Here is a 260704-nt window from a genome sequence, read left to right as displayed (position 1 = left end):
GAGTTAATAGAGGGGTCATGCCGAACATTACGTAAACACAAGCGATAAAATATTAGTCACCCCTTAACCCCTAGCCCTGTATTATTTTAAAAATAGAAAAAATACTCGTGCTCTTTTTCAAGTCTATGTGGATCTATTTTTAGTATGTTAGAGGAAAACTGAAATTTACCAAACTTGGTTTAAAAATTTTAAAATTGTCCAATAATTTGGACATCGGGTCTGCGAGACAGTTGGGATGCGAAATAATAAGTCTACAGTTAAACATTTTACAGCCTTATTTATTGTGGAAAATGTATATCGAAGTGGAATTTTTACATAATACAAGAATCAATACATGGTATCAGTAAAAACAACAACTGAAGTTATCAAATGCAGGACAATAAGCACGTAAGTTCAACATACACATAAGACAATTATTTGCATTTCGTATGAAAAGCCACAAAGTAATTTGCATCCTTTTTGGCAAAGGTTCACACAATCTGAACATATTATTTTCGATCTCCCTTGACATTGGGTGTTTTTACATCTACGTCAATCATTGCATTGATATACCGTTTCACCTTGAAGATAATCGTCATGAAATGAAGTTTCCTCCGCCGAAGCTCCCGTGAATACTGTGTGAACAACATATCCTCTTTGGCTGTCATTTTCCCACGTACTGTCTTGATACCTTGACAAATAGCAGTTGTAATGTTTTCAAGATTATCTCCATCGTCTATCGTATCAACATGAGTACCACAAACACACCGTTCTAATACGTCCAGTATCTCCTTGACGTGAGCGAGATTTGTTATATCATACAACTTTGATTTTAATTCTAAAACACTGCCTCATACGTCACTGATGAAAATGTCGTAAAATACAGCACTAATTACAGGACAATCTCCCTAAAACAATTTATAAGCTCCTGCTCTATGTTATGAAATAAAAGGGAAATGAGACGTTACTTGAATGTATGCAACGAGAGTAGTGGACTGAAACCAGTCATTATCTCATAACCTCCACCACCTAATAAGAGAGAAAAAAATTCTACTGCGTCCTAATGCTCAGAATTTCGGACAACGACACTTATTGTCACAACAGCTTTAGTATATTTTTAGTCTTACGCGTCTTACCATTAACTCAATCTTTACAGATGGCACTATCTCAATATATTTTTTGAGCACCACCAAGCGGTCGCGGTGGTCGTGCGGTTCTAGGCGCTCCAGTCCGGAGCCGCGCTGCTGCTACGGTCGCAGGTTCGAATCCTGCATCGGGCATGGATGTGTGTGATGTCCTTAGGTTAGTTAGGTTTAAATAGTTCTAAGTTCTAGGGGACTGATGACCACAGCAGTTGAGTCCCATAGTGCTCAGAGCCATTTGAACCATTTTTTGAACCACGAAGTGTAGATACTGCAGTAATTAATGCGTAAATACGACCTATCTGGAGCAGTGGGGAATGGCGCTATCGTCACTGTTTTTCGATGTAGTACATCAATCAGGCGACAGAACGTAGCAAGATGCACCAGTCTAAAAGCGAATGATGTCCAGTAAAGAGGCCACCGGGACTCAATGAGGACAGAAATTATTTACTGTTACAAAACCTATAAAAAGTCAGAATCAAAGATATTGGACAGCTAGTCTGAAAGGGTTAAAACAGCGCACTGATCGCCTGGTATCAATGTAGATGAGGTGGAACTATGTGACACTCCAGTACTGATATAAGTGACCGCTGTGAAGTGGAGTGTATGTGAAAGGAAGTTGTACAGGATCAGCGCTGTAAGGGGTGTCGACGTGGAAACGTAACATTCTAAATAAACGCTTTTGTATTCCACTTACTATAATTAACTGGAAAGACCTGCGAGGCTTACCAGGTGACCTGACGAGAGCTTTCCTCGCGCCTGACGAAGAGTATGTTCAACATAACTACCGTGTTTAAATGTTTCCATAGCCTGACTGCGTATTAAGTTTACCGAATGGCTCGTATATCAGGGTAAACTATCCAACGTGTGTGCGAAGAATGGATTACCACTTTCAGCCATGTAACACAGCATAAAACAGTGGTCCTGAAGAGATATTAACTAACCAGTGACAGGAGGCCAATGTCAAGCCTTGTTAAAAACTTGTAAAATTCCTACATTGGTCGTGGACTTAGAGAAGCTATCAGAAATGAAGAGCAGAGTGGCGTTCACGGCTCAGTGAATTATTTTACGAGCCAGCGAAGGAACTGTCGTTGCAATCACTGCCGTTAGTAAGGATGAAGTAAGTAACTTTGTTTACTAAAATGTACTCACATTGTGCCGAGGTAGTTTTATTTCACCAACTACATCGTGTCTGCTACTTAGTCGATTATCAGAAATTCAGCAGAACACTAATCTGAAAATACGACCAGTTTGTGGGCATCCCATTGGTACCAACACTGCCAACTGCTTTTAAAATCACTCATATATTTTTTTAAACCGTTTTACACGAACTGTGTGAATCGAGAGAGGGGAAAGGTTGTTGCTGGCCAACTAAATCAACCGAATTCAGTTTCATAAGAAACTTCTGGAACAATTTTAAAAAGAGGGGGAAGCGGAGCAGTAAACATCCCCGCAATATGGTTGCTCTACGAGATCTAGTTATCAATGAGAAGCTTAAGCTGGACGTGGTACAGCTGAAGCAGCGCGTAGGCTCCTTTCGTCAGAGAAATGTGGCCATTATCAATTCTAGAGTTGGTGTTACAACGTATTAGTGTGTGTTTCCTGTTGATGACTGACTTATTGCCCAGTCTGCTTAATTTATTGATAAGGTTTTTAAATACGCAATGATGTACAACTTAAAATACTTCAGTCATTTTGCGGAGCACCAGTTGCTGCGTACTAAACACGAGTAACGTTCCTCTAACAAGCCCGCTCGCTACCGGTTCCTTGCTAATTATTCCGCAGTCAGTCCCGGTTGCACCTCGCAGCAAGCCTCTACTCAGCCGTCAGACTGCAAGACGAAGCGCCAGCTCAGCACTCCTCGCTATCCAATGGCGGTCCCTGCCAATAATAGTAGTGCGACTGCGGCTAGGTTTGTACTTTCTCGTATTAAATGATTTAAAGCTTGGCATACCAAGTGTGAAGATCTGGCATTGCAAGCATATGGCGCCTCCGGTTCGCTACCCACTAAGCCCATACGATGAGCTCACACATCACTCACATTATAAACATTGTAGTAAGAAACAATCTGAAAAGCTGGTAAGATTGTTGTAGGGTAGGTTATGCTGGGAAATAATTGTTAAGCAAAAAATCGATACGTTTTTCGATTCATGAAATCCAGATAGCTGCTGTAGTTGTTTAATGACGTATTTATTGTGATGGATCAATTTCGGCTTGAATGCCATCTTCAGACCATCTGCGAAAGTTACGCACTTTTTATTTTATTATAATTTTGGATCAAAATTTTAAACATGGCTGAAGCAGCAACTGTCGTAAATCTTCACGGTAAATGATAACAGCGAAACAGTTGCAGAATATAGATTTACTGAAATCCTCGACCACGGTTTCGGTACATCTCAATACGCCTGAACAGGAAGGCACCTTCTTTAATAAAACACTTAGCAACAAACTGAGGTACAAGGAAACAATTTTTTTTCTCTTTATTGATTTTCAATTCCCCCCAAAGGGGGCGGGATGGCAGCAGCTTACCACGCTGCTCTACAGCCTACAGACTTTTTTTTTAAATAAAGGAAGAAGAAAGAAACAAGAAAAAACAGGCGATAAAATGGTGTCTTAAAGTGTAAAATGGCGTAAAAATGCGGAAAGTTAAAACAGAAAGCAAAAGGGGTTGGCAATGTTTTTAAAATACACAGGAATCAGACAAGTAACGTAGTAGACACTTAATTAAAAAAAACATGGCGACAGTCTGGTTTGTGTTCGCAAGAGATAAAAAGAGCACACCCAGCGACAGTATGATGGCTGTTCGCTACACTTCCCAAAAGACACAACACGGAACACTCACTGGAAAACCACAACGTAAAACACTGCACGAAAATGGCGGCACAAAGATGGCACTCCCGATCCAAGGCAGAAGGGGGGGGGACCTGGAGTAGGGGGAAAAACAAGGAGGGAGGAGAGGAAAAAACGAAAAAAGAGGGGGGAACCAAGGAGGACTAATAAAAGGGGGAGAAGGGCAGACGCGAGAGGGAATGAGAGGAGGCAGAGGAGGGAAATGTAAAAGGACTCGGGGGAGAGAAGGGGGCAAAGAGAGGGGAGGTGTGGAAGAAAGAGGATGGAAGGGGGGAAGAGGGAGCCCGGGAAAAGGACAGAGGAAAGGAGGGGGAGTGAGGATCAGAGTTGATAGGAGGGATAAATGGAGGGAGAGAGGGCATCATCTGGGAGGGGGAGTTGATGGAAGCCACCTTGGGAAAGGAGATGTAGGATGTAGAGACGGAGGGTAGGGGGGACACAACGGTGAAGACGTGGCAGGGGGCGGGGATCGGAGAGGAGAGGAGCAACCAGGGGGTGAGGGGGTTCAAGACGGTGGGAGGTGTAGAGGATGCGGATATGTTCGAGGAATAGGAGCAGATGGGGGAAAGGAATGAGATCATAGAGGATCCGCGTGGGGGACGGGAGGCGTATACGGAAGGTGAGGCGGAGTGCATGATGCTCAAGGATCTGGAGGGACTTATAGAATTTGGGGGGGGGGGCAGATATCCAGGCAGGACTGGCGTAGCAGAGGATGGGACGGATTAAGGATTTGTAGGTGTGGATGATGGTAGAGGGGTGCAACCCCCATGTCCGGCCGGAGAGGAGTTTGAGGAGTCGGAGGTGGGTGTGGGCTTTGGATTGGATGGAGCGGAGATGAGGGATCCAGGTGAGGTGACGGTCAATGGTGAGGCCAAGGTAGGTGAGGGTGGGGGTGAGGCGGACAGGACGGGCACAGACAGTAAGGGAGAAATCCAGGAGTCGGAAGGAACGAGTGGTACGACCTACGATGATCGCTTGGGTCTTGGAAGGGTTGAGTTTCAGGAGCCACTGGTTACACCATGCAGCAAAAAGGTCAAGGTGATTCTGGAGAAGACGTTGGGACCGTTGGAGGGTAGGAGCGAGGGCGAGGAATGCGGTGTCATCAGCATATTGCAAGAGGGGTACTGGAGGGGGGGGGGAGGTTGGGGCATATCTGCCGTGTACAGGAGGTAGAGGACAGGGGAGAGGACAGAGCCCTGGGGCACACCTGCAGAGGGGTAGAAGGTGTGGGAATTGGCATTATGGATGGTAACATAGGAGGGGCGGTGGGAGAGGAAGGAGGCCACCAGACGGATGTAGTTGATAGGAAGAGCGTAGGTGAGTTTAAACAGGAGACCGGGATGCCAGACACGGTCATAGGCCTTTTCGAGGTCAAGGGAGACAAAAATGGCGGAGCGACGGGAGTTTAGCTGGAGGGAGAGGAGATGAGTGAGGCGGAGGAGTTGGTCATCAGCAGAGAAGGAAGGTCGAAAGCCACATTGGGTGTGTGGGAGGAGGTGGTTTTGGCGGAGGTGGTGATGGATGCGCCGGGAAAGGATGGATTCCAAGAGCTTGCTGAACACCGATGTGAGACAGATAGGACGATAGGAAGAGGCATCAGATGGAGGCTTGTTGGGTTCATCAAGATACGGGAGGTTTTCCACAGGTCGGGATAGAAGCCAGTGGCAAGGATGACATTGTAGAGGGTGAAGAAAACAAAACCACTTATAGGTTTAAGTAACCATGAGAATTACCAAAGTATTACAAGCACAAAAACATTTAATCACTTACTAAAATCACACCCTGCAGTAGAGATGCATAAAACAATCGTGCCAAAGGCATCGTCAGTAGTTAAAATTAAAATATCCCCTCCATCTGTATAGCATAATTATAGAGAGATGGTCGATGCGAACACGGCATACTATCAGTACTTAGCGTTTGACCTAGCGTGAAGAGTGGAAGCACTAGGGCAAACAATTTCACCGAGAGAGGGCACTTGTGGTATGCGCGAGACAGTATCACACCTTATAACATTGGGATATATACTCATGGGCATCAAAATTTTAAAGGTTGTGCTAAATTAAACCCTCTATCTTAATAAATAAAACATATGATAACCAATGAAAACAGTCGTATATAATAGAAAATATGAACACCAATTTGTCTGTGTGCTGGCGTCAGGAAGGTGAAGCTTGCGCTAAGGAACATATCCCACAAGAGAGGGCACTAGTGTTATGCGCGAGAATCTCACGCAAATTAAATGCTAGGATACGTACTAGCGAAAACGAACAAAATGTTGTAGTAAATCGAAACCATCTGTCGTCATGAATAAAAAAAATAACAGAATCATTTAAACCACACACACACACACACACATCGAAAACCGCGAACAACAATCATCAAAAGCAAGTAATTTTTTTCTTCCATCTCAGTTTGTTGCTAAGTTTCTTGCTCATGAAGGAATCTTCCAGTTCAGGTGTATATTTGCTTCTGATGAAGGTATATTTAGATATACCGAAACCGTGGTCAAGGATTTCAATAAATCTTTATTCTGCAACTGTTTGGCTGTTATCATTTACCGTGAAAAATTTTAGATCGTATTTTCGGATGTACATATTTGGTACTTACGTCCATGTATCATCACTGGTCACTATCACTCTGTACTGTATGTATGTGGTGTAGGTTTAGGACACTTACGTTATAAGCCGCTTTATGGTTTTCATTTGTTGTTCATTATCCACTCTTGTCGTTTTTATAATCTGACGTTTTATCGTCAAATTTGACGGACTGACATCCGCCAGAGCCGCTACATGGTTACAGTTCCCGTGGTGTGTTGATATCATCATTTCGGGCTGTATGTGTGGTACCGTTATCTGTGATTGGGAATTCAATGAATTTTTATACGGAATGTTTATTTTTTAAATTCGTTTGGTCATTTGAAATGTCATCGGGGCATTTCATTTAAATGTATGGCGGCTCCAGCCGCACCAGATGGTTTAAACACTAGCAGCTCGTGACGTTTTGAACGAACATTCGGTTTTAAAACAAACATTCCACACAAAATTTTATCACATTCCTAATAAAAGATAACGGACAGACAAAAACAACTGCCCACGGTCACGCCGATTACAAGGATCATACATACATGTCGAATAGTAACGTCAACACACGACAGCAACTGTAGCCATATAGCATCACTGGCCAACTGTCGCTACTTTTAGTCTGTCACATCTGACGGTGAAAGGTCAAATTATAAATATTACAGGACAGGATCATTAACAACAGAAGCAAACCACAAAACAACTTATACCATAGTCCTAAACCTTCGTCACGTTGCAATAAAATACGTTAACGATAGGAGTAAACCGCAAAGCAGCTTATAGCATAAGAGTCCTAAATCTACAACACGTTGTAATACAATACACAGTGACAGCGACCACTGATGATACATGGACATGGACGACCAAATTTACAAATTCAAAAACATGATTAACAAACATTATAATAACACAAAAATGTTATGTAAATTTCGCATATGGTCTGAAGATGGGAATCTAGCCGAAATGGATCCATCACAATAAATGCGTCATTAAACTACTACAGCTGCAATCTCGATTTTATTACATAGCGTCTCTAAGAGATATATTCTACCCTGCGGGACCATTGTATCTCCCATTTTTCGATTTAATCAACAATGGCGTTAGCCAATCAGGTACTTACATGCTCAAATTCAAGCACTTGCACGCGCTAAAATGCCGTAATGCACTGCCTCTGTGTGTCGGTGAGTTACCACTTGTTGAAATGCTGATTATCAGTTACATTGTGTCTTTTTCGGAAGTGGTAGGTTTTAGCCAAGTGAGCAAAACCCACGTCTGCTGGGTTTGAGGAAACCAAACGAAGAACGAATTTGGCCACACTGTCCCTGGCAGGTTGCTTGAATCTGCGTGCGTAACGACTTGACTGACTTCAATGCTAATTAAATCGGAAAACACATAACCGCGCAATCCCCCCTGCAGTATTCTAATAACCTTTTCACAGTGTTTCTGATCACCCTGCATAGTTCACTAAATCAATTTTGTGCTATACAAGGCCCGTGTGTTCGAGATGGCACATTAGGTGTCATGAGCATACTGTTAACGATAATGTGGTAACAGTTGAAGTTTACTCTTTGCGAATGCGTAGTATCACTGTGAATAAATTATTGAAATGCGATGGCGTTTGCAACAACCACACCACGTGGTTAGAACACCAGCAGATGACAACGTGGTATTCCACATTCACTGTCGAGTGATAGCAGTAGATTGCTGAGTGCTTCAAGACGTTTTTCCCTATAATCCCACTCCTTCCTCTCCTCACACCAGTATGATGCACTGCATTACATTAAGTTAGGTTGTATCCGCTTTAGCATTGCCATAACTGGAGCCACACGTCCTTATTAAAGGTGTTACCTGTTCTTTTATTTTCCACTGACTCTTTCTTAATGACCGCGCACAACACGGACAATGACTTAGACTCTAACATCCACCCCGAGCGAGTATACAGTCTTCGCAAAGCGGATTGGGAACTTTTAAAGGCAGAATTCAAGATACAGCCACAGCAAGGAGAGTACTTGATGTTCACGCCAAAGCGGACGAATTGGTGCGAGCGCTTCAGATGGCGCAAGACATGGCGTTCCGAACATTTGTTAGGAAGTCAAAAGGGTTAAAAATTGCCTGGAGTCCCAACCTACAGTCCTTTGGACGAACTACAGGGCAGCCGTGGAGATACTGTGGAAGACCTTTAGGGGAAACAGAAGGACAAAGATGGCTGATTTTTTATCGAATAGTCAAACAATTTAAAGAAGTATAACCTCAAACTGGAGTAGAAAATTAGGAGGCGTACATTAAGGACCACATGGTAACATATGTTTGTGGTTTTCCATACAAACCTGAAATGAACGAGGTGCTATCACCCCTTGGATGATCAGCGCTGAGAAGATCCGTCGGCACGATGACCACAGACTGGGTAATATCAGTCCAGTACCTACTCAGAACTTCGTTGCAGTACGATACAACGATGGAAGGCACAGAGTTCCATCAGCATTTTCGTTATGAATTACTAGAGCTGCCTGTGAATAACAGAGTTGTGATTCCATTTGCCCAAGTGGAAGTGAGACCGGCAACAATGAAGTTAAAGAAGAAGAAAGCACCAGGACCGGATAAAATACCAGTCCGGCAGAAGTGTTGCTTCAGCTAGTGGACCAGATTGTGCCATATATAACGGTGTTATTAAACGAATGTCTGTCGCAGAGTCGGGTCCCCAGAATCTCTAAAATCTCGAATATCATTATACTAGAAAAAAAAAGGGTAAGACAAAGACCCACTACACGCCGATTTGGCTGGTAGATGCTCTAGCTGAATCTTCTGTGGCGCCGCCTGAGGGACCACAGACAGTTGTTAAGCATGGGCCATCTGTAGTACAGATTCAAGAAAGGGAAATCCACCGAGGCTGCTATAAATCACGCAAAGAATATTTGGAACACCTCAGACAACACGTATTTTATAGGCATAGTGATTGATATTGCTGGGACGTTTAGTAATTTGTGGTGGCCTGCCCTGTTCAAAAGACTGAAACAAATGCACTGTCCAGAGTGTCCTTCTAAAAGTCTACGAGATTATTGCACAGACAGGAAGATGTAATTGGAATGAACTGGAAAGAGAATTGTGAAGATGTGCTGTTATTGTGGAGTGAATATTTTGTTCAGTTCATGTCTGTATTCCTTTGAAGTAAGTCATTGGATGGAAATATATCCATTACTATACAGTGTATTGTGAAGAATTGTCAATAAACGGAGAAGATAATTATTGTGAAATGAAAGCACAACCTGTTGAAGATTTTTCATTTGGAAGTGTGCATACTTGAAGGTGGTTATCAAAACTGAATCAAGATCCTAATCGGCTAAAAAGGAGAGATGAAGGGTTAAATAATACGCAACCTAGAAACATTGGACAATCACATGACTAATTTTTTTCTTCTCAGAATTGTGAGTGAGGTTTTTCTTTTTAAACAGTGGGAATAGCTAAAGTTAAGCTGAAAGTTCTTGACAGTTTTGAAAGTTTGTTGAAAGTTAATAGTGAAAAGGGAAATAGTTTGACGGTTACAGTAAGCGAATCAGAGATATGCTTAACGCTATTGCGCGCTTGACTGTTTAGTAATACGCGCGAGCATCTCTGGTTGTCTTCGCAACAGAAACTAGCTGCAAAACGAAAAGTAGCTTGAAATTGATATTTCCAGCATGAATACTTACGAGAGTAAAAGCTATTAGTGCTCGTTTGTCCTCTCTGAAAATACACACCTGGAAAATATAGAGAATAATTCTTCAGAAGTGACGACATCAAATAGCGGCCCATTCAATGTTATTGATAGCACGGTCGGGCTGATCTGTGAATGCATTTCTGTGGTCAGTATGTGTCCAGGTGTCAGCTCGTCGTAAAGGACGTTACCAAAGGCTATCCTCAGGGCTCTGTTTGTGGTTCAGAGTTCTGGAATGTTGGCATAGAGCCACTACTGAACCAGTTTCAAACTAACACTAGAGACTGCATCGCCTATGCAGACGATCTGCTAAGTATGGTATCTGCTAATACAAGGGCTACATTAGAGGTAAACAGTATTGTAGGTCTTAAAAAACTAAGCAGTTGGTGCATAGAAGACAAACTAATGACAGCAACTCACAAAGCGATCCACATGTTACTAAACGGAATGAGAAATCCCACAGTCTTAATAAATGACCAACCTGTGAAAAGAAATGAATTATTTAGGTTCGTACGTTGGAATTAACATCGACGAAAAGCAAAACTTTCATTTATATGTAGAAATCTTCTGCCAGAGAGACATTAACATCCTTAATAAAATAGCAACCATTGGCCAAAGGAGTTTACAGCTGCCACGAAGTCCTATATGAGCGCACCACAACGCGCTCTTACTCGCTACTGTAGACTACAGGTCGAGCGATTCGACTTCCAGAGCCAGAAAGGTAAGGACAGCACAGACTCAACGGCGAGCACAGAGGAATATAGTCCTTTGCCTGATACATGCTTATGGACAGAGGAGTATAGTCCTTTGCCTGATACCTGCGTATGGAACACCCGCGATTGAGGCACTGCTGATGATATTAACCTTGATACCTCTAGACCTAACACTAAGAAAGGAAGGCTCACAATATTGACTCAAAAAGCGCGAATATGATAAGGTAAAATAGGTACTGGACGCAAGAGCCTTATCGAATAAGGAAATAAAAGCATGCATTGATATAGAATGGCAAGAAATCTGGGACAGGGCAGGAACAGGAAGGAGAACCTACCAGTTCCTTCCTAATACAAAAGAAAGAACAACAATGACATATTTCCTTCCACCCAAGGGAGCTTTACACTATATGTTGGGACATGGTCCGTATCCCAGCACCTTATTAAAAATATGGAAACACGCCATAGACACTTATTAACGTGGAGCAATCGGCATCCCGGATCACATTGTCTGGGAGTGTTCCATTAGACAAGATGTTACAGACCAGTACAGGAACGCAGTTGGAAATAGAACAGTCTGTAATGTAGCAAGAAATGAGGAGCTGTGGCACAAGCTGAACTCACAGTTGAGATATCACCTTACGGTCTGAGAGACAACCAAGAAGAGGCCTTACATCATGACAACGAGACGCGCCACGGCAGGACGCCCACCTAAAACAACCTTCTGGAAGCAGTGAGGAGACGATCCTCGCGGAGGATGAGGAAGGACTTCCTCAAATCATGACAGCCACCTCCCCGTCTCCATACTTTGGTTGCCACAGCAGCGCAGCCCCTGTGAATCCTGAGTTGTACCTCAGCTCGCCAGGAGCTAATCATCCAGACAACTGAGAGATCTAGCTTGGTTCTAATACCAAGTACATTTAGTAGCCCGCCCGGTTGGCCGTGCGGACTAACGCACTGCTTTACGGGCGGTCCCCGGCACGAATCCGCCCGGCGGATTTGTGTCGAGGTCCTGTGAACCGGCCAGTCTGTGAATGGTTTTTAGGCGGTTTTTCATCTGCCCCGGCGAATGCGGGCTGGTTCCCCTTCCTCCGCCTCAGGTACACTATGTCGGCGATTGCTGCGCAAACAAGTTCTCCACGTACGCGTATACCACCATTACTCTACCACATAAACATAGGGGTTGCACTCGTCTGGTGTGAGACGTTCCCGGGGGGGGGGGGGGGGGGGGGGTGTCATCGTACACGATTGTTCAAAAATCAGCATTACCGAGTAACGCGTAGGCTGCCGTTAATACCGTTAGACTTATCGCTGCGTTTGTAGTGGTGCGTGACCAGGAAGCGTGGATGCCTGATAATTGGCGTCGAGTTGTGTTAAGAAATGAATCGCAGTCCTGCACTACCCCGAATGACCGGTCCCATTCTTCCATTATTTAGGAGAGGCACAGAGCTGTTACTCCTGGCGTCATGGCATGGGGAGCCATGGAGCACGAATTCCGTTCACAGCTGGTAGAGACTTAGGGAACTCTGCACATGGTATGTGACTAACATCCTGTATCCTAATGTGTTACTTCTGATACGACAGTATCGTGGTGCCCTTCTTCAGCAAGACAATGATCGCCAACACATGGCACCACATTCTATGACCTGTCTGCATGATGTTAAGGTAGTAATTTGGCCAGTAAGATCGCCAGATCTGTCCCCGTTAAAACAGTGTGGAACCAGCTCGGCTGTCAACTCTGTCCCATTGCTTATCGAGGGTATTAAGAACGAATGAAAATAGTTTTGGCCAGCTCAGGTTGTTTACATCCAGCCCAGAAGGGCTGTAACGTCATACTGATGAGGGGGCTCCTCCTACCAACTTGTTTGTCAATTTAACACGATTTCGTTATCACTGGAACAACATCACATTGTCTCTCTCTCCGTGAAATTTCATTTCATTTCCACCTCTTCTCCTGGGTGTTTCATTTTTTTAGTCAGGAGGTATACCTGAAGGTGTTTCTGAATTGGTGTCCATACACGTAAGTCTGCGTTAAAAGAACCACGATCGTTGGATGACATCTAGAGGTACATTAAGGAGTGGATGGAGCACCTCATTTCTGAGATACAGTAGGTATATCCGTCCAGTAAGCCACTGTGTGAAGAAATGTGAAGCAGTAAGATTGTCATGAATTATTGCACCCCACATGTTGGTGCTCAACCGCTAACCGCATTTGATGTTCGTCATTCATTTGGTTTTTCGTGTATCCAGATGTCATTTTCACGATAATTGAAAATACCATCAAGTCCAAACGCAGCCTCATTACTGACTATGGTTAAACGTTAAAAATGCATGGGAAACGCCACACTGTCATAATATAACTTTGTGCTGAAAATCCCCCCCCCCCCCCATTAAATCATGAAACCGTTGAAGGTTACACGGGCACAGAACGTTTTCATGCGGAATGTTGCAAGTGGTGACATGACTGACACTTTGTATTCTTGCAATTCTTCCTATGCTAACTACTTGATCGAGTTTCGTCCACAGTACGAAGAATTCGTTCTTATAGTACACAGGTTCGTACCTCTTGTGGTCTCCCAGCACTGAAACTCTCCTTGCAAATGCGCTTCCATCTCGCAAGCGTTCATGAAGTTGACCAAATGTTTTTACCCAAGACAACAGCCGCCTTGGACTGTCCAAATATTTTTACACAAGATAAAAGCCACCTTGGATACCTTACTGCTTAAAGATGACGTGATATAGCCCTCTTTCCGTCTGCTAGTCCATACATGTAGCGCATATCCGTTATTTAATATTGAATACATCGTGTTGTAATATGACGGACGTTATCCTGAGAATAATGTAAAAGAACGACAAACAATCAGTCAGAACAAGAAAAGTTATTCTGACATACACAAAGCAGAAGAAAAGACAATCAGAAAAACTAAAAGGAAATGCAAAAACTATCTGTGAAGGGTAATATAAGTAATAATGTACGACACAGACGCGTTGGAAAGACTTTCAGCCTCTTGTCCATATGCACTTCTTGTAACATTTTCGTGTCAGAAACACGTCTCTACTTTTATGGATACCAATTTAGCCTATATGTTAAAGACCGTTAATCCTCCAGTCCTAGACAAAATCTTTGAAGACCGAGCACATTCTAGGATTAGGTATGGTGGGACGAAATTTATACCGGTATTCACGTTAAACTAATTAGGGAAAGCACGGGAAACCAGAATCTGAATGTTAGGACGGTGCTTGAAACCATCTTCACTCCACTGTGATTCCGTTGGCTTACAAAATGCGACGCCTCTTCCGATTTTTATGTGAAGTATTGAAGACTGACTTTGCATTACGCCTTGTCTGAACTGAGTTAAATTGCACGTAACGTAACTACGAAATGATTAGGGGGCAATATTCCTGCAGTACATCTTGATGGCGTTCTTGTTGAAACCACTTCCTGATGTTTGCTTCACATTTAGTAGAGTTTCCAACTTCCTGTGGTTAGAGTTCTACTTTTATCATAATGCCAGAATTTTCACTATCTATAACAAGCTATAGAATACCGTTCCTTCAGTGTTATTCTTCTTTGGTAAAAGGATTTCTTCTGTATTATGTACTTTATATGAAATATTAAAGGTTTTATGACATAAGTGACATCATATTGTGCCCATGTTCTCATAGTAACTACCATATTGCCGTGGTTGCCACTGAGCTATTGAGCACCAGGCTACAGTATCTAACAATCACCTATGAAATCTTTTCGAATTACTTATGACCTGAATATTATTGGGTTGGAAACGAGGCGTTTAAGCTGAACCGTACAAAACCGTAAACAATAAATCTACTAAATTGCAAGCAATACACACAGCTTATTGAGGACTCAACAATTTTACACAAATCCCCTCTACGCAACGTTCTAAATAATACAGGATCTTTCCGAGTTTATCGTTTTGGTCATTTGGGTGATCACTTAAACTTGGAAGGATATACGTACTTTATGAGTGCAAAGGAAGTTATTTTCGACTGTTGTTATCTCACAAGAAATCTGAGAAATTGCCACCAAAATATCAAATAATTTAGAGCCTAATATTGCCCATTTTAGACTAGTGAGATAATCAGAAGTCAGCAGTGAGACACTGTGTCAAACACTTTGCGGAAATCTAGGAAACTGGAATTCTCTTTTTGGTCTACGTCGATGGTTCGCTGGATATCAAACAAGAAAACGGCATGATCGGTTTCGCACGAACGATGCTTTCTAAACCCGTGCTCAATCACGGACAGAAGCTTTATATATACTTAGAAATTCTGAATAAAGCCGCTGTTAAGTTTATTGGTCTATAAGTCTGCAGTTCCCATTTTCATTTCGTCTTACATATGAAAGTCTCTTGCACCTTTCTCCAGTCGCTAAGGGATGCATAGATGGGCGAAAGAGTCGCGATAAATGCAAACTAAGTAAGGGGCCATTGCCGGAGAGTACTCTCTGTAAAACCGATTTAGGATTCCATCTTCACTCTGCGGCTTATATATTGTCAATCCATTTCAGTTTCTTCCAAACCGCAAGGATGCCATTCATGTGTCCTCCATACGGGAAGCTGAGCGACGATCAAACGATGACATGTATGAACGATCCTAATGTCTGAACGATTACTTAATTTTGATATCTGAAGCTTGATCTTTCCTTTCGCTGTTTTCTGTTGCCACAGCAGACTAGTCGACAAGTGGCTGCATACAAGCGTTCGACTCGTTTCGTGACTTCACGTAGAACAAGAATTTTCTTTGGTTCTCACCAAGATCATTCACGAACGTATAACAAACTGAAGCTGTATTCTTCTCGCGTATTCTATTAACATCTGCCGATTGACATTCCTGCGTTGTTTTGTAAACCGCAGGCAACTATCTCTGTTTCCTCAACATGTTCGTAAGTTTTCCACTGACTCAGTTTATTTATTTTCAGACACTAGGAAACTCCTAACTATGTGCTTCTGACGTAATTCACAACACAGAGAAGTAACAGTTTGTTCATGTTTGGCAAATATGAATCTAATTGTAAACGTAGTAAGATCGGCTGTAGTGAATGCTGTGTGCCGCTATCTACACTAACAGTGTTTTCGGGATTTTGTTATTAAACAACGGTGGAGTTTTTCCATCCTTGATGCATTAACTGGCAAATACTTTTCCAGAACGCTAATTACAATGTGTTTAAACTTTGCCCATAGAGCTTCTGCGTCTATCATAACGGAACGAAATGATGCCCATTCATTGTCTAAGTATAATGCTAACAACTACTTAGCTGCTCTTACAAATTTGGGAAATATGTATGCATGTAACAACGCAATTTCCAAAAAATGATAGTACGCAAAACGGCCACTAGTCTACTGTGTTAGAAATACTTGTATAATTTTTATCTAGCAAAAATATGAAGTGATTGTAATATTTTATATGTGAAACGATATACCCTTTTTAGGGTCATTCGAAATCTTTCAGAAAGAAGTGTTCAGTGATGTACTTTTGTTTGTTAAGCTTGGAGGCGAAATTAAAAATAAAATAAAATCAAAATCAAAATCAAATATGAGATAATATTTTAGGCAAGACAGTGTCACTATTCCACTGAAAATATAAACAGCTCCGAGCAGGGCTCTGCTCCTTAAACGGAAAGGGAGACAGCGCCTTGAACTCTGGTTTTGCAGTTGTATGTAGCAAGTTACCTGGTACTGGAAAAATATCGCTGAAAATCATGACCACATCTTTCCGTGATGTTTCTAACGCCAGTGAAATATATGTTATTTCATGGCTGCAGCATTACGGTAAACGCTATGTATGTAACACTTGTATTTTTTCAGGCCACTTGCGTACCATGTTCGGTGGAAACGTTGCTTCGGTATCTAGAACTGTTTACTAAATACTCAAGGTATCCACCTTATGGGGTTTACTCTGTATTTACCTATCCGTTTACGAAGGCATTTCTTTTGTATATTTCTCTACAGTGATAAGAACCCAACAAATTTACCGGTTTTTTCTACATTCTTCATAGGGTTTGTAGCTATGAAATTTTCGCCATCTACCATCTTAGCAAACAAAATTTTAAATTGTTGTCATTCTTCGAATTGCAGAGAAATGTCAAGAACCTGTAAACTACAATTAACTGCAAGCATTTTTCTGGCATTCAGCATGCAACATCTTGGTTCACACTGAACTCGAAAAAAGTGTAAAAGCCGACGAGAACAGCTACGGGTTTCCAGCGAAAACAACAAGAAGGCGGACCGCACGCAAAGACTAATGATGGACTGCATTCGTGCTCGGAATGCCATACACTGTGAAGAAAGAGCCACCCAGCTGGCAAGTGTGTGCATATCGTTACGTCGTGAAGTAGGCAGGTATCAGAAAAAAAAAAATTGGTAGATGATCTCCGAGTTTTATGATTTTCTGGACGCCGAAACCGAATCTGAACTTCGTGGCTTTGTTATAAAATATAAAATCAATAAAACGCACGTCACTGAGATAAAAAGTTATTTAATTTTTCAATACAAACAGACACGTTATTGAGGTATAAACAGGAAAACACCTCTTCATTACTTTGCGACTGTATTTCAGCTGGCTTACGTTTTCCTTCTCTCCTCTCCTTACGGCATCCAAGATTTTCACTCAAATGCCGGTTTAACTGAGCAACAGGAGTCTGCCAACATATATGCATTCTGGAGCGCCCGACAAAAGCACTCACTTACGTCGCGCTGACATCACTGCAATTATAAGAAAAGATCAACGATAGTGTTTAATATTGATATATTAGTCTAGGTACTCACCAAACAGACAAACTTTCTTAACTTTTCTAGGATGTTGTCTTCAACACAATAACAATGCGTGTCCCATGTGTTGGCTAAGAATGGAGTTACCATTTCCCTGAATTACACCCCAGCCTCCCTCTCACTCACAGTCATTTTTGAAACAAAGATGAAACAGAACAACATTTTTCGAATATCAAGGTCCAACACTCATGCCTTCCTTCAATTTTGCTTTTGATAGGTGTCGAAATACCACAGTTCATTTAATGTCAAGGCGATGGGATATGTCGATCACGGCTTGTAAATGTTGAAACCGTATGTCTGCTACCCCCAACGTGCCTTAACCGCCATACGATCGGTGATGTTAAATATCCTCTGAGAAGGCTATGTCTACTGAATCTGTTTATTAATTCAGACAGTAATAAACTCCTTTGTGCTTCTCATTCACACTGATGTGATTCACAATCCAGAGGAAGTCACAGCCTGTTCTTGTTCTGCTAGTATGAATAAGGCTGTAATTAGAATCAGGTCGGATGTAAAGTATACTGCGTGCCACTTTCTACACCAACACCGAGTATACAAACAGAATACGCTGACGTATGGTTCAGCAAATTTACTTTTTCTCAATGCGAAAGACTGTACTATTCGTATCTTATATTTTACCTTTATGTATCAAATAATATACGTCTCGGCATAGTCGCTTCAACACCTCTCAATTTCATGTCACGTGAGTATTTCCCGCAACACTGTCTCCAGATGTTAACTCAACCGACCTCAATTTCTACTCCAAGATCAGTGCTGACCGCCGATGCTCTCAACTGGAAGCACTGTCGACGCGACTCGACAGTGCACCAGCCGCCAATAAAACACGCTTAACAACAAAATATACTTGAAGGGAAGACTCACAACCTCGCTCATCGTAATCCAGACAGTACAAACGTCAAAGACAATGTGTCCTTACAAGAAATTCTTGGAACATACTCCAGCTTTGCTTAAGGCTTTGATAAACTATGTAATTAGGTCCAACTTAATAGGTAGAAATTGGAACAGAGTTATTTTCGTATCACAAAGTTCTTATGCCAGAAAAGAACGAAAGATCAGATGAAAGTAGTTAAGATATACACTAATGAATACCATCGACATTTTAACTCCATATAATAATTAATTGAAACAGTATATGAAATATATGCCACTGAAATCGGTAAAATGCATTTGTTTCAAAATATGTTGAGTATTAAGAACAATAATAATGGGGCGTAAATGGCATTTTATTCTCGTATTAGGATTCAGCACATTAACTACTGGCGTAAGAGATTTTCTATTTCATTTAGCCTGCAGAGTTTGTACTCTGTTTAGCCATCCACACGTTTACATTGTATATGGTACTTAATTCTAAGAAAAATGCACACAAATGCATCTTTGCAGAGTTAAAAGTTCAGGCTGTCACAATTTATTCCAAAGTATATTTTAACATAATCGCATGATAAGGAAATTAGACCTTTATCAAATCACACTATTTCTTAAATTTAATCACAAGCGATAACACACATGAAAATATGAATATTATTAAAAACTACAGATCTTACACTAATTAACGAAATTAACCGTCATTTAATAAAGGTGAATGTCTTTAGTAAAAACATAGAGGAATCTCATAAAGGAACTGATATCGCTTGCGAACATTTTCCAGTAATACATCCAATGTACAGTGAGATGACGGAGTCATACAATAGCGATATAAAGTTTTACTAACGGTGATGGTACGGCGTACACAAGGTATGAGGGGGAATTGCATTTGCGAAGCTGTCGTTTATCCTTAAGTGATTCATGCGAAGTTTTCAGAAGTTACTACGGCTATATGACGGTAATTAACAGACTCTGCAGGTGGAATGGTAGTTGGAGCTAGACGCATGGGACACATTATTTCGGAAATCGTTAGGAAGTTTAATATTCCGCGATCCATAGTATCAAGAGTGTGTCAAAGTATTACCTCTCACCGCGGACAACGTATTGCACGAAGGCCTTCAATTAACGACCGAAAGCAGCGGCGTCTGTGTAGCGTTGTGAGTGCTAACAAATAGGCAGCACTGCGTGAAATAACCGCAGAAATCAGTGTGGGACGCGCGACGAACGTACCCGTCAGGACGGAGCGCCGAAATTTGGCGTTAATGAGCTATGGCTGCAGACCACCGGTGCGAGCGTCTTGGCTAACAGGTCGACATCGCCTGTACCGCGTCTCCTGAGCTCTTGATCGTATCAGTTGAACCCTAGACTATTGGAAAACCGTGGGCTGGTCAGATGAGTCTAGATTCAAGTTGGTAAGAGTTCGATTGTGGCACCGACTTCATGAAGCAATAGTCCTAAATTGTCAGCAAGGCACTGTGCAAGCTGGTGGTAGCCCCATAATGGTGTGGCTGTGGTTACATGGGGCGGAGTGGGTCCTCTGGTCAAATTGAGCCGATCGTTGACTAGATATGCTTATGTTTTGCTACTTGGTGACCATTTACAGCCATTGATGGACTTCGAGTTCCCAAACAACGGTGGAATTTTTATGGATGACAATGCTCCATGTCACCGGCCCACAACTATTCGCGATTGATTGAAGAACATTCTGGAAAATTCAAGCGAATGATTTGGCGACCCAGATCGACCGAAATGAATCCCGTCGAACATTTATGAGGCATAACCGAGAGGTCAGTACCTGCACAGTACTGTGCACCGGAAACATTTTCGTAATTACGGACTGTTATAGAGCCAGAGCGGCTCAGTATTTCTGCAGACACTTCCAACGACTTGTTCAGTCCATGCCACGTCGAGCTGCCAAGCAAGAGGGGTCCAACACCATATTACGATGTATCCCATGACTTTTGTCCCATCAGTGTATAACGAACGGTTTTTTTTTTCATTTCCGGTTTTGAAGACTTTTAACGACGTTGTAGGGGTCGAGAAGGGAGTTGAAGATAGACACTTCAGTGTTTTCAAAATTACCACTGTCTCCACCGCAGAAACTGAAGCTTTTCTAGATAATCTGAAGGCCTTACGACTTAGATCTGAGGGCATAGAAAGGAACATCCAATTTACTCTTCTTGGAGAGTTATGGATCTCTGTGTGTATAAAAAAATACAAGCAGGTCACTGAGAAGATTAAATACATAAGTGCTATAAATATTTTCCGTTTTCGTTACGTTATATTAATATACTGGAATCTGGCAGCCGAGTGAATCAAGATGATGTCCAAATAAAGATAAATGCGAAATTCGTAGATTTGAGTTAGGAGACCAAATTTTATAGCTGGTACAAATGTCGTGGATTTTATTTCGTCTGTTGGAGGCAGTCTGTAATTACTATTTGCAGTCTCTGTTTTCATACACAATACTATCCATGAATGCCATGTCTTAAATGAAAATTTTATGAGACAACACCTGACGTCTAATGTTCAATGGTATCTCTCCTGCCTCCACTAAAAAGGCGTTTGACTGATAAATTTACATTTAACCCTTCTTTGCACATGTTAAAAACATATTGTACGTGAAGCACCAGCTTAGCTGAGAGGTAGAAGTCGTTCATTGTTGATCAGCGCCGGCCGAAGTGGCCGTGCGGTTAAAGGCGCTGCAGTCTAGAACCGCAAGACCGCTACGGTCGCAGGTTCGAATCCTGCCTCGGGCATGGATGTTTGTGATGTCCTTAGGTTAGTTAGGTTTAACTAGTTCTAAGTTCTAGGGGAATAATGACCTCAGCAGTTGAGTCCCATAGTGCTCAGAGCCATTTGAACCATTTTTGTTGATCAGCGAAACGGGATATGACACGGAGATCCGTCACGGAAGAGACGGGTTTAGCACGTCTCCCATCCGGCGGTAGAACTGGTATAACTAAGAGAATATGCAAACATTTTTTCTTTTCCCTCGTTATCAGCCCATCGCCATTGCGATTTGCCATGCCCTCAAGAGTTCTCAGGCGACTTCCTCTTGTGACGTCAGTTCTGTGTAACAAGTTACTACACACCTCAGTAAAGGTTTGGAGGTTTGTACAAAACCTTATTAACAATATAAACTCAATTCCTTCTGAAAACAAGAACTATTTTTATTAGTTACAAAAAATCATTACAATAGGAAGCAGGCTTTCTCCTAAGTGTATATCTCGAAAACAAAAACCGTGAAAAATCTTTATCTCATGACGATGATTACAGTATTTACTAGTGAGTATGTCCTCTCCGCACACGGATGAATTCTTCCATTAAGTTTATCTTGGGGTGTGAGGTCACGCTCCTAAATGGCAGCTTCGGTGACTTCCTGAAGATTGTCATGTGGATTCGGCGCACGTTCAAGAGGTCCCATGCATGCTCAGTTGCATTCATGTCTGGGGACTGTGCTGGCCAATGCATTCGGTTGATGTTGCATCTTTGAAGATACCGAGACACTGCTAGAGTACGGTGCGATATTGTATTGCGATCGACCAGTATGAAGTGTCACCGACTTCACGTCTGCACGGCCTTACAATCGTTTGTAGGATCTGTGTGTGTGTGTGTGTGTGTGTGTGTGTGTGTGTGTGTGTCTTTCTGAGGGACCAAACTGCTGTGGCCATCAGTCCCTAGATTTACACACTACTTAAAATAACAACACACATCCATGCCCGAGGGAGGACTCGAACCTCCGGCGGGAGGGGCCGAGCAATCCCTGATATGGCGCCTCAAACCGCGCGGCCACTCCGCACGGCTTTGTAGGATCTCCACTACACACATGAAGCTGCTACACGAGTAGCAAGGGTTGTGTGGCGTGGACTGGGCGTTTTTTTAGGTTAGAAAGTCTCGGGGAAAATCAAAAAGGGCTCCAGTCTCAAAGGGTACAGGGCAAAGAAACGAAGAGAATCGACCAAGCAACAGTCGGTATTGTAGTTGTAAATTGTCGTAGCTGTGTTGGGAAAGCACCAGAGCTTCAAGCGCTGATAGAAAGCACTGAAACTGAAGTCGTTATAGGAACAGAAAGCTGGCTAAAGACGGAGATAAATTCTGCCGAAATTTTTACAGAGGCGTAAACCGTGTTCAGAAAGGATAGATTAAATAAAGTATCTGGTAATGTGTTTGTGTCTGTCGGTAGTAGGTTATCTTGTAGTGAAGTTGAAATAGATAGTTCCTGCGAATTTCTATGGGTAGAGCTTATACTCAACAGCCGTACCAAAATAATAATTGTCTCCTTCTACCGAGCCCACGACTGAGATGATATAATAGCTGAACCGTTCAAAGAAAACTTGAATCTCATTTCAAATAAGTACTCCACTCATACAGTTATAATTGGTGGAGACTTCAATCTACCCTCGATTTGTTGGTGAAAATACATGTTTTCTCTGAGAATTGCTTTGAACAATTATTTCATGAGCCCACACGAATTGTAAATGGTTGTGAAAACACACTTGACCTCCTAGCCACAAATAATCCTGATCTAATAGAGAGCGTCATGACGAATACAAGAATTAGTGAACACAAGGTCACTGTAGCGAGGCTCAAAACAACGTCAACCAAAACCACAAAAAATAAACGCAAAATATATCTATTTAGAACAGCAGATAAAAATTCGCTTGATGCCTTCCTAAGAGAGAGTCTTCATTCCTTCCAAGCTAATTATGTAAGTTTAGACCAGATATGGCTCGAATTCAAAGATACAGTATCGACAACAATAGATTCATGCCGCACAAATTAATAAGAGACGGGACTGACCCACCATGCTACACAAAACACGACAGAACACTGATGCAGAAGCCACGAAAAAAGCATGCCAAATTCAGAAGAACGCAAAATCCCCAAGACTGGCTAAGTTTCACGGAAGCTCGAAATTTAGTGCGGACGTCAATGTGAGATGCTTTTAATAGTTTCCACAATGAGACATTGTCTCAAAATATGGTAGAAAACTCAAAGAGATTCTGGTCATATGTAAGGTACACCAGTGGCAAAAAACAGTCAATACCGTCACTGCGCGATAGCGATGGAAATGTTACCGATGATGGTGCCACTAAAGCGGAGTTACTAAATGCAGATTTCCGTAATTCCTTCACGAAAGAAGACGAAATAAATAATCCAAAATTCGAAACCAGGACAGCTGTTAGCATAAGTGACATAAAAGTAGATGTCTTAGGTGTTGTGGAACAACTCAAATCTCTTAAGAAAGGCAAGTCTTCCGGTCCAGATGGTATACCAATCAGGTTCATTTCAGAGTATGCAGACACGTACCGCCTTTCTTAGCAATCATATACAACCGTTCACTTGACGAAAGGTCTGCTCCTAAAGACTGGAAAGTAGCACAGGTCACACCAGTGTTCAAGAAAGGAAATAGGAGTAACCCATTGAATTACAGACCCATATCACTGATCTCAATTTGCAGTAGGATTTTGGAGCATATACTGTACTCGAACATTATGAATCACCTTGAAGAAAATGACTTATTGATACATAACCAACACGGATTCAGAAAATATAGTTCTTGTGCTACACAGCTAGTTCTTTATTCCCGTGAAGTAATGAGTGCTGTCGACAAGGGATCTCAGATCTATTCCATATTCCTAGATTTCCAGAAGGCTTCTGATACCGTTCCTCACAAACGACTATTAATCAAGCTGAGTGCATATGGAATATCGTCTCAGTTGTGTGACTGGATTCGTGATTTCCTCTCAGAGAGGTCACAGTTCGTAGTGATAGACGGTAAATCACCGAGTAGAACAGAAGTGATATCTGACGTTCCGCAAGGTCGTGTCTTAGTCTCTCTGCTGTTCCTGATTTACATAAATGATCTAGGTGATAATCTGAGCAGCCTCCTTAGAATGTTTGCAGATGACGCTGTAATTTACCGTCTAGTAAAATCACCAGACGATCAGTTCAATTAAAAATGATCTAGAGAGAATATCTGTATGGTGCGAAAAGTAGCAATTGGCACTAAACAAAGAAAAGTGCTAGGTCATCCACATTGGTACTAAAAGAAATCCGACAAATTTTGGGTGCACGATAAATCGCACAAATCTAAGGCATGTCAATTCGACTAAATACATAGGAATTACAATTACGAGCAACTTAAATTGGAAAGGCCACTTAGATAATATTGTGGGGAAGGTGAAACAAAGACTGCGCTTTGTTGGCATAACATATAGAAAATACGACAAACCCACTAACGAGACAGACAACATTACACTTATCCGTCCTCTGCAGGAATATTGCTGTGCGGTGTGGGATCCTTACCAGGTAGAATTGACGGAGGACATAGAAAAAGTGCAAAGAAGGGGAGCTCGTTTCGTGTTATCGCGCAGTAGGGGTGAGAGTGTCACTGATATGATACGCGAGTTGGGGTGGCAGCCACTGAAATAAAGGCGGTTTTCTTTGCGGCGAGGTCTATTTACGAAATTTCAATCACCAAATTTCTCTTCCGAAGGCGAAAATATTTTGTTGACACCCACCTACGTAGGGAGAAATGATCATCATAATAAAATAAGAGAAATCGGAGCTCTGACGGAAAGATTTAGGTGCTCCTTTTTCCCACGCGCCGTTCTAGAGGAGAATACTAGAGAAGTAGTGGTTCGATGAACCCTCTGCCAGGCCCTTAAGTGTGAATTGCAGAGTAACCATGTAGATGTAGATGTAGATCTCTTGGAGATATCGCGGACAAGTCAAATTTTGCGTGGATTGGATTTAGAGCTTTCCGCCGTCCCATCATTATTGCCGCTCAGACCATTACACTTCCACCTGCAAAACAATTCCTGAACGTATCGACGTTCTTTGCGTCGACTAGCGCTTCTGCAAGCAGTAGTACATTTAGAGTCCGGTTGCAAACCAAACCTGATCTCGTTAGCAATCATGTCATTACTCCATTCTGCAATGGTCTAACGCTGATGTGCAAGAGCCCACGTCCTTCGATTGCGTAGGTTCCGTTGGTTCAGTGCAAAACTTCTCATTGGTCTTTTGAAATGAAGTCCACCGTGATACAATCTTCTACGCACTGTTTGGTCTGAGATACGAACCGCTGTTGTCCGGGAGAAGTCATTGCCAATATTTCTGGCAGTCAATGTCGGGCGCCTGGGAACATATAGTTGGAGGAAACGATCTGTATTGGTGTTGTCATACGAGGACGGCCATTGTGAGGTCTATCGTTCACATTCCCGTCTGTCTGCACATTCTCCACACCTTACACACGCTACTTTGAGTGACATATAACCAATCGGCATAATATTGCTGTGAATGACCTGCTGAAAGTAAAGCTACTATCCTGACTCAAAGTATCGTACACCTCTACATGGTATGTTACTGCGGTGCTGAACACAAACTGAATGAAGATCTTGTTGACACTGTATTGCTGGCGGTGTGCCGCTGCGGCAGCGGTAGGTCGGTATGTTTTCATGACTGGGAAACGGCCACAAAGCAAGCCAGTTGTAAACACTCCCCAGTATATGGGCTCTAACTGGATAATGCATGAAGTGCCTGGGTCAGTGAGACCTCTAGTATCGTACATTACATTTTACAATAGTTTTTCAAGGTTTTGTTCAGCAGTGTATTTCATGAGTGCTTATTTTTCATCTTCAGATTTAGGAGAACATTGAATCTGTGGCCCTGTATCGAGTGAGCTATACTTACGTATCTGGACTGGGGTAAGACATCACCAAGAAGATCGGTTTTCCTGTAGAGCTTGATGTTTTCTTTTGTGACCTCTTTTCGTGTAGCTGTCTGAGTTGTGGCGTGTAAATCATGTATTCTCTCCCAGAGGGGTACACGTGGTACCAACCAGAGAACTTTATTTGGGATTTGCAGTGACTTGAGTCTTTGAGGCTATTCCAGATGCTGACTTACCGCATATCATGGCCAAGAGCATCGTGCCTTTCTTCAATTTCAACTAGATCTTCATGAGCAATTCTTGGCTGTTGAGAAACGGAGCCACAGCTCCCGTCACTCGAATGCCTTCTCTCCTCTTTTCCCGAATACGGTCATGAAAGTAGAGATCAGCGTTCATCGTTAATCCGATGTACCGAACATGGGGCGTCCATGGCATCCGATGATCCTAAACTTGGATAGGGTCTAGTCGAGATTTTTCCTGTAGTAGTTGCCTAGTTTATTACTAAGGCAGCAAGTGACCATTTGTTAAGTTGTCCCTGGAGGCGATTGACGTTTAAAGTGCTGCTGTCCGTTGGTAAGGAGCGATGTGTCATCCGGAAATTGCGCCAGGTGGAAGTTTTCTTCTACGGGCAGACCAACTGAATATGGCGACAGGACCGAGGCCTGTGGCCTGTGGGACTTCAGCGGAAAGCAGTCTGGCGTTAGAGCGTTGCTCTTCGACGGATACTGTGATTCGCTTATCATGCTGTCGACCAGATGTGTGTAACAATCCAGAACTGATGTCCGGTACATCATGTCCTTGGCGACCCTTTTCCGCCAAACCTTATACAGAATTTCCCAATCCAATAATGCCGCTGCCTGTGACGCTGAGGTGTTAGTATTGAGCTGCATCGCGCGGAGGACTTGCATTTCTGCGGACAGTTTCTTTTGAAAGCCATATTGTTCGAACCTAATAGTTCCTCCGGGTGCAAGATACTAATAGATGTGGTGGAGCACTACCCTTTCGACGATTTTAGTCATTGCAGTGAGCAGCCTAATTGCCCTATAGTTTGGGGCTTGCCGGTGGTCCTTTCCTGACTTGGGTAGGGGAACAATTTTGGCCGCCTGAGATGGAAAAAAGAAAGATGAGCTGCAAATACTTGTTAATAGTGAAATCAGAATAACCAATGTTCTTCGTGGAAGCTGTTTTAGGTGTTCATTTGTTATGCAGTCTGTACCTGGAGCCAAGGTGCCTTTCGACTTCCGAATGATCTTCCTGATTTCAGTGGGAATTGTGAATAGTGGCAAGCTGTTTATCGGTCTCCACGGGATCAAGGAAGAGCCGTTTTTTCTGTTCCTCGCAAAGTTCGTTAGGCTCCGAGGTCATGATATGGCACGGTACTGTCTGTTTCATACGTCTAAGAAAAGGCCTCCGCCACAAATAGGAAATCGTAGAGCAGTCCCTGGGCTCTAACTGGGCTCTTTCCAGTTAAGGAGACGTCCGCAGTGCCTTCACTAGCTGCAACTTTTATTATTGCAGAAGAAGGATATCCTTCAACTTATCCTTCCATCTCTCATGTTCCCGTTCCACCGATCAGGGCCTGACTTCTCGCTGGAACTAGTGTATTTCCATCGTATCCGGTGGAAGTTTTTTTGGGGGGCTTGTGAAGCATTCGTCATAGTGACTATTCCGCATGGCACATTCCGTGTTCTTTATGGAATACTTTGGCGAGCAGTTCTGACATAGGAGACCCTTGCAACGACCGAATGTTCAACTCGCTAATAGTGGTGGGTTAGCAACTGTTAGATCGCAAATTTAACCGGGTCGGACTTGCAGAAATTCTGGCTCCTTTTTCGTGTGAAATATGTAGCATAGACGGTGAATTTGGAATGATAGAGCATTTGTCTTATTAAATACGGACTTCATAGCCATTTCATGTGCTTCCTTAGGAATAAAAAGGCGTTAACAGAATTTTCAAATGCTTACTGCAATTAATATGCATTCTCCTACCAACCAAAATTTGTGAAAATGAACTTACAGGACTGATCTGCGACTTGAGTTACGCGGCCTCTGTGTGGTAGCTATTAGGTAGTGGTTTCAAAAACGCTGCTTTACACTGCCTAGCATGTATCTACTACTGCAGAGTAAACATACGTCGGAAGCAAGAAATATGGAGGTAGGTGAACTGTTCGATGAAAGTGGCTGAGAGAGAGTAAGGAGACGGGAGAACGACCGACCGACCACGCCCCGCCGCAACCCTATGCTACATATCTGTGCAGGAGTTTATACACTTCAGTGTCTTCTGTTGCAAAAAGGGTCTTAATGTTTGTAGACAGATCATTTCCAGAGATCAGACGCCGTAACAGCTTCGTAGTTTCTTGATGCCTTCTGTGGCTGCCGAAGAAAATGTGATTAACATCTTCCTCACTGCCGCATTCACGTGAAGAAGATGTGACCATGTTGAGGCGGTAGATATGTTGCCGGAACCTCACGTGGTTGAAGCGAAGTCGAAGCATTGTCACCATATAGTTTCTGCAATATTTACAATTTTGGTACCAGGGACGTGATGGGAGATTAGACATAGAGCGGCATTGTGTCTCCCTGCTACCTTGAAAGTAAATTAACCGATGACTGACGAAGCAAGGACATCTAAAGCAGACTGGCACAGGAAGAGAGGGCTTTCTTGGGCAAAGTAACTATTAGTATCAAATATGAGACTAAATTTAAGGGGGAAATTTTTGAGAATGTACATTTCAAGCACAACATTGTATGATAATGAAACACGATCTTAGGGAAACCGGAACAGAAGGGAATCGAATCTTCTCAGATTTGGTGCTGCGGAACGATGTTGAAAATCTGATACACTTCGAAGTGTGGTGGTTCTCCGTAGAGTCGACGAAGAGTAGATTATATGGGAAACACTGACAAGACAGGGTGGTGGGACGTGTTTTAAGGCATCAGGGAATAACCAGTGACGCGTGAACTGTGTGGGCTGCGTCATTTACGCCTGTTGCCGTTCTTGTGTAGCAGACACATTACCTGCACAGAAACAGAAATTCACTTCCGCGAATCTGAGCATGCACACTAGACAGCAATAAAGCATGCATGCATACAAGGGGTACCCCGAGAATATTTTCTACTTGTTATTGTTTATTGTATTCTGTTATTGTTGAGAATTGTGGTTGTTTTCGTATTAGAGTTTTTGTGCATTTTACAGTGCCTTATGTTACATAGACGCGGTAATGAAACGAAAGAAATATTTGCTGGCGGCATTCTTTTATGCACGCTGTTTGCAAAAATCATTCTTCGTACTGATAGTGTTCTAGAAAAGTCGAAATCGAAAGGGCTAAAGAAACTTTGTGATTATAGGGAGGAAACGTGTGTGTATCATCCTGACGACCGACCACAATAAGGTACGTCGGCAGTCGTTTATTTCTTAGTAAATGTGCATATATCTTAACATGTGCGATCTTCAGTGTGTGTACGCAGCAAATATAATTGAAAAATGTTGATGTTTGATATGATTGCATCCTTTGCATTATTACCGCGTACCAGTAAAGAGAAACTGCCAGTAGTTGGCGAGAATGATCGCTATATATATATATATATATATATATATATATATATATATATATATATATATATATATATATATATAAAATTTAACTCTCACTTCCGACGACATGAAATTGCCTGCTACATTACTGAGTCACTTGAAGGGAATTCCTTCATGTGTCGTGGTAGCAGCTTGTTTAAACAAGCCACGTCCATTGTCATTAACAAGAGGGCCATAAGACCTGTTAATAAAGGATTTTGACGAACCTCAAGTATGATGCAGAGGGTCCTGTCCGGAACGCCTTGCCAGCGCCTTTTCATGCTGTACAAACGTAAATTTAGATGACCATACGACTGGGCATACAGTTGTCATTATTTGGGGGTCCGGGAAATAGGGAATGATATTAAAGTGCTAAAGAACATACAAAATTGACTGAAAATGTATTTTTTTTACATGCACAATAAGTAACTTCTTCCATTTATGAATGACAAATTGTATCCTCCATATGGCCACCCAAGGTCGCGCGCCAACAAACAATGCGTTAATTGAATTTCTCGATGACGAATGCACAAACATCTGGTGGGATGCTTTTTAATTTCATCGTTCAGTTGGTGTACTGTTTGTGGTTTATGACGTACACTCTTGATTTCACAAATCCCTAGAAAAAAAATGTCACAAGGCGTAAGATCTGTCAGGTCATTCCTGATTGCCATGCAGAGAGATAATTTTCTCAGAAAGCTTGTCATTTAGCAGAGCAATCGTTTCACGGGATGTGTGACATATCACACCGACTTGTTGAAACCAAACATCGTCATTTGCATCCATAAGAGAGAAAAACGAATCAGAAAGCATGTTTCGGTAACGATCGTCGTTCACAGTGACGGCAGTTCCCTCATCATTTTCGACAAAGTACGGGCCGATCATTCCTCCGGCCCAGAACCCGAACGACGCAGACGTGCGTTGCGGATCACCTGCTCTTCTACAGTCACTCGTGGAGTTTCGGTACCCCAAATTCTGCAGTTCTGCTTATGGACGTACTCACTGAGGTGGAACTGCGCCTCGTCTGAGAAAATTATTCTTTTTGTGTAGTTCTCGTTCTCCGCTTGTCGACCACTGAGCAAATCAATGTCTCTTGCCATGATCTGCAGGTTTCAACCCTTCTGAAAGTAGAATTTTGTGAACAGGCATTTGCAGATCTTTTGAAAGGATTCCATGCAGTGGACTTCGTGAATTCAATTGTTGAGATCGTCGGTGAACCCATTTTCTGGGACTTACGGTCATATTGTCAAGCACACCAGCAATGTTTTCTTGTGTTCGAACAGAACGCGGTTGTCATGTTTTCTTAACGTTTGAAACAGAATCCGTGGTCTCAAAACTTTCGGATCAACTAAGGAACTGATAATTTGGTAGGATCAGCATTACGTCCGACAGTCACACGCAATTGACGAACGGTTTCCGTGGGACTTTCATTGTTTTTATTGCTCAGTTGTCATATGCTCCATGACGAAAATAAACATCAAACAACAATAATCATATTAAAGCTCTCAAGCTACTAATGGGAAGGATCACAGATAACAAACATGAAAAAACAACGGCTGCCAATCGTCATATGACTAAATGGCGCAAAATTCAAATTCGTCCTTACTTCCCGGTCACCTGAATCCATAATTCAGTCGTTAACTCCCATAAGAGGACAACAATAAACAGGAATCTTGAGCTCTCTGAATCTTTTTTAAGGGAAGGAGTGAGACATTACCCTTACAGTTTCGCGCGTTATTGGCGTCTACTGCGCATGTCCTGATTCTCGTCATGAATATCTTGCGTGTATCGTGTAATCTAGCTACGTGAACCAATATGCAGTTCGAAACATGTAGACTTGTGGCGCTATTGTAGAGGTGGTTCAAATGGCTCTGAGCACTATGGGACTCAACTTCTGAGGTCATTAGTCCCCTAGAACTTAGAACTAGTTAAACCTAACTAACCTAAGGACACCACAAACATCCATGCCCGAGGCAGGATTCGAACCTGCGACCGTAGCGGTCTCGCGGTTCCAGACTGCAGCGCCTTTAACCGCACGGCCACTTCGGCCGGCTATTGTAGAGGTGTAAACCTTAAGGGCCCTATATACGCACCAACCAGCCCACCGACCGACCGACCGGCCGACCGAGCGATTGGACGTGTGTAGGCGTTTTTACCGAATGAGGACGAACATTGCTTGGGCCGTGTAGAAACATCCGACTGCCGACCCGACACCACTCCACCTAACATATTGTGACGTGTGTAGCGGTGTCGTGCCAACCTCACAATAAAAGTTCGTTTCTGGCATTGCGACCGTGTCAAATGCTGTTTTGATAAACGTGACAGGATGCAAAGCGGACGAAACCTTAAGGAATAGCGTTTCTGGAGAAATTTCAAGACTGCAGATGTTTTGTGGGGTACGTGGCGCGAGAAGAATAGCAACACACGAGAGTGAAATGAACCTGTGGTTTCATGTGGTACTTAGAGAGACTAAATGTCCGTCGACCTTCTGCGATTCTATTTTTTCGTTTTATTTGCTATACCTATCGGAAATGAAATATAGAAACAGAAATATCGACGTTCAGTGGATATTAATTAATAAAGTATACTTGCTTCATTGTTATTAATGTTAAAAATGTCCTGCCTATATCCAAGCCCTCTGCTATGGAATTCAAAGAGTGCGACTTCTTCACACGTCTAACAGTTGCTAATCTCTCCTTATCTGTCTGTTAGTGTATGTATCGGATGATGTACCCCTCCACCAAATTAGTTTCTTTGCTCGAATTTGGAACAAGTTTCTTAAACTTGCAGGTCATGTATTATGCCACATAAGGAAAGGAATTGATAGTGTTTACATGAACATATTTTGTGTTATTTATTTTGTTTTAGCAGGATGTATAACTTCAGTCAACTGTATATCAGAATGCTGGTTTCAGGATCATTTTAACTGATAATTTTTGGGGATACTACAGAACTGAGTTTGAGGTCCTTATAACTTCTGTCAGTCGCTAGAAATCAAAAAGTAGGTAACATTCTCTCCAGTGACTGTTATTTTTCCTTAAGAATGGTTTGATGATGTACGGCAACTCCGAAATGCATGATTCATCCATTCCGAGATAATTACGAATATAATCGCATCCCAACTGCTGACGTGGCAGAACATAGGTGATCTCTTACGTTGCATTAGCCACTTCTTTGACCACAGCTTTTCCTCGGCTTTTTTTGGCCTTATTACCTCCAAAACAGCAAAGGCAAATCTCCGTTTTGTTTCTGTGTAAAACTAAGCGGAATCTAGTAGAACACGAAGACAATGAACTTACGATAAACAAATCGCAACAATATGGCGGCGCTGTAATCGGTCGGCACGTAACTAGGTTGCCACGAAATTGCTCGGCCGGTAAATTGGGGCCTTTATGAGCAGCGTGTAATACAGGGTTTAGTATTGAGTCACGGCTGTATATTTGTTGAGACGCTATTCTACACCTTCCCTACTCCTCCCCGCCGCTGGCGTCCTCCGAGCACACCACAGACCTTCCCGCTGCCGCTCCTTGTTCTCATTTGCACGCGTCCCTCCTCCGTTCCAACTGATGTGATTGCCGCCACATGGCGCAGCCCACGTGCAACAGATACGGAAGCCGTCGGTGCGTATCCAGTACCGCTGAAGGGCACGCTACGCAAGGCTGGCCCCAGTTTAAGCAGAACTTGAGAGCGCCAGCGGACGGAGCACCTGCCGGCGACTCGTCCCCTCCCCGGCGAGGCGTGTTTACGGCTGTCAGCGCGCGGGCCGGCGTGCTAAGTAGCGGCAGCGGCCAAGCGGCAGCGCACCGCCGTTGGTTTATATTTACCGCGCCGCTGCCTGCCAGGGGCACCACGGACCACGCCTCGTCGCGTTGGTCGCCAGTCTCCAGCGACGCGGCTCTCTACACGTACCGCTCGTGTCCTGCCGTCTCCGCGCTTGTCTTCAGTCGTAAGAGCCACGGTAAGTACAATCACTGGCGTGAAACTCGTGTAGGGACATCTGGTAACACGACTTTGGTTCGCTGCCAGGCCACTTGGGTCGCTGCAAGTTAATCAATCCCTCGTCCAGTCATTTTCCTGTCGGATGATTTAACATCTTCCGTACTTGTTTGTGTTTCGTAGTAAACTGATGCATGTCCCATCACATTTCGTTTCTGCTTGCGACTTATTGTGTGAATTCCATTGGAAATACGTTGCTAGTATTCCGCTTGATTTCTGCTCACGTCCAAAGTACTGACGGAGTAAATGGTTCCATATATTTTGTTTTTGTTTCATATAAAGCTGAAGCTGTGTTTCGTCGTATGGCGTTCTGTGGGGTTATGTACATTTATTACTGTTTACGGATCCGTGTGTGAACCGCTCGATTTAAATGTATTCTGGATATAGAAGAATGTTCGATACGAGTTGTCAGCTTTGACCAGTGGCACAGGAAACATACGACAAACGCAGTAAACAATATGGTGATTTTAATGGGATGTTATTGACGATGTATCCAAACAGGCTAAGCTATAGATCACTCTGTCACTGCCACAAGGCTTTTTAACATCACATTCGTCGGCATCGCCAACTTGTAACCGAACTCTTGCCTTCCAACCTAACCTAGATCTTGGCAAATATACACGCGAGTCTAACTGGCTACCAGCCTGTTGCCTTCCAATCTAACCTATACCTCGGGCTAGAATACAGATCAATCTGTCACCACAACTAGTTTTTCTTATTGCTTTATGTTGGTTGGCTTCGACAACTAACAACAAAACTGTGAATATATGCGCGAAAAACGACCTGACGGCACCCATTAACATTACGTCAATGACCAACGCCCACGACTCCTTTCGAACATTCCTCCTGAACCTGCATTGCAAATATATTGTTTTATTGCACTTCACTTGTTTGCATCCGTTTTCTGTTCTTTCTCGTATTTAAAGGAGAACTCCATGTTAACAGCTTTTGACAGAATTGGTATTCATTGTATATTGCGCGGAATGACTGTGTAGTTCTCTGAATTATGTTTCTTCTTGCCAGTGAGTGCTATGCATTTCACGTCTATGTAGATGAGAATGCTTTGTAGTCCTGGTGACTACAGTTTTCTTCTTTGCTAATGTTAGAAATGCAATAGTTCTTACCCAAATCTCTTCCCACATTGCATTCGGGAGGACGACGGTTCAATCCCGCGTCCGGCCATCCTGATTTAGGTTTTCCGTGATTTCCCTAAATCGCTCCAGGCAAATGCCGGGATGGTTCCTTTCAAAAAGGGCACGGCCGACTTCCTTCCCCGTCCTTCCCTAACCCGATGAGACCGATGACCTCGCTGTCTGGTCTCCTTCCTCAAAAAACCAACCAACCAACCAATCTTCCCACATTATCAATAGGTACTTAAAACAATACAATCTAGCAGAAATGCATCTACTAGAATCATCCTCTCACCCCAATTCTAATGTCGGAGCTTTCGTATGTGTGTCCACAGCTGTTAGATAATTTGAAAATAGCATATTTGTGCCGTCAGCTGTACAGTTGTATGTTTATTCTCTATCAGTGTCTATTATTACCACTGGATTCATAGGAGAAAAACATACGCTGAAGAGTGGAGTTCTCACAAAGTGTGTATTACTGTAATCGTGCCATGGTGCAGTGCGTTTACACCGACTCTGTCAATACAGACTTAGGATACTTGTATATGTTCTGTATTTGAGTGGCTCATAGATGACAAAATATAGCCGGCCGAAGTGGCCGTGCGGTTAAAAGCGCTGCAGTCTGGAACCGCAAGACCGCTACGGTCGCAGGTTCGAATCCTGCCTCGGGCATGGATGTTTGTGATGTCCTTAGGTTAGTTAGGTTTAACTAGTTCTAAGTTCTAGGGGACTAATGACCTCAGAAGTTGAGTCCCATAGCGCTCAGAGCCATTTGAACCATTTCTTGATGACAAAATAGTATGTTCGATGCATTGATGTACTTCTTGTACACTGTTTTCATCCTGTGAAGATGATCGTAATAATGTAAACAGATAGAGAATACGCATACAGCTGTACAGCTGATGGCACAAATATGCTTTTTGCAGATTTAAAATACCGGATGCCTGCATTAAGTGCGAAAAAAACGTTGAGTCCACGGAATACCATGCGAAGAAACTAGCTTTTGGTTTAAGCGAAACAAAAAAAAAAGTACGAAAGCATTTGCCACACCCAACATAATATTAAGGCACTGAGCGAAAGATAAGCAGAATAACAGCAACACTTTAACAGGGCAGTCAGGAGCAGAATGCGATAAAACCGACTTCAGTGTTATGTCATATCAGCTGGTTTCAGGTTTTGATATCTGCTGAATCGCAACTATTTCCACTTGATACTGCAACACTGGGCTTCATAAATAAATAATTTTATACTCAAAAGACGCTACGATGTCATTCATGAAATTGTACATGGCTACGATAAGTTAAGGATTAAAATTTGTCACCTTGCACTGTCACAACAGCTTTTCCAAGTACACACTTTACCACGAGACTATGAGCCTCATTCATGAAATATTAACGAAAAATATTAGAAAAATATTGTCTTATATTATTCATACTGCGTAAAGCGAGAATACGTAGTTTCGCTCGGCGGCCGCTGTGACCGAGCGATTCTAGGCGCTTCAGTCCGGAACCACGCTGCTGCTACGGTCGCAGGTTCGAATCCTGCCTCGGGCATGGATGTGTGTGTGTCCTTAGATCAGTTAGGTTTAACTAGTTCAAAGTCTAGATGACCTCAGATGTTAAGTTCCACAGTGCTTAGAGCCATTTGAACGATTTTTCGTAGTTTCGCTCCTTATTTTGCCGTATCTGATGTTCACTGCAGGTCGCTAAGAACGCTACTTACCTGTTTTCGTAGCGAGTTGGTGCAGTCGATAGCCCACTGGACTCGCATTCGGGAGGACGACGGTTCAATCCCGCTTCGGGAAAATGCCGGGATGGTTCCTTTGAAAGGGCACGGCCGACTCCCTTCCCCATCTTTCCCTAACCCGATTGGACCGATGACATCGCTGTTTGGTTCCCTCGCCCAAATCAACCAACTAACCTGTCTATCATAGTTAGCTTCCCCTGATCCAAGCTAGGAAGACACAACAACAGGCCTTTCACTTCTTATTATTTGGTATTTTTTGAGCACAATAAGGTATTCTGTGTCTCTAAATGCAACACATTTGTTGTAATGAAAGACTGCTAGTAGGAGAAGAGATCCAGAGTTCTATGAGTCTATCTATGTCTAGTTCGACAAATGTAGAGTTCCATGAAGACATGATTACTTGCATGCAACTGATGCACATCTCAGCAAGTGAAAAACGCGTTCCCGTCGGTAACAAGAGTATGCCGTTGACGTAAATGAGACATGTCCGATTTTGCATTATCAGCTCCTGCTTTCGCGCGTTCAGAAAGCAGACATAACTGAATGTAGCACGTATCAGACCATATGAAGCCTGGAAGCGAAAGTAGATTATTAATATTATGTAATTATTTTTATTTGAGGAGGACACACCGGATTTCCTTGCCTAATGCTAACGTGCTCTTCTACTGTAATGGACTAATTGTGTACGAGGCGTTAAATTCTAATTCTCATCCCATTCATTTATTTTTCCGTAATTTTTGTTTTCCCAATGTCTTCTTTAATTGCAGTTGATATTGTTCTAAATAGCAGCGCTATAAAAATGTACTGAAATGCATGCAGTATTGGCGTGTGGTGCAGGAATTGGGAGCTCTTCTTCAGCTAAAAAAAAACATGGTGTTAAAAATATATTCCATATTTTGAGATGTGATGGTCTGAACCAAACAAGACAAAAATGCCCGGTAAACATGGCCTCTGAAATGTATACCTTAAGAGCTATAGGCACGTGTTCATCTTCATTATTGTGAAACATCTCTTCTTCTGCAAGTACATCGCTGTCACGGACGTCGTAGGGAATGCAGTATGCAACATAGTAACATCTGTTAGTGTTGTTACCACAAATCATATTCACAGGTCTGGGTTATAATGGAACCATTTGTGTTTTGATAAGTTTCCGAAATGCTTTTACATTGTAGTTCTTTCTTTGCACTTACAGCATAATGAAAGCCTATTACTTATCACAGGAGATGGCAGACGTTATTCTCAAACGGAAGCAACCGTCGCCCACGAGACGTGTATCCTGAAAAAATCCACAACAAATGGTACCACCAGCACAACAATTCAACCGTCTTTGTTTACTGCGGTATGCTGGCCGTTTGTAATGACAAAGAACTTAACAGTAGAAGATATAAGTTACACAATAGCGAAGATGAACATGCGCTTATATCTCATAAGGTATACATTTTAGGGGACATTTTTGTCTTGTTTCGTACAGACTATAATCTCTCAAAATATGGAATACATGTGTGTGTTTTTTTACACGCTATAAGCAATATCATATGGCGCATAAACACGCAGATTACAGGACTGACGAATAATCATTGGAACAGTCATATTCATTGACTATGTGGGACTAGGCGTACCGAGTGATTGAAAGCTGACATACCACATAAAATTAATCGTAGGAGTAGCAGACGATGGAATGAAATTCACTGACAGTATCTTCAAGAAGTGAAATCCACTCACGAATGACATAGCCTACTCATTCGACCGATACTTGAATATTTTCCTCAGTAAGGAACCGTTACGGAGCAAGATTGGCAGAGAAGATACAAGAAAGGCCTACAACAGACCGATTGTGCATCGCGACTTGCGGTTACTTTAAAATTGTGAGAACGTGGAAGAGAGAACGTACATTTTGCCACCGATACCAATTAAACTACGCTGATTACTGTATAAGTAATTTTTAAAATGCAAAAGCAATTATTAGCAATTCTAATGATAATGAAGTACGCATCCGTTGTCATCACGACACCACACCTGATACTCAGGACACGGGCTTGTATTTGACAGCCAGCCTTGTGAAAGATTTTCCTTAAACGGATTGAAACACACTTTATTATGTCCTTTGCCGAATAGCTGCGGAGGTACTTGTAAAGGCTCAGATTTCTAAAACCGTTAATAAAGAATAACGTATCGAATGAATGAATAAATAAATGAATGAATGAATGAAGGGAGGGAGGAAGCTTATGGATTAACGTCCCATCGACATCGAGGTCATAAGAGACGGAGCACACTTTCGGAAATGTTTGAAACATGTGGAAGGAAATCGACTATGTCATTTGCCTGGACAAATTTAGGGAAATGAGGAAAACCTGTACCGGCCGCGGATTTGAACCGTTGTCTCGAATGCAAGTAGAGTGGGCTAACCACTGTCCCACTTCGTTCGGTGACATCGAATGCTGCACTCATTTTGCGCCACGGTTATCAACTCGTCTGTGGCCTACAACCAACTGTCGTCTGCTCAAGATGAACTACAACTACGTTAAAATATTGCAGATTTTCAACGACGACATCCTACGCAAAGCCCGAATGTTACTGAATATGTCTGTAACGCAGTTTCCTGCTGCCTTACTGCCGTGTCGGTATACTTAAACTTACTATAAAAATGTTTTTGACCAAAAGAGTGTGAATGCAGTCTTGTCATAAACCCATCACTCCGACTCCGAGGAAATCTGCGTAGCATTTGAGTTCCCTATATTCGCTGCTTTGCCTACAGCTCTCTAGTGGCATATACAGAGTGGGGATCTGTTTTACTTTTCTCTTGCGTCTTACGAAGTAGCAGCTGGGAGCGTTAAGTATCACAGGAACAGTCGTGTGTTTCTTAACATGCTGAATCTACCTACCAGTTGAAGATGAGATCCTATAGAAGTAAAAAAAGAAAGAAAAGAGAGACCACGGACCGATGACCGTAGTAGTGTGGTCCTTTTAATCCCCCAAACCAACCAAACAACCAAAGGAGAGACCAAGAGAGGATACGACAGAATAAGAGACGTTAGTAATGGCAGGAAGAAGAATACCACAAGGTTTTTGATGAGATAGGAACACTCGAAGCAGAGGATGCGAGGTGTGGCAGAGGACGCAAAAAATTTACCTAAAATCTGCAGCTCCTATGAGAGGCATGCATAGGTTCGTGGCCTGATGAGTTTTTTAAACTGTGAGTAGGCGTTGTATTGTTCATGGAATTTGGTGAAATTGTTTTTGATGATATGACAAACATGTGATTACTCTTAGTTGCTCGATATCTATATTGACAACCGATCGACCTCCGTCGTTCGTATTGATCACATCCCTGAAAAAGAAAAGCGCAAGAGTTCAATATGCCGTCAACGAAGAGCTAAACTTACGGAGTGTGACGTCAGATTGTAGTTTAGGGTACCCACAGAAAATCATAACTGTGATGGCCTACTGGGGATCTGAACCACGGCCCCATATGAGAGACCATTGCGCCACATCTGCGATTCATAGTATGCGATCAGAAGTATGATGACCATTCAGGTCAGCAGTTCTGATTTCCTTTAAGAGCCAATCTCTTCCAGAAAGATTCGTCTATGTTTTTACTGGAGAAATACGGCAGAGACAAAACTTTGAGGACCACCTCAGTGGTGAACACCACATTGTGTGGAATTTTTTGGAAAGTAGAGAAGTACAAGTAAGAGTACAAGAGTGGAGGACTACAAGTAAGAATACACACTTACACTCTTACTTGTAGTCCTCCACTCTTCTACTATTACTTTTCTACTCTCCAACAGTTGCCTGTTTGACAGAAAGTTCGTTTAATTTTTCTCACTTCGATGTGAACTATAAGAAAATGGTGCGGCCTGGAACGATGGACTGAATTTGAGTACCGCATTAAACAGGATCTTTTTTTTTCTTTTCTTCTTGAGGTCCCATCGGGGAAGCAGTGTGTCAGTGGGAGCCGAGCAAGAAATAAGAGGATTTTGAATGTATGCTGGTCGAGATGTCGGAAGTCTACGGGGACTGGAAGAAGTGTGTCTAGGCCAAGACAGAAGGCATTATGAATATCAGTTACCGGCAACTGTAAAAATACGAACTTGATGGTTTTATTCGTGTTCTTAGAGAGAATATTGTGACTTAGAAACCATTCATTTCAACTTGTATTCTTGAAATGGCAAAGAGAAAGTTAAGTTAGATTTTTAAACATGACGAAACGTTTCGCCTGACAATATCACCAGCAAATTATTTTTTCTAACGACGTTTATACACTACTGGACCTTAAAATTGCTACACAACGAAGATGACGTGCAACAGATGCGAAATTTAACCGACAGGAAGCAGATGCTGTGATATGAAAATGATTAGCTTTTCAGAGCATTCACACAAGGTCAGCCCCAGTGGCGACACCTACAATGTGCTGACATGAGGAAAGTTTCCAACCGATTTCTCATACATAAACAGCAGCTGACCGGCGTTGGCTGGTGAAACGTTGTTATGATGCCTCGTGTAAGGAGGAGAAATGCGTACCATCACGTTTCCGACTTTGATAAAGGTCGGATTGTAGCCTATCACGATTGCGGTTTATCGTATCGCGACATTGCTGCTCGCGTTGGTCGAGATCCAATGACTGTTAGCAGAATATGGAATCGGTGGGTTCACGAGGGTAATACGGAACGCCGTGCTGGATCCCAACGGCCTCGTATCACTAGTAGTTGAGATGACAGGCATATTATCCGTATGGCTGTGACAGATCGTGCAGCCACGTCTCGATCCCTAAGTCAACAGATGGGGATGGTTGCAAGACAACAACCATCTACACGGACAGTTCGACGACGTTTGCAGCAGCATGGGCTATCAGCTCGGGGACCATGGCTGCGGTTACCCTTCAAGCTGCATCACAGACAGGAGCACCTGCGATAGTGTACTCAACGACGAACCTAGGTTCACAAATGTCAAAACGCCATTCTTTCGGATGAATCCAGGTTCTGTTTACAGCATCATGATGGTCGCATCCGTGTTTGGCGACATCGCGATGAACGCATATTCGAAGCGTGTATTCACAGCCATACTGGCGTATCACCCGGTGTGATGCTATGGGGTGCCATTAGTTACACGTCTCGGTCACCTCTTATTCGCATTGTCGGCACTTTGAACAGTGGACGTTACATTTCAGATGTGTTACGACCTGTGGCTCTACCCTTCATTCGATTGCTGCGAAACCCTACATTTCAGCAGGATAATGCACGACCGCATGTTGCAGGTCCTGTACGGGCCATTCTGGATACAGAAAATCTTCTATTGCTGCCCTGGCCAGCACATTCTTCAGATCTCTCACCAACTGAGAACGTCTGGTCAATGGTGAGCGAGCAACTGGCTCTCACAATACGCCAGTCACTACTCTTGATGAACTGAGGTATCGTGTTGAAGCTGCATGGGCAGCTGTACCTGTACTCGCCATCCAAGCTCTGTTTGACTCAATGCCCAGGATTATTGCCCAGGATTATCAAGGCCGTTATTACGGCCAGAGGTGGTTCTTCTGGTTACTGATTTCTCAGGATCTACGCACCCAAATTGCGTGAAAATGTAATCACATGTCAGTTCTAATATAATATATTTGTCCAATGAATACCCGTTTATCATCTGCATTTTTTCTTGGTGTAGCAATTTTGATGGCCAGCAGTGTAGTTCTGTAAAATTTGTTTAAAAATTTAATCGTAGGTTAACTCGTTAGTGCCAGGAAATTATTTTCTTGGTAGCACATTTTAAATTATGTAATAGTCCACAAAAATAATACTCGGTTTCGGTAATACTTATCAGCGACACTAGTTTCAGAACCAAGTTCCTTTCGAGGCCGTAAGACTGAATTCATTTAGCATAGTTTGCACCAGAGTACTGGCAGTGTGAAGATCACCATTAAATGCGTCGTCGCAGATTTACGTGAAAGGCAGTTTACAACGACAAGGCCGGACGCACGATTTTCGTAGAAAAACCAGACCTGAAAAAGCCGCTCTGCAGCATCCAGCAGACAGCGTAAAGCGGGTTCAAAATGGCACTGAGCAGTATGGGACGTAACTTCTGAGGTCATCAGTCCCCTAGAATGTAGAACTACTTAAACCTAACTAACCTAAGGACATCACACACATCCATGCCCAAGGCAGGATTCGAACCTGCGACCGTAGCGGTCGCGCAGTTCCAGACTGTAGCGCCTAGAACCGCTCGGACACTCCAGCCGGCAGCGTAAGGAGGGGTTTTCGTAGTTATGTGTAAGTGTCTTGCAGTAAATGTAAAGTGCACACTTGTAATTTTAAAGTAAATATGCATTTTTGGTGTTCTTATCATTTATTTTTTAGTTGGTGCTAAATCATGGCCTATATCCTTCTTATTCCTCATACAAATTTCATATTAGTTGGTGTTCAAAAAGTCTCTCCGCAGTGTCGTATGATTGTTAGCCGCGCTTGCCGTATGCCGCAGTGAATATTCCGAAATGAAACTCAGTGAAATACAAATTATTAATTTATTGAATATTCATTTTTACTTACAAATTTTCACATTAAATGCTGGTGTCCCCCCGGTTGTTGGATACACAATTCAATGTTTCCAAACACAAGCTGTCACATTTCTTCTGTAACAGAAGCAGTGAAAGTGGATGTTGCAGTTTTCAATTCATCGATGGATTTGGACGGTTTTTATAGACAGTTGATTTCATTGAACGCCAGAAGAAAAAGTCAGGTGGTGTTAGGTCAGGCAATCGTTGAGGCCAAAGTCCCTGTGAAATTATGCGATCACCAAAAACATCAGGAAGCAGTGACGATGAAATGAGAGCTGTATGCGCGGTAGCACAATCTTCTTGAAAATAACCTTTCAATGTTTCACTTACACAAGTTCTCCTATGAATGTGTACAGAATATCACTGCAGTATCGTTGAGCATTTATGGTACCCACAATCCGATGTCTATAAGTTGCAATTATCGCGATGTGGGAGTGTTGTCTCCGGAAAAATTGAATTAAATGTTTGACGAACTGAAACTGTGTATTTACCGCCAGCTTTGAACGCTTGTTCGACTAAAAACACATGTTCTTCAATTGTTCAAATGGCTCTGACAAGGGAACCTCCCCATCGCACCCCCCTCAGATTTAGTTATAAGTTGGCACAGTGAATAGGCATTGAAAAACTGAACACAGATCAATCTAGAAAACAGGAAGAAGTTGTATGGAACTATGAAAAAAATAAGCAAAATATACAAACTGAATAGTCCATGCCAAGACAGGCACATAAAGGAAAGAGAATGAAGGAACGCCGTGGTCCCAGGGTTAGCGTGCGCAGCTGCGGAATGAAAGGTCCTAAGTCTTCCATGGAGCGAAAATTTTAATTCTTTATTCTCAGTTTATGTGACAAAGTCTTATGTTTTCATCACTTTTTTGGGAGTGATTATCACACCCATAAGAAAACCAAAATCTGCAAGGTAGAAAAATCTTTTTACCCATTCACCAAGTGTGCAAGTTAGGTGGGTCGACAACATGTTCCTGTCATGTGACGCACATGCCGTCACCAGTATCGTATAGAATATACCAGACGTGTTTTCCTGTGGAGGAATCGGTTGACCTATGACCTTGCGATCAAATGTTTTCGGTTCCCATTGGAGAGGCACGTCCTTTCGTCTACTAATCGCACGGTTTTGCGGTGCGGTCGCAAACCACAGACACTAAACTTATTACAGAGAACAGAGACGTCAATGAACGAACGGACAGATCATAACTTTGCGAAAATAAAATTTTTACTCAAGGGAAGACTTGAACCAAGGACCCCTCGTTCCGCAGCTGCTTACGCTAACCACGGGACCACGGCGCTCGTGTACTCACACTATCCTTGATTTTGCCTATCTTGCGCATGGACTACTCAGTTTATATATTTTGATTTTTTTTTTCATATTTCCACACAACTTCTTCCTGTTTTCTCGATTGATCTGTGTTCAGTTTTTCAAGGCCTATCCACTGTGCCAACTTACAACTAAATCTGAGGGGGGTGCGATGGGGAGGTTCCCTTGTGAGTACTATGGGACTTCACATCTGAGGTCATCAGTCCCCTAGAACTTAGAACTACTTAAACCTAACTAACCTAAGGATATCACACACATCCATGCCCGAGGCAGGATTCGAACCAGCGACCGTAGCAGTCGCGCGGTTCCAGACTGCACGTTCCAGACTGCCGCTCGGCCACCACGGCCGGCCTTTCCTCAACGGTTTAACGAAACAGTGACAAAAATGAAACAAACGAGCAAAGGAACTTTTTAATGTTCACGTCAACACTTAACGACACGCACCAACGATACTACTGACGCTGGCTGAGATAAACGAAACAGTGGCATGTTGGGAGAGTCCACTTGAAGGGAAGTAACCCAAGAAGGCGAACAATCATACGGCTCTGCGGAGAGACTTTTTGACCCGCTTACTAGTCGTATATGATTACTTGTAAATATAGTCCGATTCTCACAGTGTGTGGCTGCAGAAAAGCACCACTATTGTATGTACGGTTAACCTGTTAGAATGCGCAGGTTTCCTCGGATGACATGACAGACGTGACTGCTGTCGGTGGAGTTTACTGCTCAAGTCTGTATTTAAATACAGATGAGCCGCACGTGGACTGTACAGTAGTGAATTAAGCGATAACGCGTTGAAAGTCATAAAATTTAATAGCAAAATTATTATAGTGCCCACTATTTACTCCACCGTGACAATTATGGTTAGAATTAATGAAAGAGTGCGTTAAAGTGAAATAGCTTTATGAAACCGATTAAACTTCTGACGCTTCAGATAAGGAACAGCATTGTTTCGTGTAAATAAACTCTTGGGGTGAAAATGGAAACGTAATATTTGCATCTCTGCTTCCTAAATCATATTTACTTCGTCAAATGAATTAAATTCGCCCAGAGAGATACCGAGTCACTTTGACATGCGCTTGCCTTGTGGCTTGTAGGGCAGGCGAAATTTTGCTTTGAGCATTTACATTATTTGTGATCTCAAAGCAAACGTAGGAGCGACTGGAATGCGGGAGTGCTGTGTAACATTGTGTTAACGCACTGCACGCTTTGTTGCGGTATGTTGGATTCACGTTATATCGGGACCGAGCAGTGACATGTTGGCGCATGCGTTCACAGGCGATGGTGACAGGAAACAGTTCAGCTAGATATTCGTTTAAACAACTCCTGCCTTAGCTTTCTGATTGGATTTACCGTATATGTACTCTGGAGACATGCACAATTAGAATTTTGAATTCGAATAAACTGGTATAGAAGATAGACAGCCAAACTTTTTTTGATAATCATTCACCAAGATTGATACTGGAAATAGTTCTTTTACGAAAAGGAAAAGCTGCGAAAATGGGACGTTGTATGTGTAGCGAAAGAACAGTCATCCTACAGACACATGCTGTTTAGACTACCGCGTTCGTCTCTTTGTTATAAATACGTGGTGTGGCTAGAAAAAAACCGGACTAGTACTGGTGAAACAATAAAACGAATGCAATAAGGCTGAAAGTCGCGTGGCCTGTCACGTGACTCTCGCTCCGCCTACTGCTCGAGTTTCATCCGCCTCCTGCACTCAGTCTGCCCGTGGCGTCTGTTTTAAGTAGTTGACGTTTTGTCTGTGCGTCGGAAAATGTTGAGTGTACAGAAAGAACAGCGTGTTAACATCAAATTTTGTTTCAAACTAGGAAAATCTGCAAGTGAAACGTTTGTAATGTTACAACAAGTGTACGGCGATGATTGTTTATCGCGAACACAAGTGTTTTGAGTGGTTTAAATGATTTAAAGATGGCCGTGAAGACACCAGTGATGACACTCGCACTGGCAGACCATTGTCAGCAAAAACTGATGCAAACATTGAAAAAATCGGTAAACTTGTTCGACACTTTCCTTGTCAACTCCTGTTAACTCAGACACTGCTCTGATTGTTAAACGGCGATCTTGTCGAACAAGTTTACCGATTTTTTCAATGTTTGCATCAGTTTTTGCTGACAATGGTCTGCCAGTGCGAGTGTCATCACTGGTGTCTTCACGACCATCTTTAAATCATTTAAACCACTCAAACACTTGTGTTCGCGATAAACAATCATCGCCGTACACTTGTTGTAACATTACAAACGTTTCACTTGCAGATTTTCCTAGTTTGAAACAAAATTTGATGTTAACACGCTGTTCTTTCTGTACACTCAACATTTTCCGACGCACAGACAAAACGTCAACTACTTAAAACAGACGCCACGGGCAGACTGAGTGCAGGAGCCAGATGAAACTCGAGCAGTAGGCGGAGCGAGAGTCACGTGACAGGGCACGCGACTTTCAGCCTTATTGCATTCGTTTTATTGTTTCACCAGTACTAGTCCGGTTTTTTTCTAGCCACACCTCGTACAGATTCAGTGCGGAGTAATTGCTGTTTAAGTTGATGATCGTTTTAAAAAACTGTTGCACTGGTCACAGTTCAAATAAACAGTTTCCAGTTGTGAAATTAAAGCCTCTGGATCCAGAAACCGCCTTGTACTGTCCTCAAATTTTCATGCTACAAGCTCTCAAAGTTAATACATGGAATACACTTGAAATTCCGCTCTGAGGAGAGAGCATGGGTTGCATATTGTTTATCATTCTTCCGAGTTCAAGAGTTGTCAACTCAATAAAAGCTCAGCTGGATCTGGGAAAGAAATGAAATCTACTGTGAAAGAAAGCTGTAGCGTTTATCTCTGCTACAGCCCTTGTCACATTTTTCGACTGAAATATTTTATGTTTTCAATGACACATGCATGTAGTTTACAAGGACCTGAGTGTAGAAAGCTACTGGGCTGTACTCTTCAAACAACACTGAATAATTTTATTTAATAACAACAAATTCCATATGCAGCATTCTTTGGTACCTTGAGCACAGAGCCAATGTCCACTGAAATTTTATAATTTTACAATTTAAACAACGACTGATAGGTTTTACACATTGGTTGAGATATAAAACAAAGTGTTTTAAACAACAGCCAAAGGCTCTTAGAATCTTAAGTATCGAAAGGGAAAAGTAATACTTCTTACCTAAACAATCTGAACACGGATAGTGCCCATAGTTGTTTACAGTGAAGTTTAGTTCATTTATACAACTTGAATACTGCAAAAGACCCACGAAAATTTACAGCAAACAAAGAGAATGTCACTAATTACAGAATTATTTGAATTTACTTGAGAAGATGTTGATTCGTCATCCTACATAATATTCAGCAATCAAAGGGCACGGCCAACGGTCTGAGTTGATTTAACAAAACCCAGCCAGGTTTTACTATAATCGACAACAATCCACAACCTCGCACCGCCTTCAAATTGCCTCTTCCCGTGCCTCGCACCGTAGCGCCACACCAGCTGGAAGCGCAACAGCCACGCCAGCGATATTGTGTGGCGTCGTATCGCTACGAAAGTATCACTGACAATTATGTGTATATTTCAAGTGTTGGGGGGGGGGGGAGAAAGGAAAGGGAAGGGAAGGGACTCTTGATATCAGCTGCGTCGGAGTTTTATGCGGCATCAGTGGTGGAGAGTGAAAATGCCGGACTGGGATTAGAGTGCGGAACCTCCTGCTTAGTAGGCAGTTGCGTTAATCACTGCGCCAGCTGAACACAGTGTTGATCTTAATTGTGCGGACTGTCCTTCGACCATAGATACTAGTAGACTGGCCTTGCTGTGCACAAGCTATGGGTCTAGTGTGGCTCCAACATAAACCACGTGACTGTTGGCAGAACGTGGTGGGATTACAAATCAGCGGTCTGCCATCCTATGTTTGTATCGTATTTTACCCACATTTCTCAATTGCCTGCCAAACGCTTCCAACAAAAATTAGTTTTTTATTTGTGAAAAATATGCCAGAACTACATTTGACCTGGATTTGTTCCCAGTACCATTTATAAATCTAACAAATACATCAGACGCCAGTCTGGTGGGCAGTGGGACGAAATTACTATAACTATCAATTAAAGTAAAATGTCGTTAAAATTCTTTTAAACAGTAAGAGTGGCCTCGTGTCAAGACTTTAAACATTGGATTCGCCACGTTTTGAGCTCTAGTCACGTATAAAAGAAAATGGGATATGGGAATTATGTCAACTATAGGTGTCAAAATTGTTGACTTTAGGAGCAGGTTCATTTTAGAGTATCAATTTTAGGTGCACTTCAAAGGTTCAGTTCCCACTATTTTTTCAAAAGTTTAAACTATCAGTTTAAAAAAAAATGATTTAGATGAAAGGTGAGACTTTCAAGTTTCGGTAAATAATTTTGGAGCCTAGGTTTATAAATGACAGACACTTTAAATACAAATTATACATTGTAAATAATAACTAACCTATCAAAACACTTCACCGCGAAGTGCTTCGAGCAAAGAAGGCTGCACTGTCCTAACACAGGGAGCCCGTGACCTGAATATGTAGTTAGCTTAACATTTGCGGCACGCAATGGAGGTGTGCCCAGCTGTTTGTACGAGTCTTGATTGATCAGTGAAACTGCAGCTCCGGTATCGAGCTGGAATGCTATCACTTCGCCGTGTATGTCCAAATCTACAAAAGGTTTATTGTCCTGCTGACGACAAGAGCGACTGTCTCGTGCAACGTGAACTGACACTGGTACAGAATCACTTGCGACTTGACGTGATTTCCGGCGACATCGACGCACACTGTTCGTGGGACGAACACAGTCACTGTTAGAGAGAGTGGCACTGGGCGGAGTGGAATGAACTATATGAATTTCCATGGGCGACAGTTCACGAGCCGGAGTATCCTTGGTTCGATTTCGATTCTGGCGCGAAGCAAAGGGCCGGGAATGGTTGTGAGCATCCGATCGGTGCTTTTCCTGGCAAACACTTTGAACATGTCCTTTTTTATTACAGAAAAAGCAAATAGTCTGGCGTGACGGGCAATTCTCACGCGAATGTCTAGTAGCACACCGCGGGCATGATTTCACTGCATTTGCTTGCTGGCGCGGTACACATGGCGGAGAGCCAGGCGGCTTTGGCGCGGCCGGGCGCGAGGACTGTTTACTGTTCCGTGCAGCTCGCCCGGCGGGCCAGTTAACCTGGCACACGGGTGGCGAAGTTTCAAATGATTCCTGAGCAAAGTCAAGTGTGTCCTGCCGATCCAATATGTCCATCACTTGTTGAAGGGAGGGATTGACTAGTTTTAAAATCTGTTCCCGTATACGAACATCAGAAATGTTCTGTGCAATAGCATCACGTACCATAGTATCTGAGTAAGGGAGTCCACATTCACACTGAAAAGCACAATCCCTAGTAAGGCCTTGCAAAGTTGCAACCCACTCCCGATTAGTCTGACCGGCCGTACGTTTTGTACGAAAGAAGGTATACCTTTTTGCACCGACATTGACTGATTCTTTGAAATATGCATCTAATGCAGACAAAATTTAGTCGTAGGACAGAGTTGCTACATTGCGTCGGGGAAATAATTTCACTATCACACGGTACATCTGGACGCCTACGGCGGAAAGGAGAAAAGGCTGCCGCTCATTACCTTGAATTCTGTAGGCGGCGAGATGGAATCCAAATTGGCGTGACCACTACGTCCAGCTTTCCAGTGCCGCATCAAAAGCACGAAAAGGTGGTGCAACAGCGTTTTGTGGCTGCGGTAGTGGTGGAGCGGCTGCCGCCGCATCGGTTTGCATTGCACGTTGACCCTGGATGAGCTGTCCAAGGGCATCCAGCAAGGCCTATGTCTGCTGGTTCTGTAAGCGATAAAATTCGGACAGTACATCAGGAGATTGTGCTGAAGCCATTACTCAAGTAAATCAGAAAGTATAGTTGCGAACGCGAATAGGCCTCGTCGCCAACTGTTGTGACTTGGCAAGACAGCCAAGCCACTAGGAGATAGCCGAAAGGCACGCGTTTAAGCTCACGCAGGCTGGCGTGAGGTCTGGAACAGTTAAAGGACTTGAGTCTAGTAAAAAAAGTATGGAGCTTCTGGAATACTTAACTTTAATCCATAATTGGTGAACATCGGTCTGACGTTACATGCATCACAAGAAAAATAGCAAATGATAATGGCGCCTTGCTAGGTCGTAGCAATTGACGTAGCTGAAGGCTATGCTAACTATCGGCTCGGCAAATGAGAGCGTAATTTGTCAGTGAACCATCGCTAGCAAAGTCGGCTGTACAACTGGGGCGAGTGCTAGGAAGACTCTCTAGACCTGCCGTGTGGCGGCGCTCGGTCTGCAATCACTGATAGTGGCGACACGCGGGTCCGACGTATACTAACGGACCGCGGCCGATTTAAAGGCTACCACCTAGCAAGTGTGGTGTCTGGCGGTGACACCACAATATGCACATGATTATTCAGTTGCTCTTTGCAGAGTATTTCGATGTGCTAGACCAATTATCTTGTGGTTTCGTTCCGTTGAACGTGCACATTGGCGAAAATGTCTGTGACAAATAGTGACATAGTGTCTATAAAGAAAACTTTGCTATAGGCTGATGACAACACATTTTTTGTGTCTTAGACAACCCCTGACTTAAGATGGTTAGGGTTTCGTTTTGTCTCACGATTTTCCTGTGGCAGAAATATTCGTATGGAAGTAGCGATGCAGAACAGGTGGTGGTAAGTGGGTGGATTGTTCATTTATTCCTTTGATGTGTTAGGATAACACTTTGGGATTCTAGGCCACGGAAGGTAGTCTATCAAAGGTAGTCTATACAAAATGTGATCGTGATACTAACGTTTTCAATAGTTACGTACAGGAACAAAAATCTTCACAAAATTTAGATTTTTTATGTCAGAAAGAGTAACGTGACTTCTGCGTAGGTAATATTTTTATGCATGTGAATGTATGGTGTCTGCTCTTTAGGATGGAATCCGCAGCTGCGATGCATGCAGCAACTGAAGGTGGAGGGAAGAGAAATAAAACAAAAGGGAAGGAACTAATGTTATCAGATGCATCGGCGACCTTCAATTTACATTTTATGTATAACAGCTGCAGATTCCGTGGGGTGTCTGTTGTTTCTGACATGCCCGAAAGAACAGGAACTACATATTCATATATATAACTGATTCGCCTCGATGGGCAGTGAATCCACAACCTCCAGTGGGGATGCACATTTATGTTCGGCCTCCAGTAGGGACCTAAAAACTGCCGAACATGGAGAATTTGGACGAGCGCTGTGGATAGGTGGCGCTGGGTGGGAGTGTGAGAGCCTGGGAGCATGCCAGGGTAGCTTGCGCAATTGCGATAAACTCTGTGTCCGGCTGGTGCAGTGGTTAACGCCACTGCCTCGTAAGTAGGAGATCCTATGTTCTAGTCCCGGTCCAGCACATACTTTCACTCGTCGCCACTGATTTTGCAAAAGTCCCGATGCAGCTGATATTCTTTCCTTTTCTTTCTCGCCTCTCCATCTGCAGTTTACACAGTAAGCAAAATTTGTATTTACACACAATCCAGGCACTGATCTGTCATTGTTACAAAGTACCTTGTCAATATAACAGCTAAGTAGCCTTCACATTCAAGAGATAACTGCATAGGTACTGTACAACAAGGACAGATTTGAGAATGGATTATTTATGAATCTGAAACCGGTTTATGAAATCATAACAATCTGCGTATAAAAACTATTTATGAATTCAGTATTTAATGTACTGAACTGTATGGAAAGGGCTTGTTGCACAACCTTTTCTTGCGTTAAGTTTTCGTTAATTGTTTCGATACAGCTTCTGGTAGATAAACTTTGTCAGCGACCGAGCCTATAATAGAAGAGTGAGACGTAATACCTCTGTGTTTACACACTCCTTCGTGTACAAGGGTTTGACTGATTGCGCGACAGATTTTTTTTTTCTTAAATTGTTGGCTTCGTAAGTATCTAGCTATCAGCTATCTTTGTTGACAGCACACGGCGCTCCGCGCACCGTTCACATATTTGCAGGAGACGACACGTTTAAATCTCCCGCCACGCACTAGGCGCGTTGTCCTGTTACTGTTCAGTTTAACTCCTATTAACAACCTGAACTGCAGGCAAGAGTATGTTTGGTGAAGTGAATGAATGTCCTCAGCATGAGCTGGGTACTGTTCCGCAGTGTCACTGTAGCCACAGATTAGTCTTCGAACATGATGATGAATACACCAAGACCGGCGCATCAAATTGGACTTCAGATGTTTTACAAGCTGCTGATCAGAATTAGAATACACGAACGCACCATCGAAAATTTTGTTAAATGAAACAGAAGGCGCTTCAGTCTGGAACCACGCGACCGTTATGGTCGCAGGTTCGAATCCTGCCTCGGGCATGGATGTGTGTGATGTCCTTAGGTTAGTTAGGTTTAAGTAGTGCTATGTTCTAGGGACTGATGACCTCAGATGTTATGTCCCATAGTGCGCAGAGCCAACCAAACAAAAGTTTACTGTTACCAGTCACTGTTTATTTATCTCCACGACGCGTTTCAAAGGTTTAAACCTCCATCATCAGTTGGATTTACATTTTTAGTGTGAGATGTGGCTGTGTGGTGTGTTACGATTTTTTGGAGGAACTTGTGGCACTGTCTCCAGTGGTTGTTCTGTCTCCAGTGGTTGTTCTGTCTCCAGTGGTTGTTCTGTCTCCAGTGGTTGTTCTGTCTCCAGTGGTTGTTCTGTCTCCAGTGGTTGTTCTGTCTCCAGTGGTTGTTCTGTCTCCAGTGGTTGTTCTGTCTCCAGTGGTTGTTCTGTCTCCAGTGGTTGTTCTGTCTCCAGTGGTTGTTCTGTCTCCAGTGGTTGTTCTGTCTCCAGTGGTTGTTCTGTCTCCAGTGGTTGTTCTGTCTCCAGTGGTTGTTCTGTCTCCAGTGGTTGTTCTGTCTCCAGTGGTTGTTCTGTCTCCAGTGGTTGTTCTGTCTCCAGTGGTTGTCCTGTCTCCAGTGGTTGTCCTGTCTCCAGTGGTTGTCCTGTCTCCAGTGGTTGTCCTGTCTCCAGTGGTTGTCCTGTCTCCAGTGGTTGTCCTGTCTCCAGTGGTTGTCCTGTCTCCAGTGGTTGTCCTGTCTCCAGTGGTTGTCCTGTCTCCAGTGGTTGTCCTGTCTCCAGTGGTTGTCCTGTCTCCAGTGGTTGTCCTGTCTCCAGTGGTTGTCCTGTCTCCAGTGGTTGTCCTGTCTCCAGTGGTTGTCCTGTCTCCAGTGGTTGTCCTGTCTCCAGTGGTTGTCCTGTCTCCTATCGGCGGTGTCTTTGTTGACAGCACATGGCGCTCCGCACACCGTTCACATCTTTGCAGGAGACGACACGTTTATATCTCCCGCCAGAGCGCCTCCACGTGGCCTGCTCCCTCCAGCGCTCACCGTCTCCAATGGGCGGCCCCACAGACGCCACCAGAGGACGTTGTCTTCACGTCAGTCACTACATTCTACTGCTTGGTCAGCCAGTCTTAAAGACGCCGCACACTGAGCTCAGTCCCATATCTGGGAAGACCTGTAGGGAGAACACGTCGATATAGCACGACGCTACTAATCTCAAAAGCTAGCCAGTTCCTATATCATATAAATGCGAACAAGTGAACAGGTTTATACAACGAACAATTCAGCTGTTGATCAAGCACAGTAGTACAGAGGGACCCACAGCATTTTTGAAATTACATACTTTTCTTCCACATACTTCAGCTTGTACATATTGTAAATATGTTTTAATACTTTCTTCATTTCATAGATGTCTGATATCTCTGTCTGTATACTTGTAGTCTAGTGTAGCGCATTTGACTAAAGATCAAAAAGTATTGAATCCCGTCTTCGACCTTGTCACTGCTTAAATTTTGAATAAAAATCATCAGCATTGGCTGCAGAAGGCTTTTAGCATAAGAAGGCACCATCGTTATGCCTACTACCTCGTCAAAGAGCGCAGAAAAGCAGACAGAGATTCAGGGAACTCTCTTGCACGACAGGAAACTGCCATTAAAAGGAGAAAGAATCTCTAATGATCAATTGTGTGAGGAAGCAGAGGACAATGGAAACACCACATTCAACAGACAAAATGTGTATCCACAGGAGGTAAGGTCTGCAATTGAAAAAGCGTCATGATGACCTCACCACTCGCAAAATATTCCGGATTAGCCCCCATTCGACTGTTCTGGAAGGTACTGACACGGGGGTGGTGACCACGAGAAAAGAAGGGAATAATCAACGAAAGGGTAAAACTCTGAGTCGTAATGTGGAAGGTCACAAGTTTCAACGTGGTAGGGAAGCCAGAAAATCTGGAAGGGGAAGCGCAAAGGCTCGACCTAGATACATATTTGGGCCAGTGAAGTGAAATGGAAATAAGACAAGGGGTTCTGGTCAGAAGATTGCAGAGTAGTATCAACACCAAAGGGAAAAATATAATAGGAATACGATTCACTATGAGTAGAATGGTAGGGAAGTGAGTGAATTATTATAGAAAATTCAATGCTAGGTTTGTTCCCATCAAATTCGGCAGCATACCAGTGCTGACAACAATAGTACAGGTATCCATGCCGACTTCACAAGCTGAAGATGAAGAGAAAGAGAAAGTACATGGAGATTTTGAAAGTTTAGTTCAATATGTAAAGGATTATAATAATCTAATACTAGCGGGGTGTATACGTGGACAAGGAAAAAAAATCCCGGGTTTTTCCCGAATCTCCCGGTGAAAAATACACTTTCTTCCTGGTGAAAATACACTTTTTCCGTGTTAAGTGACAGTATACTTTCCCTCGGAACTGTAAAATTTGTCAGCAATTAGAATGGTTATGGGTTTATACAGCGACTTATAATTTCCCGGCACTTTAGAAAACGAGACACAGGGGAAAAAACAAGTTTTGGAATGTTCTTTGATGTGCAGCAACACGTACGCTGCATATTTTCGTATTACGAAAGTATAAATTCTCATTCCAGCGAACACCGCATGTTACTTTCCGAAGCACTGAAATTGAGATTATGATGCGCTTTTGTGAGCCAGTCATAGCTCATGTCACGTGATCTCGCCAGCCGATAACAGCGGATATTCAGAGCATAGGACACGTGATGTAGTCGATCTATAACATTATTTCGTGTTAAGTAGCGCAAACACATGAACAGGAAAACTTAGTATTTCAAATTAATATACATAGTGTTGCTACAAGAAAAGCAAAGGTTTCATTTATAGCATTGGTCTCTAAGATTAGTAAGCTACAAGAGAAGCTAGGCATTCACATATAATGTTGATCTTTTCTGAGCGTTTTACGCTTTAAGATACATCTCACAAATCTGTGCTCGAAATTCTTCTGAATGGCTAATCATCAAAGAGTTGACTTTGTAATGAGAGTCAAACGCTCTGTGATTTAAGAAATTCATCATACATTCTCTTACATAATTCATATTGCGTAAAAGGAAATTTACTTCGAAAATAACGCTTTTCAAACGACAATTCGCAATATTTTTCCGCGATCTGTTAGAAATACTTTTGTTCCAGCAGTTGCCGGAAAGCGCGAGGTAAGAGGTGTCACCGAGCTTGCGCAGCTACGATGACGTAGGTAGACCGTATGTTCCCAGGTGTAAAACATTAAAAGATCTAAAAGTATGTCATAAAAGAAACAAGACATCAGGGATTACTCCAAGAGCGTCGGAATTTGGTGTACCATACTGAAAAGAATAATTCGCCTTTAAGTGCACATTCGTATATCCAGATTCCCAACGAAGTATTCCTCGACCTGATATTAAGATTTTCAGTGTGGTTTTCGGGCTGTAAATTTTCTTGGAGTACCAGTACTGTATTATCTCATGTTTTGTTCTTTATTGTGGCGTAATGCCACACGTGCTAGAAGATGAAAACGTGCACTTGAGATGCAGCGAACAGTTGAAAATAGCCATTAGTGTGGAATTAAACATTTAGTTTCAAATAAATTGGCTGCCTCAGCGGAAAAGATAAATAAAAGTCGACTTTCTTTAGAAAAGTGACAAAAACAACTTCATTGTTCTGCAAGGCGGTTAATGCTTGACTGTCAGAAAGGTGGAAATAAAACAAAATATGAATCTACACTCCTGGAAATTGAAATAAGAACACCGTGAATTCATTGTCCCAGGAAGGGGAAACTTTATTGACACATTCCTGGGGTAAGATACATCACATGATCACACTGACAGAACCACAGGCACATAGACACAGGCAACAGAGCATGCACAATGTCGGCACTAGTACAGTGTATATCCACCTTTCGTAGCAATGCAGGCTGCTATTCTCCCATGGAGACGATCGTAGAGATGCTGGATGTAGTCCTGTCGAACGGCTTGCCATGCCATTTACACCTGGCGCCTCAGTGGGACCAGCGTTCGTGCTGGACGTGCAGACTGCGTGAGACGACGCTTCATCCAGTCCCAAACATGCTCAATGGGGGACAGATCCGGAGATCTTGCTGGCCAGGGTAGTTGACTTACACCTTCTAGAGCACGTTGGGTGGCACGGGATACATGCGGACGTGCATTGTCCTGTTGGAACAGCAAGTTCCCTTGCCGGTCAAGGAATGGTAGAACGATGGGTTCGATGACGGTTTGGATGTACCGTGCACTATTCAGTGTCCCCTCGACGATCACCAGTGGTGTACGGCCAGTGTAGGAGATCGCTCCCCACACCATGATGCCGGGTGTTGGCCCTGTGTGCCTCGGTCGTATGCAGTCCTGATTGTGGCGCTCACCTGCACGGCGCCAAACACGCATACGACCATCATTGGCACCAAGGCAGAAGCGACTCTCATAGCTGAAGACGACACGTCTCCATTCGTCCCTCCATTCACGCCTGTCGCGACACCACTGGAGGCGGGCTGCACGATGTTGGGGCGTGAGCGGAAGACGGCCTAACGGTGTGCGGGACCGTAGCCCAGCTTCATGGAGACGGTTGCGAATGGTCCTCGCCGATACCCCAGGAGGAACAGTGTCCCTAATTTGCTGGGAAGTGGCGGTGCGGTCCCCTACGGCACTGCGTAGGATCCTACGGTCTTGGCGTGCATCCGTGCGTCGCTGCGGTCCGGTCCCAGGTCGACGGGCACGTGCACCTTCCGCCGACCACTGGCGACAACATCGATGTACTGTGGAGACCTCACGCCCCACGTGTTGAGCAATTCGGCGGTACGTCCACCCGGCCTCCCGCATGCCCACTATACGCCCTCGCTCAAAGTCCGTCAACTGCACATACGGTTCACGTCCACGCTGTCGCGGCATGCTACCAGTGTTAAAGACTGCGATGGAGCTCCGTATGCCACGGCAAACTGGCTGACACTGACGGCGGCGGTGCACAAATGCTGCGCAGCTAGCGCCATTCGACGGCCAACACCGCGGTTCCTGGTGTGTCCGCTGTGCCGTGCGTGTGATCATTGCTTGTACAGCGCTCTCGCAGTGTCCGGAGCAAGTATGGTGGGTCTGACACACCGGTGTCAATGTGTTCTTTTTTCCATTTCCAGGAGTGTAGTAACATATTTTAGCCCTCCGTAATTATGTGAATGTATTTTAATTCACTTTATAGATCCCAGCCACAGAATCACGTTTTTCATTTGACCTGAGAGCAGTAAGCGAAGACGAAACAGCAAAATCACTAAATGTAAACGCGGATCACGTGGAGGCTATCCCCTACGCTCCCCCACCCCCCCCCCTCCCTCGCAACTGTAACTGAGACTGGTCTGCGCAACAGCTTCGGATCTACGATATTTCGATCTGGGGCAATACTAGACGGTGGCGTCCCCCCCCCCCCCCCTTCCGCCCACCACCCAAGAGCCTTTGAGATAGGTAGTCAAAAGCTGAAAAAAAGACTTTTCAAAAATCATTTTGTAGCGCTCATCTTTTTGAAGAGGCTAATGCATAAAATATATAACTTCGAGGAAATGTAAGAAGTCTTATTTGGTCTTAAGTGTGCCAAAGTACATTGCCACGCCTCTTCACACAGCATTCTTCTACCGCACTTCACTCTACTTCACACTGAGGAACCCAAATATGTGTATTTCGTAATGGATGGATACCATCAAACTATATTCAGGATAGCGGAAATTAAAATGTCCTGTGGTTCCTCTCCTGCTCCCAGTCGGCCGGTTTGATATCCTGCTCCTCTTTTTTTTAATTTTTTTAAAAAATAAAACGCAATTAATACTGGATGGGATTATTTGTAACCGGAAGAACAAGAGCTCTTCAGAAAATTTGGTCTCTTCATTGCCTATTAACTAATAACTTGCTGTTCTGCGTGACATAAAATTAAATATAGGATACATAAAACCAGTATAGACAAGAGACAAGTAAAACAGTACACATTTATTCAGTCCTTGGCTCCCAGCATTTTTTTCTGTCTACTCTTGCTACAGCTTTATATTGCGTGATTTCCTTTCTGCGAAAGAATCTATTACCTCGTCAAAATTCGTCAAATGTTTCGCTATATGAAAAATCGAAATGTCGTTGTGTAATATTGAAAAAGCTGTTAATACAAATAGTACCCAAGACTGGTGTGGTTTCTCGATCTGATTACGTCAATTTTGTCACTGTCTACTAGATACAAGAAAATATACCTTTCTAATATTGTTAGACACAACAGTTAAGTGAGACTGTTTTGGTAATAATGGTCACTTTTATAATACGACATAATATAATTCGTGAAGTACCAATATGAAATGCCTATGTAGCCTACTACAAGCAAAAAGCTTTATGTCAGGAAATAGTTTCACATTTCATTCATATGCTCCAGTTTCTCAAGCATGAGATCGAAAAGTAGAAGTACGAAATTCTTCTATAATTTGTGTGATGTCCCCGTTTCTTATCCTTCCTCGTTCTAACAAACAATATTCTCATCATTAATTCAGTAACTATTCCTACCACTGAAAAAACTCATTCTCTGGTTAACTCTACTAACCCTGACAGAATCACCGATTTAGTTATCCTGCGATTATTCTCCGGTTAGGCGTCATTGCGAGTTCCTGCAACGCTTTTTCCGCGCTACTCCCAGAATAGAACTTAAGTGGCTCTACAACTTGCCCTTTCGAGGTAGCGATCTCGCCAAAAATTTTCTGTCAAAATTTCATTTTCTTGGATACACCGAGAAGATAATACGTAATCTTTCTTACCTGTTATTCCTGTTAGTCGTGTATTTCCATTCTGGTAGTCTGAATCTATGGACTTCGCTAGTAATTATAACAACGCTGATAGTGCGCATACCCAATTAATCACACGAGCAAACAGCAGTTGGCATTCACCCGTTCGGCTTCATTTCGATCAGTTCGTATAGCCCCGTCCCCTTTTGTGTGCAGGAAAGTTTATTTCTAGCTGGATTCCCCCGGCAGAGGCATCACGTACACTGTTCACGCATTCAAATATCAACTTATAGTTCATTCAGAAATCAACTTGGAATGTATTAAAAACCTTTAGGAATGCGTTTCAAATTCATCTACATAATCGATAGAATAATCGATAGACCAACGTGCGCTAGATGCTAGGCGCTTTGTGAAACAAGGTTCTTTTTTCCTCAAGAATATGAATTTGCCCCCCCCCCCAGAAATTGCCAGAAGCAAGAGAAGGTACTACTCATACGCGACACAACGACACAACTGCGCATGCGCAAGAGCCCTCTCGGAACTGATTAAATGAATCCAATGTAAACATTTGTGACGTCACGCTCATCGGAGGTAATTGTTGTTAAGCAGCATTGCATAGTATTCCTAAAGCCCTTGACAAGATAGGCTGTTCGCAGACGCTTGTATGAGCTCTGTGTGTATTTATGTGGCGCACGGCCGGCCGTTGTGACCGTGCGGTTCTAGGCGCTTCAGTCCGAAACCGCGCTGCTGCTATGGTCGCAGGTTGGAATCCTGCCTCAGGCATGGATTTGTGTGATGTCTTTAGCTTAGTTACGTTTAAGTAGTTCTAAGTCTAGGGGACTGATGACCTCAGATGTTAAGTCCCCTAGTGCTTAGAGCCATTTGAACCATTTTGTGGCACACTTCCTTTGCAACTTAAGTATTATTCTCTCATTCATGTTTTGTTGCTGCAGTATTATTCAGCAGTAGTGGGATACAGAAATAGACATTGTTAGAGTATCGGTTCTTACCAGTCAAAATTACAAAAAATTAACTGAAAACTAAAACAATGAAAAATTCTCGGAATTCCAGGGTTTTTCCCGGTTTTCTCCTGGATGAAAAAATTCTTGGGTCTTTCCCGGATCTCCCGGTTGTCCCGGGTCGTATACACCCCGAATAGGCGTGGGGGATTGGAATTATGTTGTAATGGAAGGCGAATAGGCGTGGGGGATTGGAATTATGTTGTAAGGGAAGGAGAAGAGTAAAGAGTTGAGGGAGAATCAAGGATTTGCAGTAGCAATGAGTGCGGAGAAACACTGACTCCTGACATATATTTTAGTTAGTAATAGCGAATACTCTGTTGAAGAATCACAACAGGAGGAGGTATACTTAGAAAATAGTTGTACCGAGCGAGGTGGCGCAGTGGTTAGCACACTGGACTCGCATTCGGGAGGACGACGGTTCAATCCCATCTCCGGCCATCCTGATTTAGGTTTTCCGTGATTTCCCTAAATCGCTTCAGGCAAATGCCGGGATGGTTCCTTTGAAAGGGCACGGCCGATTTCCTTCCCCATCCTTCCCTCACCCGAGCTTGCGCTCCGTCTCTAATGACCTCGTTGTCGACGGGACGTTAAACACTAATCTCCTCCTCCTCCTCCTCCTCCTCCTCCTCCTCCTCCTTAGAAAATAGACCAGGGGCCGGCCGAAGTGGCCGTGCGGTTAAAGGCGCTGCAGTCTGGAACCGCAAGACCGCTACGGTCGCAGGTTCGAATCCTGCCTCGGGCATGGATGTTTGTGATGTCCTTAGGTTAGTTAGGTTTAACTAGTTCTAAGTTCTAGGGGACTAATGACCTCAGCAGTTGAGTCCCATAGTGCTCAGAGCCATTTGAACCATTTAGCCAATAGACAAGGGAAGAGTCCAGCTGGATTACATCATGATCAGAGGGAGATTCCGAAGTATGATATTTGATTGTAAGGCGCACCCATACGCAAATATAGACTCAGATCACAATTCAGAAATGGTGAAGAGTAAATTCAAGTTAGAGGGAATCGTCGGGAAGGACCAGGGTGGAAACAAGTGTGATATTGAAATAGTGAGCAATGATGAGACGCTTTGAAGTTCGCTAAAGACGTGATTACTACGATTGGGAATACCATAGTGGGCAGTGTCCAGTTGAATAGCAGTGGACATCTCAAGAAATAACAATCACATACGTTGGACAAACATAGGTACAAGGAAATAAATAAGAAGTACAGCGAAGCCATGGCTAAATGGTTGCGCGAAAAGTGTGAAGAAATGGAAAAAAATGAGCGTCGGAAAGACTGGTTCAGGGTAAAGAAAAGTAAGAAAAACCCTTCAATGAAACGTAAAGCATGGGTGCCAACATTAAAGCGCAGGAGAGAGTAGGCAGATGGAAAGAGTATACTGAAGGCCTGTATGAGGGTAGTATAAAGCTATCGTGCTACCTGGCAAAGGTGCTCCCGATTAACTGACTCTTCCTTTCACAGGGAAGCCAAGTATAACACTACCGCGCAATGTAAAATGCCAAATATGATCTTAACATGCAGTAAGCGTTACCCTCTGGGAGGAAATATGAAAAGTTTGAACGTGCATTATGCTAACAGATAGAGGGTATCAAACGTGAACTTCGTATTGTGGTAATTAGTAGAAAGCAGAAAAACTATAATTTAGAAAATTTACGTAAATGAAACATTAAAAAAACGGTCGCCAGCCTAATTAGGCACAATAAGGAGAAAACCTTGTTCTCAATGTACATATATACATTCTTTCAAAAAGGGGCTTTCATAAATTCTTTCTTAGTGAAGTGCAATGGACACACACACACACACACACACACACACACACACACACACACACACACACACAACCAGCAGAGCTGCACAATGGATAGCATTAGTTATCAATTTTGCAGAGACTCAGTTGAAGCAATGTAAATGAGACTTTCTCCTTATTAATAAAGATCATTTCCTCAAGCTTTAAATAATTCAGCACAAAATGTTCTCAAAGACCTCGCGAGACTAATTGGCACAAGACAAGAATAAAATTTGGACCAACACATACACATCACAAATGCAATAAAATAACACTGTACTATCACATTTCATATTCATTTCAATGTTTCAGATTTCAATAGCAAATAACCGAATTGAAATTAACCTTTTCCTACTAGCAAAGATTAAAGTGGGGGCCTTAAACTGTCCCTTCCTTTATAAGCAACTACGCACACATTTCAGAAACAATTTGCTTCACATAAATGCTTAACAGCAACCCCACTTAAGAATATTTAGCCCTCAATACTTTATAACAATATATCCTAGCAATATTATTATTTAACTTAGGAAATAAATTCAAGTTAAGTTTTCAGTAGGTTCAACATTATGTGCCTCTTATACTACTTATGAAGCAAGTAGTTTTAACTATTAACATCTATACCCTTTAGCACTAAACTTTGGCACAGTCAAAGTACTAGCAATTCAAAGCAAAATAAAGCCTTTTAACAAGTTTATAATTATGTGCCTCTCTCTTTATCTATAAAAGAAATTATTTAATTAGCAACTTTTATATACTTCAAAACTGAAACTTGGGCACTTCTAATTAGAAACAAATTTGCATATCCTCATAAATAGGATACTCGCTCTTTAGCACTTTTAGGACAGGACCTTGCTTGGTATCATGAAGAGGAAAGTTTGAAATTTCAAACACAAATTTTGCAACACTTGAATTATTATTGATGAGGTACACCCAAGCACACTAGTTCGTACCGGCATACATATCTGTTTTCCAAAGTAGGTAAAGCAGTGGCGCAATAGAGGTGACAAGCACGTGGCGGCTATCAGGTCTGCTTCTGGCGATTTTAAGCTCTATTCCTTCTTGGCTACGTATTCATCATCTTTAGAGCCTTTCCAAATGCGAGATCACCATTTTACAGCCGGAACCACATCCGAGGCTATTCCATCATAGGTTTGGTTTCAGAACGCCTCACTTGGCACCTGTGGTGTTGACTATGCGACTTCGGGCCACTGACTGCGTAACGTGCTCTCTCTCTTGCCGCCCAGATTGACCGCCACTTCCACCTTTCCTCGCGTGCCAAGCCCCTTCCGTAATGGAGGGGGCTCCCTACGTCTTTTCTATTCCATAATACAAGATCCCTAAGTATGAACCAGTTTTATACATACTATTTTGTTTTCTCACACAGACATATTTAATGAAGTTCCGTTATTTAAGCACACTGTTAAGTTAAACAAAATATACATCACAAATTTCCATTTCCCTCCAACACTTCAAAGATCTTAACTCATACATAATAAATAGTTCATAATAAAATTACGCTGTACCAGTTACTCACAATCGATAGTGGTGTTACATGAGGAATTGTCTGAAAAAGGGATGGAAGAATAAATTAGAGTTGAGTTGGAAGACGTACGGGATGCAGCACTCAAGTCAGAATTTAAAAGAGCTGTGGAGGTTTTGAGATGAAATGAGGTAGAAGAGATAGATAACATTCCATTGGAATTTCTAAAATCACTGGAGAGAGTGACAACCAAACGACTATGCAAGTTGACATGTAGAATCTGGGAGACTTGCGACATACCATCAGACATTCAAAAAATATCATCCACGTAATATCGAAGATAGCGAGAGCAGATAACTGCTTGATTATCGCACAATCAGCTGAATAGCTCATGCATCCAAGTTGCAGACACGAAAACTACAAAGAAGAATGGAACAGAAAACAAAGTACCTGTTGGATGACAATTAGTTTGGCTTTGGGAAATGTAAAGGCGCCAGATGGCAGTTAAGACTGAAGAAACATGTAGACCTGTTCACAGGATTTGTCGACCCGGAAAAAGCTTTCAATAATATAAAATGGTGCAAGATATTCGAAATTATGAGAAAAATAGGTTTACGCTAAAGGTACAGGCGGGTAATGAGCAATACGAACAAGAACCGAGAGGGAACAATAAGGCTGGGATATCAAAAAGGAAGTGCTCGGGTTAAGAAGGCTGTAAGACACGGATGCAGTCTTTCGTCCACTACTGTTCACTCTAGACATCGATGAAGCAATGACGTAAACAAAAGAAAGGTTTAAGAGTAGGATTCAGATCGAAGCTGAAAGAGTACCGTTGATTCGCTGATAACACTGCTCATCCTCAGTGAAGGTGATGAAGAAGGACAAGATCGGTTGAATGGATTGAACAGTCCAGTGAATATGGACTACGGATCGATAGTAAACGGAAGAAAGACAGAGGTAGTAATCAGAAGTAGCAGAAATGAGAATAGCGAGAAGCTCAACATCTAAGTTGGTGATCACAGAGTAGACAAAGTTGAGGAACTGTCCTACTTTGAAAGGAAAATAACTCGTGACGGAAGAGGCAAGGAGGATATGATAATAAAGAAAGAGAATATAAATTGTTTAATTTAATAACACATGCAAAGAGGGCAGTCCTGTGTGAAAAAGGGAACAGAGGAGAATCGAAACGTTTGAGATGTGCTACAGAAGGACGTTGAAAATTAGATAAACCGATAAGGTAAGGAATGAGGAGGTACTGCGCAGAATCGGCGACGAAAAGAACATATCAAAAACAATGGCAAGGAGGAGGGAGAAAATGATAGGACATTTATTCAGACTTCAGGGATTTAAAACAAAAGTCTAATGTGTTAAGCTACTACGTAAACAAAGTGCACAGTACACTTTATCGAACGATCTATCTTATTCTTGTATGTACTTTCAGTGAAACGGTCACAATTAGCGTTATTTAAACTATTTTAAAGCATAAAGAAATTCTTCCTTTACAGAGAGCGATCATAGACTCTTATCGAACACTTTTACTACTCTTATTGCTTTGCAGTTTATTTTGTACTTCAACGCGTTTTTTAATCCTTACAATCAACATTCCGTCTGATGATGCAAAATGTGCTGTTTGATAGAAATTCTGAAGCTGATTTTTGACGCGTTCTTCGTTTAGATCGATTAAAACTTTTAGGAGTTATTTAGTTTTAAAGGTAATAGGTACATTTGTATCTTCCTTCTCCAGTATCTGAAGCAGTATTACGTCTACAGATAGGGTGTTCAAATGTGGTTCCTCATCTCATTTCTCTCATCCGTGTCTGTCGTTGACTATTCCGTACATAAATTAGTGTGTATTTTAATTACACAAAGGCCGTGTAAAAATTTGCGGCCGTTGAGTCTGTCTCACGGCAACACCTCACGCTACGTGCGGATCTGCGACGACCACTCGGCCAGCGGAAACCACTCGCAGTAATCTTTCAGCCTGCCTGCTGCCCATCTGTCAGCCGGCTTACTTCGTGGTCCGTACATTTTGCCAGAAGCACAGCAGCACAGGCTGGGGTGTCGTCTCTTTCTTAGACGGCTCCACTCGCCACGTTTTCCTATATAATGTTCGTTTGTGCCGGGAATCACGCCGCACAGCGGCATTATCAAACCAGAGCGCATCTAGTCGCTTTGTCTGTCATCTCTCTATCGCCTAGCAACTACACATGTTGAATGGTACAAACAAGTGTTTGTGTGTGAACTTTTTAAAACATGGTATCTCGTAAACGACTCTCAAGAGGATCCTGCAACAAACCACACTGAAATTCCAGTTTGCCCTACTTTTTGTTTGTTAGTGTCAATAGGCATTTTTACATTTAAAAAAGTGTATGTTTGCACAAAAATACACTGTTAAAGTATTATTACAATCTTCGATCGGCTGACAATACGAGCCCGTGACTACCAATGCATTCTTTGAAAACACGCATTAGTAGCAGCCTCCAGTAATTCAGTATCTGCGGTGATTCATCCTGTATTATCGTCTATCAACCTTACGATCTATTACCTCTGTCTTACGGCATCCCTACAGTGGTCGCTATCCGACGATCTTTGAGACCACCCACCTAAACACTACCTGTCAACACCTTGTTACTTAGTGTTGAGTGGTACTTAAGTAAATAAATTAGTGAAATCAAAGTGAAGTAGAAATTAGAATATAAATGAAAAACTTGGTTTAGTTTAGAGAGTTACATATTGGCAAACAGCGGGCAGAACAGCAGAGCAGAAGAGACAATGGCCGTGAAGTCAGCAAGTTCCACATAAGCGGACGCTGTCGATTCAGCCGTCAGGGCATCGCCCGACCGGCTGCATGGGGGCTTAATTAAATGTAATGAAAATGATTTTGATTTCTTGCTTTAGCAGCTGTCTGTCCGGTTACGAAGTCTCGTAAACGGTTGGCCCTGACTGTTATTATTACGCTATCTGACTGCTTAGAACAACAACAAGGAATGAAATGGAAATTTTCATTAACACAATTAATTAATTAAGTCCCCAGCAACTATAAAACCAACGCAACAACAAGCACAAGAGTAACTGTTCTGTGTGTGGGAGTGTGACTCAACGTACGCATCTGGCACGGTTCTTCTTCAACAACACAAGAATTTTTAAATAACATTTATACTGAATTAATTAAAGGAAATAAAAATACCATAATTACTCAAGAGAACCACATTTACACTCTAATCCAAGAACACAAGCCAGATGCTTTGTTGACTGAACCTGTAATGACGCATTATTTAAAACATGGAAATAATGAAAAATAAATCAAGTTTCGTTACCTTCATATATTGATGACAAGCACTCAAATTATTACAATATATCTCCACACCGACTCGCTATTACAACATCTCAACAAGAATTTATCAGTATCACATCTCAGCAAGCACTCCCTACTAGCACATCTCAACACGAACTGACTACTACGAGTCCTGGACAAGCACTGACTTCTAGCACATCTCAATAATGACTGCCCGTGGAGGCGGCGGAACAATGCTCTCTAGCGATCTCTGGCGCTGTGGCTCAGTGTAGCCACCTTTCACGGCTCACGTGTTTCTCAGTTGTCACATGTGAGCAAAGGCCCTCGCCTACATTCCAAGAGCCAATGACCGACGTTAAGAAGATTCTTCGAGAAGCTTTGCAACGTGACAGAAGAGGCAATGACCGGCTCACGTGTTTCTCAGTCGTCACATGTGATCAAAGGCCCTCGCCTACATTCCAAGAGCCAATGACCGACGTTAAGAAGATTCTTCGAGAAGCTTTTCAACGTGACAGACGAGACAATGACCGTGAAGTCGTTCACCTCCAGTGGACTGAAGTGAATAAATACGCGAGACGCAGTGGACCCGACAGACGAAGAGACGAAGAAAAGAGAGGAGTAGCAGTAGATTTCAGTCAGTTTCGGTGCTGAAGACCGTCATGCAAGAAGAGACTACATCATACAAAGACGCACCAAGTCCGCCGCTGTAATGGGATAGCAAGCAGCAGCCTCGGCGCCAGAAGACAGGAGTTAAAAGGTATTTGAAGTCTGATTTTTACGTACCCGGGTCACTCGTGAGGACGGGAAGGAGACGGCCTCACATCAGCAGTCACCTGTGAGCTGGGATGAAGATCTGACAGCCGAAGACTGGCAAGCGGGAGTCCGTTGTTCGAGTCCGGGACACTGGCCTTCCCCCGCCGCGCCGCTCCGCTGGCCGACGCACAACACAAGAGGCCGCTTAGAGAAGAGAAACACTGGGACGCCACATCAAAGGTATCACCATCCGATGCACGTCTTCGCTCGCAATAATTAAACGGGCCACCTCGCGCTGCGCTTCTTCAGTCAGCTGGGCGAGACGGCGACACGAGATACACACTGCCACGCGTAATCAGACGCCGTCGCTGCCGTAGCAGAAGGCTTCGCAAACGACACAGCTGCCGCTCTCAGAGCCAGTACATCGAGTAAGGAAACAGTTGTATGAAACTTGCAATAAAAGTTATCTTATGTAAAAATGCTGTTTCATTCTACCTCATACCCGAGCCAAGGAAGAACCCACCCTGCCCACATGTTGTTAAGAGAGAAGAATTAATTAATTTAGTATTTTCATCCTGACACAATGCTTTAGAATCAAATGCCCTTTGCAGTAATACTCATGCTGACAATTGACTAGCATCAAAAGAGAAAACCCAGTTATATTTAGTGACAGAACTGTTACATTAGCAAAGAACCAACTGCCACGATGGGCTCTTCGTAGATCCAATTGAATGTCTCAGCCATCCGTGACCTTGGTACCCTTACTCTCAAACTGCCTCAACAAAGTTATTGGAGACCTCTCTAACATAATCACTCAAGCCGCTGGAACTGCTGTTCCCCTTTATACAGGCCCCCTCCAGAGCAACCACTATCACATTGCAACCTTTATTCAGAACCGTTGAAAGGTCCTGTAACGTCTGTAGCGACATCCTACACATCCATCTCTTCCTTCCAAAGTCTCCCTAACTAATGAAATGCACTACGAAGGACATTGGGTTCAAGTGCTACTCATATAAAGAATTTGTTATAAGAGATTAATTCGTGGCGACCCGCATCAAACCAATCAAAAGATTGGGGGTGGGTTGAATACTTGTAGCACTACGTCTCCTCCTTGGGAACGGAGGCCCCTTCTACACCGGTGTGGCAAACTAGGTAGTATAGAGGCCTGCGAAAGATCAGAACCTGTTCCTAGTCTCCTCTTTCGTGGATCTATATCTTCTCATGCGCCGATTCTTGCTGCACACCTCGCAGCCCATTTAGCGGCAGCATTGGCGTCATTTTCGGGCAGTTATAACCTTCGAATGCATAAGAGACAAGCTGAACATATCCCCCATCCTCTGTACACGAGAACAATTAACTATATAATTTACCTTTCATTGCCAGGGAACTGCTTTACTCTTTTTGCTTGTCATGTTATGGAAACCAAGGCTTTGATCAGATTCGTACTCAGATGTCCCAGCATCTGGATGTGATTCGAAGCCTTCATCTATCATTTTGTTGATCCGTATTTGGCTGGGAAGTATCCCTTCGCAATGAAAAGAGTGTGTCATCCCAGTTCTCAAGCCACCAAAAAACCCAACGTTCCTACCGACCGATGAGATTCTGTAACCACGTTTGCAAACTGCTTGAGAGGAGTATAGCCAGATGATTTTTATGGGTTCTCGAATCGTGGTACCTTTTGGCCTCCTATCAGTGTGTTTTCTGAGAGGGATGGTCGACAACCGACCACATGGTTATATTGACCAACATCTAGTTTCAACCTTTCTTAACCTGAATAAGGCATTGCACACTACTTGACGCAGATACAGTCTTCTGACTTTTGATGCGATCTTCCGCTAATTCTTCGCCTGCACCAACCTTTTTCTCTCAGAATAGCGCTTCCACCAACATCCACGGTTACTTGTTCGATGTATTCTAGTTTGTCTCCGGCTACAGCTTTTACCCTCTACAGGTTTCTCCAGTTGCATGGAAGTTATTCAATGATGTCTCAACAGGTATTCTATCGTCCTGTCCATCCTTAGTATCAGTATCTTCCACATCTTCTTTTCTTCGTCGGTATTGCGGAGAACCTCCTCATTCCTTATCTCTCTAGACCTAATTTTTAACATCCTTCTATAACACCACCATTCAAACGGTACGAGTCTCTTCTTTTCCGATTTTCCTATATTAATATAGCACTTTCTCAGAAATTTCATCCACGGATTAAGGCCGATATTTGACAATAGACTTTTATATGCCCGGAATGACCCCTTTGTCCGTCCTAGTCAGTTTTTTATGTCCTCTATGCTTCGTTTGTCTTGCTTTTTTTCCTTTCCAAGATAGCAGAGTTCCTCAACTTCGTTTACCTCATAGACACCTGTTTTGGTGTTAAGGTTATTGGTAATCTCATGTCTGCTGCTCCTCATTACTTTCTTATCTCTTCAGAATACTCTCACGTCATATTCTCCGCTGATTAGACTGTTCATTCCATTCAACAGATTTTTTAAATCTACACTTTAAGTGTTATAGCAACGTCATCAGCCAAAGTCACCATTGATATCATTTAACCCTGAATTTTACTCGCACTGTTGAATATTTCTTTTATTTCAGTCATTGCTTCTTCTGTCAACAGCATGGGCGATAGGCTACGTAACTGCCTTCCTCTCTTCGTTCTTGGTCTTCCATGCTTCATTTTTCCTTTTGATTCTTGCACGTACTGTACACTGTCCATCTTTTCCTAGAGCTTATTCCTCTTTTCCTCAGAATTTTCAACCATTTTACATTGTGGAATGCTTTTCCAGGTCGACAAATTTTACGAATAGGTCTTGATTTGTCATATGCCTACTTTCTTCCATTATCACTCTCAAGGCCGCAATTGCCTCTCTGGTGCCCTTACCCTTCCAAAAGAGAAAGTGATAGTCATCTAACAGATCCTCAGTTTTCTTTTATATTCTTTTTCTTGTCAGCAGTATCGATGCATGAACCGTTAAGCAGATTTGCGAGACTTCTCCCTCTTATCTGCCCTTACAGTCTTCGCTGTTGTGTGAATAATGTTTGTCCAAAATTGTGACAGTGTGTCTCCAGACTCACAGATTGCTCCACTGAGTTGAATAGTTACGTGGTTGCCATCGTTCCCCCCAGATATTCCAAAGGAATTGCATCCATTATTTCTGCCTTATTTGATTAGAAGTCTTTGGAAGCTCTAATACATACTGGTTCCCCCATGTTTCCCATATCACTCCCATTTCTTCCTTAATGATACCAGACAAGACCTCACCCTCGTAGGACCTGTGTGTTCTTTCCATCTCTCCTCTTTCTCCTTTGCGCTTTTGGAATTCCCATTGCTCTTTTAATGTTGACACGCTTACTTTCAATTTCACTGTCAGCTGAAACTTCCAGGTAGATTGAAACATTGTGCTGGATCGAGACTCGAACACAGGACCTTTGCCTTTCGCGAGCAAGAGTTCTACGAAGTTCTGCAGGAGAGCTTCTGTGAAGTCTGGAAGGTGGGAGATGATGTACTAGTGGACGTTAAGCAGTGACGACGAGTAGTGAGTCATGCTTGGGTAGCTCAGTTTTAGAGCACTCACCCACAGAATAGAAAGGTCAAGAGCTCGAGTCTAGGTGCGGCACACAATTTTGAGCTGCCAGGAAGTTTCATATCAACGCGCTGTCCGTTGCAGAGTGAAAAACTCATTCTCACTGGAAGCTATTGTGACTTTCCTGTGTGGTGAATCAGTCCCTGCGACAACCATCTCTTTTCGATTTCTTCACATTTTTCTTGTAGCGGATTCGCGTTGGCTTCCCTGCATTTCTTATTTATTTAATTCCTAAGAGACTTATAGTTTTCTTTTTCATTATGTATAAATCCGTTCACGTCGTAGTTCCCAAATCATTTATTTGGATAAAATCATATTCATGAGCCGGGTTTCAGGATGTAAATTCTTCCTTCAGGCATTTTGTTGCGTACGAGGAAACCAGTCATGTAAAAAATCCAGCAAATTTATCAAGTAGCATGCAGAATCCCGTGTGGGTGAAGAAGCATGAAAAAATTCCTTGAGTCAACCAGTACCACGCCGGGTAAACGGGGTCATGTAAGTGCCCAAACCAACGCACGTCATGGACGCCCAGTAAGACCGCTCCTAATGCCATTTGTTTCCTCGGCCAGACCCCTCTGAGAATGGAAATCCACTCCATATCCATCAGTTCTTCATGTAGTCCTGACTGATTATGACTACCAGTGTTTTATGGCTCAGTAGCATCTTTGCCTCAGGAATTATTGGAGCCAGTAGATCATCGTGGAGTAACAGTGGCTGTAAACGCCTTCTGTATTAGACCTGTAGATATTCTCCTCCCCAAAGCGGTGATTTGATTTTACCTTCTCAATCCCGAGGGTGACAACTCTTTCTCAGTAACGCAGTCGCCATATGATAATCCCCCAATCACCCAATTCTGTGAAGTCGTTCTTCATACAAAGGGCATCGACCTCCTGACACTCGCCCTCGTGTGGGATTACCAGTCTGAATGCACCATGACACTTTCTGCTGGAACCTCCACATGCCCTCTTTAAGATACGTTTACACCTGTGTGCCTTGCGGCTAGTCGCCCTGCGGCTGTAGCCTGTCCTACAGGGAAGTAGAGGCGCCCTGTATGAACACAGACGGTCTTAGGTTGTGTTCCAAAAATGAACAGCATACACTTTCTGCAGGATCTGACCATCATTTTGCAGGACACTGCTCAAGCACGTACAGTGCAAGCTGCTGCTCATTTGTGTGACTCATGGGGATGCTAAGTGCTGTACCACCTACTGCACTCCCCTGACTTAAGCTCTCGTGAGTTCAGTTCGATTTCGAAACCGAGGGGAACACTTCACGGCATTCGCTTTAGAACTGTTAAAAATTAGTCGGGCAATAGACCGCCCCGCTCGAACTGTCAACACAACTGACACTGCTAAGAGTGTAAACATTCACGGCCGGAAGTGTCCTGTCCATTATAATTATTCGGGCTGTTATACCGTGGTCGGTTGATGAATTCTGTGTCAATTCCCAACGTGGGTGTGTTGGACCTTCCATCGAGCTACAGACCCCCTTGAAGATGTCCTCCGCAGACGTGGACGAAACGTTGGGAATTGACACAGAATTCAACCGACCACGGCATAACACCCCGGATAATTATAATGGACACTGCTAAGAGTATCCCACGACTTCCACGTCGCAGACAACGGGTTGTACGCATTGCTGGTGACTACTTTGAAGGTCAGTAAAACTTTGAAACACGTATCTACTTTGTACGAGCTGTAAATAAATAGTTGCCACTATTAAACTTCCAACCCTCATATTTCGATTTCTGCTATCGACGTATCAAATTTAGAACTTGTATGACAGCGTTGTTCGCCAGTTTCAATCAGATCCATTCCCAAGAAGGGAGACAACTGGCTTCGTCTTTTGTATAGTTTGGGAGACGAGTCTCTTGTACTGACAGGTCAGTAGCTTCGTTTCGTTACTTAGCGACCGCAGCCAGCCAACGACCAACTGCATTCGCATAGATAGCAGGAGCCACGTTGCCGCTCTCGAGACCTGAATCATGCTTGTCGGAAACGTACCTGTACGTGTTTCACGTGCAACTGGGGCTGTCATTTCATTGTTTATGTCAATAGCTCAGTTCGTAGTTTATTTCTTTTTTGTTGCTTTTAGTGTTTGTTCGCTTCTGTTTCGTTTAAACAATGTCTGATGCAACGAGTAGCATCAGCCTAACACGTGGTGAGGGACTGCTTTGAAAAAGAAGAAGAAGAATGTGAGCCCTTATTTTCTGTTTGTTAGGTTGTTAAGAGGACGGAAGCGGCAATGAAAATACGTAAGAGCACTGTTATAACAATAGGGAAAGAAAAACAGTTATAGACTGTGGTGAGAGTGACACAACAAGCCTGCACGCAGCAGAACAGAAGCAGCCGAGAAAGAAGCTAGTGGACAGCTTTGTACGATTTCGGGAAAGACGCTATTCATCGTCTTAGACGGGGTAGCCCTCTTAAAATTTTCCCTGCAAATACCTCCGGAACAATATAGATATTGGAAAACGGCTTTGACGGGTATGAATGCAAAACAGGGGTTCATGAATGTAAAACGTACGAGCCACTCTAAAACGTAATTAAACATTATTTTCAAAGCAAATATTTGTTTTATCTAGATAGGCACCCCATATTATTTCTTATGTAGTTTGTAATACGAAAAAGTCGCAAAAAGAATGGTGCGGGTTGCAACGCGATTGGTCAATTATATCCATAGAAATTGGAAAGTGAAGCTGACGCTTGAAATAAATGAAACACGCCTCTACTGCCCATCCCGAGATGAGGGCGTCAATCCCACGTTGCTCGTAATCGCGATGAGATGGGCGTACCACGATGCAACGAACGCTGTTCTTAGTGCTATTTACACTGTTATTACAGGGTGACAATTACTGAACTTGTAACCTCCCCACACAAGTTAATTAAATGATAATTTGAAATGAAGCCAATTATAACCTCCCCACAAAATTGATAAATGAAAATTGACCAAGAACCACACAATAATATTGATTAAAGAATTAACCATGAACCAAATATAACCTCCTAACAGAAATAATAATATCTGGTAAATTTTATAAGGACAGCAGCGCTGACCTTCAGCCCTGTATTTTGAATTTAAAAAAAGCAAAAATTCTTACCTCAATAAAACTGCAATCATATCTGCTCTTAATTATACATTCCTCGACACAGCTTCGTGCACTGCTGGCCTATATATATATATATATATTTTTTTATTCTTGGAAGCAATCATAATGCATTGGAATTTGAAATGAATGCTTTTCTTTAAAAGAGTTACTTTATATTATAAAATTATTCTTGGGACATATTTTTGAACAAATTAAATTACAATTAACGTACATTAATAATTATGCGCAAGGCTGCTTCTTTACCTTCTACAACAATATTCATCCTCCAGAGTCCTGACCAGAGTCGCGACCAGAGCACACAGCCGACGCATGCCGACTCCCGCAGACTACTACCGTCCACTCGCTACTAAAGCCGACGACTACTACTGTATCCGACTGACTACTACTGTCGACTCGTGCAGACTAGCGTAGACTCGCGACAAGCAACAACTAACAATAAACTACTCTCTGGTCAGAGATTCTGTCATGCCTCGCCCATCGCCGGCGAAGCATACGCCTTACATAACCCTCCACTGGGGGGGGGGGCAAAAATTTGTCAGCGATGGTGACTCAATTGGACTTGCCATGAGCAACAAATTTTTCCTAATTAACAACTCTCTAATATTTTTACAACAAATAAACATAATGAGTACAAATCATATTGACAAATGACAAAAGTGCACACGCACTGAAGTTCAGAACATATCAACAAATCACAAAAATGTATAAGCAATGAATACAAATCATGTTAACAAAATGACGAAAGTGCACACACACACTGTAATACAGAACATATCTGGGAATCACAAAATGTGTACGTAATGATTACAAATCATATTAACAAATGGCATAGAGTGCACACGCACTGTAAAACTCTAGTATTTTTTTACAACAAATAAACATATCAAGGAGTGAAATAAAGTGCATATGCACTATAGAAGTCTTCAGTATTTTTAGGACAACTGATCTTGTTAACATATGAAAGGAAGTGCACACGCACTGTATATGTCTTTATCATTTTACAAGAATTAGGAAAGGAATGGGAAGGATTGCGTCATGGTTGTAGCACTGAAAGTCCATATCTTTCTACAGAAGCACAACACCAAGTGAGACAATCTGAAGTTCTTTTCCTTGAAGTATAAATCAGTGTAGTCAAGACACTGAAATGTTGTAATAATATTCCATGCTATCATTTTGATAGTACACTAGGTACTCCAAACAGTGGGACCATAATAACGTCTCCATCGCTTAACCCTAGGACTCACTCTGGGGTCATAGGTGACCCCAATCATCTTTACTATGGATAAAATAATATTTCTATTTCTTGTAAAAATCCAGAATTTTATGACTTTTACCACACAGTATTGTAGTTCTCTCACAAAAAATTTTTAGAGCGCTTGACGCAACATTTAAGTCAATAATTAACAAAAAACTACTGTTGGGGTCAATTATGACCCCAGATAGATTATATGTAACATTCATAGAATGTATAGATTATCAACTAACAATCTCTTTCTTAGGTATTTTGAGTTGTTAACACTGAATTCAGGTGTTATTCAGGTGTTACTCAGAACTAACCTCAAACTGGAAGTTCGTTTGTACGTTTGTTGTTGCAGTGTAATTTCAGCATGGATGGAATACGTTTTGCTCCTGGCTATAGTGTAGAACAAGCTACGGAAGACTTATTTCGTAGCAGTAGTGATTCAGGAGGTAGTGACGCCGAAGACACAGGTAGACCAAAGTGATGAAATTTGTTTACATGAATTAGAAGAAAATGATATTCTTGCTGAAAATGATGACAGTGGAGAAGATGAAAGTGCAGTACCGGTAAGCAGGGATCGGGTTAGAATTATGTTTCCTGTTGAGTTGTTCATCACATTTTCTGTAAATTTTAAGCCATTGTGAAACATTTATGAGTGAAACAAATTATGACTTAGAGTAATATTGTAACTTCTGATATGTAATTACTCTGTCATATATAATTTAATTCTACTACGTACATACCTGTTAAAAAAGCTGTGAAATGTGTCTAAATAATAAATACAATGTAAACAAACAGTATTAAACGACAGTACGTTGTTCTCTGAATGATTAGTACACACAGTCAATTATATATTGATTGGGGTCATGTATGACCCCAGATGGAGTACTAAGGAAATTTTAGCAGAGTGAGTCCTAGGGTTAAGGTGGTGGACAGCATGTCGTGTCAACACCATGTTCTCGTAAAGTAGACCAACGTAGAATTAGTGCAAAAACCAAATATAGTGCTCCATGATCATGAGGATAGACAGGACAAATGGATATTGCAGTAATTTCTGGTAATTAGGTCAGAAGGTGAAGGACATTAAGTCACATAGTAGTCTTCATTGAGAATTACACTAGTCTAACAACTGATTTGAGAAATTGGTGGCACTCATCGCCCAGTTACTGAACATTTCTGTACCATGTATGTAGTATTACAGAATAATGTTCATAAATTATCTGAATATAGTAATTATTGGCACTCATTGCCCAGTTACAAACCATCAGAAGTCATCATTCAAAACAGAAGCTAATGAAAGGCATGGTATTTACATAATTCACTTAATTACATTAATCATTGGCATCATAGGTCATCTTATTACAGTAATCAGTGGCATTAATTGGCCAGCTACAAAGCATCATCATTCAAAACAGAAGCTAATGAAAGGCATGGCATTAACATAATTCACTTAATTACAGTAATCATTGGCATCATAGGTCATCTTATTACTGTAATCAGTGGCATTCATTGGCCAGCTACAAAGCATCATCATTAAAAACAGAAGCTAATGAATGGCATAGTATTAACATAATTCACTTAATTATAGTAATCATTGGCATCATAGGTCATCTTATTACAGTAATCAGTGGCATTTATTGGCCAGCTACAAAGCATCATCATTCAAAACAGAAGCTAATGCATGGCATAGTATTAACATAATTCACTTAATTATAGTAATCATTGGCATCATAGGTCATCTTACTACAGTAATCAGTGGCATTCATTGGCCAGCTACAAAGCATTTTATTTTATTTATTTTTTGTATTATTCAGAAGTCATTATTGAAGTGACATACTATTCAGAGCTGATCAGTATTACTCAGAACTCTCTTAAACTAGTAGCATTATTTGGGACTGGTAATTCCTTTGTTTGTTTTTGAGTTAATGCTGCAAATGAAGATGTGTAACGTCATTCGTCAGGAGTCAGCTGTAGAAAGGTTATGAAACAAGTAGAGTATATGTGATCACATTCATAAACGACATAGGTTTAATAAACAACTATTTATACCACATTAATTTCATGAATATTTTCTCCTGAAAAATACACAAAATGGATTATGCAACTGAAAGAAGAAACGCATATTATGCTGAAAAGTAGTGAACTTCGAATTAATAGGTAGTGAAATGTGTATAAAAATATATATGTTCTCTAGCTGTCCTTTCCAAAACCTTCAGTCATCATACCATGCGATATAAGACATACTGTCAAAACGAACTGCAACAAATACTTAAATAACTACATAGCATCTCTTAACTAACAGCAAATATATAAACTTCATCATTATTTTCATCTGCAAAGAAAATCTTCATTATCCATATTACCATAACTCCATTATTATCATCACATGTAAAGAAAAACTTCATTATCCATAGTAGCACATTCATCATCATTATTCATCACCATTCAGTATCATCTGCAAAAAAGTCACTTCATTATTCATTATACAACTATTCCTTATTTCTAGCATATTTCATCACTAAAAGTAAGATGTGTAGTTCTGTCTGACAGCCTGCATCAATCGCCTCATATTATGAAAGAAAATTAGTTAAGACTGATATTCTACGATGTGTATAGTATATTCTTGTTAATGCTTGTTAATTCTGATCCATTTACTCTTAATCACGAGGTATTGCATCCTCTTTCGGTCATTCCGAAGGTGAAATTCCCATTTCTGTTTAATTTATTTCGTTTACACGTTATTTCTTCCTGAAAATGATGAACAAAGATTAATGTCCTGCATTTAATTCATATACCCATTAGATAAAAACTGGTTTATAGTAACATAATTGAGCATACAGCATAGCATGACAGGAAACGTAATATGTCAAAAATATCGACAGTGTTCAGAAGCAAAAAATGTACACAGTGTACCACAATGTAGCAGCAAAAAAAAATGTAAAATAGTCACGATGTTTAGCTATCATAAGGCAAAATGTTAAAGTCAACTGGTGTTTGTTATATCTTAAATATTTCATAGTACATACAAACAATACAGGAAGACAATCATACATACATAAAAAATGGAAAATATGCACGGTCTGATGTGTAACGGCAACAAAAGCGACCTGCTAACCTTACCTTGCCGGGCACTTGCCAAGAAAAAATTACGATAATCATCAGTAGGTGTTCATGTGAATATAATTGCATAAGCGGTCATAAAAAATTAGGAAATGGCATTACAGTGTGATAAATCATATAGTACCTTCATTCAATAAAAAGGTTTGACGTTCGACACGTGGTGATTCCCTTTGGTTTTTCTGGTTTTCAAAGTTTCGACGTGTACCACATTGGGGTGAGGAATGCTGCGAATCCGATATGGACCTGCGTATAGAAGTTCAAATTTACTGCACCTACCTTTTCCTCTATTGGATAAATAGTTTGTACGTACTAATATCTTCTGTCCAATGTGAAAGTCACGGCGTATACAAACCTGTTTTTGCTGTCTTCTCCGGCGCTCTGCGGCACGTTTGATGTTGTTCAGCGCAATGTCAATTATTTCATGGTGTCGTAGTCGACGAGATGTAGGAAATGTTACTAATTCTTTAATTTTGTTAGGTGGTTCAACATTTTTCAGTATAACAGACGGAGATAGCATAGTAGATTCATTCGGTATGGAATTAACTACATCTTGGAATGGGAGAATGTGTGTGTGCCAATCAATATGTTTTTTATGGCAGTAAATTCTACACAGTTTACCAATTTCTTTCATTAATCGTTCACAAGGGTTCGAAGAAGCATGGTACCTGGATATATAGATCGGAGAAGTGTTTCTAGCTCGTAACATACGTGTCCGTATAGCAGATCGAAACTGTGATCCATTGTCTGAAATTACTTTCAACACATGCCCTACGTGAAATAGAAAATGTTTTACAAATGCTTTCGAAACAGTTTTAGCAGTAGCTTTGCGTAACGGAGTGAAGGTAGCAAATTTTGAAGCGAGTTCAACAGCGACAAAGATGTAGCAAAAACCTCTATTAGTTCTGGGAATCGGACCAAAACTGTCTACAGCGGCCAAGTGTCTCAATTTAACAGGTACAATGGGATGTAATGGAGGAATATGTGAAGTCGTATCTGATTTAGCTTTGTGGCAGATTTTACATGACGCTAAAACTCGTCGAATACGTTTCTCCATGTTCGTAAAATAACAGTTCTGTCTCAGTATAAGAAAACATTTTCTAGCTCCGTAATGTGCATAACTTAAATGAGTATACCAGATTAATTTGTTAACAAGTTCGTCAGGAATGCATAATAACCAATTGTTGCTGTCAGGATGAGAGCGGCGAAACATAATGTCATTGCGTACCGTGTAATGGTTTCTAATGGTAGCATTATTCCTATCTTGCCAAAGGTGTTTAATCTCTTTCCACACATTGTCTTTACTCTGCTCTTGTGCTATGTCTTGTAATGACGACGAAATGAAATTTTTAAATGCAACTTGTTGAATGTACATGACGCTGAAATTTGCTTTGCAGAAGTTGGTTGCGATGTCTTGCTGATTGTTGCTGAGAGAACGGGATAGTGCATCTGCTACAATTTTTTGTGTGCCGGGAATGTGAACAATTGTAAAATTAAATTCCTGTAGATAAAGTTTCCATCTGCTTAATCTGTCGTGTGTAAATTTAGCGGAAAGTAAAAATTGTATCGCTCTATGGTCTGTATAAACGGTAGTGTGTCTTCCATAAAGAAAATGCCTAAATCTGGTAAAAGCCCATACAACACATAATGTTTCATGTTCTGTAACAGAATAATTTCGTTCAGCAGGTGACAAAATGCGACTTGCAAAAGCGATGTTTTTAATTACTGTAGAACCATCTTCTTCAATTTCCTGAAAAATATGTACGCCCAAAGCGGTGTTAGAACTGTCGGTGGCAATCGAAAAATTTCTGGTAAGATCTGGGTGCGATAAAAGTGGTGCATTCAACAAGGCTTGTTTCAGGTTCACAAATTCTGAATGTGCTTGCCTATCCCAGGACCAAATAGTGTTTTTACCTGTCAATTGACATAATCTAGGGGTGTCTAAAGCAGAGTAATGAATAAATTTACGAAAAAAGTTAATTAAACCCAAAAAGCTATGTAGTTGCTTCTTCGTCGTAGGAACAGTAATGTCACGTAAAGCTTGAAGTTTTTCCGGGTCAGGCGTAGCGCCCTCTGCTGAAATTACATGTCCAATAAATTTTATAGAAATTTTACCACAGTGCGATTTACTGAGATTAACTGTGAGTCCTTGTGCACGAAAAGTTTGCAATAGTCGTTCAAGAATCAGATTGTGTTCAGACCAGTTAGCTTCTGCAATAAGAATGTCGTCTACGTACGTTGTGATTCTGTCTTTAAGTTCTGTCGGAAATATTGTATTCAAACCGTGAATAAAATCTGCTGAAGAAATAGTTAAACCGAACGGTAATTTACAAATTTGATAAGTCACCAAAACAGAAAAATGCTGTGTACTTTCTGCAGTTCGGATGGAGCTGGCCGGCCGAAGTGGCCGTGCGGTTCTAGGCGCTGCAGTCTGGAACCGCGAGACCGCTACGGTCGCAGGTTCGAATCCTGCCTCGGGCATGGATGTGTGTGATGTCCTTAGGTTAGTTAGGTTTACCTAGTTCTAAGTTCTAGGGGACTAATGACCTCAGAAGTTGAGTCCCATAGTGCTCAGAGCCATTTGAACCATTTTTTTCGGATGGAGCTGAATTTGCCAAAATCCCGATTTCAAATCTAATGTGGAATAAATAGCAGTACCATGAAATTTCTGTAGAAGTTCTTCTAGTGTCTGTGGGCGATCTGTTTAATTAATAATGATGTCTTTGATGTGACGCGAATCAAGTACGAGGCGAAGTGAACCATCTTTTTTCTTAACAATATGGAGCGGATTTATGTACGGACTAACTGCCGGTTCAATAATTCCTTGGTCAAGCATAGCTTGCAATTCTTTCTTAACTTGTTCTCTATGAATATACGGAATAGGATAATGTTTGGCTTTAAATGTGTCGTGCTGTTTAACTTGAAATTCATACATAAAACCGGACATAGTACCTGGAACGTAATCAAAAACTGCAGCTTGCTGTAAAAGAATATTGCGTAGTTGAGTACGTTCGTCGTCTGTATTTGCACTGCTCTATTTAACTTTATCAGAAATCGTCTGTATAACGTCATACTCGGCTTCGTCTGGAGTATTATAGTTGTGTACGTACGTATCTGTGAACAATGTGGAATTACAGTCTATGTTATGTGATGCGGAAATGACCTCTGTACGATTAATTGTTTGTTCTTCTACAGTTAAAGAATGCTGAAATTCTAAAGCCAGTTGTACATTTTCATCCTTTAACATTAAATAGGAATTTTGAAAGTCAATAATTGCGTCATGTTGTACCAGAAAATTCGTACCTAAAATAACGTCTGTTGTCAATAATGGAACAATCCAAAAATTTGAGTGAAATGTATGACCTGCAATAAAAAATGATAAATGCGTCTGTAATTTTACATCTACTCCTTTACTAGATACTGCTCCTTTGACTTTCGTTTTGCCTAATGGTAACGTAGGATAGGTATTCTCTTTGTTACACTCGTTGAAAGTTTCTTCATTTATAACTGACATAGGTGATCCAGAATCGATTACTGCTGAAAATTTCGATGATCCAATTTTAACTTCGATGACAGGGTGTGAAATGGTTTTTTGAACAACTGACCTTTCCTGCAAAAGAGTGTCTCGGATGTCGTCAAAAGTAATAACATTTTCGTGAACAACATTCTGCGTGTCAAAAGTAGTGCTTGCGTTCCTGGAAGATGCGACCTGTATAGTATCTAGTCAAATTCTATCTGACGTGTTATTATTTTCAGGAGGATGCTGTGGCATTTCGACTATTTGAACTGTTCTGTTATTTCTTCCAGACGTATTACGTTCGGGATGATATCTGCTGTCTGGTTCATTCATGATAATATGTTTTTGCGGATGTTCTTGCTGCTGATAAGACCGATTGTTATTAAATGTACGCTGAAAATTGTGCTCATTATTTTTACGTCTGTCATGATAGTCATTTCTGTACGGTGGATTGCGATAAGAATTGAAATAGTGTGTTTTCTGTACGTACTGGTTTCCTTGTTGCTGTGCATTACTATTTGTTGGAGCTGACGCTATACGTGTACGCGGCGAAACATTAAAGCTTGGTTGACCTTGTACATTACATTGTTGGTCAGGTATGCTAACCGACTGGGTTTCATGCTGTTGTTGGGAAAAACGTCTATTGTTACCAAAATGTGGTTCCTGTTGCTGATAATTTTGACGATACTGATAATTAAAATTTTGCCTGTTATTAAAGTTCTGGTGGTTGTCGTTCCTGAAGCGTCTATTACCTTTACTATTGAAATTGCGTGGCTGATCGTAATTGCTGTATGTTTGTTGACCTTGGTTATTATATGAAAAATTTTTGTTTATAAACGAATAATCCGATTGCTGCACTTCCAAAAGCTGTAACAGATCTCTGAATGCCGAAATATTTTCCTTCTGCTCACACGTTAAAAGTGACACCCTTAATGACCATGGTAATTTAGAAATGCATAATTGAATAAGTGCAGATTCACTGAATGGTTCACTTAAGTACTGGTTTTGTTGGACCATGTGCTCATAAAATTGCGTGACACTGGGAAAACTTGAGTTCTCATAATTCGGTAAACTAATCAGTTGATCCTTAATTCCGCCCTGTGTTGTCTTCGACCAATACACTGACAGAAAAGCATCCTGAAATTCTTCTACCGAGTAGCATTGTCTCGCGATCGGTCTCATACGAGTTGCCGGTTCGCCTTCCAAAAAACTGCAAATAAATTCAAGTTTGTGCCTTACAGGCCAAGTCGGTGGAAAAGCAAAGCTAAATTGTTGTATCCAATCCAGGGGGTGAATCTGTGTTCTGTCATTTTTAAATACTTTAAATTTTCTCACGGATAGAAAATGCTTATAATCAAAATTATCGTCTCTGTACGTCTGAACAGGTTCAGGATTGTATGAGAATCTATTTGCCTGTGACTGTTCGGAATCTAAGTCACGTACTCTCTGTAAATTACCTAAATTATACTGGCTGTGTGAGTGTGAGAAATGTTCGGAATGTGCCGTATGCTGTTACGTGTTATTAACTGAAATATTTTTTATCTCTGTCACTTCTTGTTGTAAAGTTGACAATTTTCTACGCAATGTATTATTAGACGAATCTATCTCACTGATCGTCTGCTGTAAATTTTGGAATTCAGTTGTTTGATTAAACGAAATCGGTGAAGTAACGTCTGATTTACTGTCATTATTACTTTCAATAACGTCAATACGACTGGCCAATTCACCATATTTTTCTGTCAGTATTTTTACCCGATCATCGTTTTTAGTGTCAGAAGCATTAATTTGTTTTTGTATTTTACGTGTGGTTTCGTTCAATTTTTAACGTCAGCTTTGATGACATCGGAATCCTATGTTAGTTCTAATTGTTCGAGTCTGTCGGTCACTGTTAGAAAGTCTACTGTGTGTGTATCTGTTTTTGATTTTAGATCGGAAATTTCATCACGCAATTCGGTGTTCAACTGTTTGATGGTATTAATTTCGTCTGATACTGTAGCAATATTGTTGTCTACGTATGTTTTTACTTTCGTAAACAATTTACGTTTATCTTCCTGTCTCTGTGCGATAATTGTTTCCATGACTTGTCGTTTTACTTTATTTTGTTCCTGTACGAATTTACGGTAACGCGTTTCACTGTTTTGTAGGTGGTGATTAAAGCGTTCGTCAATTTGGCTGTTCTGTTGGTCGAATTTCGCGTCTATTTTTGCATCCAGTGTGCGCGAAAGTTCTGCTGACATTAATTTAAACTTGTCGCGTAACTGTGTTGCTTTTTCAGAGCATTGTTTACCGACTGCACTAATTTCGTCTCTAAGTGACTCTGTTGTAGCTGTTTGCATATCCCTTAATTCTTGAGCAACAGATCTAATTTCTTCACTACTCCTCCTAGCACAAGCCTCAATTTCCTCGCGTAATTGTTCTTTAGTATCATGACATTGCGCGGCAACGGCTGTAATCTGTTCACTAAGCTGTCTGGAATTGTCTAATTTTTCATTAAGGTTGTCATGTTTTTCATTAAGTTGTTTGATCTGTTCACTAAGTTGTTTGGAATTGTTCTCTTGTCTTTCATTCTGTTGTTTGGAATTTTCATTCTGTTGTAGCAATATTGCCATAATTTGATCCAAGCCAATATTACCTACTCTATTCTCAGTGCTGTTTGATGGCGTACCTGCAATTGTCACGTTTTGTGTATCCATTTGTATATTCTGTGATTCTTGAAAGAGTTTGCCAAACGGTTGTGCACTGTTAGCCACTAAATCGGAATTAAATAAATTTGTCGTACTCTGATTACACTGTTCATTTTCGTTAGAACAATTTGTCTGTTCATTACATAAATTTTGCAAACCGGGTGTGTTAAGCTGGGCAGCGTTCATTGTAACAGAACGTCCCGCGTCATCAATTGTCGTCAAATTTCCAGAGGAACAATTGAATTCATTTGTTCATCACTAGGATCAAAATCATTACAAGTGGTCGGTACGCACTGATTGTCTGTAAATGGAGGATTGTCATCATTACACTGCGTGTCGCAAGTACTATCGGTCAAATTATTTGAGTCCGCTATTTCGTTCATTACACATCGCGATGTACTGTTAACAGTTTTTCGCGGCATTTTTCACAAAACAAAATTAAGCACAAATAAAACAAGGACAATGCAAAAATGCAATAAACACAGATACAACAAAGAGCAACAAATTGCCGATGATCTGTGAAAGAAAGAGTAACAAATTAGTAAATGCGTTGCGCCAAATGCTAATTACATTTAAGTAAATAAGAGCAGATATATGACTACTTATCAGAAGATTCACAAAGAAATACGATCCTGGCCGGATGTCGCCAAGTGTAACCTCCCCACAGAAATTATATAAAATGAAAAATGTGAAATGGAGCCAAGTGTAAACTCCCCACAGAATTAGAAGGAATGGAAATTCACCATAAACCACACAATAATATTGATTAAATAATGAACCATGAACCAAATATAACCTCCCAACAGAAATAATAATATCTGGTAAATTTTATAAGGACAGCAGCGCTGACCTTCGGCCCTGTATTCTGAATAAAAAAAAGCAAAAATGCTTACCTCAATAAAACTGCAATCATATCTGCTCTTAATTATACATTCTTCGACACAGCTTCGTGCAATGCTGGCCTTCTTGGAAGCAATGATAATGCATTGGAAATTGAAATGAATGCTTTTCTTTTAAAGAGTTACTTTATATTATAAAATTATTATTGGGGCATTTTTTTAGCAAATTAAATTACAATTAACGTACATTATTAAATATGCGCAATGCTGATTCTTTACCTTCTACAACAATACTCATCCTCCAGAGTCCTGACCAGAGTCGCGACCAGAGCACATAGCCGACGCATGCCGACTCCCGCAGACTACTACCGTCCACTCGCTACTAAAGCCGACGACTACTACTGTATCCGACTGACTACTACTGTCGACTCGCGCAGACTAGCGCAGGCTCGCGACAAGCAACAACTAACAATATACTGCTCTCTGGTCAGAGATTCTGTCATGCCTCGCCCATCGCCGGCGAAGCATATGCCTTACAAACTGTTCGAAATAAAATAGTCATAACTTCTAAAAAGTTTGCGTTAGGACATTCAGACTGCTCGGTTCGCCACAGGGCACGATGGAAATTAGTATGCGCAAACATGGTCTGGTTCAGCGACGAAGCTCACTTTAATTTGGATGGATTCGTCAATAAGCAAAATTGGCGCATTTGGGGGGACCGAGAATCCGCATTTCGCGATCCAGAAGTCCCTTCGCTCTCAACTCGTGACTGTGTGGCGTGTAGTGTTTAATCACGGAATAATCGGTTCGATATTCCTTACTGACATGGTGACTACCGACCGAATGGTAAGTCAAGGTTTTGGAAGATGATTTCATCCTCATTATCCTAAGTGACCCTAATTTCGGCAAGATATGCTTCATGCAAAATGTAGCTCGACCCCATCGAAGCAGGAGAGAGATGTTCTGGAGGAGCACTTTGGTGACGGCATTCTGCCCCTGGGATACCCGGAGGCTACAGGCATGGGCCTCGATTGGCCGCCATATTCTCCGGATCTGGACTCATGCGACTCTTTCTTGTGGGGTTTATATTAAAGACAAGGTGTACAGCAATAACCCCTAAACCATTGCTGAGCTGAAAACAGCCGTTCAGAACGTCATCGACAGCATCGGTGTCCTGACACTTCAGCGGGTCATGCAGAATTTCGATATTCGTTTACGCCACATCATTGCCAATGATGGCAGGGATATCGAACATGTCATAATCTAAATCCGAATATCTGTAGTGAAGTTTACATGTTGAACAGAGTGTGTACACGCCGTAGTTTGTAACTAATTTACTTTTTTTTCATGTAGTTCAGTAATTGTTACTCTGTAACAATACAGATATCCAGTCACACAAAGAAAAATACGGAAAGGGTTTGTTCGTTCGTGCTTTATTGATCTTCACTACACTACTAGAACGGACAAGACGGTGCCGAAAACCCGAATATCACCGGCCAGGGTAAATATAATTATCATTTGACCAAGGATCTAACAGAGAGGTAAATGTTAGTTGCACGTAGCTGTGTGACTGGACATCTATATTGTTTCCAGTCCACTTAATAACAGTATAAATAGCAATAAGTACAGTGTTTGTTGCATCGTAATACGTAAATCACATCTGGATTACGAGCAACGTGGGGTTCACGCTTGCAGCTCTGGATGTGCAGTAGTGGCGCTTTTCGTTTTTTTAAGCGTCAGCTTCATTTTGCATTTTCTCAGGATGTAGTTGACGTATCGCGATGCACCGAATGCTATTCTGTTTTTGATCTTTCATGTTACCAATTGCGTAGGAAATAATACTCGGTGTTCAATTTTTGAAAAATTACATGTTTGCTTTGAAATGATATTTACTTACGTGTTAGAATGTCTCATAGTATTTACGTTCGTAAGCCCCTCCTTTAAATTCATACTTGTGAAAGTCGTTTTTCTGTATCTATCGTTGTTCCAGAGATATTTTTGCTGGAACATTTAAATGGACCGCACTGTATGTAGCTATTATAAGAGAAGGAAACATCCCTCTCTAACTAAATAACTCGTGTCACTTCAGAAAAACGATATTTTTAAAGGAAGCAAATTTTCATTACGCTCAGTGCTGAAAGACACAAGCTGCAGCTATTCAGTGTTTAAAAGACGCAAAATACTAATGGAAGGAACAGTGCATAACAGTGCAGATTTCTGCTTAGGATAATGGGTGAGAGATTCGAAAATATAGTGTGGATAGAAGAAAGTTGAGTTAATGGTAACCATTCATTACGTAGAGGATGGGGCGATGGATTGCCCTAGGGGACCATGGCACTGCCTAACAGAAAAGGTTGGCGAATTATTGTTTTACATGCAAGTAAATCGGACTGTTTTGTGCCAAACTACTTGTTAATGTTTCCTTTAAAAAAGACAGGTGATTACCATGAAGAGATAAAGTGTCGTTTTACAAAATTGGTTAGACACATCAATTTTGACGACTCTGAAAAGTCTGTCAGTGATCGTCATGGGGAATGTACCTTTCTATATCGTTGTTCACGATAAAACATCAATTATGGCAATGAAAAAAAGACGACAGTATTCAGTGGCTGAACCGACGAAAAGTGGATTTTATAGCAGGGTTGAACAAGGCAGGATTTTTCGGAATTCTGGCACAAAAGAAACCACAATTTCAGACATATGTAATTAATGAGACTGCTAAAAGACACGGGTATGAAATTGTTCGGTTTCATCCATGCCATTGTCACTAGAATGTCATTGAAGGGGCATGAGCGCAAATAAAAAAATTACGTTGCTGCAAACAGTAAAGCTTGACACGGACTGCAGTCAATACGTACCCAATAAAATCGTAGTAAATGAGCTATTACTGAATTATATAGACACTAGCGCAAAACGACTCCTATCGGAGCCCAGTAAAGGCGAATGTGTACTCATTAAAAACTTTTGAGAGAAAAGTAGGGAAGCTGACCACAGACCGCATTCCACATTCCTCACCAAAAATTTTCGCATGCGAACGAATTAGCACTCTTTTACCACAGAACATTCTAAATCCTTTTACCCGGACTGTCTTTGCAGTTAAGCCTTCATACTCAGCATCTCCCTCTCACTGCGACTGTCTGTATGTCTCTCTCTCTTCATGGTCTCCATTTTCTCCCATTGATTTGCAGTATATCCTTGTGCGACTGTGTCGACTCTCACTTACGCTTCCTCCATTTGTCGTTTTTGCCCACTGCCACTCTCTCTACCATACCTCGGCCGCTCAGAAATTCTGTGGGACCTTCCCTACACGTACGTGTTAAAGTTCGCCGCTCTGAGAGGACCCAGCAACACCCCCCCCCCCCCCCCCCTAAGCCTATATATGGTCTCCTCTCATCTGAATTTTCTTATCCACTTTCTCGTCTCTCTTTTGCTCAAACAGCTTCCATCTGCATTTAGCTCTCTTTCACTTTTATTGTCACTATCTTTACTGCCCGTCAATATCTCTTCTCTCTTTCAATCCAATTGCTGTTGCCTTCATCCATCTCTCTTTCTCTTTCACTGCCACTTTTTCTCTCCCACCATCACGGTCTCTTCTCACTTCCTCTCACCTCTCTTTTTCACCGTCACTGCTTCTCTGCTACCCTCTTTCACCACAAAAAAGCGCGAACATTCATGCATGCGAAATTTTTTTCGTGAGTAAAGCGGAGTGAGAATTCAGGAGGCTGGTTCCCCACTTTTCTCTCAGAACATTTGAAAATTGAACATATGCGCTTTTCTGTGTTCCGACAGAAACATTTTTACGCTGATTCCGTTATTTTCCACGTTACAGCAGGGTGTGTTATTTATACGACATGAATTCTATGGGTTAGTAAAGTTCTAACAGTTTAATTATATGCGGCCGTGCGGTTCTAGGCGCTACAGTCTGGAACCCCGCGATCGCTACAGTCGCAGGTTCGAATCCTGCCTCGGGCATGGATGTGTGTGATGTCCATAGGCTAGTTAGGTTTAAGTAGTTCTAAGTTCTAGGGGAATGGTGACCTCAGCAGTTAAGTCCCGTAGTGCTCAGAGCCATTTGAACCATTTAATTATATGCTGCTACTCAGTTATATACTTCGATATATATAAATAATAGAGAACTTCATATAATGCTTTATAGGACGTACTTAAAACCGTTTGCTTCACATTTTTTCTGGATGCTTTGCTCATCGATCGCAGTTTACTGAAAACACCAAGATTATGGTTTGTATCTTAAAAGAAATAGTTTACCGAATTTACTATCTTTACAGTGTGACACAGCTTTTGGCGGTCATGTTAAGTTCTTTTCAGACGTGTTAACGCCCTTTTTATTTATCAGTATAGACGTGAAGTGCCCATTATATAGGGACATCGCGTAATAAAGATTTATTGGTGAAAAAAATGCTGACTAAAACTTAGTTTGCTCTCCTCATAACCCTTGCGATGATCCTAAAACCCTTGCCATGTGTTCACGTCAGTTAAAACTGCATTTACGCCTCAGACCGGATAGTATGAGCGTATTTTACATGCGTAGTACGGTAATTTTGAATCTCTAGATGTCGGTAACGGATAATGATTACGAAAAATTTTTAAATTCCACAAAAGCATCTCAAGATCATAAGATAAAAATTTTGAAAATGTACCATTTACAGAAATTATACAGGTAGCCAATCGCACAACTGGTACTTTCCGTACGCAAAACTCACTATTTTGTTGGGCTTATATAAGGAATCGACTATAAAAAGTGGCCCTTTTGTAAGTTAGTTACATCCTAGACCACACCTAACGCAAAAGAAGCAACCGGTAGATCAATTTCCCTGTGCTATTGGATTTCTAGAGCATGCCCTTTCCTCCGTTTGGTATGCAAATAGTCGGCAGGCCAATGACTTGAGATGCCTCCCCCCCCCCCCCCCCCTCTTCCCTGCCAATGGAAAATGGCATTTCGCGCGCAGATATTAATGAAATAATCAACAACTGCAGGTTGTTAAATGTAAACTTTATTGAGTGTATTCAGATGTTTTTGGTGTAACTGGGGTAATAAATGGGAATTTTAAATCGACTTCCATTTAGACTTCCGTGGCTCCAACGGGAATCACCGTTTTTTATTGCAGATTACGATTGTATGGCAAAATCTACAAACGCTTTGTATGAAGCGTTTTCTTCGTTTCGCCACAGATGTTGCTGTAATTGGAGGAATAGAAATGGGAATACAATCGTAAACCACCACATGCTACTCAATGGCCCTTGAATATCCAGTGGCATATGGGACCCAACCGCTATACTGCCAGAGTAGGAGAGGCCAGTATTTCATAGCTTCTAAATGATAACTACATTCGCGATGTTGTATTCCTCCGTGATGTGTCGACAGAAGTGCCGACACAGTGTGGTTTGAGGGGACCGCAATGCACGCTATAAGCTCACGAAGGATGGCGTGAGGTCTGAAACAGGATACGTAATGAATGCTATAAAGAAAAGTACGTAGCTTCTGGAATACTTAACTTTAATCCATCCTTGTTGTATACATCGTTCTTGCTGAGACATGCTTCATACGATAACTGTCAATTGCTATGTAAGGCTAATGGCGCCTTGCTAGGTCGTAGCCATGGACTTAGCTGAAGGCTATTCTATCTGCTCTGCAAATGAGCGAGGCTTCGTCCGTGTAGGCGCTAGCTAAGTCGTCCGTACAACTGGGGCGAGTGCTAGTCAGTCTCTCGAGACCTGCCGTGTGGTGGCGCTCGGTCTGCGATCACTGCCAGTGGCGACACGCGGGTCCGACATGTACTAATGGACCGCGGCCGATTTAAAGCTACCACCTAGCAAGTGTGGTGTCTGGCGGTGACACCACACTCCGACATATCGAAAACGGGTCAACTCGAAACGGTACTGTGACCGTGGCTTGAGGCGAACGGTTCTACTTTTCCAGGTACAGTAAGTGTTCAAAACTACCACCACCAAATTCAATACACTTAGTGATCCACTTTTCCAATGGCCTTGCATAGGACAGAAGAATATATGCCGGAATGTCAGCACAGGCGTTTCTGATGCGGTCAACCATGTCTTCAAGATCTGTTGGCACTTTCTGCTACATCTTATCTGTTAAATATCCCCACAGAAAGAACTTTGGCGACGTCAAGTCTGGCGATCTAGCGGGACAATAAATAGGGCCACGTCTACTGATCCACCGTCAAATATAAACATGGTCTAATACCTCCCGTGCTTCATTTGTGTAATTCGCTGGGCAACTATCATGCTGAAACCACATGCGTTGTCGACCGAATACGCCAACGTTCTGCAGTAGTACCAGTGGTTCCTGTTCCAAAAACGTTCGATATTTTGGTCTATTCAACGTGCCATTGATAAAATACGGACCAATGAGTCTTTTCCGTTAACCAGCCGTTGATGCTCAACTTGTTGTAAGCAGTGGGGATTGTCTACTCTCCAGTAACGCATGTTATGCCGGTTGACGCTGCCATGGTTTGTGAACGTCGACTAATCGGGAAATAGTACCTCGGCAAAGAAAGTGGGGCTTCTTTGCATTTTTTGACTTGCCCACTCAAAAAACACTACCCGGTTATGGATATTGGTGCATATAAGTTCTTGATGCAGTGACACGTCTATGGATGATACTTACGACAATGCAATATTGTGACAATACTACTTACGGATATACCGGAATCACGGTGTAATTGCTGGGGCTTATCCGTAGGTTGTGGTGCATTGCCTCTAGTACAGGTATTTCGTTAGCTTCTCCTGTGATACGTTTGCTTCGTTTCCTTATGCCTGTCTATACACTGCCATCAGAGATAGAGGCGTTCATAACGTCGTAAAAGAACGAACAAGAGCGAGCTTTCTCTGAAAAACGCTTGATATACAAGACAACAGAAGCGTCAACATTTCTCCTACATTCTCCGTAAATCGGGATCATTTCAATGTCCTCTTCTGAGGCTGCAACATTCATCGTCCACTTGCACGTCTGTTCTCTAAATGATAGACAGGTGTGCAGGCAGTAAACACTGCACGAATATTATAATGTTTGGAGCCGCTATCTGTTATACGTGTGCACGATAAATGAGCTTTGGTTGCAGTGTACTGCCTGTTATGATACGCCGTAGTTCACTACACGACCGCGGTGCCGCATGCAGTTGTCCCATGTTCGATATGCCGGAGAAATACAACGTTGCGAATGGGATTTCCAGTTAGAAGTTGTGAAATACTGGCCTATCCTACCCTCGCATCATTGAGATGAGACCCAACGTGCCATTGGATATTCAAAGGCCACTGAGTGGCATGTCGTAGATTACGATTATGTGCCCATTTCTATTCCTTCGATTACAGCGCCATCTGTGGCGCACCAAAGAAGATGCTTCATACAACACGCATGCAGATTTTGCCGTAGAATCGTAATCTTCCATGATAAATGGGGCCTCCCAATGAAGATTTCAAAGTTGCCCCCCGACGCCAACACATGGTGGGGTGGGTGGCGGGTCGAGTGTGGTGTCATTGGACGTTCCCCATCGAGAGAAAAAAAATTGGTATTATAACTTTTTTTGATCTGATGTGTAGTTTTTGAGATATTTCAGTGTTTTCAGTTAAAAATGGAGACCCTGTATTTTGCAGATAAAGCTAGTTATCTTGAGAGTTGCTACAAAAGGTATTATTTTAAATACGAAATCATATTTACAGTTATTTAGATAATGATTTGCGTATATTATTGGAGGATTGTTTGTGCTGCATGGAATTATTTCTGATCCTCATGTTGACGTTTCATAAATTCTAGAATTTTATAAGGTTTCACTTTTCTAGTTAATCTACCAACAGAAGAGCTAAGAGATTGATCTGTGTATAGTCAGAGTCAGTCCATCAGGAACTTGTGGAACGGTTTTAAAATTAGAAATGGTACAACATAGAAAAGTTGAGAGTTTTTTGGCGTTATGAAACCACCCAGACTGGAAGCATCTCTGGGTTTCAGTTTCTGTCTCAAAATGTACCAGTATTGTCACTTCGGAGCATTTCGACTACGTAGCTCACCGAATGCAGTTAGCTTTGATGAGGTTTCACTTTTCACGACGGTATCACTCCCGGACTCCTTCGCAATAAATATTTCAGCCTTACAACACATCTTTACAATGGCCTGTTCATTTTTCACTCTATGTTACGTTTAACAAGAAACTCCTTCAACTGACGGGATCGTCTATCAACGCCCTCTTTCTCCATTGGCAAGATACGCCTTAAATAAACCGGTTTTTATACTACTTTGACAATGCTTTCCTAATAAGGCCACATACAGAGGACAAAAAAATTTTTTTGTTCTGCCTCACGGCAGATCTTGTCATGGGGGAAGCCTCGTCAGAGAGGTCCACCGCATGAGTGTCTAGGGATGTGATTCCAGTGGTGGTTTCCCTTTGCCTTCCACTGATGATGATGATGATGATGATGACAACACAACACCCAGTCCATCAGTCCATGAGCGGAGAAAATCTCCGACCGACACGGCAACCGAACCCGGGCCGCTTGGCGTGACAGACAGCCGCACTGACCATTCAGCTATCAGGGGGGGGGGGGGGGGCGGGGGGGGGGGGGGGGAGACATACAGAGGACAAATAAATTGTTCAGCATTTTATCTCTGTTCATAAGAGCGCCTAGCTTACTACGGATATGAAGAAGATACTTGTTTGAAATTCGTAACACTGTTGTCGACTGGAATAATGGTGGCTCTCTAGATCATTCAGCTTATTGTAAATCCACTCAAACTTTATTTTTCCAATCTTAGAGCTGTCGTCACCCATCACATACCGCACACAGAGTGAAGTGAAATTCGCGCACTCGGGCTTCGTAGCGCGACTCCTCACATGCCAGCGATAAAAAAATGTCTCTTGCAAAATTTCGTCCGGCGATTCCATCCGGCAGAAAAAGGACATTAAAGAGTGGCAATATGGCAACACTGTAACCACATTTACGGTAACTATCTCTGTCAACATCTATTGGTTGTACTGTACTGTTGGTGCAGTGAATAGAGATTTGGGTTAGCATGCAGGAGGTCGAGGGTTCAATTCCGGGTTAGGGCGCCTTTTCTTTATTTGCTAATTTAATTCTGACATTTCGTACTGTAATATACACCGTTTTTTAGGTCAAATGTATCCTAAATTTATAACATTTTCTAACGCTGAACATAACAAATACGTGGTCAGACAAATAAGAAATCGTCAGTTAAAACAAATGACTTGTCATAGGGCAGAATAACTACAAAAACAAAATATATTTCAAGATGCTAAAGATGACACCACAGTACAGTAACACAACATCTACTTGTCATTTATACTACATCTAATATGAGCACTCAGGTATCGCACAATAGCAACCAATAACAATAATAATGCCCGTATTAATGGCAGCATGACCTTCACAACAGAATACGTTGTTCTAAGAACAACAAATGCTCCAAGTGACCACCCTGCACGTCTAAACATTGAGAAACGCGTCTGATCATACAGCTCTGGACTCTTCGCAGCAAGCTGCGTCCACAGTAGCAAGAGCAGCGTGAACACGCGCTACCAATTCTTCCACTCTCGTCGGTGGTGTAGAGTACACGTGCTCCTTCAGGTGTCACCAAAGGAAGAAATCCTGGGGATTTAGGTCACTGAACGCGGTGACCATACAACTGAACCTACTGTCGCACATTAATTCCAGAGCGTGGAGGTGCACCATCATGTAGGAACCATATCCTCTGGCGAACATGTAGTGGAACATCTTCCAGCCCATCAGGAAGATAGTCTGAGAGAATACCTTTGTGCAGTCAACCGGTCAGCCAACATGTAGGGGCCCAAACACTCCGGTCCAGATGTTGATACCAACGCGAACTTGATATCCACGGTCGCGGGTGACGTGCGGGTTAACCTCACACCACTAGTGGGCATTGTGCATATTGGAGACACCTTCACTAATGAATGCTGCTTCATTCGACCATATTACGGTGTTCACAAAGTCATCGTTGGCTTCCTGTTGTTGTTGGAACCATTTACAGAATTGCATCCCCCGATGGCGATCTGCAGAATGCAGGTGTTGCATGAAAGTATAATGATAGGGGTGCAGCCCATGCTCGTGCAGCTGCCTTGCTATGCTACGTGTGCTTCGCTGATGTTCTTGGTGTATGACCTCCAGAGCAGTTTCCTCGGTAGCTGGAGCACGGTGAGTCCGTGGACGGCCTCTCCCACGTAATGGTGGAAGCAGGGAACCTGACTCCCGAAGGCGCAGTCCCAGGCGACGTAACACGTTTTTATCTGCATGGCGTCGACGAGGATATCTAGCAGCATATTCACGAGCGACAACAGCAGCCCCGTTATCTGATGCACGAAGGTCCAGAAGCATATCCACATATTCATCGTTTGCGTATGCCATACGCCTGCCACACTGGTTTAGCGACGTACAATGAGAAAATTCGATACGTGTACGCATGTACATTGCAGTCTGTCACGGGAGCGTCAATCCGCTCGCATCTAGTCCCTGTCTGGTGGACAGCGCATATACACTCCTGGAAATTGAAATAAGAACACCGTGAATTCATTGTCCCAGGAAGGGGAAACTTTATTGACACATTCCTGGGGTCAGATACATCACATGATCACACTGACAGAACCACAGGCACATAGACACAGGCAACAGAGCATGCACAATGTCGGCACTAGTACAGTGTATATCCACCTTTCGCAGCAATGCAGGCTGCTATTCTCCCATGGAGACGATCGTAGAGATGCTGGATGTAGTCCTGTGGAACGGCTTGCCATGCCATTTCCACCTGGCGCCTCAGTTGGACCAGCGTTCGTGCTGGACGTGCAGACCGCGTTAGACGACGCTTCATCCAGTCCCAAACGTGCTCAATGGGGGACAGATCCGAAGATCTTGCTGGCCAGGGTAGTTGACTTACACCTTCTAGAGCACGTTGGGTGGCACGGGATACATGCGGACGTGCATTGTCCTGTTGGAACAGCAAGTTCCCTTGCCGGTCTAGGAATGGTAGAACGATGGGTTCGATGACGGCTTGGATGTACCGTGCACTATTCAGTGTCCCCTCGACGATCACCAGTGGTGTCCGGCCAGTGTAGGAGATCGCTCCCCACACCATGATGCCGGGTGTTGGCCCTGTGTGCCTCGGTCGTATGCAGTCCTGATTGTGGCGCTCACCTGCACGGCGCCAAACACGCATACGACCATCATTGGCACCAAGGCAGAAGCGACTCTCATCGCTGAAGACGACACGTCTCCATTCGTCCCTCCATTCACGCCTGTCGCGACACCACTGGAGGCGGGCTGCACGATGTTGGGGCGTGAGCGGAAGACGGCCTAACGGTGTGCGGGACCGTAGCCCAGCTTCATGGAGACGGTTGCGAATGGTCCTCGCCGATACCCCAGGAGCAACAGTGTCCCTAATTTGCTGGGAAGTGGCGGTGCGGTCCCCTACGGCACTGCGTAGGATCCTACGGTCTTGGCGTGCATCCGTGCGTCGCTGCGGTCCGGTCCCAGGTCGACGGGCACGTGCACCTTCCGCCGACCACTGGCGACAACATCGATGTACTGTGGAGACCTCACGCCCCACGTGTTGAGCAATTCGGCGGTACGTCCACCCGGCCTCCCGCATGCCCACTATACGCCCTCGCTCAAAGTCCGTCAACTGCACATACGGTTCACGTCCACGCTGTCGCGGCATGCTACCAGTGTTAAAGACTGCGATGGAGCTCCGTATGCCACGGCAAACTGGCTGACACTGACGGCGGCGGTGCACAAATGCTGCGCAGCTAGCGCCATTCGACGGCCAACACCGCGGTTCCTGGTGTGTCCGCTGTGCCGTGCGTGTGATCATTGCTTGTACAGCCCTCTCGCAGTGTCCGGAGCAAGTATGGTGGGTCTGACACACCGGTGTCAATGTGTTCTTTTTTCCATTTCCAGGAGTGTAGTATAAACACGCCGTCAGTCCTTCGCGCTGTTCCACCTAACGCGCATTACCCGTCTGACAGATATTATTCTCCATGATTCATCTCGACACCGCTAATTGTGAAATGTTCGGTTTAGAATTACTGTTTCACTAACGGTAATGGACGTGATGTTTCCACAATCCCACTCATAGAATAATAATAATAATAATAATAATGCCGTTGTCACAGTCAGTGTCGAAAGGCATAAGTAGTGGGACTATGGTGATAACACATACAAATAGTAACAGAGTTTGGACATTATTCGCAAAGTATGTTTCTAGTCGGACTGGTAACGTAAGGCCCTACCGAATTGTAATTCACCTGAACGAGGCAAGAATAATATTTGGTACAAATCTATGCGACCATTTGAGGAGAATACAAAAAAAACAGGTTTCGCATCTAGTAGATGGAAGTGGTGCGAATAAATTCACGCTCACGACGTGGAAACGGCTTCTTTCAAAGCCGACCAATCTTCCATTTCTACTGTTGCAGTATGTAAGTGCAATTGTTTTCTGGAGTACCCTTTGCATTCGCTGTTGACGGATTAATATGCCACTACCTGGACTACATTTACCATATGAAAAACACATGTCTCAAGCCAGGATCGAAACATCGACCTCCTGCATGCTAACCCATATACTCGCGAGACGAAATTTTGTGACAGACATTTTTTTATCACTGGCATGTGAGGAGTCGTGCTGCGAAGCTCGAGTGCGCGAATTTCGCTTCACCATATACTACTGTAGAGAGAGAGAGAGAGAGAGAGAGAGACAGAGAGACAGAGAGAGAGAGAGAGAGACACCACCGTTCCCGATTCTGTGTTTCTGCCTAAAGATTTAGGCTTCTGAGAGTGAAGTTCAGGGAAAATTTTGCGTACATCAGGCATATAAACAAGGCACTGTCAAGGCACTGTCAGTTAAGCTACGAAAGCAAGAAATGGATGAGAAAGGTAATGCACCGGCAAAATTCGCAGATTCCCTTTCGCATGTATCTTTCAATATAGGCGGGATCCTCCTGACATCTCAAGTTGATACAACTTCCGCCCGTCATCTAAGATGGAAGGCTATCTTCTATTGGTGAAGCATGATTTGCTTTTACGAAACACAGGCGTACGTAAAATGCTTTCTCTGTGTTGTATGGCTGACAATGGTGAGACCACATTCACCATGGGAATACAATGTGTAGAACGATGACGCTATATTCACCTTTTGCAACCCCTACCACTCCCCTTCTCAGGGGGTTCGCCGCTCTTTGGCGGGTTCTAGCTTAGCTGCCATGGGGCCCCAGCCTTTGCAGCATCTTTTCTCTCCCGTGTTGAATGTCTATCACCTTGCTATTCCTTTTCCCCGTCCTTCTGGGAACATGAATGGGATGTTTTTGGGAATATGTTCAGCGTTTTCACCAGTCTGACATCAGAGCAGTCTCTTCATTGTTTTTCGTTTCCTTTCTTCTTTCTCCGTTTCCCTTCTCTTATCCTTCCTCGGCTTAGGCGTTAGAGGTTCCTCTTTCTCTTGTTCCTCCCTGTGTGTTCCTGAAGGCCGGCCCACTCGTCTGACGTGTAGAAGGTGACTATGACAGCAGGCCCAGGGAGGGGTGATTGCAGAGCTGTTACCTTCCAAAATTGCCACGTGGTCCCTCTGGTTTGGTGTTCTGGAAGTGTGACCTAAGGCGGGTGCATACACCTGTGAGGGGAGCCCCCAGTTTGAAGGAGCGCGCCATCGGAGACGCTGGCAATCATAGGGGATTTTCTCGCAATGAGCCAATAATCTTCTTCACGGTCTATGTGTAATAAACGTAAACGGAATTAAGCTAACGATTCAAAGATTCTCCCAGCTGCACCATGGTTCCTCGTGGTATCACATACTGTAGGTCAGTCCTCTGCTAAGGCAAAGCCATATATTATTATACGGTAAGGTGTTGACGCAGTTGCTGGCCCTATGAAATCCTTCTCTCGTTTATGTAATGGCACTTTGCGTTTGATTATCAAGCAAAAGAACTGATTGCAGCTTCATTCCTCCACGGATATCCTGCTCATGTCGAAGTCCATAGAATGTTCAATTCTACGTTTGGTGTTATGTACACTAGGCTACTCGATGGTCTGACCAAGAGAGAAATCTAAACGTACCTCTCTGATCAGGGCGTCGTTACAGTCCATCGGGCGATGAAAAAGGTACATACATTCGTAGTGCCCACACGCAGTCTTTCTCTCACATTTGCTAGACTAGTGCTTTCATCAAAGATCGCAGCAGGCTATGAAGTTATCTCAGTCCAACCGTACATTCCAAACCTGATGTGCTGCTACCAACGTCATCATTAAAACCGCACTCGAATCTCCTGTTGACATCTGGCCAAATGTGTAACCTGTGGTAGGCGATTGTCTATCCCCTTCTCCCCAGTGTATCAGTTGCAATGGCGCCTAGGTAGGCTCCTCCCGAGAATGTGCCGTGTATCCCGGTGAGCAGGCGGTCCAGGAGATCCACGTAAAGGGAAAAAGTACCTTACTCTGTCGCTCGAAAGTTGTTGGTTAGTCATAAACCCTGAATTTTACCATTCGGCACTTACAGTACTGTTCTTGCTGCATCTCGCTCCACGAAGGACATAGCCACGCAGACGTGCGACCTCAAATTCAACACCACGGTTATAAAATCGCCCAATGTCTCGGTAGCATCCCCGTCTCCTCCTCCTCCAGCTGTGCAACAAGCCACCAAACTTTCCCTCACAGGGCGAAGCCACCTGCTACGCAACCGGCAGGCCGGAAAGGACAGAAGGAATAATCCTGCGAAGACTTTTTACAAACATCTGAATCGTCATCTGCCACTCGCAAAGGCTTCGTCGACTTGCAGATCACCTTCAATGGTGTCTCCTCGTGATACTCTCACCCGGCCACCCTCCATGTCGCCGATGCGCACCACCAACCATTTATCTGCCTTGGACTCTGCAGACCGACAGAGGGAGAATGCTGACGCCTGTGTAGATCTCATAGAGCAGGATTGTTCAGTCTCTGCAGTGAGTCTTCGAAGGCTGGCACTCGGCAGCCACCGTGGTGATACCCCTTCATTTTTTTCCTTCTCCCGTTTCCTCGTCATAACTTTCCTCGAATGGAACTTTTTTGGCCTTAGATACAACAAAGAGGAATTGTGGCAGCCCTTGGAATCACAGCGTTCACTTGTCCTCTGCCTCCAGGAAACAAAACTGCGTCCTCACGACCGCTTCGATCTCTCGCAGTTCTTTTCGGTCCACTTTGACCTTCCCGCGAGGACGGTATTCCGTATCACAGGGCAGTCATGCTGCTCATCCAAGATGACATTCATAGTCAAACTATTTTCCTGACTACGCAGCGACAAGCTGTTGCAGTCCACGTTTTCCTTCCTCACATCATCTTTTCCCTTTGTACCGTTTACATCTGTCTGTCAATCGGTGTCACCAGGGAAGACTCCTCCAGCTTATTGGGCAACTTCCTCGCACCTTTCTGCTGCGCCTGTCTGAGAGGTGCCCTCTTGGCTGACCTTCTCAATCAATGTCTTAACACGGGAGCACCCACGTTGCTTTCAGACTCCACGCACACCTATTCTCATTTGGACCTTTTCTTCTGTACTGCCAGCTTGCCTGTGGTTTAGAAAGGTCCATTTTTTCTGACACGTATTCGAGCGACCATTTTCTGTGTGTTATCGTTTTGCTGAATCCTACCCCACCTACGTGCACACCAAAATGGCCGCTTTCTAAGGCCGACTGGAGGCTTTACTCATCCCTGGCAACCGTCGACGAACAACATTTCCCCTTTTTTTGATGATCAGGTACAATATCTTACAAACTTTATACTTTACTGCCGCAGAACGTTCCATTCCTCGCACTTCCTCTTTACCGCACCGTGTCCCGATCCCTCGGTGACTGAGGCGTGCCGCGACGCAATTCGCACGCCGAGACGTGTTGCAGAACCTTTCTCTTACGGGGAAGCACTGTCTCCTTCATACGTATAGTCGCATCTGGGCACGTTTCTGAAACGCTTGCGTGAAGCCACTGTCATACCCAAACCTAAACCGGTAAGACCAAACACCTTTTTTCTAGCTACCGCCCCATTTCTCTCACCAGCTGTGAAATCAAGTTGATGGAATGTATGATTCATACCGGGCTGGCATGGCGGCTCGAGTCTCGCACTAGCCACTGCTCAATGTGAATTTCGAGTCCGCCGTTCTGAAGTTGACCATATTGTCACTTTGTCAACCCATGTCATGAATGGTTTTCCGTGGAAATACCAGACTATGGACGTGATTTCTGATTTGAAGAAAGCCTACGACACTTGCTGGCGGTCTGGTATCCTCGATGCTCTCTAGAGGAGGGGTTTCTGAGGCCGCATGCACCGTTTCCTTCAGAAAATTTTAAAAGAATGATATTTTAAGGTATGTCCTGTCAGACACCTTTACCCGGGAAAACGGTGTGCCTCAGGGTTCCGTCCTGATCGTCGTCCTCTTTGCTATCGCCATTAATCCTATTATGGCCTCTCTCTCGCTGGGCATCTTCGGCTCCCTTTTCGTTGACGATTTTGCCATCTATTGCAGTTCTCCACAGACTTGTCTCTTTGAGCAGCGTCTTCAGCGTTGTCTCGATGGAACATCTAGAATGGCTTTCGCTTTCCCACTGAAAAAACTGTTTGCATGAATATCTGGCGGCGCAATTGGCTTCTTCCACCGTCTTTACATCTTGGGTCTGTTGCTCTTCCGTTCGTTGAAACTACGAAATTCCTGCTACTCATGTTCGATAGGAAACTTTCTCGGTCTTCCCACGTGCCTTACCTGGCTGCCTAATGCCCTACATGTCCTCAGCAGTATTTCCTGCCGAGCGGATCGAACCACCCTCCTCCATATGTACTGGTCCCTCGTCCATTCGAAACCAGACTATGGGTGTTTCGTTTATGCATCTGCACGTGCGTCCATCTCAACTCCGTCTCAATACAATCCACCATCGTGACTTCCATTTGGCCACTGGCGCCTTTTACACTAGCCCAATTGAGTGTGTTCAGAAGCTGCCGAATTGCCACTGTCATACAGACGTGATTCTCTCCTCGATAGATAAGCATGCCGTTTGTCTGCTATGACTGGCCACCTATCCCATGCCTCCTTCTTCGATGATTCCTTTGATCGCCAGAGGCCGCGTCCCTCTTCTCTCTTGCCTCCTGGTGTTCGCGGCTATTGGCAGCTTAACTTCATGCTGCCTCCCACTTTCCCGGTGGGTGTGAATCCTTCACCACCTCGGCTTGCGCGGCGGCCCATGTTCACGTTGGACTTCATTCGCTTCCTAAGTACGCTACTCCGGACTCGCTGTATCGCTGTAAATTTCTCGATCTTCGCACGGAACTTCGCGATAGTACCTTCGTGTACACTGATGGATCTCGGATTGACCGTGGTGTCGGGTATGTCTTCGTCATTGGCACCGATGATTTTCGGTGTCGGCTTTCAGAACACTGCTCAGTATTTACAGTGGAGCTCTTCGCCCTGTTTCAGGCCACGCAGTACATCCGGTGACACAGGCTTTTAAATTGTGTCATCTGTTCCGACTCTCTGAATGACCTTCAGAGCCTCTATCACATTGTCAATCCCTCAGAGCAACGGGTCCAGTAAAACTTTCGCTTCCTTACTTTTCATGAAGCCACTGTAATTTTTATGTGGGTCCCTAGACCTGTAGGTTTGACGGGAAACGAGGCCGCCGACGCTGCTGCCAAGACTGCAGTCCTCGTACCTCATCGCGCTAGTTCTTCCATTCCCTCCAATGATTTCGTTGTTGCCGTCTCTCAGCAGGTGGTCACGTTTTGCCATCAATACTGGTTTTCCCTTCATGGGAACAAGCTCCGAGGAATTAAACCTCTCCCAGCGGCTTGGCCGACATCCTGTCAGCCCTCTTGCCGAGAGGAGATCATTCTAGCTAGGCTGCGTATTGGGCACTGCATTTTTACCCATCGCTTTGTGCTCATTGCCTCAACCTTTATTGGTTCGCCGTTTCCTGACGGAATGTCCCTTTTTAATCACATACTTTCTCATTTATATTTGCCGTCTGAGTTATTGGCCGTTTTGACGAATGACGCGCGAGCTGTCGACGACGTTTTACTTTTTATCTGTCGTAGCAATATGGCGAAGAATATTTAATCTTTAGTTTAGCACCTCCTTTGTCTCTGAGACGTATTTTATGGATCCCTCTCCAATATGCTGTTTTTAGCTGTATTTCCTTCCATAGATTGGGCTTATAATATGTAGTCGCTTTTAACTGGTTTTTCGTCTGCGTATTCTATGGTTCTGATATGGGCGCATATGACCCTAGTTGTTTATGAGCCCTAAAACAAATCCTTCTGCTGCCGAGAAGGTCTGCCGTTGCTGAGTACTGTATATCCACAGAAAATTCAGTTTGAATAAGATTAAATGGCTTTTACTGCATCTTTTGGCAGTCCATTATCAAATAAGGAGCGTGGTGGAAAAGCTAATAAATCGAAACAGCATGTATTAGTCGATTGAAGCATGGAATCAAATTATCTGGACGGTTTGTCTAAATGATAGAACACTCGGAGGTCTAAGGCGTGCAACAATCCACCACATAGGTGAGTTTCTGTCCTCTGCCCTCGAGGGTCCTGTCCATTGGCATCGTGATCTGTTTTGCTGTAACGAACTTGCCGTCCTCAGCATGTAGGTTGCAGCATCTGAATACGTAACAACTTTTTCTTCTTGGATTCCCTCAAATGGTTCAAATGGCCCTAAGCGTTATGGGACTTAACATTTGAGATCATCAGTCCCCTAGAATTTACAACTAATTAAACCTAACTACGTGACACACATCCATGCCCGAGGCAGGATTCGAACCTGCGACCGTAGTGGTCGCGCAGTTCCAGACTGAAGCACCTAGAACCGCTCGGCCACATCGGCCGGCTGAATTCCCTTTAGCCATAGTACTGTATGCCTGTCATCAACAAATCATGCTAGTGTTGAATGATTGGACTTCGCAGGAAATCAGTAACTGAGGGTTGTTCTCCGTATAGTTTGCGAACAACGAGATTGCTGTGAAATGTCCACTTAGATCAGTTGTTTCGTCGATGGATGTTCATATGCTGTGTTTAATTATGTAGTGCCGTGCACTTTTCGCAGCTTCTTGGTAACAAAAATCTAAATCCAGACAGTTATCTTTAATGTCATTTCATCAGGTATCTGTTGACTGCAAAACTTTTGTGTAAACGTGCTGTATTCGTGCACTTGACGATTGTACGATGTAACGTTTGCAGAAACCGCTGCAGAGCACATGTAATGGGAAAAAAATCATTCGTAGAGTTTGGAGCCTTACGTATATGCACCAGTAACATTTACTGCTTATACGACTGTACTGATTTGTTGTTCGTTAGCGCATCATTATGAGTATGTTGCAGAAATTGGAACTTCTTATAGCTTCCCATCTGCTTATTATGCATTGGACGTAGAACAGTCGATCCTTCAATAGTGAAAGTGTCATTCATAGTAACCGAGAATCTTAATTTGGGTGATAATTGTGATGATCAGGAACACAAACAATCGTGAGCTCTTAGGAACAACTATTTGGCAGACGAAGAGCCGTACTCTACACAGTTTATCTTTTCTCAGCTTTGCTTTTGAGAACTGAAATTCCAAATCTTCGAAAATTACGCTGAGGCACGTCGTTCATAATCCAACTCAGTGTGCAATTAATCACGCTTCATTGCACTAGAATACGATTTTTCCTGTGTCCAACTTTTGTGGTAGGTTCGATTCGGATATTCGTCTAATGGAATTGGCTGCTGCGGGTGTGGGGAAATATGGAGGAGAATGAAAAGCAATAATATGTAATCTTATGTAGTCTGAAACTAAAATATGTAAAAAGAACACGTAACTGTAGAATGAGATGCATCAACTCTGGTAACATAATTGCTTAACATTTACACATTTCGCGTGCTTATGGGCTAAGGGAAAAATGTAATTACATAAAAAGCCGGGCTGTAGTTCCAGACTGTATGTGTGATTTCTTTCTACAGTAGCCGCATCAGGCGTCTGCTGTGTTTCGGTGTAGATATCGTGGAATCTGGCAGTCGAGTTACAGACTTGGTAGTGTAGTTTGCTTACGTGTAATCGACAGTTTCAGCAATCCATACTGACAGGGCTCATACACACAGCTGCTACGTTTGTAATGTGTATATTCTAGATGGTGTATAGTTATCTTCGATTACATAGGCCGAACTGCAAGTGCGGATTTCAAATAGATACTTCTATAACTTGTCTTTCCTGGTACATTAATATGAATAAAGGGACGCCGATCACTAACGTGCATGTGTCAAAAGAAATACGTCAAACGTAATGTGAAGTAAATATTTATCTCAATATTTGTTACTGAAAACTACAACTTCACTTGCAACAGAAATGCAGCATGAGAGCCATTTTCTTAGAGTTCGTAAATAACTGGCAAATGTAAATCTCTCACCGGAACGGCATTAAAAATATCTCGACCATATGACCTGTTAACAAAACCATAATGTACTGGCATAAAACACCGCAGGCCTCTCCTTATGCTAAATTTTAATTTTTAGTGACTGGAGGCGTGTAGATGTCTGGTTGTGAATTTACATCGTTACTTTAACTGTGCAACTAGTGCCTCCGGCGTGTTAGCGATCAAATCTGTCAACAGAATATCACTATTCAAAATGGCTTGAAATGGCTATAAGCACTATGGGACTTAACATCTGAGGTCACCAGTCCTCTAGACTTAGAACTACTTAAACCTAACTAACCTAAGGACATCACTCAGATCTTTGCCCGAGGCAGCTGGATTGGAACCTGCGACCGTAGCAGCAGCGCGGTTCCGGACTGAAGCGCCTAGAACCGCTCGGCCACAGTGACCAATACCATTATTACAATAGCACTGAATAAGATATCTTACTAGAATATTTCAGAACTATTTGTTCTGTTTCAACATTTCCTTAATTGATACTAATTATTTCTGGATAATGGTATGCCTGTTGATTCATTTTCAGGTATTCGAGATGAACAGTATTAATGCTGCAATGTTTGTGAAGTTATTTCCGTAGAGGTTGTTGCTGGATTACTTGCTGTTTTTATGGTTTGCTTTGTGTGTGTGTGTGTGTGTGTGTGTGTGTGTGTACCCCACTGTTTCGGTCAGTGTAAATACGTAGTGGAGAGATCGTAGAGAATAGCGTTGAGCACTTCCCTAGGACTAAGCTGAAGTGCTGACGGAGCGCGTTCCCAGTAACCGATCCTAATGGATAACTCTGTTGTTTCTCTCTTGGAAGATCCATTAGCTTGAATAATGTCTGATTTGGAATATTTGCCGAACCACTGAGAGAGCACGCTACAAATAGCCTTTCCGTGAATTCCTCTGCATGCTAAGTGGGGAACAAAGCATTTCTCGGCTTCCATAATGCGGAATTGTGTGCATACTTCTAGTACTGTTCTCTGATGAATGAAATTTAGCTTACACTGCTAGTTATGCTAGACAATGAACGTCGTTTACAATACGTTAAGAGCTATTGTACCAGGTAACATATAAAATAGGTTAATCAGTGAAGGAGTGGATGGACATTGTTTTGATATTGCTTTCATTTTCTCAGAAGCGGATTAAATGCTGTAAATCATAGGTACGACTTAACATCACCACCACCATTCGAAATAAGATGGAATTACAGCTTAAGGTATGAAATAAAATACTCCAGAACAGTGCAAACATAATCCATAAAACATGAAATAATTTTTTACTCAGTCATTATGATAAGAAGTGCCGTACACATTATCAGATACGAGATTGATCTCTGGATAATTTAAATACCTGGTTGACACCGTGACCACGAAAATCCAGATGAATGTCCACGCCAATAGCCGCTTAGCTGCTGCTGCGTTTTGTGAATTGAGTCGACGCTCTTTCCTTTTTAGTAACTTACGTTTACATAGCGCGCTCTGTGAGCATAAAGCCGTTGTTGTCTCTTTTTTTTTTATTTACACGTCAAGTTCCGTAGGACCAAATTCAGGAGCAAATCTCCAAGGTCATGGAACGTGTCAGTATATGAAATTACAACGTAAAAGTAATAACAGATAAAAATAAAATGTTTATGAATACGAATAAAGTCAAGCCATAAGTTTAAGTAAATGCAATCAACTTTGTAAACGGTCACTGACCACGCAGCCATGTTTAAAACTTTAATTAGCAATACAACAAGAATAAACTTAATTTTTCAAGGAACTCCTCGACAAAATAGGAGGAGTGACCCATGAGGAAACTCTTCAGTTTCGATGTGAAAGCGCGTGGATTACTGCGAAGATTTTTGAATTCTTGTGGTAGCTTATTGAAAATGGATTCAGCAGTATACTGCACACCTTTCTGCACAAGAGTTGAGGAAGTGCGATCCAAATGCAGATTTGATTTCTGCGGAGTATTAACTGAGTAAAAATGAAATGATAATTAAATGAACACCCTAGCTGCAAGCAGGCGTAGATACACTTCATTGGGGACATGTTGAAAATGTGTGCCCCGACCTGGACTCGAACCCGGGATCTCCTGCTTACATGGCAGACGCTCTATCCATCTGAGCCACCGCGGGCACAGAGGATAGTGCGTCTGCAGGGACTTACCCCTTGCACGCTCCCCGTGAGATCCACATTCCCAACATGTCCACACCACTACATTCGTGGTGCGCCTAATAGATGTTTGCCCATCATACTCATTACTCGTGGCAGATTAATCTACCAAGTCCCACACGAGTTCGAGCATAGCATGTGCGTTCGCACAAGAAGGTCAAAGGCCGGGACCCATATTTTTAACTATATATGACGGAAGTATCTGTTCCCGAAAGAACAGTTACCGTGGATGACCATGCAGGTTTGCTAGAAATGAAATGATAATTAAATGAACACCCTAGCTGCAAGCAGGCGTTGATACACTTCATTGGGGACATGTTGAAAATGTGTGCCCCGACCGGGACTCGAACCCGGGATCTACTGCTTACATGGCAGACGCTCTATCCATCTTTTTTTTTGTTTTTTTTTTTTTTGTTTTTTTCGAATGTCAGGCTGACCACCTTTGCTGACATACATTTTGTGGTACTATCGCATAAATAGTGTCTACAAAGTCCCTATGTTGACAAATAGTGGCTAATGAGAAAATTAATTAATTAAGGAAATGAATAAAACTGAAAATGCCCAAAAGAAAGACATGAAGACATTGCGGATAGTACAAATACAAAAGAAACATGCTCCTGTAGCAATGAAATGAAATACGTGTCGGGGGCGACACCTGCTCACGACCCGACGTTCGATAGAGCAAAAGAGCCATCTATCGACTCGTTCTCCAGACGTTGGGGTAAGACTGGGTCGTCTTCTCGAAATTAACTAAGGGTCCGTAAGTGTGATCGATGTCTATCTCGGCTTCTTCGTCTATCTCATCTCTCACCCGTCACACCCCATCTGGCCGGCGGGTCGGTAAATGTAAGTCGCAAGTAATTAGCGAAGTCTTGCCTATATTTCTTATGCTGTTGCAGCTTCGTGTGTCCATCCAGGAGAAAATGCCAAAAATCAATTTTGTCCTTTTCCGATTCGTTATATACGTAGCCCACCACCATTCCCCGCACCCATGTCACCGCATTGGTTTTTTGGACCGGGAAATAAGATTCTTGGGGGAAAAAAAGTGTGTCTGATGAAATTGTGTGAGGGGCGGAGCGTAACAGGAACGCCAATATCTGTTGTGCCAAGTGCCAAACTGGAGCCGTCCCACTACATACTAAACGATGTTCATCAGTGTCCACTGTTGCGCAGCCTAAACATAGTGGAGTGTCCGCCAAATGAATCGCGTGCCGCCGTTGATTCGTTGCGTACTTCCTATTTATCACCACATACCATGTTGAGCGTACCGACGTTGGAAGGTAAACGTTCCGTATAACGCGCCATATCTGTCGCCAGTTCTTGTCTGGGTACTTCTTTTCCAGGGTATTCCTGGGGCACCGGCGCAGTAAGAGTTGGTATACGTCTCGCGTCGTCGGTAGTCGTGTTGTTGGGAAGGAATCTCTGACATAGCTAAGCTCCAAAAAAAAGGACTTGAAATGTGACAGCTTCGGTGAAATATGGCCCACATTGACTGGGGGCAGCATTGAAGTGGGCGCTAGTACATCGGCTAACGCACCCGAGATATTGCGAAATTGACCGCGCCACTGTCGGAAAATCGTACTTACGAATAACGCCCGTGCCTTTTCATACACGTTCACTAGACCAAGTCCACCCTCTCCAGGTGGGAGCGTGAGCGTTGTGTATCGGATCTTAAACAGGTGTCCCACACTCACGTAGGTTCCGAAAGTTGCTTGTATGCGTGATGCCATTGTGCGAGTTAAAGGCAGGACATGCGCTACGTGAGTGAGTCTCGGTGCTAGGTATACGTTAACATAGGTCACCCTCTGAATCATATCCAACGCTCTTAATTTCTGTAACAGCACCATTGTCCGCATCAGCTTCAATATGCGTCGGTAGTTATCCGCTGCTGTCCGCTGCACATCCGTGTGGAACGTAATACCTAGGCATTTTATGGTCTTAACTAAGATGAGCGGGCCTTCCTCACCCGGTTGTAATCCTCGACCGACGTTCATGCAGCGTGATTTTTGTAGATTAAGCACGCTTCCTGCCGCCATCCCATATCGCTGTATCCATGCCAACGCCGTACGTACTTCTTCGCCTGTCCGTGCCACCAGCATCACATCGTCAGCATAAGCGCGGCAATGAAAGGTCAGTTGTGGCAACGGCAGTCCCTCCAACCGTCTTCGGAGACCATATAGACAGGGTTCCAAAGCCATTGCATACAAAAATATCGAAAGGGGGCAGCCTTGACGAACTGACCTTGAAATAACAATGTAGTCAGTGCCCCGCCCATTCACCGAGACCTTTGATCGTACGCCGTGTAACAGTCGCATGATCACTAGGATGAAGGCCTGTGGGATTCCCAATCTGCTCATCACCGCATGCAAAAACGTATGATCCACTCTGTCGAACGCATGGTCGAAGTCAATAGAGACGAGTGCCCCACGCACTCGGCATGCCGCTGCTAATGCGATGATATCTCGGTAGTCACTGAGCGCCGTATGTACGTTGCTCTTACCGCCGAGGCAAGTTTGATCTATGAGGAGTCTATCAGAAAGTGAAGACCGCAGGCGAGCCCCAAGGATGCGCGCGAAAATCTTATAGTCGCAGTTCAAAAGAGTGAGTGGTCTATAATCTCCTGGATTTCTGCCACCGCGTGGTTTGGGTATTGGGATGATGATACCCTCCGTGAATTCGACAGGTATCTCAGTCTGCGGTAACAGGAGTTCGTTGTACATCTGAATCCAGGTCCGTCCCATGAGGTATGCAAAGGCGCGGTAAAATTCAATTGGGAAGCCGTCCTGTCCTGGGGACTTGTTCGGTGCCCCCCTGGCAATTGCGGTTGTCAGCTCGTCCTCTGTTATCGCTGTGATGAAAGTCTCTGCATCCAGTGGTGGTCCTCTATCTGGCATTTCCGAGATGACATCATGTAGTGTCTCGTGGTTCACATGTACAGGTCCATATAACTGGCGGAAATAGTCGGTAAACACATGCGCAATATCACGCTGGTGCACAACTTGCTGGCCAGTTTCAGAGATTAGTTCCCTGATCAATGTCCTGCGTCGTCGTTGGCGTTCACGTACCACGTGGTGCATGGAGGGGGTTTCGGCAGCAACTGTGTCCGCCAATCTCGCCCGGACCATTATACCTTCCATTCTTAGTCTCGTCAGCTGTAATAACTTGGCTTTTATCCTGCGCATGGCCGTGTGTCTTTCCGGCGATGGTTGTTGGGTCATCAGCTCCCTCAGGGCTGTAAAATAAAAATCAGCCATTGTGCGGTTCCACTGCGTTTTGTCCTGCCCATATCGTATCAACGTTCTCCGTAACGTTGGTTTTGCGCATTTTATCCACCACTGGAGAACCGAGGAGTAGGCTCGTTGACGGCGAACGCAGGTCTCCCAGGCCGCCTCTATCGACCGGTGACATTCAGTGTCACGTAGAAGTGCACAATTCATTTTCCAGTGACCTTTACTCCGCCATATCTTCTGACGCGTTAGTGAAATCGTACAGACGTACGCCATATGATCCGTAAAAGCCGCTGGCCAGATTTCGGCATCCAGTATCGCCGTCCGTAGTGCTCGTGTCACATACACCCTATCAAGTCTACTCGCCGAGTGTCCCGTGACAAACGTATAACCCGGTCTGTCACCATGCTGCAGTTCCCAGGTATCCAGAAGCGCCATTTCGGTAATCAACGCACGCAGTTCCATGCATGGCACATAATGAGGTACTTGGTCCTTTTTGTCGACGACACAATTAAAGTCGCCGCCCACTATATAGTTATCAAAGCGTCCAGCGAACAACGGTGCTATCTCTTCGGTGTAAAAAGTCGCCCTTTCTCTTCGTTTTGTGGAGCCAGATGGTGCGTATAAATTGATGAAACGAACGCCGTCGACAGTGATCGCTATGCCGCGTGCCGAAGGGAGAGACCTGACGTCCTCCACTCCTATTCCTTCCCTGGTGAGAATCGCTACACTGCATCCACTTTCATCGTGCACTGAATAATGTGCCTCGTAACCGTAGAACACTGGCGGCGATGTGAAACGCACTTCTTGTAGGAGTACAATGTCCACGTCCGCAGCGCGTAACATATCGTGCAGCATCTGAATTTTAAGCGGTGTCCGTATGCCATTAATGTTTATCGTGGCAATGCGGTACGCCTGGCTTGTGTTCATCAGTTGTAGGGCGGTGTCATTAAGCGGCCATCTGCACCCCGGCGCTCCGCATCACACTAAGTTGGTCAACATTTCCCGACCCCTCCCGGCCTCTGGCCAGGACTATCCGCAATCGTCGCGTTCGTATTTTCATCCTGTTCCTGTTGGTCCATTTCTTGCGCCCAGTCCCCCAGCATGTTTCCGGAACAGGTCGAAGGATGGGAGGTAACGTTGTCATCGCTCTGATGTTGGACAGTTGTCATCTCCACTTCCGCCTTCCGGTCACCAGAAGGAGAGTTCAAGTTATCATCGCTGTGTAGTTCCTGCATCGTCATCTCGGTATCTGTGGAATCCACTGGTCTCAGATCGATACTGTCGTTGTCGTCCACTGTCCCCTCGGGACTATGGCTATCGTCAGCAGAAGTCAGTCGACGCTTCTTTCTTCTCTTCGGCGAACGCTGTTTCCGTTGCCTTGCTTCCGCATCGGCTGTGTGGGTTGCGAATCCTCCGTCTTGGGCCTGGCCTATCACGCTCTCGGTGGAAGCACTGGCGGCCACCACGGATGAGCCTGGAGCGGCCGTCAGCTGCATCTCTTGTGTGGTGTCCTGTGTCTGTTGTGGAGGAACCGACGGTCGGAGTTCCAGTCCGTTGGTGTCCATGTTCTCTATAGGGGGCAGCTGCTGGTGCCTATCGGAAATCTCCCTCACGTCGCCTCTCAGGGCTTCCACAAAGGTCAACGGTAAGACAGTCGTCTGTTGTGGCACCTGAACGTCAACCCGTGGAGTTTGCACTAAACGTCGCTGGAGACATTCCGAGCGGACGTGACCTTCTTTCCCGCACCCCGAGCAAGTGCGAGGTTGCCCATCATAGATGATAATCGCTCGACAACCTCCTATGTACAAATAAGAGGGGACGTGCTTGCGCAGTTCTATCCGTATTTGTCTCACCCCATTTAAAACGGGATACGTGGTAAAACTCGTCCATTTTTCGGCCACATGGGATAGAACTGTGCCGTATGGTCGAAAGGCGTCGGTAACAAGTTCAGACGGGACCTCAAACGGAAGTTCGAAGACGCGTATAGTGCGGATCCCCATTCCCGCGTGATCGACTGTAACCGCACCTACATTCCCATCGGCATGACAGAAACGATACCCGTTCGGTGATCGTTGTAGAAGTCTGTCGCAAGCAGCCTCGTCAACAAGTTTGACATAGACGACGCTTGAAACGAGCGATAAATTGATTCCCACGATTTCCTGTGGATCGATTTTTACCTCTTCTCTGAAGAAACGTTCAATCTCGTGTGCCTTTGGTCGTGTATAGTCGGTCGCAAAACTGAACTTCAAAGTCGTTTTTCTGTACGAGTGTGCCATCTCGTCCTAGACTCACAACACCGCACACGCGAAGCTGCTCCGGCGTAAACAAACAGGCGCGCGCACCACAGCGCGGCCGGCTGGCAACACGGTCCGCACTGTGTCACTGCCGAAGGCAGACTGTCCATCTGAGCCACCGCGGGCACAGAGGATAATTATCATTTCATTTCTAGCAAAGCTGCATGGTCATCCACGGTAACTGTTCTTTCGGGAACAGATACTACCGTCATATATAGTTAAACTCAGTAAAAGCTGCTTATTCTTGGGAATTACCTGACATTGTTAACAAGAAATGACAGTAAGGAATATATACATATATTGAGAGGCTAATGTCAAAATACCCAGACTCGTGAACATGGGTCGACAAGAGGTTCACGAACTTACCCCACTTATTGCCAGAACCGCCCGTTTCTGAGCCAGAAGTATCCTTCTAGAATGGGAAGAGTTCTATAGGAACTATATATTATGCGAATGTAGTGGATAAACGTGAACACAAAATACATGAAATGTCTGGCATCGAATTAACACGTAAAATGATTCAGAGTTAACGCAATGTACAAAGAAGATAAATTTCAGTTCAGTTTGACGAGCCAGACAGTCCGAACGCAGTAGCATCATGTGCCGAAAACATTTTATTGTGAGGATAAAAAGACCGAGTGACAAACACAGTGTCTCCATGACGGCGACAGTGCTTAGTAGCTCTAAGTGGTATAGAAATAATGGGAAGTGTAAGAGTTGATACAACCACAAATACTGAACAATCAACGAGTTGCATTAAACAGTAAGCCTAAGCAATAGTTTTTTTTACACTGTCAATCCCAAACAACAGCGTAGTGTCCTAGATCTGACGAAAATTGCATTCACTTGGCATTCAGTAACCGTTACTGGAGTAGATAATCTGCAATAATTCCTGTGGTTGCACAGAGATGTAACATGTTCTGTTCGCCTTCAGAACCGTGTTTGTTGCGTCGTTTAGTTTAAGGGTACAAGTGGAGCAGCGACGCAGTTAAGCGTACATCCACCTCGTTGTACTAGATCGACTAATGAACGACGGGTGAATGTTACCAGTTTGAGTGGTACGAAAACCAACAAAAAAATCCCGACTAGCAGTCTATAGTAGAAGTTACTGTAACGTAGTAACCTTGCAGAAGCATATTTAGCGTTTGCGTGTAAGAAATTAAGTTTGCCTTGGATTAAATAGCTTTTGAATTTTACACTGAAGAAGTACTGGCAGAACTAAGACACCTGATCTTTCCTTTCTCCGACGTTTGAACTGACGTGTCCAACTAGCTTCATGGGGGTCACAGTTTAACTAGAACTCCGAACCACAGAGAGACTTGATATTTTACACGTAACAAATCGTTTCCAGACCTGAAAGAGGTCACACAAAAAAGGTCTTATGACCGACATTGGGTGCAGTCCAGACGTTCAGATTTCTAGTGTTGCACTTGTCCCCTAGGTCACCTAACGAAACCACAACGGAGAGTATTTACTTCTATTGGACGAAATGGGAGAACGAATTGCAGTTACCTGCTATATTAATAGTAATCTCCTTGATTGATCTGCAACTAGATGGTTTGTAATTCCCTCAGTATTATTGATGACGTTTTTATTGATGTTTTCTCCCAAATTACGTTTAAGTTCATTAACTCATTACAAGGTAACAAACGTTTATATTTTCTTTACTTTAGCGACAACATAGGTAACGCTTGCAGAGTTCACTGTAGGAGGTGCATGTGAGTTGCCTTTTCTCAGTACCATGTGTAATTAACCAGTTCGTGCTGATCTGTCGTACCAGTAGAACTTCCAAACATTCTTCTCTTGGGTACGTGGCTCAAACCAGACCTCCTCTAGAACTCTGTTCGTCTCTCAGGTTATACGCTTTTAAAGGGTTTATCGCGTAAACGTCGAGAAGTTGGTATAAGTCCTTATGCTCGTTTTAATTTAAAATCACGGCTATTAAATTCAGCCTATATTAATGAAGAAAAGAAGAGCTCTTGTTTCGCGAAATACGTTGTATGAATTACAAGCTTTTAACTGGAGAGATGTAGAAGACATTCGAAACTGGCATGGTATTATTTTTCGAAACAGTTTATGTATCATTTCAGAATATAAGCGTGTTACCGTTATGGAACACGTTTATATAGACCAACAGTTAAAATATCGCTATGCACGGAATATAAGGAGTGTTTCTGTTTAACAGTGATTAATATACAGGGTGGTTGTAATTAAACTGACAGTGTTCCGAGAGCTGCAGTGCGTTCTTGACACATCGCAGGACACTCAAACACCGTAGGTGTGTGCATTAATTGGTGCGCTCGTGGAGTATTCTGAAAAAAAAAAAAAAACATAATACTTCCTCTTTCTGCCGCCACGTGAAAATATGTCGCTGTAAGTAGTCAGAATGTGAAATGTTCACTGTTTTCACGTCAGTATGCTGTTCGTTGCTTTGCGACGTGTGTTGATTTCTTTTACGAAGTGACTGTTGGTGTAAAGTGTTAAGAAGGTTGAAGATTTCCGTATTGTACGCAATGCCTTGCCTATTGAGAAGACAGACCGTTCACTGCTGGTAAAGTCGTTTTATGAAAACGGTAGCTACAACAGTGTTGCATTGCGGATCACCTACAGAAACAGCTGCGGAGAGGACACATGTCAATAAATGGGCTGAGGAATATGACGAAAAAATTTGAAGAAACAGTTTAGTTAGGAGGTGCAGCAGGGAGAGGAAGACGGCCCATTCCCATGGCAGTTGTCGATGAAGTTTCTGTAGCCATAGCCGAGCGTGCAGTGCAGCACGTGCCTCAAATTCCGCAGCCAGTGCTTGTTTCTCCCTTGGTCAACAGTTCAAATGATTTTTCGGCGTATTTACACTGGTGTCCCTACAAGATTCAGAATGTGTATCAAATGAAGCCCCAAGATAAGATTGAACACCGTAACATTGCCCTTAGTTTTTTGGCACACATGGAAATGGATGGCATGTGGCCAGAGAATGTTCTTTGGATGCACAAGGCACATTTTACTCTACTCAGTGCCGTGACTGCTCATAATTGTCGCAGATGGAGTTCTACTCCTCTAAATGTTATGCAGTGACATCCATTGCATTCAGCTTATGTGACTGGCTGATGCGGTTTTGCAAGCTGTTGTGTGCACAGTCTGTTTCTCTTCAAGCGGATGACACCTCGTGAGCTTGTTAGGTGTACATACATCTGCACGTTTAAGGACCTTATTTGTGAACAAATGATGCCAGTTTTGCAAAAATTCAACCGTGTCACAACCATTATTTTCACACAAGATGGGATGACACCACATCTCACTTGCCAGATGTTCTACGAGAAAACCTTGGTAACGACCACATCATATCTAGATAATTTCAAGATGTATGGCCTTCCAAATCCCTCAACCTAAATCCATGTGACGTATTGTTGTGGGGATAACTGAAAAATCGTGTGTATCATGGACGTATCCTGACTCTTCCTGATCTGAAGAATAGCATACGACGTCATATCGCCCTGATTAGCTGAATACGCCGCAATCAACTGCCAACCATGACGTGTTACAGATACAGAATGTTGCTTACTAGGGAGTTTTTAATCATTTGATTCATCGTTACACCACTTTTCCTCAATTCACACCAAGTTCTGACTACTTACAGCGCCATATTTTCACCTGGTGGCTGAGAGTGGAACTATTGTTCTTCTCAGCGTCCTCTACGAGCGCATCATTTAATGAACGTATCTATGCTGTTCTAGCGTTCTGCAGTGTTATAAAGCTCTTACCGACGGAAATCAGGAGATGTGATTTACAGGAACAGATAAACTAATGTACACAATTTCAGAAGAACTGGATGATCATTTCAAGAGAACGAGTTTAACAAATTCAGCAAGACAGTAACACATTTTTCCATCTGGGGTTCTTACGAGAGCAGTCATTCGCCTTGGCGTTTTCCTGGGAGATATCATGCCAAATTTTGTCCAATAGGCGTGTTAGATCGTCAGAATCCAGTTATGGTTGCGTAATGAGCCATCGACCTTTCTGGCCAACGTAGGGTTTGCACAAAGTCACGCAGCAGAATCCCTCGCCGTGTGCAGGCAGGCATTATCTTTGCCGAAATGCAAACCCAGGATCGCTTGCCGTTTGGCATGAAGGGCAACAAAGTGGGGCGTAGCATAACGTAACGTACAGCTGTGTTGTAAGAGTGCCGCGGATGACAACCAAAGCGATCCTGCTGTGAAAGGAAGTGGCGCCCGCCGCCCGAAGTGGCCGTGCGGTTCTAGGCGCTGCAGTCTGGAACCGCGAGACCGCTACGGTCGCAGGTTCGAATCCTGCCTCGGGCATGGATATGTGTGATGTCCTTAGGTTAGTTAGGTTTAACTAGTTCTTCTAGGGGACTAATGACCTTAGAAGTTGAGTCCCATAGTGCTCAGTGCCATTTGAATGGCGCCCCAGACCATCACTCCTAATGGTCAGTCAGTATGGCGGCCGACAGTCAGGTTGGTGTCCCACCGCTTTCCATGGCGTCTCCAGTCACGTCTGCGATTGTCATCGGGGCTCAGTTCGAAGCGGGACTCATAAATGAAAACAGTCATACTAGAGTCAACCGGATTCCAGGCGGAGACGTGTCTGGGGAGGCCCTGAACAGTGGTGGAATGTCAACCTCTCGCCCGCCGTATTACCCGACAACCTGGAGTTATGTTCTGACATTCCTTTTCATACCAGGATTCATTTGGTTGTCATCTGCGGCATAGTTACATGACAACGTTACATCGACAATATTGTAGCTCTGTTTTTCTGGCCTTAACAGATAGCCATCCTCAGCTTACTTTGTGTTTACCAAACCAGACTTCGGCCAGTAAGGTCGCTTGATCTCCCCCAGTTGAAAACGTTTGAGCATTATGGTCAGGGCCCTACAACCAGCTCGGAATTTTGACATTCTATGGCGCCAGTCGGAGAGAACGTGACACAACATCCCTCAGGATTACATCCAACAACTCTATCAATTAATGCCGCACTGGCGAGTCGTGGTGCCGCACTGGCGAGTCGTGGTGCCGCACTGGCGAGTCGTGGTGCCGCACTGGCGAGTCGTGGTGCCGCACTGGCGAGTCGTGGTGCCGCACTGGCGAGTCGTGGTGCCGCACTGGCGAGTCGTGGTGCCGCACTGGCGAGTCGTGGTGCCGCACTGGCGAGTCGTGGTGCCGCACTGGCGAGTCGTGGTGCCGCACTGGCGAGTCGTGGTGCCGCACTGGCGAGTCGTGGTGCCGCACTGGCGAGTCGTGGTGCCGCACTGGCGAGTCGTGGTGCCGCACTGGCGAGTCGTGGTGCCGCACTGGCGAGTCGTGGTGCCGCACTGGCGAGTCGTGGTGCCGCACTGGCGAGTCGTGGTGCCGCACTGGCGAGTCGTGGTGCCGCACTGGCGAGTCGTGGTGCCGCACTGGCGAGTCGTGGTGCCGCACTGGCGAGTCGTGGTGCCGCACTGGCGAGTCGTGGTGCCGCACTGGCGAGTCGTGGTGCCGCACTGGCGAGTCGTGGTGCCGCACTGGCGAGTCGTGGTGCCGCACTGGCGAGTCGTGGTGCCGCACTGGCGAGTCGTGGTGCCGCACTGGCGAGTCGTGGTGCCGCACTGGCGAGTCGTGGTGCCGCACTGGCGAGTCGTGGTGCCGCACTGGCGAGTCGTGGTGCCGCACTGGCGAGTCGTGGTGCCGCACTGGCGAGTCGTGGTGCCGCACTGGCGAGTCGTGGTGCCGCACTGGCGAGTCGTGGTGCCGCACTGGCGAGTCGTGGTGCCGCACTGGCGAGTCGTGGTGCCGCACTGGCGAGTCGTGGTGCCGCACTGGCGAGTCGTGGTGCCGCACTGGCGAGTCGTGGTGCCGCACTGGCGAGTCGGAATAACACATTTGTTCATAGAGAACAATTACAGTGGAATCACTGTGATTGGACCTCACAAAGGGCTGGAATTGGTGCTTACTGGGGTGCGAGATCACCACAGAGGCAGTGCAACGTGGTCTAATGTTTGCCACACATTTGTTACGCGTTCTTGTGGTAGACCGTTCCATTCCACAACCTGTCCGCCTGACAACTGTTAGAGGGTTGTTGGAGCGTGTGGACGTCCTGTATCATGTCTCCACAACGTGTCCTAGACGTTCTCGATGGGATTTAAGAAGGGGGCAGGCCAGTCCATTCGCCAAAGTCCTTTCGTTCCATGACCTCATCCACTCGGGCTGTTCGATGCGGTTGCGCTTTGGCATCCATAAAAATGAAGACAGGACGGAATGAAACCTGAAAAGATGCACATGGAGAAGAAGTGCAGGGTCACAACAACGTTGACCGGTGAATGTACCGTTCTCAAAGATTTGGGGTCGGTCAGGCTCCCCACGCCGTAACACCTCGACTCCAAGACTAACATATTTGACAATGGCGGACGTATCCCCATATGACAAGAGATGGAAACACTTAATGCACCCAAGAGCAGACCCAATACCCTCTTTATCCCCTACAGAGCCCAGTCGGAGCTGTCCATAATTTCCTGAGATGATGAAATTCATTCGCACTGTTAGTAGGGTCAGTAATAAGATGAGAATTCTCTGGAGGAAACTTATGTCAATCCTCAGGGCAGAAATCATATAAACGAGGCGCATCTTGCGAGGTCAGATAGGTTTTCTCGATTTCAATTGGCTGGCTGTAAGTATGTGGCTGGTTATACAGAGGTGAGTTCTAAAAGTAGTAAACTTTTGGAACACTGTCGCAGCTGCTGCTTTTCGTCTAGTTGATGGCTGAGCAGTTTTAAATAATACGCCTCTAGTTATACTCGTTGCTTGATTTAGCTTAATATCAACTTTGCGGGCATGTGCATTGTTTTCCATACTGTGGCACAATATTCTGCAATAAACCAATGACACTGTAAGAGTACGAAGAGCATCTGCGATTCGCCCCGTCCGAAAACAGCTAGTTTCCCCGTAATCACAATTTTAATGTTCACTTTTTCTTATGTTTTCTAAGTGGTTTTTAAAAGTAAGGACTCCGTCCATCATGACCCTGGCTATGCACCTAGCAAGGGATGAAAGCATGCAACAGATCAAGGAAGAGAAATGAGGCAGACATCTTAGTTTACCCCAATATGCGACTGGTGGCGCTGCAAGCGACAATGGATAGAACGCAAACGTTATTTGCGGACGTAGAGAGCGCCACCTCCGCATGTGCCATCTTCGTCATAATACCACAACGTACTCCAGCTAATCAGATGCCGTCCTCTAGAAATAAAAGCTGCCATCTCGCCAGTTTCACGACGGTCAGACTTAACTCCTGATGACAATCACATACCTTGAATGAAAGCTTGGCATTTTATCCGATTTTGACACGGCAAATTAACTTTTTATCCAGAGACTTCTTTGTGAAAAACTTCGTATCCAGGAGTACTGTTTTTGGATAGCTACCTTCTTAGCTCAAAGCGTTCATTCATTTGTAGCCAGCTTTCCTCATTGTATACGTCTGTGCTACATTCTTCTATCACTTATACAGGGTCTCTCATGAAAGTTGATTAATATTCAGGGATATGACAGGATCCTTTGAAGCAAAAAGCTTCCCACGGACATATGCAATATTGAAAATGCTTTCCGAGATCGAACATATTTAATGTAGATTGTTATTTATTTTTGTATTATTTAGCACATTGTCAGGTTTACATATGTACAATAGTAACTATTACAAGATGTGTTTTACATAGTATAATTTCAAAAATATGTATTTTCAACACGTTCATCATTAAGCATTATCGTACATGTCACATTACAACTAATTTAAATGTCAGAACAAATGTTCGAATACCCCACAGTCAGCTTAAGTGAATTTGTGCACTTTTAGGAGAACATTGTTCCTTGTCTTAGTGCCTCTGCACATTCCCTAACGAGGACAACAGTTTATCTCTCGCATTCATCTTTCGTTTGTACAACTGTGGCTTCATAAAACCCCGGAAACAAAAAGCTAATGGCGTAAGGTCTGGCGATCTCAGTGACTATTTATGGTACTACCACGACCAGTCCAGCGACTATGGAAAGTACTCGTGAGATGGTAGCCTCACACCTCTGGTAAAATAAGGAGGGGCTTCGCCCTGCTGGAATACATTGCAGTCCGAGAGGCCAAGGGAACGTCCTCAAGGTGTTCAGAAAAAGAATTTTCCAAAAAATAAGTGATTTTGTCCCGTCTTTCTCTCTTTTAAAATAACTAGACATAAAAGCATGTTACCGATCATACCGCACCAAACATTGATCGAAAAACTATCTTGGAAATTGGTTTCACTAGAGCGTGTTGGTTTTTCTGCGACCTTCGATGATTATCACGTGTGTTGGTGATTCTATTCCGTGTAAACGTGGCCTCATCTGTGAATAGTATTAACTGAAGCAAATAACGATTGTAAGTTAACTAGTGACCAAATTCAATTCGTGTGGCATTGTTTCCAATGTGAAGATTGTCGATACGGTGTGTGTTTACAAGTTTTTTGCATGTAATGTTCTCCATAGAAGTGTTCGTGGGTCTCTGATACGTGCAGAAAGTAGCCTATGCTGATAGTAGGACTACACTGCACTATTTCAACTGTGTGTTGATGTTCCCGTTCAGGGTGTTGAACTACACGTTCAGAAGAAAAATGGAAACTAGGAATATTACGGTTTTCACGCAGTGTACTGAAAGCTCTGGTAAACATACAACAGTCAAGAATTCGACGTATCGGAAAGAGCCGAGGCTATTATTTGACAGCACAGGGAGCGCTACCATTGCAGAAGCCGTAAACGTATGTAGTTGTCATTAGTGAAGACGGTAGCGTTTTAGCCAGAGCGCATACAAACACAGTTAAGCGATGCTACTCCCTGATATAACCTCAGTCCCTCACACTACTTCACTCAAGATACACAATCGACAACTGCTCGTTTAACGGGCTGGTTTAATGGCAGAATGATATCTGGGCAAAGAGGTTGAAAGCAACAAGTAACACTAGGATAAATCGTTCGAGATGGAGTGGCTAAGGCACGTAGGTGCGCACCATTAGCCCAAAATAAATGTACATTAAATGTGTTCTATCTCGGAAACCATTCGGAATATTGGATTTGTCCTGAACAAACCATTCGTCATGAGGCACCATGTTTCCCGGCAATGTACGCCAGCCCTAATGACATTGCTTTTTCCATGTCAAATATGAGTGACAAGCTTTGTTCATTGTCACGATTGACACAAAAACTACGTCATAAAGTAAACTCTAAGAAATCACAGATCTTCAGAACACACTGAACATTGGTCGTGGAACAGTTTGTGAATCAGTTCCTACTGTAATTTTCGGTGGTGCCTAAGCACGATACTGGTTTTAGCAGCGGAATGGCCTGTCAGGAGATAAGCCTACTCGGGTGGGTCACGAGACTATGCAGCTAAGCGTAAACCGCCGGGGTTGGAAAGATATCCCGAAAAGCCAAAACGTTATGACCACTCTCCGATGCCAGGTTGAATACTCGCTGTTGGCGTATCGGGCGCGTGACGCGGTAAGAAAGGTATATACGCGGATTAGAGACAAAATGGGGATCATTCTAGTGGCTGCATGAGCCGCAAATGGGGAAATCTATTGAGATAAGAGTCTTTGACAAAGCGCACATAGTTCTGACCCGGTGCCGGACAACGACCGTAACTGGAAGGGTGAAGGTGATAGACGGTTCGCGTGATACTGTCGGTAGCGTCTATGGAAAGCTCTTGAAGGACGGTGAAACCGCGACCAGACGACAGGTATTGGAATTCCACGTCTCATCACAGAACATGGAGATTGTAAAGTAGGATACGTGGCAGTGCCAGTTATAGAGTACAATTCTGCTCGAGGCACGAGTGTTTGGAGAACTTTGTTGAACATTGGGCTCCGTAGTGGAGTACCATCACTTCTGCCCACGTTGACACGTTGACACCGTTAATTCAGATTGCAATGGGCACCAGACAATCGAGATTAAACCGTGGATCGATGGGAAAGTGTCGCCTGCTTGGCTTGGGTGAATCAAGTTTATTGGTACACCAGGTCGTGCCCAGATACACCGTCTGTTCGAAACATGCAGCACACTACGGACACAGGCCGGTGGGGGAGGGCATTCACCTATGCTTCCATCGGACGTGTGGTAGTAATAGAAGGCACCGTGGTAGCTGGGGCTACATGAACATTCCGGTGAAGTGTATGCATTCCTTCACGCTTCGTAACGTCTCCGAAGGCGACAGCATCTTCAATCAATAGAGCTGAATGTGCCTCAGTGCCAGAATAGTGCGACAGTGATTTGAAGAGCATGACAGTCACCTTAGGTTCATGTCATGTGCACCGAATTCACATGCTCTGAATTCATCCGGGACGCTTTCGGGCATCAGCTCCCCGCGAACAGACCACCAGCGCAGGCCGGGGTGGCCGTGCGATTCTAGGCGCTACAGTCTGGAGCCGCGTGACCGCGACGGCCGCACGTTCGAATCCTGCCTCGGGCATCGATGTGTGTGATGTCCTTAGGTTTAAGTCGTTTTAAGTTCTAGGGGACTAATGACCTTAGAAGTTAATTCCCATAGTGCTCAGAGCCATTTGAACCATTTTTGAAGACCACCAGCCGGGCAATTTACGGTAACTGCTTGAGCTGTGCACAGAAATCGGGTGCATTAAAGATAATCTACATCTACATACATACTCCGCAATCCACCACACGGTGCGTGGCGGAGGGTACCTCGTACCACAACTAGCATCTTCTCTCCCTGTTCCACTACCAAACAGAACGAGGGAAAAGTGACTGCCTATATGCCTCTGTACGAGCCCTAATCTCTCTTATCTTTGTGGTCTTTCCGCGAAATGTAAGTTGACGGCAGTAAAATTGTACTGCAGTCAGTCTCAAATGCTGGTTCTCTAAATTTCCTCAGTAGCGATTCACGAAAAGAACGCCTCCTTTCCTCTAGAGACTCCCACCCGAGTTCCTGAAGCATTTCCGTAACACTCGCGTGGTTATCAAACGGACCAGTAACAAATCGAGCAGCCCGCCTCTCAATTGCCTCTGTCCACCCTCAATCCGACCTGATAGGGATTCCAAACGCTCGAGCAGTACTCAAGAATAGGTCGTATTAGTGTTTTATAAGCGGTCTCCTTTACAGATGAACTACATCTTCCCAAAATTCTACCAATGAACCGGAGACGACTATCCGCCTTCACCACAACTGCTATTACATGCCTGTCGCGGACTTTTCCGATCTCTGGCACGCAGGATCGCTGCTGTACTGTATTCGAATGTTGGACCAACGCACTAATAAGCAGGTGATGGTAATGTTTTCATTCATCATTCTGTAGTTAAAACGTATCATGTTCCACATCCACGCGGATCTCCTCAGCACGGATCTATGGAACGAAAAACTAATCTAATCTAATCTCTGTTCATTTTCACGTAACAGTATCATTTTTCATTATTGAAAGACATTTATAAATAATTAGGTTTTTTCAGAAATTAACCAATTTTACTTAATTATCATCTTACCGTATTCTGATTAACAAACCAATATCCATAAATAAATCAGTTATTTGGCCTTTCGTAATTTATTGTATACAGCATGCTTCCAGTATTTTATTACTGTGGTGTCGATGGTCTGCTTCTTTCACATACAGTAGCTGACAAAGGCTGACAGTGCATAGTTATTATAAAGATATGCATTAATACACACATCAAAACAGTTTTGCGTCAACTCGGTTCCGAGAGTTCCGGAACCTGTACAGAAAATTGGAACGGAGATCAACATAAACATCATTTCCGCCCCTTTTTATTGCTCATGTTGAGAGGCACCCACATGCCTTGCTCATACTGTGGCATCAAGCAGTCAGGCCTGCAAGATGAGTGGTCTGCCAAGCGAGTGGATTCATTCTTATTTATCGAGTAACATGAGCTCTAGTACTCACAATTAAGCTACAAATTATTCTCCTGTTTGAATATTTCGCAACGGAAACGGATAACGCACATCTGACTATTAGTAATTTACACAACTCTGACTGTTCACTACGCACTGGCAATACCACATTTTCTTTCTTACCCAACGGCTTTGATCAACACGTGGCCATCGCACTGAATATGAATGGCGCACACATTATAAATTCTGGATATCATGACAACATACAATTCGAAGGAAAAGGCCACCAATCTTTTTCTTTTCACTATCTTTTTTATTCCGATAAATTCTATAACCTAAACACACCATTACATTTTCTACAACAATTGTACACGAGAAACTCCGCCCAGTGGCCATGGCCTTACATTGGTGATTCTCTACCTTATGGTCTCGTAATCATCTAACACTACAGTGCACTTTTTGGATAGGATGGTGGATCTTTTGCTATATCTCACACTTCGACTCTCACAGCCATCATCACGAAAATTTCCTCCAGACCGAGCGGTACAAAAGGAACAGGCATAACCCACTACCTCTGAACCTATCTTGCTACTCTCCCATGCAAACCACACATACATAAATTACATGAAATACACCGCACTGGCAACATGGAATACAAGGAATGGTCACAACGTTATAATCACATCACTTTCAGCTTTCCCACTTCATTTAGAATTCATCCCAGTTTCACACGACACTGCACCACTTCGTAGCTTTTCTTTCCTACTATGAACTCTGGAGGATATATGCACATCTTCCTGTGCAATGCAAGCCAAGTGGCGTTGCCGGATAGACGGCTGACTCACCTTGCTTCACTCTCAGAGTGTTATAGTTTGAATCAAGCGTCACACGGAAACATAACACGCAAAGTAATATTAAGACATATTCGTCACACACGCGAGTCCTCAACTGATACCATGGACGAGTACTTTTCTTTATCCTTTGTCTCATACACAGATTGAGACTCACACAGTACTCACCACGTAGAAGTACACGTCTCTAATTTCAAGTGCAGCACACGCCATTTCTTAAATATTTCCAGCTTATAGTACACACGCCAGTAATTCAGCTTAACTTAAGCACTCGGAAGTATTTCAACTTATTGCTACACGTAGTTTCATTGTGACCGTTGGTCACTTCCAAAGATTACTACGATCCCCTTAATATTACCTGCCTGACATTTAATTCTCTCTACAAAAGTTCCAGAAATAGAGAAATTATTATTCCAAACTACTCTTAAGTATTTCACATGCATACCATGTCTCCACTCTTTTGTCTTTTCGGAGCACACTTAAGACAGGTCTTACCAACACTAGATCCAGCTGCAGAGTGCTGTAACATGGCCGTTCTTCAGGTCATCTCGCACCTCCGTCGAGGTGGAGGAAGACCATGCTACCCATTGGTCAGCCACATTTCAGGCGCTCAAACCTCAGGTAAATTTCATCTCTTTGGTTCCACCAAAGGTGACCAAAGGACCGTCTCAAAGATGATCATACATTGAACATTCACTATCTGTGGTTAGCAGACGACTATACATTCATTCATTTCGCAGCTCTCACCAAATTGGATGTAGGGATTTATTTTGTGGGAGTGCACATGTGATCAATGAAATAAATAAATTGTCATTCTTTCATACACTGGTATCCGGATTCAGTGTATTAAGTGAAATTGAGTTATTATTACAAAAAATATGTTGTTCTGACAAGAATAACGAAGAATGTTGCACCTATTTTCAATGTCGGGCGGTACTGTACCCTTTCAATGTAAACCACACGTTACATGTTGAACCACCACACAGCGAGACCTTCAGAGGTGGGGGTACATCTAATACCCAGTAGCACGTCATCTTGCATTGATGCACGCCTGTATTGGTCGTCGCACACTATCTACAAGTTCATCAAGGCACTGTTGGTCCACATTATCCCACTCCTCAACAGCGATTTGGCGTGGACCCCTCAGAGTGGTTGGTGGGTCACGTCGTCCGTAAACAACGCTTTCCAATCTATCCCAGGCGTGTTCTATAGGCTTCATGTGTGGAGAACATGCTGGCCGCTCTAGTCGAGCGATGTCTTTATCCTGAAGGAAGTCATTCACATGATGAACACGATGGAGGCGCGAATTGTCGTCCATGATGACGAATGACTCGCCAGTATGCTGCCGATATGGTTGCACTATCGGTCGGAGGATGGCATTCACGTATCGTATAGCTGTTACGGCGCCTTCCGTGACCACCAGCGGCGTACGTCGACCCCACATAATGCCACCTCAAAACAGCCGGGAACCTCCACCTTGCTGCACTAGGTGGACAGTGTGTCCAAGACTTTCAGCCTGGGGGGTTGCCTCAAAACACGTCTCCGACGATTGTCAGGTTGAAGGCATATGCGACACTCATCGGTGAAGAAAACGTGATCCCAATCCTGAGCGGTCAATTCGGTATGTTATTGAACCCATCTGTACCGCGCTCCATGGTGTCGTGGTTGCAAAGGTGTACCTCTGCATGGACGTCTGGAGTGAAGTTGAGCATCATGCAGCCTATTGCGCACAGTTTGAGTAGTAACACGACGTCCTACGGGAAAAACATTATTCAACATAGTAGCGTTGCTATCAGGGTTCCTCAGAGCCATAATCCGTAGGTAACGGTCATCCACTGCAGTAGTAGGCCTTGGGCGACCTGAGCGAGACATGTCATCGACAGTTCCTGCCTCTCTGTGTCTCCTCCATGTCCGAACAACATCGATTTGGTTCACTCCGCGACGCCTGGATACTTCCCTAGTTGAGAGCTTTTCCTGGCACATAGTAACAATGCGGACGCGATCGAGCATTGGTATTAACTGTCTAGACATGGTTGAACTACAGACAACACGAGCCGTGTACCTCCTTTTTGGTGGAATGACTGGAACTGATCAGCTGTTGGACCCTCTCCGTCTAATAGGCGCCGCTCATGCAAGGTTGTTAACATCGTTGGGCGGGTTTAGTGACATATCTGAACACTCAAAATGACTGTATCTGTGATACAATATCTACAGTCAACGTCTATCTTCAAGAGTTCTGGGAACCGGGGTGATGCAAAACTTTTTTTGATGTATATCTGGTCTGTATATGTTTTCCAGAAACTCTATTCAAGCATTCAGATGATATTCTCGTGTGCTAGTGTTGTGTCTCTATGGACCTCATAGACGAAGAAAGTCCTATATATCCCGAAACTATGGAATTTTTGGCATTTGAGCGCGAAGTTATTCAAACATTACCGTCGTGAATGAAGAGGAAATCGAAAGGCGTTGTGCTAATTATATTCTTCAATACTTCCTGTGTAATTTACTGTATTGTTGAACTAAGAACAGTAATATTACTATTCGTCTAACTAGTTGCTTGTAGAGGTAATCAGTCTGAAGACAGCTTCTTCATCTCTGCACAACTGCTAGGACCTACAACTATTTTAACCTGCTTATTGACGTTAAATCTTGATCTCCCTGTACAATATTTTATCCCCAAACTCACTTGAAATACCAAACTGATTATTTCCTGATGCCTCAGGATGTGACCTATAAACCGACCCCTTCTTTTAGTCAAATTACGCTACAAATTTCTTCCTTCTTAATTTAATTCAGTACCTCTTCATTAGTCATACGATGTACCATCAATCTTCTGCATTCTGTAACACCGCATTGCTTAACTTCTGTTCTCTTCTTAGCCGAGTTGTCTATCATCCACTTTTCAGTTCCGTACGAGGCAAAATCACAGACAAATCCCTTCAGAAAATACTTGCTGACACATAGTAGATATTAACGTTTATTTACTATAGCTAATTCGCATTTCATATCCTCTTTACATCTACCACGCCCTTGGGGTAAAAGACGATTTGCCTGTTAAATCAGCCACAGTGATCTCCGAGAATCATGATCTTCACAGATCAGAGATAAAAAACGTTAATATGATTTTAGTAAACTGCAGGAGCATCCAAGGAGAGGTACCAGCATTAGTATAGCTTACTGAAGGTTAGAATGCACAGATAGCATTGGGAACAGAAAGCTGGTTGAAACCAGAAGTCAGTGACAACTAAATTCTACGTTCAAAATGGAATGTTTATCCTAAGGATAGGTTAGTCGGCAATGGTGGCGGCGTGTTTATTGCAGTATAAAATTCGATAAAATCTACTGATGTTATCACGGATTCCGAATGTGAATTAATCTGGGTGAAATTGAGTATCAGTTTTGAGCTATGGCAGCGCCATCTAGTGGGTCAACCATTGCGCCACCTGGTTTACCCTTCAAGCTAGACAAGTTTAGTTCTTTGTAGTTTTTTCGTTTGTAGTTTTTTCGTTTGTAGTTTTTTCGTTTGTAGTTTTTTCGTGAGATATTTGGCCTGGTCACGATCAATGGACCACCCTGTATTTGCTCAGCAAAGGCGACAGGTTACATATTTCAGAATATCTCAGCATTCAGCATCAAATATTCGGTGATGAAGACGAATATGTAGAGAACAAATGGAAAAAAATTCAAAGGCATCGTGCAATACGCCCTAGACAAGTCTGTTCCGAGTAAGGTTTTAAGGGATGGGAAAGATCCACCGTGGTTTAATAGCCGTGTTAGAAAAGCGCTACGTAAACAAAGATCACTTCTTCTCAAATTCAAGATTAGTAAAAACCTAGCTGACAAACAAAAGCTGAACGAAGCGAAAATGAGCGTAAGGAGAGCCATGAGAGATGCTTTCAATGATTCTGAAAGTAAGACATTGTCAACCGACCAGAGTAAAATCTCTAAGAGGTTTTGGTCGTATGTAAAATCAGTAAATGGGTCAAAATCCTTTATTCATTCACTCAGCGATCACACCGGCACCGAAGAGGAAGATAACAGAGAGAAGGCTGAAATACTTAATTCGGTCTTCCGAAGTTGCTTCACCGCGGAAGATCGTAACATTGTTCCTCCTTTCAATCGTCGTACGACGTCTAAAAGCCAGATATTGAGATAACCGTTCGCGGAACTGAAAAGCAGCTACACTCACTTAGTAGTGGAAAGGCGTCAGGACCAGATGAGATCCCTATAAGGTTCTATAAAGATTATGCCAAAGAACTTGCTTCCCTTCTAGCAGTAATGTATCGTAGACCGAGTGAGCAACGAGAGGTACCTAACGACTGGAAAAAAGCGCAGGTCATTCCTGTCTTTAAACAAATGGTTCAAATGGCTCTGAGCACTATGGGACTCAACTTCTGTGGTCATCAGGCCCCTAGAACTTAGAACTACTTAAACCTAACCAACCTAAGGACACTCATGCCCGACGCAGGATTCGAACCTGCGACCGTAGCAGCAGCGCGGCTCCGGACTGGAGCGCCTAGAACCGCACGGCCACCGCGGCCGGCCCTGTCTTTAAGAACGGCTGTAAGAGAGATCCACACAATTATAGACATATATCGTTGACGTCATGGAACATGTTTTATGCTCAAGAATTATGACTTTTTGGAACATGAACATCTCCTCTATAAAAATTAACATGGATTCCGCATACAGGGATCCTGTGAAACATAGGTCGCTCTGTGCCTCATGAGATCCGCAGCTTATATGGCAGTTGTTCGCCCGATTCTTGAGTATGGTTTATCAATCTGGGGTCCGTATTAGGTAGGACTGATAGAGAAGATCCAACGAAGAGCGGCGCGTTTCGTCACGGCATCGTTTAGCTGGCCATAGAGCGCCACGGAGACGTTAAACGAACTCCACTGGCAGACGTTATAAGAGAGATGTTGTGCATCATGTAGAGATTTACTACTGAAATTTCGGAACAGCACTCTTCAGGAGGAGTCAGACAACATATTAGTTCCCTCCACCCCCCACATACATCTCGCGTATTGACCACGAGGAGAAAATTCGAGAAATTAGAGCCAAGACAGAAGCTTACCGACAATCATTCTTCCCACGCTCTACTCGCGAGTGGAACAGGATTGGAGGGATCAGATAGTGGTACCGAAAGTACCCTCCGCCACACACCATTAGGTGGTTTGCGAAGCATGATGTACATGTAGATGTAGATCTGCCTCTTCCGATATAAATTTTATTACACTGCACACAGTATCCCGTGTGTGATATGACGCATTTTCCTTGGAGTGGAGACTGCGAAACCATATTGTGTAGAACAAAGATAGCAGTCAGAACTCTCGCAATACAGTAGTCAGTCGGCTACAAACCACTGTGGCGGCTACCACTAACAGATGAAGTGTGCAGCTCAGCAGGACACAGACAACTGAGGCGGCCACCTCTTCAGAATGAAGAATGGACTCACTGAGTGACCAGGAAGAGAAAGCATTCCTGCACACGGGCCACATTATCTAGCGTGACCTCTCACCTGGTTCGAATTCTGGTGGTGGATGAAATTCTTCACGATCACCAGTCTTTGCGCCAATATCCTGGATTAAATTCCAAACCACTCCACGTTTGATGAAATGAGGGCATGTGACACTGTTGATGGTGATCCATCCGCTAGACGGGGACGTTCAGCTTGGCTTTACCCCTGGTACTATTGGAGAGGAGTGCGTCATGTGCAGCACCGTGTTTCAACCTCTCCATACCCCATCATCATCATAAAACGTATACATAATACCACACTGTGCACATATCCATTACACTCTCTCATATTGAAAAAATACACATAACCACAAGGAAAGGGGCCATACAACATTTACATGAGAAGTAACGCAGTTGTGGAAGAACTTCATATTATGGAATACTACTTCACTTGGCTGCACTGTTCACAAACTAAAATTATGTACACACATTAGCATCTCTCTCTTAACCAAATCGCACGGGTATAGCGATGATTTCATGTCGCGGTAGCCACTTCATTCTACGTCGGATATTACAATAGTAACTTCACGATCAGCATACGTCGCACAGCACAATACCTTCGCGATTAGTCCATGTGGTTCAGTTCATAGTTCGATGCACATGGCGTAGTCAGTGCACAGCGGCAGGTATTTACGAATACAGTACTTTTCCCGTAAGATTGCTCTCAAACACACAGGTGTCTCGCCTGTCGCAATCTGAGAGATACTCAAACACGCACCTCAGGGACCTTTCCAACTAAGTTTCGCATGCCAGACGTCTCTAAGCTCCTAGAAACAAACGAAAGCATTGCTACCGACGAGCTATCTATAATATCAGTGTGCACTCAGCGTCAAGAGGTATACTGAGGAACTAACCGAATGAGAAGTAGCGGCTCCAAGTTTCAGAGCGCTGAAAATGGCTGGGAGAACGGTGTGAAGGTGCTGTGTCCCTGCACACATACGAACGGCTATATAGAGAGGAAATGGCACAGCCTTTGGTGAACATTGCTTGGTCCACTGCGCTCCATCACTGAGTTAAACTATTGTTATTTTAACCACATATTTGTGTGGTGTCTGCCCTGATGTCCAAAAGATGAAATGCCAATTCATCAGCTCTTTTCGAAGTTGGTGCTCGGAGGATAGAAAATTTTGTCAAGTGATCCTGTTATACAAATACGAACTTCGACTTATTACGTGGGTTTGCCAGCATGTCGATTAAGTCAATTTGGCATCGTGAATTCATTTCAGTGTGTGAGATAGGTTTCACTACAACACACATGTTCATTTTTTTTAAAAATATGGTTAATATAATTTCAGAAAAGTAACAATTGGCTCAGCAGTCACTTTATTGTACTTAAATTCAATACCACAATCATCCGAGTGCGGCTGCCATGGCCCATAGAAATATGCGTCTCTTGTATTACATTACACAGTTCATGAAGACAAACGTAATAAAGAATTTTTTGTTTTCCAGCAGACACTGGTGCTATCTGTTTCTCTTCACCTCAGATGTTGAGAATATCACATATTGCTTCAAACGTCTGTATTGAAATGGTATTTTTTTTTTTTTTTTTTTTTTTGGCAACGGTTTTTACATTTTTCACGTTACTTAACAGAATGTTACATTACTGAGTTGTTGCGTAAAAATTGTCATTATTCACTGATTCACTTAAAAGTTTATGAAATCCGTTACGTGTAACATCACCCCTTCTGATGCAAAGCTCCACAAGAAGGAACACCACTAAGGCGAGTCGCAAAGATGAACGCACATGCGCTCACGATACTCGGCACGGCGGTTAGCGGCCTGGTAACAAAATGTCATCAACAAAAAAACATGTCTGTACTTGGACGACGGATGTGGGATATTCCTTCCAGCTTTTACCAGTTCGCATGGGAAATCGAAAGTGTTGCCTACGTCTCTTGATGAAAGTTAGAAATCTATGCACTCAGTAAGAAATTTTAGGTTTTACTGGTAAATTTTAGGATTTACCAATCATCTTATTTTTACAGTAATATGTAATCTGAAAAAGAGGGAGACGGCACCTTGACATCGGTTTCAGTACGAATGCACAAATATAGTTAGAACTCTTATGGTAATCAGGATTTGCGATTAGAGAGTTTCATAAAAGACCGACGGTCTATTGTACCGTGTGCTGAGTTGAGAATTTGAATTTGTAACGGGACATCCTCCTCTAGCGTTATTTATCCTCAACATTAGTTGTCGATACCAGTATTGTTTCTCGAATCTTGGACAGATCAGTATTATCACAGTTACTTTTCTGAAAACATTCTTATAATTTTATACACAGTATGTTATATTTCAAGCCCGCATCTCGTGGTCGTGCGGTAGCGTTCTCGCTTCCTACGCCCGGGTTCCCGGGTTCGATTCCCGGCGGTGTCAGGGATTTTCTCTGCCTCGTGATGGCTGGGTGTTGTGTGCTGTCCTTAGGTTAGTTAGGTTTAAGTAGTTCTAAGTTCTAGGGGACTTATGACCACAGCAGTTGAGTCCCATAGTGCTCAGAGCCATTTGAACCATATTTCAAGCTAAAATTTAAGAAAATTATTTACTTTATAAAATATTTTAGTTTCTGTATTATAAGCGATAAGTACTAGTCCTCAATGTACAGTTCAAATAATTTTTTTAGAAATATTTGAAATTACAAATTATTGGCGCACACAGTATTTCTGCTAGTAATTACGCAACCCAACACTGTTTACTATATTTATTACTGTATTCATTTATGAAATAATAATCTAAATTAATAACGTAACGGAGGAAATCATTTATTAAGAAAATATTGTAAACCCTTTGGAATATTGTTAGTTTCCGCAGAGTGTGGGAGTCGTAAGCATGCCTCTGATGTGATCGGGCGTATTTTCATGTTTGCTGCGAACAATGTAATTTCGGCTTTGTTAATGTGAAAAATCGAAAGACTGTATGATAAACTAAAACCTAAGAAAATATATTTACGTAAAACAAAAATTCCGTAACAACAATCTTCAAGTATAGATTAATCCAAAGGGCCTAAAATGGGACGTTTCCAGCTTCAAGAATCAGACCCCTAGACAAGGACTGGAGCCAACTCTACATGACAAGCTAAGTAGTTTACTGTAACGTTCGCTCCTCTCAAATCTTCATAAAAGAGTAATGTGCACAATGGATGGAATTAGGAAGGAGGGATTAATTACAAGTCGCACAGGGACTGGGTCCGGATGGTCGAAGCGTTTAAGGCAACACATCACACGGAGCAGGAAATAAGGGTTCGAGGCCCAATCCGGCACAAATTTTCAACTTTCGCCACCGCTTTACCACAATGCCCTATGCGGCTAGCCGTCACCATTTCCCATTCACTGCCTCCGTTTCCTTCCCCTTTCATAAATTTCATGTTTATATAGCATTTTAATTGCCCTTCAGCCGAACTTATTTTTTGTCATAAATCTGAAGGAGTAACTATTTATCACAGCATTTCCTCAGTATACCTACCTTCCTCCACCTCCACCTCCACCTCCACCTCCACCTCCACCTGCACCTGCACCTGCACCTCCGCCCTCCGCCCTCCGCCCCCTCTTCCCTCTTCCCTCCCACCACCCCTCCCTCCCTCTTCCCTCTTCCCTCCCACCACCCCTCCCTCCCTCTCCCCTCTCCCCTCCCACCGCCCCTCCCTCCCTATCCCCTATCCCACCACCCCTCCCTCCCTCTCCCCTCCCACCACCTCTCCCTCCCTCTCCCCTCCCACCACCCCTCCCTCCCACTCCCCTCCCACCACCCCTCCCTCCCTCTCCCCTCCCACCACCCCTCCCTCCCTCTCCCCTCTCCCCTCCCACCACCCCTCCCTCCCTCTCCCCTCTCCCCTCTCCCCTCTCCCCTCCCACCACCCCTCCCTCCCTCTCCTGCTCTCTCTCTCTCTCTCTCTCTCTCTCTCTCTCTGTGTGTGTGTGTGTGTGTGTGTGTGTGTGTGTGTGTGTGTAGTCGCGAGTGCGAGTCTTCTAATGCTGTACTTGTTTGCAGCAAGATGTCGGCTGCGTGGTGGGCGCTGGCCTGTGTGTTGGTGGCGGCGGCCGTGGCCCCCGGGTGCCTGGCCAGGGCCAGCCTGCCGCTGGTGGAGCCGTCGACGCTGGCGTCGCTGGTGCGCGCGGCGCCGCTGGTGTTTTGCGGGCGCGTGGCGCGCGTGCTGCTGCCCAGCCGCAGGGAGGTGCTGTCGCTGCAGATGGACGGGCGGGCGCGCGTCGTCACCGCGGGCGGCCGGCCCGTGCCCGACGAGGCCATCGCCGCCGTGCTGTTGGTCAGCGTGCGCACCATGGTCAAGGGCACGCTGCCCGGGCAGCGCCCGCCGCAGGAGCCCGTCGACTACCTCTTCCCTCGCAAGACTGTCGAGGTGAGCGCTTTCTGCGTGTTTGTACACTTCGTGTTCAAAAGTATCCAGACACGCCCAAAAATATGTCTTTCATATTAGGTGAATTGTGCTGGCACCTACTGCCAGGTACTCCATTTCAGCGACCTCAATAGTCATTAGACATCATGACAGAGCAAAACGGCGTGCTTCACGAAACTCACGGACTTCGAACGTGGTCATGTGATTGGGTGTCACTGGTGTCATACGTCTGTACGCGAGATTTCCACACCCCTAAACATCCCTATGTCCACTGTTTCCGGTGTGATAATGCAGTGGAAACGTGAAGGGACACGTACAGCACAAAAGCGTACAGGCCGACCTCGTCTGTGGACTGACACAGACCGCCGGCAGTTGAAGAGGATCGTAATGCGTAATAGGCAGATATCTATTCAGATCATCACACAGGAATTCAAAACTGCATCGGGATTCACTGCAAGTACTATGACAGTGAGGCGGGAGATGAGAAAACTGTGATTTCAGAGTCGTACTGCTGCTCATACGCCACACATCACGCCGGTAAATGTCAAACGACGCCTCGCTTGGTGTAAGGAGCGTAAACATTGTACGATTGAACAGTGGAAAAACGTTGTTTGGAGTGACGAATCACGGTACACAATGTGGTGATCCGATGGTAGGGTGTGGGTGTGGCAAATGCCGGTGAACTTCATTTGCCTGCGAGTGTAGTGCCAACAGTGAAATTCGGAGGCGTCGGTGTTACGGTGTGGTCGTGTTTCTCATGGAGGGGGCTCGCGCCCCTTGTTCTTTTGCATGGCACTATCACAGCACAGGCGTGCATCGATGTTTTAAGCACCTTCTGTTGAAGAGCAATTCGGCGGTGGCGATTGCATCTTTCAACACGAACGGGCACCTGTTCATAATGCACGGCCTTTGGCGGAGTGGTTACACTACAATAACATCCCTATAATGGACTGACTGCACAGAGTCCTGACCTGAATCCTATAGAACACCTTTGGGATGTTTTGGAACGCCGAATTAGTGCCAGCCCTCACCGACCGACATCGATACCTCTCCTCAGTGCAGCACTTCGTGAAGAATGGGCTGCCATTCCCCAAGAAACTTTCCAGCACCTGATTGAATGTATTTCTGCGAGAGTGGAAGCGGTCATCAAGGCTAGGAGTGGCCCAACAATATACTGAATTCCAGCATTACCGCTGGAGGGAGCTATGAACTTGTAAGTCATTTTCAGCCAGGTGTCCGGATACTTTTGATCACATTGTGTACGTCTTAGCACAATGTCAACGAAAGCACGGAGTGTGAATTCCTGTATCCGTATCGGGGGAAATTATGTACCTTTATTTCATAGTCGAGGTACTTGTCGCACTGTAACGCAAGGCAGTCAATGGCCGTCTCGCGAAACTCCTGGGGTGGCGTTGTGAACCAGTTCCGAGCGCATTGCTTGACATCTGAGAATTGTTTTCCTGTCACGATCTTGTTTAGCTCATCAAAATTGTCATAATCAGTTATTGCAGTGCGTGTATTGTTCTGATCACAATGCTCTGCGGCGTCACAGCCGTTACGAGAAACATCAAATGAATTCGCAATTGGAAATACGTATTACCGTTGGCTATTGAATAGTAAGCGGGAAATCCGGGTTCGAGTCCCGGTCCACCACAAATTTTCGTTGTCGTCATTCCATTCAACAACCGACGGTAGTCCTTATTCGCAATAGCGATTTCATTCGAAATGTCATAATGGCGGGAAGACAGATCCGAATTGTATGCAAGGTGTCTGAAGACCTATTTCAATGAATGTCACATCTTCTTCAGTACGTTTACTGCATAGCGTCCTGCACTGATGTGGAGCACAATGAACCTGCAGATGAGGTGCCGCGATCTTAGCGATTTGGTTACTTTGCAAATGGTGGTCAAGTTTTCTGAGTATCGCTGAGCGATCACCGTCGTTCCAGGCTGCAGGAAGTCTGTAAGAAAAGGGCCATTTCGCTCATAGAGGAAGGCGACCATAACCTTTCCCACAGTTCAGTGGACAGCTTTGAAATGCTTCGGTGGCGACATTCCTGCGTACTTCCACTAGAGACTTCTTCGTTTTAACTTAGTTTAGAAGTGACGACACTATGTGTCTTCTGCAGCGACCACTGGTGACAGGAAGTCATTCCCTTCTTTGACATAACGCTTCGTAGAGAGAGAGAGAGAGAGAGAGAGAGAGAGAGAGAGAGAGAGAGAGAGAGAGAGACACTGCATTGACTGTGGGGCACCCAATGGAAGGCAGTTTGTGAGATCAGTCTGACGTTAATGATGGTGTGAGCACTTCCAGTACTTCGACGCCAACAGATGCTGCCGCTACTTACTGGTCGTCAGTAACGGTGGCTTACTCCTTCCGAACATTGGGATTGGTTGTACAGTGGGGTGTTACAGAACGTGCATCGTTGACCAACGACATCCATCCTTCTCTTCATCACTTGGTTCACGTCTTGAACCTTCAACGAACGTACATTGTACACCGTACACTTGTGCCACACTAAACTCCTTTGCTCTTCTTTTAAAGCCTCCATTTAAGTACGAATGAGTGGTAGTGTCAGCATCGACACTTACGTTTCATGCTGATGAATAATGCGCAGGCCATGAAATATACTACTCATAGTAACTGATGCTCTTTTGATGTTAATTGCAGTAAGGTAGCTATAAAGTGCTACCAATGGTTGATTGCAATTAGCGCATTTCGTACGCGAGTTGTAGCATGCAGTCTGGTAAGTGCAATTCAGCACAAACTCGTCGCAATAGGAAAGTGTTTGGCAAACAAAAATTTATCAAGGTACCCATACTGATTAAACACTTGCAGCAAATATTACAGTCCTATTATCCAATCAAAATGTGGAGATAAGCACTGTCTGATTCACAGTGGAAACTGGAAGGGAGGATATATTCTTTCGATATTAGTTTTTTGGACTGACATTTTGTGTTAGTCCAAGCGTAAACGAAACACTCAACATACGCGACACCGACCAATTCTCGAAACCTCCTGACGGCAAAACTATGATCTGAACCCGGATTCGAACCTGGGACCTTCGCCTTTCACGTACATGTGTTCTACCGGATGATCTATCCAACCACAACTCACGACGCATCCCTTACAATTCTAATTCCGCCAATATTTGTTCTAACTTCCTAAGTTAGCCCTGAGGACGTGTTGTGAGTTTGTACAACAATTTCCTCTAACAGGTAAGAATCCCAGACCAGCATACATTTTTACTCTGACAGGAAGTTTCAAGTCATCGCACACCCCGTTGTAGAGAGAAAATTCGTTCTGAAAACCAACACCCGTTTTTATATAGCAAGGCACAAGAAACAATACAGACTTTTGTGCATTCAGTCCTTGGAAAATATTGTGAAACGATCCTATATCATTATATTGCAAAAATTTTCCACTCTCAAATCAGGACCCACGTTCGTAGTGGACGTCTTTTGATTAATGAATGGTGTAGTAGGAGTCACGTACGATGGTGAAACTTCCTGGCAAATTAAAACTGTGTGCCGGAACGAGACTCTAACTCGAGACCTTTGCCTTTCGCGGGCAGGTGCTCTACCATCTGAGCTACCCAAGCACGACTCACGCCCCGTCCTCACAGCTTAACTTCTGCCAGGACCTCGTCTGGTCACGTACGATGACGGTTGAATTTAGGCTAGTTCTGCGCACATACGTCACGTATGCTCCGACAGCCAATGAGCGTTCAGTATGTTTTCTCTGCTGTTAAATGCCGTAACTAATGCGAGTATTAAACGTGATCGTAGCGAGGTGTTTAGTGGTGGTAAGCGATAAATTCCGCGTAAGTAGGCGAGAGACATAATTTGCAGGAATACGCTTTCTTCCCCCTCCCCCCCCCCCCCCCATGAACCATGGACATTGCCGTTGGTGGGGAGACTTGCGTGCTTCAGCGATACAGATGGCCGTACCGTAGGTGCAACCACAACGGAGGGGTATCTGTTGAGAGGCCAGACAAACGTGTGGTTCCTGAAGAGGGGCAGCAGCCTTTTCAGTAGTTGCAGGGGCAACAGTCTGGATGATTGACTGATCTGGCCTTGTAACATTAACCAAAACGGCCTTGCTTTTCTGGTACTGCGAACGGCTGAAAGCAAGGGGAAACTACAGCTCTAATTTTTCCCGAGGGCATGCACCTTTACTGTATGGTTAAATGATGATGGCGTCCTCTTGGGTAAAATATTCCGGAGGTAAAATAGTCCCCCATTCGGATCTCCGGGCGGGGACTACTCAAGAGGACGTCGTTATCAGGAGAAAGAAAACTGGCGTTCTACGGATCGGAGCGTCGAATGTCAGATCCCTTAATCGGGCAGGTAGTTTAGAAAATTTAAAAAGGGAAATGGATAGGTTGAAGTTAGATATAGTGGGAATTAGTGAAGTTCGGTGGCAGGAGGAACAAGACTTTTGGTCAGGTGAATACAGGGTTATAAATAAAAAATCAAGTAGGGGTAATGCGGGAGTAGGTTTAATAATGAATGAAAAAATAGGAGTACGGGTTAGCTACTACAAACAGCATAGTGAACGCATTATTGTGGCCAAGATAGACACAAAGCCCATGCCTACTACAGTAGTACAGGTTTATATGACAACTAGCTTTGCGTATGATGAAGAAATAGATGAAATGTATGATGAGATAAATGAAATTATTGAGGTAGTGAAGGGAGACAAAAATTTAATAGTCATGGGTGACTGGAATTCGTCAGTAGGAAAAGGGAGAGAAGGAAACATAGTAGGTGAATATGGATTGGGGGGAAGAAATGAAAGAGGAAACCGCCTTGTAGAATTTTGCACAGAGCATAACGTAATCATAGCTAACACTTGGTTCAAGAATCATAAAAGAAGGTTGTATACCTGGAAGAATCCTGGAGATACTAAAAGGTATCAGATAGATTATATAATGGTAAGACAGAGATTTAGGAACCAGGTTTTAAATTGTAAAGACATTTCCAGGGGCAGATGTGGATTCTGACCACAATCTATTGGTTATGATCTGCAGATTGAAACTGAAGAATCTGCAAAAAGGTGGGAAGTTAAGGAGATGGGACCTGGATAAACTGAAAGAACCAGAGGTTGTAGAGAGTTTCAGGGAGAGTATAAGGGAACAATTGACAGGAATGGGGGAAAAAAATACAGTAGAAGAAGAATGGGTAGCTCTGAGGGATGAAGTAGTGAAGGCAGCAGACGATCAAGTAGGTAAAAAGACGAGGGCTAATAGAAATCCTTGGGTAACAGAAGAAATATTGAATTTAATTGATGAAAGGAGAAAATATAAAAATTCAGTAAATGAGGCAGGCAGAAAGGAATACAAACGTCTCAAAAATGATATCGACAGGAAGTGCAAAATGGCTAAGCAGGGATGGCTAGAGGACAAATGTAAGGATGTAGAGGCTTGTCTCACTAGGGGTAAGATAGATACTGCCTACAGGAAAATTAAAGAGACCTTTGGAGAGAAGAGAACCACTTGTATGAATATCAAGAGCTCTGATGGCAACCCAGTTCTAAGCAAAGAATGGAAGGCAGAAAGGTGGAAGGAGTATATAGAGGGTTTATACAAGGTCGATGTACTTGAGGACAATATTATGGAAATGGAAGAGGATGTAGATGAAGACGAAATGGAAGAAGATACTGCGTGAAGAGTTTGATAGAGCACTGAAAGACCTGAGTCGGGATTAGACAACATTCCATTAGAACTACTGATGGCCTTGGGAGAGCCATTCATGACAAAACTCTACCATCTGGTGAGCAAGATGTATGAGACAGGCGACATACCCTCAGACTTCAAGAAGAATATAATAATTCCAATCCCAAAGAAAGCAGGTGTTGACAGATGTGAAAATTACCGAACTATCAGTTTAATAAGTCACAGCTGCAAAATACTAACGCGAATTCTTTACAGACGAATTGAAAAACCTGTAGAAGCGGACCTCGGGGAAGATCAGTTTGGATTCCGTAGAAATGTTGGAACACGTGAGGCAATACTAACCTTACGACTTACCTTAGAAGAAAGATTAAGAAAAAGCAAACCTACGTTTCTAGCATTTGTAGACTTAGAGAAAGCTTTTGACAATGTTAACTGGAATACTCTCTTTCAAATTCTGAAGGTGGCAGGGGTAAAATACAGGGAGCGAAAGGCTATTTACAATTTGTACAGACACCAGATGGCAGTTATAAGAGTCGAGGGGCATGAAAGGGAAGCAGTGGTTGGGAAAGGAGTGAGACAGGGTTGTAGCCTCTCCCCGATGTTATTCAATCTGTTTATTGAGCAAGCAGTAAAGGAAACAAAAGAAAATTCGGAGTAGGTATTAAAATTCATGGAGAAGAAGTAAAAACTTTGAGGTTCGCCGATGACATTGTAATTCTGTCACAGACAGCAAAGGACTTGGAAGAGCAGTTGAACGGAATGGACAGTGTCTTGAAAGGAGGATATAAGATGAACATCAACAAAAGCAAAACGAGGATAATGGAATGTAGTTGAATTAAATCAGGTGATGCTGAGGGAATTAGATTAGGAAATGAGACACTTAAAGTAGTAAAGGAGTTTTGCTATTTAGGGAGCAAAATAACTGATGATGGTCGAAGTAGAGAGGATATAAAATGTAGACTGGCAATGGGAAAGAAAGCGTTTCTGAAGAAGAGAAATTTGTTAACATCGAGTATAGATTTAAGTGTCAGGAAGTCGTTTCTGAAAGTATTTGTATGGAGTGTAGCCATGTATGGAAGTGAAACATGGACGATAACTAGTTTGGACAAGAAGAGAATAGAAGCTTTCGAAATGTGGTGCTACAGAAGAATGCTGAAGATTAGATGGGTAGATCACGTAACTAATGAGAAGGTATTGAATAGAATTGGGGAGAAGAGAAGTTTGTGGCACAACTTGACTAGAAGAACGGATCGGTTGGTAGGACATGTTTTGAGGCATCAAGGGATCACAAATTTAGCATCGGAGGGCAGCGTGGAGGGTAAAAATCGTAGAGGGAGACCAAGAGATGAATACACTAAGCAGATTCAGAAGGATGTAGGTTGCAGTAGGTACTGGGAGATGAAGAAGCTTGCACAGGATAGAGTAGCATGGAGAGCTGCATCAAACCAGTCTCAGGACTGAAGACCACAACAACAACAACAACAACAACAACGCTTGCTTCAAGCGGGAAGCACGAGCTTGCGTGTGTCGAAACCGCTTGGCACCGTCAGCAACGCAAACCCAGTCCGTGCCTCGAAATGCGCCAACCGCCATCTTTCGCGAATCGGACTGTAGTGAGTGCCCAAAGAGAAATGGAATGTTGCTGAGAACTTCTTTGCGTCACACAAAGCGTGACCTTCATTAGTATTGAGTATAACCGCAGCCAGAAGGATGCCAGAAAACTTACGGGCGCAATGAAACTATTGCCGATTTTGTCTACCAAGAATTTTCTTCTGTCACGATCGTAGTCCAGCGGTGATAATTTTTAAATTCCCAAAGAAAGGCGTGAATTTGATCTCCGTAACGGTTAAGGAATTTACATTGCTGCCAGGAAGCAGTTTTCATTCCGCTTTTGAGTTGAATTGAAGCTCTACGTTTACGTTCGTATCGTCTCCACTTTCGAGAGAAACCACTAAACAAATGGAATGGCGATGTGTAGCCTACATGTTCATCCAATATTGTCATCCAGTAACATCATAGCCAAAGGATGGATGTAGCCTGCTGTACAGTGGAATGCAATTCCATGTATTTTAGCTTAGTTCCATACTATACCTGTGAATCCGGAGTTCGGATCACTTACACAAAGTATATCTTAGACAATGAAGTGCAGCACAAGGTCTGTATGTAATTAATAATACAGAAATAAAACTGTATTTTGCGTTAGTTTCATTTTTACTCGTTTCACTACGTGTTTCAGATCACAACATCGCGAACACCTGGAAACGTTTGTCGTGAAATACTCAACACAACAAATTCATGCGGAGAGTTGTGTATATATGTAGCAAGTGTTATTGGTCTTTTCGAAAGCCTCTCATATCTCATTCTGGCCGCTCGACGCGAAAAACAATGACATGATCATCAATTAACACAGTTTATGTAAACTACAAGTGAATCCTCCTGGCGTTGTCTGTGTCACTGTATAAACCCGATGTGAATCTTGTAAAAGTTTCGTTAATGTGTAATATTGTTTTATTTATGCATCCGGTACAACGAAGTACGATACGTTAGTTATTCGTAATACCTCAGATCCTCAGTGCTCCTTGCACGTGATGAATACTGTAAGCCAGTGGCACGGCAGATCTCTTTGTTCGATAATGTGGTAGGCCACCCAACTTCCAGCGAGAGAAACTCGCCTCTGTAAATGACGTGACGGATGCTTTTAGTGAACACCATACATTTTTGCGTCAGAGAGGCTTTTCTTTCATACATTTGCTATAAAGAACTTTACATTTTGCCCACCTGCCACATACGGCGTGTTGCTGCAGGCCATTACAGATTGGTATCAGAAATTAATTAATTAGCCTCTAAAGCAAAACGTACGTGGGCCAACTGGAAAGTTCGTGGTGTCGGTGGCACGCATGGGAGAACACTACCCCGCGTAACGGGCGGCCACACAAGCCTTTTATCAGAATGGAACCAGCTAATGCACTCGCACTCGTCCCTGAGAGCAGAAACAAAATTCCGCTGCGTAACGCTGAAACCGTGTGTTCTCCAAAATCAGATATATAATGAACAAATCATCTTTTTGTAGAATTTACGAAGGTAACGCCTCGAAATCGTGATCACTGATCAGTTAAATATATATAGCGTTATGGTTACTTGCCTCTTAATAGCTTAATACAACAGGAAAAATATCTGTTCACGTAAAAATGGAAAACGCTGCAGAACGATAAAAATAAGCCTGTTACGTAATGAAGGAGTTATAAATATTTATATTTGCACTGTTGATTTTAAACTCGGGAAAACTGGTGTTATTGGACTACCAATTAACCTTCAATAAGTTCAGCTGCTAACATCTATTATCGAATATCAAATTAAATTTCGTTTTCATTTGGACTAAAAATATCGTGACACGTTATTTCGAAGTATGAAATACGTTCATTTCACGTATCTCTTACGTACAGCGCTACAACACGCTGCTTCCGATAGGTGCAGCATGAAGCAATGTATGTAGTTTGTGTTTAACTACAATGCAGAAGAACTGCATTGTGTTGGAGGACTCAGGTATTACAACGTCACAATTACAGTTTTTCATTAAATATATATATAGTCATTATTAACACAGGAATCTGACAGGAAATCACAAATTCTAACCGTAAAATTGAGCTCACAGGCGAGTCGTTTGCGAGGTTACGGTTACTAGGCACCACTGACTCAGGTGTGAAGTGCAGTCCGAGTTAGTATAGACAGGACGAGTAATGTAATATGGTTGGCTCTTCGTATTAGTTCTGTGATCAACCAGCCACATTTATACCATCAGTATGCTTTATTAATACTCTTAACATATGACTACGAAATCAGCAGATACTATCTATTGGAGAAAGCATATGAATTTTTTTATGAGTGAGGCTCTAGATATATGACCGTTGATTTATTTTTAATAAGACGGACTACTCGTACAGCAGAACCACTATACTGAACTAGGACACTGATGAACCAGCTGTTGATTGCCCAACAATTCAAAATCTTTCTGTCCGTCCATCCTTAAATAAGGTGAATATGCAGTCCTTATCTATCCTTTTCGCCTCTTGAGTTTCCGATGTTTGCAGAAAATGCTGTAATAGTTCTCAGTTGTGACAAATACTCCAGACCTGAAATACTCACTTACATTTATTTAATTTTTAGCTTTAATATCGTCTGTTTAGTCGTGCTTTGCGTCGTCAAATGTTATCTCAAAATCCCTATATTTTGCTGCACTCTTCTTGTGTCAAGTCCCTTTCTCTAAAGATGGTTGACTTACGATGCCCCTCTAATTGAATAACCGTTCCGAAAGATCAGTATCTTCAGTAGAATACCCATCGTTAGCGTTTCCATAGTTAAGTATGTATTTGTTCTTCGTAGTAACGATGGAAGAAGCCATGAAAATACGAGAGTTTCAGCTGATTCAATAAAGCAAAATCCATTCGTCAATACTTAAATCTGTCTACTGTGTAGATAGAAGAATTCAAGAACAATTTAGCAATTACTTTCCTAGAAAGGATGATCGGTGCAGGTTCTCATAATAGATGGGCCCACCGGAAAGCTCAGTAAGTTTTTCAGTTCGGTACTAATATTATTCTTTCAGGAACTCAAATCGGCCCTTTGCAAGCAGCGTATTTTTGCCCACCAGAAAATGATGGACAATATTAGCTTAATTAAACACGAAATACTATCTTACACAAATTTCTGTTCATTGAAAATGCAGCATTTACAGTTTCCATGTCCCCCGAAACTGATCAGTGCGTTATCATTCCGCTTTTTACAATAGTCTTAATTAGCAGGTATTGTCGGTTATACTTGACAATACACTCCGCCCTTATTATGTAACTTCTCTTGAAATATTGTAATGTTGTTGCTTAATTTTGTTTTGCTAGCGGTGCTGCTATTCAAGATCATAAAAGTGGGTTAAAGCTGTGAGCTGTCTGGGTAAGTTAACCTTGCATTACTGAGCAACTGTTTCACCAGGTATCCAGTCTAGCTTACCAAATGCCCAACCAGACTAACATTATTTATAATCTTTTAATCGTCATACGACAACCGGTGATATATATATATATATATATATATATATATATAAGAGAATTTAAATAAAAAGAAATAAATCAGTTTATATTTGGAAATTTATTTTAACATTGATCATTGAAATTTCAGCATATTAAACTTGAGTCATAACTAAGCTGGTGCCTTATTTAGGACTGTGAAAATGTGAGTTTGTAATCTTACGGAACACATCAAATACGGATCCAAGATTGGGAGACTACATACAACACTGCATTCATAAAATAACACACGAAGAACGTTGTAACATATCCAAGAGGAAATTAACCACAACCAACCAATTCAATTTTCACCCAAAGAAGTTACGTTCGTAGCACAATCCTGTCCGTCATGTAATTACCACACACTGGTATACTAAATTCATACTAACTCTCTGTGAAATCTTCCCGAAAAGAATAGCTGAGGGCTACTTTGATGATTACACCACATGCTTCACGTGGTCAACTTGGTTTACACAACGAGTGTAACTCCACAATAATTTTGATAATTAAAATAAATTAGACTGAAAAGCAATTTACAAAAGAAAAACCTCGAACTGGTTACTAACGTCTTACTATTAACCTGATGGGTCAAACAATTGTATAAGCACGTGGTACTGGTCTCACAAAGTACACCCCACGTGGGTTGAACGTAAAGAAAAGTTGCTATATTCAAAAATATTGTCAAGACGAGACGTTATAATCTCACGCACATTCGCATTTAAGATTGATGATCTTAGTTAGAGTTACTGATCAACACGTGGTTCCACTTTACTCACAAAGTAGTGACAAAGCAACTACTGGAATATTCTGAACTGTACACTCGAATCACACTGCGTTGCAATTTAAGATAACATTAGATATTTTATAGCTAAACCTGAAATAAAGGTGATTAAATTTTCAGTTAGGCTAACTTAAGAAATCCATTGTCCTACGGACTTAGCAGACACGCGCTTAGCCGGAGATCTTACCACTTCAGACGCTCGCCGCGGACAGACTGACCTGGGCTCCTACAAAGGGTGCTTCCGTATACAAAACGGAAGTGACCAGAGAGGCAGCTTCCTATACCAACATGACAAGGGACGGACGGGACCATACTAAGGATAGAAACCTCTTTGCTTTTAGAAAGCGTAGCTACCTGTTCCGACGTTGGTCCTACTGTTCTCTGGCAGACAGACTTGTCTGCTACCATCCAGCATGCAACTAGAAATACATTTGCTCATTCATCCTCTCACACAGAAGGGAAGGGGGATGACAGTATCTTATCATATACAGTATATAAAAGAAAGCAGATGTAGGTTCCGTATGAGACTGTGTGACATGAATTACATATAGACTGTGTTTTAAAGTGTAGTAGTGTGACAACAGATTTAAGAAATTAACAAGAAAGGAATCCAACAGAGACCTTTCAATATTAAATTTCATATATTTTATTTTGAAACACGCATGCCATGAGGTAATTCTGACAATCATGGTGAACATCGGAAAGTTGGATGATGAACATAAACTTCACTTCTTAGTGTCAATTAACCCATCACTTGCTCTATGTGTTTGTACCAAGTGAACTTAGATTTGCGTCGGTTTCTTGAGTATAATGTAGGCAGAAATGCAGAACTATCTGATATTTCAGTAAACGAGAAGGATAAACCACATCAGATCCAAATTCATGTTGGCTAGTGTGTCGACATTAGTTTGGCGTAGCGTAGTATACTCGTTCACTTCATCGTACTAGTTTGTAATATTATATTGAGGAATGTAGGAGACACTAAAATATCCTTATTCAGAGTTTTTTGGTTTCCTAAGTACTCACGCTTGCCTTTGACAATCTGCTTCGTCTCTATTAATACAACAATTTTTTGTGAAATCTTCATAACAGGTATTTCAATAACAGCAGTGATAGTAACTCACTTTCTCATGAATATAAAACACGCAAGAATAGAATAGCGTGCCAACATTTACTTCGATATGCAGACTCCTCACTGTGACCACTGATGTCTTGTCCTGTTACTGTCAACACCGATGGTCCACCAAGAGTGTGTGAGGTAACACAATAGTGATTATTAAGTATTGCTACATTTGTCATTTGTTGTGATCCTTTTCTTTTTGTTGTAATGAGAGATGAGCCTGTTTATCGGTCGTTGAACAAATCGCTGCATGCTGAATTCCCGATCATGCAGAAGGTTACCTCCTTGTGTCACTTTCGTTTTGGCAGATCGTCGAGGCAAAGCGCAAAGCATAGGTACAGTGTCTGCACGCAGGCCTTAGTTCTTCCACTCTCGGAACAACCCTCCAAAATCAACCAGTAAAGTGAGCACATAGTCTTGTACACGCCGCTTGGCGCCTCTCTGTTCACGATAGCGCACTTCCAAACCGGGCAAGTTTCAACGCCTTCAGCCGTACACAGCCGTACCGATTCAGCAGAGGAAAACTGACCACGTCGTAAATGCGGACGACACACGGCCCATAAATAGTTGGAGCTTACCTCACACTGGAGTCAGTAGTTGGAGCCCGCCAGCTGGGATGGTTGCGGTTCGAAGAACAGTGCCGGTAGGGTGGCTAGCCGAAGCACCACCACGCCATTGAATGCTGCTTCTGGATGCTTCTGTATCTGTCGAGAGATGTGCTCGTTGCGTCTTACTGGAGTTCGATTATCGGACACTGTCCGAGACCACCGCATCCTACGCAACAGCTCCGTCGCCCCGACGTGGAGCTAACACGTACTGTAACGACCGCCGGCGTTGGAAGGCATCACCGTTGCCTGACACACTTGTTTTCTCTATGTTGCCCACATGTACGGACACATATGCCGTTATATTACACTACCTGGCACACATTTTGTAATATTTTTGTAATGGCACTGGTGCTGAGGCGTGCCAGATGCGAGACATAGTGTCTGTTTATTGGGAGACAGTTATTTCTGCCACTGTGTGGTACATCGAAAGTGTAAAGTTGTGCACTATGTGCTGAAATAAATGACCCAGTCTGTGGTAGAACACTTGCAACGACTGAAGTACACGTTTCTAGCCTTCAGTTGATTGCTAGTAACGCGCCCTTGTAAGGAAGCGCTGCCCTTTTGAGCGTCTGACTGGCTAACAATAGAGAACAGAGACTCTGAAATTTTGGGGGGAGGGGGCGAGGCTTTGGTGAGCCTATGCGGAGGAAACGTATCTAGTACGAGTGAGTGCCCTAAACAGTGCTAAATTTAATAATGTTCTATCTAAATTGTTTGTATTTATTATTAAAAGTTAAAGTGCTGTATCCAACAGCAAAACTCGAATTAAATGTTTGGTTTTAACAACCTGCCCATATCATCACGTTTTCGGCATGATGACGAGTAGAGATTTTGTAATGTCGTATTACCATCGCCTTACTAACACACAGAATCGCTGTGTTTTGTACCATGTGCACTAACGGGAAAGAAAGTCCCAACGCCAAGGAGTTGCGCAACATAAAGGAAAGTTGGTAGGCATGTTTCTACATCTATTCAAATTTCAGCTCAAACACACAAAAGTGGCACTAGTAGTGCTACTGTGAGGATGAAAATCAGGTAAGCTTTAAATACTCGCTATAACGGCCGTTGGCGTTCGTTATCTTTGAGATAAGACGTAGTGAGCTGGTGTAAGGAATGCCTTAAGGCCGGCAAAGACGTTATTGTCACCACCTTGCTGAATTTGAATGAGGTCATGCAATAGGTGTATGAGAAGCTGGATGTTCCTTCTGCGATATTTTTCTTCAATATATGGCGGGAATGTAGCCACTGTTCATGATTAATGGTAGCGGTTGTCAGGAGTCGCAGGAAGACCGGGCTCCGCACTACCGAGATGTACGACCATGACTGTCGACATATAGGTCCGGCGCATCGTACTGCATTTTCAGCAGCAATTTGAGCAGCACTTGGCACCACAGTGACACAAAAAACTGTTAAAAATCGATTACGCCAAGGACAGCTCCGAGCCAAGCTGTACCGTGCATTCCAATGGACCTAAGCCACCACCACTTGCGACTTCAGTGGTGTCAAACGAGAGCACATTGGACGGCAGGCTTGTCTTTTCTGATGAAAGCTGAGTCTGCCTCGCTGTGAGTGATGGTCGTGTGTTGGTTAGGAGGAGGCCATTTGAGTGACTGCAAACAACCAGTCTGCGTGCTGACACACTGGAACTGCACTTGGAGTTATGGTCTGGGTTGCGATTTTGTATGACAGCAGGAGTACTCTCGTGACTACCCCACTCATTTTTGCTGCAAACTTCTACATAAATCTGGTGATTCGACCTGTTGTGCTTCCATTCATGAACAACATTCCAGGGGGTGATTTCCAACAAGATAACGCTCGCTCGCATATAACTCAACATGCTCTACAGAGTGGCGACATGTTGCCTTGGCCTGCTCGACATCAGATCTGTCTCCAGTCCAGCACTTACGGGACATCATCCGATGATAACTCTAGCAGTATCCACAAACATCATTAACCGTCCCTGTATTCACCTACCAAGCGCAAAGCCTAGAAACTCCGTTCCACAAACTGACTTCCAGCACCCGTACAACAAAATTCATGCACATTTGCATGCTTGCATTCAATATTATGGCTTTTTTGTTTGTTTAGCTGTTTTGCGTCCAAAAACAGAAGGTCATAAGCGTCCACGCCATAACCTTAGTGTAAAAGAAGTTAAAAGCGACTATAAATCAAGCTCAATCGAAACACAGCTAAAACCAAGGACTTCCGTTTGGAGAAAGGTCAACAAACTACTTCGTAGAGACAGCGGAGTTACCTAACCAAAGATTAAATGTTGTTTGCCATATTGCAACGACAGATAAAAAGTAAAATGCGATCGACACCCTGCGCGTCAATCGCTAACAAGGCCGTTTACTCAGACGGCAAACGCACACTGAAACGTAAGCGGTTAAAAAAAGAGCACTGATTCAGAGAATGGCGAACAGTCAAAGGCTGATGACAATGAGCACAAACTGGGGGGGGGGGGGGGTGCGGGGGCGGAGGGGTTCACCACGTGACAAATGGCGATTGCTAAAAATTTTGCCCAGTACGCAACATAGCTAAAAGGACCTCCTCGCGACGGGAGGGCCGAGAGGAAGTCAGCCAAGCCGTAAGGTCCTTGTTCCCTTGAAGAGAAGTCCAGTGGTGCAGCCAAAGTGACACTACCTGCCGACAGACGGCAACACGGAGATCATGCGAAGGAAGACGGCAGAGGGAGAGGACTGCAGCCTTGGCAGCACCGTTGACAGCCGCATCTCCCGTCAGATCTCCCGTCAGACGGACGTGACCAGGACACACGTAAACATCACGGTGACTCCCTCAACAGCGACACTAAGAGGATCAGAGCATATGACACAATAGAAAAGCCTATGTCGCCGAATGTACTGGTTGGCCTAATAGAGGGCGAAGAGCCCATCTGTAAAAATGGAACAATGTCCGGGAAGCCAGTGACTAAAGCACACCTGACACCACGTAGGGGTTGGGGTTGTTTGGGGAAGGAGACCAGACAGCGAGGTCATCGGTCTCAGCGGATTTTGGGAAGGACGGGAATGGAAGTCGGCCGTACCCTGTGAAAGGGACCATTCCGGCAGTTGCCTGGAGAGATTTAGGGAAATCACGGAAAACCTAAATCAGGATGGCCGGACGCGGGATTGAACCGTCGTCCTCCCGAATGCGAGTCCAGTGTCTAACCACTGCGCCACCTCGCTCGGTAACCTGACACCACGGTCGGTCTTATAGCCATTAGTGTAAACGAAGGTATCGTCCTAAGTTGCATGCGAAGGTCGAGAAACTTCCAGCGATAGATCCAATCTGGTGTAATGTCCTTGGTTACTGAATGAAGACCAAGATGAACACGGGCCGCCGGCCGCAGTGGCATAGCGGTTCTAGGCGCTTCAGTATGGAACCGCGCGACCGCTACGGCCGCAGGTTCTAATCCTGCCTCGGGCATGGATGTGTGTGATGTCCTTAGATTAGTTACGTTTAAGTAGTTCTAAGTTCCAGGGGACTGATGACCTCAGATTTTAAGTCTCCTAGTGCTCAGAGCCATTTGAACCATTTGAACACGGGTCGCCGCACGAAGCCAAGGCGGCTGTGAAGGGTTCACACCAATCGGGAATGTGGCAGGTAGCGTGAAGTTAGGCTGCCAGAGCAGTAGCCGAAGGCGAACTCCGGGAGGTAACAGAGAAGAAAAGCACGCTCCGTGCTGGCGATCTAGGGAGTCATCGAAAAAGGGAGCATATGTTGGGTGACCGGGCATGGAAGACAAACGGCGTATATATCCGCTGAGAAGGCCATCATGCCGGTATTAGAATGGTAGTTCGGCAGCTTCTGCCTAGTGTCTCAGCCGGGCTAGTGTAAAAGGTGACAGTGGTGAAACGTACTCCACGACGGTGGACTGTGTTTAGAAGGCGTAAGCTGGACTGACGAGCAGATGAATAAACGAAACACGTCTAGTCCATTTTCGAAAGGGCAAGGGACCAGTATAAACGGAGGAGGGTGGTTTAATACGCTCCCCAGGAAGTACTGCTTAGGACATATAGGACACTGAGGGACTGGGTACCCCGTGCTGTCAGGTAAGACATGTAGTAAGACCAAGAAAGTTTCGTATCAAGCATCCGCTCCAGGAATTTCGTTGTTTTGGCGTCGGAAGGGCAGCAAAAAATGGCTCTGAGCACTATGGGACTTAACTACTGTGGTCATCAGTCCCCTAGAACTTAGAACTACACAAACCTAACTAACCTAAGGACATCACACACATCCATGCCCGAGGCAGGATTCGAACCTGCGACCGTAGCAGTCGCGCGGTTCCGGACTGCGCGCCTAGAGGAATGGCAGCAGAACCCATATGTAAAGACGGTGGGAGGAAGCCATTCATAAAACGTGTTTGTCAGCGGAAAAGCGAAAGCCATTGTTCATGCTCCACAAGAAAAGACGATCGAGAAACCGCTGAAGACGCAGTTCGAGGAGAGAAGTCAGTGGAGAACTGCAACGTAACGCAAAGTCATCACGAAATGGAGCCAGAGATGCCCGGCAGGAGACAGTCTATAATAGGGTTAATGGCTGTAGCAAAGAGGACGAACCTTAGGACGGAGCCTTGAGGCACCCCGTTGTCCTACATAAAGGTATCTGACAAGGCGGAAACCTCACATACCTTGAAAACTCGGTCTTTTAAAAGTTCCTGAGGGAAATTGGACAGGCAGCCACGGTAACCCCACTTGTATAGAGAACGGAGGGTCTTCCAGCGGTGTAATAGGCTTTCTCCAAAACAAAAAACACGGTCATAGTCTAGTATTTCCGCAGTAAACCGTTCATGGCATGGGTTGACAAAGTGACGAAACGGTTACCTGCAGAACGGTGAGCACCAAAGCCACATTGTACACTGGTTATTAGACTGCGAGACTCGAGCCACCATGCCAGCCGGCTAGGAATCACAAGTTCGATCACCTTGCAAACACAGGTGGTCAGTGAAATTGAGCGGCAGCTAGAAACAAGATGTTTCTCCTCACTGGGCTTAGGTATGTGTATGACAGTGGCTAGGAAACGTACCTTTTGTGCAAATGTGATTGTACGTACGAAGGAGAAGGTGCTTGCCCCCAAGAGAAAGATGCTGCAACACCTGAATGTAAACATCGTCCGGCCAGGGGTGGGGGGTCGGTATAAGGTGAGAGCATGGTCCAGCTTCCTCATAGTGAACGCGGTTTTGTAGCATTCTGAGACGATATCACCCGAGCCTCCTACACTCGTTTCCGAGGGAGGAAGGCGGGCTGATAGTCGGTGGAGCTCCAAATCCCCGCAAAATTGAGGTCCAAGGTGTTGAAGATAGCAATAGGGCCCACAATGACGTTATCTGCTATTGTCAGGCTGAAAATCGGGAAATCAACCATGGTCCCAGAGAGCCGCCAGAGATTGCTCCACGAGATGGAAGAGAAGAAATAGTAAAGGAAATCCAGCTAGCTTGTTTGCTATCACGAAGGATGCAACGACAATGTGCACACAGTTCTTCAAAACAAATAGTTCGCCATCGTGGGATGATGGTTAAAAATGCGGAGAGCACGTCTAGGCGCATTAATCGAGCCGCGGCAAGTCTCAATCGACCAGGGGACTAGGGCAGGGCGCGATAAACAAGTAATGCGAGGTATGGAACACTCTGCGGTGGAAAGGAGGACGTTCGTAAGGTACTCTACCTAATCACCATCACAAATGGGTAAATGTTGCCCGTCGAAGGCCGCCAGAGAGGAGTAAAGCCTCCAGTCGGCCTTAGAAAGCTGCCACGCATGCTGTGTAGGAGTCAGCAAACGTATAGCACACGAGAAATGGTCGCTCGGGTACGTGTCAGAGAGAACAGACCACTCAAGACGATATGCAAGCTAGGCAGTGAAGAATGAAAAGTCCACATGGGAATAGGTGTGGGTGGAGTCTAAAAGGAACATGGGAACTCCATTGTTCAGACAGATGAAGTTGATTTGACTGAGAAGGTCAGCCAAGAGGTAACCTCTCGGACAGGTGGTACACAATACACGAGACAGGCTGTCTGTTGTAGGAAGGACAGGGCCAAAGGGACACTAAACGTCATTCGTGTTGTGAACTTCCTATTTATTTTAACAGAACACACTAAGTAAGATTTGTTAAATATCTATACGAAAAACACATTCAGTGGTTCCAGAATGATATTTTCACTCGGCAGCGGAGTGTGCGCTTACATGAAACTACCTGGAAGATGAAAACTGTGTGCCAGACCGAGACTCGCACTCGAAACCTTTGCCTTTCGAGTGCAAGTGCTCTACCATCTGCAGATAGTAGAGCACTTGCCCGCGAAAGGCAAAGGTCTTGAGTCCGGGTCTCGGTCCAGCACACAGTTTTAATCTGCCAAGAAGTTTCACATTCAGTGGTGCTGATGTTATGTATGAGGCGGAACTATGGGCCTCATGGAAAAAGGGTGACACAGTTGAGTCACGCAATTTGACTTTTAGTCTGATCATGAGGTGTGGCAATTAATTGCACGCGTTGGTCTCACAGGTTGACGTAAGGATCAATGAACTATACTTGACGGGATGTATCTGGAACATCTTAGCCGATTAGAAAGTTGGTAGAGGGGAATACAATTAAATTCTTAGCTTTAATTCGGCATCAGCGGTGAACGTCGATCTTGACTTTGTACAATAATATTAACAAGTGCAGTTGTAGACTGAACTGCGAATACTTCTTTACAATTTTGATTGCTTCACACATTTAGATCAATGGTCAATCGATAAACTGTATGTGGCGCCTGGCTAGGTCGTAGCTACTGACTTAGCTGAAGGCTATGCTAACTAGCGACTCTGCAGATGAGATCTCTGAAGCTATAACAAGTGAACCATTCCTATTAAAGTCTGCTGTAGAACTGGCCAGTGCGCTAGCTTGTCTCGTAAGACCAGCCGAGTGGCGGCGCTCGGTCTGCTAGCGTCGACAGTGGCGACTCGCGGGTCCGATGTGTACTGACGGACCGTGGCCGATTTGAAGCCTACAGCCCTAGCATGTGTGGTGCCTTGCGGTGACACAACAGTTGATTACTAAGGAACAGAATAATTTACAAGGATAAAACTGTACCACATTTATTAATAGCAAACAGAGTAATAGTTAAAGCAGTACAATAAAGGAGCTAAAAATTCTTTCTCGAAAGAATGTGATTTACAGTCAAAATTGGAAATATACTCTGAAAATAAGCATCATGTAGGAAAATTATTAGCGGAGGCGCAGAAGACACGAAAGAGAAATAACCAGCCAAAACTGATGTGAAAGAGAACCTTCATGAAACTAACAGATCTCGAATCTCCTAGTGCTTGGCCAGTTCAAAAATAAAAAATGCATAAAAGAGGTAAGATTAATAGTTTCTCAGTTCTCTGAGTCACACTTGCGTGAAACATTTAAGTAATTAAATTTAGTAATCACGCAATTGGCAAATTGACCGATTAACACTTGAAAAATTTATATGAAATAAAAAATTAAAAAGGAGAGCTGCAGTAGGCGCGTAGTGATTAAAAGACCAATGTGTACATCGACTTGGTACAGAGCCGAGTGGAGGGTCTGAATCAGAGGCTGAGACGGTTCTGCGACCATGTGGGCTGCAGATTCCTCGACTTGCGCCATAGGGTGGTGGGGTTTCGGGTTCCGCTGGATAGGTCAGGAGTCCACTACACGCAGCAAGCGGCTACACGGGTAGCAGGGGTTGTGTGGCGTGGACTGGGCAGTTTTTTAGGTTAGATGGCCTCGGGCAAGTACAGAAAGGGCAACAGCCTCAAAGGGTGCGGAGCAAAGTCAGGACATGCGGAGACCAAGCAGCAATCGGTATTGTAATTGTAAACTGTCGAAGCTGCGTTGGTAAAGTACCGGAACTTCAAGCGCTGATAGAAAGCACCGAAGCTGAAATCGTTATAGGTACAGAGAGCTGGCTTAAGCCAGAGATAAATTCTGCCGAAATTTTTACAGAGGTACAGACGGTGTTTAGGAAGGATAGATTGCATGCAACCGGTGGTGGAGTGTTTGTCGCTGTTAGTAGTAGTTTATCCTGTAGTGAAGTAGAAGTGGATAGTTCCTGTGAATTATTATGGGTGGAGGTTACACTCAACAACCGAGCTGGGTTAATAATTGGCTCCTTTTACCGACCTCCCGACTCAGCAGCGTTAGTGGCAGAACAACTGAGAGAAAATTTGGAATACATTTCGCATAAATTTCCTCAGCATGTTATAGTCTTAGGTGGAGATTTCAATTTACCAGATATAGACTGGGACACTCAGATGTTTAGGACGGGTGGTAGGGACAGAGCATCGAGTGACATTACACTGAGTGCACTATCCGAAAATTACCTCGAGCAATTAAACAGAGAACCGACTCGTGGAGATAACATCTTGGACCTACTGATAACAAACAGACCCGAACTTTTCGACTCTGTAAGTGCAGAACAGGGAATCAGTGATCATAAGGCCGTTGTAGCATCCCTGAATATGGAAGTTAATAGGAATATAAAAAAAGAGAGGAAGGTTTATCTGTTTAGCAAGAGTAATAGAAGGCAGATTTCAGACCACCTAACAGATCAAAACGAAAATTTCTGTTCCGACACTGACAATGTTGAGTGTTTATGGAAAAAGTTCAAGGCAATCGTAAAATGCGTTTTAGACAGGTACGTGCCGAGTAAAACTGTGAGGGACGGGAAAAACCCACCGTGGTACAACAACAAAGTTAGGAAACTACTGCGAAAGCAAAGAGAGCTTCACTCCAAGTTTAAACGCAGCCAAAACCTCTCAGACAAACAGAAGCTAAGCGATGTCAAAGTTAGCGTAAGGAGGGCTATGCGAGAAGCGTTCAGTGAATTCGAAAGTAAAATTCTATGTACAGACTTGACAGAAAATCCTAGGAAGTTCTGGTCTTACGTTAAATCAGTAAGTGGCTCGAAACAGCATATCCATACACTCCGGGATGATGATGGCATTGAAACAGAGGATGACACGCGTAAAGCTGAAATACTAAACACCTTTTTCCAAAGCTGTTTCACAGAGGAAGACCGCACTGCAGTTCCTTCTCTAAATCCTCGCACAAACGATAAAATGGCTGACATCGAAATAAGTGTCCAAGGAATAGAAAAGCAACTGGAATCACTCAACAGAGGAAAGTCCACTGGACCTGACGGGATACCAATTCGATTCTACACAGAGTACGCGAAAGAACTTGCCCCCCTTCTAACAGCCGTGTACCGCAAGTCTCTAGAGGAACGGAGGGTTCCAAATGATTGGAAAAGAACACAGGTAGTCCCAGTCTTCAAGAAGGGTCGTCGAGCAGATGCGCAAAACTATAGACCTATATCTCTGACGTCGATCTGTTGTAGAATTTTAGGACATGTTTTTTGCTTGAGTATCATGTCGTTTTTGGAAACCCATAATCTACTATGTAGGAATCAACATGGATTCCGGAAACAGCGATCGTGTGAGACCCAACTCGCGTTATTTGTTCATGAGACCCAGAAAATATTAGATACAGGCTCCCAGGTAGATGCTATTTTTCTTGACTTCCGGAAGGCGTTCGATACAGTTCCGCACTGTCGCCTGATAAACAAAGTAAGAGCCTACGGAATATCAGACCAGCTGTGTGGCTGGATTGAAGATTTTTTAGCAAACAGAACACAGCATGTTGTTATCAATGGAGAGACGTCTACAGACGTTAAGGTAACCTCTGGCGTGCCACAGGGGAGTGTTATGGGACCATTGCTTTTCACAATATATATAAATGACCTAGTAGATAGTGTCGGAAGTTCCATGCGGCTTTTCGCGGATGATGCTGTAGTATACAGAGAAGTTGCAGCATTAGAAAATTGTAGCGAAATGCAGGAAGATCTGCAGCGGATAGGCACTTGGTGCAGGGAGTGGCAACTGTCCCTTAACATAGACAAATGTAATGTATTGCGAATACATAGAAAGAAGGATCCTTTATTGTATGATTATATGATAGCGGAACAAACACTGGTAGCAGTTACTTCTGTAAAATATCTGGGAGTATGCGTGCGGAACGATTTGAAGTGGAATGATCATATAAAATTAATTGTTGGTAAGGCGGGTACCAGGTTGAGATTCATTGGGAGAGTGCTTAGAAAATGTAGTCCAGCTACAAAGGAGGTGGCTTACAAAACACTCGTTCGACCTATACTTGAGTATTGCTCATCAGTGTGGGATCCGTACCAGATCGGGTTGACGGAGGAGATAGAGAAGATACAAAGAAGAGCGGCGCGTTTCGTCACAGGGTTATTTGGTAACCGTGATAGCGTTACGGAGATGTTTAATAAACTCAAGTGGCAGACTCTGCAAGAGAGGCGCTCTGCATCGCGGTGTAGCTTGCTCGCCAGGTTTCGAGAGGATGCGTTTCTGGATGAGGTATCGAGTATATTGCTTCCCCCTACTTATACCTCCCGAGGAGATCACGAATGTAAAATTAGAGAGATTAGAGCGCGCACGGAGGCTTTCAGACAGTCGTTCTTCCCGCGAACCATACGCGACTGGAACAGGAAAGGGAGGTAATGACAGTGGCACGTAAAGTGCCCTCCGCCACACACCGTTGGGTGGCTTGCGGAGTATGAATGTAGATGTAGATGTAGATGCTATACAGCCCTGTCTTGGCAAGGCATAGTGGGCTCAGAGAGATTGAGTGGTGCAGGACCACATGAAGCTGGCTGCCCGTTCTGCCGATCGCTGGCTTGGCTCCACGTTCGGACGCTGCGCCTGCTCTATCAACCAGGCATATTTCACCCAATTACAACCAAACGAAACACAAATGGTAGCCTAATTAGCTGAGAAACAAGAATTTAGCAAGGAATTGGGCCAGGCGCCTACTATAGACCGAAAGCCGCTGCGGGACAGTCAAAATTCCAGCAATAAGAATGGGATAGGCAAAATTTCAGAAAAAAAATAAAACAAGTAAGCAATTTTTCAGTGAGTTAACGGATTCAAGTCAATGAAACTTGTAAGGCGTCTAAAATCTAAATACAGTTCCAGATACAGTCACCGGGCAGGAAGTTTGACTGTCAACCACATATTGTACTAATTCGCGCCACGTGGTTGAGGGCTAAACAAGTAACCGCCACGTGGAGCAGAGCACTAAACCCCAAGCAAACGCATCTGGATGCTTCATGAACCCCCGACTAACGGCAAATACAACATAACCTTTTGTTTAACATCACAGCCAAATATAATAAAGTAATAACAATTGAAAAATAAGTTACTCACTGAGTGAGACTTAATAATTAAGATAAAGAGGCCCCACCATGAGTGGCACAAAGCCGGTACCACTCCAATTTATGTATCAAATTGATATAAAATTAATTAATTGATCAATTAATTACCCTCACATTATGTAATGGGTTTTCCCCAACTGGCAGGATGGGTCGACGTCCTCTCCTCCTCCCCTTACTCTCCAACTCCCCCTTACCTGTATCCCTCCCCCCACACCCTCTATTGGCAGGAATTCCAAATTTTGGTCGAATTTCGGTGGAGAATCCAAAAAATGGTGGGAATTTCAAAATGGCAGAAATTTCTTTGTCCAAAAGCTATGCTGACATCCCACTGCACCCCTACATGGGAATTGGTGGGAAATTCAAACTACCAGAAGTCCCTTCCGGGACTCGAAGCCTGGTCCTTATGGGTGGAAAGCTGAAGTGAACTCTGCTATACTCCTGTATGAGTGGAAGGTTAGGTTAGCGTACTTTATTTATTTTGGGTGGGAAACGTAAATAAGCTTCGGTCCTAATTATGTAGCTAATCTAAAGATAAGTCCTAATTTCACAACTACTTGCATAGCTCTACACAAGGAGCAATAAAATCGCAATACAGCTCAAAAATTGGCGACGATATACAACTGCTGTTATCCTGCTGGGGAACAAATTTCACAATAACCCTCAAAACTAGTGGTAGACATACGGAAAATAAACTATACATCGAATGATCCATTTACCTAAAAATAGAAATACGAGGGTAAGTCAATTATTATACGCAAAATAGTTATAAAATTTTATTGCAATCAAATAGGTAACTTGGAACAACATCATTTTGCGTTGTAACACACTTGGTCCGCGTTGTACAAGCTTCCTGATGCCCTCATAAAAGAAGGTTCTCGGCTGAGCTGCGAACCAGGAATGCACCTCTCCTTCCACGGCTTCGTTCGAGGCAAATCCACGGCCCCTTAATGCCCGTTTGAGTGGACCAAACAAGTGATAGTCAGAAGGGACAAGATCGAGACTATATGGAGGATGATCCAGTACTTCAAATTTGAGTTTCTGGAGCGTTTCAGCAGTGTGGGCAGCAGTATGCGGATGGGCATTGTCGTACAATAACACAACACATTTGACAGCAATCCTCGGCGTTTGCTTGCAATCGCAGGCTTTAGCCTGGCTGTACGCATCTCACTGTAACGTACACTGTTTATTGTTGTGCCACTTTCCCCATAATATTCCAGTACTGGACCTTGTGCGTCCCAAAAAACCTTAAGTGTCAGTTTTCCTGCGGACGGTTGGGTCTTGAACTTTTCCTTGCACGGCAAATTTGGATGTTCCCATTACATATTCTGCCGTTTGCTCTCCGGCTTGTAATGATGGATCCATGTTTCTTCACCAGTAATGAGTTGTCCCCTTCGTTACCATAGTGATCCACATGTTTTTTTACAGATGTCCAAGCGCGTTTGTTTATGCAACTGTGTGAGTTGTTATGGGACCCATCTTCCACAAACTTTATGAAACCCAAGTCTGTTGTTGATGATTTCGTAGGCAGAACCTTGACTAATTTGCAGACAATGTGCCGCTTCGTCAATAGTCAATCGTCTGTCTAGGAGAATCATTTCACGTGAACGTTCAATGATTTCTTCATTTGTGGCGCTAACGGTCGTCCAGCTCCTTCATCGTACGTAACACTGGTGTGACCATTTCGGAATTTTTCAATCAATTCGTAGACACTCCTTTGTGGCAAAACAGTGTTCCCGTACTGTACCGAACGTCTTGATATATTTTGGCACCTGATACGCCTTCCAACCACAAAAAACGGATCACTGAACTTTGCTCTTCTTTGGTGCAAATAGACAGCGGAGCAGCCATGATTTACAGCACGGCACCGGTAACTAAACCAACCTAACACCTTGAAAATTGCAGATATAACAACAAATAAACAAAGCATGCATCATCAACGTCAAACGATCGTACTACCAAAATAAACAAAAATATAACTAAATTGCGGATAATAATTCACTTACCCTCGTAAATCTCTCGTGAACTGCCAGGAGAAAGGCTGCAGTGGAAGGCACTATCTGTATTTTGGTGGGAAATGTGTTCAGCTGATGAGATAGTGTTGGACAGAGAGGAGCTTGATAAGTGTATTACCTGTAAACTTTCACAACACGTAAGGACTATTGCCATTGCTGTAGCTGTTTGTGTTTCTGAAATGGCCAGTCAATCCACAGTGCAGGACACGATTTCGCGCACCTACAGCCATGTCTTTTACTGACCACGTATGTGTCTTGTTGGCTGACGTACGTCGGAATTCGTTACAGATGCCTCCCGTTGCATGGCTTGACAAGCTCCCTGTTACTCGAAATTCAAACAAATGGTGGTCCCTTTATTTCTCCACAACTTCGTCATATTCCAGTAACCCTGAAAGACCACTTTGGTATCGCAGCTCTGTAACTTGTACATTGATACATAGTAAGAAGGGGTAAAAGAGAAACCATCATTGAAGTGTGGGAAGACCAAGGCACGATACCACAACTGATGGAAAATGCTTCACTGTTCTAATTACAGCAATGCAGCGGGAGGCATCTGTAACGAATGCCGACGTACGTCAGACAGTGAGACACTTACATGGTCAGTAAAAGGAATGGCTGTGGGCGATTGAAGTCATCACCTGCACTGTGGACTGACTGGCCATTTTAGATACACAACAGCTCCACCACAGGTAATAGTCCCTATGAGTTGTAAAACGCATGGTCAGTTCATCCTACTGCATCACTATTATTTGCTGAAAAGTATTCCCCCCTACCCTCGTCCATTATCACCTCCATATATTCCTCAGGTAGGAGGCTATAGACATAGTCCTGAGCTGTATGCTAACAGGTAGCACACTTATTAAACTCCTCTCTCTCAGACCTCAATATCTCGGTAGCTGAACACATTTCCCACCAATAATAAAGATTATATCTTCGACTGCAGTGTTTCTCCTCGCAGTTCACACTTAGAGCAGAGTAAAGGGATCGTCCTACGTAGGGTTTATTTTGAGTATATCTGCTAATAGCTTCGAGAGGTATTGTGAATTTTTTTGCCAGCAGGATAACAGCAGGTGTATGACATCGTCAATTTTTGAGCTGTATTGCGATTTTAAGCGCTCCTTCGTTAGCACTCTGTATATAGTTCTGTAATTATGACTGATCTTTAAGATTAATTATGTAATTAGGATGGATCTGTACATCATTTTCCCAACCAAAATAAATGAAGCGCACTAACCTAACCGTCCTCACCTGCAGCTGGAGAGTATCCCTGTGTATGGGGTGCACTCGGGCTTTCTGTGGAGGAGGACGGGGGTTAGTCCCGGAAAGGGCATCTGACAGATTGAATTTCCCACAAATTCCTGGGTGGGAGGTGGGGTGGACGTTCAGCAAAGCCTTGGGACAAAGAAATTTCCACCATTTTGAAATTCCGACAGTTTCTTGAATTTCCCGCCAAAATTAGAAATTCCTGCCAATAGGGAAGGTTTTGAGGGAGAGGTGAAGAGGAAAGGGTGGGGAAGGGGGCGGAGTTCCTTGTGCTTGCTGGGGATGATGTCGTCAGGGGTAATTAACTAATCAGTTAATTAATTTGATATCAATTTATCAAAATTGGGGTGGTAACGGCTTCGTCCACCTACTCCCGCCCCTACAAACAATTAAAAAAACAGTTAAAATTGGTAGCGTAAACATCTAGTAAGACAAGAAATTAAACTGTGATCTCCATTAATAGTACATGCAGGGCGTGGCACATAAAATGAACCCATTTGATATATAAATGCGTTCCACCACAAATCCGACGCTTTATAGTGTCCAATTAGGAACGTGAAGTTCTCAAATAACACTCAGAATGGAGCATTAAATGAAGAAAAAAATTCGGTAATTTGATGTGAGTTCATATTCAGCTTTAATGCCTAGAGAAAGAAGTCGGATAAATAACCAGAAGTCTGATAAGGAAACAGACTTGAATCTCGAAGGAACTGCTAGAAAATGCTGAACTAAACAGTCACAGTTCTGGTACAGAAACTGCCGATGCTTGGCTCATTCGCATCCGATAAACCAAATCAGAAGCACACCAGATATATCTATGAAACGATCCAGTAACGACAGCATGGGGCCATCAACAACATCAACACAGCGGCAGTCTACTGGCTGGCTCCAAGTCCGGTCAGTCGCTGAAGCACACAAAATGCTCCTTCCCTCAGTATACAGCCCACACTTCCACTGGTTTGCAGGCAGCTGGAGCAGAGATAATAATGGTTCGCATTCCAGGAACCCAACTGAGGGGCTCTTCCTGATACCGCTGCTATGCTCAGAGCCGGTGACTTAACTGCCACAGGGATTTTCTCTGCCTTGTGATGACTGGGTGTTGTGTGATGTCCTTAGGTTAGTTAGGTTTAAGTAGTTCTAAGTTCTAGGGGACTGATGACCATAAATGTTAAGTCCCATAGTGCTCAGAGCCATTTTTTTTTAAATTTCCATCATTGCTTCCTCGATAAACATATTGAACAGTAGGGCCGAAAGGCTACATCATTGTCTTACACCCTTTTTAACACAAGCACTTCGTTCTAGGTAGTCCACTCCTATTATTCCCTCTTTGCTGTTGTGCATATTGTGTATGACACGTCTCTTCCTATAGCTTACTCCCACCTTTTTCAGAATTTCGAACATCTTGCACCATTTTACATTGTCTAACGCTTTTTCTAGGTAGACAAATCCTATAAACGTGTCTTGATTTTTCTTTAGCCTTGCTTCCATTATTAACCGCAATGTCAGAATTGCCTCTCTCGCGCCTTTACCTTTACTGAAGCCAAACTGATCGTCATCTAGCGAATCCATAATTTTCTTTTCGATTCTTCTGTATGTTATTCTTGCAAGCAACTTGGATGCGTGAGCTGTTAAGCTGATTATGCGATAATTCTCGCACTTGTCAGTTCTTACCATCTTCGGAACTGTGTGGATGATGCTTTCCCAAAAGCCAGATGGTATATCGCCAGACTCATAAATTCTACACACCAACGTGAATAGTCCTTCTGTTTCCACTTCCCCATTTAATTAAGAAATTCTGATAGAATGTTATCGACATTTTCTGCCTTATTTGATCTCACGTCCTCCAAACCTCTGTTAAATTCTAATACTGGGTCCCCTATCTCTTCTAAATCGACTCCTGTTTGTTCTTCTATTACATCAGACAAAATATTCCCCCTCATAAAAGCTTTCAGTGTATTCTTTCCACTTATCCGCTCTCTCCTCTGCATTTAACAGTGGAATTACCGCTGCGATCTTAATGTTGTCACCCTTTGTTTTAATATCACCGAAGGTTGTTTTGACTTTCCTGGATGCTGAGTCTGTCCTTCCGATAATCATTTCTTTTTCGATGTTTTCACATTTTTCCTTCAACCATTTCGTCCTAGCTTCCCTGCACTTCCTATTTATTTCATTCCTCAGCGACTTCTACTTTGTAGTTCTGTATTCCTGAATTTCCCAGACATTTTCGTACTTCCTCCTTTCATCAATCAATTACTACTAGAAAATTTACTGGGTGTTATTTCCCGTCGTCTGCAAAACATTTGACCGATCCCGAGTTCATCCACGCAATACTAACCACTGTAGAGGTTCGATGTGCAGCTAAAGAATTCAGTTCGAGTTTCATTTCATTGATTTGCTTTTTGACTTTACTATTTTCAATTTTAATGCCAGATTCTACTTGTTAATTTTTTTTATCTACATCTTTCTCCCCTTTAGCTATTCGAATGGGTAAGTTAGTAATAGTCTTTGTCGTCTCAACCATTAGAGCATCTTGCCTACTCATACAATTTCTTACGTGATCTCCCAGATCCGCCTGCAACATCTTCGCCTTACCACTGAAGTTTTTCTCCGCTGGATCTACCTTAGAGACAAGTATACCAGCTTCATCAAAAATTTTGCCCATTTGATCCCGAATAGTTTTTAATTTACTGTCTATCGATTCCTCGATTCCAGTAGCCATTTCACCTACTTCGTCTTTCACAACCGAAGCTATTTCGGATTGAACCGAATCAATTTTTAAATTTACGACACCCATATCGGTTTTAAGAGAATCAGTTTTGGATCCCAATCCTCTTATCATTTGCGTTAACTCGACATCAGGTCTCCCCCCAAATTCATCTCCGTTGCCTGATTTCGGACTACTTGCCTTACTAAATTCACCGCCGATGACGCTCTCCCGCCCCGGCTCGCTAGTATTTTCGGACCCGTACAAACTGGAAGACTGCTTAATATTAGCGACGCCTAGTATTGGCGATTGAACTACAGAACCATACATAATATCGCTATCAGCGCAGCTACTTAACTTAGCCATGCTGGAACCTTCTGCCATGGTATTGCTGTCGATGTTGCAGTTGAAGCCGACGCTGAAGATCTCGTAGCCTCTACTGTGGTACTGCAACCGCCGCTGCGCATTGAATCGCCGTTGAAGATACCGCTGCTGGCTGGAACCACGTGCTTTCGATGTTGCCTCTTCTTCCGCGTTACTTTATCGCTCCTAACCACTGTTAAAACTCGGTGCACACAACTGTTTCAAAATTCGCAGCTCATAGCCCCTACGCAAGCTGCCTAAACTGCCACAGACTTGGGACGTAGGTCACGGAATGTCGTTAACTGAGAATTACAATTGTACCTTCACGAATGTTAAAGAGACCTGATATTCTGTCCGGAACCGATCTCACATTTAACTTCTGCGAGAGGTACTGCCTATCGAAATTCAGACAATAATTTTGGAAACACTTTGCAGAATTCAAATCCAATTCTAAACTTAACAGAGTTCATATTCCACAAATAACATTTTCCAAAATTTGAAAGTGTTGTTAATAAAATTTCTCTATTTAAACTAGACTGAACTGCATGTGACTGCTTTAGTCTTTAATAAAACTTGCATCTGACTGCGTATTTAACTGAACTGAACTTTATCTGACTGCATGAAAATATTGTTGGAAAATTAATACTCAAAATACACATCTGACTGCATGAAAGTTTAGTGGTAAAAATAAATGAAAGTCATCAACCTGCATCTGACTGCGTCTGTGGACTTAGCTCGTGCACTCCTTCCTGTTTAGCCGATAATAAAACATATATTCAACTCAGCCGTAGTGCAATGGCATAAAATTGTCATTCTAGATAACTTTACTCATTTTGGCCCTGTTTGTTACTTATAAAAATTCTGTCCTGATGTGTATAATTTGCCAACAGTGCAATGGCATATAGATTATTTTACTCTGATAAATGAAATTATTAGCTTTACTCATGGGAACTTTACTTTAATATACCTTTTGGTTCAATGCAAGCACAGGATGCGGAGAACGACACAAGGTGTGAGATGAAACTCTAATTTTATCTAAAAAATATTTATTGTTCAAACTTTTAAGGCACATGTGAAAAACTAAAAAAAAAAAACTTCTATAGCATGGATTTACGAGAAAGTTTCACAAAACGCTTATTGCATCAACCATGGGATTTCTATCTAGCTTTCAGACATTATTTAACAAAGAAAACCTATTTTAGTAATTATTCTTTCTAGTTTCCCCAGGTATGCGCCGAGTTTCGCTCAATATATAGCTTATTATGTGCGTAGCACCAATTCTTACTTTGATGCTGTCATGACCCGGCTGCCTCCTGCTGGCATTTAGCTCTGACTCGAAACACTTCTGCTGTCTCTGCTCATCTCCTCGCCACTACCCCAACTTTTACCGTGTGCACCAAGCTCTGTTAGCTGTCAAAGATCTTACTACTCGAAGATGTACTATTTGTCCAACCTTGCGGTTGGGAACTGTGGACATTTTTCACTGGCTCTATCCTGAACGAATCTGAGCACATATCTTTCACAACCCTCTGGTCCGACGGACTAGAATTTTGTGGGGGGATACATAGTATTCTCATGAAAAGAGTATTACAGAGCGATGAAATTGATCAATAAACCTAGGATGTTAAGTAAAATGTATAATACCATGGGAGTTGCTATTCACAGTGAAACAAAGAACATCAAAATGTACAAAACCAAAACAACTCTATATAGGACAAAAACATCAGACATATAGGGTATTAAGTGAGGTGTATCAAATGAAACTTTACCAACAGTCCAGGTTTGCAAGTCACAGTGACTCAAAGAACATCGAAATGTACAAAACTGAAATACCTGTTACATAATACCAAATGTTACCAAATACAAGCAGAGAAATATGAGGGAACATACCTCACATTGCATGGCGGCTTAATTAAATAAATGAAAATAATAATTATTTTTCGTAGCTGTAAGTCCGATTACGAGGTCTCGTAAACGGTTGCCCCTGACTAGTATTTGTACGCAATCTGACTGCATAGAATAACAACAAAGAATGAAAGAAAATTTCCGTTAACACAATTAATTAATTAAGTCACCAGCAACTATAAAACGTACGAAACCAAAGCACAAGTGTAACTGTTCTGTGTGTGGAAGTGTGATTCAACGTACACATCTGGCACGGTTCTTCTTCAATAAGACAAGAAATTTTAAATACCATTTATACTGAAGTAATTTAAAAAAAATAGAAATACTATAATTGCGTAAGGAAACTAGAATTACACTCTAATACAAGAACACAAGCCAGATGCTTTGTTGACTGAACCTGTAATGACGCATTATTTAAGACATTGAAATAATAAAAAGAAAAGGGAATTTTTTTACCTTCATATATATTGACGAAAAGCACTCTAATCATTACAATATCTCCATCCGAACAACATCTGCTGTCTAGCCCATCAAACAACTGCACAAAACCTGGAACAAGCACTCCCTACTACAACATCTCAACACCGACTCTCTACCACCACATCTCGATAAGCACTCTCCACCACGACTTCTCGACAAGAACTGCCAGTGGAGGCGGCTGAATAATACTCTTTGGCGCAATATCTAGCGCTGTGGCTCAGTGTAGCCACCTTTCATATGCCCTTCCTCCACGGGCCAGAATTTGATGGTATTTTTGCCAGCATTGGTGGTGAAAATACCACCAAATTCGTCCACAAAAATACAGACAAAAATAAAAGATAATATTAATACGTAAATATCACATAATTAGATAAAATTTTGGCTTTGCACTGACCTTTCAGAAACCTAATATATAAAATACAGTAAGCAATACAAATTCTTTCATACATGTGACTTTACATAATAATTTTCACAATATGCAAAAAATCAGTTTATACAAATGTTCACATAAAATGCTTTCAATGATTAAAAAAAAAAGTTGTTGATAGTTCCGGCAGTAGCACCCAACAATGGTTAACAGATGCAGTCACCAACGAGTGACATTATTTCAGTAGAAAAAGTTCCACCAGTGGCACCCAGCAATGTTGAGCAGGTGCAGATACCAACAAGTGACATTATTTCAGCAGAAGCAGTCCATTAGTGACACCCAGCAATGTTGAACAGGTGCAGACACCAACAAGTGACATTTTCAGTAGAAGCAGTTCCATCAGTGGCACCCAGTAATATTGAACAAGTGCAGACACCAACAAGTGACATTATTTCAGTAGAAGCAGTTCCATCTGTGGAACCCAGTAATGTTGACAAGTGCAGACACCAACAAGTGACATTTTCAGTGTAAGCAGTTCCATCAGTGGCACCCAGCAATGTTGAACAGGTGCAGACACCAACAAGTGACATCATTCAGCAGAAACAGTTCCATTAGTGGCACCCAGCAATGTTGAGTAGGTGCAGACACCAACAAGTGACATTATTTCAGTAGAAGCAGTTCCATTAGTGGCACCCAGTAATGTTGAATAGGTGCAGACACCAACAAGTGACATCATTTCAGTAGAAGCAGTTCCATTAGTGGCACTCAGCAATGTTGAACAGGTGCAGACACCAACAAGTGACATTATCTCAGTAGAAGCAGTCCATCAGTGGCACCCAACAATGTTGAGCAGGTGCAGACACCAACAAGTGACATCATTTCAATAGAAGCAGTTCCATCAGTTGCACCCAGCAATGTTGAACAAGTGCAGACACCAACAAGTGACATTATTTCAGTAGAAACAGTTCCATCAGTGGCACCCAGCAATGTTGAACAGGTGCAGAGAGCAACAAGTGACTTCATTTCAGTAGAAGCAGTTCCATCAGTGGCACCCAGTAAAGTTGAGCAGGTGCAGACACCAACAAGTGACATCATTCAGCAGAAACAGTTCCATTAGTGGCACCCAGCAATGTTGAGTAGGTGCAGACACCACAAGTGACTTCATTTCAGTAGAAGCAGTTCCATCAGTGGCACCCAGCAATGTTGAACAGGTGCAGACACCAACAAGTGACATCATTCAGCAGAAACAGTTCCATTAGTGGCATCCAGCAATGTTGACAGGTGCAGACACCAACAAGTGACATCATTCAGCAGAAACAGTTCCATTAGTGGCACCCAGCAATGTTGAGTAGGTGCAGACATCAGTCCATAATATTCACTATCACTAATGACACTGTTCATCAGAGTTTATAAGCAGAAATTAAACATGTCCTAGTGGCACCAATCATGTAGAAAAAGTGCAAGTAACAGTCCATAATATTCACTATCACTAATCACACAGTTCATTAGCAGAAATTAAACATTTCTAAGTGGCACCCATTATGTTGAAGAAGTGCAGGTAACAGTCCATAATATTCACCATCACTAATCAGACAGTTCAGGCATGAACAATAGTTTGAATGCACACACAATTGCTTTTACAAAATTATTATCAATGCTCTTACAATAAACATACAAATTATAATAAACACACAAATGATATCAGATAATTGTCATATTAACTATTACAAATACACAAATATCAGTAAACCTATAATATTTATGAGTGTCAGTGCAAGCTACAACAAACAAGTAAAATAATATTTAGGAGATAGGTCGGTACCAATTATCTGGGATTAGGAAGGGAAAACACACAAAACACACTCACTCATCTTTCATCCACATTAAGTGCTACTGTGTAATTGAATAGTGTTAACTGTGTAAATGCAATTCTGTCAAAATTTAATGTTCAACATGTGTATCAAGTAGTAGTGGCAGCAATGTATAACAGTCAATAATAGTTAGTCAACGTCATAGTCATCATGTCAAGAGCAATGTTTGCCAAGCCAGATCAAAATGTACGGTTGCTGAACAACTGTCAGTGTGCCTAGATATGCAATTACTTCCTCTCTCCAAAAAAAAAGTATGTACTGCTTATTGATTTAACAAAGTGTGTGTAGACAATCTTCCTTCCACTTTAGTGTTCTGGTCTGCCATCTTCATCCTCCTTGTTCCATATAAACCAACAAAAAAAATATGCTCCTCACTTACTTTACCTCTTATCCATCAAAACTCCAATAATCATCAGCATCACATAATCTTAATACTTCAATAATACCTCTTACGTCGATACATATAAACCTTATCACCAATATCATTTACCTTACCTCTTGTCCACCAAAACTCCAATAATCATCAACTTCACACAATCTCAATACCTCAATAATATCTCTTCAATACATCGACACATATAAACCTTATCACCAATATAATTTCACTTCCATAACAACTCTTTCCTCTAGTCAGTCTCCTCGAACAAGTACAGATAAAATCTGTGGTGTCACCGCTAGACACCACACTTGCTAGGTGGTAACTTAAATCGGCCGCGGTCCTGTAGTACATGTCGGACCCGCGTGTCGCCACTGTGGGATCGCAAACCTAGCGCCACCACAAGGCAGGTCTCGAGAGACTGAGGAGACCTCGTCCCCAGTTGTACGGACAACATAGCTAGCGATTGGACGTGCTAAGCCTTGCTCTCATTTGCCGAGAGATAGACAGTAGAATAGCCCTCTGCTAAGTTAACTGGCGACCACCTAGCAAGGCGCCATTTGTATCAGTGCATATAGCTTACTAATATTCAAGAGAGATGTATTCCAAGGACTAATTAAAAGTTAAGTAACAAGCATCTACGTACTTTTCTTCTTATTCATTTATAAGTTCTCATGTTCCAGACTTCACGCCCGTCTGCGTTAGCCTTGAGTGCCCTATCGGCTACAGCATTGTGTCTAGGCTGTATGGTCTAGACACAACAAAATCCTAATGCAAACTTCATCATCCCATACAATCCGAAGAAACAACGTCAACACACAACCTCTGTGTAATCCATCTGAGCCAAATCTTCTACTCATTATGAATTATAAAGTACATTTTGGTTACCTTGTCCATCATTAAATAAATGAAATGCATACGTAACCTCTAACAGACTTTAGTTTGAATAACTCTCAGTAATTAAGTACGATTACTGAGTGTGAATGATCATAATATTTCAGTGTGTACACCACTTCAAGAATCATGGCAGAAGCAAACATGTGGAGTATTTTTTGTGTCAAGTGTCACTTCCTATTTCAATTGCTCACGAAGAATGCAGTGTAATAACTGTAAATGGTCTAACCCTAGTGTTGGTATGTCATGTCGTTAGCTTCCTTCCTATTAGCATAAATTTATACAGCTTCCATAAAACCTCCAGCTCATGTGACTTCTATGAAATTTCTTGTACTAATGTCGTTCGTCGAATTATAGCAGTTCAGTTTCTTATCTTAAAAATATAAGGCACTGAGCGTAAGCAAAACATGCAACAGCGAGTAAATATACCAGTAGAGAACAGAATGTCAACAAGTGGATGCAGCACAATCCCTACAACGAGGCTCTGCCAAGCGAACAATAATTAATACCATCGTGTAACCTAAACTCTATGTTCGTACACTGTACATCAGCATTGCTATATTCTAAATTGAAGAGAAGTTATGACAACAAAACAGAAATGTGTAAATATGCAATCCATACGCAAAGCAGCAAATATATATCCTACATCATAAACAGGTCATTAGCATCATATCAGCATTAGAAAATAAATGTTCATATGTAACCTTAATAAGTAAACATGAAGGCGCAAGCAGATAAATCACAAAGTGTAACCCACATACATAACCATACCAGCACAACTAATCAGGTGACAATTATAATTTAAATAAATAAGCACAGCAGGCACATAATAAAAAAAATGTGACATCAGTGAAAAAACAGTGCAGCCAAGCGATGCATAATATACATAAGTAACAACCCTGTTCATTTATCAATCATTGTCAAAATCAGTTTATGTACGCAAGCACGTCGCTTCACAAGTAAATTCACAGAACATGAAATTTAGCACAAAGTATGAATCACGTAATCGCGAGCAGCAAATTACGTCTAAAGTACGTACCTAAGGGGAAATATGTCACCTGAAAAATAAACTCAATTAATAGTTACCTTTTTAGTTTATTAGTTTCTTCTTCGAAATTACATTCTTCCTGAAATTTTCTCGATAGCAAGTCCTCTTAACGTCGGACAGACACAGAATTTACCTGAAGGTCTTAAATATTTTATACAACCGTATCCTGAAAAATACTGAACGTTAATAACATAATTTATCAAGTCACTATAGCTTAATACTGAATTTAATCGGAGAAATTAGACTGTGTATTTGTTTACGGCTGTCAGTGCATTCGCTCTGAGCGCTCGATCAGCTGTAGGCGCGTGACGTAGGAAGTAATTGTTTGCGGTCAACGACTGCCTTGTGCGGCGCGCAGACTTCACTATTGCTTTGAGTATGTGCCGCCGCCAAAACACAGCGCGGTATCCTTGTACTCTCCGCATGTTTACGTATAACTGTTGGTTTCTCGAAAGTATGTCATTCCACAAAAATTTTAACGTTAGATATATGATGTACTCCCTTAGAGCGTCGAAATGAAAGAGTTTCTACTTCGACAGTGTTATCATGAATAATTTTGCGAATTCTATATGGACCGTTATAAAGCAGAAAAAATTTGCGACACAAGCCTTTTCCTTTGTGAGACAAACGATGAGACTTAATTAATACCTTTTGACCAACTGACAAAGTTTTTTTTAAACGACCAGGACGTTTAGCTGATTTCTCTCTTCTAGCAGCCGCAGACGCAATATTTTGTAGAGCCAGGTTGACAACTTCAGAATGCCGCAGTTTCCGTGAAGGCGGAAAAGGAACTATTTCAGAAATGCGATTTGTCGGTGCTTTATTTTTTAATATCAATATAGGCGGTAAAGAAGTTGAATCATTAGGGAGTTCATTCAGAATGTTTTGAAAAATATGAAGATACTGATCCCACGTTCTGTGATTCTGATGACAAAGTCGACACAATTTATTGATTTCCTTCATCCATCTCTCTGAAGCGTTAGACTGAGGGTGAAAAAGTGAAATGAAAATTGGTTTAATCTTACGACGCCGTAGAGTACGAAGCCAACTTTTAGAACGAAACTGTGATCCATTATCTGATATAACCTTATCAACATGACCCACTTCTTTAAGAAAATGTTTGATGAAAGCATTAGATACTGAACGGGCTGTTGCTTTGCGTAAAGGTGTAAAACACACATATTTTGATGTCAATTCCACTGCTACCAAAATGTACGCAAAACCATTAGTATAACGAACCACTGGACCGAACAAATCGACTGCAGCCATCTCCTTTAATTTCGCTGGAATGATAGGAAACAACGGTGCTCTGTGAGAAATACACTCCTGGAAATGGAAAAAAGAACACATTGACACCGGTGTGTCAGACCCACCATACTTGCTCCGGACACTGCGAGAGGGCTGTACAAGCAATGATCACACGCACAGCACAGCGGACACACTAGGAACCGCGGTGTTGGCCGTCGAATGGCGCTAGCTGCGCAGCATTTGTGCACCGCCGCCGTCAGTGTCAGCCAGTTTGCCGTGGCATACGGAGCTCCATCGCAGTCTTTAACACTGGTAGCATGCCGCGACAGCGTGGACGTGAACCGTATGTGCAGTTGACGGACTTTGAGCGAGGGCGTATAGTGGGCATGCGGCAGGCCGGGTGGACGTACCGCCGAATTGCTCAACACGTGGGGCGTGAGGTCTCCACAGTACATCGATGTTGTCGCCAGTGGTCGGCGGAAGGTGCACGTGCCCGTCGACCTGGGACCGGACCGCAGCGACGCACGGATGCACGCCAAGACCGTAGGATCCTACGCAGTGCCGTAGGGGACCGCACCGCCACTTCCCAGCAAATTAGGGACACTGTTGCTCCTGGGGTATCGGCGAGGACCGTTCGCAACCGTCTCCATGAAGCTGGGCTACGGTCCCGCACACCGTTAGGCCGTCTTCCGCTCACGCCCCAACATCGTGCAGCCCGCCTCCAGTGGTGTCGCGACAGGCGTGAATGGAGGGACGAATGGAGACGTGTCGTCTTCAGCGATGAGAGTCGCTTCTGCCTTGGTGCCAATGATGGTCGTATGCGTGTTTGGCGCCGTGCAGGTGAGCGCCACAATCAGGACTGCATACGACCGAGGCACACAGGGCCAACACCCGGCATCATGGTGTGGGGAGCGATCTCCTACACTGGCCGTACACCACTGGTGATCGTCGAGGGGACACTGAATAGTGCACGGTACATCCAAACCGTCATCGAACCCATCGTTCTACCATTCCTAGACCGGCAAGGGAACTTGCTGTTCCAACAGGACAATGCACGTCCGCATGTATCCCGTGCCACCCAACGTGCTCTAGAAGGTGTAAGTCAACTACCCTGGCCAGCAAGATCTCCGGATCTGTCCCCCATTGAGCATGTTTGGGACTGGATGAAGCGTCGTCTCACGCGGTCTGCACGTCCAGCACGAACGCTGGTCCAACTGAGGCGCCAGGTGGAAATGGCATGGCAAGCCGTTCCACAGGACTACATCCAGCATCTCTACGATCGTCTCCATGGGAGAATAGCAGCCTGCATTGCTGCGAAAGGTGGATATACACTGTACTAGTGCCGACATTGTGCATGCTCTGTTGCCTGTGTCTATGTGCCTGTGGTTCTGTCAGTGTGATCATGTGATGTATCTGACCCCAGGAATGTGTCAATAAAGTTTCCCCTTCCTGGAACAATGAATTCACGGTGTTCTTATTTCAATTTCCAGGAATGTAGTTGGCGGCTTAGCCTTTTGACATAATTTGCATTTGGCGAGAACAGATCGAATACGTTTTTCCATATTACTGAAGTAGCAATTTTCTCGTAATTTATGAAAGCATTTTCTGGGACCAAAATGTGCATAACTGAAATGTGTGTACCAAATCAATTTATTAACCCACTCATCAGGAATACAAACTAACCAAACAGAGTTGTCGACCGATTTTCGTTTAAAAAGAATATCATTGCGAAGTAAATAATACTGTCTAATCGCTAAGCTTTCCTTTCTCCTCCACTTCTCCTTAATGTCCTTCCAGATTGGATCCTTATTTTGCTCCTTAGCGATGTCCTGGAGCGAAGACGAAATAAAATTCTCAAACGCAACACCTTGAATATATATCAAACAATAATGGTTTTCCTTGCAGTCCTCTTCAGCCCTTTGTTTCAAACCCATAGGTGCACGTGATAAAGCATCAGCAACAATATTTGAAGAACCCTGTATGTAAACAACACTAAAATCAAATTCCTGTAGGTACAGCGCCCATCGTGACAATCTTCCATGAGTTAATTTTGTTGACATAAGAAATTCCAGAGCTCGAAGATCGGTGTAAACCTTAGTATGTCTGCCAAACAAAAATGTGCGAAATTTTGTGAAAGCCCAAACAACAGCCAAAGCTTCAAGTTCCGTAATCGAATAATTCTTTTCTGATTTAGAGAGAACACGACTTCTAAATGCAATAGTCTTCTGTACTACAACGCCGTTTTCTTCTATCTCTTGAAATAAATGTGCACCTAGGCCTTTGTATGATGAGTCCGTCACCAAACAAAAATCTTTATATAAATCCGGATGTGAAAGAAGTGGAGCAGCAACTAAAGCATCACGAATCTGTTCAAATTCTGACTGAGCTTCCTCATCCCAACACCAATTAGATTTCTTTCCAGATAGTTCACATAAACGAGGTGTGGTCAAATCGTCCAATTTAACAAAGCGTCTAAGAAAATTACAAACACCAAGGGAAACTACGAACATCACGTTTTGTGGTAGGAACAGCATAATTACGAATAGCGTCTAGTTTCTCTGGATCAGGAAGAATACCTTCTGTAGAAATAATGGGACCGAGAAATTTCACCTGAGAACGACCAAATTCTGATTTTTCCAAGTTCACAGTAATGCCAACTCTTGCAAAGATACGTAATAATGAATCCAAAATTTTGTTATGCTCACTCCAAGAACGTTTAGCAATAAGAATATCGTCAACATATGAAGTAATATTGTCACGAAGATAAACAGGTAAGATTTCGTTTAAACTACCAACGAATGCTGCTGAAGATACAGTAAGTCCAAACGGTAATTTCCGAAATCACTTTTGGGTAAAATAGTCATACCGGTTACTCTTTACCTACTGTCTAGATAGATTGATAGTCGAAGAGTTGTTTTGACAGATGCAAAGAATAGTAAAAGAGTAGGCAGCGGTGCAGAAAACTAAAAGGGAAATAGCACCACTACAGCTCGGGGCCCTATGCACGCTACGGCACATATTCACTTAGTGTAGTGAATCCCCTGAGGACTTAATAGCCGCACATAATTTCCAGTTTCTGACTTAGTAGCCAATTTGGTGGAAGTGCCTACATAAATTGATCTAACCATGAACATGGATGTATGTCATTCTTAGAATCGCGAAAGATCTTAAATTTCCGAACAGTTAAGAAGTGTTTATAGTCAAAGTTTTCTCCCCGTGGCGACAAAGACCTACCGCGTCTGTCCCAGTCCGAATGTCGATTGCTGTCAAGTTCGCGCGCCTGGCGCTCTCTTATTGCTTCTCGTAAATGAAATAAATTACTTTCTCCAAACCCCTCTGCTATCTGTGATTCTAAATTTCTTCTGCTGTCTTTCCCTACGATTTCGCCTTCAATTTGTTTGACTTGCTTTTGTAATGCTTCAAATTCCCTTTTAACGCGTTCATTAAATTTTCCCTGATTTTCAACATGCTTATTTATGTTCTAGTACTCTTCGGTTTCTGCAATGGTAATGGAGCTGTATCATCCGAATCTCTGTCCCCATTTAAGCTAAGACTTGTCAATTTATCTGAAATCTCCTCAACTCTTTCCGATAAATCACCTATTTGTTCTTTCTGTTTATTTACGTCTTCTGTAAGTGTCGCGACTCGGGTTTCAGTATTGACACATTTAATAGTTAACTGTTCATATTGTTGTGTTAGATTATTTATTCTGTCATTTGGTACGGATTCCTCGATTCTCTCAAATATTTCCTCCTTATCGTGTGCACGTTGTAAATTTAACTCTGAAAATTTTTGTACCATCACGCGATCTCTTTCTTCCTGTTCTCTATCCTGTTCCTTTTGTCTGATTTCTATTAAAATTAATGTATTATTGTGAGCATTCAAAATCGGTTGTACTTCTCTGATTTCTTTCTTTAATTCATCTTTCATGTTTTTGAAACATGTCCATATTCGTGAATCTAACCGTGTTTCCATTGTTTCCATCTCTGTTTTAATTGTTCCTATTTATGAGTCTAACCGTGTTCCCAAAGTTCCCATCTCTGTTTTAAATTTAGATTCCAACTGTGATCCCAGATTTAATATTGCACCCATCAACTGCTCCATATTAGCCGGTTCGAAATTCTTTTCGCCCCTAACATTTCCCGCAAAACTAACTTCCTTCTGCATAGCCATAAAGCCATCTGTGTTCGATACTATTTCAGAATCTTCTATCGTTAATCTCGTATTCTGTAAATTTTCTGATTGAGAAAAATGTTGAAATGGTTCTGGACTATTTTCCCGACTTCTTAAATTGTTTTCCACTTCGTTATTCATCATGCTGTTCTCCTGTGTTGGCGAGTTCGCCATGTCAACAATTTCGTCATTCTGACTATCATTTTTGCCTTTTTCATCGATCGCGTAATCATTTACAAAACATACAAAACTCGTCGCTGTACGAAAATTACACACAATGACTCTTTATCTCCAACAATACCATTCACACTAAACACAATTAACGAACAATTGAAATAATTGCACTAAATTGTCAAACCCGTAGACAAGACAACAAAAATTAAATTTTGCAAAATACCATTAGAAGAATGCCAATTACCAAATCTACACATGCAATATAGACTACAATTACTAAACTACAAATTACTACCACAATACTACTGTCTACTATTTTTACAATCAGAAGAATTCCAAGGGACGATCCGAAGCAGCGGTCCCACGTGCATGGGGCTTAATTATATAAAATGAAAATAATTATTATTTTTCGTAGCTCTAAGTCCGATTACGAGGTCTCGTAAACGGTTGGCCCTGACTAGTATTTGTACGCAATCTGACTGCACAGAATAACAACAAAGAATGAAAGAAAATTTCCGTTAACACAATTAATTAATTAAGTCCCCAGCAACTATAAAACATACGAAACCAAAGCACAAGTGTAACTGTTCTGTGTGTGGAAGTGTGATTCAACGTACACATCTGGCACGGTTCTTCTTCAATAAGACAAGAAATTTTAAATACCATTTATACTGAAGTAATTTAAAAAAAATAGAAATACTATAATTGCGTAAGGAAACCAGAATTACACTAATACAAGAACACAAGCCAGATGCTTTGTTGACTGAACCTGTAATGACGCATTATTTAAGACATTGAAATAATAAAAAGAAAAGGGAATATTTTTACCTTCATATATATTGACGAAAAGCACTCTAATCATTACAATATCTCCATTCGAACAACATCTGCTGTCTAGCCCATCAAACAACTGCAGAAAACCTGGAACAAGCACTCCCTACTACAACATCTCAACACCGACTCTCTACCACCACATCTCGATAAGCACTCTCCACCACGACTTCTCGACAAGAACTGCCAGTGGAGGCGGCTGAATAATACTCTTTGGCGCAATCTCTGGCGCTGTGGCTCAGTGTAGCCACCTTTCAACATAACATGAAACTCTACCTAACAGTTATGTAGACTGTGAGAAAAAATACGTAAAATAGCGAAATACAAGTGAATCATCAATGCCACACAATACTAAGTGTTACAAAATGGAAACATAGAAATATAAGGAAAAATACCTCGAAAAATATCAAAGTTTATCTAATAGTTACATCATATAAACTTGAATGTTACCACATAGAAGTATAGAAATATGAGGGAAAAATACCTCAAATCATATCCAAATTTACCTGATAGTTGTATAGAATATGAGAAAAAATACATAAAATATGCAATAAGATACTTTAATTAATAGTAGGCTTAACTATTACGTCTTTGTCACGTTACGTGACAGCATAAACTGACTTTCAGTTACCATCATTATCTTGGAGTAAACCTCAGATACATGTCGACTGTCTTTGATAATAGTGAAGAAAAGGCCTCGGGAGATCAGACACCCTGAGCCCTAAATTAGGTCAATTGTACAGGACAGGTCACATCAGGTGGGAGACCACACTGACTTATTATTGAGCTGTGGTGCAAGAAAATAGAAATATGTGGCCTCAGGCGATGGGACACACTGAGTAACCGATTAGGTCTATGTACACAGCATGTCACATCAGGTGATGTAACACACTGACCCCAATAGTGAGCTGTAGTACAAGAAATGTGAAGAATAAAAGGCATCAGGTGATGGGACACACTGAGCAACCGATTTCCTGTTAAATCAGGGGATAACTCACCCTGTAACAGAGGTCTCAGGTGATTACAAACCCTGAGCCATGGTAGTATAGAGTGTGAAATATATGTCAAGTCAGATGACAACACCTACCGACATTCAGTTACAATTATGTCATAGAAGGCATGTTATGTCAGGTGGCAGTCCACACTGACGTACTCTTAACATCGTTATCTTCAATTACTTATAGTAGACATTTGACATGAACAGGTAGCCCCCACTGGGTTTTATCACATTCTCTTAAACTTGCATTTAGTAGTCTTTCAGTTGACAATTCAGTCTCTGTTATAATATTAAAAACAATATACAATAGGCAGTGGACATTTACTGCTAAGTGTGTTATCTACGTTTAAATGATGACTAAGTGAAACCCTCAGCTGCCGACAGGTGATGTTGATATACCTCGATGTGGACAGTTGAAAATGTGTGCCCCAACCGGGACTCGAACCCGGGATCTCCTGCTTACATGGCAGGCGCTCTATCCATCTAAGCCACCGAGGACACAGATGGATAGCGCGACTGCAGGGACTTATCCCTTGCACGCTTCCCGTGAGACTCACATTCCCAACTGTCCACAATTCTACATATGTAATGTACCTTATAGACATTTGCCCATCCACTCATTAAGCGCGCACGCTTTGGTGATTCCCGTAAGTTTGGGCAACCTGTGCGCATTCGCACAGACGAAGGTGAATGGCTAGGTAGCCTTCAACTATATATGTGAAGACAGTAAATGTTGTCGAAAGAACCGAATACTGTTGATGACCGTGCAGCTTTTCCCTGGAATAAATGATGACTAACTGAAACCCTCAGCTGCCGACAGGTGATGTTGATATACCTCGATGTGGAAAAATTCCTTTAAAAGGTAGTAAAACATGCTTGCATACTATTTTTTGATAAAGTGCAGTAAAGTGATCCTGCACAAATATAGTTGCAATAAATTGTACCTAATCTTCTTACATACAATGTCAATTGAAGTGCAAGAAAGTCATGCTGCTCAATTGCAGCAATGATTAACAAATTTCATACAATCTCCTTACATACTAGTTATATCAAATTTAGAAAAGTCATGCTGCTCAATTGCAGCAGTAATCAATGTTCATGAAGAAATTCCTTACAAGACTCAACAGTACTAGTTTAGGTCAAGTCCTACTCAGTAATTTGGCTTCATAGTCACATCAGCTAAAGTAAACCTTACATTTACATCATACAATATAAGCTTCTTGTTATGAAACAGTAAGATCAATTCTATCCCAAAAATTTGTATTCAAGAGCTTCCTTTCTTTTTATTATAAACGTACATTATTAAATAGTCTTCACATAGGTATTTAAATAAAATATTCACAGTGCAAACACTCCCAAACGTCTCTTATTAGGAAACATCAATTCGATCCTACAAATTAGTATTGAAAAGCTTCCTTTCCTTTTTAACAATAACGTAATTCTCGAAGCCTTGCATATTAAATCCTTAGTACAATGAAATGGGGAATTACAAACAGTCCCCCTTTTTTTTGCTCATATAGTTGGTCCTCTAAATCGTGCATTTTAAATCCTAAGTACAATGAAATGGGGCATTGCAAATAGTGATTTTACTTGACAGAGAACTGGTACACAGATATCTGACAAAAACAACCGAAAAAATATTTAGAACAGAAAGAAGAGTAGACTGAGAACTCAGAAAGGAAGAATGAGTTCTACAGAGCTCAAGGATACGGGGCACCAACGCCACATGGTGTGTCAGTTTAAGAACAACCGACCCTCTACCTTATTTAGTCCTGTTGTGTAGAACAAATGGGTAATGTGTTATCACGTGTTAATGTTAAAATCATGTCAATCATGGAAATCGTGTGAGAAAAAAAGCAAAGTTAGTTACATAAATAACACACACAGACAATAAAGAGCTTTCCAATTACTGTAGCTGAAACTAATGGTAGTTATGGTGCACCAAAAACATGAGTATCATGGAAATAAAAACACAGTAATCTTATATTGATATAGCATGAAAATAACACACTTAGGGAACAGGCATTAGGAATGGACAACACACTGAGCTCAGTCAAGCAGAGGTACTGTCATGTGTCAGCAAGTAGCATTGTAACAAAACAGAAGTGTGCATAAATAGAAGCATATATGCATAGTATGTGGCCACATAATCAACATCATTAAGTACAAAGGCAAAAGCATTGATTAAAAGATCCATAAGCAGTGTAGCACAAATACGAATAATAAATATGTAGACAAAGTATGAAAATAGCTGTAATGAAATGCAGGAAGTTAACGTCAGATAATAAAGGAAATTAGCATGCCAACACTGAACAAAATTGCAGCAGAAAGCATAAGGCAAAATTAGCAGGCCAACACATAACAAAATTTCAGTAGAAAGCATAAGACATAACATTACTCTAATCCTGAAATAGGTAATCTTACAAAAAAATAAAAGTGCAGAAACACAGAAAGTCACACATAACACACATGATAAGCAATGAGATAGAAACAGCTGTTTATATCTTGGTGTGAAAAACACATGATAAGAGAAGAAGCAACATATAAGGTAGTACAGAGACATCGTAATAGGCAATAAGTGTTATACTTTTGGTGCTGTAGGTCTGAAAAAAAAGGATTAATCAAAACAAAATGCTGTAGCGTGGCATGACTTAAGTCCTCAGTAGATCCTCAATAACGAGTCCAAAAATAATTCCAATTGGCCTCTAGTAATCCCATGTTATCACATTATTGCATTAATGGCATCTGAAAAATAGTTGAGCATTAATAAGCAGTTTAAAATTGGAGACACAAAATGTTAAGTTTTCAGAAACGCGAATGGTCTTATTCTCAAAGACAAGGGTTTAAATAAAAGTTTCTGCCGTAAAGAGCAACTGGATAATAGCATAAACCATGTGTGAACATATTACTCGTATTGTACTCATCATGAAAATACCTGAATATTCGATTGCCCATGGCAACGAGAACATTCATAAACCATCTGTACTGGCAATGTAAAACGAAAATATTCTGACAGAGGTAAATTCTGGTAAACTTGGTACATCATAAAATCGTTGATACTTGTTCATAAAAGCTGTGAAAAGAAATTAACTGTTAAATAGTATGAAAGTGAAACCTGAAACTCGTCATGTAACCATTTTTGACATTCCTAGTAAATGCAAAACCACATCGCTCACACTTCATATTTCTGTCGTCGTAACTTCAGCACACAGTATTTGTTAATCATCACTTGTAGCGTTCAAGATCCCAAAGTCTAAAAAAAAAAAAATGCAACTTCAATCTAACAATACCTCATTCTCCAAATAAACTTCCAGTATCATCTTAAAAACTCTTATAAACCCTCATTTTCTTCAAATACATAAAATTCATCGAGAACATTAGTCTCATCTTCATATCCTAATAGTCAATACTCACATTCAATACACGTAATACAACCTTAAGCACAAAGACCCTACGTAAACTTCAGGATGATTGTTACCACTAGCTCAACATCAACATACAAAGTAGCCTTCGTTACGGCAAAATCTTCATGTAAGCAGTGTCATTACGTAATAATTCCACGTAATCATCGCAAAGTAACAGTGGTGAGCGACCAACAAAAAAAATAATAAAATTATCACATAGTAAGTATCGACATCAAATTGATGAATTATTACCAAAATACTCCACTGTAACGTCAACTTCGAACGCCAGCATGAAATGAGTCCCACAGAAAACAATAACGTAGTTTATTAGTAATGTACAGAAAAAATCTCAGTTTATTACAATACGTAAGAAATATGTAAATCTCAGGGAAGAAAACAGGTAACATTAAAAAAGCTGTCTCCAGAAAAAAATGTCTCCGAACTCTTGTCTTTATCATATTGCCAGAACAAAACGGCGGTGGTGTTATTTGAAGTTTGTATATGGTCAGAATCTTCGTACTCTGTAGAAGAAAAGCGCACGACGCAGGCCGATGGACGTGAGAAAGAAAAAAGTTCTAGCCTCCTGAGGTAGTTGACTGGGGCTCGAGAAAAAAAACTAAGTGGCCGACCACCTGTCGCTAATGTTGTTCCCAGGCAACGGTTGCAGCGACGCGCTACACGCTCGCTAATTGTACTCGGGCCAGGGAGAAATAATGTGAACAAACTAGCTTGACGTATATAGCTGGGATTACAGAAGTAAATGTAAGAAATAAGATTTAGAAAGTTCCCAAAGAAAGCAGTATTATCTATTCAATAAAATGTTTGCAGTTTGTGATGTGATGTACACCATGTGATTTCTTTGTACATAGGGTTTGTACTTCAATTGCATTAGGATGTGCTATACGGACGACATGATATGGACCCTTATATAACAGAAAGAATTTCTGACTGAGATTGTGAGCTTTATTGGATGGCCTGTGGGAGCAGACCAGAACTTAATTTCCTACTTGAAAAGAAACATTTCTCTTTGTTGACTTCAATTGGCGTAGCCGTTGGTCAGCAGTTCGTTTAATATTCTGCAACGCAAGTTGAATAATCTCGTGATTCCTTAGGCAGCGAGACTGTCGGAAACGTATGAGTTCTGTAATCTTGTCAGGTGGATGTTGGTTCTTTAAAACCAGATGTGGAGACAATTGTGTGTAAGAATTTGGTAACGAATTTATTACATCCTGAAACATGTGGAGGTATTTATCCCAGTCATTGTGTTTTGCATGACAAAAGATTTTAGATAATTTCACCAACTCCTTCATTAACCTTTCTGTTGGGTTGGAAGAGGCGTGGTACCTGGAAATGAAAATGGGGGAAATTCTGTGATTCTGAAGAGTACATCACCAAGTGCGCGAACGCAACTGCGGCCCATTGTCGGATATTACGGATGTTACATGACCCACTTATTTCAGGAAATGTTCAGTAAAAGCACGTGAAACAGTGCAGGCCGTAGCTTTACGTAATGGGGTGAAAGTGACGAATTTAGAAGTTAATTCCACACAGCAAAAACATAGGCGTAATCTCTATTTGTAGTAGGAATCGGGCCAAATGAATCAACGGCCGCCAGCTGACGAAGACGTAAATGTATGATCGGGAATCAGCAAAGGATACTGTAGGTGGTTTAGCTTTTTGACAAAGTCTGCACTTTGCAAGGGCTTGGCGAATACGTTTTTCCATATTGAAAAAGTAAGATGTTTGTTTAAGCAGCTGATAACATTTGCGCGGTCCATAATGCGCATAGCTAAGGTGAACATACCAAATCAGTTTGTTAATTAAGTCTTCGGGGATACAAACTAGCCACGTTGTCGTATCTGGTTTGATACGGCAGAACAGTATATTGTTGTGTATAAGGTAATACTGTCGTAGAGAAGTATTATTAACATCGCCCCATTGTTGTTTCACGTCTTTCCAGATGGAATCTTTATCTTGTTGAGGGTAATCCTGTGAAAATGGAGCCTGTAAAGATACGAAGGGGGGCTGTTGTTGTAGATAAGCACCATTATTTCCCTGGTGTTCTGGGACAAAATTACGAGGCACACCGTCGTCCTGCAATTGTTGCTGAATATCAGAAAGTGTATTCCGAATTGAGTGAAGTTCTCTTTTTTGCTGTTCGCTAACAGTGACTTGTTTGCTCTTAAATTTGGCCAGGGCTAGGTATTCAGTTGTTTCTGAAAAATGAACTGGGGTTGTATGGTTTGTTCATTGTCTGCGTGCGTTTCCAAAGCAGCTATTCTTTCGGTTATGTTTTCTAACTGTGATTGAAATTGTTCACCCTGTTCACTGACCTTAGTTTCAAGTTGAGTGACGTCAGATGTCAGGGATTCTGTACATGATTGTAAGACCTGTATTTGCTCTGAATGAGTAGCAGAAGTTTTTTGCAACTTGTCAATAACCTCTGTTGGAAGTACTGCATTGATTCTGTTCGTAAGGTCAGTAATGTCACGGTTATGTGTTTCAGTGATATCCTGTAATTTCTTGTCATTTGCTTCCTTGTTTGTTTCAATAGTGTGTCAATTCCTGAGCACGCTTAGCATTGTCAGCACACAAGGCGTCTAATCGTCCCGTTAATGTTTTGTTATGTTCCGCAATATCTGCACGGAATTGCGCAAATTGTTTGTCACGCTTTGCGTTCTGTTCTTCACTCTTAGCGTCATGTTCCTGTAGTAGTCGAAAATAACGGTCAAATTTATCTTCATTTGTTACTGGGGGCGTCACCTCAGGATTTGAGTGTGGCAACCGATATTGCTGGCTAGGGTTACTAAGGACTGTTTGAAAACTCTCAGATGAAACAATTTCTCTATCTGTAGAAGGATTTTGCAAGAGGAATTAATTGTTGGAGCCAACTACATTGCTTTGTGCAGGTTGATTAAGCAAAAACGAATCATGGGAAACTGTTTCTACATGGCTTACTGTGTTCTGAGAATCCGAACGCAGAAGAGGAACCGATTCGGCAATTTGTGTTTCTGTTGCATCATTACTAGCTGCAGTTTTATTCGCAACTTCCTGATCAGTTTGTGATGTAGGAAGATTAAGGGGCAAAACTGGGTCATTGTCCGGTTGTTGTAGCTTACGCGATTTTGAGGAACAGCGTAGTTTTACTTTATCGCCCTGTCTATTTGTTTCAGACATCTTGAAAGAGACAATCTGGCTAACAACAATTTTAAAATGGACGTAAGTCACAAGACGGTATTTTACAGACAAAAAGAAGAAAAATTATTTAGGATGGACACACAAAATCTGTAAAAATGCAGAAAGCAAGCTGAAATGAATGTTCACAAGTGTAGCAGCAAACACAATATTACGCAACTAGTAATTGTAGCACACAAGCATAGCCGCCAAAGCAATATTACGCAACTAGCAAGGCAGTGCACATCTGAAAGTATGGTGGCAAAAAAGAATGCTCGAAAACAAAGTCCACAGTTACGGAAAAAATATGTCCAGGAACGTCATCACAGAGGATGTCGCCAGGTGTTGTTAATAAAACTTCTCTATTTAAACTACACTGAACTGCATGTGACTGCTTTAGTCTTTAATACAACTTGCATCTGACTGCGTATTTAACTGAACTGAACTTTATCTGACTGCATGAAAATATTGTTGGAAAATTAATACTCAAAATACACATCTGACTGCATGAAAGTTTAGTGGTAAAAATAAATGAAAGTCATCAACCTGCATCTGACTGCGTCTGTGGACTTAGCTCGTGCACTCCTTCCTGTTTAGCCGATAATAAAACATATATTCAACTCAGCCGTAGTGCAATGGCATAAAATTGTCATTCTAGATAACTTTACTCATTTTGGCCCTGTTTGTTACTTATAAAAATTCTGTCCTGATGTGTATAATTTGCCAACAGTGCAATGGCATATAGATTATTTTACTCTGATAAATGAAATTATTAGCTTTACTCATGGGAACTTTACTTTAATATACCTTTTGGTTCAATGCAAGCACAGGATGCGGAGAACGACACAAGGTGTGAGATGAAACTCTAATTTTATCTAAAAAATATTTATTGTTCAAACTTTTAAGGCACATGTGAAAAACTAAAAAAAAAAAACTTCTATAGCATGGATTTACGAGAAAGTTTCACAAAACGCTTATTGCATCAACCATGGGATTTCTATCTAGCTTTCAGACATTATTTAACAAAGAAAACCTATTTTAGTAATTATTCTTTCTAGTTTCCCCAGGTATGCGCCGAGTTTCGCTCAATATATAGCTTATTATGTGCGTAGCACCAATTCTTACTTTGATGCTGTCATGACCCGGCTGCCTCCTGCTGGCATTTAGCTCTGACTCGAAACACTTCTGCTGTCTCTGCTCATCTCCTCGCCACTACCCCAACTTTTACCGTGTGCACCAAGCTCTGTTAGCTGTCAAAGATCTTACTACTCGAAGATGTACTACTTGTCCAACCTTGCGGTTGGGAACTATCGACATTTTTCACTGGTTCTATCCTGCCGATTCTCAGCACATATCTTTCAAATTCAATACTGTTCCAATACTTTGCAAGATTCATAACCCTCAACTAACACTTTCCAAGTTCCTATCATGGACGAGCCTCCAACTGCGAGCTAACATCCCAAACATGTTCGAGCTCACATGCAGTTCCTCTTCCTCGAAATGTCTTGGCTCAAACTTGTCTAGGGGGTGAACTGCACGTGTCGCATTACAAGCCCGAAGTTAGATACTTTTGACCGTTTGGTTAAGTTGTCTGGCTGATGGCAAGATACCATATACAAAGTTGTTGTTGTTGTTGTTGTTGTTGTTGTTGTTGTTGTTGTTGTCTTCAGTCCTGAGACTGGTTTGATGCAGCTCTCCATGCTACACTATCCTGTGCAAGCTGCTTCATCTCCCAGTACTTACTGAAACCTACATCCTTCTGAATCTGCTTAGTGTATTCGTCTCTTGGTCTCCCTCTACGATTTTTACCCTCCACGCTGCCCTCCAGTGGTAAATTTGTGATCCCTTGATGCATCAGAACATGTCCTACCAACCGGACCCTTCCTCTTGTCAAGTTGTGCCACAAACTCCTCATTAGTTACGTGATCTACCCATCTAATCTTTAGCATACTTCTGTAGCACCACATTTCGAAAGCTTCTAATCCCTTCTTATCCAAACTATTTATCGTCCATGTTTCACTTCCATACATGGCTAGACTCCATACAAACACTTTCAGATACTACTTCCTGACATTTAAATCTATACCCGATGTTAACAAATTTCTCTTCCTCAGAAACACTTTCCTTGCCATTGCCAGTCTATATTTTATATCCTCTCTACTTCGATCATCATCAGTTATTTTGCTCCCCAAATAGCAAAACTCCTTTACTACTTTAAGTGTCTCATTTCCTAATCTAATTCCCTCAGCATTACCCGATTTAATTTGACTACATTCCATTATCCTCGTTTTGCTTTTGTTGATGTTCATCTTATATCCTCCGTTCAAGACACTGTCCATTCCGTTCAACTGCTCTTCCAAGTCCTTTGCTGCCTCTGACAGAATTACAATGTCATCGGCGAACCTCAACGTGTTTATTTCTTCTCCATAGACTTTAATAGCTACTCCGAATTTTTCTTTTGTTTCCTTTACTGCTTGCTCAATATACAGATTGAATAACATTGGGGAGAGGCTACAACCCTGTCTCACTCCCTTCCCAACCGCTGCTTCCCTTTCATGCCCCTCGACTCTTATAACTGCCATCTGGTGTCTGTCGAAATTGTAAATAGCCTTTCGCTTCCTGTATTATACCCCTGACACCTTTAGAATTTGAAAGAGAGTATACCAGTCAACATTGTCGAAACCTTTCTCTGAGTCTACAGATGCTAGAAATGTAGGTTTTCCTTTCCTTAATCTATTTTCTAAGATAAGTCGTAGGGTCAGTATTGCCTCACGTCTTCCAACATTTCTGCGGAATCCAAACTGATCTTCGCCGAGGTCCGCTTCTACCAGTTTTTCCATTCGTCTGTAAAGAATTCGCGTTAGTATTTGGCAGCTGTGACTTATTAAACTGATAGTTCGGTAATTTTCACATCTGTCAACACCTGCTTTCTTTGGAATTGGAAGTATTATATTCTTCTTGAAGTCTGAGGGTATTTCACCTGTCTCATACATCTTGCTCACCAGATGGTAGAGTTTTGTCAGGACTGGCTCTCCCAAGGCCGTCAGTAGTTCCAATGGAATGTTGTCTACTCCCGGGACCTTCTTTCGACTCAGGTCTTTCAGTGCTCTGTCAAACTCTTCACACAGTATCGTATCTCCCATTTCATCTTCATCTACATCCTCTTCCATTTCCATAATATTGTCCTGAAGTACATCACCCTTGTATAGAACCTCTATATACACCTTCCACCTTTCTGCTTTCCCTTCTTTGCTTAGAACTGGGTTTCCATCTGAGCTCTTGATATTCATACAAGTGGTTCTCTTTTCTCCAAAGATCTCTTTAATTTTCCTGTGGGCAGTATCTATCTTACCCCTAGTGAGATAAGCCTGTACATCCTTACATTTGTCCTCTAGCCATCCCTGCTTAGCCATTTTGCACTTCCTGCCGATACCATTTTTGAGACGTTTGTATTCCTTTTTGCCTGATTCATTTACTGCGTTTTATAGTTTCTCCTTTCATCAATTAAATTCAGTATTTCTTCTGTTACCCAAGTATCTCTACTAGCCCTCATCTTTTTACCTACTCGATCCTCTGCTGCCTTCACTACTTCATCCCTCAGAGCTACCCATATTTCTTCTACTGTATTTCTTTCCCCCATTCCTGTCAATTGTTCCCTTATGCTCTCCCTGAAACTCTGTACAACCTCTGGTTTAGTCAGTTTATCCTGGTCCCATCTCTTTAAATTCCCACCTTTTAGCAGTTTCTTCGGTTTTAATCTACATTTCATAACCAATAGATTGTGGTCAGAGTCCACATCTGCTCCTGGAAATGTCTTACAATTTAAAACCTGGTTCCTAAATCTCTGTCTTACCATTATTTAATCTATCTGATACCTTCTAGTATCTCCAGGATCCTTCCGTGTATACAAACTTCATTTATGATTCTTGAACCAATTGTTAGCTATGATTAAGTTATGCTCTGTGCAAAATTCTACCAGACGGCTTCCTCTTTCATTTCTCTCCCCCAATCCATTTTCACCCACTATGTTTCCTGCTCTCCCTTTTCCTACTCTGGAATTCCAGTCACCCATAACTATTAAATTTTCGTCTCCCTTCACTACCTGAATAATTTCTATTATCTCATCATACATTTCATCAATTTCTTCATCAACTGGAGCTCTAGTTGGCATATAAACTTGTACTAATGTAGTAGGCTTGGGCTTCGTGTCTATCTTGGCCACAATAATGCGTTCACTATGCTGTTGGTAGTAGCTTACCCGCACTCCTATTTTTTTATTCATTATTAAACCTACTCTTGCATTACCCCTATTTGATTTTGTGTTTATAACCCTGTATTCACCTGACCAAAAGTCTTGTTCCTCCTGCCACCGAACTTCACTAATTCCCACTATATCTAACTTCAACCTATCCATTTTCCTTTTTAAATTTTCTAACCTACCTGGAAAGTTAACATAACATATAATTACAGTAATAATCGGGAACTAAATTAAAGACCCATAAATGATGTAGGCCACACAGTTGCGATTTTGTTTAGATTAATGTTTGTTGACAAAGCAAACTAATAGAGAAATTAGTCGTATTTAGAGTTACTGTTACACACGAGCTCGTATCCATTTGACACAGTTTGATCATTCACAATCTCACACCAGGCGCGCGGCTGCTCTCCGCTCAGAGACTAAGTCCCGCGATACCACACAATGCGAAATTTTCTAAGATTTTTCACTTCCTAGCTATCTAAAGATCGACCGCCCGCTTCCGCGTCTCCACCAGCACTGTACCTTTTCGTGTCACCAGTCGAACTGTCGTCTTTGGTGTCTAGACCAGAACTGTCCATCTCTGCCCGTCTCCGGCAGCGTTTTCCCGCGCGCCGAACGTCGTCACTCAACTGACCAGGGAAGTTCCCTTTCCTGAAGCTGTCCAGCTGATTGGCTACAGCTTATTCTACATTATTTTACATTTTAACATATTTAAATAATCAAAGCTTGACCACTTTCACGTTCTAAACAGAATAACAATAATATCCGTTTCATAATAAACGTTAAATTCTTTTACATAAAACCAATACATTATCCTTCTTAGCTTTGAATGCCACAGCCAGTAGCCTTGCACCAATAAATATATGCAGAACAAAAGTAACTATTATGCGCTAAACTTTACAGCAATTATTCTATTACCTAATGATTCAATAAGGTTCCATGCTGTCATCGTTCAATGTGTTTTGTGTGGAGGAAATGATGATCTGATGCTTAACTGTTACTGATAATTTAAATCTACTTTGTTTTAAGCAAATAAAGTAACTAAGTTGATATTTACAGCGTTTTTCATTTTAATGATGCGCTTCTCTATGAAATGTCGATCGTTAAGATCGACCAAAGCGTTCAGATTTTAGCATTCAGGTCTTTGTTACAAAACTTGTTAATGTCACTTTGACAGTAAATCCTAAACTATCATAGATATGATAAATATTGAAGTTTTATTGGGATCACCATGAAAATTTAAGGAGGATGGCAGATTAAAATTACTGTTTCTTGATTCCATAAATTACTGTAGAATTAAATAGTTTTCATTAATTCCTGTTGTCCAGTTTCATTTGGAGTTATTGAAAAAGTATCAACAGTCTTGTACACTGGCATTCTGCTCCTTCTTTGTATATTCTCCTCCTGTACGGCATGGCTGTGTGTATCGTGCGGCTGCCTCGAGTCGAATGAGCCTGCAGCTGCCTCAGTAGCGGATGTTGTTACTGATAAGAACTGGGCGCGGCAGGAAGTAGCGCGCCAGAAAACAGCAATGGCGGCTCCGGAAGTGGACCTTTCCAGCGGATCGCGCTTAGTTAAAACTATAGCGCGATCCCCCCACCAATTTCCCCTCCAGCGCCTCGTGTACCTCCCCGCCGTCGTTACGTAACTGCAGAGCCATATTTAACAATGCTACGTCTTCTCGGCCACAAATGGCCTCTGCTGGGTTTCCCTATGACATAGGTTCTCGTCTGTCTCATTCGCACGCTACAGTGCTTAAGCCTCAATAGACAACAGACGCCTGTGAGTTTCCCCATCTCGTAGTGGATCTGTGCTCTTTGTGGCATCCGGTCCCGGCCGACAGAGTTCGTTTCACAATTCCTGAAGGCTGACTCTTTCGGCCATATACTTAAATGAGAGCGAAATGCTCGTTAACTCACAAGTTTCTCTCCATTTTATTAAAGAAGTAACACATCAGATCGGTAAGATTTTAAAGAAACATGACATCAGACTGGTCTTTAGACCAACAAAGAAAGTAAGTCAAGTACCTCGATCTGTGAAGGATAAACGACCTCCTCTGTCGACATGTGGTGTACACAAAATTCCATGTACGTGTAGTAACGTCTATATTGGAACTACCAAGAGAAGCGTACATACATGGCTGAATGAACACAGAAACCTATGTCTATTAGTAAAAATAGAGAAATTAACTATAGCAGAAGAAGCTCTTCGGTCAGGAAACCACGAAGTAAAGTTATCTGAAACAAAAAATTTATCTTCAACGTCAAATTATTATCCAATACGATGTAGAGAAGCCTTTGAAATTCATAAGCTTCAGGATAATTTTAATAGGAAAGTGGAGGCAATGAAACTTAGCGGCAAATGGACAGCAGCCCTGCAAAATCGCTATACGGCCGTAGTGGCCGAGCAGGGTCGAATCCTGCCTCAGGCATGGTTGTGTGTGATGTCCTTAGGTTAGTTAGGTTTACGTAGTTCTAAGTTCTAGGGGACTGATGACCACAGCAGTTAAATCCCATAGTGCTCAGAGCCATTTCAATTTTGCAAAATCGCTAGACAGTTTTATCTTCGACAAGACGACAATCTATATTTAAGTTTTATCTCTGACAAAGATTATCTCTGCTCATCACGTGTTACTTTGACCACGCCCCCTTTCCCACAGTATTTATGTATTTATGTCGCTCTCGGACGTCCGACCGGTCAGTCGGCAAGACTCAAAGGAGGAGCGCCTCTGAGAATGTACACCACAGTCCTGGACGAAACGTCAGGAACAGAAGTGTTTCTTGGACCACGACCTCACATACCGAAAGGTTTACCAGCATCTAATTCTACGAGCAATGTTATTGGGATATAGAATGGATACCTGTGGTGTTGTGTTATTGAAGCTAAATTTTGTCTCTGATTATTTTATGGTTTATTCTGGATCTCGGTGAATAACAACAATAAGTTTTCGATAAACTGTTTATGTTTTCGGACAGTTTGTTCGATGAGGATTAAAAGTGGATAATTTCTAATATATAATGTATCTCAATTTCCTCCTCGAGCAGATTGATCTAAAATATGAACAATTTATCAGAAACTTTATTGATATTATCCACCATCAGGCAAAGAGAAAATTTAACTTAAATAACACGAGAAGAGAAATATAGATTCAATATTACCGAATAACATCGCTGTCAGAAACGTCGACAAGCAGATGTAACTACAGAATATCGCTGATCGTCTGACGTAACTGCTGTCACGAAATTTTAATGGAAAATAATTTCATTTCTTACCATAATTAATGAAATATCAGAATGTAACACAACTGATTAATACTAAAGTACCACCGAAAAAGTGTAATGAGTAAATAAATAGTAACAGGAATAACAAAATCGCTGACCATCTCTCACAACTGCTGTCATTAAATGTCAACTACAGACTAAGATTTATTTTTAACCACTACTAATAGAAAAGTGCTGACACACACATTAACGCAAAATGTATTCATTAACAAACAGACGTCAATAGAAAAAACGATATTGCATGGATGTCAGGACTTGAAAACATATGTAAAATAGTATTATTCATAGTAAATTGCATGTAATACAATATAAGTACCAAAATTTATAATAAGTTCCATTACATAGAATATGTTGACTGCTTTATATCCCAATAAAGCCTGTAGTTTAAATAAAAGTAATATTCATGAAGCGTAGTTGGTTATATAAATGTATTATGTCCTTAAAAGACTTGAGTGTAAGTTCAACATCACCTCATCTCCTACATCGATTTCAGACGAACTTGGTGCACATATTACTATCTCAAAGTAATTACTGTTGGGGGTAAAACCACCAATTTTTCATAGGAAGGTGGTAGGAGGTAGACAGAGGGAGGGGCAGAGGAGGTGGAGGACAGAGGAAGGGGGAGAGGAGGTGGAGGACAGTGAGAGGGGCGGAGGAAACGGACAGAGATAGGAAGATGGAGGTGAACAAAAAGATGACAGGAAAAATGTTTATCGCTTACTACAGCTTCGCTGTAGGGGGAGAGGAGGTGGTGGACAGAGAGAGGGGTGGAGAAGGAGGTGGCCAGAGAGTGGGAGGGGAGGATGAGGAAGGGATGGGCTAATAGAAGATGTGAATAAGTAAGTATCAGGGCAACGTCGGGTTTCTCAGCTATTGAATAACAGACAGCACTGCGCTATTTTTGACGATGAATAGACGTAAATGATGACAAAAATATTTCCGCTCCTCAGGTGCTTCTTCGCGGAGGCGGCAGCCCGGTGGAGGCCCGTACGCTGCGGGTCCTGCACACGGCCATCTTCCTCGCCAGGCCCGACGGGTCGCGCCTACGCCTGTTCGCCAGCCCTCTGCCCATGGCTCTGCGCTACCTGGACGTCGTGCGCGCTGCAGCCAAAGGTAGGTCCGCACCATGCATCTGCACTACATTGTTCCTCTTGAGCAACACCATGTAGCGCGCTTGCAGCACCGTCTGGAACGTACACGGGGTTAACGGTCAAGGAACGCCAGCGAAGTAGTTCGATCTTCTTCAGAAACTACTGTCATTTCATAACGGCTTTTGTTCGGGATCGGGACAACTAAGACGTGATGTGAAGCCGATAGTATCGAGCACTTTGAAAATTATGTCCCAACCGAGATCTCTGCGATGTATACATCCTGTGTTCAAGAATGCACGGTGTCCTATGTCCTTACGCCTCACATTACAGAGGCAGGAGAGTATCTTAACCCTCGCGTCGCAGACTTGATCCACAGGGCCCCAGTAAAATGTTATCCTATCTCATTTGTTCCAAGCTCGTTAATATATACATTGGACTGTTTATTTATATCGTATTTTCTAAATTACTATGTAGTTACTCATAGCGATTTTTTTATTACTACAACAATGAGTAACACATGGTATTTATAAAATGTGTGTAGTATTATTAATAAATAATGTTTTATATTTCTTTATATCTAGCTTCCTCATATCTGAATGTGTATAATGGAACATAATGCCTTATTTGACTTCATTTATTTATTTCAATGAGTAACATACATATTTACCAATTTGATACAAGTTACACTTAACGCTATGCTGAAAACGAAGTTTTTATATATTTTTTATTAATGTATTAATTCAACATGACTCTGAACTTGAATGAATAAAATAATATAATATAATGGATTATTTTATTTTTACAGGATATTTTGGCATAGGGTGTTTACAAAATGACTGTTACAGCATATTCGTGCAAAAACGCATAAGAAAGATGAAACTATATTAGAGTCAAGCGAAAAACTGTAATATATCAGTCACTATTTTTCTTATCAGTGAACACACTCTGTACAAATTAGGGCTCGATGTTCGTCACAGAGCCGGCCGCGGTGGTCTAGCGGTTCTGGCGCTGAAGTCCGGCACCGCGGGACTGCTACGGTCGCAGGTTCGAATCCTGCCTCGGGCATGGGTGTGTGTGATGTCCTTAGGTTGGTTAGGTTTAAGTAGTTCTAAGTTCTAGGGGAATGATGACCACAGATGTTAAGTCCTATAGTTCTCAGAACCATTTTTTCTATCCCTTTTCTTTGAACACTGTAAACATCTCACTTTGCTGGTTAGAAGTTCTGATCTGTCTGGTGACACACTATCAATTTCCAATATTTCTTCTAGAGTTCTCTTCGCATTCCTTCGTAGTGTAGGTATATTCAGTCTAGCCCTCAGGTGAGGCGCAATTAAGTTCCATGCCAGTTCATACAGAAATTTTCTTCGGGGCTTGCTTACTTCAGTGCTGGAGATGGTAAACAGAACCATGGCGTTTATCCCACTTTGATCCAAAATGCCACAGAAAACCCTCACAGTTCATATTCTTGTTGCGTGTGCAGTAGTGTAAGTTTTGCGCAGCTGATCAAAAGTGTCAGTACCACCATTTGTTTAAATGTATGAAATTATCATTCAGGTTTCCCTGTTGTTTCGTCGATGTCATTCGAGTAGTGCACAGCAGACAGCAAGAGTACAACTTTTTTTTCTTTGGCAGATATGACAATACCGACTTATTCAAATCAAAGGCAAATTGTGTTTTTCCGACATTTTGAGAACGGAAAAATGATTGTGGTGTTGTAAGGTGTCAGGCAAATCCAACACCTTCCATGAAAACCCTGACATGAGAAGCAAATCCAGTAGTAAGTCCCATAGCTCCGAATAAATCGTGACATTAAATTAACCAAAGTAATACAAGTAACGAGTGAGCAAATGGAATACCACAGACTAACACAAGAGTGCCTAAATGCATGTCATACCTTCCCACCGTGAGACAGACGCAGTTCCGAGGGGAGAAACGAGAACAGAAGCCGAGAGCAGAACCACGTTAAGCGAAAAGGCCCTACGATAAGGGACGGACAGCCACGTTGCCAGCTAACCGCTAGGACCACTCCATCCACAAGTTTTAGCGTGAGACTTTTTCGCGTCTTTGTTACGTCAGAACCACCCCCCAGCACATGTTAAAAGCTAGAGCCCTCAAGAAGAACAGTATAGATCTTACGATAACACAAAAAGGGCCACCCCAGCCGCAAGTTTTAGCGTGAGACTTTTTTGTGTCTCTGTTACGTCAGGACCACCCCAAGCCCATGTTAAAAGATAGAGCCCTCCAGAAGAACAGTATAGATCTTACGATAACGCTAAAAGGACCACACCAGCTGCAAGTTTTAGCGTGAGACTTTTCCGCGTCTCTGTTACGTTGCAAACTTTAAAAACATTGCCCCATCACGAAAAGTATAACGTTTCTCATTCGATACACAGAATTTTTGTAGGCAGAGCTTAAGGTTAACATTGAGACCCTGATTGGTCAGATGAAAACACAGCCAGATAGTTTTTTTAAACCAACTTCGGTAAATTGTAGTAAGGAGAAGTTAGGAGAGAGTTGCTTCCGAGACGGCGAGGTGAGCGGAGCTGTGCTGTCCGCCGCCGCCTGACGAACACCGACAAGGTAATGAACGCACGTGATGCCGCATAACAGTGCATAAAGCTTCACTCAGAACTGCAGAAGTCTCATCTGTTACACCCCGTTTTTGCGTAATACTAGTGTCGATCGTCAATTAAGGCTCATGGTGTTCATATTTGCCAACTGAAGTAAAAATCAGAAATGCGATGAGTCTTCTGTTATATAATTATTGAGAAGCCACATCAACCACTGTAATTTACAACAAGTTAGATAAGTAATTGAAGGTAATTGAGGGTCACTGTAGACCATTTTGATAGTTTTCCCTTTTGTGAAACTTAATTTAAACCTAGACTATGGATGTGATATGGCATAGGTCATCCTTCGATCCATTGTAGAACTTGGAAACCCCCTCAGGGAATATTTTTTCACATTTTTGTTGAATGCAGTTGGTTTTTATCATCCTGTATTGAAACATTTCCTTTTATCAATAGTGCAATTTATAAACAATGTTTTGTGAGTGGAATATAATTTCCAATGGTAAACTTAACTGCTTTTTCGACGTTATTTTACCAGCTAACTAAAACTAGGAAAGCCTTGAACCCCTTCCACTAAATTTAGTTAGTATTAAGATTCTTTTAAGCGGAGTGCAGTGGAGCTGACGATGAAATCGTTAAATATTTGGTTATATCATCACTAGTCTCACTGAACTCTTGTGAACTCTACATGTCATGTGTGGTCTGGCGTCTCCTTACCAGCAACAGGTCCCAGGTTCAAGCTAGTCAATTCCCTAAAAAACACACTCAGAGCGTCGTTGCGCGAAAGTGGTAGGGAGACATGATATAGAACAAACAGACACCACGCAGAATGTTAGAGAATGGCGACCGTGCCAGGATGGTAAAATACAATGATTGAAGGTCGACCACATGCTTAGGTCAGAAAAATATCCTGTTGAAAAATTTTCGTAATTAAAAAAAAATTTTTTTTGAACGTTATAAATAGTTGAAAACAGTAGCTGCAGCGATAGATAGTAAGAAAGTATTCAATAAAAGTGAGACATTCTGGCAGAGACAGTAGCATAATTAATTTATGAATTTTGATATTGTTAGAATTAAGTTTTCTCCTCAATGCAGGCGCACAGGTGGCGGATACATCGTTGACTAGTTGGTTCTGACCCAACAAGTAAGTGAATGGATTGTCAAGTCGTGTGAACAAAAAGTTTATGGAACGTGTGTGATCGTATGAGCGCATGTTGACGCGAAGTAGGACGCGTGAATTGCTTTTAAAACAGAAAATAAGAGATTCGGAAAGATAAGCAGTGGCAGATCGAGACCTTGACCGAATTAAGGTAGAGACCTAGCATGAAAATGGACAGAGAATAGAGGACATTACAACAGACGATACAGTATCGCCAGAAATAGGACATATAACGCACCATAACGAGGATAATGTACGTCAAGGCATAGAAAACATAAGTCAGCATACGACAGAGGAGCAGAAAAGTAGAGAGACAGTCGATGAGGATTCTAACTTGCGTATTGAATACGTATAACCCATAGTACAAGTAATCAGAGCTCCCTCACCACAGAGTACAAGGAATTCGAGCAGAAACGTGTCACCGCACAGTTCAATGCAATCGGTTGCAAACCAACACTTCTGCGAAAACACAGAGCGTAGGACGTCGGAAGAAAACGCAACAGAACCCACCAATGTTGCAGAATTATTACAATTAATGACGGAAACCATGACAAGACAAAATAAAGAAATTGCGAACCAAATTAAAATTCAGAATGCAGAAATGACGAAACAAAATGCAGAAACCATGAGACAAATGCGTGGCGATAAAGAACAAAACCAAAAAATTTAGTTACACCTAAGTCATATTGAAGACGAGGCAAAAGATTCTCGAGAAGTGATAGGAAACTTAATAACAGGTTACAATCAATTGAGAACAGACATTGACAAGGTACAAGTGGACGTACAAACATTGCGTAATGACAATCAGGACGAGGTAAAAACCTTACGTAACAACACCCAGGGAGAAGTCAAGAAACTAGCGAAACAGATAAACGTAATTACTAGACAAGCAGCAGGTACAGCGCGTGAAATAGTTGAAAACAGTGTGTTACACAAACGTATCACAAAAGCAGCGCTGAAAAGATATGATAACCGCATAGTCAAAATAGAAGCGCAAACGAAGCGAAAATTTCAGAAATTGCGAATAGAGTTGTTGCAAACCATTGAAGAGCGTAGTGAACAGGATCGAACAAGCACTGAGTCTGCAACCACACCGTACCTGTAACAGCACCGGAAAAACAAGCAATTAACGAAGATATTACACTTTTGCGATTCCAATCACAGGCGGAAAGTAACATACGTGAAATCAGACAGCCTGCACAGCAACAAACACGTTTCGAAATTCTTGATGAACAAACGTCATCACGAACACATGAGGAACCACAAATGTATGATTCAAGACAGTTTGGATCGTGCAATGAAGCAGCAAGGTTAGCCAGACAAGGTACCGAACCACTACCTGCCAATGGAAAGCCAGGTCGCGAAGAGTACAGTGCAATGCATTCAGCTACACGTTCACAACCGACGGAAGAAAATTACTGCGTACCACTCCAACGATACTACGCAAGGGTAGGCGAAAGTTACAGTGGACAATATCTAATGGATCTACCACGACCGGAAAGAACGACGGGAGAAATGATCAGAAACAAAAGTGGCGAAGAATCGCGAATTTCATATGGAATTATGACAAAGTACGACAACAATCATTTCCTCACAGTCAGAAAATTTCAACACTTTCGAGAAGAAAACTCATTACATCCACGAACTTTTACTGATCAATTCCGAGTAGGATTACCAGATCACTGGACGCTAGCACACAAATTAGACTTTATATGTGCACACATGTCAGGAACAGTCGCACAAACCATGCAGAATGTTGCAGCGAAATGCCGATCGTACGAAGATTTCAGAGAGACGTTTCTCTCACGATATTGGTCCAGCGAAGCACAGAACAGAGTGAAGTACGAATTATTACAGAATCCATATTTTGAAAATTCAGGAGAGAAGAGTCCCGTGAAATTTTTCGAATTAATGGCAAAGAAAAATCAATGCTTAGATGTACCATACAGTGACGGAGAGTTGATTAAATCATGCGCGATGAAGTTAACATTGAAATACCAGAAATCATTAGTAGGTCGCGGAGGAAATGACGTCGAAGCATTTAAAAGTATTCTAAGGGAACTAGAGTTCATATTTTCGGAAGATGACGCAAGAAAAAGACGAAGCGCACGTGAAAACGAAAGCAAAAAGCAGTGGAATTCACAAGACAGAGTGCGAAGAAAAAATAATTACTAACCACGTGATAACTTCGCACCAAGAAACGACAATAGATTTCAACAAAGAACCGGTTATGGATTTAGAAGAGAATATGGCAATAACTATAATTCACACAGGAATGGCAACAACCATTACAGAGGGAATAACGACAACTGGAACGGGTACTGGAGAATCAATAGACCGACAAATTATCAACAAAGAAATCAATATCAACAAGCTGAACAAGAAAAATGGCTCTGAGCACTATGGGACTTAACATCTATGGTCATCAGTCCCCTAGAACTTAGAACTACTTAAACCTAACTAACCTAAGGACAGCACACAACACCCAGCCATCACGAGGCAGAGAAAATCCCTGACCCCGCCGGGAATCGAACCCGGGAACCCGGGCGTGGGAAGCGAGAACGCTACCGCACGACCACGAGATGCGGGCTGAACAAGAAAAGAGAGGTGGAGGTAAGACCACCAAACCCCATTAACGTTCGAATTGACAGCTAAGCGCCCATGCCAAAGAGGATGACACACCGACCCAGGACAATTGCAGCACCTTGAACAGAGAAGTAAAAATCTTATCACGAGAAGAGTAGAAGGAAGAAACAAATCCGCAGGGACCAGATGAAAACGAAGACAAGAAAATAACAATATCATGTTGGGACGAAATTAATTGGGAGAATACTGATGAGCAAGATGAATTACCAGAGGCATGCACAACGAATGTAGGAGGAAAGGGCGAAGAAATGAGTATTGCAGAGCTATTTGAGATGGAAACCAGGGAAAGCGAATTCAATGAGGATAATGCGCAGTCGACAGAAGTTAAAAATAAGTTACGAGTGGGCACACAATAATGAAGGAAGTTATGAAGCGATAATTAGAGCATTTAGATGCGATTATGTGGAAGTAGTGACAAAGAAGAAGAAGATAGACGAGGATGAGGAAAAAGTAGAGGATGTTGAAGAAAGCGTAAATGAAGGAAGAAATAGAGAAGAGGAAATAAAAGATAGAGAAGTAGCAGTCGAAGCTTATCCTACAGAAAGTTCGAATTCACAAGGGAAATTCCTGAAAAGACTCATGTATGATTCAGTGGAGGATTCGTTGATGCAAGAAGATGAAGAATAGAAACAACCCTTTCAAATTCAACCAATTGTGAAGGCCATGGTAAAGCATATCCCAGTCAATATTGTAATTGATAGTGGAAGTGAACTGACTGCGATCTCAGAAAATTTATTCATGCTGTGTAATGCCAATGAGGAATTTCCAGTTCTGAAAACACGTAAGATTAAAGTTAGAGGACCTATTAGAAACAATGCTGCGGAAGTTACGCGACAAACAAGATTAACTCTTTCATGTCAAGGTCAAAAGATCGAAGCCACCTTTGTTATTATACCTAAACTAACAAGATTTGATTATAGGTGCAGATTTTTTAAATGAGAGACGAGCGATAATAGATATGGGGAAAGGTAGCGTAACATTCGGGAATGTCACACTTCTCTTTGACCAAAAGCTAAAATTAGAAGAAATATCAGTTATAAAGAAACAATTAAGAATGACGCGACATAAAGAGGATGAAGAATTAGAATGGTGTGCACTAAAGGGGGAATCGCCTCAACTCATGTTAGAAGTCCATAAAGAAATCGACGAAAAATTGCAAGAAGTTCAAGGTAAATAGGAACACAGTAAAAGAGAATTAGAGGGTATTTTATGAGATGAAGCAGAGGTATTTTTACCTAAGATTGGCAGTATTAAACACTTTCAGTAAAAGTTTGAAGATTAATTTTATTACTGGTAAATAATCAGCACAATATTTCAAGATAATGTTGCAGATAAGATCGTCAGGAGAAAGAAGAATGAAGAGAGAGGAAGGTGGGAAAAAGAAAGTAGTTTCAATAAAAACAAAAACAAAAATAACACAAATAGTACAATAGATTAAGGTGAAGGGATAAAGCGTAGTTAATCTAACAGCATGAAATACTCCACAAAAAATTAAAAAAAAAACGAATTTGAGGATTTTTGTAGAAGTTAAAACTCAAAATATCTTAGAATTGTAACATGGAAAGGTCGCCAAAATTTGTAAAGCTTTTTAAGAAGGCATAAAACAATGTAGGAAGTAGACATATGTTAGATGATTATAAGTAGAACTTTTTGTAAGAACCATTGTAAAAACTCTAGCAAGGACGAGATGCAACGACCCACTAGTTGCAATGAGAGAAGTATCAGGAAAGAAAAGGACGTAATTAGCAAGACACGATTCCTACAAGGGCAGAAGCGTCGAGAGAAAGGAAAGGACAGCGAGACCAACAGAAGGTCCTTGTATCGAAAGTGGGCAATAAATCTGCCTGCTAGGCGGAACCCTGCTGGGACGGAACATGGAGCTGCACAGTGGTGGAGCCCTGCAGAGACGCAACGGGACGCCGGAAGGGTCTCCGAGCGCCCCGACTCGGCAGAGCGAGAAAAAAACGGCCTGACGAGAAGACGGTTTGGGCAAGCCACCACTGGCAAAAAAATATGTGCAAAAGTCACACTACCGCTATTAAACAGCACGCTGATGCACGAAACTGAAGAAACTGTCCACAAAGTAGAAATTAAATGTCCAAACCATTTATCAAACTGTTACTAGGAGGAGAACTTCAAAGCCACTAGTTATCAATAAATATTTCCATATCCTGCCTGGAGAAGAACCAAGAATCAAGTAAGAAGCAGAGAAAAAGCAAGAAGAATAGAAGTTGAATATTTGCAAGATTGAGACCAAGAAAGAAGATAGGTGAAAACTAGTAAACTAGTCGTCTGCGAAGTATTACAACGAAAAACGACCGCTTTCAGCGACACATAACGATGACTTTCACGCATACAAAGCCAGTAAACCACGAAATTCTGCACTCACAGCTCCATTCCATTATGGGCCCTCCACAACAGCAACACACACTTGCAAAGCCAACAAGGAACGACGAACGAAGCTGTACATCAAATACTTGCCCACATCCATCTCGCTCAAGTCCATCACCTTCGTGCAAAAAACATTCGCCAACCTCATGCTTAAACATTCATAGGGTTGTGTGAATGTGTGAAATCAACTTATGTGATGTAGGAATTGTGCAAAAGAAACGTGTGAGAAACTAAATAAGTTAAGCACACCAGACAGCTAATAAACAACAAAACAACAGTCACTGACTATGGACTTAAGTAAAAAATAGACTATCGATAAAAATAAGTCATTAGTTCTGAAATGGACAGTATATAAAGAACAAAAGTAAGGCATAATAAACACTAAAACTATATGCCACTTATTTTCTCCTCATAAAAATAAAAGAATAAGTATATTTTACTTATTTTCTCCTTATAAAAACAAAGAATAAAAGATTATCTTGTTGGATGTTGTCCCTCTATTTTAACATTTGTACCATTTGTTAGGATAATATCTCAGTACTTGTGGATGTACATTTCTTTGTCAAAGCAATTCTTGGAAATAATTCTCATTTGTTAGTGTAACAATGTCTAGAAACAAAAACATTTTACTTGTACATGATATTTAGAAAATGTGTTAGGAATAGAGTTTACTTAATTACTACATTTATAAAAAAATATATTTCTAAAAAAAAGATGTGAAAGACTCCTCACTTTCGATAACAAATTTCTTAAAAAACAAACTTCACACTTAAATAAAGAAAGAAAATAATAAAAAATTAATAATAGCATAAAAATATTCTTCTCTTGTCATTTTTGAGAATAATGTGGAAGAATATAAAAATATAAATTAGTAATACAAAACTAGCATAGAACCAGAATAACGTGGCTGAACAGTAGGCAACAAAATTTAGATAAAGAAAAAAATTTTTAATTACTTAGACAACGATGCAATCATTGCCTAAATTCAATGGAAAAATTTAGTTCGAAGGGTGGTGATATGTAAGGTGTCAGGCAAATCCAACACCTTCCATTAAAACCCTGACATGATAAGCAAATCCAGTAGTATGTCACATAGCTCTGAATAAATCCTGACATTAAATTAACCAAAGTAATACGAGTAACGAATGAGCAAATGGAATACAACAGACTAACACAAGAATGCCTAAATGCATGTCATACCTTCCCACCGTGAGACAGATGCAGTTCCAAGGGGAGAAACGAGAACAGAAGCTGAGAGCAGAACCATGTTAAGCGAGAAGGCCCTACGATAAGGGACGGACACCCACGTTGCCAGCTAACCGCTAGAAAAACACCACAAGCAAGTTTTAATGTGAGACTTTTTCGCGTCTCTGTTACGTCAGGACGACCCCCCAGCCCATGTTAAAAGCTAGAGCCCTCCAGAAGAACAGTATAGATCTTACGATAATACAAAAAGGGCCACCCCAGCCGCATGTTTTAGCGTGAGACTTTTTCGCGTCTCTGTTACGTTGCAAACTTTAAAAACATTGCCCCACTACGAAAAGTATAACGTTTCTCATTCGATAGACAGAATTTTTGTAGGCAGAGCTTAAGGTTAACATTGAGACCCTGATTGGTCAGATGAAAACACAGCCAGATAGTTTTTTTTAAACCAACTTCGGTAAATTGTAGTAAGGAGAAGATAGGAGAGAGTTGCTTCCAAGGCGGCGAGGTGAGCGGAGCTGTGCTTGCCACCGCCCCCTGACGAACAGCGACAAGGTAACGAATGCACGCGATGTCGCATAACAGTGCATAAAGCTTAACTCAGAACTGCAGAAGTCTCATCTGTTACACCCCGTTTTTGCGTAATACTAGTGTCGATCGTCAATTAAAGCTCATGGAGTTCACATTTGCCACTTGAAGTAAAAACCTGAAACGCGATGAGTTTTCTGTTATAATTATTGAGAAGCCACATCAACCACTGTCATTTACGACAAGTTAGATAAGTAATTAAAGATAACTGAGGGTCACTGTAGGCCATTTTGATAGTTTTCTCTTTTGTGAAACTTAATTTAAACCTAGATTATAGATGTGATATGGCATAGGTCATCCTTCGATCCACTGTAAAACTTGGAAAAACACTCAGGGAATATTCATTCACATTTTTGTTGAACGCAGTTGGTTTTTATCATCCTGTATTGAAACATTTCCTTTTATCAATAGTGCAATTTATAAACAATCTTTTGTGAGTGGAATAAAATTTCCAATGGTAAACTTAACTGCTTTTTCGACGTTATTTTACCAGCTAACTAAAAATAGGAAAGCCTTGAACCCCTACCGCTAAATTTAGTTAGTATTAAGATTCTTTTAGAGGAAGTGCAGTGGAGCTGACGTTGAAATCATTAAGAATTTGGTTATATCATCGCTAATCTCACTGAACTCTTCTGAACGCTACATGTCATGTGTGGTCTGGCGTCTCCTTACCAGCAACAGGTCCCAGGTTCAAACTAGTCAATTCCCTAAAAAACACGCTCAGTGCATCGTTGTGCGAAAGTGGTAGGGAGACACGATATAGAACAAACAGACACCACGCAGAATGTTAGAGTGTTTTCGGTTTATTTTTTTCTCACAGTTACCAACAGTTTCAAACCAAAGTTGTCAATCATTGTCTGATAAGGAGGAACTGACGAAAACTAGTTGTCAACAGTGAGGTTCCTATTAGTGCCATGAATGAATGGGTTCTGTTAACTTTCTCACATAATAAGATGGGACAACATCATTTTTATCTGTTACTACCAATCCGCCAATCTGTGGAATAGCATGTAGGATGTAATAAGTCTTGGAATCATTCAACACCAAAATCTTAATTCCATATTTCTCTGGTTTTGAAAACCTGTGTATCCTGAATGGGCATTGGCCACAGAAGCCCATTAGGTGCTGGTCTATCCTACAGTATTTGAAAGGGGAGTGTGATCAATGAATTTAGTCCAGACGGCCCGAATGGACGCAAATTTGTCTTCTTGTTTTCTTTGCATGCTTGTTGCTTTGCCATAAAATCTCAGGCAACTAGTCAAAAACTGAAATCGCCCTTGTGACATTCTAACGCGAAACAGGGCGTTGTCAAATTTAGGAGACTGAAGTTCTTCTAAATTTGTGTGAGCAGCCATGTTTACGCCGCAGAGATACAAGAGTGCAGTGGCAGTTTTTAGCTCTACAATATTTGTAGTGTTATGGTAACTTTCCGAGTTTCCGATTGAAGAACGATTGCTAGTAATTTCGTCGTTCATGTAAGTGACAATCACGTCCAGCATTTCATCTGTCACTAATAATTGCCATGCTTCAATTGGACTAGAAATAGACCTTGCTTGACCCTTTGGTCCTGGGAGGTGAGTAACTAAATTTCTGCATTTAGTTCTTCCTCTCTTAGATGGTGTAGTTAAAGACCACTTATGGCCATTCTTACCAAGAATGATGTTTGAATTGGAAGAACTACCATGCCTATCATTATCGTCTTCTCCATACTCTTCTGTACCTGATGGTTTCTGTATTTCAACAAAATCAGGATCTTCATCAGAATCTAGGCCTCCAGAGGAATTGTCTTCCTGGTCCAACTCGTCCATAAGTTCATTATATATATATATAGTCATCAGTTATAAATCCTTTACTCACTATCGATAAAAAATAAAATAATATAATATAGGGCTACATTGAAAGGAAACAGTTGTAAGTTACACACAACATATATTTCGATGTTGTATACTTCACAAGTTATTAAATAAATGTGCTACATGGAACGCACAGTTGCATAAGCAAGACCCAAGGGACGTTCAAAAATCTTTACAGTTTGACACTACCGCAACAACAATGCAAATGTTTGAATTAACATCACATACATATAGGCACTAAGTTTCGATAAATTGTAGCCAACATACTCTTCGTAATAAACAATAAAAATTACTCTGGGGTCCCTAGGACCCCAGTGTGTGGTGCGAGTGTTAAACTAGCAAGTTTGGTGTACGGAACCAATACTCGAAATTGAATATTTCAGCGGGAACGAGGTCTTCAGTTAAGGGGCTGAGAGTAGAAGTGGGAGAAGTGATGTTTCACAAGAAAATGATCTAAATACACATTTGGTAAACTAATGTGTGGACGTATTCTGAGTAAAAGAAGTACAAGCGATTTCCTGTATGCAGATGGACTCTGTGGTGATAAGAGTTTAGGCTGTAAGCCTATACATGGAATGAATTTAGAGTACTAGTTGTATGTGAAATGGGGACAGAAGAAGAATTCTGTTATCTTAATGAAGTTTCAAGTACGATTTTTTATAAATACAGATATAGACTAGTGTGTATCCTTTCAAGGATACTTATGGTAATATTTAATGCATGTCTAAACAGGCCATATTTTGAAATGCTGGCTGTATATCCTGAGGCAAAATCAACTTTGACACAACAGATCACAAGGTCCTTGATTCTGGTCTTGTTTATGGAATTTCATAAAGTGTTGTAGTCTGTCTGATAATGAAAAGAAACGCTTCAAATATGTACTGGTTCCCCATGACATGATATAGGCAGTGACGGAGGTCGGCAGAAAGCGTTTTGTAGTGGAAGTGGAATAGAACACTTTCATTCGATTGAATCCATGGATGCCATAGCACAGGAAAAAGTGGGGAACACAATGGACGAACATCAGGTGGATCTTAATCAGCAAAGAAAAGCCTGTAATAGTGCAGTTCAAGTATTCACTAAACCGTGATCCTTGAGTTTGTAGAAGCTGATTTCAAGAGGCCCAATATTAGTCCTCCATCAATACCACTTCTGCAGTCTTCGCATCAAGTTAAGTTTGAAACAGAACTTGAGAAGTGGAAAAATCTTAAGGAAATAATGAACAACATTCCTCAACTTTATCATGAGCTCCATAACAACATATCCCATTCATAGACAGTTGTTACCATTGGTGTAAAAAGAGGGAGTGGAGAAAAGAGATGTTGTCAAAGAAGGAGCGAGAAAGATTGAAAAATGCACAACACAATGGTGCAGCATCACGAGTGTTACCAAAGGATGACATTCTTAAAGAGTCACCACAGAAGGGTATGATTATGATTCTATCGGTATCGACTGTGAGGGCGTTATAGAAAGTAATTACGAATAATCTTTCCTATGTGTTGGAAGCACACAAATATATTTTCATTTTGATATTTTATTTTCTATTAATCTATTTTCTATTAACCTGTTGTATATATATAAGGCTCACCGGCCATTTGCCCATCTTCTTCTGTGCAGATGCACAAACAGTGCCCGAACTCTTAAGGGGATTCGGCAGTAGAGCCGTGAGTAATGAGTGTAATGGGCAGGGACACTATGACTATAGTGCGGGACAATAACTTGCGAATGTGGCTCTCATGGGAGGCGTGCCAGAGATGAGTCCCTGCAGGCGCACTATCCTCTGTGTCCTCGGTGGCTCAGATGGATACAGCATCTGCCATATAAGCAGGAGATCCCGGGTTCGAGTCCCGATCGGGGCACACATTTTCATCTGTCCCCATTGACTTATATCAACGCCTGTATTCAGCTAAAGGTATTGATTTCATTGTAAATCCAAAATAATATGACCACTGCCCACAGCGACTATGCATGCCACCTGGTGTCGGTGAGGCCACATGACGAGTAACAAAAATATTTAAGCGGAACAGACACGGACGGGGCTCACCCTAGATAAGATATGGGCTGAAAATGGGGTAATTAATTGAGAGAGCGTCTTCTCCAAAGGGCAGATTATTATTACGCAGAGCCTGTGAACGAATTTCTTTAAAACGGTGGAGCTGGTCGAATGTTCACATGCTACTGCAGAGCTTAACAACCGGCCGGTTTTGAGCGCGAGTACTCGCGTCTGCTCAGGCACGTGCTTGCGAGCAGGTGCAAGGTCGCGGAGTAGGGAGGGAGGGGAGGGAGGGGAAATGCGCGCACACGTTTGAATGTGATCTCGCGTTCTTAGCAGATTTAACTAGCCATATGAATGCTTTGAACATTTTAGTACAAGGTAAAGATCTGCTAATTACTCATTTTATAGATCGAATACGAGCTTTTAAAATGAAATTGACACTTTGGGTGAGTCAGCAGGAAACAAGAAACCTAGCTCATTTTCCTAAATTATCATCCATGCAAGATGTTCACAAAGACTGTGAACGTTATTCACATAGTTTAGTTGATCAACGCTTTCAAGATCTGACAGTACTAGACAGTGATTTTGATCTGTTCTCTCCATATTCAGAGAATATTTAAGAGATTCGTCCTGAGCTGCAGCAAGAAATTATTGACCTGCAGTGTGACAGAGAATACAGAGACAAATTTCAGAACAAGAAAAACATTTTGGAATTCTACAGACACTTCCCTCAGGATAGATTTCCTCGTTTGCACAAACTGGCGGCTACAATAATATCAATGTTCGGTTCCATGTATGTTTGTGAACAACTGTTCTCTGCAATGAAATGTAACAAGACGCGCCTGAGAAACGCATTGTCTGATCGAAATTTCATCTGCACGCTGCGCCTACAATGCACAAGAACAATTACTCCGATCATAGACGCAATTGTAAAGGGCAAAAAGTACAAGATAACAGAGAACCCCACACTTCAGTGACACCTTTTATTGTGTAACAGTTCACAAATTAATGCGAATGTAGAGGCATACAACACTAAGCTAATAAAATTATGTGGCACATGTACATTCTCCTTTATTTGTTTCATTTATCGCAGTAATAATTCGTGAGTGATATCCCTGCAGGTGGCCGCGGATTTACATTGACTGGCGGCAGCTGTTGTGTGCCCCACGTGACTTTCCCCACTCTCCGCTCTCGTCCAGTAGTGGGGGTAGCGTGCTCGCGCTGCTCCGTGCTCGCGCCTTGGTGCTCACAGCTTGCTCTGCGAGCACGTATGTTGTGAAGCCCTGTGCTACTGTCATGAGCATCTACGAAAAGAAGTAGGACAGTGAAACTATCACTAGCCGCTGAATGTCTGGACGTCCGCCACTCTTCGCAGAACGTAGGCTTCGGTGGCTCGTCTGCTATGTTAAGTAGGATAGATACTGATCTGTAGCATTTCTACCGAAAGAGAAAAATGCTGGTGCACGCACAAGTGTTTCAGAGCACATCAGAATCGTACATTGGTGAACATTGAGCTCTGCAACAGACCACCCCCACTTGATCACATGTTGACCCAACGACATCGTTAATTACGATTTTTCTCTGCCTCGTGATGACTGGGTGTTCTGTGATGTCCTTAGGTTAGTTAGGTTTAAGTAGTTCTAAGTTCTAGGGGACTGATGACCATAGATGTTGAGTCCCATAGTGCTCAGAGCCATTTGAACCATTTAATTACGGTTACAGTGGTCGGGATTCACGCTCCGATCAACGGAAACGTGTCGGCTCTTCTGATGAACCACATTTTTGCTACATTATGTTGTCTCCACAAACTCCGTCATCGAGGTGAACGGCGGCTCGAAACGTGTAGCGCTCCACGGACGCAGGCTGGTGGGAGTAGTATTATGCTGTGGGAGAAATTCTCCTGCGCTTGCATGGGATCTGTGGTAGTAAATGAAGATTCGCTGACAGCTGCGAACCACCTGCATCCCTTCGTGATTGATCTCTCCCCCGACGGCGATGTCATCTTTCAGCAGTGTAATTGTTCTACAGTGGTTTGAGGAGCACTGTCGTGAACTCACGTTGGTGTCTCGCGACCAAATTCGCTTGATGTAAATCCTATACAATCCATCTAGTTACGTATCGGGCGCCATGACGGCGTTCGCAAATCAGCTGCCCGTTATTTACGCGAATTACAAGCCCCTGTCCGTAGACATCTAACGCCATATACCTTCACAAAGGCCGGCCGCGGTGGTCTCGCGGTTCTAGGCGCGCAGTCCGCAACCGTGCGACTGCTACGGTCACAGGTTCGAATCCTGCCTCGGGCATGGATGTGTGTGATGTCCTTAGGTTAGTTAGGTTTAAGGAGTTCTAAGTTCTAGGGGACTTATGACCACAGCAGTTGAGTCCCATAGTGCTCAGAGCCATTTGAACCATTTTTGAACCTTCACAAAGTCTAAGGTGCTGCAGTCATGGACTGTGCGGCTGGTCACGGTGGAGGTTCGAGTCCTCCCTCGGGCATGGGTGTGTGTGTTTGTCCTTAGCATAATTTAGGTTAAGCAGTGTGTAAGCTTAGGGCCTGATGACCTTAGCAGTTAAGTCCCATGAGATTTCACACACATTTGAACATTTTTTGTGAACCTTCACAAAACTGTCAACCAGCTGTCGGATCTCTCATACCTAGAATCAGAGATGTATTTCGTTATCAAGACGGACAAGCAAGCTATTAAGCAGGTGGTTAAAATGTTTTGGCTCATCAGTGTACGTTAGTGGATATGCAAGCGTCGCAAAATTTGTTTCTCACAACTTTTCCTCCGTACAGTGGGCGAGTTATTATTTGTCGCAAAGGAAAAGAAGCGAACACGGACGAAATGTGGTTCAAATGGTTCAAATAGCTCTGAGCACCATGGGACTTAACAGGACGAAATGTGAATTACAATGTAGCACGTTTTAAAGCATATGTTAATACAGGAGGAAATGTCAGCGCAAATATTGTTCATGCGTGAGTCTCTAGCAGCGAAGTATCGCTTTTCATCAATCCTTCTAAATGAGTACTGTACACAGTCTTCCATTCTACATTTTACATTCGCTGCTGCCACCTTCACCCATTGCTTTAATTAAATTACTTAGATCGTTCTGTTAAGCTGACAGCTTCTCGGATCTTCCTCCAGTGAATCCACGGCCATTTATCGAGAACATGAGTGTTTATAACGCAAATTACCTGCTCACATCCGTAGCAGCGTTCGGTTTCTCTACGTTTATATGGCCTTTTTAAGCCGGTATCTCTCTTGTTTTCATTTTGCGCGTTCTGACAGCATATCCCTTCGTAGTGTATATAGATCTCCCTACAGGTCCACACCATTTCCTAAGGTCCTGCGTCTCTAAGTCATTCAGTCAAAAACATACAGGGTTTGTCAGGATGAAAGGTACATGCGTTGAGCGGTGACGGTATTGGCCTTTCTGAACAAAAAACTATACGTCTGAATTCAGTGTGCCTCATACCACATTCAGTTCTCAAATCTACAGTTGGGCATCAAGATAGAGGCTCATATTATACTTCACATCTGCTTGATACTCGTGTGTCCCAAACAGTTTTCCAAAAACACTAGCACTGTTATGAACAATTACTGCCGTCAACGACCTACTTAGTGCAAAAAGACCATAAGAATGAAAATCTCCAGTAGCTCTTTCAAGGTGAGCATTAGACAAATCAGATAGAAATCATTCACCGGTTAGAATACTGTTCCTCACTATTATGTAATGGCTCTCATACTGTTTAAATAAATTCTTATTGCCATAAATTTTGGCCCTTAACTGCTGTATTTTATTCACCAAAGAGATATCGCGTGCAATCCATGTTCGACAGTACTAGGTATCAACGTGTGCAGCAGTGACTACGAATAGCCAGTTTGAAAACTTGTAGAGGTCTGTCATATCAAGAAGCACATGACTGAGCATAAATACACTATGTGAAAGATGTGGAACACTGCATACTAGCGCTGTAGCTCTTGTCAGTCTGCACACCAAGCACTTGCCTAATATCACCAGCAACAAAGCCGGCCGCGGTGGTCTCGCGGTTCTAGGCGCGCAATCCGGAACCGCGCGACTGCTACGGTCGCAGGTTCGAATCCTGCCTCGGGCATGGATGTGTGTGCTGTCCTTAGGTTGGTTAGGTTTAAGTAGTTCTAAGTTCTAGGGGACTGATGACCACAGATGTTAAGTCCCATGGTGCTCAGACCCATTTGAACCATTTGAACCAGCAACAAATTCTGTTGATCTGATGGCCGAGTAATAACTCAGTAACTACCAAGCCTGAGGAAGGAGACGATAGTCTACCTTGAACCCAGAAATGATCAGTGTATACAGCTTGTCCCTGAACTCTAAGGTCAAAGTTAAACGTGTAGAGGACTCTAATATTAGTACCTTGACACTAGAAATTAATGTTACGGAAACAGTAATTGGTTTTCTATTGGCATAAACGAGTTGCACTTCACACCAACAACAGAGCTCATAGAAAATTGTCAAACCGACAACCGCTTATCCCAGCCCATGCATTATAACATAGTGAATTAACAGTACTGATGTTTTAGTTGAGAATCAAAATGGTTCAAATGGCTCTGAGCACTATGGGACTTAACTTCTAAGGTCATCAGTCCCCTATAACTTAGAACTACTTAAACCTAACTAACCTAAGGACATCACACACACCCATGCCCGAGGCAGGATTCGAACCTGCGACCGTAGCGGTCTCGCGGTTCCAGACTGTAGCGCCTAGAACCGCTCGGCCACCCCGGCCGGCAGTTGAGAATCTTTGGGACTGTTGCCCGCACAGGCTATTTGCTAGACGGATATAATTCCTTCTCCGCCAGCAAGCTCCGTATTTTATTCTCTAAGTTTTGGAGTCTAAGATGTGCTTTTCACAGGAAATGTTAGGGGTCTTAATGGATGAATGATCTCCCACACGATCATCATCATCTCCTGCAGTTGTACTGTCTGAACCATTTTTTGTCCAGAAGAATGGCACTCTCTCTGCGGCTTCAGCGATTCAGTTTCTATACATTTCCGTCCATCACGACACTTTTCCATTTATTATCAATTATTACGACGCGTGTTGCGAAAATGTCCTCTATTCATTTATCCAGAAGGTCGTCCTGCACCATATATAAAATGTTTATCTGCTGCTTCCTGTGACGAGTGGTACATCATCTGCAACATGTCATGAAATATGGACGTGGTAAATTCGACCATGGACATGACACAGACAGTTGTGTGTTTCTCATTCAAAGTGGTCCCTTCAATGTCGATGCAGGTTTTTGGTTTGTCAACAAATACAGATGGTTTACAAATACGTGGCTGAAACGCATTTACCATACGCTACCTAGATCGGCCTGAAATATTCATTTCTAGCTATATGTTCCTTATCACAAAATGTACAGACCACATTTCGTATGATGTTCATCGTAATGGCCTAGGACACCCTGTGAGACAGAAGTATGACGTTTGATTGGAAAGTTTTAAGACTGGATCCGCTACTGCTTACTGGTTTGGCACGCAGCTACACGGAGGGTGGAGAGGGAGTCATTGCCTTGTCCTTGAACGCCCTCTGACAGAAACTGCATTTCCTTTATTCACTTCGTTGTGGCAGCTGGTTGAGTGCGGGTCTGTTCGGGCTTGTTGCCGGATTCTGTCTGCTTGAAAATTGACGTAAAAAGGTATCAGAGAGTTTGTGTGAAATTTTGTTTTAAAACCGGAAAATCTGCTTCTGTGACTTACGAACTACTAAGACAGCTTTTGGAGATAATTGTATGAGCCATTCAAATGTTTTTGTCTGGTTCAACAGATTTCAAAATGCCCGAGAATCATTTGAAGATGAACCATGGTCCGGCCGTCTTTCCACATCAAAAACGAATGAAAATGTTGTGAAAGTTAGCGATTTAGTGCGCTCTGATCGTAGACTTAGAATTAGCGAGATGGCTGATGAACTAAATTTAAGTTTCTATGCAGTTCAAAATGGTTCAAATGGCTCCGAGCACTATGGGACTTGACATCTATGGTCATTAGTCCCCTAGAACTTAGAACTACTTAAACCTAACTAACCTAAGGACATCACACAACACCCAGTCATCACGAGGCAGAGAAAGTCCCTGACCCCGCCGGGAATCGAACCCGGGAACCCGGGCGTGGGAAGCGAGAACGCTACTGCACGACCACGAGCTGCGGACTTCTATGCAGTTCCGTCAATTTTAACTGAAGATCTGAACATGTGTCGAGTGTCCGCAAAATTCATTCCAAAAGTGTTGTCAAGTGACCAGAGACAATATGGACTTGAAGTGTGCCAAGAACTGATTACTCGGACTAAAAATGACCCAGATTTATTACAAATAGGATAAATACAGGTGAAGAATTGTGGGCATATGGGTATGATCCTGAAACCAAAGTGCAGTCTTCGCAGTGGAAGACTCCTGATTCACCACGACCGATAAAAGCACGGCAAAGTCGGTCGAAGGTGAAAAGAACGTTGGTGATTTTTTTCGATTTTACCGGTATTGTGAATCAAGAATTTACCGCTGGAGGACAGACAATTAACCAGGAATACTACAAATGTGTACTTGAGCGTTTGCACGAAAAGGTGCGGCAGAAAAGGTCTGCATTGTGGAAAGACGGAGTTGGGTGCTACGCCATGGCAATGCTCCGGTTCATCGTGCCTTCTCCATCGTTGAATTTTTGACCAAATTCAAAATTCCTGTGCTTCCACAACCGCCATATTCCCCTGATTTGGCCCCTGCGGACTTCTGCCTGTTTCCTAAACTGAAATGTTTACAGGAAAGGAAGCGATTTGACTCGATTGAAGACATCCAGGCAAATGCGGAGAGCGTCCTTAGCACACTTCAGAAAAAAAAATTCCAGGGATGTTTCCAAAAGTGGAAGTACCCTTGGAGTCGGTGTGTTTAGTCAGAAGTGGACTATTTTGAAGCAGATGCATCACAGTAAGTACCACCATCGTACAATTATAAGCCCATGCTTACAACTGTCCAACCACAACTCGTATATGCACTCAGTTTGAGCAACAGAATAACATCATAGTAAATGACAATGTACAAGGAAAAGGTATAGTACAAGTTTGGCTGAGAGTAACTATGGATCGTTCCCCAAACTGCAGAGGGTATCTTGGAAACATCCAATAGAAAAGTTAAAGTATCAAGGTGAAACCATATCTCACGTTAAATCTGTTGTTTTTACTACTACTTGCAACTTATTGTATCCAGTTGCTGAATACTGTCCCCCCACCCCCCGACTTGTAACTCAGCTATTTTACTAATAAGCAGGACGATAACCGACATGAACGTAAAGTAAGTATTATAGGCGGAGTCCCATGACTGAATAATATGAGGTTTTAGGAAATTACGAAACTAGCACTGATAAAGGTACGTCAGCTCAACCGTCGACAGAACCACCAGATGAAGGAGGCGTAGCCAACCTTCTCCTGAACCAACTTCAGTTCTGGAATATAGTGTGATAGGAAATAAACGATACTGTCAATGTGAAACAAGAATGACAATAGCTGTGTAAGTTACTTCCAGATGAAACTTCCTGGCAAATTAAAACTGGTTGCCAGACACGGATTCTAACCTGGCACCTTCGATAATTATGGGTGAGTGCTCAATTGAGTGAGCTATCCTGAGAGTTTGTATAGCACTCTCCCAGGTTCGAATCCGGGTCTGGCACACAGCCTGAATTTGCCAAGAAGTCTCAAATAAGCACACTCCCCGCTGCAGAGTGAAAAATCATTCTGGATTAGTTCCTGTTACCGACGAAGATGTCGTAACTCTCTCTGAAATGGGAGGTGTTGTATGAGAAAAAGGCAATGTGTATTGTCATAATTCGAATGACAACGACTGCACAAGGTGCTATGTAAGGGACCATGCAACTCTCGCATCTATCACTGGGGAACTCGTGAACACAGAGTGGAACAACAACAGTCAAAGAATGCGCTAAGTGTTAATATAGTTTAAGGTTCCAAGATCATATTGGAACGACTTTTTTGTCATTAAATTGACTTGCAAATGTATGTTCGCAGGCTTTCGCTACAGGAATCAGTCTTAAACGTTTTACGATACGATTCGGTCTACAAGCAGACCGATTTAATGCTGATGTGCTCAGTTGCTTGACACAGATCTTTGATTTAAGTCACCCATTTGATATTTAACTGTTGTGCTTCCATACGAATAGATACAAGATAATCCGTAAATAATAAGTCGCGTCGTTCTGTTAAGTAGCTAAAGAAGTAAATTTTCTACTCAGGAGGTGCAGTTTCACAGACCACAGCAGAATCATTCCCGGAATAAGTCTTTAATCATTGATGATAACCATAGAAAGCGAACGACGCGGTTTCACGGTAAATAAACGAATTACATCACTTATGATTCACATTAGATTGGGCTAGAATATGTAAGTCATATTAGCTACTGTCAACAATGTTTTAGCGAAACGCTTCCAGAGCTGCCTTGGGCTCGTCAGTTGCTAGGCAACTGCAGGGACCCACTCATCCCTTTCGTTAAGCGACCGCTGACTAAGGCGCAGCAGCGTCGGTTCGCATCAGCCCACGAAGACGACGCAGGTAGGTTTTTGCTTCAGGTACGTTGGTACTACGGTATTTCGCTCTCAGTAGAGATGCTCCATACTTCTGCCGATGGATACATGACCATTCCGGACAGTATTACTAAGGCGGCAATGTATTCTTATTGTATCTGTAGTGCAAATGTCCCTTCTGTTCCGTCGCGATGTGTTTTTATAAGAGTTTCAGCTGCACTTCACCAGTATCAGTTCCAAATTAGGTTGTTATGTCCCTGCAAAAATTTGTTTCCTGTTCTGCGCCCATCAAAACAGCAAAATTCGATAAACTACAGTCTGTGAAATCGAGAACTGTGCCTGGGATGTAATCCACACCCATCTTAACGGTAGGGGAGATAGACCTTCAGAAAAATTAGGAGCAGATTCCATGAAATATATCACTGATCTCGCGTATCGTTAATGGGTTTCGTGTAATTCAGAATACCTCCGCGAAACTTTTCCATTAGGAATGTCAGTTGCCTGAACGATTAAAGTACTCAGTAGTAAAGGCGCTTTATAAAAATGGAGAAAAGGATAATGTAGACAATTTTAGACCAATTCCTGTACCATCAGTGTTGGCGAAAGTTGTATCACACGATTTGCTACCAACTATACAGTTCGGCTTTAGAATTCGTTTAACAACTGAAAATGCTGTTGTCTCTTTTCTCTGTGAGGTAATGGGTGGTTTAAACAAAAGGTTTGGAACGCTAGGCATATTTTTTTTATTTAACTAAGGAGTTTGATGCGTTGATCACAAAATATTGCTCCAGAAGTTGGACCATTACGGATCACGGGGAGTAGCTCACAATTGGTTCACCTCTTACTTTAGCAACAGACAGCAAAAGGTCATTATTCATGATGTTGAGAATGGCTGTGATATGGGATCTGAGTGGGGTACAGTCAAATGGGGGGGTGCCCCAGGGATCGGTGTTGTTGTCACTCCTGTTCCTTATTTATATAAATGATATGTCTCCTAGCATTACGTGTAACTAAAATATTTCTGTCTGTTGATGACACTATCTTGGTAGTAAAGGACGTTGTGTGCAACATTGGCTGGGTTTCAAATAGTGCAGTTCATGACATAGGTCGTGGCCTGTAGAAAATAAACTAACACTAAATCACTTTAAGACTCAGTTTCTACCGTTTCTAACACACACAGTTCCACAAAACCTGACGTTTTAATTTCGCAGAATGGGCATATGGTTAAGGACAGTGAGCAGTTAGAATTTCTATGTGTTCAGATATATAGTAAACTGTCGTGGAAAGCCCACGTTCAGGATCTTGTTCAGAGACTTAATGTTGCCATTTTTACTTAAACTTATGGCTTGACTTTTTTCGGGTTCATAAACATTTTATTTTTATGTGATATTACTTTATGTTGTAATTTCATGTACTGACACGTTCCATGACCTCGGAGATGTGCTCCTCAATTTGGTCCTACGGAACTTGACGTGCAAATAAATAAAAAACAAATCGAAATAATGTTAACAGTGCTTCGGATAGGACACTGTCGCATGATGCGTACGTTCTTCCTTCTTGAAACGGCTTCATCAGCCTACGATATTTGAACGAACAGGTTACTGTTCACGAATTTTTAAATGATTACGTTTTATAGCGTGTCAGCTAAGGATTCACCAAGAATTTACCATCTGAGCTACACCATTTGCCTATGGGCCGAATCTGGCTCGACATTTAAGATTCTGAATTTTGACTGGTTTACTATAAATGTTAATGACGAAGATTCACTAGATTTCCTGGATATCTGATGCACTTTCCGTTGTTCGACAAGCCATAGTTCCCTGTCTGAATATCTTAGCTACTTCTCTTTTGACAATAGATTTTGCAGCATTACGTTAATGTATTGCATGCTACCGTATGAGAGCGTAGAATAAATGGCCAGACTGGGTGACATACAAGTTTCGAATTTAACCTTTTAGAATGCAAATTTCGAATATTTTGACTTCATTCGCTGCATCATTTTAGTAATTACATTGATATTCTTGACACCGGTCACCAGGTCCATACAGGCGGTTCCGCCCTAGGCATCAGTGTGCAACAGTTTGAAGTAGCAGACGAGGCAGTTTGCCGACGCATGCTACAAGATTGGAAACGACGCTTTGAATGTAGAATTTCAGTAGGTGGTTCGTAAAAAGGTACTAGTCCAAATGCTACAAAGGATACGTCATCATATTTGAAGAAAGTGAAGAAGGATGTGGTGAAGAGTAGGAGGAATGAGAAATAGCATTGAGGGCGAAAGAGGAAATTCCGAGCGGGATTAGCCGAGCGGTCTCGGGCGCTACAGTCGTGGACTGTGCCGCTGGTCTCGGTGGAGGTTCGAGTCCTCCCTCGGGCATGGGTGTGCGTGTTTGTCCTTCGGATAATTTAGGTTAAGTAGTGTGTAAGCTTAGGGACTGATGACCTTAGCACATAAGTCCCATAAGATTTCACACACATTTGAACAAAGAGGAAGTAAATGGAGCCTAAAGAAGAAAAGATCCGAATCACTATTGAGACGGTAAATTAAGTATGTCACTGGTTGCGATTTCAATCCTTCTTTGTTTTGATCGATGACGTAGCGGAAATCTGTTATGTATTACCGTCATATTTTACATGTTGGGTGTGAGTTGATACTGGATTTTCTGTGTGTCCTATGTTTACATATGAATAACCAAAAGAACTAGATGCGTACCTTAATGTGTGGGTAATATTTTTGTAGGCCCTACGGTTACAGTGTGAAGATCCTAGCAGTATCACACACCATTAATTACTCTCTTACACACAATTTACGTTCACCCCGTTGTGTGTCGTGGTGCTTCTGAAGGGGTAGTACCAATAACAGGGATTAGCTGACTCAAACCACCGTTTATATGGCATGAAGCTTGTATTTGAGATCTTTTACGTGAAACTGTGACAGTTTCCAAATCAGCACTTTTTCCCTGTTATTTCATTCATTTATGAGGAGAGTGGGACTCAAACCCAACTTAAGCCACACTGCGATGACAAAGGACTTGGGATAGCGGTATGCACATACACATATGGAGGTATAAACAGACAGTGCATTGGCGGAGCTGTCATTACTCAACTGATTCATGTGAGAAGGTTTCTGACGTGATTATAGTCGCACGAATGGAAATAAGACTTTGAATGCGGAATGGTAGCTGGAGCTAGACACATGGGACATTCGGTTTCGGAAATCGTTAGGTAATTCAATATTCCGAAATCCACAATGCCAAGAACATCAAATTTCAAGTATTACCTCTCACCACGAGCAGCGCATGACCAATGGCCTTTACTTAACGACCGAGAGCAGCGGTGTTTGTCAGTGCTGACAGACAAGCAACAAAGCGTGAAGTAACCGCAGAAATCAGTGTGTGAGGTACGCCGGACGTATCCGTTAGGTCAGTCCGACGGAATTTGGCGTTAATGTGCTATGAGAGCAGATGACCGACGCGAGTGCCCTTGTTAGCAGCAAGACAGCGCCTGCAGCGCCTCTCCTGGGCTAGAGACTATATCGGTTGGACCTTAGACTACTGGAAAACCGAGGCCTGGGTAGATGAATCCCGATTTTAGATAATAAGAGCTGATGGCGGGATCTGCGTGTGACACAGACCTCACGAAACCATTGACCAAATTGCCAACAAGGCACTGTGGAAGCTGGTGGTGGCCCTGTAATGGTATGGGCTATGTATAAGTCGAATGGCCTGTGTCCTCCGTTCCATCGTAACCAGTAATTGACAGGAAATTTTGTAAACCATCGTCGCCAGTTTTATAGAGGCCTCATCGCTACTGCTGTGGAGGTCGAATCTGTGAGTTCGTGAAACGGCTTCTGGTGCAGTACACCGCTAAGACAATCTCTCCCTGCCACTATTACATAGCTATGAACCACGGTCAGGTAACAAGATAGGAGAACGGAGGTTCTGCAACACTCCAACAAATTAGTAACGAAGTCACACAAATGAGTTAAAAACATTTACTTATCTTTGTGACGTGTTGAATGATTAAGTCTGCAACAGAGCGTGTAATATAAGACAAAAAAGACCCTCAATGGCTAAGTGCAAATAATCGTAGGAAACTTCACCGTACATATCAAATGCAATTTACAAAAACTGTCTGTTCGCTTATAAGTGTTCACTAAACGGCGTTCCCTTTCTAAGGCAGCTCAGGACGACGATGTATAACCGAGTGGGCTCTCCTATCTTCCGAGTAGGCCTCTGTCCGTTTTCGTCCGGTCATTGGCGGATTGTACTCGGCCGGCAACTCGCCGAGACGAAGTCGATGTCTTCATCCTCAGCGTCGCCCGTGGCGCTGGTGGGACTCGCGCAAGTGGCGAGTCTCTATGGGAATGGCACCAGGTCTCACCTTTGCGCCTGTGGTGCTTTTGGCCTGACTATGTGTTGTTCGGACTACACAGCAGGAAATTGTTATGGTCGGCTTCTTGTGGACCATTTTCAGCCAATAATGGACATCATGTTCCCAAAGAACGATGAAACTTTCGTGAATGGCAGTGCACCATGTCACCGGGCAAGAATTGTTCGCGATTGGTTTGAATAACATTCTGGACTAATCGAGCGAATGACTTGACCATCCATCAAACTTTTATGGGACATAATCGAGAGGGGTAAGTTCGTACATAAAATCCTGCATTGGCGACAATTTCGCCTTTACGGACGGCTATAGAGACATCATGGCTCAATACTTCTGCAGGGGACCTCCAGCGACATGTTGAGTTCATGTAACGTCGAGGTATTGCACTACTCTGAGCAAAAGGAGGTCCGATACGGTATTAGGAAGTATCCTGTGACTTCCGTCATCTCAGTGTATATAGGAAAAGCTTGGAAACAGATAGAAGCAAAATGAAATAACAATAGCAGGGAAAACAGTATTGCTACGCTGTAGCGTCTTTATTTCGCCTATATATGAGCTACACATTCACAAAAACAGGACTCAAACCAATAACAATCAAGTGGCAGTAGTCTTGCAGTTATTTGTGTCAATATCTACTAGTATGAAGTAATATCCAGAGTAGTATTCAGTACACGAAGAGAATGTACTGGTGGAAGATATATGAGAAACGAACGCAGTTCAGAAGTTAAGGAGACTTATTCAAATACCAGTTATAATTTCATGCACTCAGATTCTTTAACAAATTGCAGGAAATTCAAGCAGGAGGACTACGTAATTGTGGTCGATATTCTCAAGGGGTCCGATTCCGTTTCTGCGAAGATATTAATAACAGAGCATATACGGCATACAAACTTTCGTACGTCCAAGTTCGATATGAGTGGATATGGGCAACTACTCGGGCAAGCGGTTACAGATATCGACTTCTTCCACCTCCCCAGCTTACTGAAACTGCGACACTTGTTCTGCTGTAGTTCATCAGTCGTAGCAGGAACATAGTTTTGCCATTGATACATCTCTTTATATAACACAGGCTGAAAATGAAATTGAGTTGTATGACTCAGAACGGCGGACTGCATTTCCACAGATCAGCATAGCTGTGTCAGACCCCGGTAGCTGAGTGGTCAGCGCGACATAATGTCAATCCTAAGTGCCTGGTTCGATTCCCAGATGGGTCGGAGATTTTCTCCGTTCAGCGACTGGGTGTTGTGTTGCCCTAATCATCATTATTTCATCCCCATCGACGCGCAAGTCGCCGAAGTGGGGTCAAATCGAAAGACTTGCACCAGGCGAACGGTCTACCGGACAGGAGGCCCTAGTCACACGACATTTATTTAGCACAGCTGTAGCGCAAAACTTCATATTTCTACAACCGCAAAATTGCACATAGCCTTTCCGCAAAATATGTAAAGTGTACCACAGCATACCTTTAAAGATGGCAGTGTTGCATACCGGATGCGCAGGTGAAACTTTCGTCCTGGAGTGGGACAGACTTAAACCGATGTGCAGTTTTTTTTTCCTACTACAGTAACGATAATTCACCACAGTGACATTTGCCCACAATTCAGTAGCAACACGATGATCCCCATGGTCACGTCTACCTATTTTTACTTTGTAATTCACTGTGTTAAAGCACAAATAAGTTGAAGTGACAAGAAAAAATCTGTGCACTCCGATATCACTGTCGAGACTTCGTCCCAACTACATACATAAAGCAATAACTTCCGACTGGAGATGACCAACACACCACCGAAGCCCGCTGGGGTAGCCGAGCGGTTCTAGGCGATATAGTCTGGAACCGCGCGACCGCTACGGTCGCAGGTTCGAATCCTGCCTCGGGCATGGATGTGTGTGATGTCCTTAGGTTAGTTAGGTTTAATTAGTTCTAAGTTCTAGGGAACTGATGACCTCAGATGTTAAGTCCCATAGTGCTCAGAGCCATTTGAACCATTTTAAGACACGGCAAAACTGCGATTGCAGAATTTCTTATAAACCAACTATTCCTACTCGACAAGCAACTACTATGCAGAGTGGCATGGACTTCCGTTCCTCCCTCCTTTTATCAGTCCTACAGATCCTCGAACGCCATGCACTGCGCCTAGCCCTTCGAATCCGCTTACCCTCCCCCAAGTGGATGCTCTAACAGGCACTACCCTCCCCTCCCCTCCCCCTACCCCCTCCCCCCCTCAATCCGTTTCACCTCTGCTCACTGCTCCTGGCACTCTGCCGCGCTTGTACCACCACATTCCCCCAACGCTACACATACTTTCCCAACGAAAGGATAACCGCCGTCCCTTACCCGACCATGAAATTCTCCCTGATATATATATACCCATCCTACCAGATACAAACAGAAGCCACCCTTCCTTCCCCTCTCAGGATTCCAGCATTCCCTCCCTCCCCACTCTTCTCCACCCACATCCTAGGTCTTGCGCTGTAACAGCATCCTTCGTCACTCTCTCGAATTCCTCCTCCAAACATCCGCCCACACAAACACCCTGCTACGCACTACCCCGACTGCTACGCTCCCACGATACCCCTCTTCCTGACAGTCTAGGCCCACTCATCACGCCACTCACATCTGTCTCTCTCTTAAACAGTCAACTCACCGGCTTTTTACTTTTTAACTTATGGAACTGTCCCTCTGCCTTTTATCCTCTGTGAAATATTCATTTGTCATTTGATCTGTGTCAATCTTTTACTAAATCAACAAATCAATCTTCTACATTTTAAATTTGCAACTCGATCAATGTCTTTTTATTATGTAAAACATTTTGTCAGCCGCAGTGTCTAGTTTCATAACATGTTTTAAACTTTTTTGTATCCCGCCTGGAAGGCGGCACGTGAGTCTGCTCCTGAAAACTGAAAGGTTTGCCGAATGACAAAAGCAAGTAGGAGGCAGGAGAGGTAAAACACGTCGGTACTGCGTGTAAAATATATATGTTTACTATAGGCAAAAACAAGTTATTGATAGTTACATGACTTTGCCATGATGAGCACGTAGGTGGGAATCCTTAGACCAGTCGAAAGTTGTGCCAAGTCTCTATATGAAGCGAAGTGTCCCGGCCGTCTGCTCTTGATCAAATGGGCTGAATCTGGAGCGGAGCTCGTAGATCTGCACAGCGCCTGCTAGAGGGCGCTGTCGTCGGCGTAGGTCGTAGTGCCAACCTAAGAACTAGCACCTACGCCGTTGCATCGTAGCTATCGATACCACACTTTTTACTGCCATATGGCTGAAGAGCGGCGACTTGTGACCGCTGACACCCCGCACACCCATCCACCCTCCGGCCACATGGGGTGAGGGAAATGAATTGAAGTGACAATAAAGGAAAAACAATCGACAAGCAATCCATACCCTAGCCGCCCACGTTCTGGGTCAAAACTGATAGCCGCTCACAGTGTAACTAGTTGCAGGACTGTCGTGTGGAGACAGTATCATTAAGTTACTCTTAAGAGGCTGCCATCATTGAAACCTATGGAGAAGCATCATGGCCCTTGTCACAAAGAAGGACAATGTCCCTAGTACTCTAAGTATTCATTATACTACAATACTCACCGTTCACCAGGTAAAAATCTAACACTCGTTTTTACATTATTTTAAAATACCTAGTAACAAGTGAATGCCATGTGACACTCATTAGAAGATAGTTGCTTAGTTTGACTTCTGCAATACCACTCTTACTGCTATTTAATATTCATTGCTAGCCATTAAAACTGCAACATCGTGATGCTAGCGGGCAACAGACGTCATATTGGCGTGAAGTGTACTGGATGCTCGGTAATGCTATTGACCAGAATGAAAAATGCTCCGATTGTAGCACAAAAAGGCGCATATCTCCTGGGAAGAGTTAGGGATGTGAAAGAAGGGAACTAGCTTTCCGATTTATCTGGTAGCTTCAAAGACATTTAAATCAAAACATCTTCACATACTAGCGCTTCTTTACTCGTTAGTATTCGCACCCATGTCATGTAATATACCGCATTGTGTCAAGGAAAGAAACTTGATACATGATGTTATGTCATATAACACGACACATGCCATTGCGTCATCCACCATGGTATTTCTCATGTCTTCAATATGACAAAGCGTGTGATTAAAGTTTCGAATGCATGCATCACCATGCTGGTACGTAGAGTTTTGTTGACTCGATCAACGACTGAACCGGTATAGGTTTTTTCTTTCGAGCTATGTTGCCTGTATCGCGGCAACACGCAACACATTCACTAAACAACAGGAGGACCATTAACTACATGTATTTACCTACGTTCTTAGAAAATTTGAACAGATACGCATAAGTCTGAAACAAACATTGAAGTGGTGTGCGTTATTTTGCGTGTAAAATCCGAATGGAACTAGAATTTTGAAAGCGAGTTCAGTTTTATCGTTAGAAAATTTTTTTAATTTATTTCATTCACTTTAAACGGCTTCCGCACACATACGAACGAATTGTAAACGCCACATTTAGTTCAACTTCAAACCTCCGTATCTCGACTAAGGATAAAGATTACTGGATAAAAAATACCATTTTGCAAGCTGCGACATTGTCGCGAATAAAACAGTAACTTGTATATAGTATAAATTTCCTTTAATTTACGTCTATGGCCACAAAAGTTTTGTTCACAGATTACTGGTTTCGGTCTATAATGACCATCTTCAGAAAATTGTTTTATAAAAACAGTGTCCTAATGCCACTATGGCTGCAGTACATTAGGACACTGTTTTTATAAAACACAGATCTGAAGATGGTCATTAGAGACCGAAATCGGTAATCTGTGAACAAAACGTTTGTGACCATAGACGTAAATAAAAGGAAAATACCGTTTTGGCTTTGTTCATTCATCTATCACGGTGCAAAGTTTGAAGCCGTTCGTATAAGTTTAAAGCATAGAAGTGACGCTCTTCGAAAACCTTCCAGACAAACATGTTTTCTGGGTGTAAAGACTAAACAAAGGGTTTTTTTTTCTTTCAAAAGGTTAACACTTATCTTAGGCCAAGTTCCGATACAGCGGTGGACCAAATTTGAACCATCAGTTTCGCTCTGGTCCGGAGTTATTTACGGGTGACTGCTGTTGCACGTCAAATCTCATCGGTGCACATACTGCCATTAGCTGACCAGTAATTTTAGCCCAATGTCTTTCGCAAAAGGAATTAATGGAAATCGTAACTACAGTATGACAGATATTAGAATAGCTATACAAATGGCCGCTGGTTAGGGCTAAACTAAAAGCTTTTCATCCCATGTTCCTAGCTCAAATACGAACCGAACACCAAGACCGCCCCTCCCTCCCCCAAACCGCGATTCAGCGCGCGGCGTTTTCAGACATGTTCGTATTCGATTAGCATCTCAGCGTAGCCGCACAAATGTGGCAGGAGTAATGCCATCTGCATTCTGGAAACAAGGAAACTGTACGCAGCGGTTTCCTGATTCAGCAAAAGCATTTCAGTGTTGCTCGTTTGCGAGGAGATTGTGTTATGCCTCGCGCAGGAAAGAGAAACGCCCAGTAGCAAGTGCGGAAACTCGACAGTAGCAGGTGCGTGTCGTGTACAGTGAATTATCATTCCATTGTACTGCTCCTCACCAGTAGACAAGCATTGGTGCTCTGCAGAAGTTTGTCTGCGAAATGTGAAAATTACAAAACAAACATCTCGTCACATGAAAATGTATTTTTTGTAAGTGAAGTGACAGGGCAACCATTCCTATTGGCAGATGAGAGGAAATGCAATTCCGTGGGAAAAGAAGAATAACTGAAGACCTGAGGTGAAAAATGTTGCAACAGCTGAAGTCATCAATTCGAGGAAAATGAGTTTTAAATATACTAGGTAATTAATGCTCATGATTCCACTGTTATTGTGTTTTATTTGAAAGTTATGCATAGTATGGATCTAGTTTTCAAAGGAAATTGCAAACATTGCATTCTAATAGTATCAAAAACTTACTGAACTAGGAAATGCAATGAAATTCTCCAAGTGCCGAAGTTCAGTACTCATCCAAAAGATTCTGAAAGTTCGTTCTCCTTTTGTAAAACGGTTTGTGGTCATTATTTGTAAAGTATTGCATCTTTCAGTGAGATCTTGCTTCCTTTCTTCATAGATACGGCTTGCAACATCCAGGGCATTTCTTGACGTCCTGTACTCTTTCACCTTTTCTCAAAATAGGGATACTTTTCCAGGCTTCTTGACTTTAACTACATGAGACTTATGTCTGCCCAACCATAGCCACTGTACTTTGGATATGTTGAGATTTGCTGCGTTTATATTACAATCTGCTGCTTTCTTGAAATCTAAGGAGTCAGATGCATTTATGTTACTGACAATAAATGACTTTATTTGTCTTGATTGCTGTATCACGTCCTTGCCGTCTTGTGGATCAATACATTTGGTAACTCAAGAATAATCAGTCTGTCAAATTATGGTGTAGGTTAGCGATCAATAATGAGACTTACCTTCTGTGCTAAATGTGATTTTGCAGGAACATTTTTGTTACTAGATGTTATGCTTTCATTCCCTCAATTTTTCAGCTTTTTCCTCATTGCTGTCACAGCACCTTCTCCTTTAATTTGTCGTTTCTTTCCACTCAAACTGTTACAGAGATCTGCTGCCTCCGCCATTTTATCTAACACTGAAGAATAAGCGCGCGATGTTTACAGCAATGGCTGTTAAACCGCATGGCATCTGTTGATTGAATTTGGTAGCACAATTTCATTCGTGGCAGTTTGAGCCTTTTATACGTTATTGGGCTTGGCATGTAGATCCCATTTCACACAAAACATCAAAATTCCTTATTATGTCACGAAGTGCTTGTTTTATTTCAAGCCTTCAACTTGATTAATAAGGTGTTTATGTGAAAATTATGGCGTTAACTGTTTTAGAATCTGTAAGTACAGCGTATAAAAATAAAACAATATTATTACAGATTGAACTGACTGAAGACACTCAAATGTATAAGGGACAACATGTCTTGAACATAAATGAAAACACACTGTCGGCAAAGCTGCCACACCCTCAAGGACAAGGCCATTTTATTGACAAATCAGGTGACAGATAGTTCATCACTGTACGAGTATACGATAACAAAGTGCAGACCAAATGAGACACACATGTCACAGGAAAGGGTGTCGAAACAGTCACATCAGTACACAATATTTCTCCCTTTGGCGGCAACACGCAAACTGTCATAACGGTGATTAATCGCGTCTTGAGACAGTTTGTGCCAAGCATCTTGGGCGTTTTGTTGTAATTTGGCAGTGATTCTTGCATACCCTGGAGAACGAGTAAGCCCTGGCTTAATCATGACCCACATGTGTTTAGCTGACAAGAGAAATGGCGATCTTGGTGGCCAGGCCACTTGCTATAGAAAACGAAGATGACGTTTCGTCGCAACAGCCATATTTTGATGTGCACTACCCTGCTGAGAAAGCACATCACCAACCTTTCGAAGAAATGCCAGTAGCATGGGGATAACACCCTGTGCAATGCAGTGGGCACTGGTTGCTTCATCTTGATGGCTCCTCCAGCTATGAAGCAGAAATGCATGGTACACGCTGTGGTGTCTCACAGTACATTTATTCACTAACGGTTTCGATCACGGATCACCTTCCCAGTGCTAGCACAAAAACGGAAACAAAGTGAAAACTATGAATGTAAACACAAACTACATTTTCATGAGAATTTGGTACACACCACAAAATCATTTGATGGCAGTAATAAAACGCTGCCATTAATGGGACATACTGCATGCATCAACTTTTTGTGGTGTATCAGTGCAAATCTTGTAATGATTTCACACTTATGTACCATGTATGTAGGTTACTTAATACGGTTAAACCTTATTTCCTTGGTGTGTGCTTAAGTTCTCATACCCTAGATCCCCTCTCCCAACTCTGTAAAAATTCTTATATTCACATTTACATGTTACATTAAATCTTATACAGTAAGCGATGCTTGTCACAGCGCTATTTGCTGCTGGTACCAGCTTCTACGTGTATATTGTTTTGGACATGTAGCTGTATAGTCAGTTCTGTTGGTACTACATTATGTGTTATGAGAGATATTTGTTACTACATCTTATTCAGGCACTAAATTCAGTAAACTCAATATGTGCCTTCTCTGTTGTTAGGGACCTAACACCAGAATTGTTAAACATGACTGTTGCAAATGATTAATGATACATGTACTATTGGTGATGCCGAGGAGGCAAGGATTCTGTTGTACTCACCCCTCTACACCCCACTCTTTTTAAACTTCTACATCTCCATGACGTCGAAATGTCTTGGGCTACTTTTAAGGTGTAACCTGCATTCTCATTGGAAACCTAATACGATAAAGAGTCCAAAACATGGTACAAACATCAGCCGCCCCTCTCCCCCTTTTTAAAATATTACAGTTCTATGATGTAGGAATAATTTAACAGTTGGGTTGTTTGGATACAATGACAGATGCGTGTATGTTTTCTGATAGTTAAATTCATTGTTCGATTTTTCATACTGATGCTGTTGGATAATATGGGGTGCATTGGGCATATGCCACATTTGCATTACTGGTAAATTACTTCAATTAAATTTGTTAGTGGTTGATAGTAGGGTCACACACGTTATATGAATAACTACAGTTTTGTGTGACACCATTAGAAGTTATTTTAGAATTTGGTTCAAATGTGTTTATCTTCAAATTTCTGATTTAGGTTTTTTTATGCTCTTTTTTGGCATTGCCTCTTATCATGTTTCAACATTATATGGCCATATATATCTTTTATTATGGTTAGTTCTAACCAAATGCCTGGATTGCTGTTATTATGTGACACTGTAATATCACCGAATTTTTAATAATATCATGTGATTATTATATTACATAGTATTCCAGTATTCCATGTACTATGCTGTTCCTCATTTGTTTATGCTGTTTGTATCCTCAGACCACTGATATGTATTTGACATCAAGAGCCGTTTTGCTGCTGCCAGTCTGAATGATTCATTGTAATTGGATTATTTAATATAACTGTTTGATCTTATGTGTCCATGTATATCTTCATATATTGTAGGTCTTACCAAATGGTCAGTTTGTTTTTATCATATGATATTTATAGTATCGTATGACATCGCAAAAGCATCGTGAGACCGTTGCATTACATGTTACTGTATGTGGCTATGCATATTGCCATATGTGGTGGTTTTCATCAAATAGTTGGTTTATTTTTGTCATGTGACATATCATGTGACGTATACCACATGATATTGTATTTCAAAGAAGTAAAAAATATTAAAATTACAAGAAAATATTGCACTAAGGGAAAAAATATGTTTATATAATTATTTCTTCTTTTATTGTAATTTGAGTGCATGTGTGTCTCTCTGTGACTGAATTAAAGTGTACACATACTCTGTAACTTGCACTTTGACCTAGAACCTTGCTTGTAGCTTCTTTGATCAATACTTGTGTGTTAATCTACTTGGTCCTGTTGTTCCTGAACAGTAATGCTGTGCAGTTCCTGCTGTTACATGTTTTCACGTTTTCAGTGTTGTTTTCAGCTTGCTTAAGCCTGTATTTTGGCGTTAAGTATCATTTTATTACGATTTCAAGCCAGTACTGGCTCGTACATTCCTAGACTTTTTCGTAAGTACACTTAATTGTTACTACCAATAATTCTCGTGAAAATGCCATTTGTGTTGATATTCAAAATTTTCACTTTGTTTCCATTTTTGTGTTAGCACTGTGAAGACGGTGCACGATCGAAACTGGTAGTGAATAAATGTTCCGTAAGACAGTACAGTGTGTATCATGCATTTCTCAAAGACATCGATGCTGTTGACAGTCGCCTGAAAAATAAATTTTTGTTCCAACTGTGAAGGCTGGGATGGAACCTGTGTGACGTGGGCGAATGCAGCTTGTAGTATGCAGCTCACCAGGTCCACGCAGTACTCGTGTACATCCGTTACTCGAATATAGACCGAAGGGCGCTAATGACCACTGTAGTTGTTCGCCCTAAAATCACAAAAAAAGATCTTCTTACCACAGAAGACAACAGTATGCCATTCACCCTTCCAGAGAACTTTCTCACGACACCAAAGTAGCCATGGTTCGCAATGTGGTGGTGTTAGTGGTAGCATGGCCAGAGGCACACGTGATCTTAATCCTGCAGGAAGCACACGGTTCCCGGTGGTCTCTGGTGGCACAGCAGGTGCAACATACGCCCCTATTTCGTCCTTCGATGATTTTTAGTCGACCGGCACTGCTCCAACTATGTTCAGATTTTGACGTGCGTGTGTACCAAACAAACGTCTAGAACCTGGTCCACGCATGTCGGAACGTTCCACAGACAACTGTTGAAAGCACCGACACATCTCCGATCCATCGATACGTCCATCTAGCTTGCGGCAGGCCCAAAATGTGATCGGTTTCAGATGGCTAAAAGATTGAAACACGAGTACATACTCGTCAATGGTGTATGGTTGCACCCTAGAATGAAAGTTGCCAATACCGTTCACCTCTGCCCTCAGCTCACTTACTGCCTGCAGAGTTAAAACAGACGGTGCGCAAATAGGCCCCCTGAGCGTCATCTGATCGCCGATTAGCCAGACAAATTGATCACTAACACTAACGCCCCTCCTTATACAGTTATTATAAATGGTTCAAATGTCTCTGAGCACTATGGGACTTAACATCTGGCTAATTTTCTGGCGCATTTATTCCGATCTTTTGTTAGTCATACTCATCCTGCGTCTCGCTGTCCACCTACATCACCCCTACTCTCTCTGCGTCTCTTTCTCCGACTTTCTGTGGTCGTCTTGTCATCCCCCCTCTCTTTTTTCATCGACCCCTCTCCTATCTGTCCATCTGCTCCTTCCCCTCTGCCCATCTCGTCCTCCCCCAACTAACTCCACCTTATCCTCTTCTTTCCTCCTCTCTTTGCTTCTCTTCTTAACAAACCTCCTCCTCTGTGCATCTTCTCATCTCCCCGTCTTTCTCCTTCTCATCCTCCTAGCCCCACTCCATCGTCCACCTTCTCCACTCTCGTATCTCTGTCCATCTCCTCCTCCGCTCCGTCTGTCCACCTCCTGCTCCCACACCTCTTCGTCCCTACTCTGCATGTGCGTCTCCTCTTCTTCCCTTTCTCCGACAATTTTCTCCTATTCCTCATACTCTATCTGTCCATCTCCTCCTGCCCCTCACCCTATCCATCTCCTTCTCGTCCCATTCTATTTCCTTCTCTTCTTCTCCCCTTCCTCTGCACATCTACATCTATATCTAAGTCTACATGATATCATATAATTTACAATTAAGTGCCTAGCAGAAGATTCATCGAACTTCTCTACTATTCCACTCCCTAACTACGCGCGGGAAAATGAAACTGACGTCTTTCCACGCGTGGTCTGGTTTTCCTTATTTTCTTATGATGATTATTTATCTCTCTGTAGGTGGGCGCCAGAAAAATATTTTCACACTCGGATGAGAAAGTTGATGATCGAAATATCATGAGAAGGTCCTGCAGCAGCGAAAAACGCCTTTGTTAATGACTGCCGTCCCGAACGAAACTGAGGTCTTTCCGTGCGAGGTCTGGTTTCTCTTATTTTATTATGATGGTCATTTATCCCTATGTAGGTGGAGGACAGAAAAATATTTCCACACTCGTATGAGAAAGTTGGTGATCGAAATATCATGAGAAGGTCGTGCCATTGAGGAAACGCCTTCGTTTTAATGACTGCCGTCTCGATTCGTGTATCATATCCATTGCACACTTTCCGTTATTTCACGATAATACAAAACAAACTGCCTTCCTTTGAACTTTTTCAATGTCCTCCGTGAGTCCCATCTGATGTGGACCCCACAACGCACAGCGATACTCCAGCTATACAAGCTTAGTAGTGTAAGCCATCTTTTTAGTAGACGTGTTACATTTTCTAAATGTTCTGCCAATAAATAGCTGTATTTGGTTTGCTTTCCTCAAAACATTATCTATGTGATTGTCCCAATTTAATTTATTCATTATTTTAATCCCTATGTAGTTGAATGTACTGCCTTTGGATTTGTGTGCTTTGGAGGATTCCTTTTACTACTCAAGTGTACGACTTCACGCTTTTTCATTATTTGAAGTAAATTTCCACATTTTGCACCATACAGGTAACTTGTTTAAATTGTTCTTCAAATGGTGCTGATCATCTGATGGCTTTACAAGACGTAAAATGACAGCACCGTCTGCAAGCAATAAGAGAGCTGCTCAGATTGTCTTCTGAATCGTTTATATAGAACAGGAACAGCAGAGGCCTTTAACACTTCCATGGAGAACGTCGGACATAACTTCAGTTTTACTCGATGACTTTACATCAATTAAAACGAACTGTGGCCCCTCTGAAAGGAAATCAGGAAAGCCTTCCGGAAACCGAAAAATATCAATTTGACGTCTCCTGTCTGTAGCGCTCATTACTTCGCGAGAGTAAAGAGCTAGGTGAGTTCCAGAAGAACATGTTCTGAATCCGTGTTGGCTGTTTGTCAATAAATCGTTTTTTTTCGAGGTAGCATTTAATGTTAAAGCACAGCATATGTTCCAAACTCCTACCGTAAATCGAGGTTAGTGATATGGGTCTGTATCAGGATACTCTAGAGCAAACTGGCTGGCCTGCACTTTGAACTGGAGGCGTTGCTTTTATTAAGTGATTTAACCTGCTTCGCTACACCGAGGATATCTGCTTCTAAGTTACTCGTGTTGGCATTTGTTATAGATTCAAATTATGGAATATTTACTTCGTCCTCTTCTTTGAAGGAATTGGGAAAAAGCGAGTATAGTAATTCTGCATTAGTAGCACTGTCGTCCATAACATCACCATTGCTATCGCGCAGTGAAGGTACTGTTCACGTCCATACCATCTATGTACATTGCCCAAGGCCACCCCCCCCCCTCCACCCACCTCTCTCTCTCTCTCTCTCTCTCTCTCTCTCTCTCTTTCTCCTACTTGTGTCCATCTCCTTCATCCCCTCTCTTTGTTCATCTCCTTTTCCCGCCTTCTCCCTCCATGTTATCACCCCAACCTCAATAGGAGGTTGCTAGTTCTTACCTCCACAGTATTTCTTTCCAGACAATAAGTAATACGTGTACCGCGTTTGGTTGAATACGATCGAGGGGACTTGATGGAGCTTTTTACACGTGGTTTTGCCCTTGTACACGCATGTCATACATATTTCACACGTATTTCATCTTGATCTCTAGCGAATTGTGCCCTGCAGCTTTGTTTTCACACAGGTTTATGACGTCATATCTCCTGTACTTCGTTTCTTAGAAAAACATATTATTCCAAGTACATTCAGTGTGTATGTGTGTGAATGCTGTCTGCAAAATACGTTGCAAATGCAGTCAGTAGTAAGGAAATAACACATTAGAAGGGCAGCCCTGAAGTGGCAGTTCTACTGCATGAACACCAAAAATGTAGAAAGCTATAAACATTTTCTTTCCTCATGCTATTGGGGTTATCAGCTACATTCACTTGCAAGGGTTTGAAATAATGAGTTACTTTGATTGCAAATGATTAAGTGTTATTAATAGCGAATGTGTATATTCTGGCTATATGCGCCTTCTTGTTCACTCTCACCCCTTCGTGAATGAAGTGGATCTTATCCGACAGTGGTTCTTTACCGGTAATAAATGATACATATACCAAACCTGGTTGACATCGATCCAGTGGCTTAGCAGGATTGTAGCGGGAAGTGTTGATAACAATAATCTCGACAAGATCTTCTCGGGCTTATTCAACACCTTTCAGCGTCACTCAAATGAATGTACATACACAATATTACTCTCTCACTAACGCGCACTCACATTGTTTTTAAACGATAATGTATAGATCATCTGTTAAGACCGACTGCGAGAAAGGTAATGCTGTGGGCATAGAAGGGCATGCACACCGTTAGACTGATTGTTCCTCCCATATTATTATTTCTCCTGATATATATTGTCAAATAAAAACTGAATACACAAAAATGGGCGGTTGTGTTTTACTTCCTCGCCGTCGGTTTTACAAGAAACGGGAAAGTTTTGTTTACTGGTTGTTGGCTAACGATTAGAATACTGCCACTAAATCTGAATTATCCATAGTTTGTGATTCTATCCAGTCGCCGATTTAAACTATGGGAAATACTTTCATTAAAGCTACCACCCTCACAAATCCAGCATCTCATACGCCGTACACCAGTGATGCCAACAGATTTACCCATTCGTTCGAAGCGTCTTCAATTCGCAGTGATGGTTTCGTTTGCAGTAACGGTAGAAGAGGAATCGGTTAGAGAGGGGGAGACGAGGAAATGTACATATAGGATGGAAGAGGAAACGGACAGTTAGAGGGGCAAGGAGACAATGGGCAGTGTGTGTGTGTGTGTGTGTGTGTGTGTGGAGATGGAAAAAGAGAGGGGGAAGGAGGGAATTGGGAGAGAGAAAGGGAGGGAAGATTTTAGGATATATATCAAATTCCTTTATGTATTTAGCAACTGTGAAGCGTTGGCGGAGTTCACTAGTCTCCAGTACTTTCCAAGTTACGCGTTTCGAAAAGATAGCGGGGCTTTATATAAACTCGAGAGTTGCCCCAAAGGTAAGGATAGATTTTGCAGACAACAGCTATTAAGCACAAGACCTTTTATATTAACTTTATGTTTACAACATAAAGTAATATAGATACGATATGCTAACTACAGCAATATGCTTTTCATTCCAACACTGTAAGGGTGTTCCGTCTGCTCTCACGACATTCATCCACGCTCCTTAGTCCCCATCATCATCTGCGAAATGCTATTCCCCTCAGTTCTTCCTTCAACTTAAAAAAAGACAAGTGTAAAAGACACTGAGAATATACAGACTCAGTAATGTATGCGACAAAACGTCTCACCCATATGACGCTGCCAACTTGGGTGCGTCTCGATTTGTCTGTTGATGGGAGTAGCATAGTAAACAAATACCCACAAAATCTTTGTTAGAAGTTTAGGGATTAAATTCGTAGGAGACATAATATCAATAAATTTAAAATTCGTTAAGATTCCTAACTCTTTGAAGCCATACTTCCTTTCCTTTGATTTTTCTGAGATCTGTAGGAAATCCCAAAGTAAGTAAATTCGGACATAGAAACGCTGTATTCTAACAGTCATAGCTACTGCATGTGGATAAATAATTCCTGGAGCACTGAATTCTAGAAACATATGCGGAGAAAGATTATTGTCGAATGTGCTGGTAACTCATTGATTTGAAATGGTATATAATTTATCTGTTCTCACATTCTTTCAAAATCTGTGCTCCAGAAATCACTACCGAACGGATACTAACGTTGATTCAAAAGAGAGATATAATGAACGCAGGCCTGTTATGCTGGTGACGATATAAATGTAAATGTATAGAAGTCTGGTATTGTTTATTTGAACCTACCCGTGGCCAGATAAGCATCAAATATAGAAAGAACAGCTGTGTTGTTATATGAGCTACTAGCTGAGTACCTGACGTGATGAACTCTAACAATTGCATTTCTGGAAGAAGAAAACGATGTTCATGAAATGAGCGATACTCGTGGAATAAAATCTACTTTGCACTCTTATTTTCTGTTAACGTAATACCTTCAGTCGAAAAAGGCAGCGCCTTTCTTGTCAGCACCTTAACTCTGGTACAAAGTTTAGCGTATCAAGATTCCGTACTGAAATAATTATAGAGCCCACAGCAAATGGATCATAATGACGTCGGAATTCAAGATTCCGCATTGAAATAATTATAGAGCCCGCAGTAAGTGAATGATGATGATGTCGGAATTTTAATGGATTAAATTTGTTTGGAAACTGACGTGAAAATGATTTGTTGCCAGCTGAATTCGGTTCTGCGACATTCTAAGGACTACCTGCCATCAGGACGGTAACGCGTACTTCGACTCATGTAAAATGAAACTTCGCGTTATTTTGAGGATTACTTCAATTTTGGCTTTATCATTCAGTGTGTTCTGCATTTTATTTTATTTATTAATTTTTTCATTATTCGCTGTTATACATATGTTAAATGTAAGCGCTGGCTAAAAGCAGCCGTTCAGATACCCCTGCCGCGGTATTTACGCGGCTTATATTTCTCTCCCCCTCACTCACACTCTAGCGAAAGCTGATTTTGCAGAGATATGGATTTTTCCAGTTGGACTATGGATGTCAGCTGTCTCTCTTCCTACAGCGAGACCATTGCACGCTATTTTCGCAACAAATGCATTGTGAATGTGACGCATAGCAGTATACTAAATCGAAGGCGTATCGAGGTCTTTTCTTTTTCAACTTTTTGTTAATTTATAATTGAAAGTATTAAATGGAGCCTAATTTACTTTTCTGTTTGAGCTTTCAGCGTTCTGTGCATTTTTTACGCTCGTCTGCTTCATAGCTGGCCGCCATCAAGTGGAGGAGCCACAGACGGACATACCTTGCTCCAGCTTAGAACCTCGTTTTTATTGCATAAATGCTCATCTCCAGAATCCGCCAGTAGTTATCTTATTACACTGACTAGTAGGGTTAACGTCTTTCCCCAGTAAACAAAAGGTCCTCGGTCCCCGGTTTGAACATAGCCACTGCTTAAATATTGAATAAAAATCATCACCAGTGGCATCCGAAGATTATCGGCATAAGACCTCACTTTGCCATCGGCCTTTTCAAAAGGGCGAAGGAGCGTTCAGGGCATTCTCTTGCCCTTGATGTGGGAAACTGTCCCTAAAAGGCGAACGAATCAGTAATCATCAACGCCAAAAGGATGCAGCAGACTATGGAAGCCACTGCATTAAAGACACACAATATCTGTCCGCAGGCCATGTGGCCTGTTATTGAAAAAGTGTCATGATCACCTCTCCATTGGCGAAAGATTGCGGATTAGACCTCATTCGGATCTCCGGGATGGGTCTGCCAAGGAGGAGGTGACCATGAGAAAAGGATTGAATAACCAATGAAAGAATAGTGTCCTACGAGTCAGGGCGTGAATGTCCGGGGTTTGAACGTGGTAGGGGAGATAGAAAATCTGAAAATGGAAATATTAAGACGGAATTAGATATAATGGGGGGTCAGTGAAGTGGAATGGAAAGAAGACAAGGATTTATGGTCAGACGAGAATAGGGTAATAACAGCAGCAGAAGAAAATGGTATAAAGGGAGTAGGATTCTGAATAGAAAGCTAGGACAGAGAGTGAGTTACTGTGAACAATTCCGTGATACGGCTGGTCTCATAAGCATCAACAGCAAACCAACACCGACAGCGGTAGTTCAGGTGTACATGACGACGAAGCAAGCAGAAGATGAAGAGATAGCGGATATAGAGATGAGAATGTAGAGCAGGTGGCTCAGTATGTAAAGGGAGATGAAAATCGAGGACTGGATTGTAGTTTTAGGGGAAGGAGTATAAGAAAGGATTACGGGAGAGTACAGGTTTGGTAGTAGGAATGTGAGAGGAAAAAGTCTAATTGCGTTCTGTCATAAATTTCAGCTAGTAATAGCGAATAATGTTTTCATAAATCGCAAGAGGAGGATGTATACTTGGAAAAGGCCGCGAGATACAGAAAGAATTCAGTTAGAAATGTCATGGCCATGCACGCATTCCGAAATGAGATATAGTGTTGTAAGGCGTACGCAAGAGCAATTATAGACTCAGATCATTCACATCACTATTTACTAATGGCGAAGGGCCAGTTCAGGAGACAAGTAAGGAAGAGTCAAAATATGGTTCAAATGGCTCTGAGCACTATGGGACTTAACTTCTGTGGTCATCAGTCCGCTAGAACTTAGAACTACTTAAACCTAACTAACCTAAGGACATCACACACATCCATGCCCGAGGCAGGATACGAACCTGCGACCGTAGAATCCGCAGCTCGTGGTTGTTGCGGTAGCGTTCTCGCTTCCCGCGCCCGGGTTCCCGGGTTCGATTCCCGCCGGGGTCAGGGATTTTCTCTGCCTCGTGATGACTGGGTGTTGTGTGATGTCCTTAGGTTAGTTAGGTTTAAGTAGTTCTAAGTTATAGGGGACTGATGACCATAGATGTTAAGTCCCATAGTGCTCAGAGCCTGCAACAGTAGCGGTCGCGCGGTTCCAGACTCCGGCCGGCAAGGAAGAGTCAATGCGAAAAGAAGTGGGATACGGATGTACCAAGGAATGAAGAGATACGCTTCAAGTTCCATGAGGCTATAGATGCTGCGATAAGGAATAGCTCAGTCAGCACTTCAGCTTAGGGAGAATGGAACACTGAAGGAAGGGTAATCAAAGAGATTGGAAAGACAAACATGGGTATTAGGAAGGTAACTGCGAAGAAACCTTGGGTAAAAGAAGCAATACTTCAGCTGCTCGAAGAAAGAAGGAAGTACAAAAATTAACAGGGAAAGACAGTAACATAGTAGTATAAATCACTTAGGAATAACATAATTACGAACTGCAGTGAAGCTAAGGCGAAAGTACTACAGTAACATGAAGAGTTACGCGAATGCTCCACTGTTAAATGTAGAGTAGCGAGCCGCTAGGTGAAAAGAGCACAATGAAGGCCTGTATGAGGGGGATGACTTGTCTTAAGATGTGATATAAGAAGAAACAGGAGTCATATAGAAGAGATAGGAAATACAGTATTACAATCAGAATTAAAAAATGGCTTTGGACGACTTACGACAAGATAAGGCAGAAGGCATATATAATATTCCTAAGGCAGACCTAAAATCATTGGAGGAAGGGGAAAGAAAACGAATATCGCGTTCATGTGAAGAATGTATGAGAGTGGCGATATACCGTCAGACTTCCGGAAAAATATAATCCACACAGTTCCAAACAGAGCAAGAGCCAATAACTGCGAGACGTATCTCACAATAAACTTAACAGCTCATGCATGGAAGTTGGTGACACTAGTAATTTACATAATAACGGAATAAAAGCTCAGGATCTGTTAGATGACGATCCATTTGGCGTTAGGAAAGGTAAAGCTACCAGAGAAGCAGTTCTGACATTGCGGTTGATAATGGAAGGAGGACTGAATAAACATTAAGACACGTTCATAGGATCTGTGGACCTGTAAAAACAATTGGACAACGAAAATAGTGCAAAACGTTCGAAATTGTGAGTAAAATAGGAGTAAGCTATAGTGAAAGACGAGTAATATACAATACACACAAAAACCAGGAGGGAATAATAAGAGTGGAAGACCAGGAACGAAGTGCTCAGATTACAAGAAAGTGTAAAAAAGAGGTTTACTGTTTCGTTCCTGCTGTTCAATCTATATATTGATGAAGTAATAATGTAAATAAATTAAAGGTTCTAGAGTTGGATTAAAATTTTGGTGAAAGGATGACAATGATAAGATTCGCTGGTGACATTGCTATCCTCAGTGAAAGTGAAGAAGAATTAAAGGATCTGTTCAATGGAATGAACAGTCTGTTATACAGAACTTCGCTTGAGAGGAAATTGAAAAAAGACGAAAGTATTGAGATGTAGCAGGAATGAGAACAGCGAGAAACTTTAACACCAGAATTGGGGGTCACGAAGTTATTGAATTCTGCTACCTAGAAACGAAAAAATCTCTGATGGACAGAGGAAGGAGGGCATAAAAAGCAGACTAGATACGGGAAAAACGGCAGTCCTGGCCAAGAGACGTTTACTAGTATGAAACACAGGTCTTAGTTCGAGGAGGATATTTCTGAGAATTTACGTTTGGAGCATAGCGTTGTATGGCAGTGAAACATGGACTGTGGGAAAACCTGAACAGTAGAGAATCGACGCATTTGAGATGTCGTTCTACAGAAGAATATTAAGAATTAGATAGACTGATGTGGTAAGGAGGTTCTCCGCAGAATCGACGAGGGATGACTATACGAATAACGCCGAGAACAAGAACAGGCAGGATGATAGGACGTATCTTAAGACATCAGGAAGCACCCACCATTGTTCTAGAGGGAACTATAGAAGACAGAAACACTAGAGGAAGACAGATTGGAATACATGCAGCAAACAAGTGAGGGCTTACACTGTGTGATCAAAAGTATCCGGACAGGCCCAAAAACATACATTTTTCATATTAGGTGCATTGTGCTGCCACCTATTGCTTGGTACTCAATGTCAGTGACCTCAGTAATCATTATACATCGTGAGAGAGCAGATGGGGCTGTCCGAGGAACTGACGGACTTCGGGCGTGGTCAGGTGATTCGTTGTCAGTTGTGTCATACGTCTGTACGCGAGATTTCCACATTCCCAAACATCCCTAGGTCCACTATTTCCGATGTGATAGTGAAGTGGAAAAGTTAAGGGACACGTACAGCACAAAAGCGTGCAGGCCCACCTCGTCTGTTGACTGGCAGAGACCGCCGACAGTTGAAAAGGGTCATAATGTGTAATAGGCAGACATCTATCCTGACGATCACATAGGAATTCCCAACTGCACCGTGATCCATTGCAAGTACTATGACAGTTACGCGGGAGGTGCGGAAACTTAGATTTCATGGTCGAGCGGCTGCTCATAAGCTACACACGACGCCGGTAAATGCCAAACGACGACTCGCTTGGTGTAAGGAGCGTAAACAGTGGATGATTGAACTGTGGAATAATGTTGTGGAGTTACGAATCACGATGCGATGGTGGGGGGTGGGTATGGCGAATTCGCGGTGAACGTCATCTGCCAGAGTGTGTAGTGCCAACAGTAAAATTCGGAGGCGGTGGTGTTATGGTGTGGTGTTGTTTTTCATGGAGGGGGCTTGCACTCCTTGTTGTTTTGCGTGACACTATCATAGCACAGGCCTACATTGATGTTTTAAGCACCTTCTTGCTTCCAACTGTTGAAGAGCAATTCAGGGACGGCGATTGCATCTTTCAGCACCATGGAGCACCTGTCCATAATGCACGGCCTGTGGCGGAGTGGTTACACTACAATAACATCCCTATAATGGACTGCCTGCACTCGACCTGAAACCTATAGAACACCTTTTGAATGTTTTGGAACGCCGACTGCGTGCCAGGCCTCACCGACCGACAGCGATATTTCTCCTCAGTGCAGCACTCCGTGAAGAATGGGCTACCATTCCCCAAGAAACCTTCCAGCACCTGATTGAACGTCTGACTGCGAGAGTGCAAGCTGTCATCAAGGCTAAGAGTGGGCCAACACCATATTGAATTCCTGCAATACCGATGGAGGGTGCCACGAACTTGTAAATCATTTTCAGCCAGGTGTCCGGATACTTTTGATCACATAATGCAAGTTGCAATTGCTACTCTGAGATGAAATGGTTGCCACAGGAGATGAATTCGTGGCTTGCCGCACCAAGCTAGTAAGAAGGCTTTGATTTAAAAAGAAAAAAAGGAAAGGATGACCGTGCGAAAACCTTGCGATCTAAGTTTGAAACCTCAAGTGGAGTGTGTGGGTAAAAATCTTTAATATTAGTCCGTCGGTCTCAAGCTATGATTACTACGTACAGTTAAACATCTAGCTCTTTGCACCAGCTAGTCTCGTAAGTAGTGACCTGTTACAGACTTAACACCCTGGTGTAACAGCTTTTTATTCCTGTTTTTTAATATATTGTGGGGATAAACTCTAATGTTGCTTGACTTCTTTATGAAAGTGATAACGGTCTGAGAACTACGCATTTTGGCCCACTTTTGAGCTTTCTGCACGCCTGTCCTGGTGATAAGTGGCGAGAATTTGTATCATCTGAATCAAAGTATTAACTTGCGACAGGTAAACGTAAAGTAACATCAATAGCTGTGAAAGACTAACAGTTTTTCAGGATATAATCCTCTGTACCGAGCAGTCAGCTGAAAAGCAGACACATGGAGACAAGTAAGTGAACTGTTTATTATTCAGGAGTAATCGCCTTAACTATTAATACATTTTTCCTACTGTGTGACAAGACGATCAGTGCCTTCATTGAAAAATATTTCTGGTTGCCTACGGAAACGTGATTGTACCCAGGCCTGCACCTCTTCGTCCGAGGCAAATCGACAGCCACGAATGCCTTCCTTTAGGACTCAAAAATATGGAAATCGCTTGGGTAGGAGGAAGAGTAAGGCCTTCCTAGAGAAACTTCTGCACCGTAGTGGAAACAACCTTGGCAGCATGTGGGCCTTCTTGTACGATTTCCATATTTTTGAATTCCTGAAGAAAGTCATTTGTGGCCGTCGATTTGCTTCGGACGAACAGGTGCATGCCTGGATACAATCGTGGTTCTGTAGGCAAACAGAAACATTTCCATGAAGGCATTGACCATCTCATCCCATACTCGAATAAACGTATTAACAGCGATGGCGATTACTTTTGAAATAATGAACAATTTACTTACTTTTTTTCACCTAACTGTCTTTAAAATTTCTGTGAAACATAAAGAAACAAAAGACTGCTTTACCAAATACTTCAAATATTGTGATTGACAGTTTGAAAAAAAAAAAAAAAAAGAGATATCCTGTTGTGAGGGAGCATACACTTACCGCTATTCTAGTGCTGCGAGCGAGTTGTTGATTTTTCTCCGTCGCTCAAACAAGGACAAAACGGCAGCGCCTGACGTATGCCGTGAACAGACTGAACAAACAGATAGCACAATAACTATATGTAAAATTAAACATTTAAATATTTTTACTAAACTTGGCCATATTATATACAACGAAGACCATTTCAAACGTTTGAGTCTGATCCAATAACTAATTTCTTAAAAATTCATTTTACGAAATTTTAAAAAGCGCTTAATATTAAACTTAGAAAGTTCTATTTTCGGAATTTTCTTCCGTTGGCTATGAAAACAGCCTGTAGAGATGGTGTTGAAGGTTTCTTTTGTGCTTTTCGAATTAGTCCACTTTTTAGACTTTTTAAAAGGATCTCATATTAGAGTGAGAGAGGTCTACCTTTGAAATTTGGGTCAGTTTTACAAGAAACAATGTTAGAAGTTTTCATGAAACTACCTACTTTATTTTTTAATTAGTAAATAAAAACCTATTTTCGTGTCGAAAACGGGAAAAACGGGATGGACTTGGTTCAAATGGCTCTGAGCACTATGGGACTTAACATCTGAGGTCATCAGTCCCCTAGAGCTTAGAATTACTTACACTTAACTAACCTAAGGACATCACACACATCCATGCCAGAGGCAGGTTTCGAACCTGCGACCGTAGCGGTCGCGCGGTTCCAGAATAAAGCGCCTAGAAGCGCACGGCCACAGCGGCCGGTCGGCCAGGATGGACTAACTAACCTTAGATACGAAGCTAAAATGACAGCATTATATTATGAGATAAGTAATTACGAAACTGTACCAACGTTCATTATGATCTGTAACTCAGTGAGGTTATGGAAATAGGGAAGGGACAGTTCAGAAGCCACTGTCTACTCTCGGTACCGTTTGAAAATTTCTCGAACTTCAAAGCTATCAGATTGAAAATTTTATGCAGTACAAAGAGAGTAGACATTTACGTAGGAAAACATTGAAGTTTTTGTATCCCGCCTGGAAGGCGGCGCGTGGGTTGGATCAGGAAAAGGTAAAACACATCGGTACTGCTGTATGAATTTAAATCCCCTTTACTCGAGCAATAACAATACATAACTTGGAAGGAGGTGCGAAGCTGAAGCGAAATGTCCTGGCTGGCTGCACCTGATGAAATGGGCAGAATCTGTAGCGGAGCTCGTAGAGCTGCACAGCACCAGCTAGAGGGCGCTGCCGTCGGTGTCTCGTGGTAGTGCCAACCTTTGAAACTATGTGGCATCGTTACTATCGATACCACAGAAGTCGTTGTAGGTCTTCAACTAACAACGATAAATACAGTTTTTCAGTGAAAGGGGGTGCAGGGTAAGCGCTAGTGCCGAAGCTGGAAGCAAGTTTAGAGCGAGTAGTTCTTTCACCGTACGCACCACGAATACCTAAGTGTCTCCACTGGGGAGGCTATTAGATCGCCGACAGTCATAAGGAATGTCTTAAGCGCCGCTGCAGACTATACAGGGATTCTGTTCGTGTCCGGAACCTTGCAGCCATCTATGGCGTTAATGACGCGTGACATAGTTGGAGTTCTGATCGATGAGACATCACATATGTCTTGTGAAACTATACAGAAGTGAATTTACTTTGATTAAGCACTTACCTTGAAACCCTTGTTGTTATACCGGAGCCAAGGTAGCACATGAGGGCCGGCAACCCATATTACACGACAGAGGACGGGGTTGTCAATGTCCAAGGCGTACCAAAAGCACCATGGTAAACACCGGCTATTTACATACAAGATAATGGAAACAGACATTCCGAGCACTACTTGCTGCAGTGGGAGCTCGAGTCACGGCCTGCAGGAAGTATCGCTACGCCAAAACCTGATTGGTTGGAGACAACTGTTTAGGGGCTAGAACCAGCCCCGAAGTTCAGTTCACTCAGGATACCGACCTCGTGGACTTCGACCAATGAAGATTGCGTCATCGTCTCTGAATTGGACTTTCACTAGTGTATGTATGTATGTGTGTGTGTGTGTGTGTGTGTGTGTGTGTATTTTACCACGAACTCTTGTGGAAAATTAGAATTGAACTTTTGTTTGCCTCTATTGGGAGACTTTTACTGGCATCGTTATCATTACCCTTCCTTTGTTGTTCCGTCATCAAACGTGTAAACCTACATAACTAAAAGAGCTGTTTGTGAAAACATTGCGAATTGTCAGTCAGAACACTCGTGTTTCGATTTCGAAGTTAAGTTTCGTGTGTCACCTGCTATATTATAGACAGCCACGTAGCAAGGGTCTGACATTATTCGCAGTTTTACATAAATGGGAACTAAGAGCAATAATCGCCTCTGAACCGTGTCGAGATCTGAGGACGATAAGACTTTAATGCTTTTCAAAGCTACCTCTTATGCGTGTGACGTTTGTCGAAATTATTGCTCAGTTATACGAGCTATTGTGTTTGGAAGTGCCTACGACCACAGTGTGTGTGATATTGGCCGATTTATTGGTGTACCAACGTGAAGTGTCAGCGTGGTTACGTGGAATGTTGCACCACTCGCAGTCATCAAACAACGTTTAAAACAGTTGACGTTAAAAGTCAGTAACCGAAAGGACCCAGAGACGAGCGTCACGCCTTTCGGTTTCAGAACCTGAAGTGATCTACTACTGACAGTGACTGATGTGATGGTCCATCACAATCAGTTACAGAGTAGACATAGTGCAGGAAAGCATCATGCATTGGATACGTCCTACAAAGCCATGGTTCGCAGCAGCAGATGAAACAGCGTGCCTTGAACGGCCAAGAAATGGACGCACAAGCTGACTGAAGTGTGTAGTGTGGATGAGTCGCGACTTTACCTTTGATAAAATGACGCAAGGTGTAGCGTCCACCAACGGCGCAATGAGGTGTTGAATCCGCATTGTAGTTGAGGCCAGAACTTTAATGACATTTTCCGGGTGTCTTTCGAAACATGGCTTGAACACACTCGTTCAGGTGAACCAAGTTAACCGGGGAGTTCATCTTCAGCAGTCTAGGTCTCCAAGTATTGCCCTCTCTTACACAATTCCACTATTCGTATGGTGTGCATCTCTCGTCTTGCAAAGATGGAAAAAGCTATTTTCACGAGGCTGCTCACACGCATTTCAGGCGCGATGAACGATCAGGCACTTAATCTCAGCTCGACTAGCTTGCTAAATCACCTGATACTGATTCCAAAGAAAATGTCTGGGACTGTTTGAAACAGCGGGTGAAGTATAGCAAGCAGATCCCAACAGATTAGTAGCTCTGCACTTAGATGAGCGATATGCGCACATACAGATGTCGGTAGTATCGCGTACACAAGGTATGAAAGGGCAGTGCGTTGGCGGAGCTGCCATTTGCGCTCAGGTGATTAATATGAAAAGATTTCCTACGGGATTATGGCCACACGACGAATTTTAACAGACTTTGAACGCGGAGCTGTAGTTGGAACTAGATGCAAGGGTCATTCCAGTCCGTAAACCGTTAAGATATTAAATATTCCGCGATCCACAGTGTCAAGAGTGTGCCGAGAATGCTAAATTGCAGGCATTACCTCTCACCACGAACAACGCAATGGCTGACGGTCTTCGCATAACGACTGAGAGCAGCGGTGTTTTCGTAAAGTTGTCAGTGCTAACAGACAAGCGACAACGCATGAAGTAACCGCAAAAATCAATGTGGATCGTATGACGAACGTATCCATTAGGACAGTACGCCGAAATATGGCGTTAGGAGGCCATGGCAGCAGACGACCGACGCGATAGACTTCACTAACAGCACGACGTCGCCTGCAGCGCCTCTCCTGGGCTCATTACAATATAGGTTGGAGCCTAGGCGATTGGAAAACTGTGGCCTGGTCAAACGAATCCCGGGTTTAGTTGGTAAGAGCTGATGGTAGGATTCAAGCGTGGCGCAGACCCCACGAAGCCATGGATCCACGTTGGAAACAAGGGACTGTGAAAGATAGTCGTGGCTCCATATCGGCCTTTACGTGGAATGGACTGAGTCCACTAATCCAACTGAACCGATCAGTGACTGCAAATGGTTATTCATGGACTTCCTGTTCCCAAACAACGATAGAATTTTTATGGATGACTATGCGCCTTGTAACCGACCCACAATTGTTCGCCATTGGTTGGAAGAAGATTCTGGACATTTCGAGAGTGTAGTTTGGCAATCCAGACCACCCGCCATGAACCCCGTCGAAAATTTGTGGGACGTAATCGAGAGGTCAGAGGCGCACCACGGCTCAATATTTCTGCTGGGGACTTAACGACTCGTGTGCGTGGCACGTAGAGTTTTTGTACTACGCCGGGCAAAAGGGGGTCAAACACGGTATTAGCAGGTATCCCGTGACGTTTGTCACCTCAAATAGCAGCCATTATAAATTAAGACACAGGGCTGCGAGCGGGCATTGATTGACATAAATGGGGAAAGTTGAAAATTTGTGTCGGATCGGTATTCGAACCCGAGTTTCCTGCTTACTAGGCAGATGATCTGACCTCAATTTTTTTTACTCATATCGATCGTCATTGTTCGTTGTAGTTGTTCGGGGTGGACGTCCCATGACACCCGTTCAACTTCATCGTTGATCCGTTCCCTCAGGTTTATTATTATTATTATTATTATTATTATTATTATTATTATTATTATTACAGAGGGCACCTAACCCTCCGATCGAACACGCTGAGCAAGCGTGCTGGCAATACACTAAGCCGTCCAGACAAAGTGATCATTGTAACGGCACGGACTGCCCTAGCACGCCTCCCGTTAAACCGAAATTCCCAGCTTATCCACACACTACCAATTTAGTATGCATTGCCCAGTATCCTCATTACTTGCGCCATTTCGCCGATTCCCATAAGAGTTCGAGCCTTGCGTGCATCTGCAATGAATAGGTTATTTGTCCGTCTTGCCTTGATTATGTATCAGTCAAAACCAACTTTCCCTAGTCAACTGACACCGCCAATGGCCCACCTGAGAAGAGGACCACCGAATCTTGGAAGGAGAGCACTTTTTATGTTCACCAAACAATTTATTCAAGAAATTGATAAGTAGGCGAAAATCAGTATAAGGGCAGGATCGTTGCTTTGAAATTGAAGTATCACCAACACCGAACCATAAAGATACTAGTATCTCCCTGTTTGGAAAACTGGCACCATAACAAGGCCAACAACCTGAGCGCACTCTGGCCGAGAGCAGCAGGAACGCCTGGCATGTCCACCCCTCCTCCGTATTCCATGGTGATTGACCCCCGACTTTGAGCTCATATTCTAGTTACCTTGCCGGAATTGTGGAAATACCTACTTGTATCTGGTATATAAATACTGCTACATTTGAGTTGAAAATGAGCGAGGTACATGGTAATATTTACCAGAAAGCGTGGTTTTTCGAGCGTTTTTTGGCAAGTGTCAGTGAAGAGTCACAGAAGCAAGACCTTAATTACGTTAACAATCTCCTTTGCCAAAGATACAACCATTCTTGTCTTGCAGGCGGACTGTCGTTGCTTTCCTATTAGTCTCTGTTGTAACAACGACGCATGTAGATTGTTTCAGTTCGCCTCACAATGACACGCATGAACGAGGCGAGAAGTGTAAATGTAAGCTCTGTTGTTGCCTTTCACAGCCGTTATGTTTTTATGCACATAAATCTAATAAACCGTTAATATCTCGTGTTCAATTCATTTGCTTTTGCGTTGCTACGCTTGCTTGCTCAGGTATGTTATATTGCCAGGCCTGTGGATAATATTTCCATTACATTGTTTATTGTTGTGGTGTTTACATCGGGGCTATCTGTCTGATAGGAAGCAATCGTGATGCCATTCGTTGATGTGTAAACGTGTGGGAAAGTCTTCGTGACATAATTAGTTGTCATGTACTTTGTGAAAACATGCATCCTTTAAAGAGCTGTGAAAACTCCATGGTGATCAGTCCGCGTGTTTACATGATGTCGAAACAGAACAGGATGCAAGCAGTTCCGTAGCACAACCTGTCAATAGAACTTTTTGAACATCTTGGTAAGTGAAAGTACACAGAAGCTAATTTCGAGAGAATGTAGAGACACTCCACGTCTTGTATCACCAAAAATGAACTCTGGCAGAGGAAAGAAATTTGCACTGGACAGTTTCGTCTGAGGAATCATATGAAGGAAAATCCACGATCTCTTTGTGGATAAATATTTTGTGGCAGTTGCTGCTGTATTGGAAAACTGAATACCGAAGTGCAAGATTTTCCTGGTCTGAGCTAAATAATTCCTTTGGCGTGCTATTCGAAAGTTGGACTTCAGTTATTAAAAGTTCCACAAAAAGAAGAAAAATGGTGGGAAAAACTGAGTAGTACGAAAAAGAGACGAGTTCTTGTAGGAGATACAACACTTGCGTAACACTGGATGGACTATTTACTACACTGATCAGAATTGATGAAGTGCAAATCATTCCAGAAAGTTTAGACGGCAGGAACAGAGGATACATTACGCTTCAGAAAACGTATAAGATTATCACAGCGGAAGTGTTCAACAGCTGTACGGCTAGAGAGGTGGACTTTCCAGGGTGGAAAGAGGATTATAATGCGCCACATTAGGAATGAAGACGTTTTCGTGCAAAATGGTGACTTAAGGTTTTTTCTGGTGGTGGAGGTGGTGGTGGGGGGATGGGGGTGGGGTGGTATGGGGGTCAGAAAAGAGATGCACATTATCATTCTGAGATGAATACCCGAATGCCCGACTATACAAGTGATGCTATAGAAGTATTCTCGAAAAATTACCGAACAGATCTGCGATTGTTACGGTACAGGTTGCTTACCACACGATGATAAATCCAGTATCACGAAATCCATCTGTGAAATCGAGGAAAGACTATTATTCAATGAATGGGAAACAGCAACGTTGAGCTTCCATCTAATGCCACGTCATACAAGGAATTTACTGAAGCATCCCTACTGGAACACGTGTGGTGACACCGCAGGGATAAGAATATCTTTTGGATAGGGTCTGGCCGGCCGCTGGCGGCCGAGCGGTTCTGGCGCTACAGTCTGGAACCGCGCGAACGCTACGGTCGCAGGTTCGAATCCTGCCTCGGGCATGGATGTGTGTGTTGTCCTTAGGTTAGTTAGGTTTAAGTAGTTCTAAGGTCTAGGGGACTTATGATATCAGCAGTTGAGTCCCATAGTGCTCAGAGCCATTTGAACCATTTGGATAGGGTCTATCGCGCAGTGGACAAGGAAATTAAAACTTCTGTGGTTGCCTGTGACACACTTCGAGATAAGTACTATTGAACTCACTTGTGTCGCTCCGCTCTGTATAGTATTTCCCAAAGTGTCTAGAGAAATTCAGTGAGTCATGTGCACATACTTGATAATATGAATAGAATTATTATGATACAAGTAGATGACTACATTAGCAGCAGCGAGACCTCAGACAAAAGCGAAAACGATTAAGGTACGTTTTATTCCATTCATATGTCTTTCCTACATAATTTTTTCGAACTAGTCGATTTTATATTAATTTCCTTCTGTATTGGAATGCCAGTACGAAGTTACCTTTCTTCGCTGGTAAATACTTACTTATTCAGGCTTACAATAATGGTATCTCCCTGGTATGACAACTTCGCTCCATTAAAACCTCGCATTGATTGCAGCTACTAACAGAGTTTCTTTAAAAACTGATAACTGACAGATACGAGGAGTATTCATTATTAACAGCTTACGATGTAACGAACACATGTTCTAGCTTGACACACGTACTTTATCTACAGAAATAGCGGCAACGGTAAGCTCAAATCGCAGTGTATTGCTTTTGGCATTATAGCGATGAAACTACTAATCATAAAATCGAAAATCCGCCTGCAAAAAGGAAATTACCGTACCTTGAAACTGTGCAAAGTATATTTTTCTCCCAACTGTAGTCTGCTTTCTATGACTTTTTAAATTTGACAGTTGCCAGAAATATTCGAAAAAGCTCGCTTTACCATAAATATTGACGCGTATGTCACCTCCTTTTGCCTATAATGTAGTACTCATACACCAAATGGAAGTAGACATTTCTACAATTCCGACAAGATACAATACATCGATGTTCGTGATGTGACGTAACCAGAATATGAGCTCAAACTCAGGAGTAAGTCATTACGAAAGGAGTAACAGTCAATATGGCGAAAGGGACTTTATCGGAGGAAGCACACTTCTGTGCTGTATTCTAGGATACAAGATTACGGAAGGACTATCTCCAACACCAATTTTGTTGCAGTTTTCGGCCAGCTTCACTGAACTGTTAGTAGCAGTGCGGGTGTTACCGCCATTTCATTGTACATGTGTGACTTCCAACACTTTAGAAGCAACTATGTATAGATTCAATCAGCCTTAGCCAAACCATGAACCATGGACTTTGCCGTTGGTGGGGAGGCTTGCGTGCCTCAGCGATACAGATAGCCGTACCGTAGGTGCAACCACAACGGAGGGGTATCTGTTGAGAGGCCAGACAAACGTGTGGTTCCTGAAGAGGGGCAGCAACCTTTTCAGTAGTTGCAAGGGCAACTGTCTGGATGATTGACTGATCTGGCCTTGTAACAATAACCAAAACGGCCTTGCTGTGCTGGTACTGCGAACGGCTGAAAGCAAGGGGAAACTACAGCCCTAATTTTTCCCGAGACCATGCAGCTTTACTGTATGATTAAATGATGATGGCGTCCTCTTGGGTCAAATATTCCGGAGGTAAAATAGTCCCCCATTCGGATCTCCGGGCGGGGACTACTCAAGAGGATGTCGTTATCAGGAGAAAGAAAACTGGCGTTCTACGGATCGGAGCGTGGAATGTCAGATCCCTTAATCGGGCAGGTAGGTTAGAAAATTTAAAAAGGGAAATGGATAGGTTGAAGTTAGATATAGTCGGAATTAGTGAAGTTCGGTGGCAGAAGAAACAGGACTTCTGGTCAGCTGACTGCAGGGTTATAAACACAATATCAAATAGGCGTAATGCAGGAGTAGGTTTAATAATGAATAGGAAAATAGGAATGCGGGTAAGCTACTACAAACAGCATAGTGAACGCATTATTGTGGCCAAGATAGATACGAAGCCCACGCCTACTACAGTAGTACAAGTTTATATGCCAACTAGCTCTGCAGATGACGAAGAAGTTGAAGAAATGTATGATGAAATAAAAGAAATTATTCAGATAGTGAAGGGAGACGAAAATTTAATAGTCATTGGTGACTGGAATTCGAGTGTAGGAAAAGGGAGAGAAGGAAACATAGTAGGTGAATATGGATTGGGGCTAAGAAATGAAAGAGGAAGCCGCCTCGTAGAATTTTGCACAGAGCACAACATAATCATAGCTAACATTTGGTTTAAGAATCATGAAAGAAGGTTGTATACATGGAAGAACCCTGGAGATACTAAAAGGTATCAGATAGATTATAGGTATAATGGTAAGACAGAGATTTAGGCACCAGGTTTTAAATTGTAAGACATTTCCAGGGGCAGATGTGGACTCTGACCACAATCTATTGGTTATGACCTATAGACTAAAACTGAAGAAACTGCAAAAATGTGGGAATTTAAGGAGATGGATAAACTGAAAGAACCAGAGGTTGTACAGAGTTTCAGCGAGAGCATAAGGGAACAATTGACAGGAATGGGGAAAGAAACACAGTAGAAGAAGAATGGGTAGCTGTGAGGGATGAAGTAGTGAAGGCAGCAGAGGATCAAGTAGGTAAAAAGACGAGGTCTAGTAGAAATCCTTGGGTAACAGAAGAAATATTGAATTTAATTGATGAAAGGAGAAAATATAAAAATGCAGTAAATGAAGCAGGCAAAAAGGAATACAAACGTCTCAAAATGAGATCGACAGGAAGTGCAAAATGGCTAAGCAGGGATGGCTAGAGGACAAATGTAAGGATGTAGAGGCTTATCTCACTATGGGTAAGATAGCTACTGCCTACAGGAAAATTAAAGAGACCTTTGGAGATAAGAGAACGACTTGTATGAATATCAAGAGCTCAGATGGAAACCCAGTTCTAAGCAAAGAAGGGAAAGCAGAAAGTTGGAAGGAGTATATAGAGGGTCTATATAAGGGCGATGTACTTGAGGACAATATTATGGAAATGGAAGAGGATGTAGATGAAGATGAAATGGGAGATACGATACTGCGTGAAAAGTTTGACAGAGTCGAAACAAGGCCCCCGGAGTAGACAACATTCCACTGGAACTACTGACGGCCTTGGGAAAGCCAGTCCTGACAAAACTCTACCATCTGGTGAGCAAGATGTATGAAACAGGCGAAATACCCTCAGACTTCAAGAAGAATATAATAATTCCAATCCCAAAGAAAGCAGGTGTTGACACATGTGAAAATTACCGAACTATCAGTTTAATAAGTCACAGCTGCAAAATACTAACACGAATTCTTTACAGACGAATGGAAAAACTAGTAGAAGCCAACCTCGGGGAAGATCAGTTTGTATTCCGTAGAAACACTGGAACACGTGAGGCAATACTGACCTTACGACTTATCTTAGAAGAAAGATTAAGGAAAGGCAAACCTACGTTTCTAGCATTTGTAGACTTAGAGAAAGCGTTTTACTATGTTGACTAGAATACTCTCTTTCAAATTCTAAAGGTGGCAGGGATAAAATACAGGGAGCGAAAGGCTATTTACTATTTGTACAGAAACCAGATGGCAGTTATAAGAGTCGAGGGACATGAAAGGGAAGCAGTGGTTGGGAAGGGAGTAAGACAGGGTTGTAGCCTCTCCCCGATGTTGTTCAATCTGTATATTGAGCAAGCAGTAAAGGAAACAAAGGAAAAATTCGGCGTAGGTATTAAAATCCATGGAGAAGAAATAAAAACTTTGAGGTTCGCCGATGACATTGTAATTCTGTCAGAGACAGCAAAGGACTTGGAAGAGCAGTTGAACGGAATGGACAGTGTCTTGAAAGGAGGATATAAGATGAACATCAACAAAAGCAAAACGAGGATAATGGAATGTAGTCGAATTAAGTCGGGTGATGCTGAGGGAATTAGATTAGGAAATGAGACACTTAAAGTAGTAAAGGAGTTACGCTATTTGGGGAGCAAAATAACTGATGATGGTCGAAGTACAGAGGATATAAAACGTAGACTGGCAATGGCAAGGAAAGCGTTTCTGAAGAAGAGAAATTTGTTAACATCGAGTATAGATTTAAGTGTCAGGAAGTCATTTCTGAAAGTATTTGTATGGAGTGTTGCCATGTATGGAAGTGAAACATGGACGATAACTAGTTTGGGCAAGAAGAGAATAGAAGCTTTCGAAATGTGGTGCTACAGAAGTATGCTGAAGATTAGATTGGTAGATCACATAACTAATGAGGAAATATTGAATAGGATTGGGGAGAAGAGAAGTTTGTGGCACAACTTGACCAGAAAACGGGATCGGTTGGTAGGACATGTTCTGAGGCATCAAGGGATCACCAATTTAGTATTGGAGGGCAGCGTGGAGGGTAAAAATCGTAGAGGGAGGCCAAGAGATGAACACACTAAGCAGATTCAGAAGGATGTAGGTTGCAGTAGGTACTGGGAGATGAAGAAGCTTGCACAGGATAGAGTAGCATGGACAGCTGCATCAAACCAGTCTCAGGACTGAAGACCACAACAACAACATAGCCAAACTTTTTCTTGGCAGAAGGCTCGTGGCATTTTTGCCCACGATTAAGATGCAAATTTGCTATTTGCACGACGAGCATCTGCCATTACGATTCTGTCGATGTAAGGTGATCACCTTTGTCGCATTTCCCTTGTCTCTTTGTTAGTATTACGTGACTTTCCACGGCTAACTACTTTCTTTTGTGATTCTCAGTTCACAAATTTAATCTCAGTTTTTCCGAACATGACTCTATCAAGGGACTCATGAGTTATCGTTGTTTCTCATTTAATACTTATCATTATTAATCTAAATTTATCTCGTTCTGCGGGTAATTGGCAGTTTGCCACATAGTCCACAATTGTGGGTTGGATAAAGTCCTTTTCGCTGCAGTCTGCGCGGGATTGGCCGAGTGGTCTCAGGCGGTGCAGTCATGGACTGTGCGGCTGATCCCGGCGTTGGTTCGAGTCTTCCCTCGGGCATGGGTGTGTGTGTTTGTCCTTGGGATAATTTAGGTTAAGTAGTGTGTAAGCTTAGGGACTGATGACCTTAGCACTTAAGTCCCATAAGATTTCACACACATTTGACCAAAGTCCTTTCTTTTGACAAGAATATCTCGCATGTGTGTGTTTTTATCTCTAATTTCATTTCACTGTGTTACTGGTCTGTGGCTTCCTCCTTGGCCCCTTCATTAATTAAGTTACTTATTTAGGCAATAGAATCTACTGCTGTACCGGGTGGTGAAAGCTGACATCTCCGCGGTCCAGGAAACAGAGTATCAGCAGGTGAGATTGTGTTTAAATGCTGACAGGGAAAGAGTGACAGGGAGTATATATCATGTGCATCCGGTAAGACACCCAGCCCCAAAGCATACCCAACACCAGTAACTACAGGGTGGATGTAATTAAAATGCGGCTACTCACAGAGATCCAGTGTGGGCTGCAATTATCGACTGACATCGAAACTTCGTATATACGCTAATGCTTTAATGTTAAACCAATTTACACTGAAAAAAATGTTTGCACCAATTTTGGCGACGAGGTGAAAATCTTTTGCTGTACAACATCTCCTCGACGTCTCCATTCTCATGTTGAACAACCTGTGTAAGCGACGGTTAATAGAAAAATCAACATTATGCCTTTCTAACTTGTTTGACCATTACCTATCGAAACATTTCCATAGGTATTTCCTGCATTCACAGCACGAGATTTGTACCTCGTGACCAAAATTGAAACTAACTTTTTTCCAGAATAAATCGGTAATCTATTAATGCATAAGCGTATCTACCACGAATCGCTGTCATACGATAATCATAACCCACGTTGGAAGTCCCTGAGTAGCTGCACTTTAATTATAACCACAGGCTGCAAGAGGAACGTCTTTAGAAATTAATTTTTCTTTTCTATGCTAAACATTCATACCATTACAGTTTCATGCTCTCTCTGACAACTGTATAATTCATTTCAGAAACTCACATAGTCAATTCGCCCTGACGTACTATGGAACAATTATCAGGTGCATGAGGTCTTGTACAACTATGATAATAGGTGGTGTATGAATAATAGTTTACAAGTTACGGGGATAGATTTGTCACACCACAACAGATAAAAGGTGAGGTAAATCTATGTCCAAAAATCCTGTGCTTTAGGGTTATCGATTAAAATTCCGTTTCAATTGCTCTCCAGGTACAAAAAAATGGCTCTGAGCACTATGGGACTCAACTGCTGAGGTCATAAGTCCCCTAGAACTTAGAACTACTTAAACCTAACTAACCTAAGGACATCACACACACCCATGCCCGAGGCAGGATTCGAACCTGCGACCGCAGCAGTCCCGCGGTTCCGGACTGCAGCGCCAGAACCGCTAGACCACCGCGGCCGGCTCTCCAGGTACAACTCAACAACAATGCACTAAATTCAAAGAAGGTTTTGACTTAATGTCCAGAGTATCCCAGATGACAATGCGGTGGTTTTTTACATCTGCCTTTTGTCTGGGTTCAGCGCTGCAATTGTATA

General features: G+C 42.6%; 3 protein-coding genes across 3 annotated transcripts; 1 reads left to right on the top strand and 2 right to left on the bottom strand.

Moving 5' to 3' along the window:
* Positions 1 to 33761: 33761 nt before the first annotated feature.
* Positions 33762 to 197886, top strand: LOC126235043 (uncharacterized). Its single transcript, XM_049943778.1, has 4 exons — positions 33762 to 33828; positions 136521 to 136883; positions 197130 to 197292; positions 197852 to 197886. The coding sequence occupies exons 2-4, from the start codon at positions 136521 to 136523 to the stop codon at positions 197884 to 197886; spliced, it is 561 nt and encodes a 186-aa protein (XP_049799735.1). The 5' UTR covers positions 33762 to 33828.
* On the bottom strand, positions 37950 to 113573 carry LOC126235045 (paternally-expressed gene 3 protein-like). The gene is made up of 3 exons (XM_049943781.1): positions 113445 to 113573; positions 53280 to 53915; positions 37950 to 38018 (listed from the first exon to the last, which is right to left on the bottom strand). Exons 1-3 carry the CDS (start codon positions 113571 to 113573, stop codon positions 37950 to 37952), a joined length of 834 nt encoding a protein of 277 aa, XP_049799738.1.
* LOC126235044 (histidine-rich glycoprotein-like) lies at positions 119282 to 120175 on the bottom strand. Its single transcript, XM_049943780.1, has one exon. The coding sequence runs from the start codon at positions 120173 to 120175 to the stop codon at positions 119282 to 119284; it is 894 nt and encodes a 297-aa protein (XP_049799737.1).
* Positions 197887 to 260704: the final 62818 nt, after the last annotated feature.

This window comes from Schistocerca nitens, chromosome 2 (genome assembly GCF_023898315.1).
Source record: "Schistocerca nitens isolate TAMUIC-IGC-003100 chromosome 2, iqSchNite1.1, whole genome shotgun sequence".
Classification (NCBI taxonomy): domain Eukaryota; kingdom Metazoa; phylum Arthropoda; class Insecta; order Orthoptera; family Acrididae; genus Schistocerca; species Schistocerca nitens.
The sequence above is the reverse complement of the archived record's forward strand: the minus strand, read 5'-3'. Positions and strand labels throughout refer to the sequence as shown.

Bases quoted from the DNA above. Each gene is read 5' to 3' on its own strand.
- LOC126235045 (XM_049943781.1), bottom strand. From the start codon at position 113,573: ATGGACACCAACGGACTGGAACTCCGACCGTCGGTTCCTCCACAACAG. The intron at 53,916-113,444 runs GTGATAGGCCAG...CACCGCCGATAG, and splicing joins CCAGTGCTTCCACCGAGAGC to GAGACAGGACAACCACTGGA. The intron at 38,019-53,279 runs GTGCCACAAGTT...GGATTTTTTCAG, and splicing joins CAGAACAACCACTGGAGACA to GATACACGTCTCGTGGGCGA.
- LOC126235044 (XM_049943780.1), bottom strand. From the start codon at position 120,175: ATGTGTTATTCCGACTCGCCAGTGCGGCACCACGACTCGCCAGTGCGG.
- LOC126235043 (XM_049943778.1), top strand. From the start codon at position 136,521: ATGTCGGCTGCGTGGTGGGCGCTGGCCTGTGTGTTGGTGGCGGCGGCC. The intron at 136,884-197,129 runs GTGAGCGCTTTC...TCCGCTCCTCAG, and splicing joins TCCCTCGCAAGACTGTCGAG to GTGCTTCTTCGCGGAGGCGG. The intron at 197,293-197,851 runs GTAGGTCCGCAC...CTTTATATCTAG, and splicing joins CGTGCGCGCTGCAGCCAAAG to CTTCCTCATATCTGAATGTG.